The sequence below is a fragment of the Schistocerca nitens genome, chromosome 6 (assembly GCF_023898315.1).
Source record: "Schistocerca nitens isolate TAMUIC-IGC-003100 chromosome 6, iqSchNite1.1, whole genome shotgun sequence".
Taxonomy (NCBI): Eukaryota; Metazoa; Arthropoda; class Insecta; order Orthoptera; family Acrididae; genus Schistocerca; species Schistocerca nitens.
In genome coordinates, this window is record NC_064619.1 from 709,817,894 (window position 1) to 710,106,251 (window position 288,358).

Here is a 288,358-nt window from a genome sequence, read left to right on the forward strand (position 1 = left end):
ATGGCAAGGAAAGCATTTCTGAAGAAGAGAAATTTATTAACATCAAGTATAGATTTAAGTGTCAGGAAGTCGTTTCTGAAAGTATTTGTATGGAGTGTAGCCATGTATGGAAGTGAAACGTGGACAATAAATAGTTTGGACAAGAAGAGAATAGAAGCTTTTGAAATGTGGTGCTACAGAAGAATACTGAGGATTAGATGGGTAGATCACATAACTAATGAGGAGGTATTGAACAGAATTAGGGAGAAATTTGTGGCACACCTTGACTAAAATAAGGGATTGGTTGGTAGGACATGTTCTGAAGCATCAAGGGATCACCAATTTAGTATTGGAGGGCAGTGTGGAGGGTAAAAATTGTAGAGGGAGACCAAGAGATGAATACACTAAGCAGATTCAGAAGGATGTAGGTTGTAGTAGGTACTGGGAGATGAAGAAGCTTGCACAGGATAGAGTAGCATGGAGAACTGCATCAAACCAGTCTCTGGACTGAAGACCACAATCTAAATCTAACATTACACACTTCTTCTACTAACTACGCTGAGAAACATGGGATGAAATGAACAATGAGACAGATACAAATAAAATTTTCAACAACTTCTATGGTACATATAAGCATTGTTTTGATATAGCCTTTCTGTGCATCCCCCTCCACTAGCCACTGGCAGCCAATAATATTCATTCTCTTTCCAAGCGGCTAGCAGAGAGTTACAGCTAGAGGGGGAGAATCTTGCTCCTACGTGCTGCACTGTTGCCGCACTTCACGACAACCGAATTATTCATTCAACTGTCAATTTCTTTTTTCTTTTTTTTCTTGCAGCAGTGGAAGAGTCAGGTGACGGTAATAAATGTGAAGTGCCTCACAAACAGGCAAGGCAGTTTATTTACTGTTTTTATAACTTTTTTAAATGTGAATTTAAAAGCAGGTGTCCTACTGTTGACATTGGAAAACATAAGAACAGACTCCAGAACCATGTGGTGTCAGCCAAGAGAACTGTAAAGAGAATTGTAAACGAAAGGTACTGTAGAAACAGTTGTTTTTGTGTCACCTGGAAAGCATGAGAATCACAAGGATGTTTTAAAATGCTCCTTGTAAATGATGAATGCCTGACATAACAAAAATGTGTTACAGTTATGCAGGCTTCAATGGTAAGTGCTTCTCCATGGTAAAGAATTTTAAAAGGTGCTGGTTCCATATATGTCAAGTAGAGAGTTTTTAGTTCAAAAAAGTGACCTAGGTGCAGCATGAACTACATCCCATATAAAAATTCATGATACAAGAGAAGGAGATAGTTCAACAGTGTATTATCTTGATGAAACGTGGGTCAATTAGAATCATTACAAGAAAGATCTGCTGGACAATGAATTATGGTACTGGTGGTTTTAAAGTTCTCATTGTTATTGGCTCTTGGATAATTATTCTGCATGCTGACACTTCTTATTGTTTTATTTCTGAGAAGAAACTTGTATTTACATGCGAGAAAAATAGCAGTGATTACCACTCAGCAATGTATGCTGTCAGTTTCGTGACGTGATTCACAATTTTTGTCATACATTGCTTCGAAGTTGGTCATTGCCAGTTATAATTCAACTCTTATAGAGAACAAATGAAGTACAAACATCAGAAAAGTGGATATTTTTCCCCAGCTTAAAAACAAAATGTTAAGCACCGTATAAACCAAACTTGTGCCAATCTCCTGCAGCTCGTTAACTTATACTGTACAAGTCACGTGACAGAACGTACAAACTTAACTTCCTTGCACGTAAATGGAATCACACAGTTTTGCGTTTACCCATGTGTCACTGTCATTGTATCCCCATAGAATTTGTTTGGGCAAAGGGTTTTAAAGTTATGTGGGAGAAAAGAACAAAACATTCATGATTACATACAGTGAATCATTTGTGCATGAGGCAACAGACAATGTGGCAACAGACAATGGGGCAACAGACAACATCCCACCTGTAGTGTGGGAACAGACTGTGCAGCATGCTGAAAAGCTTCAGATATAAGCCTTGAACCTACCATCGTAAATTTAAAATCAGATTGTTTGGAAACAGACTCAAATAGAAGTGATGATAGTATTACGATGTAGAGTTTGGAACAAAGTAATAATATTTCTTAGTTTTAAAGACTTATGGCTTAAAAAATGTTTTTGTCAACATATCAGTTCCATACACAAAAAAGAGAGCTTCCTAGCCTTTTTGATTAGGACTTTGTATCCTTTTAATTACGCATTGCCCAAGAAGAAGTTAAGCTTCTCCCACCATGTTGTAAACCTCTGTCATTTTCAAGGCACAAACTGGATATAGCCCTAAAACGACAGTAACTGTTACTTGTTTGAGATATCGGTGGTTTTCGATATTATCGGTCAGATTCCCTGGAGTTATTCGCAGATGGTGGTTAATTGTTTGCTTGTTCAATGGATCATAAATTGCAGTCTCTCACTGTAATATTGAACGTGTGAGTTTACACTCACAATGCCTGTTAACAATGAAAAATATGACAACTTACTGACCATTTTTATGATAGTCTTTTCTACCACTAATTCTTTTTACATGCAGTTATTACACTTAACTATCATCACACACACACCCACAAACACACACACACACACACACATATACACGCACATGCACACGCACACGCACATGCACGCGCTCGCGCGCGCGTCCACACACACACACACACACACACACACCCTTACGCATTTTTAAAAATTCTATTGAGAAGAAGCAGTTGTCAAGCAAATATAATGATTTCGGTTTGAGCCTGAAGTTAATTTTGTTGTGTATTAAATTTTTATTTATAATGCAGTTCAAATTGCAATAAATGGTAATTATTGCAAGCAGTTTCAGTGTCATTTTGAGAAAAATTGTACTTCATGTCTTCACAAAGCTGTTTTAGCTGTTCTCATCTCCCAACGTCATGCAGAGTAAATCTGTGGAGCAGTGGATGTGAATTAATATTTCTCTCATGATGACTGATTGAAATTGATTTCAATATTTGTTATCCCCCTCACAAAACTGAACACATAATACAGTGTACCATATGCAAATGAGCCTGATTGTTAACTGTAGCAATGCAGTTTGGCAATGTGGACTTTGTTTGCCCACTCTCTGCTGCCGCACATGCACAGTTCTCATCCCCCCATGCTTCCTTTCTGCTTTGCCTCTATGCACAGAAGCGCAATCCTATGTGACATGGGCTTTAGTACCTCTGAGAAATATGAAACATAAAACAGCAAATATGTATAACAAATGTATAAATATGATCATGTCTCACCATATTGTCATAGGAATCGTTTGTGGGATATCAACTATATATGTAGTAAACATTACTAAGATTAAATGTGTAATCATGATTAATTTGTTTATTGTCTTAACGTATAAATGCCTTCATGCGTATGTCTTGTCTAACTGTATTGTCTGTAGGTATCATTTCTGGGATATCAATTATAAATGTAGTAAATATTTCTTATATTAAATGTGAAATAATGGTTAATTTTTGCATTGTCCTTACGTGAAAAATTTGTAATGTTTATCTCTGTATTATATTTTGACTTGTCCTAGATTTAAACAATATGTCATGGGATTAAATAAAAATAAACAAATAAATACGTAAATCAGTTATAAAGGGTTACTTCTATTAGCTGTCAGATTCATGTTGTCGTTTACACTTAAAAAATTCTAAGCAGCTAAACTTATGTTCTATTTTTAGGCTGTGCCTTATAAGACAAAAAACACTTCAGTTTTTCAGCAAAATAAAACACTTCTAGCAGAACACACACATGCTTCATCTCAACTAATAATCACGGTCCCTGTGGTGCTGTTATTTCACTTATCCATCGCTGATTAATCTTGTCATCTGATGTATTCCACAACAGTCTGAGCATGTCCCATCCACGGGCTGCTGTTACCAACAGATAACTGTCTGGCTCTATGGAGTATGAGTATGCACCTAATACAAGGCTTTGGCAGAGACGTGCACACACACAGATCTGTAACAAAGAGTGATCAGTGACCTTCGGGTCTTTTTCCTGTTTTTAAAAACACAATTTTTGAAAGAGGTGGAAAAAGTCAGAATCTTTTGTATACATTTTCGCATTATAAGTGATGATTCTTTAATATCATCATGAGTAAATTGTAATTTTTAGATGATCAGTTTATACTAATGTGAGCATATGAAATAATTTATGATTTCTAGCATGAGGCTTTATTTAATCTACTCCTTACATCTGGTTACACAAGGCATGTCTTCAAAGCAAAGAAATAGTAATCAACACCATTCTACACAAATAAGATTACTACATAATATGAGGGTAATCCCAAAAGTAAGGTCTCCTATTTTTTTATAAGTACAGAACTCTGCGTGGCAGTTGGTCACACTGTTATGAAGAGTGCTTCATGTGCTGTGTGTAAACATGGGCTTAGTCTTGGCTTGGCAGCTGTTGAGAATGGGGCTCCCATTGGATGTTACCACCAAGAGTGAATTGTGCACCATTATTCAGTTTTTGGAAGAAAAGGGCACTGCACTGATTGAAATCCATTGCCAATTGACGGAAGTGTATGGTGAGTTGTGCATGGATGTCAAAAATGTTCATAAGTGGTGCAGAGAGTTTGCAGCTGGATGGACAAAAATTCATGACGAATAAAGGAGTGGGAGACCATCATTTTCTGAGGAGACAGTGTTGAAGGTTGAGCAAAGCGTGCATGAAGATCGATAGATCACTCTGGATGATCTCTGAACATTGGTTCCTGAGGTTTCCCGAAGCACCACTCACAGAATTTTGACGGAAACATTGAACTACTGGAAGGTGTGCACAAGATGGGTGCCGCGCATGCTGACTGAAGACCACATGCGGCAACAAGTTGATGCTTCCCGTGCATTTCTTCACCATCTTGCAGCTGAACAGGACAACTTTAGGGACTCAATTGTCACAGGTGATGAGAAAATTTGGCCAGAAAGCAATTCAGCTCTGATGACGAGGTGAAAGAAGAGGTTCATAACTTTCTGAACAGCATGGCAGTGAACTGGTATGACATGGGCATACAAAAACTGCCACAGTATCTACAAAAATGCATCGACAGAAATGGTGATTATGTCAAAAAATAGCTAAATGTTCAAGCTGTAAACTTATGTAAACCATTGTGGAAATAAACAGGTCTATGTACTTATAAAAAAACAGGAGATCTTACTTTTGGGATTACCCTCATATTTTTCTGATATGTCCAGGACAGAGAAAAGTTATTTGACTACAATCAGTAGGCCTAAGTCATTGTGGTCAGTAGTTGCATTTCAGAGGTGCAATTCCAGTACTGCCAATAGACACAGATAAAAATAATAAAATCTATTCTTTTCTTCAGAACCATTACTTTGTTCCTCAGAGAGGTTTTATAAGATTAGAAAAAGGGACAGATGACTTAGAACCAAGGTTGTGTAGAGGATGGGCTATGGGCAGGCGGTGGGCGTTACAGAATGAATAGGGTAATTTTTAGATAAAGGCCATTTATTGGCGAAAGCATGTTGAAAGGGGTTACATAGGCCTAGGGAGGTGAGGGTGAGCCAGAGCTTAGAGTTTGTGTAACTACCAAAAGTTGTTGTCTGCCAAAACTAAGTCTACAGTGCCGCAGCACCGGGAGAAGTGGCAGATTTTCAATGCTACAGGGCACGCATCTGACTCGTGGGTGAGCAAGAATACCAAAGAGCGGGCCCGGCGATGAGCGGCCGGGTATATTTGATGCACCACGTGGCTTCCTCTGCCCTGATTGGTCAGGATCGAGAAAACCGTGCGGGCGGCATGGAATTTTCCAGAGCGTTGCCTTCTAAGTGACACTTGGGGCAGCGTTTCCTCATAAGCACATGAGAGAGGCATGTGGTGCTAACTTCCTGTTGCTAAACAGTGGTACAAAAGAATTTACAGGCAGCTAACACTGCCGGCCGTGGCTTGGCCGCAATGGAAAAATGAAGTTACTGTCTGGAGGCTCATATAATAAAGTAAAATCTCCTACTGTCTGGCTCATCCTTTACAGTTGAGAGGGACACCCCCATTATGAGGACAAAGAAAGACAAAGATATAAGGGAAAGCATCGGGGAAAGCATCAGAGAGAGTAGGGGGTAATGGGTAGCACACTGTAATCTCTATGCCAGCTTCAGTCCAGATATGACAGAATAATAAGAACTAATAATGAGAAGTGGGATGAATAGTAAGATTAAGAACTAAGATGAAAATAGAAAAGGAGATGAGGAAGGAAAAATAAAAAAGTGAGAAGGATGAAGATAAAAAAGTCGAAATGAAATAGAGTAACAGAAAATAATGATATACCAACCATAAAAAAGTTATACGGTGGAGAAAGACTACCAAACAAAAATACTACCTACTGAAAAAAATGGAGAGGGGGAGGGGGGAAGGTCTGTTGATGGATGTTACATCCAGGTGATGATGGGTTGTGAAAATATGTTACACAACAAGTTCCCATCTCAGGACTTAAGGAAATTAGAATTCAAACAGTAAGTTTGATGTACAGGTCTCTCAATACCCATGAGTGAAGCTGCAAATAGGTACCAGGTGTCCCTGAGGCAGACAGTCCTTCAGTGTCCATTCCTGCACCCATCCAGTTTGGTGGTGGACTTCCCAACATATCACAAATGTTAGTAAATTACTTATGTGGCTTCAAATTTTGTTTTGCATTTGATGTTGTGTGCAATTGTGGTTGGGTGCTTGGGAAGGTTTTACAGTGGAAAGATATGCAGGGATAAGAATGTTGGTGTAGGAAATATAACACAGTTTGACAAGGATGTTATGGATTTTGGGAGAGCTACACAAGCTGTAAGTGGGTGGTGTGGGAGAGATATCAGGGAGTGATGAAGTTTTTTCAGAACTCTGCTTGAGAAACCCTGAGGTGGGATAGAGTAATATAACAAGGCATTTGAAGTCTGTGCAGTTGTATGTGAGAAGTTGGGCACTTCTGGTGTTTTGGGAGTGAACTTGTTTTTGTCAGAGTGTGAGACAAAGATACTGCCCTGAAGATGAATTTCTGGAAAAGATCTATGGTATAACTGCAGGAGAGGAAAGACCAGAAGAGTTTTTTGGTGACAATGAACAAGGTTAAAGTAATTGGTGTTTTTATGTGGGATTGAAGGCTCTACATGACGGGTTGCAAGTGCTGGTCCACCAGGGTTCAGATGCGCTCAGTAGGGGCTTCGAAGGCTGCTGCAATGGAATGTCTGATGTGGTTGTTTTTGTTTGGTTTGGGGTGTAGACAATAGATGAGGGTGCATGGGTCAGGGAAGGTAATAATTTCTTTGGAAGCAGTTGTGAGTCTTTGTAAGGAGCCTAGGGATTTACAGATTTTCTACAGCTCAGCCTGGATGGAAGGAATGTAGCATTAGGGGCAATTTCTTCAGCTGATGTATCTAATAGCTGGTTAATCATGTCTGCCATTTACCTATAATGGCCAAGTAGCACATTACAGGAGCCCTTGTCCACAGGAATCAAAATGCTAGGGCAGTCTTCTTTCAAGCTCGCTCTAGGTTAGTAAAGGTTGGCGCTTTGTGATTTATTTTGAAAGGATGATGCTAGGAGTGAGGAATTATTGGAATGCCTGGAAAGAATAGTTTTGAGAAAGAGGAGGAGGATCCCTTTGGGATTTGGGTTAGAAATGTTCTAGGCAGATTTGATACTCACTGTTGGTTGTGAGTTGGGATTAAATAGTGAAGTGGTATTTCCAGTTGATATTGTGAGGAGTCTTCCTCTTCTTCCCCACAACCAGCCTCTACAGGCATTCCTCACTGCCAACATCACCTCCCAAACCTTCCTAAAAATATTACAAAAATTCCAAACATGACTCAAGCTGATCCTCAGCTATCCACGATCTGAAGGCAGACCACTCTGTCACCATCCTCCCATGAGTATGAGGAATAGTTGACAGAGAAACGCTGTCAGCTCTTGGACAACTCAACACAAAAAAATTGTTCCTAGTGACCCTCTATCTTCTAAACAAACTGAGCTGAAGAAATTCATTAAAAATGCGAGGCCCCTTTGTTTCCCCATATCAACAATGTTTTGAATGCATCAGTACATTACACAGCCAAGGCCAGGAGTTTCTGAAGTCAAGTTCTGAAATGAGATTATATCCCTCTGACATCCCCTCTCACTGCCATCTCTCATCTTCCATTGTCCCCCTAACCTACACAATATTCTTGCCACACCATATGACATTTTTACACCATTATTCATACTCCACACATGCAATCTGCTTTCTTTCCCACTGTAAAAACATGCACAATGTACCCACCCACTATCAGCTACACTATCATCTACAGCATCAAATACTGTTTACCAATATGTGTTCATTGTATGGTGGTTTATATAGGAATGACCACTGTAAAACTGACTGAGTGCATTAGTTTTCACTGAACTGTTCACTTAGGGGGCCCTCAGTACTCTTTTGCTACATGCTCTGCTGTATAACTCAAGGGACCTGTGTCTCTGTTACATCTGGTGGGCTATTTTAAGCCTTCAATAAGAATTCTGGAGATTTGAAATTGCTGTCCAGTCTCGACCACTCTGCTGTACTTAACCTCCAGAACTTACAAGAACCACTTTCATATTATTATTTATATTTTATTTGTGTACTTACTTAATGATTTTCTCTACAACTTTTTTTTTTTTTTTTTTTTTTCATCCTTCTCTCCCTTTCCTTCTGCTCCCCTCCCTCTATCCATCTCTCATGCTCTGTTTTCCTTATATCCTTTTTTATGTCCTGTTAATTTTTAATTGCACTATTCTCATTTCTTGAATTTAATCCACCTTTACTTCTTACACTATCCTTCTATCAGTTCTGGACTTTAACTGGAACAGTGCTTATCAGTATATCTATCATCTTTGACCCCCCTCCCCTTTCTTTGATGTCACTCTCTATCATTGTCCCCTTCATCCTTGTAATAGATGGATTCTTTTCATTCTGGGGGATGTGAATTACCTATCACTCCTTTATAATCCTCTTTCCTCCCTGAGAAAGGGCCCAACGGTTCCAAAAGCTAAGATAGTTTTCCTGTAATTTTAAATGGATCTATTGATAGTACTTAAAGTTTTACCTCATGAAGGTAAGTCTTTTCCAGCTATTCTTTCTCCTTCCTTATATGGAAGTTTTATGTTTGTGTTATGATTGACATCATTGTGCAAAATTATGCTAATATTACTTAAAACATTGTTATGAGTCATGTAGCTTGGGATTGTCAAAAAGAGGAGATGAGAAAAGAATAGCTGATGAAGTCAATAAACAAAAAAAGGTGTGTGATGTTATCAGATTCCAGGGGGTAGGAGGATGTAACTGCTGTTGACTGACTGAATGTTCTGTTTCAACAATTACTTATTTAAAATTTGTGTATAATCTACACATAATGTTGTCTAGCATTAAATTCACTTGATGTTTCTTCAATTTGTAATCTATGACTATTCTATTTCACTTTGCCCCAATGATCGTTCCTCTACAATGGTATCTTGTGAGAAGTGGAAAATAAGCTTCTGAATTTTGTTGTTAACACTCCTATTTTGGTAAGCCATGATAGATTAAAAAAAGGTATGTGTTATTTCCTTAACAGGTCATATAGTTATAAAATGTCCAGTTTGGTGCATTTTGAGTAAGAGTGCACAGCTGATGGTGAACACCTGATAATGATCTAGGGACCAGAACCAGTCATGTTAATATATACTGGTACACTTTAAGTTAACTAGAGCTGCCACCTAATAAAAACAATGTTGACAGTTACAAATGGCCAATGTTCATGAAGCATGTGGGACAAAATAACATATTCACAGACTTTAAAATATCGCATGCTTTTAATAATCATGGACTTATAAAATTAGCAACAATTGTGAAACCTACAACCATACCTTCAGAAGTTCAAGTTCCCTTGCAGGAATCCTTTTTACTTTAGTGTAGCCAGAAATAACATGTCTTCCTGCAGTGAATGGGTCAAGATCCTTTGCTTGCAGAATCATATAGCAAACAGCAATCGAAAGTTCAAATATATAGAATGATACATGACTGTCTCCAAAATCTAATATTCCACATACATCCCATATATCATCCTCAGAACCTTTACTAACAAGTATGTTTTGCTCATTGAAGTCACCATGAATTAACCCTGAAAAAGAAAGCAAGATATTAGGTGATATTAGACTAGAGGAAACAGATTAGTGTGACCTGATTTTCCCAAACCTTTGTTCTGTACAACTTATTATTTTCTTTGCTTTCTCATTATGCTTTTATATATCTTCGTGTCACTTCTGATTTCTTTCTGCCCAATGGACAGAGACATTCAATACCAGGTTGCATATATTTTTGAATGTATTCATATGCTCAACCATGTTTTCCCCATAGAAGTGAAACTGTGAGGATTGGTGTTGAGTGAAAAAAGCTTTTCCCATAAGTCTATGTTTTTAGTTTGAGTCCCTGTCTAATATACAGTTTTAAACAGTCAGCAAGTTTCATCAAGAATTTTGTTAGTTTGCTTTTTTATTACTATCATGTGATGTAGTGCTTTTTAAATAAGTGTTCCATATCAGTTAAGTACCTTTTAATTATGGAACATGTATTACTAGGTAATAGACAATGCTCAATGGTTCATCAAAAACAGCTCCAGAAGTCATGAAGTAAGAAGACACTTTGTAGAATCACAGAAATTTCATTTAAACACAAACAATGCAAACTGCAGTTACCTATCCATCAAGATGCAGTTATCCTGTAAGAAATCAGTTTTGGCTAAGAAAACAATCCATAAAAACAACCATGAAACTGCACAGATCTCAGTTCAACTTAACAGACGCATGGGAATGAGACTGGATAGAGGCTTCCCACCACATTGATAGAACTTGCTCTGCGTGAGGGAGAAACACCCGTCCTTTGTTCAGTTGTGCAGAACATGGATAATGTTTAACAGAATATCCACCTATTATGGCAGAAGCATGTACTCTCTTCACATACGCGTTTGTAGAGCAGCCAGGCAAACCGTTCGTCAAATAGTTACAGAATGTCCCAACGAGGCCTCTCATGGTACTTTCGACAATTTCCTGATGGCAACAAATGATACAATTAATTATATTGAAGATTTAGAAGTCTCTTTGTTAATTTCATGTGTTGTTTGTATTATATTTAATATTTTTATTAATATTTTGCTTAAAAAAATCATATTAATCATCACAATTCATACATCACTGCGCGCAAACATTTGTGGGGACATAGCTCCGTGGAGACGCCTGAAACAATGTCGCTGCTGTGAGGTAGATCAACTAACCTCTCTGGACCTACAGTTACTTCACTCTGATCGATGTTTGTAACAATGTGCTTCGTACCTAGTAGGACAAGAAAACATATTTGTATGAAATCATACAACTTGTTAGTGTTATTATACATAATGAGTACTGTACTTCCTACAAATTTATTGTGTTCTGTAGAGTCCATCCTAACGACCTTGGAAGTGCACAAGACAAATGATAGGATTAAACAATAAGTAAAAAATTTCACAATTGTGCCTGGTAAATGTCAGCAATCTAGAAAGAGACCTGCACACAACTCATGGTATGCACATGAATGAAAGAGACAAAAAGACTGTCAGCAAATTAATCGTTGAGGAAATTAGACAAAATTGTCCACAAAGCAGTGTACATAAGTGCATTGCCACGGAATGGCACAATCCACCAAATCAGAATATGCCACACAAATAGCCACTGCAGGCAAACCTGGGAAACTTGCAAAGCCTGCTGGACAGTTTGGTAGCCCTAAATCATCCTGTACAGTCCAGCCGGAGAAACTAAGACTTAATGTCTTACACCAGAATTTCTGTAGTCTTAGAAAGAAGTACAATGAACTGGATATTATTACGTCTTGATTAACCTGATATTTTAGTCATACCTGAACACTGGTACACTGGAGACTTAATTAGCATTAGTCAACCACACTCCATGGAAGTTTGTTCTCCTTTAGTAGGAAAATCAAGTCTGCGGATGGCATAGCAATCTTCACTATTGCAATTATTGGTGTGTATAGGCCACATGGGGAATGTATGGATACATTTTTCAAAAATCTATCTGTCTTGCTGATATATATAGACAGTGCATTCTCTGGGTTAAATGGCCATGTAAATATTATAATAACAGGGGATATAATTAAATACTGTAATAACAGGGGATATAAATAAAGACTTATTAAGCAATGATGCAAATACCAAAAAGCTACTCCTCCTACTCGATAAATTTAATCTGACTCCACTTATCCATGAGCCAACTAGAGATATTGGTAACTGCAAAACATATCTGGATAATATGATAACAAACCCAACCCATCTTTCCTACAGTACATCTGTTCTAAAACATCTCTGATCACCATGCAGTACAGCTTCAATTGGAGGCAAATGAGATGCCCTTTGTCGCTAAAAAGAAAATATATGTAAGTAAAGGAACCTTGTTTAATGATAACACCAACTGACTGAACTGCATGTTAGTATGCATACCATGATTTGAGAATGATAGCTTTTCCTATCATAGCTGTGCTGCTGACTTCTATTACTATTTTGATGCCACATGTCCAGCTGTGGCCACAAAAGTTAAAATGACATAAACAAAAGCATCTGGATAATTAATTACGTCATTGAAGCAAAGGAAAATTAAAATTATTCCATAGTGCAATATTGAATAATAAACAAAATCTCAAACTAAGGGAGGCCTTCAAAACTTATCAAGAATATAATAAAGATTTATTAACACAGACCAGGAGCAACTACATTGCAAACGAGCTTCAGGCTTAACACAATGTTACTACTGGTGTTTGGGGAGTGATAACCAGTTTTAGAACAGGCAGAGGCAAATCCTGTATGGACTTTATTATTGACCACAACAGGATGGTAATAAAAGATCAACTTGAAATTCCTAATGTATTCAATGAATATTTTTCTTCAGTATGGGAAGCTACCAATGACAAACATAATAACACGCAGAATAATTTTATAGGTCATCCACCTGAGCATAGCCTATCTGAGCCCCACAAATTGCAAAGAAATAATTAACATCATTAGCTCTCTAAAAACTTCCAGTTCCACAGGGCATGATGGCCTCAGTATTAATGTATTAAAAGTGTGTAGATAAAATGTCTCTGTACCTCTGTCTACAGCAGTAAATAATATAATAGAATCAGGTACTTTCCCAGACAGACTAAAAATAGCTGAGGTAACTCCAATATTTACAAAATCAGACAAGCTCAAAATTCAAAACTACAAACCAATCTCAGTACTTCCTGTCTTTTACAAAATAGCTGAAAAAGTCATATACAGCAGAATTATAAACTTTCTCCAGATGCACAAACTAATGTTTGAAAATCAAAATGGATTCTTAAAATGTAAATCAACTAGCACAGCAGCTGCTCAGTTAACCTAAGAAGTAATAAACAGCATTGAGAACAAGCAATATGTTGCAGGTATATACCTCTACCTTGAGAAAGCTTTTGACTGTGTGTATACCACAATCCTATTAGAAAAGCTATGGAACATTGGCATCAGAGATACTGCTCATGATCTAATAAAATCTTACATGAGTAACTGAAAACAGTTTGTACTGCCTAAAACTGAAAGTGGAGATCACAAATCTAAAATCACTAAGATAAAATATGGAGTGCCCCAGGGCTCAGTACAGTGTCCTCTTCAGTTTTTGATTTATGTAAATATGGTGTTGCACTCAAAGTTCCAAAATAGTATTGTATGTAGATGATACATCCATTGCACGTAAAAAGGAATCATTTAACTAGAGGCCCACTGTAATAATGTGACAAACGCAACTGTTCAGTGCTTTAATGAAAGCCACTTACATGTAAGCAGTAGTAAAATGTGTCTCATGGAGTTTAACAACAGTAGTTTTAATGATGAAATTAACTATACATCGGCAATGAATTAGTAAAAACGAGTTTAGTGCAAAATTCATAAGTTTAACAATCCAAATGAATCAAAAATGGGACATACATGTTGACACTCTAACATGTAAGTTATCTAAGAATATATTTGCAATTAATATGATTAGCAAGTTCCGCAAAACACTGTTGTCCTAAAGAATGCATACCATACTCTATTTTCCTCTCATCTGAATTACGGAATAGAAATTTGGGGATCAGCATCAAAGCAAATCAAAATATGCTATTGTTACTTCAAAAAAGGGTTATAAGAATCATCTGTGGAGCAAAATATAAGGAACCATGCCATGGCTTGTTTCAAAAAACTGGTGTACTAACCATAGCAAACATGTACATTCTAAAAGCTGCATTACTTATTAAAAGTATGCAGCCCAATATTTGTTCTGATTTGTATCAGAACAATACCATAAATAAAGAAAAGTTTTACACCAGCAGCCACAGAACAGCACTCTATGAAAAGGGTCCACAATATGCAGGTTTTAAGTTAGCCAAATCACTGCCCAGAAAAGTTATGACCCTACCCACAATAAAGCTTAAATTTCAGCTAAAGAAATTCCTGTAACAAAATGTATTTTACACATTAGAAGAATACCATACTTACATGCAGAATAAGAAGTGATCTGAAAAAAATATGTAAATAATGTTAAGCTCCATCTTATTTGTAATTTAATTATTTTGTTAATCAATGATTAATTCTGAAGAACTTATTATTGTGCTATGTATCAAGAATTGTAACTTGTTTTTATACATATGCAATGAATCATTTGATGTTGAATAAAGAATTATTATTATTATTATTATTATCACATTAGTATTTTTCAAATGAATATTTACCTCCATCTTTATATACACACCCCTGTTTACAGTACATTATTATATGTATATTTCATACAGCTTTACAATGAACACTGATTTTTGCCATGTAGCAAGTGATCTCAACACTACCTGGATGTAGAACTCTGATATCTGAGCATAGAATTGTTGTGTACCTGCAGATTCCACCATGCTGAAGTTGGACAAAACATTTCTATCAGTTATTCAAAATTATGAATTATTTACTCATCCCTGATTATAAACACTATGTCACTGAATGTAACATTGTCTGAAGCAGGGAACTTTCATATCAATCCTAGATTGCAATACTTCATTAGAAAATAGCCACATGAATAAAATAAGTTTTTTCTATGACTTTTACAATAAGTGTTTGGTTTTGTTCCTGTGAATGGTAACAGAAAATTTAGCACTCCACAAACATTTTGCGTGCTTTGTATCTTTATTGTGTGTATTCTGAAGGAAACTGACAAGTATCTCATATACTATGTGTCTCACTTTGTACATGTATCTCTCTTGTCAAATCAAACCAAATGTAGTATTTGTAACTGCAGATAATCCTCTTGAAATTTTGATATATAATGTCCTGTTGAGAAAAATACATAAACTATGGTACACAATGCATCACTTGAGATGTTTCAATTGTGTTTCAATTTAGACTGGGATGTAGGGGCTGGCAGAAATTTTACACTTAATGAGTACTTGCTTAGTTCATTCATAGTTTTCATCATCTATAGTTACATGTCTGAGCTAAGGATGTCAACTTTAAGAGATATCTTCACTGTTTACTTGCTTTTACAAATTACACACATATAAAGTTTGGATAATATAGTAACAAATCTATCAATTAATTTTGAATCTCATGGCATTCTTTTGCACAATGACATGCATTAGTAAATCATAAGTGGAAAAAAAACACACTCACACAAACAACAGCTGTGTGATCAGTCTGTCAATGCATAGTTCACATCAGAGTTTACAACTGACACAGCTGACATGTCTCCATTTTTTCACTGGTTTTGAAACAGTCCATTTTGTTCTACTCCAGAAATCGAACTTCTAATGTAAAAGGCTCATGTGACGAAGAATTGGAAAGTATTTTCTTTTCCATTGCAGTGAGACTTCGCAGCTGCCATATTGCAGTTAACAGGAAATGAAGTATGAGGATCTTTGGCTGGTATGCTAAAATAGCTGCAGTTTGACATCCAGTTTAAATAGAGAATAATGCTTGTAGCAGCATGTTGAATATCTCTGCACCAGAGTACATAATTCCACTCTGAACCACAAACAAGAGGGAAAAGTTTAATGAAAATTAATTTTTATTCCTTGTATTAAGATGATGTAAATCACAGTTCAAACAAAACTAATTTTTACTGTCAGCAGCAAAACCATTAAGTAGTAAATTTATTAGGAAGTGAGGGTAAAAACTCCACGATCCTTAAAAACTCATATAGGTCCTATTATGCTTCCTTGGGACATATTGAATGTTACTTTGATTTCTTTTGAACACTTACCCTTCAGCATAACATACTGTGTTTTATTAATCAAATATTCATCTGTACTGATTCTTTCATAGAAGTACCTTTTGCTCCAGGAAAATCATAGTGTTTGAGCTTTGAATATGCTCTAAGATCTATAAGGATTTTATTAAACATTTTTCCCTTTATAACAATTAAAATCTGAATCAACAAAATGGTAATCCTTTTTGCGCTATGATATGGTTTTCAAAATGATAAATACTGAGAGAAAAAATTGAATATACCTTTCTCCAACTTTTCTTGATTTCTGAGAACGATTTCTTCAAATGACTTGATAACTTCTGTTACCAGACTCTTATTATTCTCATTTGGAACAGCAAACAATAGTTTCAGTACCAGTGGACAATGCTGTAACAGCCATATGTTTTTGCGATTCTCAAATCCTGTATGTTGAAATCCCTAAAATAAAGAAACAGTTGAAATTCAAGCTTTTGTTTAACATCAAGGCAGAAGAATCAGTACTACTACTACTACTACTACTACTACTATTACTACTGCTACCATAAATGTCTTTCTCTTACATATATTTCATTTAAATTGGCACAAAGGATTAGGAACATGGAACAAACAAAATGAGAAACATTGGAAGTAACAGCTATTGTGCAACACAAACACAGCTAGCAGCTAGTACTTGTGTGACGTCAACTAAATAACTTCCTTTATTTGTTTATACTAAAAGAGAATGTAAATGAAAGTTCCAAACTTTCACCTTCATTTTCCTAAATCCATGTTACGCTTCAGCCAGGATATTTTATTTTTCTGTGAATTTTATAACTTCTCCTTCCCCCACTGCCATCATCACCTGGCACTGCCATCATCAACTGGCACAACTTTTCTGTTTTACAGACATGTTGGGAACGTGTCCTTTTCCATTACCAAATTTACTAAGGGATGTCAGAGGCTTTGCTAGATATTGTGAGCAGTGTTTAATTACTACACTCCCTGTATTTTTGTTTCTCGTCGATCTGATGGTATTATTTTGTACTTCTGTTCCAGCTCCTTGTAAAAGGAAAACGAATTTTGTAATTTCTGGTGAAATCACACTGCTTTTAGGAAGTGCTTCATTTCTTTAATTAGCTTTTTTGACTATGATCAAACAATGGAAAATCCAGGATGGAATGATACAATATTGTGAAAAGAAAAGTTGCTACTCACCATGTAGCGGAGATGCTAAGTCGCAGATAGGCACAACAAAACGACTGTCACAAATAAAGCTTTTGGCCAGTAAGTCTTTCATCAGAATTAGACCATAAACACACACATACACACTCACGCAAACGCAACTCACACACACATGACTGCAGTCTCAGGCAACTGAGGCCACACTGCGAGCAGCAGCACCAGTGCATAATGGCAGTGACAACTCAGTGGGGTAAGGAGAAGGCTGGGGCAGGGAGGGGGAGGGAAAGTAGGGTAGGGGTGGGGGACAGAGACGTGCTGTTGGGGAGTGCACAGGGACTAGGTGGAAAGAGGGTAGGGCAGCTATGTGCAGTCAGGAGGTTAGATGGAGGGCAGCAGAGAGGTGGAATGGAGGAATGAGGTTTGTGTAGTGCTGGAATGGGAACAGGGAAGGGGCTGGATGGGTGAGGACAGTGACTAACGAAGGTTGAGGCCAGGAGGATTATGGGTACATAGAATATATTGCAGGGAAAGTTCCAACCTTCACAACTCAGAAAAGCTCATATTGGTGGGAAGGATCCATATGGCACAGGCTATGAAGCAGTTACTGAAACGAAGGGTGTCATGTTTGGCAGCATGCTCAGCAATAGGGTGGTCCACTTGTTTCTTGGCCACAGTTTGTCGATGACCATTCATGTGGACAGACAACTTATTTTGTTATCCCACATAGAATGCAGTACAGTGGTTGGCTTGTAGATCACATGACTGGTTTCACAGTTAGCCCTGCCTTTGATGGGATAGGTGATGTTTGTAGCTGGTAGTGGGAGGGTGTATGGGACAGGTCTTGCCTCAAGGTCTACTACAGGGGTATGAGCCACAAGGTAAGAGGTTTGGAGCAGGAGTTGTGTAAGGATGGAGAAGTATATTGTGAGGTTTAGTTGATGGCGGAATACCACTGTGGGAGGGGTGGCAAGGATGGTATGCAGGAAATTTCTCATTTCAGGGCACAATGAGAGGTAGTCAAAACCCTGGCGGAGAATGTAATTCAGTTGCTCCAGTCCTGGATGGTACTGAGCTATGAGGAGAATGCTCCTCTGTGGCCAGACAGTGGGACTTTATGAGATGGTGGGGGACTGGAAGGATAAGATACAGACTTGTTTTTGTATGCGGTTGGGAGGATAATTATGGTCTGTGAAGGCTTCAGTGAGACCCTCGGTATATTTCGAGAGGGATCGCTCATCACTGCAGATGTGATGACCACGAGTGGCTAGGCTGTATGAAATGGACTTCTTGGTATGGATTGGGTGGCAGTTGTCAAAGTATTTGTGGTGGTTAGTAGGTTTGATATGGAGGGATGTACTGATGTAGCGATCTTTGAGGTGGAGGTCAACATCTAGGAAGGTGGCTTGGTGTGTTGAGCAGGACCAGTTCAATCAAATGGGGGAGAAGTAGTTGAGGTTCTGGAGGAATGTGGGTAGAGTGTCCTCACCCTCAATCCAAGTTGCAAAGATGTCATCAATGAATCTGAACCAGGCGAGGGGTTAGGAATCTGAGTGTTTAGGATGGATTCCTCTAGATGGCCCATGAATAGGTTGGCATAGAATGGTGCCATGCACGTGCCCAAAGCTGTACCCAAGATTTATTTGTTGGTAATTCCTTCAAAGGAGGATAATTGTGGGTGAGGATATAACTGGTCATGATAACTAGGAAGGAGGTTGTCAGTTTGGAATCTGTCAAGTGTTGGGAAAGGTAGTGTTCAATAGTGGTAAGGCCATGGGCATTAGGGATATTAGTGTAAAGGAAGGTAGCATCAATTGTGACGAGCAGGGCACCATGTGGTAAAGGAACAGGATCTTGGAGAGTCGGTGGAGGCTATGGTTGGTATCTTTTATACAGTAGGGTAGATTCCTGGTAGTAGGTTGAACATGTTGGTTCATGAGAGCATAGATTCTGTCAGTGGGGGAACATTAACCAGCCACAACTGGGAGTCCTGGGTGGCTGGGTTTATGGACTTTAGGAAGCATGTAGAAGGTGGGAGTGTGAGGCATAGTAGGGCTGGGTAGAGAGATGGACTCTGGGGAGAGGTTCTGGGATGGGTCTAAGGATTTGAGGAGTGACTAGAGAGCCTGCTGGAGTTCTGGAATAGGGTCACTGGGGCAAGGTTTGTAGGTGGATGTATCTGACAGCTGGCCAAGTCGTTCTCCAAGGTAATCCTTGCAGTTCAAAATAACAGTGGTGGAAACTTTATCCACAGGTAGGATTGTAAGGTCAGGATCAGTTTTTAGATGATGGACTGTGGTTCTTTCTGTGGATGTAAGGTTAGTTTGCATGTTGAAGGATTTGGGGAATGAAACTTCCTGGCTGATTCAAACTGTGTGCTGGACCGAAATTCAAACTCTGGATCTTTGTCTTTCACAGACAAGTGCTCTACCAACTGAGCTACCCAAGTACAACTCACGACCCTTCCTCACAAGTTTACTTCCACCAGTACCTTGTTCCTACCTTCCAAACTTCACAGAAGCTCTTCAGCGAACCTTGCAGAACTAGCACTCCTGGAAGAAAGGATATTGTGGAGACTTGCTTTGCCACAGCCTGGGGGACGTCTCCAGAATGAAATTTTCACTCTGCAGCAGAGTGTGCACTGATATGAAACTTCCTGGCAGATTAAAACTGAGTGCCGGACGAAAACTCGAACTTGGGACCTTCGCCTTTTGCAGGCAAATGCTCTATCAACTGACTGATTGGGGAATGGTGGGAGGCAAGGTTCAAGGTTAAGAAATTCTGGAAAGTTAACAGGGGTGATTTAGGGTCAGTGTGGGTGGAACCCGGTTGGATGGAGGAGTGAACTGAGTTAGGCAGGGTTCAATATTGGTCTTTGGTTGAGTCTGATTGGTAGGGTTGGTGGCAAAAAAAGTGTTTGCACTGTATAGACCGGAAGAAGGAGAGAATTTCTTCATAACTCTTTATAACTATGAATGTAAATAGTACATCTTTATTTAATTTTCAGGTAGTCCATGCTCAGTCATTATGAAAATATTTAGTTGCATATGACTTACACTGCTTCATGACTATCATGTTTTATGTGGCTGTGGCGTTTTTCAACTAGATAATGCGTCATGTCACAAGCCCAGGAGTGTGACTGAGCCGTTCGAGGAACACAGTGGCGAGTTCCAATTGATGTGCTGGCCCCGAAATGGCCAGGTCTGAACCCAACTGAACACAGCTGCGACGTGATTGAACATGGCATCAGAGCTCACCGTCCCATACCCAGAATTAGAAGACATGCAGATGTAGTGCCAACTCCCTCCATTGACCTACTGAGACCTCATAGCTCCCTTGTCATGACACATTGCTGCTGTTATCCATGCCAAAGGTTGACATACCGGCTATTAGGTAGGTAGTCATATGTTCTGGTTGGTCGGTGTAGTTTGTTCACAATATCCTGGACCACCTTTCACAGAAGTGTGGGGAGCATAGGAAGCAAGCTCTGCCTACTGAAGCCCAACAGATTGACGACAATGGTAAAAGTGGCGGTGTGGTGTGAACATGCTGTGATTTCTTCACACTGTTCTGGTAATCACACTTGCTTTCTGGTTTGGTACATCATGGTAGAACATGACAATCATTTTAGTGGCTACAATACACACAGTTACTGCATTGCTAGATTGCCAATGTTGGAAACGGCTGGAAGTGAAACACTCATAGCTCAAAGTCGACTAACTCCTACTGGCTTCAGCCAATCCATAACTAGGGAGCCCTTGTTCAGGACATAGTGAACAACCTATAGTTTCAATTTCTTTTCTAGTGCTAAACATGATGAACTAAGCTGCTGCATAATTTTATATAAGTGCTGACTCTAATATAACTTGTCATTCAGCTGGACCTCAAGGAATAATACATAAAATTCCTTTTTGTGTACGCTTATTTATATCTATTTGCAGTACTAACAGGTAAGCTGTTTGAAAGTGCATAGTACTGATCACATGTGACAAGTTAAAACTTGACGTTTGGCACCAAGTGTTGGGTTGAAAACTGGAATCAAAACAGTATATTCTCCACAGAAGGCTGCAAAAATTCAATCTTAGTAAAAGATTTTTCACTCACTTACTCAGATCTGACACTTATAGGGAAATAACCCATATTATCTAAGGAGTGGTAAGGACATGGATGATGGGCTTGACATGCAATAGCAAGAGGTAGTGTACTATATCATACAGCAGCCAATTGTGATATTCTGCCAATTCTGCTTGTCCTGTGTTCTTCAGTTTGCACATTAGGCATTTAATGTTGATATTTTAGTGTTACACATTTGGTGATTTCTATTTTACTACTGTGGTGCTCATAAAGACTGATGTAAAACAAATACAAAAAGTATTATATTGACCAATATTATTCCATGAATATTAGTTTCATGATCAGAAATTGCAAGTAGAAAATGAGCTTCCACTTGAAGAACACCCCAGTTTTTTACAGCTGCCAGGAGAGTGGACAACTGGTGTCACTGAAAGCATTCTCTCTCTGTATGTAGAATGCACTAAGCACCGACATTCTCAGCTGCTCACAACTCTTCCTATTGCACAAATTGTGGTACTTTAAAAATATATTAGTCATTGAGTGCTGTTGTTACAATGTGACTCTTAAACACAGTAACTAAATGTTATTTGTTTTACACATTTGGGGAAAAATGAAGAACCATCTGACCAGGCATCTGAATCAATGTGCCTAACTAGTTTCCATTTCTCAGATACCTTCCGTAGGATATTTGTATAGAGCTTGGCTGATCTCCAGATGTAGGCTATAACTAATTATCTTTTCTTGGTATGCTAGAAGACTCTGCGCAAGACCCACATCGAACATAAAGTTATTTCTTCAATGTTTTATGAATGTCGGCTTGAATGGTGACTCACTTCACACCCCCAAAGATTCTCCTTTGTGGTGGGACTTAACATAATTTGATGGATGACGACTTAACTGATGGGATATTCCATGTAAAGTAGGACACACAATATTTAAAAGTTTAAAATTTGGTACTTTTTACATATTTTTTGAAAAGGATGGACTTTTTACTGTATGGCAATAACGGTTTGTGGCCCATTATTGCTTTCCCTCCATAATTTGTAGCCATTTTTATAATGCCATATCGTTTTTCCATGTGATGAGAGTGTGAATTATCACTGTTCTACAAAAAAAAAAACCTTTTTTTCTATTTCTGATAAAAATATTGTGATCCTAGTTGTATTTTGAGTGCTGAATTGAAAACTGTTTTTGGTTTTTTTCTGTCAGGAATAGTTTATGAGTAATCGCAATTTTATTTCTCTTTTCAGTTTCTGATATAGTGCAGCAAACGTGAGGTGAAATTCGACAAACAAATGCACATCTTTATGATGTTATAAGTTTATCACATTAATGGAGGGTGGGATCTAACATATAACACAGTAACCTTTGTGTATACACTTTGAAGCATTTATTTGACATGAGAAATTACAGAAAATTGACAAACAATGAGCCACTGCCTTGTAATGCACATCACTTTTTTCTCTTGTATTGTGAATCTTTCTTCTCTCGAATGATATTCCAGCAATAATCTGCTAACATAGAAGGTACCCACTTCCCTTCATAGTGCCTTTCTATGGTAGAAATGTCTTTATGGAATCTTTCCCCTTGTTCATCCGATACGTCACTACAACTCTCTGTGAGGTAGTCCAGATGAGAATCCATCATATGTACCTTCAAAGACATATTGCACCCCAAATCCTGATATTCTTTGATCATATCCTTCACCATTGCTTTGTAGTTAGTAGCTCTTCTTCTTCCGAGGAAGTTTTCCGACACCATCTTGAAACAGTCCCATGCGGTTTTTTCTTTATCAGTTAAACATGCTTCAAAATTTGCATCTTTCTGCAGCTCCCTGATTTGTGGGCCCACAAATACACCTTCCTTTATTTTTGCAGCTGAAAGACAGGGGAATTTGGTAGCTAGATATGCAAACCCACATCCTGTTGGATCTATGGCCTTCACGAATTGTTTCATCAGGCCAAGTTTGATGTGAAGCGGTGGAAGTAGTATATATTCAGGGGCTACCAGACTTTCACGTTGCACATTGTTTTCGCCAACTTTCCATCTTCGCCTAGGTCATTTCTTTTTCACGTAGTGAGAATTTCGGTCTCGACTATCCCACTCGCAAAGAAAACAGGCATACATTGTGTAGCCTTGTTGCATTCCCAGTACCATAGCAATTACCTTGAAATCTGCACATATTTTCCATTTGTGTTCATTGTATTTTAATGAATTTAGCATCCTTTGTACGAATTCGTAATTCTCTTTTGTCAAACTAGTGTAAGCTACTGGAACAGAGGGTATTTTATTTTCGTTATGGAGCAAAACACCCTTCAGACTTGTTTTCGATGCATCTATGAAAAGTCTCCACTCCTGTGAAAAATAAGTGAAGTTCAGCACTTTCATCAGGCCAGAAACGTCATTGCAAAATGTCAGTGCTTCGTCAGTTGAAAAATAAGAAATAAAGGCATGTTCTCTGTGCCTGAACACTGATTTTAGTACTTTGGTGCAGTAGATTATACTCTTGTAATCTTGAACCAAGCAGCTGCGCCTTTTGTTTACTTAGTCCTAGATCACGTACTAAATCATTTAAATCTGCCTGTGTTAACAAATGTGGCGATGACTCACTTGTGTAGTGATATAAAGAATCATCATCTGTGATTTCTTCAGTACTACTTATTTCACTGTCACTCGGAATTTGACCTCAAGCTCTTGAAGGTACTGGAAGGTTGTCGGAATGCTGCACTGGCATTCTCGCTGAAGGCAGATCTGGGTAAACAATGTGCCTCTTCGACATTTTGTTTGTAAAACCCTGAATTTTTGTTAGACAGTAATAACAATCAGTAACATGGTCCTTAGGCTCCCTCCACACCATGGGAACAGCAAACAAAACCACACTCTTTCCACCACTGAATTAGTTTGCAGTAACATGTAGCACAACAGAAATGTGGTGCCCATTCTTTATCTTGGTCTCCTGCCTCTACTCCAAAGTAATGTTTGTATGCTTTCTTTATGACTGAAGAAATTTTCTTCCTATTTCTGGCAAAAGTGAACTTCCCACAGATGTAGCAGAAGTTGTCCGGCTTATATCGACATCCACGACGACGTGGCATTTCTGCACGTTTAAAAACACCACTTTGGTAATACACCTGTATTAAATTAATAGTAGGGAAATAAACGCTGATGTGTAAAAACAAGCAGTCGTTTTAACTTCAGCACCAGGCTCAGTCAGTTTACACATAGGAACTAAAAAATTCAACCGTGCTCGGAAATATGACAGACAGTTACTTGTCAGCCAAAAAAAACCCACTCGTTAAGACTGACACAAGTTGCGGCTAACACTACTGTTGTAAACTCGATGCACCTGCCCCTAGGAGGCTTGAAACTTTACTGCTGAGGCAGCGACCGGCTGTCGCCGTTCGAGTTGATGAGATGTTTCATGTGGTCTTAATGACATAGGTGTGGCGGGGGATAACCTAATGATGTCTGATTCTTCCCACCTGGTGTTGCACAAGAAATTATCACGTTCTATCACTACTGGATGTGGCAACATACCCGTATCTCTCTATAACGTCTCTGTGTTTGCCATGAATTGTGAATATACATATATATATATACAGATTACATAAAAAGTATCCCTGACAATGATATTTTGTTTACATATTTGAATTTCCCACGGTAAAATGGTCTAGAAGCATACTTTAATATCAGAAATAGAACCCATGTCGAACAGTGATTTATTGGAGGTTTTGGACCTTCATTTCAACTAACTGGCAGGTAAGAATTAGCATATCATTATTATTATTACTGTTAAATACCCTAATGTATTGCGTAAAGAGTATAAAACTGAAGTAGGAAAACTGTAGGTTGGGGTAAATAACATAATTCAACAGCATGAACTTTAATGTAACATGAGTCACTTTCACGTAATTAAGTTTTTATGACAAGAGAAATATTAGAGACAACTTTATCTTGTTCAGTAATTTACTTCTTAGTGTGAATGTGTAACTAATATCACTACTAAAAAGTTCCCAATTTCAAACAATATTGTAAAAACAGATAATTTCAAATGAGTAACATGTGTCAAGTAATCTGAGTCACAGTTGTATTATTTTAAGATTAGAAGAAGAGGATGCTCTCAGCAGCAGCAGAAAGACAGAGTAGGAGGAGAGAAAAGTTAAAGAGTGAAGGAAAACATGAAGAATTTAAGAAGAAGCATCTGGAAGAAGCCAGCAGAAGCAGAAATAAAAGTTTATACAGTTGAGTCAACATAATCAAGGACTGGTATTAGAAGAAAGAAGAGCTAAAAAGTAGGGAGAAAGTTAGAAAACAAAGGCAGCATGAGATGCAAGATCAGCAACCTAGTAAATCAAGTTTGTCACCATACAAGTCACATAGTGCTCTGGATAAAACCATGGCTCGAGTGCTGCAATTGCTTGGATTGGCAAGGTATTGCCAATTATACCTGAAAATGTGAAGGTAGTTTCAATCTGGTCAGATGAACCTGTCTTGCAATTTAAAAACAAATATATTACTGATGCTGTACCTCAATTCCAATCATTTTATAATGTGGAAATCTATTGGAACTTTTTTGCTACATCTCATGGTAAAGGAACCATAGATAGATTTGGTGCACTTGTGGAAAGGCTAGTGAGGAATGCAGTAAAAAATCGAAAATTCATAGTAGGTGATGCGTCAACTTTTGCACAGGTAGCTGTGAGTATCATAACTACGGAGGTTTTTCATGTGTCTACTGATGAAATTCAAGGAATCAATCTGAAACTTAATCTGGCTCAAATATTTTCTTCAGCACCATCAGTAACAAACATAAAAGCATTCACTGCTTTCACTACAAGCAAGGAATACTACAAACAATCTGCTGTCTCCACAGAATTTTGCTGCTGCAGATCATCATACTGAAGAAACTGTAGAAAGTGTGAAAATTGGAGACTGGAACAAAGTGGAATATGACAGTAAATTCAATGCTGGAGAAGTACGTGCAGTTTTTGGAAATTCTTAATTGAGCAGTGCAATGGAGCGTGCTGGTCAGTATTGGAAATGGCCTGTAAAATGTGACGAAATTATAAAGAAAATTAATCCACTTGATGTTGTCAATGCAAGAGGATATTTTCAGTTCTGACTTTTAATTTAATTTACAGTTCATTTCCCAGATGCCATGCTATTATAATTTTTCACAGTGTTTGAAAAGTGAAATGTTAATGTTAAGTTTATCTTATTTGGAACATAATGTCATATTTTCATTTCTCTGCTTACAGGAAAAAAGTTTTTCCAACAAGAAGTAGTAATTGACATGAGTCACATAACACTGAGTCACATGCCTTTTTCAATATATTACAGTATTTCACATGGTATAAATATTTTTAGAAGTCTGTAATCTGTTTTTTGAATGCCAACATAATATGTATTTTCTTTGATAAAAACCAGATCCATACTCCTAACAGTTTGAAGACACTTTTGACCTCAAATGCACATTAGGAATAGGATGTCCCAAATTTGTCATGTGAGCCACAACATAAATTACATTCTTGTTCTTTAATTTAAATGCTCTTCCCTGCTTAAATAACACTTTAAGATCTTTGTCTGAACAATACAATTTATAATGACGATTTACAAAAGAAAATGTGGGTTTATAGATTGATAACAAGTCAACATAATAAAATACTGATTCATTACAGGCTGCTTTCCTCTGAACTGTCACCTGGCTCACATATTCAGCTGCAGGAGGACCCACAAAGCAACACACAATCTAAACAACAGTACAACTTCACTGTTTTCATTATTCAAAGCAGAACTTGAGGAGACAGTCATGTTAGATATAGAGAGGGGAGGAAATGGGTGAGATGATATGATACACTTTATTTCTGATGAACGATGCTCAATACTGGCTGAACTGAAGGCAGCAATTGGGGAACAAAACTGAGTTAAATGTGAGTGGTGACAAAACTGATGTTATCAAACAAAAATTAATACTGTGGAAAAATCAGCTTCAAGTTCATGACATGAAACACTTCCCATAACCGAAGGCAGTCATTTGTGGACCAGACATGACTGAATACATTTCAGTAATTGAAACATTTCATCATGAATTCTCAAAGAAACTGGGAGACATTTGATTTATTTGTCAGATCTTTTGTGCTGTCAATATAGCTCATTATTCCTGACTTGAGGTGACAGATTGCAGTGGGGCACCTAGTTCAATGACCTGTTTATCCAATTCAGAATTTACAAGACTTTTGTAAAATGTTTCCTCAAGAGCAATATCTTTGACTGCACAAACAAGCATGGAAACTCACTTCAGTGTTTGTTTCAACAATGTGTGTGAACATTTTTATTTCTCTTATGAAACTGACAAACTCCCATCAATGTATGGGTTCAACAGATTATAATCTGCGTAACTCCATGTGTCACTGGGGTTATGCAGCCTTCAGCCCTTCTCCACAGTGAATCATGCATTATTTCAAATACACCTGGTTCCATATTTCCAGAATTATTACATGTTGTGAAACTGAAATGTGTATAAGCTTACAAACATCACGACAATGTTAGATACCAAAAGTTAAAAACAGACACGTCTGAGAAACACATACTTATAAAACCATGCTGCAATATTCATCTCTTAGAACTACAATATTCATCTCTTAGAAATAGCTGCACTCTGTTGCAAACACGTATTTGTAATTTTCCTGTGTGTGTAGCCTTTAGCATACAGCCATCTCACTTACAGCTGCTCGGAATAACGCAGTGGTTAGGGAAGCTGGGGAACTCAGCAGACTCATGGGGTGCGAGGGTGCTCTAGGAGTTCAAATGTTGGCTGGGCCTGCTGTAGACAATGCTGCATGTGGTCACCAAATGTACTGACACACTCTTTAGCCCTTGTTCCAGTGAATGGTGCATAATTTCAAATATACCTGGTTCCATTTAGAACACCTCAGACTCTCGTAACATCTGCACCCGGTCGATGGGTTGGGCAACACCAATGTCTTTAAATGTCCCTATAGCCAAAAATCTAATGGATTCAGGTCCAGTGAGTGGAGAGGCTGTGTTACTGGACTTTCTTGACCAGTACACTACCCATGAAACGTTACAGTGGGGTATCATCACATGATCCACAGACAATCAACAATATGTAGATGTTACAGGAGCTTGTGACCATTGCATGTGGTGCAATATGTAGGGAGCCAGGTGTACTTGAAAGAGGGCATAATTCACTGTGAAAAAGGGCTGAAGAATGTTTCAGGATGCATGGTAATGACATGCAGCTCTGCGTATAGTGTCTACTTCTATGTAACACATAACACACAGATGGGACAGCGAGGATAGACTGGCTCACATCTCAACAACTACTGGTTTCTGGACATATCATTATAGGAACTTTTCTTACAGTTTTGACCACTGCTACAACCTGTAGGAACATGTGACACCTTTTTTTAAACATTCTGTATTTTTTAATCCTAGATATTGAACCCTGATATTTCAATTCATATACAAACTCACTCAGACACCAAGCCAGAATATACTTTAACAAGCAATTCTTTGGCCTGCAACACCTATCATTTTGGAGGATCAAGTGCAAAGTTGAAGCTGACTGCCACCAACAAGCATTTCACGTAAAGACCATGAAGATATGAGAAATTAGGGTTCATACAGAGGCATATCAATACATCATATTACCCTCACTCTATTTCCGAGTAGAACAGGAAAGGAAACGACTACTAGTGGTACAGGCTACCCTCTGCAATGCACTATACAGTGGCTTGCAGTCTATCTATGTAGATAGTGACAGTAAGCTACGCACTGGTAAGAGGCATCTGACCAGTTACTACAAAATGAGGTACCTTGTAAAAAATACATCACTATGCCATAAATCCGAATGAGACATATGAATTAATACAAGAATAGTGCTGATCACTGATGACACACAAACGTGTGCATCTTATCCAAGGAATAAATTAAATATTCTGTTTTCAAAAATAATTCATATGAATTGAACCCTCATTACACAGAAACTTAGGAAGGAGGGGGGAGGATTAGATTTTAACATCCCATCAACAATGAGATCTTTAGAGACAGAGCATAAGATCAGAGTGAGGAAGGATGAGTAACAAAGCAGGATGCACCCTTTTAATAGAGCCATTCTGACAGTTGCCTCAAGTGATTCAGGGAAATCACATGAAACTTAATCTGGATTATGAATTAAATAGCCATCATCCCCCCCCCCCCCCCCCCCAAATATGAGTCCTGTTGTCTTACCACTGCCCCAGTCCACTCAGTAGCTTGGTTGTTGGTTGGTTTGGGGAAGGAGACCAGACAGCGAGGTCATCAGTCTCATCAGATTAGGGAAGGACGGGGAAGGAAGTCGGCCGTGCCCTTTGAAAGGAACCATCCCGGCATTTGCCTGGAGCAATTTAGGGAAATCACGGAAAACCTAAATCAGGATGGCCGGACACGGGATTGAACCGTCGTCCTCCCGAATGCGAGTCCAGTGTCTAACCACTGCGCCACCTCGCTCGGTCACTCAGTAGCAATGAAACGGGAAAAACAAATACCCAGTAGAGGTATTGTTATCTCATTGTTTCAAGCAAGACTCCACGTGTTAGTCCCAGCTTGGCACACAGCTATGATACTTAAAGAAGACTTTTATATACTGGGTGATTCAGCTAAGTTGCTCACCTCAAATATTTCCTGAACCATTTAAGACATCGTAATCCTGTTTTCAGTCAAACGAATTGCGAAAAAGACCATACATCTTCCCATAGGTATATTAATTGCAGAATCAGTATCAACTCCAGTTTTTCAAATGAAACAGTATCATAGTTCTAAAAGAGACAAATTCAACAGTGTTTCACTCTTCAAAATCCAATTAATAGCAATGGAGAAATTACAATATTTTTGAACTTTGGATTTATCTGTTCACAAACTGATTGCTGTCTTGTGCAGAAGTTCGTGTTGTTATTTAGAACTGTCAGATCAAGCTGATGGGTGCTCTAGCTTGATGCAGCCTTAGCTTACAAACATGGAATACTGGAGAAGAGTTTACTTCAAAACTGATGTCAATCATGTCACTATTTTCACCAGCTGCAACATTCGCATATATGAATAGTGATCCAATACTGTCAAATGTTTTTTATTCCAGTCTTCGATCACAATATCAATTCTGAAACTGGTCATCATCAAAAGAATTGATATTGTGATCAGAGACCGGAATAAAAAACATTTGATACCTACCACATCAGGGACAGCTTCTTGTTAAGGGTCAGAGGGGCCTGACCCCATCACATATTTTGTGATACAATTTTCTTCTGCCTATTTTCTCAGTATTGTATCAAATAGTTTGAGTATGACATGATTTTAGCGTATTGCGAATGACAGAGAGTAGAGGTAATGTGGCCCAGTCTCCACTGCTCTGTTGCAAGGACACAATGTTACTCTGAGCTGCCATTAACCGGGCTGGACCGGACCTTACCACTAGCCCCTCTCACCCATTCCCTCAATGCATCCTTCCACAGTGACGAACTTGTTCTCCTTTCCCCACCCAAAACCAATGGGCCAGCGAGAGGTGGCTTGTTCTACCTCCACAACCCCAGCTCCTAAAACTGCAGTGATAGTGATATGGTTTCATCTCCACTTTGCCAGCACCACAAATAACCCACTTTCCTTGGACCCAGCAAATCTCTTGTCTCTCTTCCTTCCTTGCCCAATTGTCCACATGTCCATAGCCAGAGCTTTATCTAGTTAATGCTGTACTCCTAGCAGAATTGCTAAAGCTGTCTCACTGCTGCCCCCCCTCCCCCCCCACACACACACAGAGAGAGAGAGAGAGAGAGAGAGAGAGATACTAACTTTTTGCAGCTTTTTCTATACAGATATAAGAAATTTTATAATTTTTGAAGTAGGTCTGATAAAATTAAATTGTATTGAAATATGTTACTTAAAATGACCTATGTAGACAAAAAATATTGCACACAAATAAATTAAAATTATATAAAATTGTGTGCCATATGTGATATGTGTTCCCCATTTCCCTTATTATTCTATCAAATATTTTGAAGCAGTCTAGCTTAAAAAATTTCACTTCAGTCCTCAGTTAGCAGAAATGGGTGAAAACAGCAAGCCTTTGGTGAAACAGCATGTTATTTGCTTCAGAAACTGGGGGCTAACCTTTGAAATCCTTCATTAATGTAAGAAGCAGCAGCAAAAACTCCATTATTCACCATGAGCTAGGTGTGTACACACCAGTTGTATGAACCAACTGCAATGTTGACACACAACCCAAGTGAAGCATGTATGGTAGTGGTCATTTTTTTAACTGGTTAGTCTTTGCACCTGCTCTGTACCTGCACCTTTGGCGAGGACCTATTTCGCCAAAGACTCGGTATGCACCTACCTGAAGTGCAAATTTTAATTTTTCATATTCTGGAGCTGCCAATGGTCTTGCTGCTGTGGTAATACTGGTTCCCATCATATTACCAAAGCTTGACTAGCACTTGGATGGGTAATCATCTGGTCTGCCGAGTGCTGTTGGCAAGCGGGCTGCACTTGGCCCTTGTAAGGCTAATTGAGGAGCTACATGATCGAGAAGTAGTGGCTCCGATCACAAAAACTCACAATGGCCACAAGTGCAGTGTGCTGAGCACTCTCCATATCTGCATCCAGTGATGCCTATTGGCAGGGGTTGACCAGAAGTTGGGTCAGTACTGCTGGGCCTTCTGAGGTCTGTTTGGTGGGAGTTTTAGTATATTCCGGAGATTTGTGTTTGAAACTCGAGTATTCTTACAGTGATTTTGAAGTTAATGAAGGAGATTATTTACTACAAATACTCTTTAATTTATTAAGTATGAAAGATTACACGCATGCATGCACGCGCACGCGCACACACACACACACACACACACACACACACACACACACACACAAATAATGTAGAGTTCTCTTCTACACACACTTTATTACTGATAAACAGAATTTTGTGGATTAGGCCTATTTATAACTGTGTAATTACCATATTTATTATTTTTCTTGTATTTTTAAGCAGTATGGCATAAGTGTAGATTATATAATAAACCATTTGTAACAATTCCATTCTAAAGTTTATTGACTTAGTATATGGATCCCTCTAACAAAAATCACCACTGAATCATAATTGTCTACATGTGGTTGGACTAACACAGCAACTGCAAGGCAAATGACATGGCATCCGATTATTCACTAGTTAACTATGGCAACCATTCTGCTCTTGTTCCTGCCAGGGCCTTGAATCACACATCAAAATTTGAATGGTTTGTAACTGGGGTATAAAGATTGTTTAATAATAACTTCATGGTCATGAGTTTAGTGTCAAAATAAACACATTGTAAAATTATATCAGTAACAGCAACAAAAAGGAAATCACAAAAAAGTTGGTCATAAATACATCCTTAAAAATTCCATTATGTTATCAAATATCTGAAATGCCCACCATCCACTTCAATACATGTTTGCAGTTGCTGGTACAAGGACTGCTGGACAGACTAAAGAGATTTCTTTGATATCATTTTTTAAATCTTGTTGGGCCATTAGAAACTTCTGCAAAGGCTTCTTTGAATTTAGCCAGTGAAGAAAATCTGTCATGTCAAATCAAGTGAAAGTGCAGGATAACTGATAACGCCTTTACCTCCTATCCTGCAACTAGGAAAGAGATGGAAGCACACTTTCCTCATCACAAGCAAGTAGTGAGCTGGTCTCCCAACATGTTGGAGTGTATTGTATTGTATTCTATTTTATTGGTCCAAGAGATCGCAGTATTGTACAGTTCATACATATGATACTAGACAAGTCAAGTACACCTTCTGACAAGCAATTTTTACAATTTATTTGTTACAATTGTAATCTGTACCTGCAAATCTGTGCAATATCATGAGAAGATAACAGGCATCATATTGTACTTTCACTTGTAACTTCTTTTCATAATACTATGGAATGCAATGGAACATGATGGGAACAAAATAGGAATAAATACAGTCAAGTACATTACATATTTTAAGGAAACATGCACTGTGCATAATTACCAGGAATAAATGATCTTTTATTTAGAAACTAGACAATATTTACACTCCTGGAAATTGAAATAAGAACACCGTGAATTTATTGTCCCAGGAAGGGGAAACTTTATTGACACATTCCTGGGGTCAGATACATCACATGATCACACTGACAGAACCACAGGCACATAGACACAGGCAACAGAGCATGCACAATGTCGGCACTAGTACAGTGTATATCCACCTTTCGCAGCAATGCAGGCTGCTATTCTCCCATGGAGACGATCGTAGAGATGCTGGATGTCCTGTGGAATGGCTTGCCATGCCATTTCCACCTGGTGCCTCAGTTGGACCAGCGTTCGTGCTGGACGTGCAGACCGCGTGGGATGACGCTCCATCCAGTCCCAAACATGCTCAATGGGGGACAGATCCGGAGATCTTGCTGGCCAGGGTAGTTGACTTACACCTTCTAGAGCACATTGGGTGGCACGGGATACATGCGGACGTGCATTGTCCTGTTGGAACAGCAAGTTCCCTTGCCGGTCTAGGAATGGTAGAACGATGGGTTCGATGACGGTTTGGATGTACCGTGCACTATTCAGTGTCCCCTCGACGATCACCAGTGGTGTACGGCCAGTGTAGGAGATCGCTCCCCACACCATGATGACGGGTGTTGGCCCTGTGTGCCTCGGTCGTATGCAGTCCTGACTATGGCGCTCACCTGCACGGCGCCAAACACGCATACGACCATCATTGGCACCAAGGCAGAAGCGACTCTCATCACTGAAGATGACACGTCTCCATTCGTCCCTCCATTCACGCCTGTCGCGACACCACTGGAGGCGGGCTGCACGATGTTGGGGCGTGAGCGGAAGACGGCCTAACGGTGTGCGGGACTGTAGCCCAGCTTCATGGAGACGGTTGTGAATGGTCCTCGCCGATACCCCAGGAGCAACAGTGTCCCTAATTTGCTGGGAAGTGGCGGTGTGGTCCCCTATGGCACTGCGTAGGATCCTATGGTCTTGGCGTGCATCCGTGCATCACTGCGGTCCGGTCCCAGGTCGACGGGCACGTGCACCTTCCGCCGACCACTGGCGACAACATCGATGTACTGTGGAGACCTCACGCCCCACGTGTTGAGCAATTCGGCGGTACGTCCACCCGGCCTCCCGCATGCCCACTATACGCCCTCGCTCAAAGTCCGTCAACTGCACATACGGTTCACGTCCACGCTGTCGCGGCATGCTACCAGTGTTAAAGACTGCGATGGAGCTCCGTATGCCATGGCAAACTGGCTGACACTGACGGCGGCGGTGCACAAATGCTGCGCAGCTAGCGCCATTCGACGGCCAACACCGCGGTTCCTGGTGTGTCTGCTGTGCCGTGCGTGTGATCATTGCTTGTACAGCCCTCTCGCAGTGTCCGGAGCAAGTATGGTGGGTCTGACACACCGGTGTCAATGTGTTCTTTTTTCCATTTCCAGGAGTGTATTACCGCCTTTAAAAAAACCATTTACTGTGTAAAAGTTTTGTTCTGAAAGATTTAAAAAAATATATATGTTGTTGGCATTTCTGTTCTTTTAATTTCATCTGGTAAATTATTATTCCAACACGTAGGACACGTCTCTGGTAATCAGTTGCTCTGGACTGAATCATATGTGGGTCAGACTGCTGTCTTGTTTCATAGCTATGAATGTATTCATTTAATTTAATGAGCTGTGTTTGTTTAGTAGATACACCTTAACAAATGATGTATACTGTGGGCCTAAATGTAAACAGATGGCAATGTCATAATGACAAGTCTCTTGAAATGTTGCCTGAATGATTCATTATATCTCAGATTGCATATTATACATCAAATATTTTTGAAAATGTACTGAGCTAAGCCACTGGCCTGTAACTATCTACATCATTTTCAGGTCCCTTTTTGTGGTGTGGGGTAACTTCAGCAACTTTTGGAGGTCTCTGAAAACTCCATTACTAAAGGCTGCTTAGTTATACGAGTTAGTGGTTCTACAATATATTCCTCACACTTGTTTACAATGAAATCTTGTATGTTGTCACTGACACTGGAGTATTTACTTTTTACTTTGTGATATGCCAATAATTACTTACGTTCATGTTCCATGTATAATTTGCACAATAAATCGTAATGGTATGGAAAAAGTCGTTATATATTGACATAAATTTTTTTGGAAATATGCCTGCATGCTGATCATTTATTAGTTTTTATGTTCTTTAATTGAAGTCCAACAGATGTTAGTAATTCCTACCCATCACCATTTATACATTACAGCAATAGATAATCTTCTGTGGAAAGGAGTTGCCACGCTGGATAGCCGTGCGATCTAAGGTGCATTGTCACTAGAGATGGGTCATCCACGAACTAACAGGTCCAAAGGAACAGTTCATCAAGATGAATGGATCGAGCAAGAAATGAATTCTAAGGAACAGTCTTTCATAGTTCACTTCAATCATGGCTTTCTACTTGTAGTTCCCAAGAATGGGAAACGGTCCATTTCATTCCCGCAACGGCACTTTAGCTGGTCTTGTACCAGCCTCGGTCCCGTTCCCGACTGTTTCAGTCTCAGTCACGGCTTTCTACTTACAGTTTCTGGGAACAGGAAACGGTCGGTCTCATTCCCACACCAGCGCGTCGGCAGGTCTTGTTCCAGCCTCAGACCCGTCCTGTCTGTATTGGTCTCGCTCGGCCAGACTCTTTCTTTTTTGCATGGCCACTCATCACAGTTCCAAGCCAACTGCTCATAGTTAGTTCAGATCAAGTTGTTATTTGTTTCGTTCACTGCACATGCCCATTCTAGATCTGTTTAAAACCTTTTTTGAACTTTGAACTTCTGGTTCTTTTTGTATTCTATTCAGTGTCCATAACCGGTAATTAAAATGTATTTTATAGTTACGTAAATTTCATAAACATTATGGGGTATGTAGTAGCATACATATTTTCAGGTAACAAAACGGCATATCAGCTTACTTCACTATTTCGATAAACAGCAGAAGAAATACTTGTAAAAAGGATAGATTTTTTTGTTATTACACATGCAAAGGAAGTCGACACGGCACACATGAGTGGCCATTTTCCATCTTTTTCCAATCCAAGGTAAAAGAGTATGTTCATTGTTATGGAAGGCAGACCGACTTACAATCGAATGAAGCCCGCGCACCATAATTGAGTGTCTGATGTCACATTTTGCAAAGAGAATACAATAACTTCTCCAACATCATTTCAGTGATACAGGGTGGCACACAAAAAATTGGCCCCGAGTAATAGACTGCCCTTTGTTGCCAACCAATCGTCATCTATTGTTTTGAAGCTGTTGTTTGCACTAGCTTATTTGTTATTTCTTTGCTGCCTAATTATTACATGTTTATCTATTATGCTAGTAGCAGTCAACAAATCGTGCATAACTGGCGAGCAGTCTGTACTCAGGGCCAGTTTTTCATGCACCACCTTATATTATTTCACTGCGATCAGCCACATAATGCTACAGTTGACTGAATGAGAGGTTTTGCAGAATCGCGAAAATTACAAATGTGTGAGAATTCCTCATGAATAAAATCTCTGTACTCCAGGGTGGAGGAAAGTGCTCCCTCTTGGCACCTTTCATCTTCAGTCACCTATGCTACTAGTTTTCAATGTATCATAGGAATCATATACCAAGCACAAATGAATGGAGCACAAGTAAAAATGAACGATTCCCAGAAAAGAGCAATAACCAGTGAAATAGTTCCCAAGTACGAACGAGTTTGCCTATCTCCAATTGTCATGGCCCATGCGGCTCCCCCCATCAGAGGTTTGAGTCCTTCCTTCGGTCATAGTTGTGAGTTTGTTGTCCTTAGTGTAAGTTAGTTTAAATTAGACTAAGTCGTACATAAGCTTAGGGACCGGTGACCTCAGCAGTTTGGTCCCATAAGACCTTACCACAAATTTCCAAATAGGAGTTATCAAAGAGAATCTTCTTCAATTTAGTTTCAAAATTTTACTTTGCTGTTTGCCAGGAAGTTTATATGAATGGGTAAGTGATCAAAACTTTTGGTTGTTACATTGGAAAACTTAATGTGGCGTAATGAATGCAATTTTTCTTCTGGTATCAATTATGTATGTCATTGTACCTGCTGAAGTGTAGTGGTGTATTTACAATGAACTTCATGATGGAATAACTATACTGTGACATGGATAGATTGCTAATCACACACCGAGCACAAGGCAGGCACGACGATAAATTTTCAGCCAAAGCCTTCTTCAGAAAGGAAGCATACCACACCTACACATTCATACACACAAAATTCACTTACATATCACATTTCTGGCTGCTCTAGCCAGAATATTTTTTAAATGGGGAGGAAATGTCAACAGTGAATAATAACTATAGGTGAAATGAATTTAGGGCATCAGACGTTGCCCCAACAGTAAGCGCAATTTCATAGCCGTATGTTGGCCACGGTCCAGACCTTTGATACAGTGTTGCTTGGATGTTGGAGCGTTTGCGACTTGGAAGGCAATGAAAAACAAAGGAAAGACGAGAAAGAACGAGCACTGAGTAAAGTAAGGCAAATCTAAAAGTCAACTGACAGAAATAAACCCATTACAACAAAAGTCAACAGTGAAACAATAATTCATGTATACAAAACAAAATACTGCTTGCATTGCTCCACTTACGAATGGAATGAAGGGGAAAAATGAACACTGTGTAAATTAAGGCAAATTTAAAATCAAATGACAGAAATGAAACCATTACAACAAAAGTCAACAGTGCAGATTGTTGTTGTGGTCTTCTGTCCAGAGACTGGTTGATGCAGCTCTCCATGCTACTCTATCCTGTGCAAGTTTCATCATCTCCAAATACCTACTGTAACCAACATTCTTCTGAATCTGCTTAGTGTATTCATCTCTTCGTCTCCCTCTATTATTTTTACCCTCCACTCTACCATCCAATACTAAACTGGTGATCCCTTGATGCCTCAGAACATGTCCTACCAACCCATTCTTTCTTCTAGTCAAGTTGTGCCACAATTTTTCTTCTCCCCAATTCTATTCAGTACCAACTCATTATTTTCGTGATATACCCATCTAATCTTAAGCATTCTTCTGTAGCACAACATTTCGAAAGCTTCTATTCTCTTCTTGTCTAAACTATTTTATCATCCATGTTTCACTTCCATACACAGCTACACTCCATACAGTACTTTCAGGAAAGACTTCCTGACACTTAAATCTATACTCGATGTTAACAAATTTCTCTTCTTCAGAAACTCTTTCCTTGCCATTGTTAATCTACATTTTATATACTTTCTACTTCGACCATCAGCAGTTATTTTGTTCCCCAAATAGAAAAACTCATCTACTACTCTAAGTGTCTCATTGCCCTCAGCAACACCTGATTTAATTTGACTACATTCCATTATCCTCATTTTGCTTTTGTTGATGTTCATCTTATATCTTCCTTTCAAGACACAGTCCATTCCATTCAACTGCTCTTCCAGGTCCTTTGCTGTCTGGCAGAATTACAATGACTTTGGCAAACTTCAAAGTTTTTATTTCTTCTCCATGGATTTTAATACCTACTCCAAATTTTTCTTTTCTTTCCTTTACTGCTTGCTCAATATACAGATTGAATAACATCGGGGATAGGCTACAACCCTGTCTCACTCCCTTCCCCACCACTGCTTCCCTTTCATGACCCTTGGCTCTTATAACTGCCATCTGGTTTCTGTACAAATTGTAAATAGGCTTTCACTCCCGGTATTTGACCCCTGCCACCTTCAGAATTTGAAAGTGAGTATTCCAGTCAACATTGTCAAAAGCTTTCTCTAAGTCTACAAATGCCAAAAACTTAGGTTTGCCTTTCCTTCCTCTAGCTTCTAAGATCAGTCATAGGGTCAGTATTGCCTCCCGTGTTCCAACATTTCTACAGAATCCAAACTGATCTTCCCCGAGGTCGACTTCAACCAGTTTTTCCATTCATCTGTAAAGAATTTGTGTTAGATAATTCATGTATACCCAGCATAATCTAAAGTTTAAACTAATCACATTTCATTTGTAACTGGAGCAATAACACTCACTAAAATTGACACATCAGGAATGAACATTAAATTAAGAGAAGTATTGTAAAAACATCGAAAAGGAAAACATAACAGTGGCTACATAAAAAGAAACTTACCACATATGAACTTCCAAAGGAATGAAAGATCTCTCTAGGCTGACAAGAAGAATAAAATAAGGACATAACAAAAATAGTAATGTTAGGAGGTCAAACTATAACGAAATACGCAAAATTCAGAATAACTAATCAAAAAATTAATAAGAATCACAAACTGCCAAGCACTAAAGAGGCACCACCCAAATCAGTTCTTCCCCACCACCCACCCTCAACCAGAAGCAAAATTTTATAATAATAAAAAAATGATATGACAAGTCAGTCACATAGCACCCCCCGGCACAAGACACAACAACACCCCTCACCCCACCATTGTAATGAAAAAAATATTAAACGACAGAAAAACCACCTCTCAGAGAAACCAAAAAAGTAGCAAACCCACAGTACAGTAACAGAAAAAAACGCAACGTAAAATAACTAAAAAAACGAGACTTGTACATTTTGCTGAATATTTTCATAAGTACAAGAAATACACAATAATATTTAGGAATACTCTTCCTCCAACAGTATTCATCAAAATGACCTTGCAACACTGAAATCATTCTCTTTCCCCACCCGACAATACATTTTACAGCCCCTCAATACCACTCGATAGTATTGGTACGTACATGCCCCCATCTTGTAATCTTTAAACTGAATATTGTGATTCACGACCAAATTAGGACAACCCCTTTAACCCAATCCCTTGTACGAAGCAAACCCATCCGACATGACCATGGAACCTTCTTCCACATATTCTTCTATTAAAGATGTCAACACTTCCTTTGTATGGTTTGGTACTACCCTAAATACATCAGCACAATCCCCTCCAGAAACCACTACTCCAAAAGCCCAAAGCCCAACAACCTCATGCCCCTTTTTCATGCTTTCTCTTTCCAAAATGTGACTTGCCTACTTGAACTGTAACCCGCCCCCCCCCCCCCCCCCAATTGATCCCCTATACTCTAAAAATTCCTCATAGACTTCTCTACAAAATGATAACCAGTAAATTACAGAGCTACATGAAACTCCTGCTTCATGCATGACGAATTTACAAGAATACTGATTGTTGTTGTTGTGGTCTTCAGTCCTGAGACTGGTTTGATGCAGCTCTCCATGCTACCCTATCCTGTGCAAGCTTCTTCATCTCCCAGTACTTACTGCAACCCACATCCTTATGAATCTGCTTAGTGTATTTGTCTCTTGGTCTCCCTCTACGATTTTTACCCTCCACGCTGCCCTCCAATGCTAAATTTGTGATCCCTTGATGCCTCAGAACATGCCCTACTAACCGGTCCCTTGTTTTTGTCAAGTTGTGCCACATAATCCTCTTCTCCCCAATTCTGTTCAATACTTCATCATTAGTTATGTGATCTACCCATCTAATCTTCAGCATTCTTCTGTAGCACCACATTTCAAAAGCTATTCTCTTCTTGTCCATACTATTTATCATCCATGTTTCACTTCCATACATGGCTACACTCCATACAAATACTTTCAGAAATGACTTCCTGACACTTAAATCTATACTCAATGTTAACAAATTTCTCTTCTTCAGAAACGCTTTCCTTGCCATTGCCAGTCTACATTTTATATCTTCTCTACTTCGACCATCATCAGTTATTTTGCTCCCCAAATAGCAAAACTCCTTTACTATTTTAAGTGTCTCATTTCCTAATCTAATTCCCTCAGCATCACCCGACTTAATTCGACTACATTCCATTATCCTCGTTTTGCTTTTGCTGATGTTCATCTTATATCCTCCCTTCAAGACACTGTCCATTCCATTCAACTGCTCTTCCAAGTCCTTTGCTGTCTCTGATAGAATTACAGTGTCATCGGCGAACCTCAAAGTTTTTATTTCTTCTCCATGGATTTTAATACCTACTCAAACTTTTTCTTTTGTTTCCTTTACTGCTTGCTCAATATACAGATTGAATAACATCGGGGAGAGGCTACAACACTGTCTCACTCCCTTCCCAACCACTGCTTCCCTTTCGTGCCCCTCGACTCTTATAACTGCCATCTGGTTTCTGTACAAATTGTAAATATCCTTTTTGCTCCCTGTATTTTACCCCTGCCACCTTTAGAATATGAAAGAGAGTATTCCAGTCAACATTGACAAAAGCTTTCTCTAAGTCTACAAATGCTAGAAGTGTAGGTTTGCCTTTCCTTAATCTTTCTTCTAAGATAAGTCGTAAGGTCAGTATTGCCTCACGTGTTCCAATATTTCTACGGAATCCAAACTGATCTTCCCCGAAGTCGGCTTCTACTAGTTTTTCCATTCGTCTGTAAAGAATTCGTGTTACTATTTTGCAGCTGTGACTTATTAAACTGATAGTTCAGTAATTTTCACATCTGTCAACATCTGCTCTCTTTGTGATTGGAATTATTATATTCTTCTTGAAGTCTGAGTGTATTTCGCCTGTCTCATACATCTTGCTCACCAGATGGTAGAGTTTTGTCAGGACTGGCTCTCCCAAGGCCATCAGTAGTTCTAAAGGAATGTTGTCTCTCCTGGGGCCTTGTTTCGACTTAGGTCTTTCAGTGCTCTGTCAAACTCTTCACTCAGTATCGTATCTCCCATTTCATATTCATCTACATCCTCTTCCATTTCCATAATATTGTCCTCAAGTACATCGCCCTTGTATAGACCCTCTATATACTCCTTCCACCTTTCTGCTTTCCCTTCTTTGCTTCGAATTGGATTTCCATCTGAGCTCTTGATATTCATACAAGTGGTTCTCTTTCCTCCAAAGGTCTCTTTAATTTTCCTGTAGGCAGTATCTATCTTACCCCTAGTGAGATAAGCCTCTACATCCTTACATTTGTCCTCTAGCCATCCCTGCTTAGCCATTTTGCACTTCCTGTCAATCTCATTTTTGAGACGTCCGTATTCCTTTTTGCCTGCTTCATTTACTGCATTTTTATATTTTCTCCTTTTGTCAATTAAGTTCAATATTTCTTCTGTTACCCAAGGAGTTCTACTAGCCCTCGTCTTTTTACCTACTTGATCCTCTGCTGCCTTCACTACTTCATCCATCAGAGCTACCCATTCTTCTTCTACTGTACTTCTTTCCCCCATTCCTGTCAATTGTTCCCTTATGCTCTCCCTGAAACTCTGTACAACCTCTGGTTCTTTCAGTTTATCCAGGTCCCATCTTCTTAAATTCCCACCTTTTTGCAGTTTCTTCAGTTTCAATCTACAGTTCATAACCAATAGATTGTGGTCAGAGTCCACATCTGCCCCGGAAATGTCTTACAGTTTAAAACCTGGTTCCTAAATCTCTGTCTTAACATTATATAATCTATCTGAAACCTTCCAGTATCTCCAGTCCTCTTCCATGTATACAGCCTTCTTTAATGATTCTTGAACCAAGTGTTAGCTATGATTATGTTATACTCTGTACAGAATTCTAGCAGGCGGCTTCCTCTTTCATTTCTTACCCCCATTCCATATTCATCTACTGCATTTACTTCTCTTCCTTTTCCTACTATCGAATTCCAGTCACCCATGACAATTAAATTTTTGTCTTCCTTCACTATCTGAATAATTCTTTTGTATCATCATACATTTCATCAATGTCTTCGTCATCTGCAGAGCTAGTTGGCATATAAACTAGTACTACTGCGGTAGGTGTGGGCTTCGTGTCTATCTTGGCCACAATAATGCATTCACTATGCTGTTTCTAGTAGCTTACCCACACTCCTATTTTTTATTCATTATTAAACCTACTCCTGCAATACCCCTATTTGATTTTGTATTTACAACCCTGTATTCACCTGACCAAAAGTCTTGTTCCTCCTGCCACCGAACTTAACTAATTCCCACTATATCTAACTTTAACCTATCCATTTCCCTTTTTAAATTTTCTAACCCACCAGCCCGATTAAGGGATCTGACATTCCACACTCTGATCCGTAGAACACCAGTTTTCTTTCTCCTGATAACGATGTCCTCCTGAGTAGTCCCCACCCGGAGATCCAAATGGGGGACTATTTTACCTCCAGAATATTTTACCCAAGAGGACACCATCATCATTTAATCATACAGTAAAGCTGCATGCCCTCGGAAAAAATTATGGTTGTAGTTTCCCCTTGCTTTCAGCCGTTCGCAGTACCACCACAGCAAGGCCGATTTGGTTAATGTTGCAAGGCCAGGTCAGTCAATCATCCAGACCCTTGCCCCTGCAACTACTGAAAAGGCTGCTGCCCCTCTTCAGGAACCACACGTTTGTCTGGCCTCTCAACAGATACCTCTATGTGGTTGCACCTATGGTGCGGCCATCTGTATCGCTGAGGCGCGCAAGCCTCCCCACCAACGGCAAGGTCTATGGTTCATGGGGACTATTACTTCTAAATTCAGCCTCTATCTTTCGAACCAGGTCCCCCTGCATATAGACTTCCATATATTATTTTTTCTGCACCTCAATATGTATTTGTCGGAAGTTCGTGATGATGGAACCTTTGTCAAAAGCATATAATTTCCACAAACACGGCACTTGCAAAATTCTGCAGTAATGCCCAATGATTGCAAAAATCTTATAGTTGATTTACGGACAGTCATTTTCATAAGGATAATTTTCGCTGTAAACACAACTTACTCACCCATAATGAAAAGTAATTGCGTGAGAAACCAATATCTTAAAAATCATGACTACTTTCATCAACAAAAGATGCCGAAAACAAATTACGATATGAAAACAAAACAATGTACAACGAATTTTTAATATACGCGCGTAGCGAGGAAATCCAGAGAAATCATTTAAGTTTCATTGACCACAATCTGCGACACAAACAAAATAATGTCACATGTCATTGGTGAAAGCCGACGGGTGAAATCGGACACTAGAATTGACCCCATGTTTCGACAGTGACACTCTATGCTTTAATATTCCCAACAAGCTTCCCTACAAAAAGAATACCATTCAAGAAAGGTAAGCTCACTCATGCAACATTCATGAACACATAACTACACAGGATTCCTCAAACACCAACAGTATGTAATCTTTGTGATATCTCTCAAGGCCACCTTCTATTTCTCAAATCATGTTCCTCTTCGAATTGAACACCAGAATCGATCTTTGATACACCTCATCATGAGTACGATGCGATGAAACACTAATCAGCCACATTAGTTCGACGTACTCACAATGAACATTATCAGCCATAAGCCCATGTAATTGCAAGAAAAGAATCGTAGGCAACGTATCTACATCTAAAACCTCCTTTAAATCGTCCATGTTCACATGAATAGATAAATCCATATCTACAAATGAAAACCAAAAATTTAAAATTGTCAAGAATAAAAATCAGATCTTCCAAAATATCTCAAACTCACTAAGAATGAAAATAATTAATGGAAAATCTCATATAAAGATGTGAAACAAATACTAACAAAGAGATAGAGGGGCTGGCCAGTACTTACCTCAGCTCAGTACAGCCGATAGATACACATAAAACAGAACTGAAAATTTACATTCCTAGCTTTTGGAACAAATGTTCCTTCATCAGGGAGGAGAGAGGGGAAAGAAAGGGAAGAAGGGAAAGGAGATTCAGTTACTCACAACCCAGGTTATGAAGCAACAGGGAAAGGAAAATGGGAGGGTAGCAAGGACAAGGACAACCATGCCTCCATCCTTGCTACCCTCCCATTTTCCTTTCCCTGTTGCTTCATAACCTGGGTTGTGAGTAACTGAATCTCCTTTCCCTTCTTCCCTTTCTTTCCCCTCTCTCCTCCCTGATGAAGGAACATTTGTTCCGAAAGCTAGGAATGTAAATTTTCAGTTCTGTTTTATGTGTATCTATCGGCTGTACTGAGCTGAGGTAAGTACTGGCCAGCCCCTCTATCTCTTTGTTAGTAAGAATGAAAATAAGCACCTAATGAATTGGAACGACCAAATGATTTAAATTATCACAAGCGACAAAATGTGTACACAATATCTAGCTCTGTCCTTTAATAACACATTCATTTATTTCAATTTACAATGCTGACACTTTGTCACAGAAGATAATCGATAATCTATGGCTTGAAATGCCTGTTTCTTCAACTTTCCATAATTTTCAGTGGTAACTTCAGCAGCAACCAGAATTATTTAAAAAAAGAACCTACCAATATCATCCTGATTTCCCATTAGAACCAAGCAACAGAATTCCACGCATCTTGAACAGTCCCGCTTATTAATCTGTTGATATAATACCTCACGGTACGAATGGAAGTTCATTGCATTCAAAATTCCAACAATGTCGGGCTGACTTATTCTAGAGACACTCACGATTTCTTTGGAGCTATAACATGAATTATTGGCAGCAGCTGCCATAATACCTTATTTCGTTTGCCCCCTTTGTTATAGGCTTTGTTTGTACCCTCTGCGTAGTATTCCAGTACCCTTCCAATGACAATCAATAAAATGTGCAACAGGAAGACGTCCTTTGTGGTGCCCCATTATTTTCGAAATTTTCACTGTGATCAACTAATGCTGCAGTATTCATCTTTGGCACCCCACTGTGGAAACTGTTACAAATTCAGCTCAGAAACAAATCTGTGCAGTTGACGCTTTTACTAACAGAATTGTATTAGTCAACCTCTGTATTTTCCTCTGAGTGAGACCTGAGTGTCGAGACTGATCCGATTCGAAATTCTGGATAACAATCAACTGTTCATGTAGTTTTCACATAATCATTCATTGACTGTGACAAAACTCGTATGTATTGTGAAATGCCAGTATTGTGTATTTTCAAATTTTGGCCACTTTATCCCCGTTCAAAACCAATCAAATGGTTCAAATGGCTCTGAGCACTATGGGACTTAACATCTGAGGTCATCAGTCCCCTAGAACTTAGAACTACTTACACCTAACTAACCTAAGGACATCACACATCCGTTCCCAAGGTAGGATTCGAATCTGCGACCGTAGCAGTCGCGCGGTTCCAGACTGAAGTGCTTAGAACCGCTCGGCCACAATGGCCAGCTCAAAACCAATCACACTCTAGTTTCATCACATAACAATTTTTTTATTTATTATTTTTTTTTTTAGAAATTTCGGACTTGCAAATGTTTATTTTCGTGAATATCGTGGATAATATATGTCTTAGTAAAACAGTTTTGTGATTTACGGTTACTTCAAATATAAAGCATACTGTGTCAAATTAGTTTTTTTTCTTTTAACAGGAGCTTGCATTGTCTGCATTTATCTTTAATTAACGCTACGGTTTAAGTGCATTTAAGGTGACAGCAGCATTTGCCGTGCTTGTAATGTTGATAATTCGTAGCTAATCAAGTGATATTATCGACAGCCAGTGATGATGTCTTTTGGCAGAAGCGAATTGATTACATTTTGTTGTTGATATGGAGAGTGCCAGAATAATGTATGCTAATTTGGTTATAACGGATTTTAAGGTTGGTTATTGAAAATGGTTCAAATGACTCTGAGCACTATAAGACTTAACATCTGAGATCATCAGTCTCCTAGAACGTAGAACTACTTAAACCTAACTAACCTAAGGACATCACACACATCCATGCCTGAGGCAGGATTCGAACCTGCGATCGGAGCGGTCGGGCGGTTCCAGACTGAAGCGCCTAGAACCGCTCGGCCACACCAGCCAGCTTGGTTATTGACTTACTTATTAGGTGGTGAACAGAAAAACACTATATATGCTTAATGACTGAACTGATTGAACAGAGCCACCGATACCACATGTCAGCCATGACCAATAGCATAATAGTAAGCCCAATGTGAACACAAATATGTTTTCAAAACGGCAACCAATAATATTACCCATTCCCAAGGCTACATCAAGAGAAATATGATACAACGGTTTGTTTCAAAGATACAAAGAACACTAAATTAGTGCAAACCATCTGTAACTGGAGCCTTATCAAAAATATCACTTGACCTCTATAACCCAACTTAAAGGGACCGCTACCAATACAAAAGGCCAAGAACCATTAGCAGTACAAAAAGGCGATACTAGTACACATAGCCAAAACTCGCAAGAACTAAGAAAACATGTTACCAAAAACATCATTTGGCCTCTGTAACTCAAGATGCCCATACTGATAAAAAAAGTGAAAAACAGAAAACTGGCAGCAGCAGAAAAACCCCCAAAGTAATACGAAATGATACACAAAAATTATCACAATTCATGAAACACAGTATTGAAATGAAACAAAGGATTAATAGTTAATATCACTATAACACAAACTCAATATCAATCTCTCAAAGCAAGTAGCACACCAGGCAAGAATTTTATACTCAAAAGGAAAATGTATTCATAAATTATTCCAAGTACATGTAAATTAGTCAGTGTTTTTGTTCGTTACTAGAACAACAAAAGGTAACATTAAATTAGGAGCATAAGTTTGTTAAGAATTGACATCACCCAACACAACAGTATTACGTTATGGTTCAAAGCTGCCTGGCAATACGGAAGGCTCATGTGGACCCGTAGCCTGAGGTCTAGGTCAGGTTGGAGTGTAATAATTTCAGTGAAGCCAACACAGGTGAATGACAAAAACTAGATGTCTTGCCTGACTGACCTCTACCATAGCTCAAGATGTAGGTTACACTGGAATTTTACAATTTGCTAGTAAGTTGGCAAAGCCAATGAAATTTAACACGAAAATACAACTGTCACAATAGGCTGATGTGTAGCATAGAATGAGATATACATTTGTCATTTCACTAACCAAGTTGTGTGTCTTATATCCAATTTTACGAAAATTCTGACTGTGATTAAATTCTAGGTGGGGGTGGTTTGATTGTGGGCGCTCAACAGCAAAGTTATCAGGGCCCATTAAATTCTAACCTAACTGAACAAAATATATACAGAAGTGACAGAAACTAGAGATAACTCAGGATGTTACACCAATGCCCCTAACTAACAAGTTTGAAGTGCTGTCTGCAATTTCCCTAAAACAAAACCTGATCCAGTGAGACTCACTTCACCTGTTAGGAAACATGCTGTGTCCTATGCCAAGGGGAAGCAAAAACTAAAGGGTAAGGATGAGTTAACCACTAGCAGCTTAAACATACACAGAGTAATGAAACCTTTTAGGGAAATGGCAGCAGTGGATGGGAAGGAACATTGTGCACTCATTGTGAATACCTGGGGGCCGCATTCGACATGTTGAAGAGGCTATTCAGGCAATCATTGAGGGAACAGCATGTAACCACCTGCAGATCACGGTGTACTTTGGGACAAACTATGCCTGTCATCTGATCTCTGAGGTCATACTTGAATGATTCCAGTGACTGGCTGAGAAGGTTGAGAATACTGTCCTTGCTCATGGAGTTTCAGCGAAGTTGACAATCTGCAGCATTATCTCCAGAATAGATCATGGCCATCTGGTTATGAGCCAAGTGGAAAGCTTGAACCAGAGACAGGGTAGGTTCTGTGATGAGCTAGGCTGGGACTTCCTAGACTTTTGCCACAGGGTTAAGACCTGTAGAGTCCTCCTAAATGCATCAGGTGTCCACATTACATGTCAGAAGCTGCTACACGGGTAACTGGCTGTATATGGGGTGCACACGAGGAATTTCTAGATTAGACAACTCTTAATCCATTATAGATAACAATAACTACAAGGGGCCCCATAGTACCAGTGTAAGATTCAAAGAAATGCCTCCCACAGATGAGAGTATTCAAATCCTAGTGCTTAATTGCTGAAGCATTCGCAACAATGTGCCATAGTTTGTAGCACTTCTGAAAAGAAGTGAACCTCACATAATACTGAGTACAGAAAGCTGATTAAAACATGAAGTTGACAGCAGTGAAATATTTGGGAAAAATTTTAGTGTATATTGAAAGGATAGGCAAATGGGAAATGGTGGTGGTGTATATTTGTTGCAGTATACAAGAAATTCAAATACACTGAGATAGAAATTGAAACTGCATGGGAGATTATTTTGGTAAGTCTTAGTATCAGGGATGGGCACATTACTGGATCCGTCTGTTGACCACCAGACTCGCCTCCAAATGTGACAGAGAAAACCTGAGCTCATTAGTACAAGAGTTCTCCAAACATACTGTAATCGTTAAAGGAGACATTAATCATCCACTAATCAACTGGAATAATTGCAATTTTGGTAGTGGCATGTGTGAAACATTATTAAATGCGTTTTCTGAAAATTACCTGTAACAGATAGTCCACAGCCCCTCTCATGATGAAAATGTATTTAATCTAATGGCAACAAATAGACCTGAATTTCTTGAGGATTTCTACTTCAAAAATGGTATCATTGACCACGAGGCAGTTGTAGCAGCAATAACAACAAAACGGCAACTAAAACAAATAGGAAGATTTATATGTTCAGCAAACTAGATACAGAAGCAATAGGCTCATGGCTCAATAATGAACCTGAAACTTTTAGCTCAGGACAGGAACATGCAGAGGAACTGTGGCTCAAGTTTAAAAGTATAGTTGACCATGCAGTGGAGAGATATGTACCCAGTAGTACAATTCATGATGGGAGAGATCCTCCATAATCACTGCAAACAAATTTCTAAAAGAACAACGACTACTGCATAATAGATGTAAAACAAAGCACAGGGCTATGGACAGAAAGATACAGAATGAAACATGTTTGGCTGTTTAGAGAGCAGTAAATGAAGCCTTCAATGACTACCATAGCAGAATGCTGCAAATGGTCTATCAAAAATCCAAAAATTGTGGTCATATGTAAGTTGTTAGTGGAAACAAAGTTACTGTCCAGCCAGTCATGGACAAGACAGGAACTGAAATTTAGAGCAGGAAAACTAAAACAGAAATGCTTAACTCCATTTTCAAATGTTCCTTTACAAAGGAAAACCCAGGAGTACACCAAGTTAGTTTTCACCTGATACACAAAATTAATGTAAAATGTCCCTGACGTCTATTTTTTGTAGAATCTTAGAAGGTATTCTGAGTTCAAACATATTGAAGTAGCTCAGACAGAATGACCACTTCAATGGCAACCAGCATGGATTGGGAAAACATCAATCATATGAAACCTGACTCACTCTTTTTTCACATGGCATCCAGAAAGCCGTGGAACAACAAAGTCACATAGATGCAGTATTGCTCATTTTCCAAAAATCATTTGACTTGTTACAAAATCTATGCTTATTATCAAAAGTATGTTTGTATGGAACATCAAGTGAAATTTGTCACTGGATTGAGGATTTTTTTTGGGTGGGATGCAGCAAGTTATCTTGGGTGGAGGGACATTAACAAATGTAGGAGTAACTTAAGTAAGTTGCTGATTGTATTGTATATTAATGACCTTGCAAACATTATTAATAGTAGTCTTGGATTCCTGCAGATGATTCAGTTATCTATCATGAACTCTGAAAGTAGCTGCACAGTTATTCAGCTAAATATTGATAAGATTTCAAAGTGGCACAAAGTGAAGTAACCTACTCTAAATAGTTAGAAAAATAAAATTGTGCAGTTGTGAATATTAAAATTTTCCCGGTGAACTGAGTGTTCAAACAAATTTCGGGCTTGCAGCCGGTCATCGTTCAATACCTTGCACGATATTTCAACTGGGAACCTGCCAGTCATTTTTAAGTGAGCCATCACAGACTGGTGAAAATGTCCTCCATTCCACAGTATATAGCGCACTGTAACTATTCTGTGCATGCATTGAAAACTTGATAGATGGACCACACTGCATGCCAGCAGCACCCTCCCAGGTGGAATAGCAGAACTTAGTCATCCTCTGCGTTTCTGTTTGCGGCGGCCGTTGGCGCACTCTGTCGTCTTTGATTTGAGCAAAATGGTTAAAGAACTTAAAACTTGAATGACGACAGAATGCACCAACAGCCGCTGCAAACAGCAATGCAGAGGACAACTGAGTTCCGCTATTCCATCAGGGAGGGCACTGCTGGCGGGCAGTGTGGTCCATCTATCAAGTTCTCGACACATGCACAGAATAGTTAAAGTGCGCTATATACTGCAGAACAGAGGAAGTTTTTGCCAATCTGCGATGGCTCACCTGAAGATGACTGGCAGGTGCCCAGTCGAAATATTGTATGAGGTATTGAACGATGACCGGCTGCAAGCCCGAAATTTGTTTGAACAATCAATTCACTGGTAAAATTTTAAAATTCACATCAGATGCCTTTACGGGGAGGAGATGGCCTAACAGATCCGAATTTTCAAGAAGCTGCATGATAAAAGAGCAAAGCTTTTAAGTTCTTTAACCTTTTTGCTCAAATCGAAGATGACAGAGTGCACCAACGGCCATGGCAAAGAGCAACACAGAGGACGACTGAGTTCTGCTATTCCACCATGGAGGGTGCTGCTGGCAGGCAGTGTGGTCCATCTATCAAGTTTTCGATGCATGTGCACAATAGTTACAGTGCACTATATACTGCAGAACGGAGGACATTTTTGCCAGTCTGCGACAGCTCATCTGAAGATGACTGGCAGGTGCCCAGTTGAAATATCATGCGAGGTATTGAACAATGACCGGCTGCAAGCCCAAAATTTGTTTTAACAATAAATTAGTGCACTTCACAAAACAAAAATATGTAGTATCCTATGACTCATACATATACCCGATTGTAACAATTTGAGGGACTATGAAATGGAATGCTCATATAGTCTCAGTCATAGGTAAAGCAGGTGGCTGACTGTGGTTTGTTGGTATAAGAGTAGGGAAATGCAGTCTACGAAGGAGACTGCATACAAAACACTCGTGCAACCTATTGTAGAATAATGCTAAAGCATGTGGGACCCTTAGGTATAGGACTGACAGGGCATGTAGGACAGATACAAAGAAGAGCAACATGAATGGTCACATTGTTTGACTCACAGGACAGTGTTTCGACACTTGAAGATAGATGCAAACTATCCTGGGGAAACCTGCCTGCAATGTTTCTACAACCAACTTTAAGCGATGAATGTAGGAAGTGATGGATGTAGAAAGTGCTGAATGCATGTGGCCCTCCCATAAGGATCACAAAGACTAGGTCAGACTAATTGCAGTGCACACAAAGACACATAGACAAGCATTCTTCCCACACACTGTATGTGAATGAAACAGAACATACAGTCAGCCAAGCACTTCTCAGTGGTTTGCAGAGGACATATGTAGATGTATAATTTTTTTCAGATTCATTGAATCTTCATTCTTGTAGAGTTTGTATAATTCATCTGTTCTCTTTGCATAAGTTCTGTATTACCCTTTAAGTAGTAGTATACACAGTTTTTCTTGGTTTTCATAATACTTTTTTTTTCAAACTGACCAACAATTGGTGGATATGAATAACATAGACAAAATCAAAGATATAGTTCCTCTGTGCCCCTGGTATCACAGTGGTACAACATCCTGTTTCTGTCTTATGTGACTATGAAATCACACACTTGCACACAAGACAACAATTGTTTTCATGTCTGAAACAGATAAATCCTAAGTTCTGAATTGTAATGACTCTGAAACTAGTAATTGGATGTTGAAGACTGAAATAATGTTGAATTAATCTCTTTTCAAACTACAGTAGTAGCAGTGGAAATTAATATAGTTCCATTTGAAAAAGCAAAATTGATTTCTCTATAATTAATACAGTTATGAGAAAAGACTATATATGTCATTTAGTGAAGACTTTCTCACAATTCAACTGGGTGAAAACAGAATTACAATATTTTAAATGGTTCCAGAAATATCTGAGTTGAATCACTCTGTGTAATTTATTAATTTTTCTTGAGACATGATTAATTAAATGGCAGGTAGTTTTCACATACCTGCATGGCAAGATCTAGCCGTGCTATGTAATTGCCTGCTTGTTGTAGCAGTTGATTTGTCACTGGTATCTCGTGAAAGAGGGAACCTGGCTGATACTTCAACAATCTCACAGCATGTTCTGAAAATTAAACATGACATATGCTAATTGTCAGTATACATTTGAATTATAGATGTACAGTTTATAACAAATATGAAATGTTGATAGTTAAAGACGGAGTTAGATGAACAATTGAACTAAACGTATTTTTCTTTTGTCTCCCTTCCTGATATCTGCTTTCCTCTCTCTGGAACTTCCCTGCATATATCTGAGAATTGAAGAAACCATTATTTTGTGGAATCAAAATGGAATAAATTGGGAAGAAATATAGATATTAAAACACAATTATTTAGGAAAGTAAAAAACAGGTTCAAGTACAAAGTAATCAAAGTATGTGATAACTTTTGACATTATTGTGTTCTCTTTTACCCATTATAATTGCTCTACAATGAACACAATATTTTGGAAGTATTAATGAAGAGGGGATACATTGGGCTGGTCACATAACCAGAATCTCAGAGAAGAAGTTTGCTTTTATATTACTATTGAAAAGGCCTGAAACCAATAAAAGAAGAGGAAAATGGTGAACGAGGTGGAAATACTACCTTTAAGACAAGACAGAAATGTTAAAGGTGGTCACTAGGCACATGCCACATCTAAAGTCACCAAAGTGTTCTAGTCTTTCTAATTTTGTTCTCCTGTGTCTCTTACATTTCTAGTTACTCATTTCTACTAGACTTAGAATGGATTGTGCAACTGGAAGTATATACACTGTTTAGTTTCATTATTATTCATATTGTATACATCAATAACTAGTGCATGCATTGTCCATACAATGACACTGTACGTTTTTATCCAAAAAATAAGCCATGTCTGAGAGGAAGTACTGTTTTGGCAAAAAACTCATGAAAACATTTTTTTCAGGACAAAATTTATTTTTACAAGAAAGAGTATTTCTCGAACTATTTCCCTGCATAGTATGCCACCACTGTCCAGATATTTGTTACTGTGGGAAACCAACTTTTGTATGAGCTCTTCATAGAAATATGCTGCCAGTAAAGACAGCCACTGCTGAACACCCTTTTTGCATCATTTTCTGCTTGTTGAGCTCCCTCCCAGAGGTGAAACTGTCAATGCTGTCTGATACTGTGAAACATCAAGAAAATCTTGATGCACATTCAAAACAAAAGAAATGGAACGCTCACTCAAGATATCGAGAAAACCAATTCCCTTGAAGACCTTGCCCCTTCGTCTGGGGTTCAGGCTTGGGGTATATGTTCTACAGTGGAAGTCTTCAACAAACTCCAATCTGACATACAGTAAGAAACTGAGAACCTCCAGTAGTGGAAAAGAAAATTATTAACATACCCCCTTGGTCCCTCTTCTCCAAATTATGTAGTAAACATAATAGATAACACAAAATAAAGGAAAAACAAACATTCACCTGTAGTAGACCAATGCATGATGCACAGAAACTTGTAACAGAAAACAATATTTGCATCAGCTTTTGAGTTCTTGCTCTTTTTCTAGTAAAAGTTCACACATTCACACACAGAGCCCAAACATGCAATCCTGCAGTTGCAGCAAGACTCCCCGTTTATCATCAATTTTTTAGAACAGTTGTCTGTGCAGGTTAATGTGGGGAGAGGGTAGAGAATGATGCATGAGGCAAGGAGGATGTAGTGGGTCAGTGGGACATAGTTGTTTTTGGTAGATAATCCAGTGGTTACACAAAAGCAGTACAAAAGATAAAACATATAAAAGACAGAGGGAGAAGGGAGAGGGAAGGAAGGCAAGGAGAGAAAGGTGGAGATGGAGAGGAAGACAGGAATGGGTGCGGGAAAGAGAGAGGTTTGCCCACATGATGTTTGGGGTGGGGGAGTAGAAGGAAGGGTGGTTGTAGATGTCAGTACACAATCTGGACAGGAAAGTAGAGATGTGAACAGAAGAGAGAAGGGGAAAGGTAAGGTGTGGCAGTAGGAAACAGGTGAGTGGAGATTTAGGCCAGGAGGCTTGCGAGAGTGCAGGGTATACTCAAGAGACAATTCTCACCTGTGTAGTTCAGAGAAACTTGTGCTGGAAGTTAGTATTCAAATGGCTTGTATAGTGAAGGAGCTGCTGAAGTCATTTGTGTTGGTGGTGTGCAGCACGGAAAATCTATAAGATGGTTTTCATCTTATCTCAAAAACAGTCACCAAAGGGTGGTAATACATCAAAAGGGAGAGAAAAGTTGTTCTAGCTGGAAAGAAATACAAGCAGGCATACCCCAGTGCTCGATATTAGGACCACTTCTGTTCTTATATTACATAAATGACATGCCTAGCAAAGTAAATACAGATACAATACTTTACGCAGATGACTCAACTGCTGTAGTCTGCTCCAAAAACACTGAAGAATTAGTATGGACTATGAAACAAACTCTACAAGAACTTTTTTGAACAATGGATAAAAAATAATGCTATGAAATTAAATCTTGAAAAAACTCAAATCATACACTTCAGGACCAAACAAACTACTGAATGTATATCACAAATAGAATATTCAGGTGAAGAACTGACCACAGTTGATTCTGTAAAATTTCTTGGGATAACTTTAAATAAAAACTTGCAATGGACCGACCATGTGGACAGTTTACTGAAGATATTAAATAGTTTATTTAATGCAATGAGGGTACTACACAACTTAACAGATTTAACGGTGAACAAAATTGTATACCACGCGTATTTCATAATATTTATAAGATATGGAATAATTTTTTGGGGTGCTGAGAAGACAAACCTCCTTCAAATCTTCAAACTACAAATAAATAAATAAATAATCAGAGCAATGACAGGAACTAATAGTAGACATTCATGCAAACCACAGTTCGAAAGCCTGGACTTCATGACAATCCCTTCCATCTTCATATATGAAATACTTCTCTTTGAACAGAAAAACTCGCATCTGTTTGAAGGAAATACATTCACACATGACTATGAAACTAAACATAAATTGAAATACATGCCAGCTTGTCACAGACTCACATTATATGAATACTCCATATTACATGGCTCTGAAGATCAGAAATAAGATAAGGTCAATATTTGGGGAATCCACGCTGGAGACCATTGGTACCTACCTAAAAAGCAAATGTTGTTATAGTCTAGAAGAATTTCTAAATGAATAAAAAGCAAATGTTATAGTTTAGAAGAATTCATAAATAGGAATAGGGAGTAAGGATACAAGTACAAATGGTATACTTTCGAAGCCATATAGATACAAAGTATACACATTCACTGTATATTCATGTTTGTACATAGAATTATAGTTTGAATGGCAGTTTGTATTCCATTCAGTACATCCATACTTCATATAGGTGCGTGAAGTCTATGGTAATGATCTGATGAGTTATGAAAAGATTTAAAATATAATGTTGTATTTTTATTATAATAAGCAATGTATGTGTTACGTATTTCCTGTAGTATATGAAATACTGTAACAACTTAGGTTAAAGACTGACAAGTCACCAATGTTCTCAATCAAATGATTGTATGAAAACATGTTATGTGACAGTAAATTATCTTATCTTATCTTATCCCTGAAGCACAGCCTTGTCTGATAGGCAGTGTAGGGATGGGCATTATCATACAGCAGGGTGATTGTGCCCAACAGCATTCCTGGATGTTTTGACTTTATGGCACTCCACAGTTTTTGTAATGCATATTGGTTGTGGTTCCACACTCGATGAACAGATGGCCCCTGCAGTCGAAGGAGGTCACCATGACCTTATCGAAACTTGTGTGAACAGCTTTGGCTAGCAAAATTAAAAGGCATTTGAAAGCAATTGAGACATTCTCAAAAACATTCGAAAAATATCACTGTTTCCAATTGAATCTGAGGCCCCCAGGCTATGTGTGGTCATAGAAGTCCATAAAGAAGATTTTACAGTACGCCCAACTTTTAATGGCAAAAATGGGGTAGGCTACCAATCAGAAAAATTAATCACATTTATTTAAACACATATTACAAACATCTGTCCCAATTCGCAATTGATAATGGCACAATTAATTTCAGACCCGACTAACTTATCAGTATCACTGAATATCAGCATTGCAATCCTACATATCAAGAACATGTACTCTAATATCCTGACCAACCAGATCGTTAGAATGGTGTCTAATAATTTATACATGTATAGTGGATGATCCATGGAGGAACTTAATAAGAGCCGGCCGCGGTGGTCTAGTGGTTCTAGGCGCTCAGTCCGGAACCGCGTGACTGCTACAGTCGCAGGTTCGAATCCTGCCTCGGGCATGGATGTGTGTAATGTCCTTAGGTTAGTTAGGTTTAAGTAGTTCTAGGGGACTGATGACCACAGATGTTAAGTCCCATAGTGCTCAGAGCCATTTGAACCATTTTGAACTTAATAAGATGCTATGATTGCTTGAGTTGTTGCTCCAGTTCGCCTACTTTAAGTTTGGGGATTGCGCTTACATTCAGAACCAAGGACTATTGATACACCAACCCCCTCCCCTCCCTCCCAGCATATTGCTTAGCAAACATTTACAGGACAAAAATTTGAACATGATTATGTACAACAATACCTGTTACATGGTGAGAAAACTGTAAAAGTTGTTGCCACTGCATAGATGATGTTTTGCTGTTATACATGGGTCTAGAAACTGAGTGTGAGACATTTGTCAGACATTTAAATTCACAGCAAGCAAGCATCTAATTTACCATAGAATATAGTACAGGGGGGTACACTGTCTAGATCTGTTGAGTATGTTGAGGGATAACACTTTCCATTTTGACAGTTTTCGAAAACCTTCAACTACGGACACAGTGATACATCAAACTTCTAATCACCTGCAAAATACAAAAAAGCAGCATTCGAACATGTCTTTGTCACCTAAGACTTTCAAGTGTGAATATAATTTCATCCAATTCACAGGTTTTTCAAATGGTTATAATGAAAACTATCTCAAAAATATTAACAACGAAGTAATAAAAGAGACGCTGCCACATCTAATAATTCTCATAGCTCCTCCACAACTCTGGTACCAATAGATACTCACATCAATGAAGGTAGATACCATTGGATACTGTATTACAGCACATTGTCAGAACAAGAAGGTAGGCAGCTTGTTCAACTGCAGAAGCCCTCTGCTCATTGAGTTTATAGAGCATGCAACCACAGTCAGTGCTCACTGCTATGAAAAAACGTTGCAAAAACTACTCTCTGCCATAAAGTCAAAACACCCAGTAACACTGTCAGACAGAATCATCCTGTAGCACGATAACACCTCTCCATACACTGCCAGTCGGATGAAGGCTATACTTCAGCAGTTTGGCTGGGAAATACTACAACTGCTCATGTACCTGAAATATCAGGGTCAGCAAGCAAAGGTGCCACAGAACTGTAATGTAGTGGATCAGTAGATCCACATGACTGCTGTCATGACAATAGGCATGCTGTACATCTGCAGGCTGAGTGCATCTCTGCACTGTTAACTGGGCAATAACCAGTCAAAGATGGTCATGGGCACACATACTAAGCAGGATGTGCTTGGTATATGTGGAATGAACTGAATTGTGATCTTGCAGTCATTTCAAGAACATCTTAACCTTGGGGATTGTATGACAATAGGTGTATAAAGCCCAAGATGTATTGCCGTATAATAAAGTTTGCTATGGTATCTTAATGGTCATTTTTAATATCATATGTCTAGCCAACACCTAAAAACCACTTGCCTGGTTACTGTTCATTGATGACATTTTCGAGATCTGAACTTGTGAAAGGGACAACCTTTGCTCTTTCCTCAACACCTACTCCCAGATCCACTTCGCCTGGCCCTTCTCGGCTCAATGAACCACCTTCCATAGATGTCAATCTCCAGTTCTCAGATGGCTCCACAAATACATATGTTCACATGAAATGAACCAACCACCAATAGCACCACCACTTCGAGAGCTGTTATCAGTTCCACGTCAACAAGTCTCTTCCTTGCAACCTCACCACCTGTGCATGCCACATCTGCAGTGCAAAGCAGGGGTTGTTGAAATGTACTGATCAGTTTAACAGATCCTTTATTGACAGACAATCCTTTACACCTCATCCATTAACAGGTTTCCCATGCCATATCCTCCTCTGACACTAGCAAACCTGTAACCATCCACTGATCAGCACTCCTCTGATCACCCATTACCACCCTTGCCTTGAAAAGCTCAACCACATCCTTCACCAGGATATTGATTACCTTTTGTCATGCCCTGAGATGAGGGATATCCACCCAAAATCCTATTTTTGTGACTCACCAATCTTTCAAAGTGCTGCCGTGCAGTTACGTGCATCCTCTACATGCGGCGCTGTCTGCCAGCCTTGCAGCAGCAGTGCCACCTAAGCGGCCAGCCAGCCAGCGGCCACTAGACTCAGAGTCAGTTATGATTTGACTGTTAAAGTGTACACATGTCTTACTCTGTTTACTAGATCTGTGACTTTCATATATTGTGTCTTCCTTGAAATATATTTGTTCAACTTGAACTTATAACACCTATCCATGTCACCTAAAGTAATATTCTGCTGCCCATCCAACCTACAATATATCCAAGTGCATCCCTACTCCAATCCTGCTTCTAGTCCTGCACCTCATGCAGCATTCCTTTGTGGTTGACCCAGGCTCAAGATCTGTCCCATACACCCACCCCATAGCTCCTACCACAGTCCAGTCATAGGCCCTCCTGGCCAAGGAAGGTAATGCCATGTGTGAAGTCAGCCAAGTTATATATCAGCTATGCTGTAATTACTGTATGGGATTCTGTGTGGGAGTGACAAGTAACCAACTGTCTACTACATGAATGACCACTGCTATACTGTGACAAAGCATAAACTTGATCATCCAGTTGCTGAACATGATGTGTACCACAGGAAAAATGGCTTTATCAGCTGCTTCACTACACACGCTATTTGGATATATCCTTCTAGCACAATCTCTCTGAGTTAAACAGGTGGGATTCGTCTCTCACAATCCTCCTGGCCTGAACCTCTGCTAACCTGTTTCCCACTGCCTCATCTTACCTTTCCCCTTCTCTCTTCTCTTTCCCCACTCCTTCCCCTTCAAATTATGTATGGCCATCTTCCACCATCTTTTCTCCCTCCCTCTCACATGGACAATCCTCTCCCTTTCTCTCACCTCTCCCCATCTCCTTCTTCATCTCCACCTGCTTCTCCTTTCCTTCTTCCCTCCCCCCTTTCCCTATACCCTCAGAGCTCCTTTCGTCTTCTTGCGCCACCATGAGTCATATTTTGAAAGACTTGTTCCTCATTATCCCACTATGACCTCCTTATCTTATGCACCCTTCACTACCTTCAATCTGCCCAGGCAATTGCTCTCAGCAATAGACAATCAACAATTAGTGAGTGCAGGAGTATGTATTTGGGTATCTGTGTGTGTGAATTTATGTACTGCTCAGCTAAGGTGAGTGATAGCCTTTCTCTTATTTTAAATATTATTCCATCCAGAGGAGTGCTGATCAATGTTTGCTAAAGTTAATGAAAAGGCTGTATGTGTAAGGATAACTGACCATTTTCTTTAACATAATTTGCTATCCTCCCCCTATGAACCATGGACCTAGCAATTGGCGGGGGGGGGGGGGGGGGGGGGGGGGCTTGGGTGCCTCAGCGATACAGATAGCCGTACCGTAGGTGGTAGGTGCAACCACAACGGAGGGGTATCCATTGAGAGGCTAGACAAACATGTGGTTCCTGAAAAGGAGCAGCAGCCTTTTCAGTAGTTGCAGGGTCTGGATGATTGACTGATCTGGCCTTGTAACATTAACGAAAATGGCCTTGCTATGCTGGTACTGTAAACAGCTGAAAACAAGGGGAAACTACAACCATAATTTTTTCCGAGGGCATGCAGCTTTACTGTATGATTAAATGATGATGGTGTCCTCTTGGGTAAAACATTCTGGAGGTAAAATAGTCCCCCATTCGGATCTCCGGGTGGGGACTACTCAGGAGGACGTCGTTATCAGGAGAAAGAAAACTGGTGTTCTACGGATCAGAGTGTAGAATGTCAGATCCCTTAATCGGGCTGGTGGGTTAGAAAATTTAAAAAGGGAAATGGATAGGTTAAAGTTAGATATAGTGGGAATTAGTTAAGTTCGGTGGCAGGAGGAACAAGACTTTTGGTCAGGTGAATACGGGGTTGTAAATACAAAACCAAATAGGGGTATTGCAGGAGTAGGTTTAATAATGAATAAAAAATAGGAGTGCAGGTAAGCTACTAGAAACAGCATAGTGAATGCATTATTGTGGCCAAGATAGACACGAAGCCCACACCTACCGCAGTAGTACTAGTTTATATGCCAACTAGCTCTGCAGATGACGAAGACATTGATGAAATGTATGATGATACAAAAGAATTATTCAGATAGTGAAGGAAGACAAAAATTTAATTGTCATGGGTGACTGGAATTCGATAGTAGGAAAAGGAAGAGAAGTAAATGCAGTAGATGAATATGGAATGGGGGTAAGAAATGAAAGAGGAAGCCGCCTGCTAGAATTCTGTACAGAGTATAACATAATCATAGCTAACACTTGGTTCAAGAATCATTAAAGAAGGCTGTATACATGGAAGAGGCCTGGAGATACTGGAAGGTTTCAGATAGATTATATAATGTTAAGACAGAGATTTAGGAACCAGGTTTTAAACTGTAAGACATTTCCGGGGCAGATGTGGACTCTGACCACAATCTATTGGTTATGAACTGTAGATTGAAACTGAAGAAACTGCAAAAAGGTGGGAATTTAAGAAGATGGGACCTGGATAAACTGAAAGAACCAGAGGTTGTACAGAGTTTCAGGGAGAGCATAAGGGAACAATTGACAGGAATGGGGGAAAGAAGTACAGTAGAAGAAGAATGGGTAGCTCTGATGGATGAAGTAGTGAAGGCAGCAGAGGATCAAGTAGGTAAAAAGACGAGGGCTAGTAGAACTCCTTGGGTAACAGAAGAAATATTGAACTTAATTGACAAAAGGAGAAAATATAAAAATGCAGTAAATGAAGCAGGCAAAAAGGAATACGGACGTCTCAAAAATGAGATTGACAGGAAGTGCAAAATGGCTAAGCAGGGATGGCTAGAGGACAAATGTAAGGATGTAGAGGCTTATCTCATTAGGGGTAAGATAGATACTGCCTACAGGAAAATTAAAGAGACCTTTGGAGGAAAGAGAACCACTTGTATGAATATCAAGAGCTCAGATGGAAATCCAATTCGAAGCAAAGAAGGGAAAGCAGAAAGGTGGAAGGAGTATATAGAGGGTCTATACAAGGGCGATGTACTTGAGGACAATATTATGGAAATGGAAGAGGATGTAAATGAATATGAAATGGGAGATACGATACTGAGTGAAGAGTTTGACAGAGCACTGAAAGACCTAAGTCGAAACAAGGCCCCGGGAGAGACAACATTCCTTTAGAACTACTGACGGCCTTGGGAGAGCCAGTCCTGACAAAACTCTACCATCTGGTGAGCAAGATGTATGAGACAGGCGAAATACACTCAGACTTCAAGAAGAATATAATAATTCCAATCACAAAGAGAGCAGATGTTGACAGATGTGAAAATTACCGAACTATCAGTTTAATAAGTCACAGCTGCAAAATACTAACGCGAATTCTTTACAGACAAATGGAAAAACTGGTAGAAGCCGACCTCGGGTAAGATCAGTTTGGATTACTTAGAAATATTGAAACACGTGAGGCAATACTGACCCTACAACTTATCTTAGAAGGTGGATTAAGGAAGGCAAACCTACGTTTCTAGCATTTGTAGACTTAGAGAAAGCTTTTGACAATGTTGACAGGAATACTCTTCCAAATTCTGAAGGTAGCAGGGGTAAAATATAGGGAGTGAAAGGCTATTTACAATTTGTATAGAAACTAGATGGCAGTTATAAGAGTCAAGGGCCATGAAAGGGAAGCAGTGGTTGGGAAGGGAGTGAGACAGTGTTGTAGCCTCTCCCCGATGTTATTCAATCTGTGTATTGAGCAACCAGTAAAGGAGACAAAAGAAAAATTTGGAGTAGGAATTAAAATCCATGGAGACTAAATAAAAACTTTGAGGTTCACTAATGACATTGTAATTCTGTCAGAGACAGAAAAGGGCTTGGAAGAGCAGTTGAACGGAATGGACAGTGTCTTGAAAGGAGGATATAAGATGAACATCAACAAAAGGAAAATGTGGATAATGGAATGTAGCCGAATTAAGTTAGGTGATTAGGAAGTGGGGGAGCAAAATAACTGATGATGGTTGAAGTAGAGAGGATATAAAATGTAGACTGGCAATGGCAAGGAAACTGTTTCTGAAGAAGGGAAATTTGTTAACTTTCAGTCATTTTTGAAAGTATTTGTATGGTGTGTAGCCATGTATGGAAGTGAGACATGGGCGATAAATAGTTTGGACAAGAAGAGAATAGAAGCTTTCAAAATGTGGAGCTTCAGAAGAATGCTGTAGATGGGTAGATCACATAGATAATGAGGAGGTATTGAACAGAATTGGGGAGAAGATAAATTTGTGGCACAACTTGACTAGAAGAAGGGATCAGTTCATAGGACATGTTCTGAGGCTTCAAGGGTCACCAATTTAGTATTGGAGGGCAGTGTGGAGTGTAAAAGCTGTATAGAGAGACCAAGAGATGAATACACCATGCAGATTCAGAAGGATGTAGGTACTGGGAGATGAAGAAGCTTGCACAGGATAGAGTAGCATGTGGAGCTGCATCAAACCAGTCTCTGGACTGAAGACCACAACAACAACAACAATTTCCTGTCAAATGTACAGTTCATTTTTAGAAGTGGTTTAACAACTGATAATGCTATATTCTCTTTTCTCTGTAAGGTACTGGATGGATTAAACAAAATGTTTCGAATGCCAGGCATCTTTTTGATTTAACTAAGGTGTTCGATTGTATTGATCACAGAATATTGATCCAGAAGTTGGACCATTATGGAATGAGGGGAGTGGCTCACAATTGGTTCACCTCTTACTTTAGCAACAAACAGCAAAAGGTTGTTACCCACAGTTTGGAGAATGACTATGATGTGGGATCTGAGTGGGGCTCGGTTAAATGGGGTGTGCCACAGGGATCAGTGGTGGGGCCACTCCTGTTCCTTATTTATATGAAAGATGGCCCTCCAGTATTACAAGTGACTCTAAAATATTTCTGTTTGCTGATGACACTTGCTCTGTAGTAAAGGATGTTGTGATCAACATTTGCACTGTTTCAAATTGTGCATTTCTTGACATAAGTTAACGGCTTGTAGAAAATAAACTAACGCTAAATCCAACAAAACCTGACATTTTAATTTCATAGAATGGGCATATAATTAGTGAAACTGAATAGTTCAGATTTATAGGTGTTCAGATAGATAGTAAACAGTCATGGAAACCCCACATTCAGGATGTTGTTCAAAGACTTACTGCTGCCATTTTTACTGTTGTAATGGTATTTGAAGCATGTCATAGTTCGGCACGAAAAGTAGGTTACTTTGCTTATTTTCATATGCTTATGACAAATGGTATTATATCCTGGGGCAACTTTTCCCATTCTGAAAGGATATTTTTGGCTCAGATATGGGTGGCTTGGGCAATAACTGGTGTGAGTTCACGAACCTCTTGTTGACCCCTGTTCATTAGTCTGGGTATTCTGACATTGACCTCTCAATGTATGTATTCTTAACAATATCAGCTTATTCCCAAGAATTAGCAGCTTTCACTCAGTTAATAGTAGGCAGAAGTCCAATCTGCATTTGCACTGCCTTGACTCTTGTGCGGACAGACGTGCAGTATGTGGCGGCAGCACCGTCCAGCGCACGAGGGGCTGAACTACGGCACTGCCGACACAAGCAGGGGCAGCTGTACCGTTACGCGGAATTTCGGCAACGGTGCGTCGCACACCGGACCGCACGGGAACAAAGCTGCCCCCAGTGCGAGCTAGTCGACGGGACGCGACACACGTCTCCCCAGTTCTTCCGCCGCGGACCACGTGCGTCGAGTCAACGTGACTCCGCCGTAAACGCGTACGCGCGGTCGCAAACGCAGTCGCCGTTCAATTGCCCTTCGTTTCTTCGCGGACGTTACGGCGCCTCCGGTCGCGCCAGGAGCAGAACATTCGGTGACGCGGCCTTTTGCCTCGCTCGGTCCATGCGGTCGCGCCACGGCTCGCCACTGGAGTGTACACCCTCCGGGATCGGTGACCGAGCCGTGCCGCCGGTGCAACGCACCCGTGTAGACGAACATCGGCGAAGACTGTTATGTGACATTTATTGTGAAGGTAGGAAAAATGAATGTGTCCTGTCTCGAAACCGCTCTAGTCGTTCATTGCCACAAAGCCTCTCCCATGAGCATAGTGCGTGGGCGCGGCGATAAATGCCGGTTCACTGCACATGAGTAACTGTAAGCGGAGATACAATACGTTCCCGCTTCACTGGTGACCCCGACGTGATCTGAGGCTAAAAAAACACGTGGTGACGAACGTTCGTCGGTACTAGAGACGTGGAACCGCGAGTGGGCTTGCGCGTATACACCCGCGCCGAACAGTGCTCCGTACTAATTTTTTTTAACTAACTTTTTTTTGTATTGTTTTTTGTGCGCGTTTGTTTTGATCGCAGACTGCTTAGTGTTATTTTTTTTTTCGTGTGTTTCCCTTGTGTTATTTTCGCTGTGTACTTTCCTCTTGTACGAGGATTCGACTCTGAACTAAGATGGCGACACTAGAGGAGTTACAAAAGACCGTCGAAGAACTGCTCGCACGCAACACGAGGCTAGAGAGTGAGCTACAGGCACGGACTACACGCGCGGACGCCGCGCAGCCACAGACAGCTCAGGACAATGTTGGCGCGCAAATCCCCGCCACACCGACGCCTCCTACGACCACCGGAACGCCGACAAGCGCTGGACGGGCATTGATCAGGCTGCCTCCCTTTTGGCCGCGCGACCCTGTAATGTGGTTCAGCCAGATCGAGGCGGTATTTATGAGCAACCACGTGACCTGCGACCTGGCGAAATTTGGGCACGTAGTGAGCCAGCTGGACCAGAACTATGCGGCCGAAGTGCGGGATATAATCACCGCCCCGCCGACGCAGTCGAGCTACAAACGGCTCAAGGAAGAGCTGATCCGGCGGATTTCGTCGTCAGAGGAACAGCGAGTGCACCAACTGCTGCGGCAAGAGGAATGCGGCGATCGGAGGCCCTCGCAGTTCCTGCGCCACTTGCGGAGCCTCGCGCAGTCCGATATGGTGCCAGATTCGCTGTTGCGCACTATCTGGGTGCGCAGCCTCCCAGCTCAGGTGCAGGCAGTGATAGCCGCACAGACGGAGATGCAGCTGGACGCCGTCGCTAACTTGGCCGACAGGGTGCACGACGCGTTGACAACGGCGCCTAGCACCGCGGCTGCGGCAGCTTACGACTCCGTCCCCCCACCTCCGTGGCGGCAAGCGCCTCCCGCACCCGCACCGGATGCCGACCTGCACCAGCTAGTGCAAAACTTGACCGCACAGGTGGCAGCTCTCTCGACGCAAGTCGACCGGTTGGCGCGCTCGCAGCAAGAGGGCAGCACGCGCCGCAGCGGCAGCAGACCGGGCGACAGGCGGCGCGGCTCGCGCAGCCGGCAACGCAGCAACAGCCACTCCAACGGTACCCCGCCGACGTCACAGCACGCACAAAGCGGCTACTGCTGGTACCACGCCCGCTTCGGCAACGAAGCAACCAGGTGCCGCGCCCCTTGCTCGCACCCAAACGCCAGCTGCGACCGGACCTAGGCGCACCCGGCTGCAGTGTGATATCGAAGCGTCTGTTTATTGCGGAACGGGGGGCAGGCGTGAGGTACCTCGTCGACACGGGCTCGGACCTCTCGATATTCCCCCGTTCTATGTTACGAGACTGCAGGCGGGCCGAGGCACTCTGCCTTACAGCGGCGAACAATTCCGCTATTAAAACCTACGGCACACACAGCCGCAATATAGATCTAGGCCTACGGCGCACGTTCTCGTGGACTTTTACCGTGGCCGACGTCAATGAGCCGATCCTGGGCGCAGACTTTCTCGGCCACTACGGGCTACTAGCCGACATCGCAAACGGCCAGCTCATTGACGCCACGACTAATTTAAAGATAGCGGGACAGCGCCGGCAGGCTGCATACTACAGCGTTAAACCCGTGAAGTGCCCCGGACCGTACGCTGACATTCTGGAACAATTCCCCGACCTCACCCGCCCAGCCGGTGCACCGAGAGACGTCAAACATTCGACGGTGCACCACATAATAACCACACCCGGACCCCCCACATCGTGTCGCCCACGTCGACTCGCGCCGGACAGACTCGCAGCAGCGAAGGCAGAGTTCGAGGCCATGCTGCGGCTAGGCATCGTGCGACCATCGAGCAGCCCATGGTCATCGGCGTTGCACTTAGTGCCCAAAAAAGACAATTCGTGGCGCCCGTGTGGGGACTATCGCGCCCTTAATTCGCGAACGGTGCCGGACCGATACCCAGTCCCACACCTTCAAGACTACAGCTATGCCTTGGCGGGCTGCGCGGTGTTCAGCAAGATCGACTGCGCAAAGGCGTACACCCAAATTCCGGTGGCGCCCGAAGACATCGAAAAAACAGCCATCGTAACACCCTTTGGGCTTTTCGAAAGCCTGTTTATGACTTTCGGTCTTCGGAATGCTGCCCAGACTTGGCAGCGGTTCCTGGACGGCGTCTTGCGAGGCTTGCCATTTTGCTTTGCGTACCTCGACGACATCTTGGTGTATTCCAAGTCGCCCGAACTCCACCGCCGCCACTTAACGACCATCTTTCAGCGCCTGAGCGAAGCCGACATCGTCATTAACCCCGCTAAGTGCGAGTTCGGCGTGACGGAAATTGAGTTCCTCGGCCATTTAATTACGCCCACCGGATCGACACCGCTACCGGAGAAAGTGAAGGCAATACAGAACATGCCGCGTCCGCAGACGCACAAAGAATTACGACGTTACCTCGGCATGTTGAACTTTTATCGACGACACCTGCCCAACGCCGCAGCCGTGCAAGAGCCGCTGACTAAGGCGTTACAAGGTCCTACCTCAAAAGGAAAGACCCTCGTGAATTGGACAGACGCAATGGAGCAGAGCTTCACGGACTCAAAAAGGAATCTCGTGGAAGCGACGCTGCTCGCGCACCCGGTACATGACGCGGACTTAGCTGTTGTCGTGGACGCCAGCCAGGCCGCCATCGGCGCGGTGTTACAACAGCGCGTCGGCGGGAGTTGGCAGCCTCTCGGTTTTTTCTCCAAAAAGCTTTCCGATTCGCAGCGCGCTTGGAGCGCTTATGACCGAGAGTTGCTTGCGGTGTACGCGGTGGTGAAATACTTCCGACCGTCCATCGAAGCCCGACGGTTCATCATTTTCACCGATCACAAACCCATTACACACGCGTTCGCGAACAACCACACTAAGTGTTCACCGCGCCAACTCCAGCAGTTAGAGTACGTGTCGCAATTCACGACTGACATTCGACACATTTCGGGAATAGACAATATCGTCGCCGATTGTTTGTCCCGAGCGTGTGCCGTTATTTCACCCCCTGTGAACTTTGAGGACGTGGCCCAAGTACAGGAGAGTGACGAAGAACTGCACCGCTTCCGTCACGACACTTCCAGCGGCCTGCAACTGGAGCTGGTGCCTGTCCCCGGCTCCGCACGGAAGATTTGGTGTGACACCTCAACCGGCACGCACCGACCGTTCCTCCCGGAGAAATTCCGGCGCAGTGCTTTCGACCGTGTCCACGGACTGTCACACCCCGGCACCAACACCACTGCGACGCTCGTGGCTGCGCGTTTCGTCTGGCCCGGGCTTCGGAAGGACTGTCGTGAATGGGCGCGCACTTGCACCGCATGTCAACGCGCCAAAGTCGGGAGGCACACCCACGCACCCGTGGGCACCTTCCCGGACGCGACACGCCGTTTTGCGCACGTTCACGTGGACCTCGTCGGCCCGCTTCCTCCCTCACAAGGCAAGCGGTACCTCCTAACGATGGTGGACCGCTTCACTCGCTGGCCGGAAGCAACGCCCGTCGCGGACGTCACAGCCGAGACCGTCGCCACAGCATTCGTCGACACCTGGGTGGCACGCTTCGGATGTCCCAGTCACGTGACAACTGATCGCGGCCGACAGTTTGACTGCGCGTTGTTCACGCACGTCGCCAGACTGTGTGGCACCCGGTTACACAGGACAACCAGCTACCATCCGGCGTCGAATGGCATGGTCGAACGGTTACACAGGACTCTCAAAGCCGCTCTAACCTGCCACGACACCTCATGGCCAGAGGCGCTTCCACTGGTGCTGCTCGGCCTGCGAGTCACGCCGAAGGAGGAGATCGGCGCGTCACCTGCCGACCTCGTTTACGGGCAATCCCTGACAATCCCGGGCGATTTTGTCGAAGATATAAGACTCCCACGCGACGCCGTGGCACCCACTCTGGCGGAACGTCTGCGCAGTCACATGGCCGGCCTCCGAGCGCACGCACCGACGCGGCACGGCACCGGGAAGATATTCGTCCACGCCGACCTGCAGCGCTGCACGCACGTCATGTTGCGTACCGACGCAGTACGGCCACCTCTTCGACCGCCCTACAGTGGACCGCACCGCGTGTTCGCCCGAGGAGACAAAACGCTGGTCATCGAGTGCAACGGAAAGCCGTCGACAGTGTCAATCGACCGTGTCAAACCTGCCTACGTCTTGCCCGCTCCACCAGCCACGCATTTCTTCGACCCGGCAGAAGATCTGATCACGGACGACACTCCCTCTGCCAGCGGTCAGACGGAACCCGCACCCGGACCCGCCGGTGACGCACAGCTGCAGCCCGCTGTCATCGCGCCGCCACGTGCGCCTCCCACCACCATGCCCAGGCAGCTGGTACGGCCGCCCGGACCGCGCCCACCACAGGCGCACCGGTCGCCCCCACCACAGCCGCCAGCGGACTACGTCACGCGCGCCGGCCGCCGCGTCCGATTCAAACGGCCGTGCTGCGTCGCCAGCGCGCCACGACACCCAAACCGGCAATCACGCGCCCGAGCCGCCGAACGCCGTCAGAATTCGGCGCCCACGAGCCGCCGTCTGCTGTAGAGACCCGACCTCCAGCTGCAAGTGCCTTCGGCCGGTAACTCCAGTCGAGCCCCGGACACCGTCTCCTGCGTTCGTCACAGCTCCTGGACCCGCGTTCGCGTCGTTTGCCTCCGCCGCGTCGGGCGTTGAGGCCGGATCGGCATCCGCGCCAGCTTACCGCATTCGCTTCTCCGTCGAGCTCCGGACATCGCGCTCCACACCGCCCGGCTTGTCCGTAGTAGCTCCCGGACCCGCGTTCGAGTTCCGATGGCAACGCACTCGCGCAAGCGCCTTTGAGACGTCACCACCAATGACCTGCAACGCGCGCCTTCACGCGCATCGCTACGGACAGTCGCAGCCAGTGCCTACTGCCGCTGTCACTAGCCGCCAGCGCGAGGACACGCCCACCGCACGCTCGCCGGTCCGGCGCGCTGACGTCACGGGACGCCGACCGTCCCCCACCAAAGCTGCCGCACTGCCATCACGCAGCGCGCGAACTTTAAACACACGCGCGCCACAGAACGATCGCCGCGTTTTCGCAGCTACGGAGCTCCGCTCTCCAAGGGGGGATCTGTGTGGCGGCAGCACCGTCCAGCGCACGAGGGGCTGAACTACGGCACTGCCGACACAAGCAGGGGCAGCTGTACCGTTACGCGGAATTTCGGCAACGGTGCGTCGTACACCGGACCGCACGGGAACAAAGCTGCCCCCAGTGCGAGCTAGTCGACGGGACGCGACACACGTCTCCCCAGTTCTTCCGCCGCGGACCACGTGCGTCGAGTCAACGTGACTCTGCCGTAAACGCGTACGCGCGGTCGCAAACGCAGTCGCCGTTCAATTGCCCTTCGTTTCTTCGCGGACGTTACGGCGCCTCCGGTCGCGCCAGGAGCAGAACATTCGGTGACGCGGCCTTTTGCCTCGCTCGGTCCACGCGGTCGCGCCACGGCTCGTCACTGGAGTGTACACCCTCTGGGATCGGTGACCGAGCCGTGCCGCCGGTGCAACGCACCCGTGTAGACGAACATCGGCGAAGACTGTTATGTGACATTTATTGTGAAGGTAGGAAAAATGAATGTGTCCTGTCTCGAAACCGCTCTAGTCGTTCATTGCCACAAAGCCTCTCCCATGAGCATAGTGCGTGGGCGCGGCGATAAATGCCGGTTCACTGCACATGAGTAACTGTAAGCGGAGATACAATACGTTCCCGCTTCAAGTACACTGCTGCATCCATTTTCAATAAGCTACCACAAGAATTCAAAAATATTAGCAGTAGTCCACACACTTTCAAATCAAAACTCAAGAGTTTTCTGATGGGTCACTCCTTCCATTCTGTTGAAGAGTTCTTTGAAAAATGAAGCTGATTCCTGTGCTATATTGTTGATTGTGTTTACATAAACTTATGGCTTGTCTTTTTTTTTTGTTTGTAAACATTTTATTTTATCTGTTATTACTTTTATGTTGTAATTTCATGCTCTGACATGTTCCATGATGTTGGAAATCTGCTCCTCAATTTGATTCTATGGTACTAGATGCATAAAATAAAATAAATCATGAGCCTGAAAACAAAACATAGTAAAATCAACAAGGTCTCATACTTTACATATCTTGGAGAATTCATCAAACCGACAGGCCTTGAAAAAATCTCACCGCAAAATACCCTCCAATAAGTCAAAAAAACATTAGTGTAAGTCCAAAAACTCTGCAACAAAAAAATCCATGTCAAGACAGATAAAAATTCAAGAATACAACATAGTCTCAAAATCAATAGTCCTCTATGCAAGCAAAACACTGATGCTTAGCATAAAACACAAACTTGAAGAAATCAAAAAAGAGCACTTGCCCACGAAAGGCAAAGGTCCTGAGTTCGAGTCTCGGTTGGGCGCACAGTTTTAATCTGCCAGGAAGTTTCATATCAGCACACACTTCACTGCAGAGTGAAAATCTCATTCTGGAAACATCCCCCAGGCTGTGGCTAAGCCATGTCTCTGCAGTTTCCTTTCTTTCAGGAGTGCTAGTTCTGCAAGGTACGCTGGAGAGCTTCTGTAAAGTTTGGAAGGTAGGAGATGAGATACTGGCAGAAGTAAAGCAGTGATTACCGGGCATGAGTCATGCTTCGGTAGCTCAGATGGTAGAGCACTTGCCCGCGAAAGGCAAAGGTCCCGAGTTCGAGTCACGGTTGGGCACACAGTTTTAATCTGCCAGGAAGTTTAATAATAATAATACTTATCTGAAACTATATTATGCAAAGCAACTGCAAGGCCCTGACGAAGAAGTCTAGGGCGAGATTTATACTGGCTTTACCACGTCATTTAGAGGAATACTGCAAAAAGCTCAAGTTTTATTGATTACATTGGATTCATTATTGCTTCCACAGAGCCTTACATTTAATTCAGATGTTCTCTTGACATTATGATCTACCAAGGTCAACAGGTTATTTCTTGTAATATTGTTTTGGAGGTGTAAATGTATCCAAGTTAAGGGTGAAGACCACTCTTGCACAATTGTAAAACATAAATGATTTTTATTTCAGTCAGTAGGTCTTTTACATAAAAAGGTTGATATTCCTTTATCAAGATGGTAAAATGAAAATTTAAATAGAATATGTCTTAAATGAGAAAAAGAAAGGGAGAGGGGTTTTATGACTATGAACATAAAGAGCATAATAAAGTCTTAAGACCTAGAGTTCAGTTAGTATTGTGCTCAGTGAGAGTTTGAACACTTAATTGTAATAATGGATATGAAAGTATAGAAACTAATGGTACTGCCAATGTATAATTTTTCTGTGTATTATCTTGATTTGAATTTGAGTTGGACTCTAAGAAATTTTACACATATGGTACTATTTCATTTAGTGTAATTTTTATTATTATTATTAAATAATGGAAAGTCGAGGATGGAATGTAACAATATTATGAAAAGGAAAGTTGCTACTCACAATATAGTGGAGATGCTGAGTTGCAGATAGACACAACAAAAAGACTCTCACAACTGAAAAAACTGTGTGTGTGTCGATTTTTATTTAATTCCTCCAAGTAATCAAATGTCTATTCAAGCGCAATTAAAAAAGATGATCCCCTAGAAAATGTAAGTGTTACAAAATTTTTGGGTCTATGGGTTCAGCAAGACTTAAAGTGGGACAGACATATAAATAACTTGTCTAGAAAACTATCATCTGTGTGCTATGGCCTAAGAATTTTAAAGGCTACAACAAGCAAAACAACAGTACTTCAGTCATACTATGCACAGTTCCACTCACTAGTCTGATACGGGATCATTTTCTGGGGATACTCAACTAACAGGGTAAAGGTTTCCAGAATGCAAAAAAGAGCTCTAAGAATAATTTGTCGCCTTAAAAAGATGGAGTCCTGTAAATCCCATTTTACTGAGCTCAGTATTCTAAATGTTCCAACTTTATTCATTTATGAAACTATCTTGTTCACTAGGGACTACCTCCTGAAAACAGGCAAACTGCTACAGAACAAAAATCTACACAACTACAGTATCAGAGGAAAATCAAATACAAATCAAAAGTATCACAGAACAACCACCTATCAGAGAAGCATTATTAACATTGGTGTAATACTACACAATAAGATACCAGAGGAAATAAAAAATGCTACTCATCCAATATTTAAAGCTAAACTAAAGGCATTTCTAATAAAGCACTGTTTCTATTCTGTCAGAGAATTTCTGAATACGTAACAAAATTAATTGTAATAGGTACCTATTTTTAATTTGCCTACTATTTTGCTAATACTATTTATTATTGTAAGTTATCTTTGACCTGTCCAATATAAATTGTACAATTTGTGCTGTATGATAAAACTGGACCAATAAAAAATCAAATCAAATTAATGCTTTCAGCCATTAAGGCAACACACACATGCGCGCACACACGCACACACACACACACACACACACACACACACACACACACACATATGACTGCAGCCTCAGGCAGTATGGTTTCAGTTGTCTGAGAATGCAGTTGTGTGTGGGATTTGCATTTGAGTGAGTGTGTGTGTGTGTGTGTGTGTGTTGTGTGTGTGTGTGTGTGTGTGTGTGTGTGTCTGTCTGTCTGTCATCTATTGTTGATGAAGGCCTGAATGGCTGAAAGCTTTAATTGTGAGAGTCTTTTTGTTGTGCCTATCTGTGACTCAGCATATCCGATACTTTGCTGTTGTTGCTGTTGTTATTATAATTAGAATTATCATCATCATCATCATTTTTTTCCTGGCAGGTCATGTTTGTTTGTCTGAAATTGTGTAATACCAGTTTTTGTGAGACTAACACTTAAACTGTTTGCAAAAACAAAAGTTTTTAGCTAACTCTTTTATGTCTTTGGATGGTCATTTACAAAAGACAAGAACTGGAACATTCCCTCCAACACAGAATCTTATGAGTATCCACACTATATATTACCCTATTTGGCAATTAACAACAGTATTATGGATAGGACAGATTGCTACTCACCACATACAGGAGGCATTGAGCTGCAGATGGGTACAATCAAAAAACTACTAAATTTTAATCTTTTGGTTTTCTTTGGAAATAGAAAGCACACACACAGTGACACAAACATAACTGAAACATACATGGCCACTGTCCCCAGCTGATGTGGTCTGAGTGGGTTGTGCTAGTGTCACTGTGTGTGTGTGTGTGTGTGTGTGTGTGTGTGTGTGTGTGTGTGGCTTCTATTTGTGAAGACAGCCTTTTGGCCAAAAATTTTAACTTCTAGTAGCCTTTTGATTATGCCTGTCTGCAGACTGAGCACCTCCTTTAGGCAGTGAGTAGCAATTTGCCCTGTTCATAATATTATTGTTATTTCATCCTGGACTTCCCATTCTTCTATTCTGAAGTCAGGTTTTTCTTGGGATTCCATCAGTTGTAAGACCTTCTGGCATTCATGGTACATGCAAGACCACATCTGACCACGGGGTTACAATAATATTTCATTTTCTGAAATTAAGTTGTGTGATTCATGTTATTAAAGAGTTTGGAAACAGAAAATGCCAACAGGATAATTTTTCCTGATTGGCTCTGACAGGACTTGATACGAGGAGATACACACCTTTCTTGGCAAATAATTACTTACAGAAGCCAGTCCAAGAGACAAGCAATCTCAGAAAACTGGGACATTGTTCCAACTCTGGCTAACTTTTTGACATTTTTTTCTAAAAGAATGGCATGTGTATTTGTTTAGAAATTACTTGTATATCTCAAGATGTAAATCATATACTAATTACAAACATTGGGTTCTTATGAAATCAGTACTCTCTATCTCTGTTAGTAATTTTTATTAGCATCCAAAGCAATGCAAAACTCCACCCATTTTATACATTTCCTATCACAAATATACTACAGCCTGCAGAAGACACAAACAGTCCCTTCGGAAAATGATGGCTCTATTAAAACTTTAACTCATATGCTGAGCTTCATCTGCACATTCTATGTGGTGTTGACTAGTGGAAGTAGCAATTTTCTGTCACATAGTTTTTATTTTAAAGATTAAATGTGATATAAAGTGTATAAGAACATACCATACCTTTGTCTGAAATTGTTTCCTTTGAGTAAAACTCTCCTTTTAGATTTTTCACAGGTACTGGGCACACAAAGCCTTGTTCTTCTGTGTGGAATAAGATAATCCCAGAGTAGTCATTTTTATATACATATGCACCAGCAACACTGAATTTCTTACAAGTGTTTGAATAATCTCACTTTTTGTAATATATAGAACAATGAAAAAGAAGCACTGACACATCACAAGTATTGATTCAGTCTAGCAACTACTTTTATTGCTTTGAATAACACTTCACTTTTCATAATATTTTTTAAAGTTTTGTACATCCTTTAATTAAAACTATATTTCAATTAATATTAACTGCAGTGGTAAAAAAGCAATCAAAATTATACTATGTAATATAAGTTATTGTTTCAAAAAGTTGGGGGACAGCACCAGAAATATGACTCAAGACAAAGCTTAGGGCAGGTAATTTACAGAGTAGCTGCATTAGAGATCATAGATAAGCAGTCAGTGAATGCTAAGGATTTTTTGAAATGGGAGATGTGACATTCTAAAATAGATTCTACTCACTAAACAAGTCAAAAGATGGAAGTGTATACGTTACTGAGAGATTGCCTGACATACTGCAGATTAGCAATAAAGTAATGACTGTAATATCTGACTCTACTCAACACTATTAACGTGATAAAAGTAATCTCTTAATTTAATTGTAGTGCATATATTATCTGTGCTAGTGCAGTTGTATAATGTACAAAAATTGTGACTAAAAATTCAGTTATATCTGGAATAACCAACAGTAGTGACTGGAACCTAAAAGTAAGTGGAAAGATATGGAAGTTCAAAAACCAATGTTTTTCCTTTGAGACATAAGAAGAAGAAAAAGCAAGTGAGCGAAATATTAGAATAATTAGAAATATGATGACGAGAATGCCAAAGATGGCCAAGGAAGCGACAGTAAACATATGACAGTGCAGAACCAAAACATTCACAAAAATCTGTGAAATAGTTGCTTGAATCATGAGAACTTTTAAAGTTGATAATTTATACATAATATCACCATGTCTGTATACATCCCAGATGCTGTTGAGGAAAACAGAATGATCAGGACTACCGTAATGATATACTCAAAAGTCATTTTCAAAATGTTGATTGGACTCAGGTTTGCATTTTAGAAACAGTGAAGATCAATAAAATAAACCTCAGATCCTTACAAGGATGAGAGCACTGTAGAGAATTTAAAAATGTCAGTGAAAATAGGAAATATATTAGCAATATTTTTTTATCAGAAATCAGTGTGTATTGAGTAACAGCTGTAAAAACAATAATAATTGTGCAGAGCTGATAAACACTCAAATTATTAAATTTACATTGCAAGGAGAAAGGAAAATATGTGGAGCAGGAGAAAGAAAGGGGAAGTAGTAAAATGCAAAATTGTCTAGTAGTTGTCTTAAGTGGTAGTTAAAAAGACTGGCTCACATACATGAAAAGAAAAAGTGAAACACTGTACTGAGGACTTGGTATTACGTTAGGTGTAGAACTCAATTTCAACAATGAAAACTATGAATCCAATGGCATAATACTGCAGAAAAGTAATAACTGTATGTGTAAAATTCTACAGAAAGTATAGCATGAAAAATAATTACCCAAGTACAGAAGCAGTTCAGTCTGTCCATCAATAGCTAATGTGTCAGTAGAGTCCAGTGAATTTATAACTTTCAAGACATATCCATGGCACCAAATGTCTGCCTCTTCATCCACATGTTTCACCTGTATTCAGTCATAGTTAGATGCTTTTTATAAAATAATGAAATAATATCATTAGATAATAATTATAGACAACATGTTAACTGCAAAGAGAAAAATGCAACAATACTGCTTAATTAAGAGCTTATTTACTAATTTTGCTGAAATATTTTATTTATGTGTTGCTATGAAATTACCTTCAGGAGTCAAAATGTACAGTACTGTCAATAGACTCATATAAAAGTGCTGTGACACAACCTAGCATTTAGAACTAATAATTCCTTCATCTAGGAGGGGAGAGGAATAGGTTGGGGAAGATTAAAAAGAGAAGACTAGGTTACTCAGAGTTCAAGATGAGAGGGACCCATCTGTAGTGTGGATTAGGGTAGGCAAAGATAAAGGAGGAAGCGACAGAGAGATACGGTCAGAGATAATACATTGTTAAGCATTGTGCCAAATGAAGATTAGAGAGAAGTGAAGATGCATTAGGAAGAAGATAGATGAATATTGTTTGGAAAAAAAAGAGAAGTTTAAATTATTTACTACAAAATATTAAAAATGAGAGGGAAGGACATCTTAAGGGAGTTTAAAGTCCAGGAGGATGCAAAGATGTGTTGGAGGGAAAGATCCCATTTCCAGGCTAGCAGCAGCTGATCTTGGGAATTTCTGTTCCAAGCATAGGCTGCCATTAACGCCACACATAAAAGAGCTGTGTCTGTAGTAGTGCCATGACCAGGCAGCATGGACTGCTGACGAATGGTGCTGCACTGTGTTCAGTGATAAAACACAGTTCTGCTCTAACCTGGATGACCATCTATAATGGATATGATGGTGTCCTATGGAGAGCTTCCATTCTTATAATGTTTTGTAGAGGCACGCTAGTGTTAATCCTGGTGTCTTGGTGTAGACAGCCATTAGATATGACTTCAGGCCATGGAACTCTGATGGCAGACGTCCTGAATCCTCATGTATTATCTCTCATGTGATAGTTTGATGGTGCCATTTTTCAGCAGGACAATGCTTTTCCGTTTGTAGCACATGTCTCTATGAATTGTCTGTATGAAATTGAGCTACTCCTGTGGTCATCAATATCCATAGATCCAGTAGCCCAGCTTGGACATCACCTCCATCCCAATGCCAGTATCCAGAATATCAAGTGCCAGTTACAACAGTTGTGGACCGTTGTACATCAAGAGAGGACACAACAACTTTATGACATCCTTTCCAATCGAATAAGTGCATGCTTCCATGCCAGAGAGGGTGCAATGTCATCCTGATATGTGAGCTCATGCTGGTAAGTTCTTTGTAAATTTGTTTCAATTTTGTAATCACTGAAATGATATCACATACCCTCTCAGGCTGTGACATTTCATTTCATTTCCTCCTCCCTTTCTGGCCCCTACACTATTTTTGTCAGGCAGTGTACATGTATATAATGGCTCATTTTCCTGTCCTAACTCTTATTTGCATTGGTCATCTCTTTTAGCCAAAATATATTTTTACTTCTCACTTTGTCCTTATCACCTCTGGACTTAAGATGGTAAAGTGCTTATTGTCTTGGGGTCTGGGTAACTTTCCCTTCCTTTTCAGTCTAACCTTCTCTCTTCCTTGATCAAGGGCTCTTCAGGTATCTACATCTCCATCTGCAATTCATAGTTAAGTGCCTGTCAGAGGGTTCTTTGAACCACCTTCAGAATATTTCTCCACTGTTCCACTATCTAAAGTGCATGGTAGAAATGAACACATAAATCTTTTTGTACAAGTTCTGATTCCTCTTATTTTATTGGTTGACTGATTTGGGGGAGGGGACCAAACAGTGAGGTCATCAGTCCCATTGGATTAGGCAAGGAAGTTGGTTGTACCCTTTCAGAGGAACCATCCCAGCATTTGCCTCAAGCAATTTATGGAAATCACAGAAAACCTAAATTAGGATGGCTGCACTTGGATTTGAACTATTTTCCTCCATAATGCAAGTCCAGTGTGCTAACCACTGTGCCACCTTGTTTGGTATTATTTTATTATGATGATCATTTCACCCTATGTAGATTGTTGACAGTAAAATATTTTCACATTCAGGGGAGAAAGTTGATGATTGAAATTTGGTGAAAAGATCTCACCACAATAAAAAAGTCCTTTGTTTTATTGATTGACATCCCAACTTGCTTATCACCTGTGACATTCTATGTGCCCAACATCAACTCTATCTGGTAAGAATCCCATATAGCACAGCAATACTCTAGCAGTGGATGGAGTGGAGTCAGTCTCTTTAGTAGGCCTGTTGCATCTTGTTAGTGTTCTGCCAATAGAATGAAGTCTTTGGTTTGCCTTCCCCACAACATTATCTATGTGTTCATCTCAACTTCAGTTGCTCATAATTGTAATTTCTAGGTATTTAGTTGAATTGGTGGCCTTTAAATTTGCATGGTTTTTAGTGTAATGAAAATTTAATGGATTTCTTTTTGAACTCATGTAAATGACCTCACATTTTTCCTTACTGAGAGACAACTGCTACTTTTTGCACTATTCAGATGCCACGTCTAAGTCATTTTGCAATTGGTTTTGATGTTCTGGTAACTTTACTAGACAGCAAATGACAGCATCAGCTGCAAAAAATCTAAGAGGGCTGCTCAGATTATCTCCTAAATCATCTTTGTTAGTTCCAAAAGCTACATAGTTTGACATGTTTCCTTTTATTTGTGTTTATCAGCAGAACAATACATTTCACCCTCTGAAGTTAAATACTGACCAGCAATTCTGTCTCATAATTTTTTTTATTTTTCCAGGTTGTATTTTACTTTGATACATATAGCTATATTGAATTAGCTAAAAGATATGGCATTGCTTTTTGGTATTAAAGCTCAGGTAACAGTGCACTATCCAAAAAATGCAAATATCCATACTCAAAATCCAATCCAGTACCCATCTTTAACTTGTCACAAATGATCAATATAGGACATACTTTGCTTAGGTCTTATGTCCATTGGGAATTTGGATATTAACAACAGTAGAAGCTCAGGTAGGGTAAAGGTGAGAAGAAAATTGCTGTGTCCTTTTTCAAAGATACCTTCTTGACAATCATAGCTACATATGGATCTGAATCTTGCTTCTCTCAGATGGGAGCCCAGTGTTTGTACCACTCCTTACCTAGCTTGGTGAATTCTTTAACTCTTATTTTGGAGTGATAACCATACTTATCCTACTTATATGCAACCATTTGTGACTAAGTAATACATTTTTATGAATTGGAGACTTATTGTTGTGAGTCTAGCCTTGGTAGTTCACATTTTCAGTCCTTATCTCTTTTAACTTGTCTCATCTTCTTCCTCTTGATACAGTACAACTTGTGATGTACCTTCCTACATCATGAGATGTATGAAAATTACCAAAAGCAATCTGTTAGTTTCATTGCATCATTTCTCATTGGTCCAGAAAGTCTTAAATGTGTAGTACAAATACAGCCTTTTGTGGGCATATGCCATCTGAGCATGTCTCATGAATTTATCCAAAGCAGAAATGTGGATTGAAATCCTGATCTGGCACTTAATTTTTTGCATATTATCAGTGCTAAAAATTCATTCTCAGCTACAATCATGAGGCTGTAGATAAACTGACCCCCCCCCCCCCCCCCCCACTATATCCTTTCACTGGGCTGCTAGTCTCACAGCACAATGAGACAGCCTCTCCTGAGTTCACAAGGAAAGATAAGAAGTTGAAAAGTTGAATTTTTGACTCATCTTGAGAGCTGTGCTCATATGGCATAAATGATAGCACACTGTCTATGAATGGCAGGGATTCAGGACTGGATTGATAATTGGCACTCAGTTCTAACTTGTCACTGCGGATATTATGCCAACCATTCTGATGGCTGTTATGGTGGTAGCTTAACTGCGTAACTACTGGTAGGGTCAGCCATACCAAATGGGCCTCAGTGGAGAACCCAATAAAATAAAGGAGGAGGATTTCTTCAGCCTTCTGTGGGCATATGCCATCTGAGCATGCCTCATGAATGTATCCAAAGCAGGAATCTGTATTAAAATCCTAATCTAATACTTAATTTTTTGCTTATTATCATTGCTAACATACTTTGAATAGAGTAAAAATTCATTCTCAGCTACAATCATGACGCTGTGTATAAGCTGGCCTCCCCACTATATCCTTTCATTGAATTGCTAGCCTCACAGCACAGTGAGACAGCCTTTCCTGAGTTTACAAGGAAAGATGACAAACTGAAGATCTTACTCATCTTGAGAGCTGTGCTCGTGTGGCACAAATGATAGCACACTGTCTATGAATGGCAGGGATTCAGGACTGGATTTCTAATTGGCACTCGGTCCTAACTTGTAATTGCTGATATTATGCCAACCATTCTGATGGCTATTATGGTGGTAGGGTCAGCCATACCAAACAGGCCTCAGTGGAGAAGCCATTACAATAAAGGAGGAGGATCTCTTCAGGTCAGCTGAAATCCCAAGTTCAGCTTCTGATCTAAATGGCAAGAGGTTGGTTGCTCAATTGACCATCTATCATTGTAAAAATGAAAAATTACAAAATTTTGTTTCGTGTTGGATAAATTAATGGAAGGAAACACAGCACAGAAAAAAATAACTAGAAAATAAATAAGAGGGAAAACCAGATACTTATATAGGGACAAGGACAATTTGCTAATTACATAACAATAGTTTTTCCTTTGTACTTTCATACGTCAAAACTTTCAATTTTCTCCCTGGTGTCTACTAACAACCTGTTGTAGATGTCAGCATTAGGATATACAACTCCATTCTGAACCTAATTAGGGGTGTGTAATCCATATTATGTTCCAAACAACCTACAACCAATCTAACATCAGGTATTTGCCATCCACCCTGTTTGTTTATGTAGGCAGATTCCCTTTTGGCATGGTTTTCCTGTGAAAAATCATACATGGGGGTAGCTTCCTTCCATCTGCCAGACCATCCAGAAATTCTTTTACTTTGCCCTTTCTTTGCCAAAGATTTTTATAGGAACAGTTTCAATGCCCTCACATTGAGAGTAACCTTTGATGTTATATCAAAATAAATACATATCTACTCGACATTGCACATATAGCAAAGGAGTGATGCTGTTTCCTGCAATTGATCAGTTGTGCTGATATGAGAATAGTTTTTCACTGAACACCATAGGGAGTCACTGAACTAACATTCTTCTGTGTCTGAAATCTAAGCCCCCCACCCTCTTCATCATCCTAAACAAACCAGTCTGTACTTGGATTGAATACATGCTACACACTGTCGGAAAATTTCTCTTCTAAATTATAGAGTACAGCAATCAGTCATCCTTTTTAGATTTTATTATGCAAATCCAGATTTTGGCTAGAAGCTAGCCTTTCTCAATGCACTATTTTTATTCTCAGTGCATGTAAGTCCCTGTTGTTCAGGCATAGTCACAATTCTTTGACTGAACTGTGGCTGACGCCCACTGTGACTGTCACTTACATGCATCGAGAATAAAAAATAGTGCATTGAGAATTGCTAGCTGCTAGCCAAAATCAGGATTTGCATAATAAAATCTAAAAATGATGACTGATTGCTGCACTCTTTAATTTATAAGTCACATACAGTCACTGAGTGCATCCATTTTCCGAATGGAAGGTAACCTGATGAAATTTCTCTCATCTCCTACATCTTCATTCAGATAATTTCTCAAGTAATTGGTAAGCCTTCATTGCATTTCTTTCACATGTACTGAATAAACTGTTGCTTCAGTTTGTTACACCTCGCCTTTTTCAGTACCAATGGAACTAGCACTGTTTATTCATTCTTTGTCTGATGCCACCTACAAACATTCGTTTCTGTGATAGCAAATTTTCTTCCTGCTGCACAATTGTTCATGGTAACTGCCTCATAGATCACCATTAACTTAAAATTAATATCATATTATCTGCATAAACAAATTGAACAAATTGTGAACTGCAAAGTCATAGATTTACATTTCTCAGCAGAATTATAACAATGATTCGCAGTCACTATCAGTCACTACAATTTACCATTCTTACAGCACTGACTAAACAAACTGAATGACAGTAATACAATATCCTTTCAACTATGTAGTGCTGAGTCAGCAGAAATCAGACCATTTTGGGCTAACAGTTTGCTTCATCATTTGTTGTCAACCTTAGAAATCGATAGTGCTTTGGAACAGTAGCAGCATTAGATCAGCTGTTGAACCTCATGTATCATTTGTTGTGCTGATTTTTGAGTGTTGTGAGCATATTTTATAATTTGTATCGCTTTGCATTGTATTCTACTGTTGAGCGTCTGTCCTTTTGTATAGTCAGTTTAGTTCTGACTACCTTTGAATTCAAGTGAACTGCAGTTTAAGTATGGTAGAAGTTCATAAGTCTGCCTCCATAGAAAATGGTCAGTGTATCCAACTGCTGTGTGAAGGATGCAGGTTCAGTTCCCAGGGATTTTTGCTTGGTTGAAGGACTGGTGCAGGGTGAATGCAGCATTGTGTTGCCAATGGAGGAGCTATGTGGGTGAGAAGTAGTGTCTTTTAAGGTTTGGGAAACACAATGGCCAGGGGAGTGGTGTGCTGTTCCCATTCTTCTCCATACTGTGTCTGAATGACACCTTTGGCAGATAATGACACAGTGGGCAGTCAGTACTGAATGATCCACCAGTGTCAGTACATGGACATATTTATAAAATATGGTAGATATTTATAAAAAGCAAATTATATGGGATGTATTCCCATGGCTGGCAACACAACTAAATTTGATACCTGGTTGCTGTTCTCCATCCCACATTCATTCCAGTGCTCACTTAAACTGGTGTCACTCTCATCAAGGTTGGTGCCACTACTGGGAGGAGAGGATTCTTTGTAAAATTAAGGAGATTAAGAGCTAAGCTATTTGCTTTGAATCAGTTGTAATCCTGTGCCATTATTGTGCTGCCTATATCTGGTGCAGATGTGTTTAGGCCCTTTACCAGCTTACTTGTGTTATCAGTGAACAACATGGTTTTGAAGATTTCTCCAGTATCTTGAGTAAATCATTTTTGTAGATCAAGAACAGGAGTGTGCCATGAACCAAACTTTGAGGGACACTATATTTAATGTCTTCCCTTTCTGGGTTCTGTCTTATTCCTGTGATATCATTTGTTAATTTGTTTCAAAACTGTTAAAATATGATTCCATTCCCATAAGAGGGAGGGTTTAATGCCACACCATTATACCGGGTGTTCAAAAAGTCTCTCTGCAGTGCTGTTTGATTGTTAGCCCTACATGCCGTATGCCACAGTGAATATGCCAAAATGAAACTCAGTGAAATACTAGTTATTAATTTATTGAATATTCATTTTTACTCACAAATTTTCACATAGACAGTTGCTTTTGCTGCACCCCAGAAGAAAAATCAGGTGGTGACAGGTCAGGCGATTGTGGAGGCCAAAGTCCCTGTGAAATTATGCGATCACCAAAAACATCAGCAAGCAGTGACATTGAAATGTGAGCTGTGTGCACAGTTGCACCATATTGTTGAAAATAACTGTTCAGTATTTCCCATAACACAAGTTCTCCTATGAATGGGTGCAGAATATCACTGCAGTATCGTTGCGCGTTTATTGTTTCATTGAAAAACGTGGGACCCACAATCCGACATCTAGAAATTGCAGTCCAAACTCCTATTTTCACAGAATGAAGTGGTTCCTCATGAATACATAATGGATTTGCAGTACTCCACGTGTGAGAATTTTGCAAGTTCATGTACCCTGATAAATGAAACCACACCCTATCAGTGAAAAACGTTTCATTAAGAAATCCCTTCCATTTTGTTGAACAAAGTTTTTGAACCATTGACAATAATGCAGTCTCTTGCCATGATCAGTATTTTTCAGTTCTTGCATGACTGTCACTTTTTATGGGAAAAGTTCTAATTTTTTCCTTACAGCTGTGTGGGCCATTCCAACACAAACATCGATATCCTGGGCGAGTTTTCTTACTGACTTGTTCAGACTCATGGACATTTTATGGGAAATATCGAGTAGTTTATCCTCAGATAAAACATTAGGATGACCGCTTATCAGTGCATCTGTCACTGAGCCTGTACTTCGAAATTTGTTAATCAAATCTCACACAGTATCGCGATGTGGGAGTGTTGTCTCCGGGAAAACTGGATTAAATGTTTGACGAACTGAAACTGTGTATTTACTGCCTGCTTTGAACACTTGTTGAACTGAAAACACATGTTCTTCAGTGGTTAGCATTTTAACAGTGACAAAAATGAAACAAACGAGCAGAGGAACTAAACTTAAATGTTCACGTCAACACATAACGACACACACCAATGATACTACTGACACTGTCTGAGATAAACAAAACAGTGGAATATTTGGAGAGTGCACTTGAAGGGAAGTAACCCAGGCAAGTGAACAATCATATGGCATGTGTGGCTAACAATCATACAGCACTGCGGAGAGATTTTTTGAACACCTCGTAGTTTCCTGAGTGTAGTCCTTTGATCTACATAAATGAAGGATTTGACAAGGTGCAGAAAATTGAAACAAAGTAATTTTCCTTATTTAGTTCTACCTGAACTGAGTTTGTGGGATTATATGTTACTTTCTCTGTAGACAAGTTTATGTGGAACCTGAACTGAGTTCTTATTGAAAGATATTCTCAAACAGATGAATACGTATTCCATTGAAAATCACTTTCTAAAACTTATGTGGTCTTGTTAACAGTGGATTTGATAAAAATTATTTATAGTGATGGAGTACGCAGTGACTTTATAAATAAACCTGATAGACCTGCTTTAGATTATTCATTTTTTGTCCTATTTTCAGTTCTTCCTTGGAAGAAAAAATTTTGGAAATTTGTGGTAAGTTCTTATAGGACAAAACTGCTGAGGTCATTGGTCCCTAGGCTTACACACTACTTAATCTAATTGAAACTAACTTACGCTAAGGACAACACACACACCCATGCCTGAAGGAGGACTCAAACCTCTGACAGGGGGGAGCCGTGCGAACCGTGGCAAGATGCCCTAGACTGCGTTGCTACTTTGTGCTGCTCTTTGGAAGAATTATTGGATTTAGTGGCCAATAATCTGAATTGAAATCATCTGTCTTGCTGCTACTGTCATTGAAAATTGAATATCATTTGCCCTACCCAGTTTATTTTTTTCATACCTAAAAATTACAGTTTCTTTGTTTGTGGAATTATTAATTTTTTGTGCAAAGTAAATGAATACAGTTTTTCCCTTTTTGACAACACAATGAAGAATTTTGCAGTACTGCTTGTAATGCATCTTTAAGTCTTCATTAGTACCAGTCTTTGCATAAATAAATAACTCTTTTCATAGAAAAAAGTATTTTGATCCCAGATGTAAGCCAACCTTTTTTCATCTTCCATTGTAATTGACCCTGGCCCATTGTAAAGGAAAACTAAATTCATTGTGTTATTGAAGTGTTTTCTTTAAAATTAAATTTCCAATCTACTGTATGTCCTTGGTAAACTTCTTTTTATCATTCATCTACTACATTCTCTTTGTATAGTGTGGCTAGGTCATCATTTATGATACCATATAAATGCAGTTTTCTTTTTTAGCTAAACCTGACTGAGGGGCATGATTTATTGCTGCCATTTGACCACCTTGATTGGCCAAATCATTAAGGGTAACTTTACTGTTATAAACAAAACAAATACATCTGTAATAACAGCTGCTGGAGGAAATGAACATTATCTGCCTCCTTACGTAGTTTATAAGGCCACTCATTTGTATCCAACCTGGACTGAAGGTGGAGTGAATAGTACAGCCTACAACAGAAACAAAGTGGATGGTTTGACCTCAATACATTTGAAGATTGGTTTCAGACAATAGCTTTGCCATATCTTACACGGCTTGAGGGGGTCAATGTTCTGATAGGAGACAATCTCTCAAGCCCCATTTTCTTGTTGGTAATCTCCCAATGTGAGGAGAACAATATTAAGTTTGTGTTGCTCCCACCAAATGCAGCACATGTCTGCCAGCCTGTAGACATGGCATTCTTTCACACAATGAAGATAGCTTGGCAAAAAGCTTTGACTGATTGGAAGAAAGGCAATAGGGGTGTTCTTCCAAAAAGTGACTTCCCTAAGACATTGAAGGTGACATTTCACTACATGGGTGAGAAAATTGAAGACAATGCTATTGCAGGATTTCGTGCTTCTGGTATCATGCCTTTCAATCCAGAAAAAAGTTTTTACCTCTCTTACCTGTTAGTAGTTAGGAAAATGAAACAGGTGACCCAACGCAGGTGTGGTCTGATGCCTTTGTGGAACACCTGAGATATGTTCATTATGGGTCTGTTAATTCTCATCACAAAAAAACTCGTGGTAGAAAACTGGAAGATCTCTCTGGGAAAAGTGTCCTGTCACAGACAGAAATTTCAGACAATATTGGTGTGGATGGCAAGGAAAAGGAAGCTGATGATCCCAAACTTTTGGAGCAAGAAACTGTAATATCTGAGACAACAATTTTAGAGGAATATGGACCTGGATCTTCCGAGACACCTCCAATGACACTGGTTAAGTTTCCTGTTTCAGAGACTGACCTTTCAAAATTATATGTAGGAATGATTGAGGCTATGGAACTGCATGACAACATTCAAGTTAATTTCATGAGGAAGAAAATTAGTGAGAAACAAGAATACTTATTTTTTCCTGATGTTGTAGACATGTGTGAGCCGTCAAAAGCACAAGTTGTGATGAAGGTGAAAGGAACTGATTTCTGACGAGGAAGAATGACATTTAAAACTTTCAAAGGCATTGACATCATGTAATGTAAAGTGTTGTATTAAGTAATGAATGATATGGTTTGTTTTTTTTGTATCATCATTGTTGTAGAAAAGCATTTGTAAGCTCAAAGATTTAATGTTTAATAAAGCTGGTTGGTAATATAAAAAATATTAATTGGCATGAATTAACATAAAGTTGAGGTAGTATAAATGCATTTTTCATAGTAAAATGCTTGTAAGATGTGTTTCACATGTTGCAATTCTCCTCATCACATGTTTCAAATGCAACTGCTGTTCAAAACATGCAGTGTTCCAAATCACCCCAAGTGCTGGGGTGATTTGGAACACAGTTCAGATTAAAATTTGTAGGAGGGTTATGGTAGAACATTTTCATTCTTGTAATACATTGCTGTATTTCAAATTTCAAAATTATAGTACAATATTTAGATATCAATTTTCAGTAAAAAATTCATTTTCTGTTCCATTCACCCCAAGTTATGGTATGTGGATAACACTAGGATCTCTCCATCAGTGCTATCTCCAGAATCAATACTGAAATCCCTGTATACAATCATTAAATGTTATTAGTATCAACTTTAACAGCTTAATGAAGTTTAAAATATTTGTTGTTGGGAGCCTGTTGATTGTGAGAACAATGAACTACTGTCCTAAATGTTTGTAAATCTTTTACTGAAGTACAGCCCTCAAAGAATTGTTCAGTACAATTGGTCCTACTCATTAAGCTCTATAGCAGGGACTTTATTCCATATTTTTTTGTATGTAGCCACTTCCTCTTTTCTTATGTTAAACCTACAGTAATGTAATAGTAATTGGTAACTGTTCAATTCCTTTGAATCCCATATGATGTTTTGCCATGCATAGCACATCTATGGAAATACCTTTTAGATTTTCAATTTCCTGTAGTGACGTGTGTAGCTCCTCTTTCTCTTTTACTATGTTTTGGTGGAAAAGTTCAAATGTATTGTAATTTTTACTATTTGTGATACCCAAACTGTCATTTTGTGTGTCTCCACTGATTGTTGCAACTGTGTCTATAGCTATTTGGTAGTTCTTTCTTTTGTGAAAGTTTAATCTAAGAGCTGCCTAGTGATAATATTGGGAAACAAAAATAGGACAGCTAGTACTGTGGTTAGACTGGATGCTTCTGAAAATTAGTTGTGGAAGTAACTTCTTACTAGAAACATCCAGGTATATGCCATGTCAGTGTGATCCTGTGAGGAATGACACATAAATTAAATCCATACGTGATTATCCCATTCTGTTGAGTGATCTATGAAGCATGCATTTACATATTCGACAGAATGCTTCATCTAGGGATTGTCATATAACTGAAGCAATGAAACAGTCTTCACAATTGTGCCATAAGCATGCCCAGTAATGTGGCTAAAGTCATTCTCAATTTCATGGTTGAGGGTATGGTGCAAACTGATCTTGTTAGTCCTAATAATAGCTACAGGATCTTTCTCGCCAAGATCTTTCCTCAAAGGGTCTAAATTGTAGGTAGCACTGGAATAAATGGAATAGCTGGTAATCTTAAATGAATAAGATTAATCTTATCTGCAAAATTTGAAAATGTGATTATTTTATCCACGCTGTTGACAACTGAAATAGTCCACAAGGGAAAACAGCAACCCCCCCCCCTCCCCCCCAGTGGTAACACAGTGACCCAGATAGATCACATACTGATAGATGATAGACACAAATTAGACCTTCTCAGTACGAGAAGCTTTAGTGATCCATTATAATCCAGAATTGGTCATAGTCAGGGCAATGATATTAAATTCATCAAAATAGAACACAGGCATTCTAAAGACAACTGAAATCAAAATCTAGACATATTAACAAAGGCACTAAAGAGACCTGGCAATGATATTAAATTCATCAAAATAGAACATAGGCATTCTAAAGACAACTGAAATCAAAATCTAGACATATTAACGAAGACACTAAAGAGACCGGGGATGCATGGCTTTTTGGTAGAGATGGGAATGTCAATATAAGGACAAAATTTATTGACAAGCACAATACTGGAAGCACATCCATTCACAGACACAGCTTGTAACACACTGCTGCACTGCAGTTTTTGATCAAGTCACAGGTATTGCAGCCCTATCTCACTAGAAGTGGTTGTAAGTATTGATAGCCCCACAACTTCATTGAGGAAATGAGAGAAACCATTAAACTGCAGAAAATTAAGTGTTGCACAATAGACAAACTCATGGTTCGACATTGAGTGGAATACAGTTACCAAACAAATACGCAAGGTTTAGGAAAGGACATTACAAAGAAATGCATAGGAAGGATAAAACAGAACTGTAAAGAGATACGGGGAACTGTTAAAAAATTGATTGTGAAAGAAAAGAGAAAGTGTGAATGTGAATGTTCAGCAAATGGAGTCACTGTGGAAACAAACAGAACACCATCTTTAATATCCATCAATCAAAAAATAATAAAATTAGGAAGACAGTTATATGCTTGCTATTATGGATGGTTGATATGGAGGTGTGAAAGATGATATTAATTGAAAATTCTGGAGGACAAATGTGTTACAACCAGTCAAAACCTAAGTGAATAGACAGTGTCAGAGAATATCTACAGAAAATGGGAACAGAAACTGGAAGGCTTTATCAAAAAAGGGATAGCTGACAAAAACTGCGTAAGAGGCTAAGCTCCACAGTGTGTAGTAAGTGCTGGCTTTAAACTAAGTTAACTAAGTTATGAGACAAAACAGGCAGCAGTTGCTGTCAGTAAGAATGTCACTGTAGTTTGTAGCCAGAGTTTTAATCTGTCTGTGTGTGTGTGTGTGTGTGTGTGTGTGTGTGTGTGTGTGTGTGTGTGTGTGTGTGTGTGTGTGTGTAATAGTGCTGAAATTTGATTTAAGATTTACAGCACTTTCATCTGCAACAAGGAATATGTTTAATTTCCTGAAGCAAAGGTTAAGAAAACAACTGTACATCAAGGTAAGTGCAGAAAACACCAGAAAAGTTATTTGCTTAAGAGTATAAAAATAATGAACAAAAGTACAGATGAATGGAGATAGTCTCCATAGCTAATGACTCGTGTGGAGTTGCTAGCCTCCCATCGGGCGCCTCCCCAGGTGGTGGATAGGGGAACGCTCACCAGATATGGTGGGTACTGGGGAAATAAAATACCCAGGGTGGACCAAAACTAGCAAGCCTCAGCCCCTCTAACAAGGGAAGGGAGTTGGCGGCAGGAAGGGCATCCGGCTGTAAAAACATTGCCAAAACAAGAGGAATGATGGATGCTTCTCAAGATAAATGTTCCGGAGTAATAGCCTCCCATTTGGATCTCTGGGGGAGGCATTTTGTGAAGGATCCAAAGGTGTTCAAGATCAGAGAGGGAACTCTAAACGTGGGAACGATGACGGGAAAGGGAAGAGAGATAGTAGACATGATGCAGAGGAGGAAGATAAAGGTTTTGTATGTGCAAGAGTCAAGGTGGAAGGGCAATAAGGCAAAGATCTTAGCTGAAGGCTATAAGCTACTTTATAGTTGTGCAAGCCCGGAATCAAGAAATGGAGTTGGAGTTATTTTGCACAGAGAGCTTCAAGAAGAGGTATGTGAAGTCAGCAGAGTAAATGATAGGATCATGTATGTTAAGATGATGTTTGGTGGAGAAATGGTAATAGTGCTGATAGCCTATGCACCCCAAGCGGGATGTTTGGAGGATGAGAAGGAAAAATTTTGGAGATATTTGGATGGAGTAATGGTCAGAATACCAGAGAATGAAAGAGTGATAGTCGGAGGGGATCTAAATGGTCATGTTGGCAGAAGGAAAGGTGGGGAAGAGAGGTGGCATGGAGGATGGGGATATGGTGAGAGAAATGAGGAAGGAAAAAAGATAGTGGAGGTTTCAGTTGCTTTTGATCTAGTGATTACGAATACCTACTTCCAAAGAAAAAGAGAAAAACTAATAACATACAGGAGTGGCGAAAATAAAAGCCAAATTGATTACATATTATGTAGAAGGAAAAATAGTGGGGAGGTGCGAAATACTAAGGTCATATACGGTGAAGGAATAGCAACACAACATAAGTTGATTATAGCGGATAGTGAGATGAAAGTATGTAAAAGACAGAGGCCCATAAATCAATGTGAAAGGAAAATTAAGTGGTGGAGATTAAAGGATAAAAATTTGAGAGAGGAGTTTTGTGAAGAAGTACTGGGAAAGGTAAAATTGGCACAGAGTGCGCAGGAGTGGTGGAAAATAAATAGTGCTGTTATAAGGAAGACTGGGGAGGAAGTGTTTGGGTTAACATCTGGGAGAGGGGTGCCGAAAGATAAGGAAGCATGGTGGTGGAATGAAGAGGTGCAGAAGGTTGTGAAGGAAAAGAAAGACACTAAGAGGAAGTCGGATATGTCCGGAAGTGCTGAGGATGGGCAAGCATTCAAAAGTGCAAAGAAGAAGGCAAAACGAGCTGTGGCTAAAGCTAAAGCTGAAGCTGAATCAGTAAGGGAGGCATATGAACAACTACAGAAAAATTACAATATGAGACAACTGATGCGGGTAGGCAAATCAAGAGATAAAGCTTCTAAGGATCTAACAGCAATAAAACAAATGAAAGATGAAACAGAAATAATTCTGCATGACCATCGAAAAATAATCCAAAGGTGGCTGAATTATTTTGAGAAATTGCTGAGTGAAGAAAATGTAAGAGTAAAAACTGAGGAAGGAGGGGCAAATGAAGTTGAACGGGCAGTTGAAAAGATGAAAAATGGGAAGGCAATTGGCCCAGACCAGATCCCCGTTGAGGTATGGAAGTGTCTCAGTAAAAAGGGAATTGAGCTCCTTTGGGATTTAATGAAGATTTGGTGACAGGTGGAGATGCCAGATGAGTGGAGTACTAGTGTACTGATCCCAATATTCCAATATTTAAGGGGAAAGGTGATGTGCAGGACTGCAGTAACTATAGAGGTATTAAACTGATGGCACACACAATGAAAATTTGGGAAAGAGTTATAGAAGAAAGATTACACAAGAAGACTGTGGTGTGTGAAGAACAGTTTAGGTTCATGCCTGGAAGAGGAATGACTGATGCAATACATGCTTTAAGGTGGATAGTGGAGAGACACGGGGAGCTACAAGCCGATCTACATATGGCTATCATTGATTTGGAGAAAGCATATGACAGAGTCCCAAGGGGCAAAATATGGAGAAGCATGAGAGAGCAATGCATGCCAGAGAAGTCTGTGAGGTTAGTGAAGGAAATGTACAGAGGAGCAATGACACAGGTGAGAAGTAGTGTGGGCCTGACAAAGGATTTCCTAGTAAAAGTAGGGTTACATCAAGGGTCTGCGCTTAGGCCCTACCTCTTTGACCTAATTATGGATGTGCTGGTGAAAGATGTGAAGAAGGAAGCACCGTGGAATATGATGTTTGTGGATGATGTGGTTCTTTGTGAGCAGAGCATCAACAGACTTGAGAAAAAGCTGGAGGATTGGAGGAAGGCACTAGAAGAAAGAGGGATGAAAATTAGCAGGACAAAGTCAGAATATTTAGCACTGAAGGATGTGCAGATGAGGTCTTGCAAGATCCAGGATGATGAGCTGAAATCGGTCTGCAAATTTAAATACCTGGGGTCATACATACAGAGGGACGGAGGACTGGAAAGCGAGATACAACACCGAATAAATTGCGGTTGGAACAACTGGAGGAAAATGAGTGAAGTGTTGTGTGACAAGAAGGTGAGCATTGGGTTGAAAGGGAAAGTGTACAAGTCAGTGGTAAGGCCTGCTATGATATACGGGGCAGAGACATGGCCAATCACAGTAGCCCAGGAAAGGAAGATGGAAGTGGCGGAAATGAGGATGCTGAGGTGGATGTGTGTGGACAGGATTAGAAATGAATTTGTTAGAGGAGCTTTGAAAGTGGGACCCATGGGGAAAAAGGTACAAGAGAGCAGACTAAGGTGATATGGACACTTACAGAGAAAAGGGGAAGAGTATATTGGAAACAGAGTTGAAGATATAAAGATTGAAGGAGCGAGAAGGAGAGAAAGACCGAAGATGAGGTGGAAGGATAAGATATCCGGGGACCTGAGGGAGAAAGGATGGAAGAAAGAAGAGGCAATGGATAGAGTTCTATGGAGGAGAAGGATCCAGAAGAGAAACGCCGAGCCTACGTGACGTGGGACAAGGCGACGATAAAGAAGAAATAAGAAGAAGAAGTCTCCATAGCTAATGAATAAAGCAGAGTTTCAAAATAATTAAAAATTGCAGAATTCGGTAAATCCATAAGAAAGAACTTAAAATGTTTTAAGCAGAAGTAATAAAACCTTTAAGTGGAAATTTTTATCATCATAACCATTGAGTTCAGTAACTGTTACTTCTGGCAGCCCATATAATTTGTATGCCAACTCTGCTGCAGCCTCTTTATTTATGTCAGGTCGTATCCTTTTTCCAGGCTCCAAGAATTCATTCATTCTTTGCTTCCTGTAAAAGAAAATAAATATGTTTCATTGTCAAACAAAAAAGTGTTTCTCAAGCATGTAGAGCAAGTGCAGACAGTTTTCTTTGCTGTAATCGATAGTATTAACAAACACTGTCAATATTCAAACATTACATCAGCAAACTAGTCTACAAAACACAATCAGAGCTATTGTCACCTATTTGTAAAGCATTTATAGTTTTGTTGTGTTAGTAAAATTTCATCTCATCATGAAGGGTGACCTTCGTACAGAGTGAGTCAGTGTTACCTGGTGTTTTTGACTCTGTAGTAAAGGGTGAGTCAGCATAGTGGAGGGACGTGCTTGGGCTCATTGTTCTCCCCTACAGCAGTAGACTAGTTTCAGTAGAGAGATGGACTGTGCAACACCGTGTGCTCGTCATAGAAACGTTCTTTAAAACTGCAGAATCTGTGGCCACCCCTCAGAGGGAGTTCTGTCTCCAGTTCAGCATTAATGGTGCAGTTACAGCCCACAATACCATTCTGCTGCAGGTTAAGAACTTTCATGACACAGGCTCTGCATTGAAGGAAAACCCAGGAGGTAGTGCATAGATGGCCATGCACCTGAAAATATTGAAGTTGGGCATCATGTAATTCAACAGAGCCCCAACCGATCTGCAAGATGACAGTCACAGTCTCTTGGGTTATCAAATTTATCCATTCAGTGCATTTTACACTGTCTAAATTTTCATCCCTTCAAAACTGTGATTGTTCAGAAGTTGAAACCTTGAGATTTTGTGATATGGAGACATTTTGCTGAAGTACTGAAACAGATGTTAGAGAAAGAACCTAGAATTATGATTTTAATGTAAGATGAGGCTCATTTTTACCTATACCATAGAGTTAATAAATAAACAACCCTCAGCAAGTGCACCAGCACCCATGGCATTGTTATAGGATTACAGTGTGAGCTGTATTAGGGAAATTTGGTGTCATGCGGCATTATTTCTTTGAAAAAAATGGGAGAGCCATCACCATCAACTCTGAGTGTTATTTGGCCATGTTGTGTGAATTTCTTATCCCAGAGCTTCATCTCCATGGCATAAAACATCAAAATGTTTGGTTTCAGCAAGATGGTGTGACAGCTCACACTTCCACTCTGTGCGTGTCTGAAGTAAGGTCGTTGTTTCCTGTGAAAGTGATATCGAAGAGAGGACATGTTGACAGGCCGTTCCCTTCTTCAGGCCTTACTCCATGTGACTTTTTCTTGTGGGATTTCATCGAGAACAAAGTGTACATCAGAATCCATGTACTGCTATTGAATTAAAGGATACCATTAAGCAAGAGGTTCATGCAATGCACTGCAACATGTTGGAGCAAGTGCTGACAAACTTTGTGCAGAAGTTCGATGAGTGTGCTGAAAAAGAGGGCCAGTCTATAAAGGACATTATCTTTCACAAATACTTAATTTCTGTGAAATTTAACATATAGGATGGAAACCATTATTCTTTGTGTATCTTTTGAAATAAAATAAGGTGCAACATCTTAAAATATCACTGTGTACTATAAATTCAAAAATCATCAGACAATGCTGACTCACCCTGTCTATGTAGAAGGAGGGAAGATTTTAATTATCACATCAAAAAAGAGTTACATGCAGTACTTCATTTTCTGCTTATCCAGGGGAAGAGTGCTGCAGCAATTTGTGCTGAGCTTGTGGGAGTGAATGGCAACAATGCACCATTAGAAAACATGGTGGTTATGTTGCAGACATTTCCAGCGTGGTCAAACAAAACTGTGTGATGAAGAATAAAGTGGCATACCATCTCTCTGTGAATAACCAGAAAATGGAAGGAAAGGCCATGCACTGGTGCTTTAAGTCAGCCATATCACAATGGAGGTCATAGTGGAAAAATGAAAATCAGTTGTGGAGCAGTTTTCAACGTATTGCATGGTGTTTTGAATGTGGCAGAGGTCACCACCTGCTAGGTTCCACTCCATGGGAACAACTCAGTTCATTCTGTACACAGCACAGTTATATATTCTGATTCTCTGAGTTATCAGATTTTGCCTCTTCCCATTAATCTCCTGACATTGCACTCAGTGACTTCTTTCTCTCTCCTCATATGAAGAAACTACTGTGTGGCAGACACTTGCAGAATGACAAGATAATTTTCCAGGTGGAGAATTTTTCTGAACATCCAAAATGTAAACTTCAAGAAACAAGGTTTCTGCTAAGTCATTCATTATCAGTCATTGGTTGGTGGTGGGTGGTTGGTCAATTTGGGGGAGTAGACCAAACAGTGAGGTCATCAGTCCCATCGGATAGGGAAGGATGGGAAAGGAAGTTGGTCATGCTCTTCCATAGGCACCATCCCAGCATTTGAACCTAAATTAGGATAGTCGGATGCAGGTTTGAACCATCATCCTCCCTAATGTGAGTCCAGTGGGCTAACCACTGTGCCACCTGTCCTGCAGAAAATATGTTGGATTAATGGGTGACTGTAGAGTGGGAATGACAGCATTGCCAAGTTTCATGAACACACTTTGATTTGTTCAATATCATAATTACAACTTTATGACTGTCCATGGTACTAAGGAGCTGTTGCCTATCTGCTACTGAAGGGTTACTAACAACATGAGTCCATAGGATGAACACTGCCAGTAATGGGATCAAGATAATTGGATAAATCCAAGTGGTGTTTAATCTGATATATTTTAATTTAAGGGGATTCCTTTAACCTGACTCTATTGTTCACAGTTAACTGTTCATAACATTTGTACCAGAATACAAAATATTCTCTACACTGCAGATAATGTGGCAAAAATTATGTTTTTCATAGAGTCCGGTCACGTAAACCACAATTCAACTGAAATTGATTTCTTCAGTGGGGGGAAAATGATAAACTGACAATCAGAGAAATATGGAGGCTGTCTGGAGAATTCTCACATGTATCCCTGTACAAGACATTGGGTTGTTGCTGTAGTGTTTGATGTTTCCTTCTATCTGTGTGAGGTGGTCTGAAAATGCAATGTAGCTGAGGGCACCGGCACTACGTTCAACATGGACCAGATGACACTAAAAAATATTTTTGGTACATATTTCAAATAGTGTTGGACTGTCGTGGGTGAAGCTATATCTTTGTGATGAAACAGAGTAGCATTACTCAATGATTGATAACTTACTCCTGGCCACACAGTTGAGCAATTACAGCATTTTGTTGGTTTATAATATTGTTTCCCTTGAAATGAAATGTTTCTTGATAGATATGGAATATCTTGCAATAGTCCCACTTTTACACTTCCATTAACTGATGTGGTATGGCCTTACAGATATCTAAAATATCTGAATCTAGTGCCACAGAAGTTAGTTAAAAGATCTTGGATAATTTTGGTACAGTTCATTTTTCTATGTTTTTATCAGTTGGCTGCTGCGACATTTCAGTGAAGAGATATTCTTCTAAGCAAAAGCTCAGTTTATTATGACAAAGCATCATACCCAGTGTTTTATCTTGACTCTGGTTTTCAAACGAGGGAAATTATGGTGATCTAATACAGTACAGGACTGCACAATTATACGAACTTTCAGGTTGCAGCCAGAGGACTGACCAATGTGTGATGCTCTTGACATGCCAGTTTCCATAAATAACATTTCACTTGAACATGTTTTATTTGCTGAAAATATCAGGTGGAGATCTTCAGATAATTTTATTTACCTAAGGCCATTGCATATTGTACAACTTTCTTTCATGTTTGAGCTACTATTCAGTATATGCTGACATGTATCTCCATTAGACAAAGAAGATATTTTCACATATGATTTTTTAAAGTTGCATGTGTGTTCTTCTTTATGTGCTTCCAGTAGTATAGTGATTTGTTTCTGTGTTGCTGAACATCCACGTAAACATACAGATTCCATTTGAGTAAAACCATATGTAGAGTGTGATCTAATGAATTCATATACCCTTGATTGATGATGCTGGGTATCTCAGATTGAATTCATAAACAAGGTTCTTAAAGAGGTGATTTTCCATTGTCTCTCTCTGACCTGTGAATTGCTTATCAGATGTTTAAATGTATTGTACCAATGAGGTGATGAATACTTATGCAAGGCAATGTGTTATGAGTAAAAACAGAACTGATAGGAAGGAAGAACATGAAGTCTAACATTGGCACACAGTTTAGGCTAACCATATAAAATAGCACAAAGTGTGCTTCCAAAATTAGTTGTAACTTTCACTGACACACCACCAGGGGTATACAGTGTACTATGTCTAACTATGGAAGACATTGTGGAGAGGTTTATAGTTCAACACAGATGGGAGAACATGGTCCGATTGCAAGAACTGTGCACTTACAGCTCTCATTACCTCATTGAAGAAAGATACTTGTATATGCGCATTACACTCTTGTGTTCATTAACTGAATTAGTGGACAAGTGCCTACATAAACTGATAACTGTTGCCTAGCCTACAAATAAAATCTCAACAGCTGAAATGTAATTCATTGGTTCTTGTGTATCCTGAGTACCTCACTTCAGAGAGTCTATGTTCATTGGGATATAAGGAAATGCTTTGTTTAGCAGTTGCCTATTATGTCTTAGATTGATAACCACTTCAGTCAGCATGTTTGCTGCACTCAACTGGCTTCATGTTGCTGACTTGAGCTGCAGCTGTGATAGGATGCCAGTTGTAAAAGCTGTGGTTCCTCTGGCACAGCTTAAGAGGCCTGATTCTGTTACACCCTCTGCTGCACTTGGCCTTGTTGTTTCATCACTATCTGAGAATAAATAGCAGGCACTGACAGATAATGGTTCTCTGGGCATGATGTGAATGCAGGTATGGACTGAATCAGGCAGGTAAAAATTGTGGAGGAAAATGAAAGCTTCAATACAGCTATCAGGTTCAAATACATGTAGATTGTAGTAGTTATGAAGAGACTTGCACTGGTATGTGCATCAAACTAGTCTTTGCACTGAAGCCAACAACAACACAATGCCAAATTTGCATTTGAATCAACATGACATACTTGAACTGTTGGAATGGAAGCTGATCATCCTGGGAAGTCTTAACTAGAGTAGAGAGTAAATAAGCTAGTCATTCAGAGCTCTGATGCTAGACAGGGAATGAAAGACCTCAGGGAATCAGCTGGCAGTTCAGGAAGGATGCCTGGCAGGCATTCAATATTTTTGCTGTTGTGTCTCATTCACAGGACAGAAGGAGCCTATACGAATGGTAACAGTGCGGCAGGTGCAGCTGACTCCATATCACGTCTCATGTAGAGACCAAAACCTCCTGCTGTCTGCATTCTTGGTGCATCCTGCATTCTATTAGATCCCTGGATAAACAGGTGAAGACAGTAAACCTTCCCTCTGAAATAGAAGCACAGCCCATGATTAGAAACATCATCCTAGAATTGACTATGTCTGTATTATTTACTCTTCATAGGCTCAGTGATGAGCACTTGGAGAGATGGGTAGGTCACCTACACTAGGTACAGAGAAAAATATTCATTACAAGTCAAAAAGAGAAAATATTAATCTGATTTTAGTGAACAGCTAGAAGATCTATGCTAAGACACAAAAATTCAAGCTCCATATGAACAGTAACAATGCCTATGTAGTATCAGGAGCATAAAGGTTGCTGGACAGAATTGAAAATCAATACCACCTTAAAATAAATTCAGGGTCATTAATAAGTACCTCTGGGATTTCAGAAGCTGACTACATGAAAACTACAAGACATATAGAAAATAAACTGACAGAAAAAAAATTGCAGCATCAAGGAATTGTGTGACATAAATGGAACTTGGTAGGTGTGTTTCCACATCTGAAAAACTATTATTAAAATTTTACTCCAGTTGCATAAGAGTGGCCCTAGTAGCACCACTATGAGGACGAAAATCAGGTTTGCTTTAAATACATGCTGTAATGCTTGCGAGCATAGTTACCTTTGAGATTGGACATGGTCAGATGATGTTATTCAAGAATGCCATTAAGATGACAAAGATGCCATTATCTGAATCTCACTGAGTTTGTACAAGGTTGTGCAATAGGGCTACAAGAAGCTGAATGTGCCTTCTGCGATATTGCAGAAAGATTTGGCAGGAATGTAGCCACTGTACATGATTTCTGGTAGTAGTGGTCATGAGAATGTACAGTCCCAAGAAGACCAGGCTCCAGATGGTTATATGGCACTACCAAGATGGAAGACTACTGTGTTACACATATAGCACCGGTGCATCATACTGCATCTGCAGCAGCAGTTGGCACCAAAATGAAACAATGAACTGTTACACGTTTGGTTACCTCAAGGTGAATTCTGAACCAGATTCCCTAAGCTTGAATTCCATCGATCCCAAACCAATGTCTTTTGTGACTTCAGTGATTTCAAACAAGAGGTTATTTAAACAAGAGATCATTTAAAAAAGAGCTCATTGGAGGACAGGATGGAAGTTTGTTATGTTTTCTGATGAAAGCTGCTCCTGCCTTGATGCCAGTGATGGCTTCGTGTTGGCTAGAAGGAGGCCAGTTGAGAGCCTGCAACTAACCTGTCTGTGTGCTAGACACACTGAACCTACCCGTGGAGTTATTGTCTGGTGTGCAATGCCATATGACAGCAAGAGCACTCTTATGGTTATCCCGTATACCCCTGACTGCAAATCTGCACATCAATCTGGTGATTCGACCTGCTGTGCTGCCATTCATGATCAACATTCCAGGGGCTATTTTCCAGCAGGATAATGCTCACCCATATATTGCTGTTGTAATCCAACATGTTATACAGTGTGTCAACAAGTTGCCTTGGCCTGCTCAATCACCAGATCTGTTTCCAGTTGAGTACACATGGGACATCATCAGACGACAACTCCAGCATCATTCACAAACAGCATTAACTGTCCCTGGATTGACCAAGCAAGTGTAACAGGGATGGAACTCCAACCCACAAACTGACACCTATGCAACACAATGTGTACACATTTGTGTGCTTGTAGTCAGCATTCTGGCATATCTATTGAAATGAAGAAGTCAGTTAAGACAGGAAATTTATTCCTGAGTATGATGGCATGGAATTTAGGTGAAAACAAACAAAGTTGGCTCAAATATTATAGTTGGTTGCATTCATAGACTACCTGCCTTAAGTGCTGAAGTGACAAAATGCTAGGGCACAAACTGGAAGAATGTTACTTGAAAATTCTGGATGTTGGTATGGTCCTGGAGGGGTGGGGAGGGGGGGGGGGGGGAGGTTTAATACAGCTGTAGCTGGAATTGACGGTATTTCTGTGATATAACTATAAACATCTCATCCAAAAATTATATTTTGTAGTTATTTGTAAAACTGGCTCACAAGTCTGGTGACCATTTCTGTTATGGAAAGTGCCTATCGAGATGTGATCACTGATCACCATTCATGACACTGCGACCCCTACTCTATACCGTAAGTAAAATCTGTGCATCAAGTAGTGCCACCACCTGAAGTACTGCATGCTGTAAAGGTTGTTGCCCTAGACCACAGATTCACTCTGTTTACTCATATCAGATGTCACAAGGAAGCCATTATTATTACAGTTATTGCTACACAGTTGTTCACAAATTGGATTTTAGTTCTCACTGGAATTTTTCATTATTTATGTCAGCAACTAGGTTATTTCACAGTTATCATTGTCAGTACACTTTATCAGTGCTTCAAATATATTTTGTCTACTGTTAACTAAATTGTGTTGTTTAGAAACCACTACAATATTGATGACAAGAACACAGATCCATGCAGGCTCCCCAAGGTAAAAGCATTATTGCAACTGCTATATAACCAAGATGAACTGGCAAAACTCCTTCAATGACAAGTGGCTACACTCACTATAGTAATACATCATCATCATCATCATCAGCCAATTCAGTCATTAAGTGATGTGGCCTCTTCGAGTCATGGATTCAGGTAGGCTTTCAGCAGTCCTCGCCAGGTGGAATGGTCCTGGACAGTTCTATGCCAGCTGCTACCAGTGATCTTGTTGATATCTTTGTCCCATCGGTCAGGTGGTCTTCCTCTAGGCCTTCAATGCTCTCTTGGACTCCACTCCAGCTCATCTGCCATCTTTTCTTATCGTGGCATGGCCAGCCCAATGCCATTTTGAGGAGCCTACTGTCTCTAAGATGTCATTAATCTTCATCACAGATTAAGTGTCATCTGGCCTTTTCTTATCCTTTCTTGTATAGCCCAGCATTGATCTTTCCATGGGTCTCTGTGCTGTTCTAAGTTTCCCTTTTGTAAATGAGTTCAGTGTCCATGTCTCACAACCATACGTCAGCACAGGAAGAATGCATTGATCAAATACTCATTTCTTCAGAATTATTGGCATTTTTGATCTGAATGCTGTTTAATCACTCCCAAATGCTTGCCAGCCAAGCTTGATGTGCTGATAGATTTCTGGCCTTACATCTCCCTTCATATTTATAATCTGGTCAAGGTAGATATATTCACTGACCTCTTCTAATGGACTGTCCTTGACTTTCACATCTCCAGTGGGGACCCATTTGTTGGACATTACTTTTGTTTTGGAAAAGTTCATGATCAAGCCAACCAACTGACATTCTGATTCAAGATCTGTAACTCAGTTTTGGAGCTCTGCGAAGTCATCGGCCAGTAAGGCAATATGATCAGAAAATCTGAAGTTGGTAAGCCTTCTTCCATTAATTCTAATTCTCAGCTCAGCTTTTACATAGCCATTTCCAGTACAGCCAAGAACAGTTTTGGGGAGATGGGGTCGCCTTGCTTGACACCTCTTATGATGTGGAATTCTTGAGTTGATTCACTGATATTAACAGAAGCTGAAGAAGTTTCGTAGATATTGCCGAGCACTTCAATGTATGCTGCTTCCACTCCTTGCTCACTCAAAGCCTGAAAAAATGCAGGGTTTTTGAAGAAGAAGTTAAGTACTTAAGTTGTGACCTTAGTAGAATGAGAATCAAGCTCATAGCAAAACACCTAAGAGTAGTCAGTGCACTGCACCTGACAGAACTACAGGCTCTTTTGGGCAACATAAATTATTATTCCAAATTTATTCAAAATCCTATCGACATATTCTAGCTTATGTCACAAGAACATCACATTTATTATGTCAGAAGCATGTGAAAAGACATTTCAAACATTAAAGGAGAAGCTAAGATCAGAACCATACCCCACCATTTACACATCTGCAAAGACATTAGTAGTTACTACGGATGCCTCGCAGTATGACCTCAGAGCAATGGTGGAACATAGGTATACAGAGAGATCAGAACAGTCAATCTCATTTGTGTCTAAAACATTAATGGCAGCTCCAAGGAACTGCTACCAATTTGGAAAAGAGGCTTTAGTTATAACTTTTGCCAGCAAGAAACTTAGAACAAGATTTCATTTAATCACTGACCACAAGCTGCTTCTAGCATTGCTTTGGCTCAAAGACTAACATTTCTGAAGAATACTTCTCAATGATATGGCATTGGGATGTGTTCCTCAGCTCTTGCAAATATGAAAACTGTTACAAGCCTACAAGTAAGCAGACAAATACTGACAAATGATCATGACTTCCAATGGGACAATAAAGATGAAATAGGCCCGACATAGAACTGCAAGGAACTATGAACAATTATCTGGTGATGGCACACATAATTGCTCTCAGCCTATGAGCATTGTTGAAATCTTTCCAAAAGTGCCAAAGAACAGTCTTGCCAAAGAAAACATCAGTGGACATCCAACTACATATGCTTTATCACATGCAGCACCAGTTGTTGGTAATAGACGATGTGCTCCTGCAGAGTGCAAATAAGGAGCAACATTGTATTATCATAGTTTTCAGATCACAAATTATAACAATGCTCCAAAGTAGCCACTGAGGGATGGTGAGAATGAAGAAGTTGGCAAGGCAACATTTAGATTGGTCTTGGCCTACTTAGGATATTAATGCAACAGTGCATACAGTGCACCACTGTAGTGAGCAGTGGCAGGCTCCCTTTGCCATGTTCTGGTCTTGGCCAACTTTCACACAGCTGTGGCAATGCATCCACCTAGATTTTATTGTGTCTTTCAGTTAGCCCATGTAGTTAATGACAGTACGCATTATACAATTTTCTGCACATTGTCTCATAAGATATGTCATCACAGATGGTATAGTCAGGGAACTATAAGGGCTTACTGAAAAGTAATCCCTCCAAATTTTTGATGTGAAAACCCTTAAAGCTTCTTAAATAAAACAAATGTTATTAACATTCTACATCTTTATTTTTCATATCGACATATTTATTTCACAATATATCTAAAAACAAAGATGATGTGACTTACCAAATGAAAGTGCTGGCAGGTCGACAGACACACAAACAAACACAAACATACACACAAAATTCAAGCTTTCGCAACAAACTGTTGCCTCATCAGGAAAGAGGGCCTCTTTCCTGATGAGGCAACAGTTTGTTGCGTAAGCTTGAATTTTGTGTGTATGTTTGTGTTTGTTTGTGTGTCTGTCGACCTGCCAGCACTTTCATTTGGTAAGTCACATCATCTTTGTTTTTAGATATATTTTTCCTACGTGGAATGTTTCCCTCCATTATAACCATATTTATTTGACAACATAGCCACCTTTGTTATGAACACATTTCTCCCAACAAGAGATCAGTTGGCTGATATTGTCACTGTAGAATGTTTGACTTAGCTGATGGAGCCACAACCTCACCTCTGCTTGTACTGCTTCACCACTACCAAAATGAAGCTCTTGAAGGTGTTTAAGATTTGGAAGTGGATCACAATAGGATGGAGCCAAGTGGGGATTGTATGGGGGATGACGGATGACAGTGAACCCAAGGTGTCAGATTGTTGCAGATATTGCAGTGTTCGTGTGTGGTCTGGCAATTTCATACTGAAGGAGAAGGTGGTACATGTGTGGACGAACTTTTCAGATTCAAAACTCAGTTACAGCACACTGTTTCTCACACACTGGCATGGTAATGTTACTCACCACCATGTTATAGCTTACAATTCAGAGCTATTTTGTGGCAGAGTATGGCAAATATGTGGACGTGATAAATGTACATGTAGAATGTTAATAACAATTGTTTTATTTAAAAGTGCATTGAGAGTTTGCAAATAAAAACTTAAGAGGCATCACTTTTCCACATGCCCTCATATCTAAGATTTTGTTGATAGAAGGTCCCTGCCATATCACTGTATCAACAGTTGACCATAGTTTAATATGAAGAAATTTTGTGATTCCTGTAACGGAAATGGCATTCTGCTTGTAAACTCTGCACTTTCACATCTACTGTTGTTTCTTATCACTTGCAACATCACACCTGAGTGGGATGAGCCTAGCAGAGATCCTACATGTCTGTCAACTGTGAACACTGCACTTTTAAGACTGGTCCACATCTCCACACATGCAGTGCACTTCTGGCCTCACACCTAGGTGTTGGTGTATACATTTTACCACAGGCAAATTAGTAAGAAAATCAACAAATGGGGGAAAATTTATAAAGTTTTGAAACTTTGGGAAAATACTCATATGGGGTTTAGTAATAAGAAACAGAAAAGTTCCCCTTCATAGAGAGGGTGTGTCCCCCCTTTTATATCCTCCAAAAGTCAATTTGTACCATATTTTAAATTTATACGCAAAAAGGCTCATTGTTCTAACAGAGCTCTTATTAGTAAATATATTCCTCACAAAATTGAACCTGAAAAAGATCTTGTGCATCTTTTCATTTATACAAATGGTATTTGAGGTATAAGAACTGGAATAGAATTCTGTTAACATAATAGTTTGCAGTTTTTGTTGCTTAGCAAAGTATTTAAATGAAAAGCGCAATTAAGTGTATGGAAATATTTTGTAGCCTATATATTCAACATAATGATATTTCTTTTGCAATCAGTATTGTTGAAATCAGGAGTATGTGCCAACAATGAAAACGTCAAGTTCCCCTTCCCATTAACTCTGCTCCCCCCTACCACTATTGTCACTGCCGTTTTTTCCTACCCAGTGTCCAGTTCAGTTGAGTTAACATTGTGAACAGTCAAAGTAGTGCCAGAGAGGTATGTTTTTGTGGCAGTATTCATCAGTTTGTGGTGTTATGAAGTGCTTCTTCTTAGCCTCATTTCTTTTGTCTGGACTGAGAAAACAGTGATTCTGGACCCTACTACCTGTTTTATTTGTTGTAAATCTGTCTTGGAAGGAGAGACATCAATAGTGACAAAGGGCTTGGAAACTCTGATATACATCAGCAAGGGTCAGAATGATGGGGCTCATAATCTTCTACAGAACGCTAAACTGATTGAAGTGCATGACGTATGGCAATGTGATATATTAAGGAACATAATATAAGGAAACAAATTAATCAGAATGTTGCACAAGCAGATGATAAAAGTTTCAGATCCTCTTCATCTTATCCATTCAGTTTCTAAAAAGACTGTTTCATATGTACTGAAAAGTGTGACAGAGGCAGAAACAAAAAAACCACTCCACAAATGCCAGGAGTGTTTGAAGTTCACTCTTTAACTGTGAAACATACATTGCTTGAGAAAACAGAGAAACACAATCATGATTTCGGCAGAAAGGTTGCCAAATGCATCAACAGTGTTTTCTGTTTAGTAGATGCAGAAGCCCATTACCATCAAGATTGCTATGCTAAATCAGTGTCGAAATACTCCTTTGTTCAACAAAGAGGCTGCCCTCAAGATACCAACTTTGATGCCACTGTACAAGAATTATGCAAATTTATAGATAGTTCAGAGGAATGTCAATTTTCACTGTTCAATTTGTTGAAGAAAGTTAATGAATGTCTCTCAGAGGGAGATACAATGACTATAAAAACTCTGAAAAATAAACCAACTGAACATTTTGGTGATGGGGATCTTGTTTGCCACAATGCCAAAAAATCCCCCAGTTGTATGTTTTTGTGTCAGTGGCCACAAACTTTTGAATCAATGGTACAATGAACGAGCTGTTAATGAAAAAGATGAGAGAAAGAGAATGGTAGAAACAGCAGCAGCTACCATCCATGAAGGTATAAGAATGACTCCTTACAGAATTGCCAGTTATGCAGTTATCAATGACTTGATAGAGAATGCTGAAGTTATGGTTCCTGACAGTTTACACGAAATTGTGAAGGGTGTGGGTTTGTCAAAAAATAAAGGTAGTGAACAGTCCCCTTTAAAAAAATGTACAGCAATATCCCATGCTATTGTGTCAGCTACCAGGCCTTGTTCCTTTATCTCCCCACTGCAACTTGGTCCTGCAGTGTACTTATTTTGTAATGTGGGATCAAAAAACATTGTTGAAATTGTCTCGAATATGGGTTTCTGCTCTTCATACAGCACGGTAGCTTTATTTGAGGCTTCTGCCATTCAGTTCTGGAAACCAAATATTTCAAATGATTAGTTCTCACAATTCATTTTCGATAATGCTGACATTGCAACAATGATGGGCAAAGCTACATTCCATGCTATGGATACAATCAGGTGTGTGACTCCAGGAGAGCGATAGATCATCAGAAAGTAACAAAACTCTGTCATGCTGAGCTCTATTGAAACAGCAAGTGCCCAAAAAATTAGTCTGCTAACATTCCGAAGGCAGAATAGAGTTGGAATTGCAGAAATTGTTCTGCTAAAGTCTACTCAGAACAATCATTCACTAAAGCAATAGTGCCTACCAATCACGATTTCAATAGGATGATGGGGAAGTTTTTACAGCTTTCTATTCCTACATGGCAAGGTAATATGGAGAAAATCACAACTGGGAGAACCTGATGCGCAGTCAGATGTATTAGCGCTTGCATTAATCAACAACCTGCCCACAGATTATAGCACTATTTTAACTGCTTTAACTTATGCTATCACAGAGAGTAAGAAGACCACACAGCAAACATGTATCGTGATGTCTGATCAACCACTCTACATGAAAGACAAAGATATAGTTGCAGTGGAGGCTAATGGAGGGAATGAGCTATTCACTAATGTAGTTATTCGATTAGAAGGCTTTCACTTGCTAATGTCTTTTGTAGGATCAATAGGATTCTTAATGAGAGATAGTGGACTCTTTCAATTTTGGGAGACTGTATATGCAGTAGCTTATGTTCCCCGTATACTTTCTGGTCATACACACACGAGGGCAACTCAAGCTCACTATGCAGTCATGTGTGCTTTTACCATCATAATACTGGAGGAAATGGCAGTCGTGGAGGAGGAGAAGCAACATATCAAAAACTGTATTTCTAATATGAGTGGAAATAGTACATTTTTTAGTGATTTGGAAAAATATCAAGTGATTGAAAAGCTGAAAAATAAATTTGTCATCACAACGGATGATATTAAGCAAAGAGAGAAAACTTCCCAGTTATGAATACAACACATTAAGCTTGTCATCTTGGCACTGTATTTCATCCACGCAGTGCGTATGGGGAATTGGGAGCTCCGTATAGAATGTGTGAGAGCTATGCCCCAATATTCCATACAACTACAAACGTTCCTTAGGCTAAGGCATGTCATTTGTACCTCCAGAACATGGAAAAACTGAAAGAAATCACGAAACCTGTGGAGTTCAATGAATTCACCAAGAACAGCTTCTTCATGGTTCGACACTGATAAGTATAGGTGTGGAGTATGGACCAACATGACTAGAGAACAAATGCTTATGAAGAACCTGAGGAGTGTTGGAGGTGTTTTCACACGGAGGAGGTTTCACTGATAGTGTGTTGAACTGATGGATTTGTGGCATGCCAATATCCCATCACATGTGTGAAGCTATAGAACAGTTCTGCAATTTACATTCAGTTTCGAGTGATCAAAATGTTGAACTAAGGAGTGGGAGGACATAAATTGACAAGAAAATTCGCAGAAAATTTCAGTTATGATTGCAACAACACACTCCATTTGCTTATAAGGAGCAATTGTATTCATTAGGATCTGCATTAGTAGCTTCTCAGGATGTAAACTGCTACAAAGCTGTGCCTGTTGACGAAGAAGCTCTTTGAACAATAGTTACTGTCTTGCTAAAATTTGGTTCTCTGATCCAACATGGTTAGGATAATGTGCATGTTGAATGCTAGGCTTGAGAAAATATAACTGAAGTAGGTACAGTTTAGTTATTACAGAGAATACTGTGCATGTTTTATTCACCTGATGATTTAAAGGATTGCTTCACATATGAATTATCGAGTGTACCAGTGTCTGTTTGACAGCAGCAGATTGATGAGGTACACAAAAAAGTTGTTGCTTTACAATCTTTTCAGTCAAGTACCTGAAAGGAATATTGAAAATGATGAATAGAAGTTCTTTGTTATTGGTTGGAAGGTTTCTTATCCATCACATTGTGTGGTCTGAGAATGGAACCTTTGGTGACATATGTAAATCCTTAACAGCCTATGTTCAGAGACATTATAAAGATGATGTTGCTGTTGTATTTGATGGGTATTCAGAAAGCTCTCTGAACATAAAAACTATTGAACACCACAGGCGAACGATGAAGCAGACCTCACAAGAAATTTTATTTAATGATGTTATGTGTTGAATCACAGTCCGTCTTTCTTGGTAACCTTAGCAATAAGAAAATGTTTATTACACAGCTTGTGCAAAACCTAGACAGTTTCAGTATTGAGACCAGGATTATGGGTGACGATGCAGATGTTGAAATTGTTGCAAAAGCAAAATTTTTTACCAGCAAGTAGATCTTCTTGTGCTACTTATTGCTCTTGCTCCAGATGACACAGACATAATCTTGATGAAGGGAGGTAAAGGTAACATCAGAACAAGGTGTTGCAAATCTAAAGATATGTGTGACTTCTCACTTGTTCATGAATGCAAGAATTCAATACTGTTTCTTCATGCAGTAAGTGGTTGTGATAGCACTTCAGCCTTCTTTGGGAAAACATAGCTGTAAGCTTTCCAACTACTCAGCCAATATCCCCAACTTCATAATATTCCACAGACATCCAACGATCCTGCTCCCTCTCCTTATAACATTGCAAAAGCAGGAGAGAAATTAATACTCTCTCTCTCTACACAAGAACAGTTGATAGTCCTGATGATGACTTAAATGCCATTCAATTTAAATGTTTGAATGTACGTGTGGGTCAGGCAAACAATGCTGTCATACTCTCTTGTTTGCCATACACTACTGATGCAGGATACCTCCACTCTTACCGAGTTTACCTACAAGTCCAGCTACAGCTGGGGAACAACTCAGACCCCAGAAACTGGGGCTGGAGGGAATCAAACTCATCCCTCTCCACGATTCACATAAAATGACCATCTGCTCTGGAGAAAATATTGGTCCTGATTTCATGTGGCTGCACTCAAGGCTGTGGAAGAAAGTCCGGATCCGTGAAGGCTGACCTGCGTTGCACAACAATGTGGAAAAACTGTTGTTGATAAAGCTGCACTAATGTATCTTTCAGTGATTTGACAGAAGATTCGGCTGATGATTTTATGTAAAAAGAAATATATTTACAAGGATTTATTTGCTGTATTTTCATTGTGTACAGGCTGTATATGTGACTGTAAATACATTACAACAACAGTAATTATTGATTAGTTTTACAGTAAAAGGCTATAAAGCAAAATTGTCCTGCATAAATAAAAGTCTGTTTTAAAAGAAATTTCACTTTTTCCATCTACAAATTTTGGCACTCATAAACTAATCACTTTGCTTAAACATGCATTTGACCTCCTCTGAGCAGAATTTCATCAGAAATATTTTCTGTCATACAGATAACTTCTTTAAATGAACCATTTTTCGTAAAGTTTGTAAAAAGGAAAATAAATTACATTAAGAGGTGGGGGAGGGGGAAGCTCCCCTGACCCCTGACAGGGGAGGGAACTTTTCTGTTTTTTACTTCTTCATCCCCTAAGAGTGTTTTCCCATAGTTTCAAAACTTTATACATTTCCCCCATTTTTCCTAATTACCCTGGATTATTTACAGAAGTACAGCCCTGGATATATGCTAATGTGGTGACCTCCCAGGGCCACTTTAAGTACAAAATATCACAAGGGAGGGCCCACAGTGTGACAAAAACCAATTGTGGCTGCAACAGTCACAGATACCCCTGCCAATCTCTCCACTGGTACAGTTGCAGGTGCACACACTGAAGTTGATGGATCATATGGTCAAGCCTCAGTCTCAACTTCAATTGGGAGGCACAACAAGGTGCCACCACACTCATCTTTTCCTAGCATCATATAGACTACACTCTCCATACTCGAAGTCACTGGCAGATGACACTGAGCACAGGGTTGCCTCCGAATGAGTGGATGGCACTCACAACATAGCTCTACCTCCACTACCTCTACATGACATTAAAATATCTGACCCCATTGGCTTCTTGTTACCGAAAACCAGGCCAATCTCTCTGTTTCCTCAATGATCCCAAAGGCACCATCCAGATTACTTTCAATCATACATACCAAACCCAAAGGGGAGGGATATAGTATTAGTGGGGAAGTCTCTTATCAGAGAACAGCCCACCACCAAGTTGGAAAGGCAGTCTCACGTACAACAAGCATGCCATGTGGTGTCACGCTCTCATTAAAAGCCACTTTTACCTCGTAAGCACTTCAGATGAGGTTCATCACTCATAAAGCTGCTTATTAAAGCTATATGCTGGTTTGCCCTACAGATGGTGACCCCAATGGTACTTTTTTTTTTTTTTTTTTTTTTTTTTTTTAATTATGAATTTGGCCAGCTATGGACCGCATACAACTTAAGACTTATGGTGTTTCTTTTTCTTCCGTTCTTCCCAGTACTTCTTCATTTTCTCGCCAACTGCTCGTCTCTGCTCATCTGTCCACACTCTCTTGGGTCGAGGTTTTGGTGCATCTTCTTCATAGTTTGCGTTTTCTATAAGTAGCCTACAGTTATTCCTGTCACGTATTATTTCTTCTGTAACACCTATTTTGTTGGCGTCTTTCTTTACTGCTTCTATCCATCCTACAGTGTTTTTCAGATTACTAACGTAATTAAAAATTTTCTTTGTAATATGTGTTTCTTCCATTATTTTTAAATGTCCATAAAATTTTAGCCATCTCTTCCTCATTGTATCTGTGATCTTTTCTGTATTTTTGTATAGGTCTTCATTTCTCCTTTTAATCCACCTATTTTCCTTGTTTTCCTCAGGACCTAGAATTTTTCTTAATATTTTTCTCTCTCTTTTTTCTAGTTCTCTTAATTCGCCTTTCTTATTCAATGTTAGGCACTCTGATCCATATGTTGCTTGTGTCCTAATAACTGGATTATAATGTTTAATCTTTGCTTGTATGGATATTGATTTCTTACTGTAGTAGTTTTGTGTTAATTTATATGCAAATTCCAACTTTTTTATTCTTTCTTTATTTGTTGTGTTATCCAGTCCATTGGCTTGGATCCACTCCCCCAGGTATTTGAATCTATCAACTCTTTTAATTTTTCCATACTTTGTTTTCATAAACTTGTCTGTATTATGTTTGTGTTCTATATACTCGGTTTTTTCGTAGGATATTTTTAGCCCAGTCTTTTCAGCAATCTCGTGTAACATATCAAGCATAACTGTTGCGTCTGTTCGGTTTTCAGTTATCAATGCCATATCATCCGCAAAGGCTAAACATTTTACTTCAAATTTGTTCTTTCCTTGGCCCATGCTTATACCCTTTGTGCCTCTGTTTTTTAATGTGTTTTCCCATGTTTTTATTACTTTATCTAAAACCAAGTTAAAGAGAATTGGGGACAGTCCGTCACCTTGTCAAACTCCTGTTTTGATTTTGAATGATTCACTTTTATGGATTTTATTTGGTTTATATGTGTCCTTGTTATTAATAACTTTCCTTGAAGTGGTTTATGGGCTACCAGTTTGGTGTAGTATCTGTGCTTACACTTCATGTGTTGTTATATTTATTCAGGTCTGTAATGATTTTTGTGTATTTAAAATGAATCCCAGTATGGGCCCAATATTTCACTCACTTAATTGCAGTAACTGACATCACCAACCCTGTTTTATCTTCTGCTAATGAGAGTATTGATGAATAGTAAGTTAACCAGAAATATTTTGAGCAGCACTTTGCTGTGTACTAGATACCAGACACCCCAATTCAATGGCTACAGTTTTGTCTTGAACTCCTCAGGATGTATTTAGCCTTCTTCCTAAATTTTGCTCTCTAGGCAGCTCCAGTACTTCACATTTTCCCATGTATTTGTGAACTGATGTCTGTGCACTATAGCAAATACACCAGATAAGAAGGTTGAGCACAGGCATTACACCAGTGAAACCCATCATTATAACAAGTTCTGGCAAATGTGCAAGATTATGAAGGCAGTGGAACAGAATCTTCAGTGCAATCTGAATGTAGATTTACATGATCAGGTTCTAGTTGAGGGTTCAATGTTCGATACTGCACTTGTTAGGGGTTGCAGTTATCGACCCTATTAGTATCGTACTAGTATCATTGGACCCGCGAGCCGAGACTAGCGCTGCTCCGCGGCTTGCAACAAGTCTCTAGCTTGTGCTCAGCCACTCTTGCTCGGGAAGTCAAGTAGAAAAGTAGTATAGCCTTCAGCTGATAGGAAGCAACCTATAACAAGGTGCTTAGTTAAAGTATGGCCTATGTGATGCCTCTATAGCTCTCTGTTTGTAATTATATTCATCCTGACTGTGAACACTCCTGTACTACCAGTTAAGTATAATATATATATTTTTTTACCGACAACTTCTAATTATACTGTTTGGTAGCCTGGCCTTCCTATCTCCGACATAGTCACGTCACCACCATGGGGATTTTGCGGCCATCTGTTGACCTTTTGTCACTGGTGATTCTTTATATTTTTCTATCCAAACGAAGGTTCATCCTGTAAAATTTTCTTTCGGGGTCTTGTTTGAAGGTTCACACCTTTCTTTAATAAAAACAAAAGAGCCCATCGCTCCTTTAGCGACCTCTGTTTCTCTGTGACAGGGTCAAATTTAGCTTTCACCACTTTTCATTTATTGCACTTGGGCAGGGCTTGTAAGGGCTGTAGATCCGTATGTCTCTGGTCAGAGAATTTATTTCTTTATTGTAGTGTCTCATTTCCAAATTCGTATTCAACTAATGCCTTGGGGACTCTGTACCAATGATAGGGTTCTGCTCTGGTAGTATGTACCTTATCGATTGTAATGTATGATATATGTGAGTTGGTCTAATTTCTCATGAATTCTTGTGTATCTACATTAGGTTCCATATTGAGCTCCTCATGCAGTGTGTGGATGTGTATGCATCATTAAGTCCTAAGTATGCACTGAAGGACTGTAGTTTGTAATGCTCTCATAAAGGATTTTTGATAGTACAGTTACTTTGTAGAGTCCAGCTTTTGTTGAGATGTTGGGCTCCCTACTACGGGATAGTGGCATCAGTTCCCCAGCCATCCAGAGTCTTTCTGCTTTAGGTCTTGCACGTATCCATGGAAAAAAGGTGCCGATTCAGTGTGACCCCCAGGCACTTGACAGTTGAGCGCCATGGCACCTCTTGTTCTTGCTGAAGTATGTTGGTGTCGTTTTGGCTAGGTTAATTTTAATTTAATTTAATGTCTGCACCACTCTGTGGTGAGGTTCTGTTGTGTCTGTTGTCTTCTGATGTTGGCGTCCACTTGTAAAGTACGCAGTGTCACAAGCGAACCGTACCAGATGAATGTTTGTAATCATTGGTATCTTGTTGACGTAGATTGCAAACAACATTGCTGACAAGACCCAGCCTTGCGCAATTCCGGTCTCTATGAGTTTGATCTCCGATCTGATGCCTTCAGTCTGCACTCGCGTATCCTGTTGAAGAGAACGTTCGCTATAAGTTTAATAGAGTTGTCTAGGATCGTTATCTGGTCTCTCATATTGCGTAACAAGTTTTCGCACCATACCTTATCATAGGCCTGCTCCACATCTAGACAGAAAGAAGCAGTCGAGGCTGTCGTACTGAAATTCTTCGCGACATGCTCCGCTACTCTCAATAGTCAATACCTCTAGCTCCGCCGCAGTCTTCTGTTAGAATCTATACTACACTGGTGGGACGTCTCATCTTCAGTTAAAGTGTCTGTGCTTAATGGTCCTTTCCAAAGTTTTTCCAGGATTGCTCAGTAAACAGATCGGTCTGTGATTTGCAGGTTGAGTTATTCTTTCCTTGGTTTTGGAATAGGAATGACGTGTGCCAGCCGCCATTTTACCGAGAAATAGCTGTTGAGTAATCAGCTGTTTTAAATTCTAGTCAATAGGACATGTGGTTTCTCGGTAGTCTCTTGAGTTGTTCATTTGTTGTTACAGCTAGGTGCTTTGTTGTTCTTAAGATTCTTTACCTTTTTCCTCAGTTCGATGTTGTTAGCCGAAGTGCTTTCCTTGTATGGCAACCGGCGCGTTGTTTGGTTAGTTATTACTTCGTACTCTCTTTTATAGACGTCCAGGTCTTCCCATATTAGTTGATTTTGTGTTGCAGAAGTTTTAGCAAAGGCTTGTGCTTTTTCGAATGAGCCGTTTCTCCGTTCCCAGTCTTCAGTGGGTGTTTTGTGTTTTTTTTCTCCCTGTCAAGTCTTCTAACAAGCTCTGCCATTCATCTCTGTTTTGCAGCAGATATTTCGACATCTTGTCTTCCCATTTCTCATTTCCCATTCCAACAATCGCTCCCGTAGTTCACGCTGCATCTATTTAAGTTGCGTCTGTCATTGAGGTCTCGAAATTGTTGCCCCTTCTTCCTGGTTCCAGTTTCCTGGTATTTGAATTTCTATAATAATGTAGGTAAAGCCTCTCGTCGCAATCTGTCGCGCATAATCGTAGTACTGGCCTCCATGGTCGCCTTTTGTATCTTTTCCGTGAGATAGATGCGACGTTTATAGTTGGTCTGACGTTGTTGTTCATATATCTACTGAATCTGTTCCAATCACTATCAATTGTCTTCAGACACTATGGATATTTTATAGTCGCAGGTTCGAATCCTGCCTCAGGCATGGATGTGTGTGATGTCCTTAGGTTAGTTAGGTTTAAGTAGTTCTAAGTTCTAGGGGATTGATGACCTCAGATGTTAAGTCCCATAGTGCTCAGAGCCATTTGATGTTTTATAGCTCTTTGGATTTTTCCAATTACTGGGTGATGATCAGAACAAAGGTCCACCATTGTCGTCAAATCGGGGGCCCAGTCTATGCCCTTAAGTATCGCTATGTTCAATACACCAGGTCGATGATTAGTTTGTGTGAGACTTTTGGTAGGTTCGAGAGGTCCCATGTGGTGGCTCGAAATCTTCCTCTAAGTTCAACAGTTGTTCCCCCTTCTCACTTGTTCTGGTCGAATACCGTATCAGGTGTTTTGCATTGAAGTCGCCACCGAGAAATACTTTGTCGAAGGGGTACAATATGATCTGTTGGTCTTGAGACATTAGCTGGGAATTTAGTCTTAAGTAAGTCGCTACCTATATTACTTGTCCTGTTGTTGTCCAGATGGTTACCGTCTTCGCCACGAGTTGTTGTAATGATAGCAGTCTTTCTTTCCGATGCGTGAAGCTGCGGAGGAAAACTGCCGTCCCACCTACTTTTCTATTTCGTCTGTCCGTTCTATAGCCTGTCATGTTCCGCAGTCGGAATGTTTCAGACATGTGGAAATGTGTTTCTATTAATGACAAAGCGTCAGCATTGTTAGTGGAGACAAATTCCTGTAGTTCTATTTTCTTGTTTCGAACCCCTTTCGCATTCCTGATGCAGATTTTTAAATCCTTTGTGCGTTTTCTTTCCATGGTGTGTGGTAGACCTACGGGTACACCGTTCGCCGGGTGCAAGTCTTTCGATTTGACGCCACTTCGGCGACTTGCGCGTCGATGGAGACGAAATGATGATGATTAGGACAACACAACACCCAGTCCCTGAGCGGAGAAAATCTGTCGGGAATCAACCCGGGCCCTTAGGATTGACATTCTGTCGCGCTGACCACTCAGCTACCGGGGGCGGACTAGTCGACAATGTTCACTAGATCTTCGAGTAAGATAATTATCTTAGTATAAGTTTCAGGTGCCTTCCTCAGATACCTCTCCAAGTTGATCAATTTTTGGAACAAGTTGCCGTTTTTTATAGAAGTTAACAATTTGGCTATCTCTGATAGGGTTTTACAAGATTCCAGTTTTTTTGTGTGTTGTTGTACGAGATTGTCGCCATCTCGTCTTCCCAGTCGCTCGGTAGACGAATAAAATTTTCGTCTTGAAGGCATTGCTCTTGATACATCTTGGTGTGTGGTTTCACTTGTTACGGATGCGCTGGCTTATATCGTCACAGTTGGTTCTGTCGACGTTGTTGGTGTCACTATTTTCACTGTAGCAAAATTGTAGCTTTTGGTTTAACATTGGTTCGTGCCTTGTGGGCTCGGATGGCTTCCTGGGCTTTCTTGCATTCTTTCCAATTTGCTGGATGACCATCCTGTCTGCAAAAAAAAATGGTTCAAATGGCTCTGAGCACTATGGGACTTAACATCTATGGTCATCAGTCCCCTAGAACTTAGAACTATTTAAACCTAACTAACCTAAGGACAGCACACAACACCCAGTCATCGACCACGAGCTGCGGACTCCTGTCTGCAGTTTGCGAACTTGGCTAGTTCGCCTTTCGGATGGGTACAAGCTTCACTGCTGTGGAGGTCTTCGCTTCTAACGCGCCTTGCAGGAAGTCAGCAGTAGTTTCTTGTACGCGTCCATCTTTGGGAATTTTTACTCTGAGGGTGGATCTCTCTTGGACTACAATTTTCTATTGTGACTTTTACGCAGCTTATATATTTCAGTTTCATGTATTCGTGGAAACACATTTGAAATTATGAAGCAGTGGTACAAACAGATATGCATATTGTACAAACGTTTAAGTACAGTATCCAAATTAAGAAACATAGAATGCAAAATACAAATTGTCTGTAATGTTTATTAACTCAGAATTCGATTAAAAACAATATTTCTAGTTACACTTCCAGGCAGCTGGGCGTAGCTGCTTCACGTGTCTACAATACGATTTTGTAAACGTCTCCACGGCAACGCCTCTTCATAGCTGTGTAGGCGACTAATGTTTTCGTCTACATCCCTTTGCACTTTGCAGCTGAAAACTGTCAAAAGCGCTGTCAGTTGCCGGGGTTTCCTTAAGTTGAACCGAGTGTAGGGGTGTCTTAGAAGCAAACAATAGATGTATTTAAAGGTCATGCATGATGCAGCAGTTTTTCACGCATGTCATTGTTTATGACGTCATGTCTCCTGAACTGTAATAGATAGGTAGTCCTTATCCCCACAGCGATTGTTGCTGGACAGTAAGTGATGTGTGTACCAAGTTTGGTTGAAATGGGTCCAGTCGTTTAGGAGATGTGGAACATACCAGCACGCGCGCACAAACAAACACACACACACACACACAATTTTTATAATATTTATGGCTTAAAATATGTCGCTCTGCGTTTCGAGCCTTGCCTCATCGTCAGAATAATTTTGAGTGATCACGTGACGTGATCCGACAAGACGGCCTTACGGACCGCTCTTTGCTCTTCGATTTTCCCCAAACTTATAGGATTTGAAAATCAGTGGCTGGATATCAATTTCCTGAAGCAGTACGACACAGTTCTGAAAGAAAAATGTCCTACCACTGTTAAGTACAAAACATTTCAAGATTAGTAACGCACTTGCCGATAGCTGAAAGAAATAAGTGCATTCGGTGAAATTCTAGTAATCACAAAGTTGTTGGTTTGGATCTCGTTGGTACCATTTTATTATATTTATTTAAAGCCCGCATTTATTAACAAATAGAAGTGTTAGTTAACAAATATTTAATAATAATTTTTAGGGTTCTATACCTAAATCATTTAAAATAGAACAATTATATGGCTCTGAGCACTATGGGACTCAACTGCTGTGGTCATAAGTCCCCTAGAACTTAGAACTACTTAAACCTAACTAACCTAAGGACATCACACACATCCATGCCCGAGGCAGGATTCGAACCTGCGACCGTAGCGGTCGTGCGGTTCCAGACTGTAGCGCCTTTAACCGCTCGGCCACTCCGGCCGGCAGAACAATTATACTATCACTTTGTTGTTCGTTTGTCTGTCAGGACCCCTGTTTTTCAGGAACGGGTAGAGATATCAAGTTGAAATTTACGTCAAAAAATAATGTCTATGGTCTCTTGACATAGCAAAAAAATTAAGCTTCTAAGTCAATGCAATCAATCATGGCCATCTATGTCACATATTTTGATCCTAGCAGACTCATTCAACAAACTCTAGAGATTAACGACTTATATACGCAATTTAAATTGCGCGGAACCCTCACTTATTCGGTTTTTTAGTAAAAATAACGTCTTTCTATTTTTAAATACTAATCGCTCAAAAATGCGAGTTCACAGATAGGTAAAATTTGGTACAAAAATGCGAAACATCTAGTATAGAAAATAAAACATCTAAACGAGAGTCCTTTACACGTAGGCTGTTTTATTTTGAAATAATCGCTTTATTTCGTTAACTATCGATTAGCTAAACCCATGTAAAAAGTAATAAATGCGACGCATTTGGGGGGTTTTGTTGCTGTGTCATTACATAACACATTTAATGCATTAGGGCAACTACTTAAAACGAAAATACGGATTCCTTGGCCAGAATCTGAAAATAAAATTTTAACTTTCCGAGTGTAGAGTGTAGGCTGGTGTCGTTATTCAGAGATGAGGAGGGTTGTATAAGGCAGGGTAGCGTGGAGCGCAGAATGAAAACAGTTTTAGGACTCAAGAAAATGACAAGAACGGTATAGTAGGGAGTACACATCATGTGATTTGGGGGTGAACAAGGCGCAAAATTTCGTGCACAGAGCTGCCGGCTGTGGCAGCAGTAACGGCTGTGACCCCGTTGGGAATCGAGTCGACAGATGCAGCTGCGTCATTCCGCGCTACTTTGACTCGACTCTTGCCCCTGGCCAGCACGTTCTCTCCATATCTCTGTCGCACCTAAAACATCTGCCAGGAGAACGGCCCTCCGCCACTCTCCATGTTCATCTACATCTGCATCTACATAGATACTCCATAAGCCACCGTACAGCGGGTGGCGAAGGGTACCCTGTATCGTACTTGTCATTTATTTCTCCTGTTCCACTAGCAAATAGAGCGAGGGAAAAACGACTGTCTATGTGCCTCCATATGAGCCCTAACTTCTGATATCTTATCTTAGTGGCCCTTACGCGTAATGTATGTTGGCGGCAGTAGAATCGCTCGGCAGTCAGCTTCAGTTGCCGGTTCTCCAAATTTTCTCAGTAGTGTTTCTCGAAAAGAACGTCGCCTTCCCACGAGGGATTCCCATCTGAGTTCCCGAAGCATCTCCGTAAAACATACAAGTTGTTCTAAGCTACTGGTAACAAACCCTGCAGCCTGCCTCTGAATTGCTTCGATGTCTTCCTTCTATCCAACCTGATACGGATCCCAAACACTCGAGCACTACTGAAGAACAGGTTGCACCAGCGTTACATACGCGGTCTCCTTTACCTGTGAACCACTCTCTTCTAAAATTCTCCCAATAAACATAAGTCGAACATTCACCTTCCTTACCACAGTTCTAACATGCAAGCTCCATTTCACATCGCTTTGCAGTGTTACGCCCTGATACTTAAACGACTTGAATCTGTCAAGCCGAACACAATATCCGAACATTGTCGGTTTATTTTCCCTACACAGCCTCATTCACTTACATTTTTTCCACATTTACAGCTAGCTGTCATTCATCATACCAACAACACTACTGGGCATTAAAATTGCTACACCAAGAAGAAATGCAGATGATAAACGGGTATTCATTGGACAAATATACTAGAACTGACATGTGATTACATTTTCACGCAATTTGGGAGCATAGATCCTGAGAAATCAGTACCTATAACAACCACCTCTGGCCGTAATAACGGCCTTGATACGCCTGGGCATTGAGTCAAACAGTGCTTGCATGGCGTGTACAGGTACAGCTACCCATGCAGCTTCAACACGATACCACAGTTCATCAAGAGTAGTGACTGGCGTATTGTGACGAGCCGGTTGCTCGGCCACCATTGACCAGACGTTTTCAGTTGGTGAGAGACCTGGAGAATGTGCTGGCCAGGGCAGCAGTCGAACATTTTCTGTATCCAGAAAGGCCCGTACGTGACCTGCAACATGCGGTCGTGCATTATCCTGCTGAAATGTACGGTTTCGCAGTGATCGAATGAAGGGTAGAGTCACGGGTCGTAACAATCTGAAATATAACGTCCACTGTTCAAAGTGCCATCAATGCGAACAAGAGGTGACCGAGACGTGTAACCAATGGCACCCCCATACCACCACGCCTGGTGATACGACAGTATGGCGATGACGAATACACGCTTCCAATGTGCATTCACTACGATGTCGCCAAACACGGATGCGACCATCATGATGCTGTAAACAGACCTGACGTTTCGCCATTCGTCGTTGAGTACACCATCGCAGGCGCTCCTGTCTGTGATGCAGCATCAAGGGTAACCACAGCCATGGTCTCCGAGCTGATAGTCCATGCTGCTGCAAATGTCGTCTAACTGTTGGTGCAGATGGTTGTTGTCTTGCAAACGTCCCCACCTGTTGACTCAGGGATCGAGACGTGGCTGCACGAACCGTTACAGCCATGTGGATAAGATGCCTGTCATCTCAACTGCTAGTGATACGAGGGCGTTGGGATCCAGCACGGCGTTCTGTATTACCCTCCTGAACCCACCGATTCCATATTCTGCTAACAGTCATTGGATCTCGACCAACGCGAGCAGCAATGTGGAGATACGATAAACCGCAATTGCGATAGGCTACAATCCGACCTTTATCAAAGTCGGAAACGTGATGGTACGCATTTCTCCTCCTTAAACGAGGCATCACAACAACGTTTCACCAGGCAACGCCGGTCAACTGCTGTTTGTGTATGAGAAATCGGTTGAAAACTTTCCTCATGTCAGCACGTTGTAGGTATCGCCACCGGCGCCAACCTTGTGTGAATGCTCTGAAAAGCTAATCATTTGCATATCACAGCATCTTCTTCCTGTCGTTTAAATTTCGCGTCTGTAGCACGTCATCTTCGTGGTGTAGCAATTTTAATGGCCAGTAGTGTAGAAATTTTGTCTAAGTTTTCTTGTATCTTCCTACAGTCACTCAGCTTCGACACCTTCCTGTACACCACAGCATCATCGGCAAACAACCACAGATTGCTGCCCACCCTGTCCGCCAAATCATTTATCTATACAGAGAACAACAGCGGTCCTATCACACTTCCCTGGGGCACTCCTGACGATACCCTTGTCTCTGATGAACACTCCTCGTCGAGGACAAGGTACTGGGTTCTGTTACTTGAGATGTCTTCGAGCCACTCACAGATCTGTGAACTTATTCCATATGCTCATACCTTCGTTAACAGCCTGCAATGGGGCACCGTGTCAAATGCTTTCCGGAAATCTGGAAATATGGCATCTGCCTGTTGTTCCTCATACATAGTTCGCCATGTATCGTGTGAGAAAAGGGCAAGTTCCAAACTGGAACTAAAATTTTTGCTCCAGTTTCCAGTTTTTGGCATTCAGTAATCAAAGAATCGGTGGAGATACGTCTTGCCAATAATCTTATAAACTGAGACAAGGGTTTTCAACTGGATAAAAATTGGGGTCCTATAATTACAATTACCCAGTCACAGCGGAATCTACGGAGTCATTCGATACTCAATGGTTAGATCAACTCTCACTTCCACCACCTACGACAGCACACACAACTCGGCTGCCCGGCGCATGTTATGACCCGACGCAGGCCAGCACATTTTCGCATGCGTGAAATTCGGTATAAATAATGTGAATGCACTAGGACTCTTTCACCCCACCTGGCGTCCATGGCAAAAGTGCAGCGGATCCTACGACGGAAACGTGGCCGGTCAGCTCCTGGATTGGACGGAATTTTAAATGAACATCTTTGGCGCCTTCCGCGTACGCCTCTCATCTTGTTCACCAATATTTTAAACGGTTGTCTCGCGTCTGGCTTTTTCCCCCCTCAGTGGAAGCAAGCCAAGCTGATTGCGATTCCCAAGCGGTTCGAGGACCCTACGGTCCCCACCAACAACAGGCCCAACAGCCTCCTAAATACTATGGCGAAGGTCCTTGAATCTGTGACCCTGCACCGACTTTCCCAACCTCTGGCGGCGGCTGGGACGATCCGACTTGAACAGTTCGGATTTACTTCGCACCTCTCTGCCGAACTTGAGGTCCTACGAATCACTGAACACGTCAGCAAAGGCTTCAACACCGCCAAGTCGACAGCTGCCGTTTTTCTGCACTTGCAGAACGCCTACGACAACATCTAGCACGACAGCCTAGTGCACAAGATGCTGACGCAGACCCCTATACCGAATATCTGTGTCAAGATTGTGGATGACTTCCTCCGCGGCTGGACTTTCATAGTGGTTCAACGGGGAATGCGTTCTGGCATTCGCTAATTGTCGGCGGGCGCTCCACAAGGATTCGTGCTGTCTCCCGATCTTTTTAAAATTTATGTGAATGATCGGTCGCTGCAGAGATGGTACGACAGTGCACCTATCGATACGTGCTGCTGCTGCCGCTCACGGGCAAGTACGGCAGGAAGTTAGTGACGCCAGTAAGCGGAATAAGAAAACGAGGCGGCAGTACCGTAATAGAAGATGACAAGCAGTAAACGGCATGAACACGAGCCGTACACGGCTCACACTGAGCAAGCAGCTAAGGAAAACAAGCAGAAATGTGGAAAGGGAACTGAAGTTTAGAGAGGTGAAGTAAAAACTCTGAAGTTTGAACATGACATTTGTAATTCTGTCAGAGACAGTAAAGGACTTGAAAGAGCAGCTGAACGAAGTGGATAGCGTCTTGAAAAAAGAGGTTATGAGATGAACATCAACCTAAGTAGGACAAGGTGGCGGAATGAAATATTAAATGGGGCGATGCTGAGAAAATTAGACAAGGAAATGAGATACTAAAAGTAGTAGATGAGTTTTGCTATTTGGGTAGAAAGAAAATAAAAAGGCTGGTTATAGCACGAAAAGCACTTCTGAAAAAGAGGAATTTGTTAAGATATAATACAAATTTAGGTGCTAGGGAGGTTGTTTTGACGGTATTTGTCTGGAGTATTGAGCTGTAATGAAGTGAAACGTGAACGATAAGCAATTCAAACAACACGGGTAGTGAAACTTTTGAAACATCGTGCTGTAACTAGGTCAACTAGGTAGGTAAGTCGAATAGTCTCACTAATGAGGAGGTACTGAACAGAGTTGCGGAAGAAAGATATTTATGTCACAATTTGATTAAAATAACTGGTCTGTTGAAAGGACACATCCTAAGGCATCAAGGAATTGTCGATTTGGTAATGGAAACCGTAGTGCGTAAAAACGTAGAGGGAGGCCATGGAATGAATACAAGAAGAAGGTTGAAACGGATGTGGACATGGGCGTCCTTAACGGAGGGCAAGAGGGAGCGCAAGCCCTCTCCTGGAATCGGGGTAGAGTATTTTTATTCTCTAGAATTTCTAACAATCTTCAGAAGCACGTTGCTGACGAGAAGTGAGGTTGATTCTACTAGACAACTTGAGGATGATTTTGGGTGGTTTTTCACATTCATGTAGTCGTATGTTAGCCCTAGGTTATACTTTATCTACTAATCTAAAACAATCTAACATTCACTAAATATTTTCAGTTTTCTTAGCTGTCACTCTGTTCACGGGAAATTAGCCAATTCCGTGTTGCCGTTGCGACGCTGCTCTGTACCCAAGATGAATACCAAACTTTACATAACCGAACCGATGGCCCTCGCCCTTTGAAGCAGAACGAAATCTCAACTCTAGTTTACCAATTGTCTGTGGGAAAACAAAACTTTGATGGCTTGCTGATTCTGTATTCAGTTTTTCACTACAGAGCCATTGTTTACACTCGGAGGAATACATCTACACTTAGTCATACACACATCAGTCGAAAAAGGAAAATATCATTTTCTGCGCTTGAAGAGATGGGGAAAGAAGCATAAAATTTCAAGGTCAAAGAAATTTGTTCTCCACGCCTGGTGTCTTCTCAAAGTCTTGGGAGCAACACAGCACCAAAAAAGTGCTACGAATTCAGCATTCCAATTGGCATGCCATACAATGACGTAACAAACGAGAGAGTTGAAGATTAACTTTTTGCAGTCTAAGCTGTTAAACGTTGGTTCTCCTAGACAATTTGAGGATGTATTTTGTAGGTTTCCCACATTCTTCTAGTTGTATATTGGCTTGTACTACACTTTGTTTAACCAACCTAAAACAACAAAGTTTACAAAACATATTTTGTTCAACTTCAGTTATCCCAGTCGACACTAATTAATATACGTCTTCAAAGTAACGCAAAAAAAATCCGTTAAAGTAAACAGATGTGAAATTTTAAAAGCAAAATGTTACGGATGGCATCAGAGTTCAATAAGTTTTTTTGTAAGTTTAGTTCCTGTTTCTCCACTTCGAGAGGTACTATTGTGACAATTTTTTTAATATCAAGCAGTATTTTTCCAGTCATTCTGACTTCTTTTCCTGTTTCAAATTTTTAATTTTCAGTTTCAACCTAACATAATGGGAGTCTGAATAAATTGTTTTCTAGCTTTATTTCGTAACCTGTCGGGTATTTTGAATTTGATCGTATTATGAGGATATAATTTCAGATCGTTGAATCGAACAGGTGGCATCCATATTCATGATGATAACAGAAAAAGATGAACTCTGCATAAAACATTTAAGTGTGTTTACCGTTTAGGAACCAAAGTACTTTACAAATTATCAACTATTATCAAATATTTGACAATTAGTTTTGTGTACTTATTTCCAAATTTAGTTTTCGAGACACGACGCGTTTCCAAACTGACCTAGTCAGTTATATCATAAATGGCGGCCGCGCAGGGTAGCCGTGCGGTCTAGGGGGCTTGTCGCGGTTCGCGTGGCTTCCCCCCGCCGGAGGTTCGATTCCTCCCTAGTGCATGCGTGTATGTGTTGTCCATAGCGTAAGTTAGTTTAAGTCAGATTAAGTAGTGCGTAAGCCTAGGGACGGATGACCTCAGCAATTTGGTCCCATAGTCCTTACCACAAATTTACAAATTTCATAAATGGCAAATTTTGAACCTTGCCTCCTCCCGAAAAAATTTCTGAGGACGCAAAGCAGGTGGGAACACATTTGCCCTCCCCGTTTTTCCTACCTGCAGTAGGCCTACATTTTCATTGCAAAGTTCTGATACATTTCTATATGCGTTTACCCTTGATTCCGCTGGTTTTCCCTCGATTCCGCTAAAGCTCTCGTTTGGCAAATTGTAGCAATACGTGCGTGACTGCAGTGAGACAATACTATGGCTTCTAGAAACTGAACAACTGATTTACATCAAAAATGGCAATTTTAGAGTCATGTCCTCCCTCCCCCCGGATAAATTTCTACAAATTTCTGCAGATGCCCATGGATGTATGTTACAAAATTACAAGCCCGCAGCTGTCGATTTGATGTTATTTCATTACATTGCAACCAGTTTCGATGACTCAGTACACCATCTTCAGGCCTTAGCTGACGCTGAGAGAGTGAAGATGGTGTACTGCGTCACCGAAACTGGTTGCAATATAATATCATCAAAACGACGGCTGCAGATGTTTCGTCTTATTACGAAAGTGACAGGCCGAAGACCCACGGACCATCCATCACAAGGATGGACATACAAAAACCTTTGGATGTAGGTTGCAGCAGTTAATCGTTGATGACGAGCCTCGCACGGCATACACAGCACAGTGGCGAACTGCATCAAACTAGCCTTCAGACTGGAGAACACAACAACAAAAAATACTCTTGCTTTGTTATATGTATGTTTAGGCACTTGCACATCGTACGCCGCTGAACTAACTGATATCGTAAAGAAGCTGCTTTTGCCGCAACCTACCACGCCGCCCTGTCCATGTCACCGTGTGGATCGCCGGCCGACACACCCAAGAATACAGTAGCAGAACGCCGCGCAGCCCCTGTTCAAACAGAAGCCCTATTGGTGGCGCGGCCATCATCCAGTTAACACTCAATGAGCTCCACTCAAGGTTTCCTCTGTGCCCGCCCCTATGGCGCGGCATTGTTTCGCTGTTTAGACGCGTTACCCTTCGGTATAACCTAGTTTACTCCCACCTGTAGACACGTCGTTCGGCTTGAACAAAAAAAGGGCCAAAAGTTGCAATTAGTAGCAAAACCTGGCACTCATGTAAATATTGATAACAGAAGCAATAATTTTCCGGGAAACGCGGGAGCACAAACTAGTCTTTTGTGAGATAATAGCGAATGTATGCTTACGAGTTGCCACTGACGTTCAGTATAAAGTATTGTTGCTATTTGGTCGAAAAGTAACGTGGTGAGACCGTGGCTGCGTGAAAACAAAAGTTCATTGTTACAAATGGGTCAAATGGCTCTGAGCACTATGGGACTCAACTGCTGTGGTCATCAGTCCCCTAGACCTTAGAACTACTTAAACCTAACTAACCTAAGGACATCACACACACCCATGCCCGAGGCAGGATTCGAACCTGCGACCGTAGCAGCAGCGCGGCTCCGGACTGGAGCGCCTAGAACCGCACGGCCACCGCGGCCGGCCCTTCATTGTTACAGTAAAGCAAAAACAGCAACCTACTAGTATTATGATGAGATTTATTAAGAACAATAGCTGGATTCGAACCCACAGATTCATTTGCAGACGGCTGTTCACGTATAAAATTACATTTTCCATATTTTATTTTGCTGCTGTTGCAGTGGCCGTGTTAGCAGTTAATATTACTGCATATAAGTTCCGTATTTTATGAATGTAAACAAATACATTCAACTTGAAGAAAGACAACTTCTCAGCAAAGATCGCATTTGTAAAACCTTCATTTACGATGACCGGTTTAGGTAAATGGAGTTACTATCATCTGATCTGTGAACAGTGTGCATAAAAAGTAAAATATATTACATTATGAAAACCACCGTACATGTCATTACTATAATACATAGATTGAATTATTATTACACATACTTAAGTGCAAGTAAATACAAGTGGCAAATTTGAGCTATTAGTGTACTGATTATCTTAATTGCCGGCCGGAGTGACCGTGCGGTTCTAGGCGCTACAGTCTGGAGCTGCGCGACCGCTACGGTCGCAGGTTCGAATCCTGCCTCGGGCATGGATGTGTGTGATGTCCTTAGGTTAGTTAGGTTTAATTAGTTCTAAGTTCTAGGGGACTGATGACCTCAGATGTTAAGTCCGATAGTGCTCAGAGCCATTTGAACCCTTTCAGTTAGAACATTATGACCACCGACCTACTGTTGATACAAACCCGTCCAGGCGACAACAGCGTCACCTGGCGAGGTATGACTGCAAGTCGGACACACGCACGGTGCATGTAGTATCAGTGAGCGTGCTGTCCGTGTGTAAAATGGGGAAGGCACGTGATCTATTTGAGTTTGACCGAATGCAGATTGTGATGGCCCGGAGTCTCGGCACTTTCATTTCGGCAACTGCACGACTTGTCGAGTGTGCGGGGAGTGCTGTGATCACTTTCTCCAACACGTGGCGAAACCAAGGTGAAACCGCGTCAAGACGTTGTGGTGTTGGGCGGCAACCCCTGATTACAGACGTCGGATGTCGTAGGCAGGGCACACTTGTAAAACAGGACAGGCGTCGAACTGTGACTGAACTAACAAAAAATGGCTCAAATGGCTCTGAGCACTATGGGACTTAACATCTGAGGTCATCAGTCCCCTAGAACATAGAACTACTTAAACCTAACTAACCTAAGGACATCACACACATCCATGCCCTAGGCAGGATTCGAACCTGCGACGTTAGCGGTCGCGCGGTTCCAGACTGAAGCGCCTAGAACCGCTCGGTCACGGCGGCCGGCACGGAACTAACACCAGACATTAATGCTGGACAGAGTACACGTGTTTGAACGCACAGTGCACCGAACGCTGCTAATGATGGGCCTCCACAGTCGACGACCATTGCATGTGCAAATGTCAACACCACGACATCGGCGACTGCGACTAATACGGGCACATGACCATCGGCACTAGACGGTGGCGCAGTGGCAGAGCGTTGCACGGTCTGACGAATCCCAGTGCCTTCTGCATCATGCCGATGTCAGGGCGCGAATCCATCGTCTTTCAGGGGAACAGCTCCCTGACACTTGTACTGCGTGACGGGGACAAGCTGGCGGCGCCTCCGTTATGCTCTGGGGAACTTTCACGTGGGCATCCATGCGTCCAGTGGAGCTCGTGCAAGGCACCATGACGGCCAAGGAGTAACGTACACTGTTTGCAGACCACGTAAATCCCTTCATGACGATCACAGTCCAAATGGCAGTGGCTTTTTCAACAATATAATGCGCCATGTCACAAGGACAGGAGTGTGATGGCGTGATTCGAGGATCGCAGTGGCGGGTTCTAATTTATGTGCTGTGTCCCCGTCTCGCCAGATCAGAACCCCATCGAACACATCTGGAATGTGATCGAACATGACGTCAGAGTTCATCACCCCATTCCTCAAAATTTATGGGAATTAGGTGACTTGTGTGTCCAAATGTGGTGCTAAATCCCTCCAGCGATCTACCAAGGCCTCGTTGCTTCCATGGCACGACTCGTCGCCGCTGCTATCCGTGACAAACGTCGACATATCGGCTATTAGGTAGGAGGTCGTAATGTTCTGGCTGATCAGTGTGTATCGCAGTGATCTCAAGGAAAGCAGTGAATGGTTGCCTAACTTCAGACACGACTATGGAATTGGAAGACGGAATATATATATATATATATATATATATATATATATATATATATATATATATAGGGCGTTACAAAAAGGTACGGCCAAACTTTCAGGAAACATTCCTTACACGCAAATAAAGAAAAGATGTTATGTGGACATGTGTCCGGAAACGCTTAATTTCCATGTTAGAGTTCATTTTAGTTTCGTCGTCCACCTACGCTCAATGGAGCACGTTATCATGATTTCATACGGGATACCCTACCTGTGCTGCTAGAACATGTGCCTTTACAAGTACGACACAACATGTGGCTGATGCACGATGGAGCTCCTGCACATTTCAGTCCAAGTCTTCGTACGCTTCTCAACAACAGATTCGGTGACCGATGGATTAGTAGAGGCGGACCAATTCCATGGCCTCCACGCTCTCCTGACCTCAACCCTCTTGACTTTCATTTATGGGGGCATTTGAAAGCTCTTGTCTACGCAACCCCGGTACCAAATGTAGAGACTCTTCGTGATCGTATTGTGGACGGCTGTGATACAATACGCCATTCTCCAGGGCTGCATCAGCGCATCAGGGATTCCATGCGACGGAGGGTGGATGCATGTATCCTCGCTAACGGAGGACATTTTGAACATTTCCTGTAACAAAGTGTTTGAAGTCACGCTGGTACGTTCTGTTGCTGTGTGTTTCCATTCCATGATTAATGTGATTTGAATAGAAGTATTAAAATGAGCTCTAACATGCAAAGTAAGCGTTTCCGGACACATGTCCACATAACGTATTTTCTTTCTTTGTGTTTGAGTAATGTTTCCTGAAAGTTTGGCCCTACCTTTTTGTAACACCCTATATATATATATATATATATATATATATATATATATATATATATATATATATATGAGGGCGGTTCAGAAAGTAACCTCCGATTGGTCACAGTGCGGGTTGTGGGGGGAGTAGCGACGCCATCTGTGCGTTCACGCACTCAACAGGTCAGTCGGCATCAAGCCGTGGTCGAGTGAACGTCGTACCTGCGCTAGTTTAGTTTTTGTGGCAGTTTGAAATATGTGCTGCAATAGAAAACCCCGCCAAATGTGAAGTGCGTGCTGTCATAAGGTTTTTTACAGCCAAAGGATATTCTGCAGCAGCTATTCATCATGAGCTTTGTGCCGTGTACGGACCAAGAGTTATGAGTGAAGGAGTTGTCCGTGAATGGGTACGTTTATTTAAAAGTGGACGAGAAAACGTTCATGATGAAGAGAGGAGTGGTAGACCATCATTGGTGACTGACGAACTCGTTCAGACAGTTGCAAAAGTTCGTGAAAATCGACGTTTCTCAATGTCGGAGTTGTCTACTGGTTTTCCACAGATTTCTAAGACTCTCTTGTACGAGATAGTGACAGCAAGATTGGGTTACCGTAAGTTCTGTGCACGATGGGTGCCCAAAATTCTTACCGACCACCACAAAACTCAAAGAATGGCCTCTATATTAGACTTTCTGTCACGTTATGAGGACGAAGGAGAACCATTGTTAAACAGAATCGTGACCGGTGACGAAACCTGGATTAAGTACGTGAACCCTGAGACAAAAGAACAATCAAAGATGTGGGCACATTCAAATTCGCCTACCAAACCAAGAAAAGCCTCGCAAGATTTTTCTGCCAGAAAACTGATGGCAACGGTGTTTTGGGATGCCAAAGGGGTGTTGTTGGTTGAATTCATGGAACGTGGTACGACCATTAATCAAGACGTGTACTGTGAAACAATAAAAAAGTTACGACGGGCTATACAGAACAAACGCCGTGGTATGCTGTCTTCCGGTATCGTTTTTTTGCACGATAACGCCCGTCCTCACTCTGCTCGCAGAACAACGGCCCTTCTTGAGTCCATCAAGTGGGACGTTATCAACCATCCACCTTACAGCCCAGACCTGGCGCCAAGTGATTATCACCTCTTCATGCATTTGAAGAAATGGCTCGGGTCGCAGCGGTTTGATGACGACGAAGAGCTCAAAGATGCGGTCACAGGCTGGCTCCAGGTACAAGCGGGTGATTTTTATGCAGAAGGAATTTCAAAGCTTGTGAAGAGATACGATAAGTGCCTCAATCGCTATGGAGACTATGTAGAAAAATAGTGCAAAGATGTAGTTGTAAGATGTATATATTAAAATATTTTTATTTAACTTGGTGTATTTTTTTAAATCAACCGGAGGTTACTTTTTTAACGGCCCTCGTATATATATATATATATATATATATATATATATATATATATATATATATATATATATTCCTGGAAATGGAAAAAGGAACACATTGACACCGGTGTGTCAGACCCACCATACTTGCTCCGGACACTGCGAGAGGGCTGTACAAGCAATGATCACACGCACGGCACAGCGGACACACCAGGAACCGCGGTGTTGGCCGTCGAATGGCGCTAGCTGCGCAGCATTTGTGCACCGCCACCGTCAGTGTCAGCCAGTTTGCCGTGGCATACGGAGCTCCATCGCAGTCTTTAACACTGGTAGCATGCCGCGACAGCGTGGACGTGAACCGTATGTGCAGTTGACGGACTTTGACCGAGGGCGTATAGTGGGCATGCGGGAGGCCGGGTGGACGTACCGTCGAATTGCTCAACACGTGGGGCGTGAGGTCTCCACAGTACATCGATGTTGTCGCCAGTGGTCGGCGGAAGGTGCACGTGCCCGTCGACCTGGGACCGGACCGCAGCGACGCACGGATGCACGCCAAGACCGTAGGATCGTACGCAGTGCCGTAGGGGACCGCACCGCCACTTCCCAGCAAATTAGGGACACTGTTGCTCATGGGGTATCGGCGAGGACCATTCGCAACCGTCTCCATGAAGCTGGGCTACGGTCCCGCACACCGTTAGGCCGTCTTCCGCTCACGCCCCAACATCGTGCAGCCCGCCTCCAGTGGTGTCGCGACAGGCGTGAATGGAGGGACGAATGGAGACGTGTCGTCTTCAGCGATGAGAGTCGCTTCTGCCTTGGTGCCAATGATGGTCGTATGCGTGTTTGGCGCCGTGCAGGTGAGCGCCACAATCAGGACTGCATACGACCGAGGCACACAGGGCCAACACCCGGCATCATGGTGTGGGGAGCGATCTCCTACACTGGCCGTACACCACTGGTGATCGTCGAGGGGACACTGAATAGTGCACGGTACATCCAAACCGTCATCGAACCCATCGTTCTACCATTCCTAGACCGGCAAGGGAACTTGCTGTTCCAACAGGACAATGCACGTCCGCATGTATCCCGTGCCACCCAACGTGCTCTAGAAGGTGTAAGTCAACTACCCTGGCCAGCACGATCTCCGGATCTGTCCCCCATTGAGCATGTTTGGGACTGGATGAAGCGTCGTCTCACGCGGTCTGCACGTCCAGCACGAACGCTGGTCCAACTGAGGCGCCAGGTGGAAATGGCATGGCAAGCCGTTCCACAGGACTACATCCAGCATCTCTACGATCGTCTCCATGGGAGAATAGCAGCCTGCATTGCTGCGAAAGGTGGATATACACTGTACTAGTGCCGACATTGTGCATGCTCTGTTGCCTGTGTCTATGTGCCTGTGGTTCTGTCAGTGTGATCATGTGATGTATCTGACACCAGGAATGTGTCAATAAAGTTTCCCCTTCCTGGGACAATGAATTCACGGTGTTCTTATTTCAATTTCCAGGAGTGTATATACGAAGTGTCAACTTGACAGTGCAAACTGCGGGATCGGCCAGAAAATTTGTAGATGAGATAAACAAACTCATCCCATCGTTCAGTAAGGAACTGTTTTCAACTCCGTTCATTCGGGATTTGAGGAGGAAATGCGTATGAAAGGAGCACTGGAAATTAGAAGTGCCAAGAAATCTGTATCAAGATCAACTAACATCGATGTCTTAACGCATTCGTATACAATTATGCCGAATGTTAATTTGGATGGTAAATTGGCTGGAAAGTTACTTATTGCGCTGCGAGAAGTTGTAGATGCTCTGCCCAGTACGATTCTTTCTGCCGTGCGTGATCTTGCAAGGGCAGTAGGGAACGTTTACGTCACAGCAAGCAAGAGTGGGAAAATGGGCGTAAGAGAACTACACTTACGTTATGGGGATTGCTTGTGGCCAATAGCTAGTCAAAATAACTTGCTTTTTTTAAAAATTCCTGGTATGCGTATAAAAATCATACTCCTTTACAGCGAACTATTCCTCCTGAAAAGTATGTGACCTTGCAGTTCATACCACCTGTAACCACCGGAAAAATTCAGCCTCTGGATGTTTGTTTCTTCCGCGCCTATAAGCATATTATCGCACTGTCTGTAGCCACACCTTAACAGATAGCCAGTTTCACGACGAGCTCCACGACAGACTGTTTCGCATGCGGTTGCATGCCACTATATTCAGTTCTCATCACCCTGTTACGCCAACATGATTCTCTATTCACTCTTAAAGACTTGATACTTAGCTGAACGCCCTGCACGGTTTGTAGCTCCCAAGGAGTTCGTCTTCGATCTTGGTGGTGTGAACCTTTGTGATTACTGGATCACTGCAGTGCGCCATTTTTCATTCGATGTTCACGGTGCATGTAATGGTTTGTTTTGAACATTTCTTGAATGTTGAAGATGTCCGTTTTGTGAAGTGCAATACATACGAGGGGCGTTCAGAAAGTAAGCTCCGATCGGTCGCGAAATGGAAACGACTATGAAAGTCCGATAAAGCTTTGCACAGATGTGTTGGGTAGTGTCTCTAGTATAACCCCAGTTAGCATCACGTCGCTCTTCTCATTTCTGAGCTCGCAGTGAGTGCGTAAAGATGTCTAGAAAATAGTGTCTGCCGCCAAGTACGAGGGCCTGGTGAGACATTTCGCCTGAAGCTATGCAGCTAACATTACATAACTGTCGTGCTGTTTCTTCTTCAAGACAATTCGCAGCCGCATTCTGCAGGGGCAATGAAGATGCTCCTGCATCGTTTTCAAATGGAAATGTTAGATTACCCACAATACAGTCCGCAATTGTCCCCCCCCTGAGTTTCATCTCTGGTCACATGAACCGCTGTCTTTGAAGACAACATTTTGACACAGACAACGAGGTGTAGGCCAGCGTGGAGAATTGGCGGAAAGCACTGGCGGCTGCCTTCTATGATGAGGCTATTGAAAAGTTGGTACAACGCTATGACAAATGTCTAAGTCAGAACGGCGACTACGTAGAGAAGTAGCTGAAAGGTATAGCTAATTGTTACAAGTAAAACATTTCTGATGTTCACTGTGGTTTCAATTTGGCAATCAATCGGAGCTTACTTTCTGAACAGGCTTCGTACATTCGTTAGAAGGTTGACCTCTACACATCCCGGACACTGGTTTTCTGCCGCCCTCCCGATGCACGTGGTGAGTCGTAAGCAGACAATATTTTTCTTGTCATAATTGTTAACACAACACTGTCAAATGAGCCTTACTAAAGACTGAACTTGCGACGTCACACACAAGGGGTTCCTTGTCATATTTCCCATATGGGCAGTAGGCGCTAGTGTTGAGAAGGTTACCTGCGCTCCCCAGTGGGTTGCGCTAGGTGCGTGAGTGGCTCTGGACAGAGACATGTTTCAAGTGCACAACACAGGTGTGCGGGTGGACTTAGTGTGTTGCCGAACAGATGGGTTCTTAGAGAGTGACTCTTTGTCTTTTTATTCATGCACGTGTCGTGTGTAAACCCCCCATCCCCCCCCCCCCTCCGCTGTGAAAATGTCAAAGAGAGGGCGCCAAGAAGGAGGCATCCAAATAAATATACGAGAGTTGTCCAGAAAGTAAGTTCCGATCGGCCGCATAATGGAAACTACAGTGAAAACCAGAAACGTTTTATTTGCAACACGTAGGTGCACTTTCCACCTACTTCTCTACATAATCGCCGCTCCAACTTCGAGTGTTGTCGTAGTCTTGTCTCAGCTTTCCAATATCCTCGTCGTAGAAAGCAGCCGCGTGTGCTTTCGGCCATTTATCTGCACTGGTCTGCAGCTCGTTGTCTGTGGAAAAATTTTGTCTTCTTATTGGCAGAGATGAGACTCAGGGGGAGCCAATTACGGACCGTATTGTGGGTGGTCAACCACTTCTCATCGGAAACGATGCAGGAGCGTCTTCATTGCCCGTGCAGTGTGCGGACGAGAATTGGCATGAAGAAGTAACTGCTCGACAGTTGTGTTATGTGGGCTGCATGACACAGGCGAAATCTCTGACCAGGCCCTCATATTTGGCGAGAGACACTAGTCACTACGCATCTTTACGTGCTCACTGTTCACTCAAAACTGAAAAGAGCGACGCGACACGTTCGACGGGCATACTAGAGACACTGACCAACACATCTATGCAAAGCTTTACCGGATTTTCCCAGTGGTTTCCATTTCACGACCGATCGGAATTTACTTTCTGGACATACCTCGTATATCCTTTTCAGTTATAGTTGACGTTCAGATTTCGTTGAATGGTTTTTAACGGTCCTTAGTGGCTCTATCCTGTGTAAGAGAGGAAACACTACGCTTAAAAGAGGAGAGATCATGTTCAGTACTGTGCAGTCCCGCGATGTCCTTAGAAAAGGGCTGACCTGTCCAGGGGGTGACACCAGTAGCAAAGGTTGTGAAGAACGTTGTCCTGTTGCACATCACACTGTAAACTGTCGTTTTCGACTACTACACTGTGTGAAAACGAACGAACCAATGGGAGGGGTGATATCATTCACACTCTTTATGACACCTTCTGAGGCCTTTTCGCGTCGATTCTGAGCAGAGGTGTGACCAAAATGTTTTCCTCGGCCACGCTTCGAGAAAACCGCTTGATTTCAGTGCTGGGCGTAGCGAATCTGACGTCCGTCAAATGGTTCAAATGGCTCTGAGCACTATGCGACATAACTTCTGAGGTCATCAGTCACCTAGAACTTAGAACTAACTAAACCTAACTAACCTAAGGACATCACAGACATCCATGCCCGTGGCAGGATTCGAACCTGCGACTGTAGCGGTCGGTCCGCAGCTCGTGGTCATGCGGTAGCGTTCTCGCTTCCCACGCCCGGGTTCCCGGGTTCGATTCCCGGCGGGGTCAGGGATTTTCTCTGCCTCGTGATGACTGGGTCTTGTGTGCTGTCCTTAGGTTAGTTAGGTTTAAGTAGTTCTAAGTTCTAGGGGACTGATGACCATAGATGTTAAGTCCCATAGTGCTCAGAGCCATTTGAACCATTTTCTGACTGTAGCGGTCGCTGGGTTCCAGACTGTAGCGCCCAGAACCGCACTGCCACACCGACCGGCCTGACGTACCTCACAGAGGCGTCAAGACGAAGGGTGAGATGTGGCTAATAGGGGGTGTGGCGACCTTCTGATGGTGAGGCACATCCCCTCCTGCGTTAGGCAGATTTGTGGTGAAATTTGGTACCAGTGTGGCACCATTAACCCACTTTATTACACCTCACATGAACTTCTGAGCCATGGTCTTTTGTATGCACCTGTCGACACCTTCCTGTTTGAAGTGTCGCCGTGCCTGAGGCTTACACCGTACGCCGCCAGGCTTTTGCATTATTACAGAGTAATGTTATAGGCACATTCAAGCTAAAATTCGGAACTCTGCGTCGGAATGGCACAAAATGGCACGGTTTCAAAGAAGTGACCCCTTAATTTTGTTACACGGTGTACGTAGATGGTTGAAGAATAATTGCGGTTTGTGCGGTTGAAAAATGGTTCTTGGAGCTTCTGCTCTAGTGACCCGTAGGCAACTCAGTTAAATTTCAGTTAAAATTTTTCAGCATTTCTATTACTCTATCTTGAAGGCAAACAATCCGTTGACCATTCACACCGCCCTCTTACTATATATAATATTGCCAGATAAGACAATAATTCTTGACATAGTACAGAAATTTTTTATAAAAATATTTGGCTTCGAAAAAGAACGCTCTGATGTTACAGCTGCCATGCATTCTGTTAGACACATCTCGAAGATGCGCATACGTCGGGGCAACTCGATATCAGCTCTACTAAACCTTGTACACCAGACAGTTTCGATATTCCTACTTTAAGTAAAGTTCCAGCTGTGATGGAAACAGGAGAGAAACCAGATGAGGAGAAATCATATAATATATTAAGTGCTGCATTTTCAAGATCTTCGTTATAGGCAGATGTATGAAAAAGGGCTTTATTGCTCCCAATGCGTCTGTAGTTCACGACCACCTAACTAAATAATTAATTGCAAACAACCTACTAGACGAATTAAAGCCAGGCTGTCTCAAACAGTACAGCTCAAGATCTGATTTAATAAAAGTACAAGACGACCTGAAGCTTGCCATGGGCAGACAAGAGAAGATTACCATGTGCTTCTTAAACCCTAGCTAAGCCTTTGGCACCGTCAATTTCAATATTTTGCAAGCCAAAATTAGCTGCCTACATTTCAACAAAAAAAGTGTATGAAATCTTATGGGACTTAACTTCTAAGGTCATCAGTCCCTAAGCTTACACACTACTTAACCTAAATTATCCTAAGGTCAAACACACACACCCATGCCCGAGGGAGGACTCGAACCTCCGCCGGGACCAGCCGCACAGTGCCTACATTTCACTCCGAGTGCACAGCAATTGTTTCGGATTGCCTCCTATGAGTGTGATGCTCTTCTGCCTCGGTGGATGATAGACACGAGTTTCCATCCGCAGTTTATTTTTCTCCTGGAACCCTTCGAAATGTTCAGTGTTTTTCAGGATACAGGAAAAAAAACTGCAGATGGAAACCTTTGTCCGAAACCGTCATCTACTAAGGCGACAGAGCGTTGCATTCGTAGGAGGCAAATCCTGCCTAAGTAGCGGCTAGCTCCACCTTCTCTATTGGCGATGGTGTCAAGAAGTCACGATCACTGAATAACAAACTACGAGGGCTATTCCGAAAGTAAGGTCCGATCGGTCACGAAATGGAAACGACTATGAAAATCCGATAAAGCTTTGCACAGATGTGTTGGGTAGTGTCTCTAGTATAACCCCAGTTAGCATCACGTCGCTCTTCTCATTTCTGAGCTCGCAGTGAGTGCGTAAAGATGTCTAGAAAATAGTGTCTGCCGCCAAGTACGGGGGCCTGGTGAGAAATTTCCCCTGAAGCTATGCAGCTAACATTACATAACTGTCGTGATGTTTCGTCTTCAAGACAATTCTCAGCCGCATTCTGCAGGGGCAATGAAGATGCTCCTGCATCGTTTTCAAATGGAAATGTGAGATTACCCACAATACAGCCCGTAATTGTCTCCCTCTGAGTTTCAGCTCAGGTCACATGAACCGCTGGTTATGAAGACAACATTTCGGCACAAGACAACGAGCCGTAGGCCAGCGTAGAGAATTGGCGGAGAGCACTGGCGGCTGCCTTCTATAGCGAGGGCATGGGAAAGTTGGTACAACGCTACGATACACGTCTAAGTCGGGTCGGCGACTATGGAGATAAGTAGCTGCAAGGTGTATCTAACTGTTGCAAATAAAACATTTTTGATTTTTACCGTGGTTTCCATTTCGCGACCTATCGGACCTTACTTTCGGAATAGCCCTCGTACATTGCGAGATGTTCCACCAACGGTCCGTCAGCGTACAAACTCAGGTTTGCTGTCGAAGAGGTAGCCTAACGGCAGGCGCCAGTGCCTATTACTTCGACACTCTATAGCGTTGTAGGACGACATTTCTGAACACAAGTTCCTGTTACCGATTTGTGTCCAAGAGGACCTCTACAGCCCTTTGAAGTTTGTTGCAACGTTTCTGAGACATCCTGTATAGGCTTTAAGTTAGAGTAGCTTCACGAGCAAGCTGTCTGCTACAACATCAGAGCGCAGACTGATGGGCGTCAAGCATATGACATGTGGAAGTGACCTGCTATCTCAATGATCAGACTCATTTCGTACTATTTAAGTTACATAATAAAATTAGTAGATGAAGAGAAGAAAGAATAATGGAACAAATCATTAATGTGTGCTCCATTTAATTTAAGACTGACTGTTCAAAACGCATCTCAGTCCGACCTTTGGGTTGGTAGAAGCTTCAATTTTCATTGAGCGCTGGCCTCAGAATTCTCTGGAGTGGGCTAGGGACTCGTGCGACCACTGTAGCGCTGAGGGCTGACGAGAGCCGGAAAAATACAAATCACCCTTAGCGAGACCAGAGCGAAGCAGAGGGGGAGTTCTGGAGTCTTGGCGCAAGGACAATACGGGAAATAACTGAAAGTAACATGCAGGTCTCTGGTCCTAATCCTGAGAGGCCTTCAAATTTCGAGGGTCTACACATTTGGTGGCTCCCCAACCCGAGACAATTAAAAAAAAATCCCAAGCAAGGGCAAGATATGTTTAACAAATAAGAGACATTTTGTAATTCCAGGCCCCATACGTAGGCAACATAAATGTTAGGAAAGACTACAGAGAATACATCAAAAGATAATCAACAGAAGCTGGAGGAAGATGGACTGGATATTTCGTTGTGCAAGGTTCAAAATTATGAAAACGCCTGGACCGAGTCAGGTGTAGATGGAGAAATACAACGAAAAATTCAAGAAGTTAATCCAAAAGCTCGTTTCGGTCTCTGTGCTAATCATTTCTTAAATCTTTGTGTTGTTCGTGCATCCTCATGTGTTCCACTTAGCGTTGTCTGTTTTAGAACCGTAGAGGAGTTATATTTATTGACTCTCGTCTTCTAGATATAGGTGGGACTTAATTGCAGAAAAAAACACGAAAAAGTTCAAAATGATTGCCTGATACCCATCAACTTCTGGCACACGGTACTGGAGGCAGTAAATTGAGTCCAACAATATCTACAGTCTCCAAAAAGACTTTAGATAAAGAACTCGCAAAATTCAAAATTCAGATCGCGTTTTCAGTGACGGAACTTACTACAACAATAAGCAGAACTTTTACTTTTGTGCAGGGATATGGACATTAAAAATGACCAACGAGGGGGAAGGAAGGTGAATAAAGTAAGCTCATGACAATGGGTTATTGTTGAAGACTAAGTTCGTTAGTCAGTATTTGAATACATAGACTGATTAATGATACACGGCCGTGACAGAAATCACCAAAATTTACAAATTGTTAACACAAAATTTTATGCTTGAAGCTTCCAGTGACGCTCTGGCCGTACCACTAGAGTATCTGGTAGAAATTTACGATGAGTTTGGTGAGGAGCAGGTGCTGTAAGGAATAAAACAGTATCGCAGGCACCTACATGCAGCCGATACGAGTGTGGGTAATTAAGTGGAGCTTCAGTGACTCCCTGTACATCACTTCAATATTTCCTGACCTTTTGCATCTCAGTCACATCAGGCGAGAGATGTTTTTCAAAAATGGGTCAAATGGCTCTGAGCGCTATGCGACTTAACATCTGAGGTCATCAGTCCCCTAGAACTTAGAACTACTTAAACCTAACTAACCTAAAGACATCACACACACATACATGCCCGAGGTAGGATTCGAACCTGCGACCGTAGCGGTCGCGCGGTTCCAGACTGAAGCGCCTAGAACCGCTCGGCCACAACGGCCGGCCAGAGATGTTTTTCTAAACTGAGTGTAATAAAAATTTTTCTTCACTCTACAATGAATCAAGAACGATTAGCCAATCTGTCCATTTCATCGATTGAAAGAAAAGTTTCAAATGAAATGGATTTGAACGGCGTTACTGAGAATTTCTGTATAACAGAGGCACGGAAACATGTGCTATAATAATAACAACAACAATAAATACTCGTACTATCACGTATTAAGATTACGAAACTGATATCATAGCTGTACAAGATTTCTTTCCAGACATATAAAGTGAAAAATAATGTTGTTATTTTATTCTTTATTATTTCATTGCACTATATGTGATGCTTGCTGTGCTAAATGCAAATTCGTATTCTAAATTTCTCACCTACATCTTTAAGAATATACACTGTCGGAAAAAATGCAACAAGCTCAAGAACAAGCTCATTTTAATTTATTGACAAGTGTGGTGACGCGTGGTTCATCATCGTAGGAGTATACGATAACAAATTCAGGCCAAATGAAACACAAATGTCAGAGTAAAGGGTGTCTAAAAAGTCGCATCAATGCACGGTGTACCCCCCTTTGGTGGCAACGTAGGCGCATATTCTCGCATGGAAACGATCCTAAAGATGAAGAATGGCGTTGTGCGATAGATTGCCCCATGCATCTTGCGCCTTTTGTAGCATTTCGGCAATGGTTCCTGCACGAGTAAGTTACCTTTTCATCACGTCCCACGTGTTCCATTGGCGAGAGAACTGAGGATTCTACTGGCCAGGGCAACTGCTGTACACCACGAAGAGCACATTACGTCGCGGCAGCCGTTTGTGAACGAGCATTGTCCTGATGGAAAAGCACATCACTTTCATGTCAAAGAACTGGCAAGAGCACGGGCATGACAGCCTATGAAATGTAGAGGCCACTGGCTTCTTAATCCTGCAGAAACACCAAATGTACCGCGAGTTGTAACTGATGGCCTCCCAAGATATGGCGCAGGGATGGAACTTATTTATCGTGAGTGAATGCACTCTGGCATTGACAGATCAGCAGTTCTGAGCCGCACAAATGTACATCCATCAGTGGCATACGGATTGAACCCACAGTTATCACTGAAGACAACAGAGCGCCATTTCACTCCCCAGTCAACTGTTTTAAGACACTCGACTAGCCACGCTAGGCGGTGTCGTTGTGGAGGCGGTAGCCTGGGTAGAGGCATACATATCTTAATCCTGTTGCAAGCAGACGGTTCGTAGTGGTCCCTCATGACACAGCAAGCGTAACATGTGTCCGGATTTCGTCCCTGGAGGACGTTCCGTCGGCCAACACTGCTCGCATAATGCTTCGATCTTGACGAGGGTCCGTACTGTGCGGATGTCCAGAAACAGGTCTACGGTTGTCCGGATGCTCCACAGACCACTGTTGAAAGCAGCGGCACCACGGACACATTATGCCTAAAATGTGCATCAGTCCGTCGATACGTCCATCCACCTTCCCACAGGCCCGCAATAAATAAATAAATAACTGAAACTGTTAAACAGGAGAGCTACAGGTCTCTGGGGCCTAGTTGTACCCTAGAACGAATGTTGCAAACACTGTTCACGCATACAGGGCGGCAATTTCTGGGGGCGCCAAATCCATATTCTTGAAGAAAAAAAACTTGTTTCCACGCACGTCGCTCTATCGATTATTCATATGATTTTGAAACGCATCCCACATTTTTAAACGCATTCTAAGTTGATTTCTGAACGAATCATAAGTTGATCTTTGAATGCGTGCATAGTGTACATGATGTTCCTGCCAGTGGAATCCCCTTTCCATCTACGAGGGTCACTCCAAAAGAAATGCACACTATTTTTTTTTTAAATCCATCTTTTATTCTACATGTTTGAAAGTTTTACAGTGTGTAGATACATCCTTTAGGAACAATATTTTCATTTCTCCACATAATTTCCATCTTCTCAACTGCTTAACGCCATCTTGGAACCAGCGCCTGTATACCCGCACGGTAAAATTCTGGACCAACCTGTTGGAGCCATTGTTTGGCAGCGTGTACAAGGGAGTCATCATCTTCAAACCTTGTTCCACGAAGAGAGTCTTTCAGTTTCCCAAAGAGATGATAGTCACATGGAGCCAGGTCAGGACTGTAAGGCGGGTGTTTTAGTGTTGTCCATCCGAGTTTTGTGATCGCTTTCATGGTTTTTTGACTGACATATGGCCGTGCGTTGTCGTGCAACAGCAAAACATCCTGCTTTTGCCGATGTGGTCGTACACGACTCAGTCGAGTTTGAAGTTTCTTCAGTGTCGTCACATATGCATCAGAATTTATGGTGGTTCCACTTGGCATGATGTCTACAAGCAAGAGTCCTTCAGAATCGAAAAACACGGTTGCCATAACTTTTCCAGCAGAAGGTATGGTTTTGAATTTTTTTTTCCATGGGTGGATTTGCATGATGACACTCCATTGTTTGCCTCTTCGTCTCTGGTGAAAAATGATGGAGCCATGTTTCATTACCTGTCACAATTCTTCCAAGAAATTCATCTCCACCATTCTGGTACTGTTCCAAAAGTTCGCTGCATACCATTTTTCTTGTTTCTTTGTGAGCCACTGTCAACATCCTGGGAACCCACCTGGCACAAACCTTTTTTAACGCCAACACTTTCAGTATTCTGCAAACACTTCCTTCCCCTATCCCAACGTAGCGTGACAATTCGTTCACTGTGATGCGTCTGTCAGCAGTCACCAATTCGTTAACTCTCTGCACATTGTCTGGAGTGTGTAGAGTATGAGGCCTGCCACTGCGAGGACAATCCTCAATATTGCCGTGCCTGCTTTCATCACGTAACCTGCTTGCCCACCGACTAACTGTACTGCGATCGGCAGCAGCATCTCCATACACCATTTTCAATCTCTTGTGGATGTTTCCCACTGTCTCATATTCACAGCACGGGAATTCTATGACAACACATTGCTTCTGACGAACGTCAAGTGTAGCAGCCATCTTGAAGACATGCTGTGACGGCGCCAATCACGGGAACGGGTTGAACTAAGTTGGAAAACAAGCGGGAAGGATGTATCTACACACTGTAAAACTTTCACACATGCAGAATGAAAACTGTATTTTTACAAAAATAGCGTGCATTTCTTTTGAAGTGACCCTCGTAGAAATAAAAAACTTTCCCGCAACAAAGGGGGTCTGGGCTATACGAACTGAGCCGAATTAACCCGAATGGGTAAATGCCAATCGCTGTTTTTATGTGGCTGACTGGGTGTGCGAATGAACAGCGTCGTTATAATTGTTAGCGAAATCCATAGATTCAGACTACCAGGGTGGAAATAAACGACTAACAGGAAAAACATGTAAGAAGGTTACATATTATCTTCTCGGTGTATCGAAGAAAATGAAATTCTGACAAAATTTTTGCCAGAAAGCTACACTACTAAGAGCCAGTTGTACAGTCCCCAGTTAGCAAAATGGTCCAAATGGCTCTGAGCACTATGGGACTTAACTTCTGAGGTCATCAGTCCCCTAGAACTTAGAACTACTTAAACCTAACTAACCTAAGGGCCTCACACACATCCATGCCCGAGGCAGGATTCGAACCTGCAACCGCCCGGTTAGCAGCTGCTGAAGTTCTATTCTCCGAATAGGGTGGAAAACGCGTTGTATGAACACGCAATAACGTCTAACCGGACAATAAACGTGGGGTCACTGAACCGGTGGTTCTGGCAGGTTTAACGAAGTTAAACGGAAATAAGTTTTGACAATGGCAGGAATAGTTACAGAATTAGTGATGACAAGATTGTTTGTTACAACGAGGAAGGAGAAGAAACGGTGTCATCACTCCAATTAAATGGAAGAATATGACGATTCCAAATTTATACAAAAATTTCGTAGTACTGCTTTTCGATCTCTTGCTTGAGAAACTGGAGCGTATGAATGAAATGTGAAACTATTTACAACATAAAACTTTTTGCTTGTAGTATGCCTAATAGGCATTTTGTATTGGTACTTCGTGAATTACATTCTGTCGTTTTATTTATGTAAATGTGGTACATAGAAATGACCAATTGTGCCAAAACAGTTTCGCTTATTTGGCGAGTGCTACAATTGCTGCAATATTAGAACGGCCTATTTCGTTTGATCTAGCAGACAGTGACAAAATAGACGTAATCAAATCGATAAACCACACCAGTCTTGGGTACTATTCGTACTAACAGCTTTTTCGGTATTACACAACTACATTTTGAGTTTTCATGTAGCAAAACGTTTAACGAACTTTGATGAGGTAATAGATTCTTTCGCAGAAAGGAAATCACGCCGTGTAATGCTGTAACAAGAGTAGAGAGAAAAAAATGCTGGGACCTAAGGATAGAAGAAATGTGTACTGTCTTGCTTGTCTCTTGTCTTTAGTGGTTTCATGATTCCTATATTTAATTTTACGTCATTCAAAAGGTAAAGCTACTACCTAATACGCAATAAAGAGTGCAAATTTTCTGAAGAGTTCCTATTCTCGCGTTCACAAATAATCCCACCCAGTATTAACAGTGCGTTTTTTTAAACGGGGGTAGGATGTCAAACCGGCCGACTGGGAGCAGGAGAGGCACCACAGGACATTTTTATTTCCACTGTCCTGAATATAAGTCTAATGGTTTCCATTATAAAACATACACGTTTGAATTCCACAGAGCGAAGGTTAGCGACGTGCGATAGAAGAATGCTGTGTGAAGAGGCGTGGCACTGCACTTTAGCTCACTTAAGACCAAATAACATGTCTTACATATCCTCGAACATAAATGTTTTATGTGTCAAAGTCTTGAGAAAGATGTGCGCTACAAAACGATCATATTTTTGAGAAATCCATTGTTTTTAAATTTTTACTTCCTATCTCAAACGCACGTGAAAAGGGGGGGGGGGGCGCCAGTATCAAATTTTTTTGCCCCGGTTCGGAAATATCGTAGATTCTGAGCTGCCTCTAAACTCAGCACATTTACTGCCTGCAGAGTCAAAATCGAGAGTGCACAAATAGGCGACCTGGGTACATTGACTAATTAATCACAACACTACAACCCTTCAATATTAACATATTATACACTGGCACAACTGAACACAGTCCTTGAAGGTGTTCCTTTTTTTCTGGTGCCAGCGTAGTGCACACTTATTACAAATACTTGAAGTTTTTGTCAGCCATTACCTCCGTTATTCATTTTTTACAAGATGTAAATAGAAATACATCAGTTTCCAGCCGTTCTGGGCCTCCGACGTGCTTCTTTTACCACTGGCAACATCTATAACAACATTTATTTCGTTCGCTCCTCTCCTTGCGGGCATGGCACTTACCCTTTGTGTAATATTCCAGTATCCTTCCAGTAACAATCTTTTGCACACGCAGTCTGTCAGGATGCCTTTGTGCGTATAGATCAACTGCTCTCTTTGCGCTGCAGAGTCTGTTGACTGACACAGACCGCCGATAGTTGAAGAGGGTCGCCATGTGTAACAGGCAAACATCTATACGGCCATCACACAGGAATTCCAAACTGCCTTAGGATCCACTACAAGTACTACGACAGTTAGGCAGGAGGTGAGAAAACTTGGATTTGAGGGTTGAGCGCCGCTCGTAAGTCACACATCACGCCCGTAAGTGCCAAACGACGCCTCGCTTGGTATAAGGAACGTAAACATTGGACGATTGAACAGTGGAAAAACGTTGTGGGAAGTGATGAATCACGGTACACAATGTGGCGATTCGATGGAAGGGTGTGGGTTTCGCGAATGCCCGGTGAACGTTATCTGCCAGCGTGTGTAGTGCCAACGATAAAATTCCTAGGCGGTGATGTTATGGTGTGGTCGTGTTTTTCATGGAGGGTACTTGCACCCCTTGTTCTTTTGCGTGGCACTATAACAGCCCAGGCCTACACTGATGTTTTAAGCACCTTCTGGCTTCCCACAGTTCATGAGCAATTCGGGGATGGCGATTGCATCTTTCAACACGATGGAGCACCTGTTCATAATGCACGGCCTGTGGCGGAGTGGTTACACGATAATAACATCCCTGTAATGGACAGGCCTGCGCAGAGTCCTGACCTGAATCCTAGAGAACACCTTTGGGATGTGTTGTAACCCCGACTTCATGCCAGGCCACACCGACCGATATCAATACCTCTCCTCAGTGCAGCACTCCGTGAAGAATGGGCTGCCATTCCCCAAGCAACCTTCCAGCACCTGATTGAACGTATGCCTGCGAGAGTGTAAGCTGTCATCAAGGCTAAGGGTGGGCCAACAACATATTGAATTCCAGCATTACCGATGGAGGGAGCCACGAACTTTTAAGTCATTTTCACTTAGGTGTCCGGATACTTTTGATAACATAGTGTGCATACTTTCCTCACCGCATTACGTGCCCACAGCACCACTAGCGATATTTAATCTCGTGGTAGCTAGTGCTGATAATATTTTGCCTCAACAGTGTATAATCTGATGTCATCTACACAAATTAATCTGTTGTATACAGATCAAATAGCAAAGACCTCGCACCTACTTTGCGACAGAAACTAGAACAACTTTGTCCTAGCTGTGGTAATCAACGTACTTCTAAATCTGGAAAGACTGTAAATAATTTTGTGTCTTCCAACGTGTGTCGGCGTTTGGGCATTTATATCATTGGTGTATTACATCTGATAAAATTAATGGTTCAAATGGTTCTGAGCACTATAGGACTTAACATCTGAGGTCATCAGTCCCCTAGAACTTAGAACTACTTACACCTAACTAACCTAAGGACATCACACACATCCATGCCCGAGGCAGGATTCGAACCTGCGACCTAGAACCGCTCGGCCACCAGCCGCCGGCTGATAAAATTAACATTTTCCCGACCTCACAACCCACCAACACGACTGCATAACATCAGAGACTGTTTGTTCATGGTTAAATATCATTTTGATGCTGGCCACAATGCAAAATCTGCATCATCAAAACTACATCTACATCTACATGGGTACTCTGCAAATAACATTTAAGTGCCTGGCAGAGGTTTCATCGAACCACTTTCAAAACTCTCTATCATTCCAATTCCGTATAGCGCGCGGAAAGAACGGACACCTTTATCTTTCCGTACGAGCTCTGATTTCTCTAATTTTATCATGGCGATCGTTTCTCCCTATGTAGGTCGGCGTTAATAATATATTTTCGCATTCGGAATAGAAAGTTGGTGATTGGAATTCCGTGAGAAGATTCCTCCGCAAAGAAAAACTCCTTTGTTTTAACATCTTTAAGAAACATGAGAGTAGGTGCATAAAACTAAACCTCTACGTATGGTTTACTCATGGCTGCAATACTCAACTGTTGACATCATGAATAGTGAAGACATCAGGCTCCCAATAAACAGTCATAAAATCTGCAGCTTTGCAGTGATGGTTTGGTGGCGAAAGAGCACGACATTTGTAATTAAAGTGTACGTATGAAGACATTCTTCAAACAGACCTGCGGCTCCGGTTGATAAACTCAGAGGCATACAGTTGCTGAAATCGATAAATCTCAGTTTCCAGTCAATGACTGCAGATTACGGAATGAGATAAAATAAAGGCTGCTGTTTATTCTGCAAATATTTGTTATGTAATCTCTCAGGTTTTCTCCGCGTGACTGATAAGTGATGAGTTTTTGGATGTTCTTCAGAGTTGTTGATTCTGCAAAAAATGGAATCAAAAACTCGGCAGAACACAGCATTAATTTGTTATGTACCTGTGAGCTACTTGACAGATGTTGCTGACTGTACAATCCACATAGACAGGCGTTTCAAACATCCTGTTAAAGGCTCCTAAGGGTTTAGAGGGTATTTAGTAGATAAAGTTTTGATAGCAAATCCATGACCGGAATTGTACTGCTTGGTTATAAAGTAAGCTTGAAGCCTGGAATACTTTGAAACCTTCCGTTTCGCGGTAAACACACGAAAAGCCACATTTGTGACGGTGAAAATCCTCATGTGACGCATTCACGTTGGTTTCAGCAGGGGTTCGATATCAGTGTGGGGGCCAGTATCATTGATGACAGCCGAAGTGTTTGGTGTTTCAAGAGGCACCGTATTGAATATTTATACCTCTTACAGGGAAAGCTGAAAATATCACCCGCTAAGTCACAAAGCGGACTGAAGTCTATGTTGAGTGATCGTGACGATAAGTAATTGAAGAGCATTGTGTCAAAAACAAGAGGATGACAGCTGCAAAAGTCACCGCAGAACTGAATGTCGCACTCGAGAATCCTGTCAGCACCGAAACAACACGAATAGAGCTCCATATGCCGGCAATCGCAAGAAAAGCTGGTATTCCGGAAACCATTCATCAGTGATGTAGATGCCCGGAACAGGAAAACCTGGCACCGAAGCCATAAATTCTGGACTATCCAGCAAAGGATGAATATCGTTTGGCCGGATGTCTTTTTGAACACTGTTTCCAACTTCCTACTGAGATTACGCCCCAACAATGAAACATGGCGCGCCGTTTGGGTTTGATTTGGGTAGCCGTTTCGTGATGTTCCATGAGCCCCATGGATACTCTGCAAGGTCGCATTACCGCCAAAGATTATGTATCCATTTTGGCTCCTCAAGTCCATACTATGTTACGATGTTTGTCCCCCAATTGTGATGCTGTTTTCCAAGACGACACGGCCCTTGTTCACACAGCTCACACCGTCCAGGACTGGTTCTGTCAGTACGAGGATGAATTTGTCACATCTCCCCTGATCTCCACAGTCACAAAATCTCAATATTATTAAGCCTTTGCGGTCTGCTTTGGAGAGAGAGGTTCATGATTGCTATCCACCTCCATGTACTTCCCACTATTTTGCAGGGAGAATTATCCATTCCGAAACGACTTGACTGTTTTGAATGCCAGTGGTTTTCCTACAGCATTTTGGGCATGGTAATGTGTTCTTGCCGTGCGGAGTGGCCGCGCGGTTTGAGGCGTCATGGCCGGCCGAAGTGGCCGTGCGGTTCAAGGCGCTGCAGTCTGGAACCGCAAGACCGCTACGGTCGCAGGTTCGAATCCTGCCTCGGGCATGGATGTTTGTGATGTCCTTAGGTTAGTTAGGTTTAACTAGTTCTAAGTTCTAGGGGACTAATGACCTCAGCAGTTGAGTCCCATAGTGCTCAGAGCCATTTTTGAGGCGTCATGTTACGGAGGTTCGAGTCCTCCCTTGCGCATGGGTCCTCCCTTGGGCATGGGTGTGTGTGTTGTTATGTTAGTTTAAGATAGTTTAAGTAGTGTTTATGTCTAGGGACCGATGACCTAAGCAGTTTGGTCCCATAGGAATTCACACACATTTGAACATTTGAATGTGTTCTTCTTTTTGTAGACCCGCTGCAATTGACGTTCCTGTACTAGGCACAGGTGGAGTTATTGGAACATTTGTCACTGTCACCCTGTCTTCAAATGTGGTTTTAACACCGTGGCGCACCAACGCATATTTCACATGGCATCCGCGAACTTCTTAACCACAAGCAGTGTAAAAAGTGATTAGGTCCAGGTGGGCTAATTTCTTGACCACCATGATCGTCACACGCCTTCGATCTTTTCTTGTGGGGTCTTATGAAGAGCCTTGTGTATGACACTGTTCTAGTGTCGGAAGGAGATTTCCTTACCCGAGTTCTGGTGGCAGCAGAAATTATTCAGCACACACCAGCGTCTGTGGACCGTGTGAATGAAGCATGTGTCCCAGATACAGCCTGTGCAACGAACAGTTGGCTCGACGTGTGGAGCACATCTTGCAGAGGACACAGATCAGAGTTCATTGTCTCTGCTGTGTGCGTACCGTGAAGCAGAGGACCAAACTTATCTTGCATCCAAGCGGTACACTTCCGGACATGGGTCACTTGTCAAAACTTTATCTGCAAACTCCCTTCTAAAACCTCCAGAAGCCTATAACAGGGACTGTGAACCAACCCGTATTTGCGTTGGATTGTCTATATCTACATGTACTCTACAAGGCACTGAGCAATTCGACACAAGGGATCCTTCCATCCAATACGAGAAACTCCTGTGTTCCATTCGTGTATACACTGACGAAAGACATGAGATATCTCCTAATATGGCGTCGCACCTCGTTTTGCCCGGCTTAATGCAGCATCTCGATGCGGCATGACTCAACAGATCACTGGAAGCCCTCTACAGAAATATTGAGCCATGCTGCCTCTACAACCGTTCATAAATGCAAAAGTGTTGCCAATGCAACATTTTGTGTACGAACTGACCTCTCGATTGAGTCCCATAAATGTTCATAAATGGCTCTGAGCACTATGGGACTTAACATCTATGGTCATCAGTCCCCTAGAACTTAGAACTACTTAAACCTAACTAACCTAAGGACATCACACAACACCCAGTCATCACGAGGCAGAGAAAATCCCTGACCCCGCCGGGAATCGAACCCGTGAACCCGGGCGTGGGAAGCGAGAACGCTACCGCACGACCACGAGATGCGGGCCATAAATGTTCGATGGGTGGCCAAATTATTCGCTTGAATTGGCCACAATGTTCTTCAAACCAGTCGAGAACAATTGTGGCCCGGTGACATGGCACATTGTCATCCATAAAAATTCCTACGTTGTTTGGGAACATGAAGTCCACGAATGGCTGCAAATGGTCTCCATGTAGCCGAACATAACCATTTCCAGTCAATGATCGGTTCGCTTGGACCAGTGAATCCAGTCCATTCCATGCAAACACAGCCCACACCATTGTGGAGTCAGCACCAACTTGCACAGTGTCTTGTTGAGAAATTGGATTGCACAGTGTCTTGTTGACAATTTGGATCGATGACTTCGTGGGGACTGCGCCACATAGGGGCCTTACCTTCTGCTCTTATCAACTGAAATCGGGACTCATTCAACCAGGCCATGGTTTTCCAATCGTCTAGAGTCGAACCGATATGGTCGTGAGCTCAGGAGAAGAGCTGCAGGCGATGTCGTGCTGTTGGTAAAGGCAGTCGCGTCGGTTATCTGTTGTCACAGCGCATTAACGCCAAATTTCGCCGCACTGTCTCATCGGATACGTTCGTCGTACGTCCCACACTGATTTCTGCGGTTATTTCACGCAGTCTTGCTTGTCTCTTAGCATCGACAACTCTACGCAAACGCCGCTGCTCACGCTCGTTAAGTGAAGGCCGTCGGCCACTGCGTTGTTCTTGGTGAAATGTAATGTCTGAATTTTGGTAATCTCACCACACTCTTGACACTGCAGATCTTGGAATATTAAATTCCCTAACGATTTACGAAGCGGCATGTCCTATGGGTCTAGCTCCAACTACTATTCCGCGTTCAAAGTCTTTTAATGCCTGCCGTGCGACCATAATCACGTTGGAAAACGTGAATCACCTGACCACAAATGACAGCTCCGCTTTTTCTTCTTTATTGATTTTCAATTCCCCCCGAACGGGGCGGGCTGGCAGCAGCTTACTACGCTGCTCTACAGCCTACAGACTTTTGTTTAAAAAAGGAAGAAGAAAGAAACAAGGAAAAACAGGCGATAAAATGGTGATTTAAAGTGTAAAATGGCGTAAAAATGCGGAAAGTTAAAACAGAAAGCAAAAGGGGTTGGCAATGTTGATAAAATACACAGGAATCAGACAAGTAACATAGTAGACACACAATTAAAAAACATGGCGACAGTCTGGTTTCTGTTCGCAAGTGATAAAAAAAAAAGCACACCCAGCGACAGTATGATGACTGTTCACTACACTTCCCAAAAGACACAACACGGAGCACGCACTGAAAAACCACACTGTAAAACACTGCACGAAAAAGGCGGCACAAAGATGGCGCTCCAGATCCAAGGCAGATTGGGGGGGGGGGACCTGGAGTAGGGGGAAAAACAAGGAGGGAGGAGAGGAAAAAACGAAAAAGGGGGGGGGGTGACAGCTGCGCCATTGCACAGCCCTTTTATACCCTGCGTATGCGATACTACTGCCATCTGTGTATGTGCGTCTCACTATCCCGTGACTTTTGTCACCTCAGTGCAATTCAGTACAACGCGTGGTAGTTTGTAGGTCGGTTAAAGATGGTGTGGTAGTAGAATCAGGCGCGAATTCATTTTTAAACGCGAAATTTAACATCTCATCATTCTTTTTGCCCTCTGTTTCGATATCAGACTTGTCCACGAGGGGCTGAATGGAAGAATTCGGTCCATTTAGTTAGGATAATAGTGACTCTCCATATGTTCTGCGGGACACAAATACTCTAGTAGCCTTCTTGATATACTTGTAGCATGTTGTGATGTGTAGTATTATCTTACATGCTAATATCTGTCTCTTTAACAGCACTGCGGGGAAATTCTAGTCTGTTTATGTCCAAAAGGTCTATCATATTTCTGTCGCCTGTGAGCTGTGTTGTGTTGTTTTTCATTTTCCGTTATTTCTATGGGTTTTGGTTTTTGAAATTTACACCCTTCGACAAATCAGCTCCCCCCGTTGGAGGTTCGAGTCCTGCCTCGGGCATGGATGTGTGTGATGTCCTTAGGTTAGTTAGGTTTAACTAGTTCTAAGTTCTAGGGGACTAATGACCTCAGCAGTTGAGTCCCATAGTGCTCAGAGCCATTTTTTTTTCCACCCTCGGGCATGGGTTGTCCTTAGCGTAAGTTAGTTAGATTAAGTAGTGAGTAAGGCCATGGACCGATGACCACAGCAGTTTGATCTCATAGGAATTTACCACCACCACCACCACCTTCGGTAAATACAAATTCTCTATCATGGGACAGCATTCAAATTAATGATTACAATGTTTTGAGGTCAATAAGACATTCTATACTTTACATAGAGACAGGTACTTCAAATAAGGACAACTAAATCAGTCGGTAAAACACTACAAATAGTTTGGTTACACAAGTTCCTTATCCAGTAGTTTTGGGTTCTAAATGTTCAAATGGGTGTGAATTCCTAAGGGACTAAACTGCTGAGGTCATCGGTCCCTAGACTTACACACTACTTAAACTATCTTAAAGTAACTTCTGCTAGGAACGACACACACACCCATGCCCGAGGGAGGACTCGAACCTCCGGCGGGAGGGGCCGCGCAGTCCGTGACATGGCGCCTCAAACCGCGCGGCCACTTATCGTGGCTGTTTTGGATTCTCGTCTGCAGGAAAGCATTATTCCATTTGTTGAATCCTGTAGGCTTTTCTGTAAAACTGTGCTCCAGATGGTGATATATTCAGACATTAACATCGTTAAGAAACTGTACAAACAGTCTGAAGACTCTTCAATCATCCATTGCTAGGAGAGTAGTGACCCATAAGGGGCTCTAGAGGGGCTGTATAGTTGCTTCACGAGGTTGTCTGTCTTCGTTTTTTTCTATACTAGTATGAAGTAGTTGCTTGTTATCCAAAGAATTGATTCAATACAAATGCATTTATTCCCTTTTGTGTTCAGAAATTGTATCCGTGGGGATATGTGGTCAAATGGCATCTTTTCCATGTTTTTGGCAACGTTATGTAGTGCACATGCATACTTTGCCTGTTCTATGAAAAGTCGTTATATTATCGAAAGTATCTAATGTTGGAATATATTTTGTGTAAAAATATCCATTATCGCTTTTTTCTTCGACCATGTGCAAAAAATTTTGTGGTTCATCGTAAACATATATTCTTTTGCTTTTCTATTATCTTCCTTGCCTCTCAGTTCGACCGTCGCATCTGCGTTTATGGCTTGCTACGTTTCGTAACACCAGCAACATAACGAGGTAGTTAATTCTGCATTATCTGACGGAACTTTCTTAATCTTGTTGCTACGTTCCATGAACGAGGCTCTAAAGTTATAAGTGATGTTATGTTTTCTTATACTGTTTTCAATGTACCTCGCTGCAGCTTCACCTTTTAGATTAACTCTGTAATTTGGTTTCATGTAACTTAATATTTTTAATATTTGACACATTGTTTCAGGTTAATAAAATCATGTAATTATGAGTGTATTACTGTAAATGAACTTCATCAATTACCCGTTTACAGAGCCTTTCTAGGCAGTTAAACGTCTTTCCTTGTAGCTGGGCCACATTTAGTGATTTGAACTAGCATTTGGTACTACAGCCATGGAATCTTCGATTATCTACTACGCCAAAAGTGACAAGTTAGAAATCTGAACTGCAAAGTGAGTGGATATTTGAAGTAGAAATGATAAAGGCAGGTAGCGGAAACGTAAAAACAGTTGTTACTGACAAATTTTTCTTGGAACTCTTGGATTTGAATATAATTAAATAGAGAGAGAATGGCAGATATTTCACTGTGTAATTAAATAACTCTGTTGGAAGAAATTTTACAATAGGAGTTGACAATATATTTGGAATCTTTATTTACTTATTTATTTATTTATTTTGGCTGTGGGCAGTGTTACGAAATTGTCATATTTACATAATTGTGAATGTCACAGTAGAACAATAAAAAGAGTTCGATGTACGATCATAAGTGCTTAAAGTAAAATAAAAACACTAAAAGCAGGCAGTAGTTGCAACAGTGCCAAGTTAACATCAGTGCAGTTTTCACAACAGAACAATGATAAGAGTGTGAAGTACAAAGGTAAGTTCGTTATACAAATTAAAAAACACGAAATTACAATCCAGAGTTCCAACCGGGCCGGTTCTAGCCTCTTATAATAAAAATCTGGGCAATGACGTCGTCTATACAGATAAGTTCTTAATGAAAAGTAAAAACACAAACAGACTTCCACACAACTTAGAGGTCAGAGCTGAATACCTCTGTCTTTGAAATAGTTCGCGAGCTAATAATACCTATATACATCTAATCTGCGAAGTAAAGTATTTACTCTTGTAGGGAGGGGGTAGCCCTTCGCAACCAACTTTTTGTACAAGATCGAGTGTGCGGCCGAGTACTTGGTACACGCCAGTGTGACGTGGTTCAGATCCGCCATAGCCGTTGTGTCCTGATCAGTCTGCGAATTAAGTTCAAAGAAAAACTGTAGTTTCTTCCCCTACGATAAACAACAAAAGATAGACCACAATTTCAAACACATCGTTCTCACGCAACTGTAATAATTTAGTTTCCTAATAATTTTAATGTCTATTGATTAAAGTCGTAAAGTTCATGTAGGCGCACGCTTTGGAAGTATTTCTGATTGCAGAAGACAATGGTTGACAGGAAGGAATCTTCCGGAAGTACCGGAATCTTTACATCTCAAAAATTCTTAAAGTAGGAGAAAAGACAGAATGAGACTTGCAGGGCATCTACCCTGTGTTGATACCGGCACATTACACTGTTCTCATAACTGCGATCAATCAGTAAACTGTTTCCGTACAAGAGAAATGTGAAACACATGGAATAACAAATGGACACGGAACATGATGAAACGAAACATTTTGTGTAAATATCGGTAAGGATAAAGAAGAAAATGTGAGGTCAGAAAACTGGTACTGTGATTAAAGTCATCTGCAACGACCCATAATACACGGAGAACTGCTATCGTCTGTGGTGTATATGGGTGTGAAAAAGAGTTTAAAGTAGACGTCTTTTTAAAGAGCTTTCGGTTCGGCGTCTAATTATCGTCAAGTGTATACAATACGTTGTTAGATAATGCCAAGCTAAATATGAACTGCTCCCTGGACTTGCCTTGAGAGATAGCATTTATAAGTTCATTGACTTTCTTGCCCATTCCCCCCCTCCTATCTCTCTCTCTCTCTCTCTCTCTCTCTCTCTCTCTCGGTTGGTGGTGGTGCAGCCGTTACAGATACGGTGAATATGGAAGGGTTCATACCTCTGTTGGTCCATTCTTCTAGAGGCTTTCCGCGGTTTCATAGGTGAATGACGGAACGATTCTTTCAAGCCGACAACAGCCAGTTTCCGCTCCCATTTTTTGTCTAGTTATACAGCATCCCGCTGCTAACACGCTCCATTTTCATCACATAACTAACTACGAAATTCCATTTCGTCAGTCTCTCATTCGGCTGGCGTGGAAGGTTAGTATACTTACAGCGAAGATAAGTCGATGTAAAAACACATGGGATATCCTATCGTATGGGATTAAAGCTCAGTAGAACACATACAGCGTCACTGCCAAGTATATAACGTTCCTTCTTGCCGATTTCCCAACGGGAGAAAGCTACGCAGATCCTTTGAGTGATCAATGTAGCTGTGTGGTGTAGATTACTGTTGAGAGGATCTGCTAAGTTTGTATTAAAGTAGTGTCCTTGACCATTAATGGTTAAATGAGGGTTGGTTCAAATGGCTCTGAGCACTATGAGGCTTAACTTCTGACGTCATCAGTCCCCTAGAACTTAGAACTACTTAAACCTAACTAACCTAAGGACATCACACACATCCATGCCTGAGGCAGGATTCGAACCTGCGACCGTAGCGGTCTCGCGGTTCCAGACTGTAGCGCCTAGAACCGCTCGGCCACTCTGGCCGGCTGGTTAAATGAGGGGAGAGAATCTGTATCTATGAGGTGATAAAGCCAAGACTAGCCATCACAAACATAACCAGAAAGAGTAAATAGATCGAGGTGTGGTTTTCTTTAAGTTTCTAATATAGGCAAGTAATTTTTAACATTTATAGGTGCCATATTCCAGTGTACCATTACTCTGAGGTGACAAAGGTCATGGGATAGCTCCTAATATCGTGTCGGGTCTCCTTTTTCCCGGCGCTATGCAACAACGCGGCGTGCCATGGACTCAACAAGTCTTTGGTAGCCCCTGCAGAAATACTGAGCCATGCTGCCTCTACAGCCGTCCATAATTGCGAAAGTGTTGCCGTTGGATTTTGTGCGAGAACTGACCTCTCAATTATGTCACATAATTGTTCGATGGAATTCATGTCGGACGATCTGGGCGGCCGCAACATTCGCTCGAATTATTCAGATTGTTCTTCAAACCAAACGCGAACAGTTGTGGCACAGTGACATAGCGCATTGCCATCCATAAAACTTCCATCGTTGTTTGGGAACATGGAGTTCATGAATGGCTGCAAATGGTCTCTAACAAGGGAACCTCCCCATCGCACCCCCCTCAGATTTAGTTATAAGTTAGCACAGTGGATAGGCCTTGAAAAACTAAACACAGATCAATAGAGAAAACAGGAAGAAGTTGTGTGGAACTATGAAAAAATAAGCAAAATATACAAACTGAGTAGTCTATGTGCAAGATAGGCAACGAGCTGAGGAGCGCCGTGGTCCCGTGGTTAGCGTGAGCAGCTGCGGAATGAGAAGTCCTTGGTTCAAGTCTTCCCTCGGGTGAAATGTTTATTTTCTTTATTTTTGCAAAGTTATGATCTGTCTCTTCGTTCATTGACGTCTCTGTTCACTGTAATAAGTTTAGTGTCTGTGTTTTGCGACCGCACCGCAAAACTGTGCGATTAGTAGACGAAAGGACGTGCCTCTCCAATGGGAACCGAAAACATTTGATCGCAACGTCATAGGTCAACCGATTCCTCCACAGGAAAACACGTCTGATATATTCTATACAACACTGGTGACGGCATGTGCGTCACATGACAGGAATATGTTGTCAACCCACCTAACGTGTACACTTGGCGAATGGGTAAAAAGATTCTTCTACCTTGCCCGATTTAGGTTTTCTTGTGGATGTGATAATCACTCCCAAAAAAGTGATGAAAACATAAGCGTTTGTCACATAAACTGAAAAAAAAGTTTAAATTTTCAGCCATGGAAAGGCTTGAACCTAGGACCTCTCGCTTCGCAGCGGCTCACGCTAACCACAGGACCACGGCACTCCTGAACAAGCTCATTCCTTGTTGTTGTATATGTTACACATGGACTACTCAGTTTGTATATTTTGCTTATTTTTTCATAGTTCCACACAACTTCTTCCTGTTTTCTCGATTGATCTGTGTTCAGTTTTACAAGGCCTATCCACTGTGCCAACTTATAACTAAGTCTGAGGGGGGTGCGATGGGGAGGTTCCCTTGTAAGTAGCCGAACATAAGCATTTCCAATGATCGATTGGTTCAGTTGCACCAGAGAAGCCAGTCCATTCCACCTAAACACGGCCCACTCCATTATAGTGCCACCTCCAGGTTACCGCAGAGCCTTATTGACAACTTAGGTACCACTCATAAGACCAGGTCGTGGTTTCCCAGTCGTCTAGGGTCCGACCGATACGGTCAGTAGTCCAATAGGGGCGCTGCAGGCGATGTCGTGCTGTTAGCAAAGGCACACGCGTAGGTCGTCTGCTGCCACAGCCAGTTAATGACAAATTTCTCCGCATCGTTCTGACGAATGCGTTCTTCGTAAGTCTCACATTTATATCTGTGGTTATTTCATTCAGTGTTGTTTGTCTTTTAACACTGACATGTCTACGCAAACGTCTCTGCTCTCGGTCGTTAAGTGAAGGCCGCCAGCCACTGCGTTGTCCGTGGTCAGAGGTAATGCCTCAAATTTGGCACACTCTTGACGCTGTGGGTCTCGGAACAGTGAATTCCCTAACGATTTTCGAAATGGAATGTCCCATGCGTCCAATTAACATTCCGCGTTCGAAGTCTGTTAATTTCCGCCGTGCGACCACGATCACGTCGGCCACCTTTGTCCATGAATCACCTAACAACAAATGACTGCTCCGCCAACGTACTGCCCTTTTGTTATTTGTGTATGCGATACTACTGCTATCTGTACATGTGCATATCGCCATCCCATGACTTTAGTCACCTCAGTGCATATAACTTTGTGCTTGGCATTGGAGGGAACGTTCCAAGAGGACTTCATCCACATAACATGTGTCGATCTTGATCAAATACAATAATAACAAGATACGACCGCCGGAAGCCACTGTTCCGCCGTAAGCAGAGATTAGAAAAAAGAGTGTTCTACTGTACCAAACGTAAGCAAATATCTCTGAGGTACGGTTCGTGTGTGGGCTTGTGCCCTTGAAGCCCATCAGTCTGTGTTCTATTGCTGTAGCATTTGGAAAGAGCTGATGGTAGGGCTCGAATGTGGCGAAGACCGCACGAAGTCAGGGACGCAAGTTTCAACAAGGCACTACGCACGCTTATTGTGGCTCCACAATGGTGTGGAACAATTGACAGGAATGGGGGAAAGAAATACAGTAGAAGAAGAATTGGTAGCTCTGAGGGATGAAGTAGTGAAGGCAGCAGAGGATCAAGTAGGTAAAAAGACGAGGGCTAATAGAAATCCTTGGGTAACAGAAGAAATATTGAATTTAATTGATGAAAGGAGAAAATATAAAAATGCAGTAAATGAAGCAGGCAAAAAGGAATACAAACGTCTCAAAAATGAGATCGACAGGAAGTGCAAAATGGCTAAGCAGGGATGGCTAGAGGACAAATGTAAGGATGTAGAGGCTTGTCTCACTAGGGGTAAGATAGATACTGCCTACAGGAAAATTAAAGAGACCTTTGGAGAGAAGAGAACCACTTGTATGAATATCAAGAGCTCAGATGGCAACCCAGTTCTAAGCAAAGAAGGGAAGGCAGAAAGGTGGAAGGAGAATATAGAGGGTTTATACAAGGGCGATGTACTTGAGGACAATATTATGGAAATGGAAGAGGATGTAGATGAAGATGAAATGGGAGATAAGATACTGCGTGAAGAGTTTGACAGAGCACTGAAAGACCTGAGTCGAAACAAGGCCCCGGGAGTAGACAACATTCCATTAGAACTACTGATGGCCTTGGGAGAGCCAGTCCTGTCAAAACTCTACCATTTGGTGAGCAAGATGTATGAGACAGGTGAAATACCTACAGAGTTCAAGAAGAATATAATAATTCCAATCCCAAAGTAAGCAGGTGTTGACAGATGTGAAAATTACCGAACTATCAGTTTAATAAGTCACAGCTGCAAAATACTAACGCGAATTCTTTACAGACGAATGGAAAAACTGGTAGAAGCGGACCTCGGGGAAGATCAGTTTGGATTCCGTAGAAATGTTGGAACACGTGAGGCAATACTAACCTTACGAATTATATTAGAAGAAAGATTAAGAAAAGACAAACCTACGTTTCTAGCATTTGTAGACTTAGAGAAATGCTTTTGACAACGTTAACTGGAATACTGTCTTTCAAGTTCTGAAGGTGGCAGGGGTAAAATACAGGGAGCGAAAGGCTATTTACAATTTGTACAGAAACCAGATGGCAGTTGTAAGAGTCGAGGGGCATGAAAGGGAAGCAGTGGTTGGGAAAGGACTGAGACAGGGTTGTAGGCTCTCCCCGATGTTATTCAATCTGTATATTGAGCAAGCAGTAAAGGAAACAAAAGAAAAATTCGGAGTAGGTATTAAAATTCATGGAGAAGAAGCAAAACTTTGAGGTTCGCCGATGACATTGTAATTCTGTCAGAGACAGCAAAGGACTTGGAAGAGCAGTTGAATGGAATGGACAGTGTCTTGAAAGGAGGATATAAGATGAACATCAACAAAAGCAAAACGAGGATAATGGAATGTAGTCAAATTAAATCGGGTGATGCTGAGGGGATTAGATTAGGAAATGAGACACTTAAAGTAGTAAAGGAGTTTTGCTATTTAGGGAGCAAAATAACTGATGATGGTCGATGTAGAGAGGATATAAAATGTAGACTGGCAATGGCAAGGAAATCGTTTCTGAAGAAGAGAAATTTGTTAACATCGAGTATAGATTTAAGTGTCAGGAAGTCGTTTCTGAAAGTATTTGTATGGAGTGTAGCCATGTATGGAAGTGAAACATGGACGATAACCAGTTTGAACAAGAAGAGAATAGAAGCTCTCGAAATGTGGTGCTACAGAAGAATGCTGAAGATAAGGTGGGTAGATCACGTAACTAATGAGGAGGTATTGAATAGGATTGGGGAGAGGAGACGTTTGTGGCACAACTTGACTAAAAGAAGGGATCGGTTGGTAGGACATAATTTGAGGCATCAAGGGATCACAAATTTAGCATTGGAGGGCAGCGTGGAGGGTAAAAATCGTAGAGGGAGACCAAGAGATCAATACACTAAGCAGATTCAGAAGGATGTAGGTTGCAGTAGGTACTAGGAGATGAAGAAGCTTGCACAGGATAGAGTAGCATGGAGATCTGCATCAAACCAGTCTCAGGACTGAAGACCACAACAACAACAATGGTGTGGGCTGTGTTTACATGGGGTGGACTGCGTCCTCTGGTCCAACTGAACCGATCACTTAGTTATGTTATGTGCGGCTACCAGGAGACCATTTCCAGCCATTCATGGACTTCATGCTCCCAAACAACGATGGAATTATCATGGATGGCAATGTGCCATGTCACTAGGCCACAATTGTTCGCGATTGGTTTAAAGAACATTCTAGACAACTGGAGCGAATGATGTGGCTACCCAGATCGCCCGCCATGAACCCAATCCAACATTTATGGGACGTAATCGAGAGGTCAGCTCGCACACAAAAGCCTCTGGCAACACTTTCGCCATTATAGACGGCTCAGTATTTCTGCAGGGGACCACCAACGACTTGTTGAGCCCATGCCACGTCGAGTTGCTGCACTGTGCCTGGAAAAAGGAGATCCGCCGTGATATTAGGACGTATCCCATGACCCTTGTCACCTCAGTGCATATGTCTCACATACATCTACTCAGTAGTGTGGACAAACACGTTTTCGTACTGTCTGTTGTGCAGTAGACTAGCTTCCTGAACTACAATAACAAAGGGTAGTTGCAGCACACAAATTCAGCCTAACCATCTTACGAATGCCAGAGTAACTCAAATTATTTTCATTAGCATGTCGATGTCGTTAAATCTCAAAGATTATATTAAGGTAATAGCGCCGACATAAACGATGCTGAACAGTATCGATTGTCAGTGTATTTCCCTGATGCTACAGCAGTCTCAGAATGTTAAGTATTTTTGAAAATATAATGCCACGAACAAGACATTTTGATGAAGGAAACGGAGATACTTACCTGATAACGCACAAGTCACTTACTAGATCGCGGCACTAGCAAGACAGTGGGAGATAATGCTCTGTGCCTCTCACTTGAGTAAACGAAGAGATGTTTACTCCCGTTATCGCGCGTTCCCTCTGACAGCTACAGTGCGGCGTACTGTTCAGTGGCACTAAGTGTTGAGAGGCGCTAATTGCTAGTGACGAATACGGGAATCTACAATACATTGTCCTTACGGTCATTGAAGAAAACAGGAACCTACAATACGTTATCCTTGCGGTGAAAATACAACATGGCTCATACTGAGCAGTTACTGGGATCGGGAGATGGCGCGTTTCGTCTTCGTTTAGAGAGAAACATACCAACGCAACGACCTACGGTGAAGGCATGTAATTGTGGTATAATGAATCTAAAAAAAAAAGCTGTTCAAATACCTGATTGACATGTCGGTAATCAAATGCACCAAGCTCCTTTCCTTGTTGGTGATCAATACCCGTCAGTTTTCTAATTTTAGACAAGTAATTTCTTTTGTCATTTTTGTTAAAGTTTCTTACTCTTGCAACATCTACCGGTGAAGACAAACATTGTCGGCGTACGTAAGTTCCGAACTGTCATTTTCAGTTGTTAAAATTGCGCAAGTGTTTCTCTGTAATGCATCGCCTGAAAATATACTTTAACATAAAATATCGTGCGTTAATATTCGATGTCTTTGGTTCTGTTACCACACTGTTACGCCGTGTAAATTAACCAAGTTAACCACGACTAAATCTTTCGTGAAACAGTGCTAACTGAAAAAAATGTTTGTACTTGTGAACGTTCCTGTGTGCAGTAATTAAAACTCACCTCAGATGATGTTGCCCGCAGCTGGCAACGAAACGTCAGGGAGAAGTATTTCTACTATTGGACCACGGCCTCTTAGCCCGGAAGTTTTAATTACTGAAGACGCCGGCCGTGAAAGCCTACACGCTATGGTTCCTGTGTGCCTTGGAATTAGGAAACCATATAAGGCAATGCGCACTTAAATGCTAAATAAAGTAATGGGTACAATTCCTTTGTGAATGTACCGTTCATTATGTAACTAGGAAAAAATTTGAGAGTTTTTCTTTATTTTTGTATTTTGATTTAGTTCTAAGCCAGAACTACCTAGTGACTGGCTTACACCTAACCAAGAGTCGATAAAATTTCAGCTCCTCTTTTTTTATCCCCATCCATGTATTTCTGCCAGGTTCCACACGAGAAATGTTGCAGACATGCTGTGCAAACAATTTATGATATCCGAAGTATTTCAGGCACGCATTATTTGTACTATAAATTATTCTGTTTGACACTAACTGCAGGCAGTAGTCTTGTGAATCGCGTTTTAATCGTCGTTAGCGAACACAGTGCATGAAATTCTTGAAAATAGTCAGGAGCAAATCCATAGAGTTTCTGACCTCTTGCCAGTAGCAAACTAGTCTAAGTCCGTCATAGAAAGAGTAAATGGTTCAAATGGCTCTGAGAACTATGGGACTTAACATCGGAGGTCATCAGTCCCCTAGAACTTAGAACTACTTAAACCTAACTAACCTAAGGACATCAAAGACATCCATGCCCGAGGCAGGATTCGAACCTGCAACCATAGCACTCGCGCGGTACCGGACTGAAGCGCCTGGAAACGCTCGGCCACCGCGGCCGGCTTAGAAAGTGTAACTGTGCGAGTTAAAGTGAGTCTGGGAGAAAGAGAGCGCGATTTTATGCCAGATTCACTCTCATTGGTTCCATAAAATTTCAGACGTTTCAACCACATTTGTTTATACTGAGTCGTCACGGTGGTGGTAACCTCGCCGTTGACCCCATATACCGCAAACGCACACACTAACAAGTTTATGAGGTTGGCAATAGCACACACCATACGAAGCCTGAGATCATCCATAACGGCAAATAAGGTCCGATGCAAACAGCGCATGTCGAATTATAGTTAATACTTATTGAGGCTATCAGTTTATCAACTGTTCCTCAGTCTACTAAAACACATGGTATAAACACATTTTACATACCTTCACAACACTAGTACCGTTAGAAATTAATGTTGTAATAACCAGAGTAACAATGAATATAAAAAGTAGGATTACAAATCAAAGTAAAATACAATAAGATCAAATCCTAAAGATATGGCTCACCAACGAAATACACTCCTGGAAATTGAAATAAGAACACCGTGAATTCATTGTCCCAGGAAGGGGAAACTTTATTGACACATTCCTGGGGTCAGATACATCACATGATCACACTGACAGAACCACAGGCACATAGACACAGGCAACAGAGCATGCACAATGTCGGCACTAGTACAGTGTATATCCACCTTTCGCAGCAATGCAGGCTGCTATTCTCCCATGGAGACGATCGTAGAGATGCTGGATGTAGTCCTGTGGAACGGCTTGCCATGCCATTTCCACCTGGCGCCTCAGTTGGACCAGCGTTCGTGCTGGACGTGCAGACCGCGTGAGACGACGCTTCATCCAGTCCCAAACATGCTCAATGGGGGACAGATCCGGAGATCTTGCTGGCCAGGGTAGTTGACTTACACCTTCTAGAGCACGTTGGGTGGCACGGGATACATGCGGACGTGCATTGTCCTGTTGGAACAGCAAGTTCCCTTGCCGGTCTAGGAATGGTAGAACGATGGGTTCGATGACGGTTTGGATGTACCGTGCACTATTCAGTGTCCCCTCGACGATCACCAGTGGTGTACGACCAGTGTAGGAGATCGCTCCCCACACCATGATGCCGGGTGTTGGCCCTGTGTGCCTCGGTCGTATGCAGTCCTGATTGTGGCGCTCACCTGCACGGCGCCAAACACGCATACGACCATCATTGGCACCAAGGCAGAAGCGACTCTCATCGCTGAAGACGACACGTCTCCATTCGTCCCTCCATTCACGCCTGTCGCGACACCACTGGAGGCGGGCTGCACGATGTTGGGGCGTGAGCGGAAGACGGCCCAACGGTGTGCGGGATCGTAGCCCAGCTTCATGGAGACGGTTGCGAATGATCCTCGCCGATACCCCAGGAGCAACAGTGTCCCTAATTTGCTGGGAAGTGGCGGTGCGGTCCCCTACGGCACTGCGTAGGATCCTACGGTCTTGGCGTGCATCCGTGCGTCGCTGCGGTCCGGTCCCAGGTCGACGGGCACGTGCACCTTCCGCCGACCACTGGCGACAACATCGATGTACTGTGGAGACCTCACGCCCCACGTGTTGAGCAATTCGGCGGTACGTCCACCCGGCCTCCCGCATGCCCACTATACGCCCTCGCTCAAAGTCCGTCAACTGCACATACGGTTCACGTCCACGCTGTCGCGGCATGCTACCAGTGTTAAAGACTGCGATGGAGCTCCGTATGCCACGGCAAACTGGCTGACACTGACGGCGGCGGTGCACAAATGCTGCGCAGCTAGCGCCATTCGACGGCCAACACCGCGGTTCCTGGTGTGTCCGCTGTGCCGTGCGTGTGATCATTGCTTGTACAGCCCTCTCGCAGTGTCCGGAGCAAGTATGGTGGGTCTGACACACCGGTGTCAATGTGTTCTTTTTTCCATTTCCAGGAGTGTATGTATACGAGGTCTGTTCAACAAATTCAGGAACTTCGTCCACAAAATTTTTCTACGCTTACCTTTTACTTATTGTGCGTGGTCTCCTTCGAAATACTCTCCTCCACACTCCACAACTGGTACCCCACTCCAAACGCCGCTTACACTTCCGGAAGCAGTCTTGGTTCACCTCTTGCTGGATCGCGCAAAGCGCCGTCTGCGAATTTTCTTTGATCTCTTCTATTGTTGCAAATCTTCGCCCATTCAACGGGATTTTAAAATTTGGAAATAAAATAAAGTCCGCAGGGACCAGGTCTGGAGAGTACGAAGTATGGGGCAGCACAGTGATTTCGTTTTTTGTGCACTAGTCACACACCAACAGGGATGAATGTGCGGGTGCGTTACCGTGATGTGCGAGCCATGAATTGTCTCGCCACATTTCAGGCCGTTTCCTTCTCACATTTTCACGCAGGCGTCGCAACATGTCCCGATAGTACCACCGGTTAACAGTTTGTCCCTGTATCACGAATTCATTATGAACTAATCCTTTGCTAGATGTCGAAGGGTGTCCTGAAATCTTTAACTTCCGTCCCGCTATTTTTAAACCATATGAACCATTTGTAACACCGAGTGCGGCTTAAGCACTCATCACCGTAGGCAACCTGCATCATATGGCGTATCTCTGTAAAGGTTTCCTTGAGTTTGCAAAAGGTGCGTAGCTCCTCTAACTCTGGCATCTCGAAATTCGGAAACTGTGCGACACACATTCTACTCAACACTATACTTTCATTAACTAACAGACATACAACAATGTAAGTTCCAGCAGTAACAGATTAGACACAGTGCGTGTAGGGATACCAACCAAATTTCGCTCCACACACAACTGGTGCGAAAGTTCGAATGTTCTGGAATTTTTTGAACAACTAATTACGAAATTTGCACCGGTACTATCGTTATTTTCTAAATTAAGCCCAATGGTTTTGTGGGTGTTGGTAGGATTCGGGTTGCCATGTCCCCCATGGTTTGCTAGTTGTCAAGTTCCACGGTAGACAGTATGCCTATACTAACAATAACAATACAGTGAAATCCCTACTTAACGTTTTCATGCGGTCCAGATTTAAAAAAAAAAAAAACGCAAAACTGAGGAAAATGCAGAACCGAGAAAAATGTTAAAACCCCCCAAAATACGAGCAAAAACACATGTAATCGGCATATACGATTAAAAATTGCAATCCTGTCCAATATTTTGTATAAAATCTGTGCAAGAGAAGGAAATTAAATGTATAATACAATGTTTATGCAATAATTAGTAGTAGTTAATTTCATCGGTTCTTACAAAATTACAAGTAAAAACTCAGTAAAAAATTGAAATTGGCATCTGGGTACAAGGTAATCAGGTAATCGGGCTATTTTCTGATATGCTACGACCACAAATTATACGTTCGAAACACACGTTTTTTACTCTCCCAGAAGAAAGCAAAAACTGATCAACACATTGAATTAAACCAAAAACATCACAGCAGCTAAGTGGTTAAACCATATTCATAAATGCAGACATCTGCTTAATGACAAACTTTGTCGCCATTTCTATTATTGCTTAATGCTTTTCTTATGTGTTGCACTTCACATACTCACCTCCGTTAAAGCATTATTTTAGGCTTAATCAGAGTAACAGAGACGTGAATGAGGTTACTTCCTCAATTGAAGCTTATTACAAGTCGGCTCAGTGAATTTCTGTACACTGTGTAAAATGAAAATTTGAAAGAAAGTTCAGGTGCTACAGTTCTGATTCATGCCCTCTATCACTGCTATCAATCTTTACGATGTACATTGCGTGGTACAAAGTACATACATGAGTAGTGTATGTAGTTGTTGCAACTGTATCGTATCAGATCTGAACACGAAAGTCTTTAAAATATGCTATCGCAAAACTCTTGTTCTGTTTCCATATAACATCTGTCATATCACATCATCTGCACGAAAAGTATGTTTTCAGCACTTCACAAAATGTTTTCATCCCTACCTGCACTCCTATCACTTAAGAGCCACTCCCCCTGTCCACACATCCAGTAGGCGAGCTCATTTTACGTGTGTTGGTGTTGTGTGGTGCCAGCCGCAGTGGCCGAGCGGTTCTAGGCGCCTCAGTCCGGAACCGCGTGACTGTTACGGTCGCAGGTTCGAATCCTGCCTCGGGCATGGATATGCGTGATGTCCTTAGGTTAGTTTGGTTTAGGTAGATCTAAGTTCTAGGGGACTGATGACCTCAAATGTTAAGTCGCATAGGGCTCAGAGCCATTTGAACCATTTTTTTGTGGTGTGGTGGCTGCGCTGACTGTTTGGCTACTTAACAAGCCGGCAGCCAATAACAGTTCACTAGCTGAAAATGGGTGATGGCACCTTGGGTATGACCGAGCATATTCTTTGAGACTCAGTGTTTGAATTTAAAAGGTTGACTATTGATACTGTTGCTGAATATAGTACATCGAAAATACGTGCAAAAAGATCAGACTGAGTTGTAAGCGGAACAAGAAAAGGTGGTGGCTACGCCCCTTTGTGACGTATTGGCTCTGTCCGGAACACCTTGCGTCGACTGTCTTGTTCTTCGATTACCGCTGCAACCTAGCAGTAGTTGTAGCATAACTGCACGGTGAAGCTAAATGTTGCAAGTTGTGCTGGCAACACCGATAGTGGATTACGTCGGCATTTCCTCTCTCATGTCTCCCCTCTCCACAACAGCTAAAATATTCCCTTAACTCCCTCACCACCCGTCTGTCTTTTGTGCCATTTATAACTCGTTCAGTCACATCAAATGTCAATAGGAAGAGAACGGGATGAAGTCAAGCGAAACATCGAGGTAAATCTTACTATGAATAAATGTAAAATGGGGGAACTTTTAGCCCTGATGTTGTAGTTTTTCACAAAGGCTACGAATTTATGTGTAGAAGCGGGAAAAATGTAAAATCGGAGAATGTCAAATCGAAGCTCCACTGTACCATCAAATATAGTTATCAATAACTATACAAGGTATAAACGTAAAACAGAAACAACTATTAAATACACTGTCTGATCGAAAGCATCTGGACACCAGACTAGTCCACGTTCGAAGTCACTGAGCTCTCCTGGTCCAGCCACTCCCCTTTTACTAATTTCACCTAACAACACGATAGGCGGCTCCCCGTCTCCCTTCAGACTGGCACGCCCACCTCTCGTGAAGTCTAGAGGCCAATTCCGCATTACATAAGCGTATACTGTCGATCATATAGTGTATATAGCCCTTACACAACGACGTGTAATTATACCGACTGCTGTCTTGAATGGTAATACAGCTGACTGTTTTGTGTACATTGGTGTAACGAGTTGCATGAACTCCGTAAAACACATATAATATTACACAAGGATTAACAGATAAAAGTATTTATTTGCAATATATTCGATACACTCTGAGGAGACAAGAGTCTGGGATAGCGATATGCATATACAGAGATGGTTCAAATGGCTCTGAGCACTATCGGACTTAATCGTTGAGGTCATCAGTCCCTTAGAACTTTGAACTACTTCAACCTAACTAACCTAAGGACATCACACACATCCATGCCCGAGGCAGGATTCGAACCTGCGACCGCAGCGGTCACGCAATTCCAGACTGTAGCGCCTAGAACCGCTCGGCCACTCCGGCCGCCTACAGAGATGGCGGTAGTATCGTGTACACAAGGCATACGAGGTGTGGCTAGAAAAAAACCGGACTAGTACTGGTGAAACAATAAAACGAATGCAATAAGGCTGAAAGTCGCGTGGCCTGTCACGTGACTCTCGCTCCGCCTACTGCTCGAGTTTCATCTGCCTCCTGCACTCAGTCTGCCCGTGGCGTCTGTTTTAAGTAGTTGACGTTTTGTCTGTGCGTCGGAAAATGTTGAGTGTACAGAAAGAACAGCGTGTTAACATCAAATTTTGTTTCAAACTAGGAAAATCTGCAAGTGAAACGTTTGTAATGTTACAACAAGTGTACGGCGATGATTGTTTATCGCGAACACAAGTGTTTGAGTGGTTTAAACGATTTAAAGATGGCCGCGAAGACACCAGTGATGACACTCGCACTGGCAGACCATTTTCAGCAAAAACTGATGCAAACATTGAAAAAATCGGTAAACTTGTTCGACAAGATCGCCGTTTAACAATCAGAGCAGTGTCTGAGTTAACAGGAGTTGACAAGGAAAGTGTCGAACAAGTTTACCGATTTTTTCAATGTTTGCATCAGTTTTTGCTGACAATGGTCTGCCAGTGCGAGTGTCATCACTGGTGTCTTCGCGGCCATTTTTAAATCGTTTAAACCACTCAAACACTTGTGTTCGCGATAAACAATCATCGCCGTACACTTGTTGTAACATTACAAACGTTTCACTTGCAGATTTTCCTAGTTTGAAACAAAATTTGATGTTAACACGCTGTTCTTTCTGTACACTCAACATTTTCCGACGCACAGACAAAACGTCAACTACTTAAAACAGACGCCACGGGCAGACTGAGTGCAGGAGGCAGATGAAACTCGAGCAGTAGGCGGAGCGAGAGTCACGTGACAGGCCACGCGACTTTCAGCCTTATTGCATTCGTTTTATTGTTTCACCAGTACTAGTCCGGTTTTTTTTCTAGCCACACGTCGTACAAGGGCAGTCAGTGCATTGGTGAAGCTGTCATTTGTACTCAGGTGAACCATCTGAAAAGGTTTCCTACGTGATTATGGCCGTATGACGGGAATTAACAGACTCTGAACGCGGAATGGTAGTTGGAGTTAGACGCATGGGACATTCCATTTCGGAAATCGTTAGAGAATTCAGCGGTCCGAGATCCACAGCGTCCAGAGTGTGACGAGAGAAACAAATTCCAGGCATTACCTCTCACCACGGACAACGCAGTTACCGACTGAGAGCATCGGCGTTTGCGTAGAGTTGTCAGTGCTAACAGAAATAACCGCAGGAATCGATGTGGGACGTACGACGTGGTATCCGTTAGGACAGTGCGGCGAAATCTCAAGTAACGGGCTACGGCAGCAGACGACCGACGAGAGTGCCTTTGCTAACAGCACATCATCTGCAGCGCCTCTACTGGGCTCGAGACCATACCGGTTGGACCCTAGACGACTGGAAAACCGTGGCCATCCCAGTTTTCAGTTAGTAAGAGCTGATGGCAGGGTTCGAGTGCGGCGCGAACCCCACGAAGCCGTGGAGCAAGTTGTCAAAGGCACTGTGCAAGGTGCTGCGGGCTCCAAATGTTGTGGGCTGTGTTTACATGTATCATTGACTGGAAGTTTTATGAATCTACTTGTAAAAGTATAGACAGTAGAAAATAAAATGTCCTGTGGTGCCTCTCCTGCTCCAAGTCGGCCCGTTTGACGTCCTACCCCTCTTAACTGATTTAGAAGTCTGATTAGTTTCAAATTCTTTGGGTCCGTGGGAGACTTCCCAGGTTTGCGTACTGCAATCACCACCGCCTGCTTCCAGCTACTTGGATACTTTTTATGACTAATGGTGTTGGTGAAGACATCTACCAGGTGGTCGTAGGCTATGTGTGCAAGTTCCATTAGTGCTTTTCCTGGGATCTCGCCTTGTCCTGGAGCTTTATTCTTTGGTAAAGCTCTTGTAAGACAGGTGACATGTTCTGCAGTGATTGGTGGGATGTCTTCTTCTTCGTCACTATTCCCTGTCAGCAAAGTGCCGACACTCTCCGTAGCATAGTGCGTCTGTGGCCGGTCTACGGGATCTTCAACTGGTCTGAAGTTATGTTGGAAAATATCAGCTAGGGAGTACGCCGTCTATTCAGATCGGTAAAGTGTACCAGTTGCAATTTCCAGGGGCGGTATTTGAGTTCCGGCGTTCGTGAAAATTCTTACCACATCCTATACTGACGCATCAGGTTGTAGTGACGAGAGTTTGTTAGCCCATGGCTGATGTTTTAAACTAGAGAACACCGCTTTAATTCGTCTCCTAGGCAAATTAATTGATGGCTTGACATTGGGGTCTCTCTTAAGACGTGAATCTTTGCAGAGGCGATTGCGCTCCCTGATCGTTCCTTGAATTTCCATAGGTAGATTGGTGACATGACGCTCTAATCCTCGTGGTGGTGGAGCAGAAGCAGTTAGGGCTTCAGTAACGGTAGTGGTCAACGTAGAAACAAGGTCGTCAACGTGGCGTCCACAAAAATGGTTCAAATGGCTCTGAGCACTATGGGACTAAACATCTATGGTCATCAGTCCCCTAGAACTTAGAACTACTTAAACCTAACTAACCTAAGGTCATCACACAACACCCAGCCATCACGAGGCAGAGAAAATCCCTGACCCCGCCGGGAATCGAACCCGGGAACCCGAGCGTGGGAAGCGAGAACGCTACCGCACGACCACGAGATGCGGGCCGTGGCGTCCACATTTATCCAGTGTTCGCGCCAGGGAGCGTCATTCACGGCAGCAAAAACTGTCCCAGTTTAGACCGTCGAAAATTCTTTTTGATGCCTGTCGTCAGTGGCTCCATGCCAAATCTGAATATGACAAACAAATTATCAGAAGGCAAGGCTTGTAGAACATCATCTGTCATAATTGTGATGGGTATGTTAAAGATGTCAGGATATGTGGGTAACGCGTTGGTTGAGTCAACCCACAAACGCGTGCGTGAAGTTGCTCGGCCACTTGCAGTAGGCGCCTTCCACTGTGGTTGGCACTTATCGAGTTCCATGCTGCGTGCTTAGAGATGAGATCACTAGCCACAAACAGTTTCCCTCTCCTTGGAAACAATTGTCGTACGTCATCTATACTGAGATGTCCTCGAGGCGCCTACAAGTTGCTATGAATGTAACGGTTCCTACAGCTGCTGCCGTTGTCCCATTCGTTTGTGGATTTGGTTCAGGTGCAGCATATTGGCGAATAGATGCCTTTATATAGATGGCCATGTCACCACCAGCAGTCAACTGATCAGCCTTTATAATTGACTACGTTTGCATTCACGTGAGCTACTTCATGTGAGTTTCAGTCACTAACCTTGTATCGATGTTTTCGTCTTTGAAAAAATGTTGAAATTCCAACAGATGAGGAAATAGTCCAATGCCACTGTACGTCACGATGTGTAGGTCTTCAGTTCCTCTGATCCTGGATGTACAGAGATGTTGACGTGTGGATTCTGATGCCAGCATCTACATCTACAGTTATGGTGCCAGGTAAACTGGCTAGCGCTCTGCTGATGTCAGCAATTCCTGTTGTCAGGGTCATGAGTAGCTTGGCGACGTCCATAACTTCTAGTTGGGTTGTCTGCTTTGACTGCTTTCGGTTATCTTTACTTCAGAGGTGACTTGGTTGTTGCTGCTGACGTGTTGGTAGACCAGGAAATTCTGCTCTGTCATTGTGGGCCGTGCTTCTGACTCACTTGACGACGTCTGTTGCCTGTAAACCCCTATGAATCTTGACCACTTGTCGCCCTACCAAGGATGGTCTGCCTTGATGTGAATTCTCTCCAGACGCCATGTTGCGCCTATATACTGCACTGGGTGTATCAAAAACAATGATCCGATTTCGATATTTCTGAAACTAATAAACATACACAATGAATTCTGTTTTTTGATGAACGGGAAACTCAAAAAGTTTGTTTCGCACCTTTTCATGGGTGTTCAATACGCCCCGCTTAAAATGCATGGCATATCTCAATGCGGTACTCAGATTGTTCCCACACTGTAGGTTGCATGTCTTGAGTTACAGCTTCCACAGCTGCTGTTATGCGATGTCAGTTCATTCATTGTTGTTGGTAACGGAGGCACCTAAACAGAGTCTTTTATAGATCCTCACTAGAAATAATCACATACAGCCACGTCCGGTGACCTTGGAGGACAGTAATGTAAGGCTGAATCATGTGGTCCAGTGCCACCGATCCATCGTTCAGTAATCCTTTGACTTAAAAATTCCGGCACTTCAGATGCTAGTGTGGCGGTGCCCCATCCTGTTGGTAAATGAAGTCGTTCAAATCAGTCTCCAACTGTGGGAAAGAAAGTCCTCAACCATACCGTGATATGTGTTTCCTATAACAGTGTTATCGGCAAATAAAAATTGATCATACACCTCTCCCGCCGGCCGCTGTGGTCGAGCGGTTCTAGGCGCTTCAGTCCGGAACCGCATTGCTGCTACGGTCGCAGGTTCGAATCCTGCCTCGGGCATGGCTGTGAGTGATGTCCTTAGGTTAGTTAGGTTTAAGTTGTTCTAAGTCTAGGGGACTGATGGCCTCAGATGTTAAGTCCCACAGTGCTTAGAGCCATTTGAACCATTCATACACCTTTCCTCTTGAAACTGCAGAAAACACATTAAATTTTGGAGAGTCCCTCTCATGTTGTACAACTTCATGTGGTTGTTGCGTACTCCATATTCTCACATTATGACGGTTCACCTTCCCATTTAAATGGAATGTTGCCTCGTCAGTAAACACTAAGCGTGGAAGAGAACCGTCATCCTCCATCTTGGCAAGAACGAAATTACAGAACTCAACTCGTTGTTGTTTGTCACCTTCACGAAGAGTTTGCAGTAGCTGAATTTTGTACGGTTTCATGTGTAAACGTCGACGCAACACACGCCAGACGGACATCGGGGGCATGTTCAGCTGTCGAACTGCACGGAGAACGGATTTATGCAGACTCCTTGGGAAGCTATGGCCTATGCGTTCGGCGACTGTGTCAGACACGCGGGGACGGCCCAGCGATTTGCCTTTACACTAACAAACTGTTCCTCGGAATGGTTCATGCCAGCGTCTAATCCTCTGTGCTGTAGGGGGATCCACACCAAGTACGAAAGTCACGCTGAACAGTTATAACTGATCCGCACTGCGCAAAACGTAGAACACAAGACGCTTTCGGTTCAATCCTGCGTCCGGCCATCCTGATTTAGGTTTTCCGTGATTTCCCTAAATCTCCTCAGGCAAATGCCGGGATGGTTCCTTTGAAAAGGGCGCGGTCGACTTCCTTACCCATTTTTCCCTAATACGATGAGACCGATGACCTCTCAGTTTGGTCTCCTCCCCCAAAACAACCCAACCCAACAAGACGATTTCTGTTGTCCCAATACCCTTTTTACTAGAAGTGGGCGCACAATGCTGCTACCTAGCGGGAACGATGTAAAACTCGAAAATTTGCTCTTTCCAACAGTACGTTATGATTTTTTGTGATACGCCCTGTGTTACAGTTTTCTTCGGTGCCCCGGCTGGTAGTCCTCGCTGTCTCTTGCTGGCTTCCTTGTGCTTCTGGCAACCCCTGTAATTTACAGGATGGGCCTCCAGACAAAGAGGCCATTTAGCAAGGCGTCTCTCTCGTGCTTGTGTGCACAGTCTACAGTCGTGTGGTCCACTGCACTTGACGAAAGCAGACGGCATAGTGCGTTGGCGTGCCACATCGTTAAATCGTTGGCAGCAGTAACACTGTGTGGGTCCCAACTTTTGACGACTAGCGCGCAAAGCCTCGTCAGTTGAAATATTTCTCGATGTTCTACAGTGTCTTCAACTATAACAGCTCACCAAGAGGTCTTCCTCTACTTGCCTGGGTAGTACAGTAGTCCACAACAGTAGCCATGAAACAAACAGCTTCAAGTTCTGCTTTTAGTTCTTCGTTAGTCATTTATTAGAGATGCTGTAGATAGCTGCCTTCAATATCTGCGGCCTGACCATGGAAAAGGTGAAGTACGGTATCCCTCTCGCTCCTACTATGTCCATGACTTTGACGTAATCTTCTATCGATGTTAAAGTCTGGCGGTGAAGAGATATTTGCAATTATTCTTTAACCGGTCATACAGCTGTTTGTACGTATCTGGTTACTGCAGCAGGATAGATCTTCTGTTGCTTAGACTGTGGCTCTTGACTTGCTTGAGTTGTAATATCTCCAGCTTGACAGACAACATATTTAGCTACGAGAAGCTCTTCTCAGAGCAGTTGAGAAGGCAGCAGAGGGAAGATGATGTAATGTGGTGTGAGGTACCAATGACAGATGGCTTGTTCGGTAAGGGTATCGTGAGGAAGACCGCCCATGCCCTATATTGTGGTCCTCTTCCACGATTGGATGCTGCTTTCTGAAGTAGCGCGCCAAAATGACAAAACTAAACAATGAATTTACTTGCCTTTCATGCAAAAGCATCTCTAAATAGCAGACTATCATTACACAATTTTAAAAGTGTTAATAAGCAGCAGAATAATAAACAACTGCTAAACGAAAAGGCAGACGAAGCACTTGGTAGATCTTCGGATGGTGCCTAATTTGGATGGCGGGCGAAATGGTTCGGCTGTAAGATCAGAGCTGGTTTGGCAGTCTCGGAAAACAGACATGTTGTCAGCTTTGGTTGGAATCGTAACAACTTAATTAACTATCTCTGGTTATCTGGACATGTAACTGAGAACAATTTGACAGTAACTACGCAATTACGCTGTTCATTAATGTTTTTATTTTCTATGAAAGTGTGAAGAATGGAGATTACTTGTGATTCATAAAGTGGATTGTAATTCTGTCGTATATTGTGTTCTGTTAATTAAAAAAACGAGTAGCGTCCCGTATAAATAAACTAATTGAAGATTTAATTATTTATACAGTATCAGTTCCTCGCTAAGAGTTTATTACAGCCCCAGGATAACGGATTCACAACCTACGTGCTGTTTTCTGCTCACGAGACAACAACTATAGAAGACTGCAGGTTGGTGAACATTAATTAGAACTTAGCATTCCACTCAGGACGGTGGAAGCAAATGGGCACCTCACGCGTACCGCTGTCTTAGAAGAAACGAGATCAGTGACACGTCATCTGTGTAAAGCAGAGGAGCTATGAAGGAGAGAAATTTTCGAGTGAAGGGGTTTATTACATATACGTAAACCTCTCTCTAGCCCTCTCTTCTTCCACTTGCCGTAGATGGTCTTCCTAAACTGTCTCATTTCTGTTGCTGGTCCCCACATCTGGCACTTCGGCGACTTATTTGTGTTTTGCCTGCCTCTTCATCGGCGGGTTAGTGACACCTTATTCATCAGCGACAGTGGAGTGTTGTCTATTGCCTGGCGTGCTATCATGTTATCATCTTTTCCCTTTCTCCCGAAGGTCTTCACAGGAGCAGAACGGTAGAATTCCATTTCCTCTTCGCTGGAAAATGAGGACCGTTTTTACAAAATCCGATTTATACATTTTTTAAATATTTTTTCTTAACAAAAGCTGTTCAGCTTCCTCTAAAAGTCTATGCAGCCGGCTTTAGGAAAACTTGCTTTATTCCACAGTTGCAGGACAGCCCCTTTCTTCAAAACTTGCCTCATGCGTTAGTAGGGGTATTTTCAAAACTCACTTTATGCTATTTAACTTGCCGAAGCCGTTAGAGGTATTCCTGAATATACATAATGAAGATACAACAAATCGACCTCAGCCAAACTCCCTGTTGGTGAAGTCTTTTACACACTACAGGTATGCTTCTATTACCTGAGCGAAGTGATACATGAACCAAAATGAGGTCCTGATAACATTTCTCAATATAGGCCTACTTGGAGTAAAACAGTAGCTGGAAGAGATGGAAAAGAAATCACATCTCCACTGCAACATTTTCTTCCTCATTATTTGAAAGAGAGGTTTAGACGTATTGGTAAGAGAGGATTGATACTTGAGTTTTTCTCAGACTCGTGCACCAACCAGAGACTATAATGCTTTGTATGCTGGCACATTTTATGGAACGCACTAAAGTGCGCTGCAAACTTAACCGGTACTTTCTATTCGCAGACAGAGTTTCTCGCTACCGTATCATGTGTTCGGTACAGAGGTTTAGACGTATTGGTAAGAGAGGATTGATACTTGAGTTTTTCTCAGACTCGTGCACCAACCAGAGACTATAATGCTTTGTATGCTGGCACATTTTATGGAACGCACTAAAGTGCGCTGCAAACTTAACCGGTACTTTCTATTCGCAGACAGAGTTTCTCGCTACCGTATCATGTATTCGGTACAGTTGAGAAGGAACATCGGAAGAAAGAAGATATCATATAACACTGTGAACAGAGGAGTATTCTAGAGACAATTGAAAAAGTGCTTGGTCGAGCTGTTCTAGGCGCTACAGTCTGGAACTGCACGACCGCTACGGTCGCAGGTTCGAATCCTGCCACAGGAATGGATGTGTGTGATGTCCTTAGGTTAGTTAGGTTTAAGTAGTTCTAAGTTCTAGGGGACTGATGACCTCAGATGTTAAGTCCCATAGTGCTCAGAGCCATTTGAAAAAGTGTTGTTGTGCGGAAAAGACTGGTTTTCAAAAATGGCTCTGAGCACTATGGGACTTAACATCTGAGGTCATCAGTCCCCTAGACTTAGAACTACTTAAACCTGACCAACCTAAGGACATCACATACATCCATGCCCAAGGCAGGATTCGAACCTGCGACCGTAGCAGCAGCGCGGTTCCGGACTGTAACGCCTAGAACCGCTCGGCGACAACGGCCGGCTGAGACTGGTTTTCCCACGACTTCTAACTGATATCTAAGGAAATGTTAATGTATACCTTGACTTTCAAATGATGGATGTACAAGCAATAACTCACAGAAAACGGTAAGATTCTGTGCTGTCAAAACGATGCATTCTTATGGATCAGAAGTTGTTGTGATGTTTCGAGAAGAACATTCCTTTGTTCAGAGCCATGAAACCTGCTGCGATTATTCCTAAGATAAACCGTGCGAGTGCAGAAAAGAAAAAGGATGTAACGAAGCTCATGCGTTTCTTTACTATTCCTAAGAATGCAGCAAGTTTCGACAGTGATACATTCTCTACAAGTGGTGAGGAGTATCAAGATAATGAAAGCTCGCGGAGAATTTGTGGGGATGACGGGCCCCTTGGAGTTGTGCAGAAGGGGAAAAAGAAATATCATTTTAAACCTTTAATTTAAAAAATAGGCATTTAGTATTTACTGATCCACTGATCTAGTTTCAGCATAAAGCGAGTTTAGAACAAGAAAACTGTTTTCCTATTCCCAGCAGCTGGTAAACACCAAAAAAAATTTTGTGTATATGCAAAGACTATCTTAAAACATATTCAGAACTGCACGAAATTTGCTAATTGTGAACGAAAAAAATTCCCTCTCAAGTTGCTTCGTCACTAAATAAATGTCTCCCCTGTAAAAATTTATTTTTTGCATAAAGCGAGTTTTGCAAAAACGGTCCTAAAATTCTGAATTGCATGCCCTCTGGTAGTCCATGTACGCTGTCTGGTCCGTCGTACTCGGTTCTCCTGCCGCCGTGGAGCCACAATCGTAGCGCGAGCGGCCAGAGGGGCTGCCGCTGGCGCCCATCTCGCGAGACAGTGCCCGGCCGGCTCCGGCCCGGACATGGAGGTGAGAAACGAAGGGAGATGGCAGTATAGACTTAACGCTGTACGTTGTTTTGAAGCCAGAGTGTGGGAGTCGGAGGGGGGCTGCCACCGTTTTATGTAGCCCAAAACACTGGCAGACTACTTACTGTTTACGAGTGCTTCTTGTTCATTGTTTCTGTCGTGTGCGCGCAACAACTGTTTTAAATACACTCCTGGAAATGGAAAAAAGAACACATTGACACCGGTGTGTCAGACCCACCATACTTGCTCCGGACACTGCGAGAGGGCTGTACAAGCAATGATCACACGCACGGCACAGCGGACACACCAGGACCCGCGGTGTTGGCCGTCGAATGGCGCTAGCTGCGCAGCATTTGTGCACCGCCGCCGTCAGTGTCAGCCAGTTTGCCGTGGCATACGGAGCTCCATCGCAGTCTTTAACACTGGTAGCATGCCGCGACAGCGTGGACGTTAACCGTATGTGCAGTTGACGGACTTTGAGCGAGGGCGTATAGTGGGCATGCGGGAGGCCGGGTGGACGTACCGCCGAATTGCTCAACACGTGGGGCGTGAGGTCTCCACAGTACATCGATGTTGTCGCCAGTGGTCGGCGGAAGGTGCACGTGCCCGTCGACCTGGGACCGGACCGCAGCGACGCACGGATGCACGCCAAGACCGCAGGATCCAACGCAGTGCCGTAGGGGACCGCACCGCCACTTCCCAGCAAATTAGGGACACTGTTGCTCCTGGGGTATCGGCGAGGACCATTCGCAACCGTCTCCATGAAGCTGGGCTACGGTCCCGCACACCGTTAGGCCGTCTTCCGCTCACGCCCCAACATCGTGCAGCCCGCCTCCAGTGGTGTCGCGACAGGCGCGAATGGAGGGACGAATGGAGACGTGTCGTCTTCAGCGATGAGAGTCGCTTCTGCCTTGGTGCCAATGATGGTCGTATGCGTGTTTGGCGCCGTGCAGGTGAGCGCCACAATCAGGACTGCATACGACCGAGGCACACAGGGCCAACACCCGGCATCATGGTGTGGGGAGCGATCTCCTACACTGGCCGTACACCACTGGTGATCGTCGAGGGGACACTAAATAGTGCACGCTACATCCAAACCGTCATCGAACCCATCGTTCTACCATTCCTAGACCGGCAAGGGAACTTGCTGTTCCAACAGGACAATGCACGTCCGCATGTATCCCGTGCCACCCAACGTGCTCTAGAAGGTGTAAGTCAACTACCCTGGCCAGCAAGATCTCCGGATCTGTCCCCCATTGAGCATGTTTGGGACTGGATGAAGCGTCGTCTCACGCGGTCTGCACGTCCAGCACGAACGCTGGTCAACGGAGGCGCCAGGTGGAAATGGCATGGCAAGCCGTTCCACAGGACTACATCCAGCATCTCTACGATCGTCTCCATGGGAGAATAACAGCCTGCATTGCTGCGAAAGGTGGATATACACTGTACTAGTGCCGACATTGTGCATGCTCTGTTGCCTGTGTCTATGTGCCTGTGGTTCTGTCAGTGTGATCATGTGATGTATCTGACCCCAGGAATGTGTCAATAAAGTTTCCCCTTCCTGGGACAATGAATTCACGGTGTTCTTATTTCAATTTCCAGGAGTGTACAAAACATGAGAGCTTACATGAATAAGACAGTCAGGAAGACAATTTCGAACGTTTTTCTGTTCTTGAATGCTGATTTTCTCTGGTAATACTACACAGTCAGAGTGACGTCACAGGGAAGTGTCACAGCGGTGAACTAAGGTGTATGATGCGGTGAACCTGATGTTTTAGTCTAGTTGAGATGGCGGACATAGGCTTTAAGTTTCTTCTTACCTTCTTTTCCCACCTCCTTGTGTTCAGATGAGGCAGCTGCCTCGGAAGCGCGCTTCAGCACGTCCTCTCGCCTTGACATCGCGCACAGGAATGAATTTGAGGCGGCGGCTTAAAAAGACGCGCGGACCAACCACCGAAGCAGGCACCGAAGTGACGCGAACTCGGCGTCGTCTGGTGACGTGTGCAGCAGCACCTGGCGGCATTTGGCAGGGTGTTCCACTCGAAAGAGGCTCACAAACATGTTCAGTAATTCTGCTGAAATTGCACAATGTAATCTGCGACGTTTGACGTGGCAACACTGCAATCTGCAACATCGTTTGACGCAACAGTGTGTTTCCCCGCGTCTCTGTGGCTGGAGCTCAGTGTCCAGCGTTTATCGGCAATTTATCGCTATTCTGTCGAAGAGCGCTTGTTTCTTGAAGAACTATATTGGATTACTGGTTCCGTTTAGATACGTCAGCGAATGTCTGTTGAACGGTTTGCTCACCACCATATATCGTCTATATGCTGCATACAAAAGCTAGGGAACAAGATGGAGAGGAGTGTGGAACGTTGCTAGATCTACACGGCGGGGACGGCCGCCATTATCGAAAGAAAACGTGACTGACGTGAAACAACGATTGTTGGCGTCTCCTGCAAAGTGTGTTCGACGTTTATCTCAGGATTGTGGAATGTCACGGAGCACATGTCATAGAGCTGCGAAGAAAACTGCCATGTGCTCATACAGGGTTAAAGTTGTTCAGGAACTGAATGTCAATGAGAAAGACAATTACATTTTGCCGTTGTTTTCAGAAATTCATTGCTCAAAGGCCAGCAATATTGCAATACACATGGTTCAGTGATGAGGCGTGGTTCCACCTCTCTTGCTATGTTAACTCTCAGAATATACGTTTGTGGTGTAAAGAAAATCCACATTCACAAAAGATTGACATATTGTGTAGAATACCACAGTGTTTTTTCGAGTCTATTGTGACAAGTGCAGTTCACATCGAAATGTTTCGGGAGTTTGTGAACCAGGCGGATGATGAAGAACTTAGCCTCGGCTCGTACCAACAGGATGGCGTCACATGCCATACGTATTGAGTGACCGTGGCTGAGGACGAATCATTTTTCCCAGGCAGACTGACTTCGAAAGGACTGTGGTCTGCAAGGTCACTTGATTGAGCACAACCTGACTTTTTCCTCTGGGGTGGCCTAAAAGGCAAGGCCTACAGGAACCACATAACTTGCAAGATTTAATAGCGAACATCATCCCTGAAATCCAGACAGTAACAACAGGGGCTCTGGCAGCAACATTCGAGAATCTGTTGCAACGTGTTCAACTGTGTTTACAAGTCGAGGGCAGTCACTTCCTACACCTTTTGTGATTCACCTTTTTTCCCCTTGAACAAGGTATGACGCGTTCAAAAAATGGTTCAAATGTCTCTGAGCACTATGGGACTTAACTTCTGAGGTCATCAGTCCCCTAGAACTTAGAACTACTTAAACCGAACTATCCTAAGGACATCACACACATCCATGCCCGAGGCAGGATTCGAACCTGCGACGGTAGTGGTCGCACGGTTCCAGACTGTAGCGCCTAGAAACGCTCGGCCACACCGGCCGGCATGACGCGTTCATTTCATTTCATTTGATTTCCCGATTTTCATGCGAAGCCTTTAAGTGTAATTTAAGCAAATGTTTGTTTATGGGATCTCTTTCGAGTGGCACGCCCCGTAGCAGCGACTCAGGGCGGCCGATTTAAATGTCTCTTCTGTGGAGATGGGAGCTGCGCGCAACGCGCAGCGTGCGGTCAGCAAAGACACCGTCGATGCCGCGGACTTTGCTACGAGACAAATTTATAATTTTTTGTTATTAATGCTTTGTTCCGCTCTCTCAGTCCGATACACTCCTGGAAATTGAAATAAGAACACAGTGAATTCATTGTCCCAGGAAGGGGAAACTTTATTGACACATTCCTGGGGTCAGATACATCACATGATCACACTGACAGAACCACAGGCACATAGACACAGGCAACAGAGCATGCACAATGTCGGCACTAGTACAGTGTATATCCACATTTCGCAGCAATGCAGGCTGCTATTCTCCCATGGAGACGATCGTAGAGATGCCGGATGTAGTCCTGTGGAACGGCTTGCCATGCCATTTCCACCTGGCGCCTCAGTTGGACCAGCGTTCGTGCTGGACGTGCAGACCGCGTGAGACGACGCTTCATCCAGTCCGAAACATGCTCAATGGGGGACAGATCCGGAGATCTTGTTGGCCAGGGTAGTTGACTTACACCTTCTAGAGCACGTTGGGTGGCACGGGATACATGCGGACGTGCATTGTCCTGTTGAAACAGCAAGTTCCCTTGCCGGTCTAGGAATGGTAGAACGATGGGTTCGATGACGGTTTGGATGTACCGTGCACTATTCAGTGTCCCCTCGACGATCACCAGTGGTGTACGGCCAGTGTAGGAGATCGCTCCGCACACCATGATGCCGGGTGTTGGCCCTGTGTGCCTCGGTCGTATGCAGTCCTGATTGTGGCGCTCACCTGCACGGCGACAAACACGCATACGACCATCATTGGCACCAAGGCAGAAGCGACTCTCATCGCTGAAGACGACACGTCTCCATTCGTCCCTCCATTGACGCCTGTCGCGACACCACTGGAGGCGGGCTGCACGATGTTGGGGCGTGAGCGGAAGACGGCCTAACGGTGTGCGGGACCGTAGCCCAGCTTCATGGAGACGGTTGCGAATGGTCCTCGCCGATTCCCTAATTTGCTGGGAAGTGGCGGTGCGGTCCCCTACGGCACTGCGAAGGATCCTACGGTCTTGGCGTGCATCCGTGCGTCGCTGCGGTCCGGTCCCAGGTCGACGGGCACGTGCACCTTCCGCCGACCACTGGCGACAACATCGATGTACTGTGGAGACCTCACGCCCCACGTGTTGAGCAATTCGGCGGTACGTCCACCCGGCCTCCCGCATGCCCACTATACGCCCTCGCTCAAAGTCCGTCAACTGCACATACGGTTCACGTCCACGCTGTCGCGGCATGCTACGAGTGTTAAAGACTGCGATGGAGCTCCGTATGCCACGGCAAACTGGCTGACACTGACGGCGGCGGTGCACAAATGCTGCGCAGCTAGCGCCATTCGACGGCCAACACCGCGGTTCCTGGTGTGTCCGCTGTGCCGTGCGTGTGATCATTGCTTGTACAGCCCTCTCGCAGTGTCCGGAGAAAGTATGGTGGGTCTGACACACCGGTGTCAATGTGTTCTTTTTTCCATTTCCAGGAGTGTAGATTTTCTCTTTGCTGAACGAAACTTGCCAATATTAATCCTAGGGAAGAAATCCCGGTAACTGACCAGAGAGGGACTTTCGCACAGTTCGAGAATCAATATTCCCCTCTGCAGCTCAGTGTGCGCTGTCTCGAAACTTCCTGGCACATATAGAACTGTGTGCTCCATCGCGACTGCAACCCGGAAACCTTGGCTTTTCGTGGGCAATGCTCTTGCTGAGAGGGACTCACGAACAGTTGGTAACAGCATCGCCTGCAATAGGCAAGATTTCGGGTTCGACTCCCGGTCGAGCACACAAACTACCAATATGATTTTCCTACAGTTTCAAAAACTTCGTTCTGGAATCAATCCCCTAGGCTGAGGTTAAGTCATTTCTCTGCGATACCTTCTCTTCTCGAGCAAGGCATGTAGAGGCGTTTCTGCGAAGTATGGAAGGTAGGGTTCAGGCACTGGCCAAAGTGAAGCTGTGACTGTTGATTGTTAGACTGGCTGAATAGAAGGTGATTGTGGGAAAATATATTTTGCAAGCTACTTCTAAAGTATACAGTTTATATACTACTCTTGGTTTCATAGTATAGTTTGTGGCAATAACTTTAGTTTCTTGACTCTTAATACTCTCTCTCTCTCTCTCTCTCTCTCTCTCTCTCTCTCTCTCTCCATACCAGTGAATCCATTGCACAATTCAGCCATTCGCCACTCGATGCTGCCTTCTTCCAATCCTTCGGAACAAGTTATCGGGTTACATGTAATTAAGCTATAAAGAATAGCTAGTTTCACAATAAAGTGTATGCTACAAATATTAATGTTCAGAGAGGAGTGCGGCCTTCATCAGTGGCTCCTGCTTCAGTGGTCACTGTGATACACATATTTTATACAGGGTGTCTCTCCGATGGGACATCAGGCGCGTTTTCTCTGGTGTTTCGACAGATATTTGCAATTTCGAACGCGTCATTTCGTTTCCCGTTACAAACAAAATGATTTTTAAAGTGGAATTTCGTGTTCACATTCGACAGAGCAGTCCCACATTAATCTAGTGCGACATTATTTCTATCGATATGTATTAACAGGGGTGTATTATCCTGTTGGAAAATAGCTCCTGGAATGCTGTTCTTGAATGGCCGCACAACAAGTCGAATTACCAGACTGACGTACAAATTTGCAGTCAGGTTGCGTGGAATAACCAGTAGACTGCTCCTGGTATCATACGAAATCGCAACCCAGATCGTAACTCCAGGTGTAGGTCCAGTGTGCCTAACATGCAGTCAGGCCGGTTGCAGACCCTCAACCGAGGCAGAACTCGGTTTTATCAGAAAACATAACAAAACTCCACTTGCCCTACAATGAGCTCTCGCTTGACAACAATGAAATCGGAAATGGGGATGGTAATGCAATGCATGTTACAACACTGGAGTTGTCCTTGAAGAACCCGATTTGTAACAGTTCGTTGTGTCACTGTGATGCCACCTGCTGCTCCAACTGCTGCTGCAGGTGCAGTACGACGCGCCAGAGCCACACGCCGAACACGCTGGTCTTCCCTCTCCGTAGTGCCACGTGGCCGTGCGGACCCCGGTCTTTTTGCGACCGTCCATTCTCGTGACCACCGCTGCCCAGTAATCATGTACAGTGGTTACATTCCTACTAAGTCTTTCAGCAATACCGCAGAAGGAACATCCAGCTTCTCGTAGCCCTATTACAGGTCCTCAGGTCCTTGCTCAAACTAAGTGAGATATTGATAATGGCATCCTTGTCAACTTAAAGGCCTTGTTGACTAACATCAACTCACCACGTCCAAACTAAGAGGCAACTTGTTCTGGCATAACCACAAGCGCTGGAACGAAGATGAAGACCACAGAAGGCAGAGAGGAAACGTTGGCCAATGGCACGCAGAACTGGAACGCCCTGCGCCAGGAGCGACTCCTGGAAGGAGTGAATATTAGCGCCGCTCCTGTTAGCCTCGAGCCCCCACCCTGGGATACCTTGGCCTCACCCTGGACCGTCACCTCACCTGGACCCCTCACCACCTGACCATCCAACAGAAAGCTCATTCCTGCCCCCGTCTCCTGAAACTCCTGTCTGGCCGGACATGGGGATTGCATCCTTCCACCATCCTCCACGCCAACAAATCCCTCATCCATCCTATCCTCTGTTATGCCAGTGTTGCTTAGATCTCCGCACCCACCCACTTTTACAAGGCCCTCCAAATCCTCAAAGGCCATGCGCTCCACCTTGCCTTCCATATCCGCCTTCCTTCCCCCACATGGCTCCTGTATGACCTCATCCCCTTCCCCCACCTCCTTGTTTTCCTCCAACATCTCCACATGCTTTACACTGACTGTAGGCTTAATCCCCCCCCCTTTGGTTTCCTCCTTCCTCTCCACCCCCCACCCATTGCCGCGCCTCTACCGCTGTATCCCTCCCTCTCTCCACCTCCACACCCTCCATCTCCTTCATCAGGGCAATTTCCAGCGCCTCCCCCTCCCGAATGATGAACTTGGCCGTGACATATACCGTTCCTTCCAATTGTAGCCTGGCCTTGTTCCCCCTCCCCTTCCCAGGGCCCCCCTTTTTCCTCTCCCCTCCTTGGGAATAACCAGAGCAGATTTTCCTCCTTCCTTCCCTGAGTCCCTGCACCCCGTCTTCGGCTGTTTTCCTCTCCCATCCCATCGCTTCCCTTCCGAGCCTTCCTTCGGCGCGCCCCCACCTCATCCCGCTTCCCTCCTCCTCGTCTCCTTTCCTCTTCTTCCCATTTCCCATGTCGCCCCCCCCCCCCCTTGCAGATCCTCCCAGGTTCTTCTTCGTTTTCAGTGTGCTGCGTTAGTAATGTGTTTCGGTGCCGATATACAGTGTCATCTAGTGTTGTGGGTTTCTAATTGTATGCTCGACCTGTTTATTGTCCGTGACAGTTCCTTGCTACGCCGTCCGTCATGTGGCTATTTTTCCTCGTTCTACGAACTTTTATGCTCAGGCCGTACCTTGCCTGGTGCCTTTTAATGTAGTGTATGTTTTTTTTGTGTAACATACTTTTTTAGATTTTTATCTCCGATTTACAGTCATCGCTTTGTATGTCTTCTTTGCTTCCGTCCCGCCTTTTTTGTTTCTATATTTCGCCATGTTATCTCCTTTACATTGTTTTTTAAATGTCTTCCTGTCTATTTATGTCTCTCAGTTGAAGAGCAGTGCTTATGCTGCTGCCAGCCCACTCCTGTTGGGGAATGGAAATGACAATACAGGGGAAAAAATAGCCTCAGGCTCAGATCGCCTCAGTGTACTGACAGTAGTGGAACGTATTTGTGGAGCGTGCTACAAGAACAACTAGTTTTGATCCTTATCAGTACTTGTCTGGACTTTGCCTATAGCAATGATTAATACTGTTTGCATGTTACTTGCGACGACGATGTAATTCCAAAGTTAAGTATTGTCAATTGCTTTATAGAAATAAAACTATTAATATTATTTGTTTGAATTGTTGTGTAGCATTCCGAGAACGCAGCATCCTTTATGCGCCCTATAAGCGACGAATGGTCAAGACCCCACACAACTAATGCTCACGACCTTTACAGCGAGTATATGAAGCAAACTTGACTTGCATCCTCATAGTGGCGATACTACCACCACTCTTATGCGACTGGCACGAAATCTGAATAGATGTTCGTCTTTCGGATGTAGAAACATGCCTTACCAAATTTCGTTTATGTCGCACAACGCCTTCTTGATGTTACGATTTTTTTCCGTCACTGTGTATTAACCAGCCCAATAATTGGAAATGCCAGAAATTTCAACATCAGATCATTATTAAGCAAAATAGTATATAACATATTTGTCGCAAGCCCCCAAAAAAGAGAAAACACAGATTGTGGAATAGTGCATGTTATCAAGCAATAGCCGGCCGGTGTGGCCGAGCGGTTCTAGGCGCTTCAGTCTGGAACCACGCGACCGCTACGGTCGCAGGTTCGAATCCTGCCTCGGGCATGGATGTGTGTGATGTCCTTAGGTTATTTAGGTTTAAGTAGTTATAAGTTCAAGGGGACTGATGACCTCAGCAGTTAAGTCCCATAGTGCTCAGAGCCATTTCAACTATTTGATCAAGCAATAGAAGAAAGAATACAAGCTTGGAAACTTTCAGTAGCAACAAAACTACACAAAAATGGCAGGAATTTTTGAGAATACAGAAGAGTTCACCCAAGGCAATACGAAGAGAAAACGTAGATATGATAAAAGTCGACTTAAAGAAATTGAACAAGAATTTATCAAGAACAACAGCAGAAATTTTTACAAAATTTTCAAAGAAAACCTAACAGGATATCAACCACCTAATCTGCGCTTTCGCCGGTCCGATGGATCACTGGAAACCAACCCTAAAGAGAACTGTCAAATTTTAGCTAAATATTTTCACTCACTTCTCAACTGCGAGCCTCCGACATCCAATCCCGATTTAAATCCACCATCACTTAAAGAGATAAAGGAAATAATCAATTCTTTGAAGAACAACAATTCTCCAGGGGAACACGGAATCACAGCATAAGTATGGAAATTAAATGACAATAATTTCACACAAGCAATTCACAGAATTATATCAAATATTTGGGAAACTGAACAAATACCTGCAGAATGGAAATGTGCATTAATTCACCCTCTCCACAAAAAAGATGCAAAAACCGATCCAGATAATTACAAGGAAATTTCACTGCTCCCTGTAATATACTAAATTCTTTCAAAGGCCCTGTTGAACAGACTAGAGGAACAAGCGAACCAGTTAATAGGGAAGTATCAGGCAGGGTTTCGCAAAGGTCGATCTTGCATCCAATAGATATGGAACTTAAAAACAATTTTGCAAATAACAAGATGTAGAAATACAGTGGTAACTTCTGTCGATTTTAAAAAGGTTTACGATTCACTAGATAGACAAACATTATTTCTCACCTTAAAGGAGTTCAGGATTGACAGGAAAACAAGGTCAATTATTCAACAGACATTAACAGATACAACCTCCAAAGTTAAATTCATGGGAGAAACATCAGAATCATTTCATATCCATAGTGCTGTTCACCAGGGAGATGGAATGTCCCCCTTCTGTTTAACACGGTTCTGGAAAAAATTGTGAGGACATGGGAAAAGGAAATAAAAGGAATACAGCTTGGGATTAAAAAAGAGCAGAGAATTAGGGTGAAGTGTCTGGCTTTCGCGGACGATCTTGCCATTCCAACGAACAATAGAGAGGAAGCGAAACTTGCACTGGAAAAACTACACGAAATCTCACAGAAAACTGGGCTTCAAATCTCCTACGAGAAAACACAGTATATGGAAAACAAACCTGTAGTTAATCTCCCCATTACTACTCAGTACGGGAAAGTGGCACAAGTTGCCTACTTTAGATATCTGGGAGAGGTAATCCAACCATCAGGACTGAACTCAATAGCCAATAAAGATAGAATCTCCAGATTACAAAAAGCATATAAGCTCACTTGGAATCACTATAATAAGAAATCTATTTCTGCCACTGCGAAACTAAGGCATTACAACACAGTATTCCTACCAGAAGCACTGCAGAACCTACAGTGATTCATGGTCATACTAAGATCAGAGAGATTGAAAAGCAGGAAAGAAAAATTCTGATGAAAATATATGGACCAGTGTTTCGGGAAGGAATTTGGATGAAGAGCCAACTAGAGACATTTACAAAGACATAGAAACAATAACAGGCACCATTAAAAAGAGAAGGATGAAATTTTATGGACATATCAGCAGGCTGAATAAAAGCAGACTCACAAGACAAATCTTTGAGATAGTAAACAAGATCAAAAACAAGACAAAGTGGATCACTGAAGCAGAAGAAGACATTAAAGAACTGGGGATCACGCAAGACTACATAAACAATAGAGAACAGTTTAGGAACATCATACAGAAACACGCACTTAAACGATAACATACAGAGAACAGAACGGGAAAAATATGGTCGGAATAACGCAAGAGAGAACACAGGGAACATATGAAGAGAATTTGGGAAGAACGAAGAAAGAAGAAGAAATCATGACTAGTCGCTAAAATTGAATTTTTTGCGTTGGATGATAATTGTAAAAAATGAATGATGCGGCACACAAAATACTGCAGGACGGAGCCACTTTTATTTAAGTAGTTTTTTCATCGTTGGTCTGTCTAATTATTCTGATATCAACAAAATGAAACTGTTGACAAATTAAAACTCTCGAATAGGGGACCTGAAGCCGGTGCATTGTCTTTCGCGACCAATACTCTTTCACACGGATCTATCCAGACGCGACCCACGACCTCAAAGTAGAGGTTCGCGTTCGAGACCTGTCTCAGCACTCAGTTTTAATTTATCCGGAAGTTTCTCAACAGCGTAACTAGCAGGATAGTGGGAAATTCGTTCTAGATGCAAGATTCTTGCTTTGGCCAAACCGTTTCTCCACGATATCTGTTAGCATGCAAAACAACTTGTTCAAATTCAGCAATATAGCACTTTGTTCTTGTGTTCTTCAGTCTGAAGGCTGGTATGACGCTGCTCTCCTCGTTACTTTATCGTATGGAAACCTCTTCAGCTCCGTATAAATGCTGCAACCAACATCCATTGCATGTGTTACCGGTATTGTCTGAAATCTGGCATTCTAAAGAATACCTAAAACCTAACGTCAAAGTATACATGGTCTAGACATTGTATACTTTTCCGGACTGTCTGCTGGCGCCTAATCCGCCATTTTTTCCCACCCCCACTGTTTGTGTTTGTGTTCGGATCTTTGTTTAATGGTTGCGAAGACAGCATATTATTTTACGACGTTCAACTATCACGCCACGGATATTGTCATAATAGTTCTCCAGTGTATAGCATACAGGTGTGTTCCACAGACGCTCTTCCGTCATCCTTCCCCGTTGTTTTGGAACACCATGTCGGGAGGGAATGTGAGCCGTGACTTCCTGCGGTGCTCTAGGTAGGATAGTTTCTCTGTCGGAATTACGCGCTTTACGGCGTCCTGATTCGCTAGCGCCCTCTGTTTAGGACGGCCGCGGCTCGCGAGGTGAGACTCGGTCGGGGACAGCGACGGAGGGTCAATTCTAGTGTCCGATTCCATTCGTCGGCTTTGAGCAACGACGTCATACCTCGGGCAGAGATGCTACATGAGGCAATCTTTGAAAACAACTGATCATACTCGTAAACAAACGAATGTAGCATACGACAAAGTTACACTAACAGTTCACGTGATTAATTACTTAGCCACAAATTATATCGAAAAGAACTGAAGGTAACGAAAATAAATAAGAAAACAAAAAGGGAAATATACATGTCTGAATAAATTATTGTCGTAATTTATTCGAGTAAGAAAAGCACAGAGAACCTTTAAATCGATTACAGTATAGCGCATTATGGAGTCGTAACACTGTGAAATAGCGTTAATTTTTAATAATAATTATTGAATCTAACGGGTCTAGTACACAAGTAACGAAAATTCATAAAAAAGTATTTTATGAAGTAGCAGCTTTTTCATGAGATCAGAAAACATTTTATTTTCCAAGCACAGATCAAAAACTAACAAGAATAAACAACTCGTAACCAAGCCGACTACGGCAAAGATAAATATCTATCAGCTGCAGCTTTCACCCGCTGTTTTTGGCGCAGTGGATAAATGACGTCGCCACATCAGCCCCCCTCCTTTTGAAACCGGGTGCACCAGGTATGTGGGGAAACTTGCACTTGATTTTTCTACCAGCTCTCGTGAAAACATCTGGTGCAGGCAATGGCTGCTCCTGTTCTGCACTTGCTGCTTCGTTGTCCTCTTCTGAAACCGAGGGCTCGGCGAGACTCTCTGCTGTTTCTTTGGCCTCCACGTTTGAGGGTGATTTTGCAGACCGAGGAAGGAGTGTATCCTCTTCGGTGTAAGCAGGTTTAAGCCGCTCAATTGAGACTGTCTCTTCTTTACCATCCTTATCGATTTTGAAGCTGTGGCTTCCTCTTGCGATTACCCTGTATGGTCCAGAGTAAGGCGAAACAAGCGGTGGGCGCACCGTATCATCCCTAAGCCACACGTGAGACGTTGCTTGCAGGTCTTTATGTACAAACACTCTCCGGTCTCCATGTCTGACAGGGTTAGTGGGTTTGATGTTTCTCATTCTAACGCTGAGTTGTCTCGCGAATTGCGTGCATAGCTCAGGGGCGAACGGCTGTGTAGATGCTGGAACGATAAATTCTCCAGGAACCCTCAATTGCTCGCCATAAACCAATTCTGCGGAAGAGCACTGTAAGTCCTCCTTCACGGCCGCTCTCAATCCGAGTAGGACCAGCGGTAGTGCTTCAGGCTATGAAGTGGAACTACACATTAATGCAGCTTTGAGCGTGCGGTGTAGTCGTTCCACCATTCCATTACTAGATGGATGATAGCTTGTGGTGCGTAGGTGGTTGCACCCGCACAGTAGTAAAAGTTCATTGAAAAGTTGGCTTTCAAACTGCCTTCCGCGATCTGTTGTTATGTTTTGCGGAACGCCAAACCTGGAGAACCATGAATGCAACAGTGCTTTTGCAACCGACTCCGCAGAAATGTCTTGTATTACAACTACTTCTGGCCACCTGGTAAAACGATCAATGATTATGAGCAAATAGCGTTGTTCTGAAGAGCATGATAGCGGGCCCACAATGTCCACATGTATATGTGAAAATCTTGCAGATGGCGTCGGGAAGTCAGCAATAGGTGCAAAGACATGTCTGCTGATTTTATTACGCTGGCATGTTAGGCACGCACGCGCCCATGCACGACAATCTTTTTGTATTCCAGGCCACACTACTTTGGAGGAAACTAACTTGGCTGTAGCTCGTACTCCTGGATGTGATAGGTTATGTAGTGCACTATAAATCTCCCGACGATATTGTTCTGGTATGTAAGGTCGCTCCTTTCCTTTTGCTACATCACACCAAATTCCGTCTGGAACATTTGGGACAGACTCACGTCTGAGCTGCAGCGCAGTTCTCTGTTCCTCTATTAGACGGCGCAAGAAAGGATCTTCTCGTTGTTTAGACGCTAACTCGGTCCAACGAATTGAATTTAAACTGGCACAATTCCTAGACAGGCAATCTGCGACCAGGTTGTCTTTTCCTGAAATGTGACGCACGTCAGTTGTGAACTGTGCAATGTACTCGACTTGCCTGCACTGACGTGGTGAATTGAGCTCTGTGTCTCGTTGAAATATAGCTACTAACGGCTTGTGATCGGTAAAAATTGCAAAGTGCCTCCCTTCGACAGACGTGCGAAAATGCTTTATGGCTAAGTAAATAGCAAGCAACTCGCGGTCAATAGCACTCCATTTTTGCTGCTGTCGAGTCAGGTTTTTAGAGAAAAATGCGAGCGGCTGCCATCTGCCATCAACTTCTTGCTGTAGCGCTGCACCCACTGCTGTTTGGCTCGCATCAACCATGAGCGCTAAAGGAGCGCTCAGTCTTGGATGTCCCAGTAGTGTTGCCCGAGAAAGACATTTCTTTAAGTCATGGAAAGCTGCTTCAGCATCTGGACTCCATGGAATTTTACGATTACCTGTTGTATTTTTACCTGCAAGTAACGTTGTGAGGGGCTCTTGGGCGGCAGCTAATTTAGGTAAGTGACGTCTGTAATACTTGAGCATGCTTAAAAATCTGCGAAGTCCTTTGTAAGTTGTGGGAAGGGGCATCTGTTGTACTGCTTCAACCCGCTCAGGCAAAGGTGACAGGCCTGCTGCTGAAACCAAATATCCCAGGAACTTAACCTCACGTTTTCCAAACGTGCACTTTGTTTCGTTAATAATTATGCCATACTCTGTCAGACGGCGGAAAAGCTGCCGCATATGTTTGACATGCTGATATACAGAACCAGATAATACTAAAATGTCGTCCATATAACAAAATACGAATGGTAATTCTCGAAGCACCTCATGCATGAATCTTTGCCATGTTTGGGCAGCGTTTCTGAGGCCAAATGGCATAAAATTGTACTCAAACAAACCGAATTGTGTGATAACTGCTGTTTTTTTAATGTCAGATGGAGCCATGGGAACCTTGGAAAACGCTTTGGCGCAATCAATCACACTAAATATTTTGGCATTGCTAATCGTACTGTTAAAATCAGTCACATTGGGCACTGGGTAGCGGTCGGGAATTGTGCGGGCATTGAGCGCCCTGTAGTCTCCACATACTCTCCATGAATTGTCTTTTTTACGGACCATGTGAATTGGAGATGCCCATGAACTATCAGACCTTCTTACAATACCTGTTTTTAGAAGTCTGTCGAACTCAGCTCGCGCCGCGGGCAGCTTCTCTGGAGGCAGACGCCGCGGGCGGAAGGCAACGGGTTGACCTTGTGTCGTGCTGATGTGGTGTTGAGTATTGTGTCTGCATTTCCTGGTTGCGTTGACGGGTTCGGTAAGTGCTGGAAAGTCTTGAAGCAGTTTACGAAAAAGTGATTCCTCCGACAGTCCTCTGATATTGCCTACAGTATACGAATCGTTACGACTGTCGGGTGTCATCTTGCGTGACGCACACGTGTGCGCCCCGCTTAGTTGCGGGTACGACATCGTATCACAATATCCAGACGCGGATGACGCGGTAGAGGAGCCGGAAATCTTCGTGCGGAAAGACACGGGCACATCGCACTGCACTTGAACCGACGCGGAAGACGCAGTAGGCAATATCCCTTCTGTGGGAACTGTCGCCAAACGACGGTTAACCAGGTCGGGCATAAGTCGGTAGTTCCGTAAAAAGTCCGCTCCAATTATAGGACTCGGCACATCAGCAACCACAAGTCCATTTTGGATGGAAGTTGGAATTCAGATGTAATGCCAACTGTTTCTCACCATAGGTAGATATTCTGGAATTGTTTGCCGCAGTCAGCACATGTTGCGTTGTTGTCGTGAGTATATCACCTCTCTTTCTAGGATACACACTGACTTCTGAACCTGTGTCAATCAGAAACTTCTCACCTGAAGAGAGGTCCAACACGAACAATCGGTGTGATTGGTTGACTGCAGATACCGTGACGTTTTTACCTCTTTGAATCACTCTATGACTCGGGCGCCTATGTTGTTGTTGACGAACGTTAGCGCCCTTTAACGCCCGCCTTTTAAGTTTGGGTAGCTGCAGGGTTGAATACATTGACGGGCAGTGTTACCGAAGCGTCTGTGGTACCAGCACCATTGATCTGTCAAATCCTGTTGGATAGCATTTCTTCGTCTTTTCCAACTGCGACTTCGTAGCTGCTGGTGGAGTGAAGTTACTTGCACGTTGAGTTTTGCCACTTGTGCTGCCAGTTGCTGTATGGTGGGTTCGGTCGATGAGCACTGCTGTTGGGAAGTATTATTGCATGTTCCTGGCTCACTGACGTCAGATTCCATCACACTACACGTTCTTGGGCCTCTATCCTGGCTGTAGTTGAATTCGGAACACGCAGAAACTTCGGTTAAGGTGTTTGCGATGGTGTCTGCCTTTTTTGCTAAGACTTGCAATGGTAAGTCTGTTTCTGCTGCAATGACGGCACGGATGTTGGCAGGAAGTTTACGAAGCCATATTAGACGTAAAGACTCTTCAGGTAGGAGTTCCGGGCCGGCTAATGTGCGTAAGGCTTTGAGTATTTGTGACGGAGTCTTGTCGCCCAAATCTTCGTATGCGAAAATTTTTTGTAGTCGCAAATCTGGTGACAACGTATAATGCTGTATGAGAGCTTCCTTTAGCACAAAGTAATTTTGTTGCGACAAGGTTTCTTCTACTTGCTCTATCACTTCTAAATTTAGATGTGAAACCACTATATTAAATTTGTCAGTGTTGTTAGACACCCCACGCTGCCGAAATATGCATTCAGCCTGCGTAAACCAAAGCTGGGGGCGCGTCGGCCAGAACGCGGAAAGCTTAACATTTCCGTGTCGCGCGTAGGTACTCCCATCTTTTGCGTTAACATCTGTCGTTCCGTTTTGTGGCGAATCAAAGGGCGTGGACCGCGATCCTTGGTCGAACAGACTGTAGTCTTCAATCTTGATTCCACTGCTTTTGTCTCTGAATTCATTATTCTCGTCGGTATATATATTTTCTTTATGCTTCTGCTACGATTTTTCGGGGTCACCACTATGGGAGCCTTCATATTTTTAGAAGAAACAGCTTTTTCATGAGATGAGAAAACATTTTATTTTCCAAGCACAGATCAAAAACTAAAAAGAATAAACAACCTGTAACCAAGCCGACTACGGCAAAGATAAATATCTATCAGCTGCAGCTTTCACCCGCTGTTTTTGGCGCAGTGGATAAATGACGTCGCCACAGAATATTGGAATCGATAACTGGAATTAAGCTATAGAGGTCAAGTCCAGTTACCGTTTCCAACCATTCCATGGTACATTGTGGTTTTTCCAGCAAGTGTGTGCACTGAAATGTAATATGATTTCTGCATTTGTAATTGCTCTTTGTTGTTCTGCGGAAAAATGACTAATATTGGAATCAGAATGAAATTTTCACTCTACAGCGGAGTGTGCGCTGATATGAAACTTCCTGGCAGATTAAAACTGTGTGCCGGACCGAGACTCAAACTCGGGAACTTTGCCTTTCGCGGGCAAGTGCTCCAACAACTGAGCTAACCAAACACGACTCACGCCCCGTCCTCACAGCACTTGCCGCGAAAGGCAAAGGTCCCGAGTTCGAGTCTCGGTCTGGCACACAGTTTTAATCTGCCAGGAAGTTTCATATCAGCGCACACTCCGCTGCAGAGTGAAAATTTCATTCTGGAAACATCCCCCAGGCTGTGGCTAAGCCATGTCTCCAAGGTTCGCAGGAGAGCGTCTGTAAAGTTTGGAAGGTAGGAGACGAGGTACTGGTGGAATTAAAGCTGTCGCCGGTACGGTAACTCAGCGTGTTCGGTCCCTCTCTAATGAGTTAATGGATGAGCGAAGAACTGAAACGGGTGTCTTGCGACGTCCGCCCCGAGAAAATGCGACGAACGAAAACGAACAAAATGAAAAAAAAGGAAGTTGTTAGAGTACTTTCCCGCGAAAGGCAAATGTCCCGAGTTCGAGTCTGTCCGGCACACAGTTTTAATGTGCCAGGAAGTTTAATATTGGAATCGGTAAGTAGAACTGACCTATAATAGTTAATTATAGTTACCGATTCCAATCATTCCACGGTTCGTTATTTAGATCGTTTTAACAACAAGTGCGAGCATATACTGTTAAAAGATTTCTACATTTGGTACTACTCTCTTCACCACTATGAAAAAAAATTGGAATCTGTACCTACAATATCCGTTACTTTTTCGTGGTACTTCTGAGATCAATAAGAAATCTAGAAATCCTACACAAACCTAGTCCACAGATTCACTGCAAAAATGTCCAAAATTATGAACCATCGAATAGTTAGAAACGGTAACTAGAATTGATCTTCTATACAGATCAATTCTAATTACCGATTCCAACCATTCGGTCGTCCATTAATTAGATCGTTTTTCAGCAGATTGCATGGGGGCTTAATTAAATAAATATGAAAATAATTTTAATTTTTTGCTTTAGTAGCTGTCTGTCCGATTACGAAGTCTCGTAAACGGTTGGCCCTGACTAGTATTATTACGCAATCTTACTGCATAGAACAACAACAAAGAATGCAATGGAAATTTTCATTAACACAATTAATTAATTAAGTCCCCAGCAACTATAAAACCTACGAAACCAAAGCACAAGTGTAACTGTTCTGTGTGTGGGAGTATGACTCAACGTACGTATCTGGCACGGTTCTTCTTCAATAACACAAGAAATTTTAAATATCATTTATACTGAATTAATTAAAGAAAATAGAAATACCATAATTACTCAAGAAAACTATAATTACACTCTAATACAAGAACACAAGCCAGATGCTTTGTTGACTGAACCTGTAATAAAGCATTATTTACGACGTTAAATAATGAAAAATAAATCAAGTTTCGTTACCTTCATATATTGACCAAAATCACTCTAATCATTACAATATATCTCCACACCGACTCGCTATTACCACATCTCAACAAGAACTTTTCAGTATCACATCTCAGCAAGCACTCTCTACTAGCACATCTCAACAAACACTCTCTGCTACGAGTTCTTAACAAGCACTGACTACCACGAGCTCTCCCCAAGCACTGACTACTACGAGTTCTCAATAATCACTGCCCACTACGACATCTCAATAATCACTGCCAGTGGAGGCGGCGGAACAATGCTCTCTAGCGCGATCTCTGGCGCTGTGGCTCAGTGTAGCCACCTTTCATATGCCCTTCCTCCACGGGCTAGAATTTGATGGTATTTTTGCCAGCATTGGTGGTGAAAATACCACCAAATTCGTCAAAAAAAATACAGACAAAAATAAAAGATAATATTCATGCGTAAATATCATATAACTAGATAAAATTTTGGCTTTGCACTGACCTTTCAATAACCTAATATATAAAATACAGTAAGCAATACAAATTCTTTCATACATGTGACTTTACATAACAGTTTACACAAGTATTATGTGGTTAAACAGTTCAATCAATTGCGTCAGCAATGACGAACATGTGCAGGTAAGAGTCTCATAACTTTTCACAAACAGTAATACACAAAAAATCAGTTTATACAAATATTCACATAAACGCTTTCCATAGCCCAAGAAACAAGTAGTTGACAGTTCCAGCAGTAGCACCCAGCAATGGTCAACAGGTGCAAATACCAACAAGTGACATTTTTTCAGTAGAAACAGTCCATCAGTGGCACCCAGTAATGTTGAATAGGTGCAGACACCAACAAGTAACACCATTTCAGTATAAGCAGTTCCATTAGTGGCACCAGCAATGTTGAGCAGGTGCACACAGCAACAGGTGACATCTTTTGAGTAGAAGCAGTCCATCAGTGGCACCCAGCAATGTTGAGCAGGTGCCGACACCAACAAGTGACATCATTTCGGTAGAAGCAGTCCATCAGTGGCACCCAGCAATGTTGAGCAGGTGCAGACACCAACAGGTGACATCTTTTCAGTAGAAGCAGTCCATCAGTGGCACCCAGCAATGTTGAGCAGGTGCAGACATCAACAAGTAACACCATTTCAGTATAAGCAGTTCCATTAGTGGCACCAGCAATGTTGAGCAGGTGCACACAGCAACAGGTGACATCTTTTCAGTAGAAGCAGTCCATCAGTGGCACCCAGCAATGTTGAGCAGGTGCCGACACCAACAAGTGACATCATTTCGGTAGAAGCAGTCCATCAGTGGCACCCAGCAATGTTGAGCAGGTGCAGACATCAACAAGTAACACCATTTCAGTATAAGCAGTTCCATTAGTGGCACTAGCAATGTTGAACAGGTGCTGACTGCAGTCCATAATATTCACTTTCACTAATCACACTGTTCATCAGCAGAAATTAAACATGACTAAATGTCACACATCATGTTGAAAAGTGCAGCACCATCACTAATCAGACAGTTCAGGCATGAACAATAGTTTGAATACACATACAATGCTTTTACACTAAACATACAAATCATAATAAACACACAAATGATATCAGATAATTGTCATATTAAATATTACAAATACACAAATATCAGTAAACCTATAATTTTTATGGGTGTCAGTGCAAGCCACAACAACAAGTAAAATAATATTTAGGAGATAGGTTGGTACCAATTTGGGATAGGGAAAGGAAAACACACAAAAAACACTCACTCATCTTTCATCCACATTAGTGCTACTGTGTAATTGAATAGTGTTAACTGTGTAAATGCAATTCTGTCAAAATTTTATGTTCATCATGTGTATCAAGTAGTAGTGGCAGCAATGTATAACAGTCAATAATAGTTAGTCAACGTCATAGTCATCATGTCAAGACCAATGTTTGCCAAGCCAGATCAAATTGTACGGTTGCTGAACAACTGTCAGTGAGCCAAGATATGCAATTACTTCCTCTCTCCAAAAAAAAAGTATATATTGCTTAGTGATTTAACAAAGTGTGTGTGTAGACAATCTTCCTGCTACTTTAGTGTTCTAGTCTGCCATCTTTATCCTCCTTGTTCCATATAGACCAACGAAAAAAAAAATATGCTCCTCACTTACTTCACCTCTTATCCACCAAAACTCCAATAATCATCAGCATCACATAATCTCAATACTTCAATAATACCTCTTCAATACGTCGATCATCAATATCATTTACCTTACCTCTTGTCCACGAAAACTCCAATAATCATCAACTTCACATAATCTCAATACCTCAATCATACCTCTTCAATACGTCGATATATATAAACCTCAGCACCAATATCGTTTCACTTCCATAACAACTCTTTCCTCTAGTCAGTCTCCTCGAACAAGTACAGATAAAATCCTAATGCAAACCTCAATTCATCATCTCATACAATCCGAAGACACAATGTCAACACACAACCTCTCGTGTAATCCATCTGATCCAAATCTGCTACTCATTATAAATTGTAAGATACATTTTGGTTCCTTGTCCATCATTAAATAAAAGAAATGCATACATGACCTCTAACAGACTTTAGTTTGAAGAACTTTCAGTAAGTAAGTACGATTACGAAGTGTTAATGATCGTGATATTTCAGTGTGTACACCACTTCAAAATTTATGGCAAACCTAAGCAAACATGTGGAGTATTTTTTGTGTCGAGTGTCACTTCCTATTTCAATTGCTCACGAAGAATGCAGTGTAATAACTGTCAATGGTCTAACCTAGTGTTGGTATGTCATGTCGTTAGCTTCCTTCCTATTAGCATAAATTTATACAGCTTCCATAAAACCTCCATCTCATGTGACTTCTATGAAGTTTCTTGTACTAATGTCGTTCGTAGCATTATAGCAGTTCATTTTCTTATCTTAAAAATATCAGGCACAGAGCGTAAGCAAAACATGCAATAGCGAGTAAATATACCAGTAGAGAACAGAATGTCAACAAGTGGATGCAACACAATCCCTATAACGAGTCTCCGTCAAGCGAACACTCTATAATTAATACCATAGTGTGACCTAAACTCCATGTTCGCACACAGTATATCAGCATTTCTATACACCAAATTAAAGAGTACTTACGACAACAAACAGAAATGTGTAAATATGCAATCCATACGCAAAGCAGCAAATATGTTATCTTACATAGTAAACAGGCCATTATCATATCAGCATAAGCAAATAAATGTTCATACGTAATCTTAATAAGTAAACATGAAGGCGCAAGCAGATAAATCACAAAGTATAACTTACATACATAACCACAGTCAGCACAATTAATCAGTTGACAATTACAATTTAAATAAATAAGCACAGCAGGCATATAACAAAAAAAAATGACATCAGTGAAAAGGCATAGCAGCCAAGCAGTGCACAATATACACAAGTAATAACACTGTTCATTAATCAATAATTGTCAAAATCAGCAAATGTACACAAGCACGTCGCTTCACAAGTAAATTCATAGAACACGAAATTTAGCACAAAGTATGAGTCTCATAATGGCAAGCAGCAAATTACGTCTAAAGTACATACCTAAGTGGAAATATGTTACCTGAAAAATAAACTCAATTAATAGTTACCCTTTTTAGTTTATTACTTTTTTCTTCGAAATTACATTCTTCCTGAAATTTTCTCCATAGCAAGTCGTCTTAACGTCGGACACGCACAGAATTTACCTAAAGGTCTTAAATATTTTACACAACCGTATCCTGAAAAATACTGAACGTTAATAACATAATTTATAAAGTCACCATAGCTTTATACAGAATTTAGTCGGAAAAATTAGACTGTGTATTTGTTTACGGCTGTCAGTGCATTCACACTGTGCGCTCGATCAGCTGTAGGCGCGTGACGTATGAAGTAATTGTTTGCGGTCAACGACTGCCTTTTGCGGCGCGCAGACTGCACTGTTGCTTTGAGTATCTGCCGCCGCCGGAACACGGCGCGGTATCCTTGCATTCTCCACCTGTTTACGTATAACTGTTGGTTTCTCAAAAGTATGTCATTCCACAAAAATTTTTCCGTCGATATATGATGTATTCCCTTAGAGCGCCGAGATTTAAGAGTTTCTACTTCAACAGTATTATCATGTATAATTTTGCGAATCCTATATGGACCGTTATAAAGCAGAAAAAATTTGCGACACAAGCCTTTTCCTTTATGAGACAAACGATGAGACTTAATCAACACCTTTTGACCAACTGACAAAATTTTTAAACGACCAGGACGTTTAGCTGATTTCTCTCTTCTAGCAGCCGCAGATGCAATATTTCGTAGAGCCAGGTTGACAACTTCAGAATGCCGCAGTTTCCGTGAAGGCGGAAAAGGAACTATTTCAGAAATGCGATTTGTTGGTACTTTATTTTTTAATATCAATACAGGCGGTAAAGAAGTTGAGTCATTAGGAAGTTCATTCAGAATGTTTTGAAAAATATGAAGATACTGATCCCAAGTTCTGTGATTCTGATGACAATAAAGACGGCACAATTTATTGATTTCCTTCATCCATCTCTCTGAAGCATTAGATTGAGGGTGAAAAAGTGAAATAAAAATTGGTTTAATCTTACGACGCCGTAGAGTACGAAGCCAAATTTTAGAGCGAAACTGTGATCCATTATCTGATATAACCTTATCAACATGACCAACTTCTTTAAGAAAATGTTTGATGAAAGCGTTAGATACCGAACGAGCTGTTGCTTTGCGTAAAGGTGTAAAACACACATATTTTGATGTCAATTCCACTGCTACGAAAATGTACGCAAAACCATTAGTAGAACGAACCACTGGACCGAACAAATCGACTGCAGCCATGTCCTTTAATTTCGCTGGAATGATCGGAAACTACGGTGCTCTGTGAGAAACAGTTGGCGGCTTAGCCTTTTGACATAATTTGCATTTGGCAAGAACAGATCGAATGCGTTTTTCCATATTATTGAAGTAGCAATTTTCCCGTAATTTATGAAAGCATTTTCTGGGACCAAAGTGCGCATAACTGAAATGTGTAAACGAGGTGTGGCCAAATCATCCAATCTAACAAAGCGTCTAAGAAAATTACAGACACCAAGGAAACTACGAACATCACGTTTTGTGGTAGGAACAGCATAATTACGAATAGCATCTAGTTTCTCTGGATCAGGAAGAATACCTTCTGTAGAAATAATGTGACCGAGAAATTTCACCTGAGAACGACCAAATTCAGATTTTTCCAAGTTCACTGTAATGCCAACTCTTGCAAAAATACATAATAATGAATCCAAAATTTTGTTGTGCTCACTCCAAGAACGTTTAGCAATAAGAATATCGTCAACATATGAAGTAATATTGTCACGAAGATAAACAGGTAAAATTTCGTTTAAACTACGAATGAATGCTGCAGAAAATATAGTAAGTCCAAACGGTAATTTCCAAAGTCACTTTTGGGTAAAACAGTCAAATCCGGTTAATCTTTACCTACTGTCTAGATAGATAGATAGTAGAAGAGTTGTTTTTATAGATGCAAAGAATAGTGAAAGAGTAGGCAGCGGTGCAGAAAACTAAAAGGGAAATAGCACCACTACAGCTCGGGGCCCTATGCACGCTACGGCACATATTCACTTAGTATAGTGAATCCCCTGAGGACATTAATAGCTGCACATAAATTTCAGTTTGTGACTTAGTGGCAAATTTGGCGGAAGTGCGTACATAAATTGATCTAACCATGAACATGGACGTATGTCATTTCTAGAATTGCAAAAGATCTTAAATTTCCGAACAGTCAAGAAGTGTTTACAGTCAAAGCTTCCGCCTCGCGGCGACAAAGACCTACCGCGTCTGTCCCAGTTTGAATGTCGATTATTGTCAAGTTCGCGCGCCTGGCGCTCTCTTGTTGCATCCCGTAAATGAAACAAATTATTTTCTTCAAACCCCTCTGCTATCTGTGATTCCAAATTTCCTTTGCTGTCTTTTCCTACAATTTCCCCTTCAATTTGTTTGACTTGCTTTCGTAATGCCTCAACTTCCCTTTTAACACGTTCATTAAATTTTCCCTGATTTTCAACATGCTTATTTATGTTCTGGTACTCTTCGGTTTCTGCAGATGGTAATGGAGCTGTATCATCCGAATCTCTGCCCCCATGTAAACTAAGACTTGTCAATTTATCTGAAATCTCCTCAACTCTTTCCGATAAGTCACCTATTTTTTCTTTCTGTTTACCTACATCTTCCGTAAGTGTCGCGACTCGGGTTTCAGTGTTGACACATTTGGTAGTTAACTGTTCATATTGTTGTGTTAGGTTATTTAATCTGTCATTTGGTACGGATTCCTCGATTCTCTCAAATATTTCTTCCTTATCGTGTGCACGTTGTAAATTTAACTCTGAAAAATTTTGTACTATCACGCGATCTTTTTCTTCCCGTTCTCTGTCCTGTTCCTCTTGTCTAATCCCTGTTGAAATTAAACTATTATTGTGAGCATTCAAAATCGGTTGTACTTCTTCTCTAATTTCTTTCTTTGATTCATCTTTCATGTTTTTCAAACATGTCCCTGTTCGTGAGCCTAACTGTGTTTCCATTGTTTCCATCTCGGTTTTACTTGTTCCTATCTCTGTTTTTAATTCAGATCCCACTGCTTTCATCTCAGTTATAATTGTTCCTATTGTTGTTTCAAGTCTTCCCATTTTTGATCCCAAATTTAGTATAGCACCCATCAACTGCTCCATTTCTTCTGTCGTTAACCACGCAATCTGAGAATTTTTCGATTGTGAAAAATTTTGAACTGTTTCCGGCCTATTTTCCCGACTTATTAAATTGTTTTCAACTCCATTATTCATCATCCCTTTCTCCTGTGTTGGCGAGTTCGCCATGTCAACAATTTCGTTATTTTGACTCTTCATCATTTTTGCCTTTTTCATCGATCGCGTAATCATTTACAAAATATACAAAACTCGTCACTATATGAAAATTACACACAATGACACTTTATCTCCAACAATACCATTCACACGAAATGTTTCCCTCAAACACGATTAATCGAACAATTGAAATAATTGCACTAATTGTCAAACCCGTAGACAAGACAACAGAAATGAAATTTTGCAAAATAAATACCATTAGAAGAATGACAATTACCAAATCTACACATGCAATATAGACTACAATTACTAAACTACAAATTACTACAACAATCCTACTGTCTACTATTTCTACAATCAGAAGAATTCCAAGGGACGATCCTGGCAGCGGTCGCCACGTGCATGGGGGCTTAATTAAAATAATAAAAAATGCAAATAATTTTAATTTTTTGCTTTAGTAGCTGTCTGTCCGATTACGAAGTCTCGTAAACGGTTGGCCCTGACTAGTATTATTACGCAATCTTACTGCATAGAACAACAACAAAGAATGCAATGGAAATTTTCATTAACACAATTAATTAATTAAGTCCCCAGCAACTATAAAACCTACGAAACCAAAGCACAAGTGTAACTGTTCTGTGTGTGGGAGTATGACTCAACGTACGTATCTGGCACGGTTCTTCTTCAATAACACAAGAAATTTTAAATATCATTTATACTGAATTAATTAAAGAAAATAGAAATACCATAATTACTCAAGAAAACTATAATTACACTCTAATACAAGAACACAAGCCAGATGCTTTGTTGACTGAACCTGTAATAAAGCATTATTTACGACGTTAAATAATGAAAAATAAATCAAGTTTCGTTACCTTCATATATTGACCAAAATCACTCTAATCATTACAATATATCTCCACACCGACTCGCTATTACCACATCTCAACAAGAACTTTTCAGTATCACATCTCAGCAAGCACTCTCTACTAGCACATCTCAACAAACACTCTCTGCTACGAGTTCTTAACAAGCACTGACTACCACGAGCTCTCCCCAAGCACTGACTACTACGAGTTCTCAATAATCACTGCCCACTACGACATCTCAATAATCACTGCCAGTGGAGGCGGCGGAACAATGCTCTCTAGCGCGATCTCTGGCGCTGTGGCTCAGTGTAGCCACATTTCAAGATGTGTGCACTAAAATATAGTCTAGTAGGATGTATGTACTTGTAATTGCTCTCTTAACTACTGCGAAAGAGTTAAGTTGACCTACAAGGTTAATTCTAGTTACTGATGTTTGTTGATTTTCGAGAGTTGTGTTCTGGCTTTTCTTCTAGAATTCGGTGTGTCGGTTTCTTAATATTTCATGCTGCTGTTTCGTATTTGTTGTCATTCATTTCACTTCCCCGTTTTTCTTTACATTTTAGTTTGGCTCAAAAATGGTGCAAATGGCTCTGAGCACTATGGGACTTAACGTCTCAGCTCATCAGTCCCCTAGAACTTAGAACTACTTAAACCTAACTAACCTAAGGACATCACACACATCCATGCCCGAGGCAGGATTCGAACCTGCGACCGTAGCAGTCGCACGGTTCCGGACTGCGCGCCTAGAACCGCGAGACCACCGCGGCCGGCTACATTTTAGTTTCTCCCCGTCCAAAACCCCAACTTTCCTGCTCTTCTCCCACTAGAATCAATAGTTAAAAGTAAAATGAACGCTATTTTATAATAGTATGACTTCACCATCACTTTACGGTAATGCAATTTATAGGTTGTCTGTGCTTTTCTACTCGCATAAACTACGGTAGTAATTCTTATCAGACATGAAAATTTGTTTTTAATTCTTGTTCTTGTTTGTTTTCGTTATATGTAGTTCCTATCGATATAGTTCATAATAAATAACAGCGCGAAATGTTATTGTTATTTTATCGCATGCTACATTCATTTGTTTACGAGTATGATCCGTTTGCTTTTATTGACTGCCTATACATCACGTCTTTGCCTTAGGTATGACGTCATTGTTGAAAGCCAACGGGTGGAATGGGACACTAGAATTTATCCCCGACGGAGACTCGGTGACAGAGGGAAGACAGCACACGGAGCATCTCGAGTAGTCAATCGGCGCTTGGAGTCTGTGAGGACACACGGTGTTGACATTCCGGCGCCTAGGTCTGGCAGCGAGCGCAAGAGTCGTGTGTATAAGGCTCTGTTTAAGAGTCGTGTCTATCTCGAATCCCGAGGAGAGCGAGGGAGCTTAACCTGGCGTGCACGTTAACAGCGAGCTCCTGGACTTACATGGTGAGCCATTTTATGGTGGAACTTTTGGATGTGATTGCTTCGTGTAGCCACTTTGATTTTCGCTAGTCATTCCTTAAACCACCTGGACGTGGGTCCGGGATATTGGTATTGCCAGTCCATGTAACTTCGCTGTGTCCTCGTTTCGTTGCATTTATCTTAAATTACAAGTGTGGCTGATATTCGGCGATTCATTTTTATTATTATCGTTAATATGTTAAGTGGTCAACTTTATGAATCAAGGTTTATCCTCTGTATAAAGCTTCAACCGCTAATTTAAACTGGAATTGCAAACTTCTTCCTTGTTGGCAACTATAATACACTCCTGGAAATGGAAAAAAGAACACATTGACACCGGTGTGTCAGACCCACCATACTTGCTCCGGACACTGCGAGAGGGCTGTACAAGCAATGATCACACGCACGGCACAGCGGACACACCAGGAACAGCGGTGTTGGCCGTCGAATGGCGCTAGCTGCGCAGCATTTGTGCACCGCCGCCGTCAGTGTCAGCCAGTTTGCCGTGGCATACGGAGCTCCGTCGCAGTCTTTAACACTGGTAGCATGCCGCGACAGCGTGGACGTGAACCGTATGTGCAGTTGACGGACTTTGAGCGAGGGCGTATAGTGGGCATGCGGGAGGCCGGGTGGACGTACCGCCGAATTGCTCAACACGTGGGGCGTGAGGTCTCCACAGTACATCGATGTTGTCGCCAGTGGTCGGCGGAAGGTGCACGTGCCCGTCGACCTGGGACCGGACCGCAGCGACGCACGGATGCACGCCAAGACCGTAGGATCCTACGCAGTGCCGTAGGGGACCGCACCGCCACTTCCCAGCAAATTAGGGACACTGTTGCTCCTGGGGTATCGGCGAGGACCATTCGCAACCGTCTCCATGAAGCTGGGCTACGGTCCCGCACACCGTTAGGCCGTCTTCCGCTCACGCCCCAACATCGTGCAGCCCGCCTCCAGTGGTGTCGCGACAGGCGTGAATGGAGGGACGAATGGAGACGTGTCGTCTTCAGCGATGAGAGTCGCTTCTGCCTTGGTGCCAATGATGGTCGTATGCGTGTTTGGCGCCGTGCAGGTGAGCGCCACAATCAGGACTGCATACGACCGAGGCACACAGGGCCAACACCCGGCATCATGGTGTGGGGAGCGATCTCCTACACTGGCCGTACACCACTGGTGATCGTCGAGGGGACACTGAATAGTGCACGGTACATCCAAACCGTCATCGAACCCATCGTTCTACCATTCCTAGACCGGCAAGGGAACTTGCTGTTCCAACAGGACAATGCACGTCCGCATGTATCCCGTGCCACCCAACGTGCTCTAGAAGGTGTAAGTCAACTACCCTGGCCAGCAAGATCTCCGGATCTGTCCCCCATTGAGCATGTTTGGGACTGGATGAAGCGTCGTCTCACGCGGTCTGCACGTCCAGCACGAACGCTGGTCCAACTGAGGCGCCAGGTGGAAATGGCATGGCAAGCCGTTCCACAGGACTACATCCAGCATCTCTACGATCGTCTCCATGGGAGAATAGCAGCCTGCATTGCTGCGAAAGGTGGATATACACTGTACTAGTGCCGACATTGTGCATGCTCTGTTGCCTGTGTCTATGTGCCTGTGGTTCTGTCAGTGTGATCATGTGATGTATCTGACCCCCTTCCTGGGACAATGAATTCACGGTGTTCTTATTTCAATTTCCAGGAGTTTAGTAACAATTTTGCGCCGTCAAACGGTGCTTTGGTATTTAAGGTTGTGTGCGGGATGTCTGGTCATTATCACCTTAAGCTAGTTATGGTTTATAAATTTATCAAGTGAAATTTCACGTCATTGGAGATTGTTTAATGTACTATTGCTTTAATAGTAACTGCGGTTGTCACACTGTAACGTTCAACATCTCTTCCTGCATTTGGCGCTACCCAGTTCTTGGCTGTTGGTTTTAATATTTTAATGAACTGTGTATTAATACTGGGTTTGTGTGTTGTAGAATCTGTTATTGGTGTGCGCAGGTCCTCCTGCCCGTTGTCACTTGAGCTCTCGAGCACGGAATTCAGAAGCGCGGCCGATGTGAATGCCAAATGTCGAGAATGTGCTGATTGCTGTGTAGATGTTTCAGGCTATCATAACATTATATTGCCGAATGTTGTCCATAATAGTTAATTCACGTATTTATGAGATCTTGCTATTTGAGTAGTTGTGAAACCTAATGGGTTCTACAAATTGTTAATTTTCATATTCACGACGCCTGATAATGGACTTAATTTCACAACTATTGAGCTCAGATCTGCAGTTATGTTAAAGTTATATTCGTGTAAAACAATTTTTTGTTAATGTAAAGTTGGAGCCATAAGGCTGTTTTTCTTTTAAGATTTTTTGAATTATTCTGTTTGCTTTTATACAGTTGAATAATCGGCGTAGATCACCGCAATTTCTAAATGCTAATTAGTCATTGTGTTGTTACCAGTGCTCTGTTTTAATTGACATGGTGAAAATAAATTTTTGTATCTTCAAATGGAGTCAGCATTCCACTCCAGCATCCCATGTGCATTGCTTAACAATCCTATACCTTACCAGAATGTAGTGTCAAGACAGGCATCACGCTACGTTGACATGCAGCGACGGTTCTGTGATGAATTATATCAAGTAAGAGCCAATGCTACTAAAAACTGTATTTTCCTAACCGAAACCAGTTAGTCAACGATATGAAATAGGCCTAGACGACCATGAAGAAGGAACCGCGAGACTATTGGCTGCTGACACACTATGACGTTATGATGGTCGAGAATAGGACAAAGTCGATTTATCCTGTTAAGGAAAGGCGAGTGCTATTCAATTTTTCCGTAGCGGACTCCGAGCTATTTGACATATTCCGTAAGGCCCATTTGCTACTGGTCATGGAGGGCGTGAAAAGATGCTGAAAGAACTTTGACCCAAATATAAGAACATTACCCGTCATGACACTGAGTTGTACATTTATCTTTGTGAGTCTTTCCAGAAGAAGCAAAAAGGTATTAAAAAACGTGTTGTGATCAAGCCAGTGGCTTTCACGTTGTCAGGTCGATTTCATCAATTTTCAGTCCCATCCTGATGGAGAGTACAAGTTTATAATGGTCTACCAAGATCATATCACTAAGTTTCTAGTTCTCAGGGCTCTGAAACGAAAGACAGCGAAAGGAGCAGCCTACAACCCCATCGACAAATTTCCTTTGCTTGGTCTTCCAGTGACTCTTCAGCCCGATAACCGCAGAGAATTTGCGAACAATGAGGCAAGCAGCCTACAGGGGTACTGGCTCACATTGAAGATCGTCCACGGTAAGCCGCGCCATTCACGAATTCCGGGGATCATCTAGAGAGAAAATCAGGACATCGAAAATATGCTGTTTGCTTGGATGCAAGATGAAAAAACTAGGTGCTGGAGTGACGGAATGCGGTTCGTCCAAATTATGAAAAACAGAGATTTTCATTTTGGGATTAACAGGTCGGCATAAGAAGCTCTGTACGGTTGCAAAGCTAGAGTAGGTCTCTCGACGTCGTCCCTGCCTGACAACGTTTTACAAGACGTAGAGACTGATGAAGAGCTGGAAAAAACAGTAGAGAGAATACAAGAAAACAACAGCAAAAATAAAGACGAGATGAATAAATCCAAGAGGCACAGCTTCCTGCAGAAGGTGTAGTTGAGAATGCAATCCACTATGGAGGAAACCAAAACAGTGATGAAGCCATGGTTATCGAAGAACCATCCAGTTCTGTGTTATCGAAAATACTTCTTTTTCTGATATCTGTTGCGTTTACTTAAAAGAAACCAGCGTTGCCCATACTAGTCTAAAAGTGTGCCCGAAAAATTCATGCCATCTGTGGACATTCTTCTAAAAACGATGACGGCGGCGAAGTAGAAGTTAGCATTTTGCTTCAATATTGAGAAAGCTATCCGAAGTAACATGGAATCGAAACTGAACCTTGCGATTCAGTCCAAAAAAATGTAAAGGGATTCTGACAAATTCCTCCTGTTCCTTTGGGTGCCACTGTGCGAGTACCTTTTCCCGACGGCGACACAGGGTGGGGTGACTCACGCAATTTGTTGGGAGTTGTCAACTTGGCGAAACATGGCTTTTACCGACTTGTAACTGCAGAAGAAATATTGAAACAGCTCTAAGCAAGATCAAAATATCTTAATGAGGACTGAAGACATTCCTGACCACGAAATACCTCTCCGATCTGCAGCTACTTCTCAGTACACAGGAAGCGTAAGGTGTATGTGAAACATGAAATACCAAAACATGGCGTGCCTTTGTGTCAAAGAGAAAATTAAGTGCAGTTCCAAATGTCACTCTAGCGTTCCCTTCTGCAACAAGTAAGTTATGCCAGTTCTGCTTTGTGTTTTACCGGTAGCAATATTGTATTCTCATTCTTTTTTAAGTCGTGAAATATATGTTAAAGATCAAATTGCCAAAATGTTATGTGTTTTTCTAAAGAAGAAAAGTGAGTACTTACTGTAACTGCTTCCGTTGTTTCCCGGTAGGAATATTCTGTGCCTTATTTCGTAGTTTGATTCCTTCGGTTTTAAATGCATATTAATTAATAACGGCTTCTCATCTTATGCCCTTTTAACACTTTGGATAAGTGGTACTGGTCGTTCTGTATAATGTTCCGGGATCGCATAGAATGCTTAGGAAAAGTGTGTAACACTTTCACGAAAAACTTGTATTTCATAGTTGGCCTAAAACCCTCGAGCATTCTATTCATTACCTAGATGTTCTATAGAACACCAGGATTTCACACAATGTTAGTAACATACACATACGTTGGTCTCCCTCTACAATTTTTATCCTCCACACTTCCCTCTCATACTAACTTGATGGTTCATGATGCCTGATGCTTTCTTTTACTCAAGCTGTGCTATAACATTTCTTTTTTCCAAAATTTGATTGAGTACCTCGTTATTAGTGACTCGGTCTGCCCATCAAATCTTCAGCACTCTTCTCTAGCATCACATTTCAAAAGCTTCTATTCTTTTTTTTTTTTCCTTTTTTTTTTTTTTTAATCTGAATTGCTTATCGTCCGCGTTTCACTTCCGTACAAGGCTGTACTCCTCACAAGCAAGTTTAAAAAAGACTTCCTAACACTTCAATTTATATTACATATCAACAACATTCCTCTTTCTCAGTATAGCCAGTCTGGCTCTCTACTCGACCATCATCATGTATTTTGCTGCTCAAATAGCACAATACATTTACTTCTTTTAGTATCTCATTTTCTAATCCAATTCTCTCAGCATCAGCTGATTTAATTCGACTTAATTCCATTACCCTTGTTTTATTTTTAACTGATGTTTATTTTATAACCTTTCTTCAAGAAACCTTTCTCCCAGTTAGGAAATCGGTTAAAAACCTTCTCAAATGTACACACTCCGTAACTGCATTCTGAATAAATATGAAAGTTAATGTGGTAATGAAGAGCATACAATTCCATATAACACAGTTTTGTGGTTTTTGTTCTCTCGATGTTCATATACTGGATGAGTCATGAGAAAAGGTACATGCTTTGAGGGGTTATGGTATTAGTGATTCTGGTCAAAAGAACTTCATATGGACATGTGCCCTATTCTCAATCGTATCCGAAATAGAACAAGTTTAATATCACTTCTGTACGTTTTTTTAAATAATTTGCAAACCGCACCCTCGAGTGCAAAAGTGTCACCGCACAAAATTAAAGTACACTAACTTTCCTTAAAAAAAAAGAGGTCCTATTCATTTTTTCCGATAGTTTACATGAAGAAAGCGTGAGAACACTGAAAATCTCCCGCAACGCTTATAGACTGTAGCTTGTATTTGTAGGCCAATTTGAGGTAGTTTTCCGACTTAATAGACCACAAGTGCTGTGTATCAAATTGTTCGCCTCAACTTCATCTACACTACTGTCGTACGTTGTAATCAATGGCAACGTTTGTATAACAGAGAAAATATTAAGTGTGTTCTATCGCGGAAACCATACGGATTAGGGTATATGTCCATATGGAGTTTTCTGGTTCAGAATCACTAATACTATCACCCCTCAAAGCACGTACCTTTCCACCTGTCTCGCCCTGTCTTGTGGTGCAGCGTCCTCTTCTTGAAAAACAAATACCTATGCTTCCTCCTCGGTCGTAACTTACAGTCTCATTAACTACTGTTTCAGCATATCCAAGTGCTCTCATCGAAGACAAAAATGGACCAAACGTCGGTAATTTAGAAACAGCGGGAAACATGTTTGCATATAGGACGTCACATTACATCTTAATAACACCAGAAGTTTCTCTGATCCTCATTTATGTATATATATTGTCTATTCAACTTCCCACATAAATTAAATGTCACTTCATTACTCCATTCCAAACGTTTCGGGACATCTTGATCATCATCTGCAATGAACCTAAAATTCTTGTACATCGTCTGGCTTTTCACAGGGTCATTGTGGTGACATTTCCTTAGCAGGTGCAGTTTTTATGGGAACCACTGTAATCAGTTCTGTCGAATCTTCCATGATGCAAATGTTACTAACAGTAACTGTTAGCTGAGTCCTTGTGATTGTGTAAGAAACTTATACCTACACTTGCCGTTCAGTGTATTCTTTTCCTTGATAATGTGGACATTACAAAAATGTTCACTCCATCGCCGCACTGGCGTAGTAGAAATAATATGATTTTACGATTGGCGTCTAAATACCCATTAACAGCAGCAATACTTCCTTTTCGTGCGAGTGAAAACTGTTATTACCGAGCGAGGTGGCGCAGTGGTCAGGAGACTGGACTCGCATTCGGGAGGACGACGGTTCAAACCCGCGTCCGGTCATAGTTAGGTTTTCGTGGTCTCCGTAAATCGCTTCAGGCAAATGCCAAGATGTTCCTTTGAAAGGTCACGGCCAACTTCCTTCCCTAATCCAATGGGACCGATGACCTCGCTGTTTGGTCCCGTTCCCCAACCACTTAACCTAAACTGCGATTAGCCGACTACCTCCAACAACCAACCTCCAAGTGAGTTGTTTAGTCTCAAAAAATGTCTTCGTACGCGAGTAGAAAATACTCGTATGTTCCATAATTCTACAGAAAACTGACTTTAGCATCTGTCTAGTGACGCTTCTTAAAGACTGGTCGAGCTACAGACACTCTCAACATTCACCTAAACTGTAAATATATAACCATCCGAGATCACGAAGTGCTGGTGCCATGCTGGATAAAGGAAGACGTTTGACCGACACATCACTTCTTGAAACTTCCTGACAGATTAAAACTGTGTGCCGGACCGAGACTCGAACTCGGGACCCTTGCCTTTGGTAGAGCACTTGCCTGCGAAAGGCAAAGGTCCCGAGTTCGAGTCTCGGTCCGGTACACAGTTTTAGTCTGCAAGGAAGTTTCATATCAGCGCACACTCCGCTGCAGAGTGAAAATCTCATTCTGGAAACATCCCCTAGGCTGTGGCTAAGACATGTCTCCCCAATATACTTTCTTTCGGCAGTGCTAGTTCTGCAAAGTTCGCAGGAGAGTTTCTGTAAAGTTTGGAAGGTAGGAGACGAGGTACTGGCAGAAGTAAAGCTGTGAGGACGGGGCGTGAGTCGTATTTGGGTAGCTCAGTTGGTAGAGCACTTGCCCGCAGAAGGCAAAGGTCCCGAGTTCGAGCCTCGGTCCGGCACACAGTTTTAATCTGCCAGGAAGTTTCTTATCAGCGCACACTCCGCTGCGGAGTGAAAATATCATTCCAGAGACATCACTTCTTGTCTCCAAGCCCACAGTGCCACTTTGTTGTTGAGATGGTCTTTGGTCAGAAAACTGCTTTGCTGTACAAGGTGGTTACAATTAAACTTCCGCTACTTGAGAGGGCCTCCGTGGAGAATGATCGATCATAAGACAATGAACTTTTGTAGAAACATTTGTAAAGATACGCGGAAGAGAATTAACGAATGAGCCATTGAAAGAAACAGATTTTAATTTCCACATGAGAGGGTCCACAAATGTTAAAAAAACGGTTGAAATGGCTCTGAGCACTATGGGACTTAACATCTGAGGTCATCAGTCCCCTAGAACTTAGAACTACTTAAACGTAACTAACCTAAGGACATCACAGAGATCCATGGCCGACGCAGGATTCTAACCTGCGACCATAGCAGTCGCGCGGTTCCGGACTGAAGCGCCTAGAATCACACGGCCACAAAGTCCGGCACAAATGTTCAAATGTGTGTGAATTCCTAAGGGACCAAACTGCTGAAATCTTCGGTCCCTAGACTTACACACTACTTAAACTAACTTAAGTTAAGAACAACACACACACCTACGCCCGAGGGAGGACTCTAACCTCCGGCGGGCGGGGCCGCGCAATCCGTGAAATGGCGCCTCAAACCGTGGGGTCACTTCGCGCAGCAGAGGGTTCATATCTGGCAATCTTGGTGGTTACGCAGCTCGGAACGAGCGGCCAATGATTCGGAAAAAAAATTGGAAATTTGTGGTAAGGTGTTATGGGACCAAACTGCTGAGGTCATAGGTCCCTAAGCTTACGCTTTACATGATCTAACTTAAACACACACCCATGCCCGAGGGAGGACTCGAACCTCCGACCTGCGCGGACCGTGACAAGGCGCCTAGAACGCGCGGCTACCCCGCGTGGCAATGATTCGGTTTTCTTCAAATGTGTTACAAAGTAACCGAGTGACATCACGAGCAGTGTGAGATGGAACTCAAGCGGACATCAAAACAGTGGAATCCAAAGCACCTGTCTCCCACAGAGCAGGGATCACATGTTGGCGAAGCAGATCAGTCTCGAGTGCCGTCAACGTTGCATGTCCTTGGTCCTTGGGATCCGAGTTCCTCAAAGAAAAATGGACCAGTCATGCTGCCGCGAAGCCACACCACACAGTGACGCGTTCACTGTGCAGGGCAACATCATGAACGTTCGTTAGCGGTGAAGATTCTCAAATTCAACATTTGTGGGTCTTTACTGTCCCAGTGAGCGTAAAGTGTGCTTCATCACTCCATAAAGTTTTCCAAGGATACTTCAAACTTTACATAAGAGCCAAGTCTACTCGAATGTCTGCGTCATCTGGAAAAAGTTGCTGAGTAATGTGGTGTTTGTACGGATACCATTTCACAGCTGTTCCCAGCACTTTTCGACGTGCATGCCATGGAATGTTCAGCTGTCGTGTCACAGATCGTGTTGAGCTTGAACGTCGCACATTGTATCTAGCAATCTCAGCCATGGCAACAATAAGTTCTTCAGCAATATGTGGCGCACTTGGACAAGGGTCTCTCCCAGGAGCAAACCGAACCATTGGCCGATCGTTCATAACTGCGCAACCACAAAGCTCACCAGTTTTGAACCATCTCATATATCATTCTTCCTCATGTCCTTACAATTGTTTCCACAAAGTTTCGTTATCCTGCGATCACTCGTTTTTCATGGGGGCCCTCTCAAGTAGCGACAGTTTAATTGTAATGAACCTGTAATTCTCGACCCTAATCTATTCTGTGCAAGCCTCTTCACCTCTCCATAATTATTGCATCCTACATTCTCTTGAACCTTCCTACTGCAGTCAAGTCTTGGTTTCTCTCCACGGTTTTCAGCCCTCAACTTCGCTCCATGATACCCCAGGATGTCTCCTATCCACCGGTCCCTTCTTTTAGTCGAGCTGTGACATGCATTTCTTTTCGCGTCAGTTCATGTCAGAACTTCTTTATGAAATATCCGACCTGCCCATCTAACCCTCAGCATTCTTCTTCAGCACCACATTTTAAAAGCCTCTAGCTGCTCTTTTCTGTACTGTTTATTGACTTTGTGTACTCTGAATGAGAAAATTACGTCTAGGTTTGACCCTAACCGTTATAAGTATCAACTGAAACTATGAACCCCAGTAGTTTGTAGCTTCAGTTGATATCCATATTCCACTTCCGTACACGACTACACTCCAGTGAAATACAGGTACGGCAAATAAAAGTGGTTCTGACAACAGAGTTACAGGATACAAAGAAACACAGCAGTGGAAAAGAAATACAGTACTAACCTCACTATAGCAGATGTTGAAAGTCGGCACCATTCATCTCTTGACACTTTTGGGTCCTGGTCAGCAAGTTTCTGAAGGCGGTTATTCGCATACATACAAGTCCAGTCGTATCTACTCGTCTGGGCCATTTTTATTTAAGACTCCCTGTATTCCAGAAGAGATTTCCTGATACTTAAATTTTTATGAGATGTTAAAATATTTCGCTTCTACAGAAACGCTTTCCTTGCTATTGCCAGTCTGCATTTTATAGCTTCTCTACATCGACGATTGCCAGCTATGTTACAATTCAAATAGCGCAACTCAAATACACCTTGCTGAGTGTCATTTCCTAATCTAATTCCAACAGTACCGCCTGATTTAAAACCGATACATTCCATTGCCCTTGTTTTACTCCAGACACTCCATTCAACTGCTCTTCCAAGGCTTTTGCAGTCTCTGACAGGATTACAATGCCATCGGCAAACCTCAAAGTTTCCATTCCTTCTCCATGAATTTTAACTGAATTTCTCCTTGGTTTGCTTTACTATTACTGCTTTCTCAATGTACAGATTGAATAACGCTGGGGATAGGCTACAACTATCTCAAGCCCTTCTGAACCACTGCTTCCCTTTCAGGCCATTCTACACTTACAACTGCTGTCTGTTTCCAGCAACAATTGTAAATAGGCTACCGTTCCGTGTATTTTATCCCTGATACCACTGTAATTTCAAAGAGTACATTCCAATAACCCTGTCAAAAGTTTTTCTTAAATCTACAAATGCTGTAACCGTAAGTTTTGCCTTTCTTAAGTCTACCTTCAGGATCAGTATTGCCATCTGTCTTCGTATATTTATTCGGAACCCAAGTTGATCTTATGACAAGTTTCCTTTCTCATCTCGTGTGTGTAGGAAAAGCAGCTAGCTAGTGTGTTTAGTGTAAGCCACCAACCTTGAATGCGTACTCAGCGGCTTGTGGTACCAATCGGTAAAAACTCGCCTACATTATGTTGCTATTGTTTTCCACGCTCTCGGAATTATCGGAGTCCAAAAGCAACCTTCTGTTTAAAACGCCAAGGGGATTTGTCAGCACATCCGCATAATTGCTGCTTGCAGTTTCCTTACTTTGAAAAAGTTTACAATCAAACGGCAAGTAGTGAATGAAGCAGACTTCATAACAGATTTGTACACTAGATTATTCAGGAGATTATGATCTATAGACAGACTGAAAGGAGATGGTACCTTTGTGGTCAGATTAAAGCGCCGTATAGTGTCAATTAAGCTACAGAAATTTTCTATGACATCGATATAAGCAGATTTCCCAGAGGCTACTTACCGCGAGAAGCTACTTTTAATACTCGATCTCGAGTCCCCCTTCCGTTCTGCACTGCTGCCTGCATCAACGGAAGACAGTGGGGTGAAGCGCTGTTTGCGTCGCAGCACTAAAACAAACACAACTCGCGTGACGTCGACCGGCACGGTTCGCTGGCCTCAGGAAGCAACGAGCTCTGCGCATGCGCGCTGCCAAGGTTCCAACGCTGGATGTTAACACCGGGTCCAAAGTGATCTGCAGTGTAGCAGCTACACTACATAGAGAACTGTGTCCCGATAACGGGAAGACGTAGTCACAAGACGTTGGCGTATTCGGAAGCATTACATCTTGCAGACTTCTAATATTGGTATCATTATGCCACGTTGTGTGATGTTGATTTAAGCAGCCTGGCTTCTTTGAAGTGAGATAAGGACTCAAGACATTACAAGGCTTCTTTGAAGTTAGCTAAGGGCTCAAGACATTATTTTAAAAAGAAATTTCGTCATATTTTCCATAGATCATTTGCAAAACACATTTAACGATACGGAACAAACAAACTCACAGATTATTAACACAATTAATTTTTATATCTGGGAACACGCTGCGCACTGACAGAAAAGCAGACGCAAACGTGAAAAATATTTCTGTTTTACAATAGCAAGCGTGTACGCAATTCTGTTACACTATAACCCTTCTTTAGTAGCCATAATTTTGCCGCATTTACATATCAGTATCATTGAAACTTGATTTACCTTCCTTTTTTTTCATGCTAATGTGTTGTAAGGTTGGGTTAGCGTTATATCTAACACAATTGTCTCTTTATCAAAAAACGTTACGTCACTGCTTTAGTATCATTAAAATGTTTATCACTAATTATTCTGAAATTAACCTCGATCATTTCAGTTTATTGTGAGAAGTATGAATTGTGCCTGCAACGTCAAAGAATGATGTAGTATGTAAGGGCAGGACAGTGCAAAAGATGTGCAAACGAAAAATGAATAAGAACTACAAGGGTCATTTCAAAACTTCTCCATACTATAAGATAGCACTGCAGAAAATAATTTATTTTCACAAAATACCTTTATGGGCCTTCAGTAAAATTTCCATTCCCGGTTATGACAACTTCTCAACGTTTTGGCAACTTTTGTATTCGGGATGGAGCACATTGTTAAGCTGGAAGCTTTATCAGTGGTATCAAAATGTTTTCCACGGAGTTCTTTCTTCAGTTTCGGAAACAAATCAGAGAGTGATGGTCTCATATCAGGACTTTATCGTGGATGAGTAAATATTTCCTATCCATATTTGTGGAGGCTTTTTCTCACTGATAGACCAATACGCAGCCTTGCATTATCGTGCAAAATAAGAAGATCAGCTGCAAGAACGTCAGGTCTTCTGTAACGAAATTTCGGGCGCATCACATTTCGCAGAAACGGCTTGCAGTATGCGCCTGTTAAAGACGTCCCCTTGGGCACTCTATTTGTAGCTATGACTTCGTTCACGTCATACGCAAAGGTCATCATCAGTTACAACTTTGATTGTTGGGGGCGGAATTTTTAAATCATGTTTTCCCGCGTTTAACTTTTCATTTAGGATTCAGTAAATTTAAGTGAGAGATTCTGGCCTCATATGCTATTTCCTCAACGTCGGTCCTCTCTCAAAATGCCATTAACAATAACCTCAGAGGTGTAGTCTATTACAGTTGATGGCCTTCCACATCTTGGGTTGTCCTCAGTGCTTATCCGACCTACATGGAAATGAGCTGTCCATAATGATACTTACTGTGTTACGATCCTCTACACTATTCCCACACACTTCTCTCAAAGGATGTAAATTTCCATAGGGTTGAAACTTTCTGGCAGATTAAAACTGTGTGCCGGACCAAGACTCGAACTCGGGACCTTTGCCTTTCGCGGGCAAGTGCTCTACCAACTGAGCTACCCAAGCAAGACTCACGCCCTGTCCTTTACTTCTGCCAGTACCTCGTCTCCTACCTTCCAAACTTTACAGAAGCTCTCCTGCGAACCTTGCAGAACTAGCACTCCTGAAAGAAAGGATATTGCTGAGACATGGCTTAGCCACAGCCATTGGGTTCTTTCCACGTTGGGTTTCATTTTTGATACAGGAACGCTGGTCACTACTTGTAATCCGACCTGACTCGTTTTCAGCTTCCATTTTAAAACTGAAATACTCACGACACAGTGTCGTGAATAAGAAAAGACATATATACGCATCAATAAAGTTTTGCATCACCCCGGCTCCCAGAACTCCTGAAGACAGACGTTGACTGTGGATATTGTATCACAGACACAGTCCCTCTGACTGTTCAGAGATGTCACTAAACCCGCCCAAAGATGTAAACAACCATACATGAGCAGCGCCTATTAGACAGAGGGGTCCGACAGCCGATCAGTTCCAGTCATTCCACCAGGAGGTACACGGCTCATGTTGTCTGTAGTTCAACCATGCCTACACGGCCAATAGCGCGGTTCGATCGCGTCCGTATTGTTACTTTGTGCAAGGGACGGTTCTCAACAATGTAAGTGTCCAAGCGTCTCGGAGTGATCTAAAGCGATGTTGTTCGGACATGGAGCAGAGAGACAGGAACTGTCGATGAGATGCTCAGGCCGTCCCAGGGCTACTACTGCAGTGGATGACCGCTACCTACGGATTATGGCTCGGAGAAACCCTGACAGCAACAGCATCATGTTGAATAATGCTTTTCGTGCAGCCTCAGGACGTCGTGTTACGACTGTGCCCAGTAGGCTGCTTGGTGCCCAACTTCACTCCCGACGTCCATGGCGAGGTCCATCTTTGCAACCACGATACCATGCAGCACGGTAGAGATGGGCCCAACAACATGCCGAATGGACCGCTCAGGATTGGCATCACATTCTCTTCACCGATGAGTGTTGCGTATGCCATTAAACAGACAATCGTCGGAGACGTGTTTGGAGGCAACCCAGTCAGGCTGAACGCCTTAGACACACGGTCCAGCGAGTGCAGCAAGGTGGATGTTCCCTGCTATTTTGGGGTGGCATTATGTGGGGCCGACGGATGCCGCTGGTGGTCATGGAAGGCGTCGTAACGGCTGTGTGATATGTGAATGCCATCCTCTGACCGATAGTGCAACCGTATCGGCATCATATTGGCGAGGCTTTCGTCTTCGTGGACGACAATTCGCGTCCCCATCGTGCACATCTTGTTGATGACTTCCTTCAGGATAACGACATCGCTCGACTAGAGGGCCAGCATGTTCTCCAGACATGAACCCTATCGGACATGCCTGGAATAGATTGGAAAGGTCTGTTTATGGACGACGTGACCTACCAACCACTCTGAGGGCTCTACGCCGAATCGCCGTTGAGGAGTGGGACAATCTGGACCAACAGTGCCTTGATTAAGTTGTGGATGGTATGGCACGACGAATACAGGCATGCATCAATGTAAGAGGACGTGCTACTGAATATTAGAGGTACCGGTGTGTACAGCAATGTGGACCACCACCTCTGAAGGTCTCGCTGTATGGTGGTACAACGTGCACTGTGTGGTTTTCATGAGCAATAAAAAGGGCGGAAATGATGTTTATGTTGATCTACATCCCAGTTTTCTGTACAGATTCCGGAACCGAGGTGACGCAAAACTTTCTTTGATGTGTGTATGTCGGCCACGTTGTTCACAACTGGCACGAATTCCAACTTCATCATTACTACTACTACTACTACTACGTGATCAGGCCCAGTGGACCGCACGCATCTACAAGTTTCCTCCTCCACTGTATTCTGTCCATTACTGCTATCCGCCATTCGTCCACATCTATTGACATTTGTTTTAAATCTTCATGGAGTCCATCCCTCCAACGCTTCTTGGGTCTCCCTGGCGGTCTCTTTCCTGTAGGTGTGAAATCCAGGGGCTTCCGAGGCCATCTGTGATCCTCCATCCGGGCCACATGGCCAGCCCACTGCATTCGTTTGGCTTTGACAGCTCCTGCTATGTTGGGCTGCTGGTATAGTTCCTCAAGCTCTTGGTTGTATCTGATCCTCCATTCCCCTGTATCTGCATCCAGAACCGGACCGAAGATCTTCCGAAGCACTTTTCTCCCAAAGACAAGGAGCTTATGGAAGTCCTGTTTCCGGATACTCCATGTCTCACAGCCATATAGAACAACAGGCTGGATCATGGTTTTGTACAGTCGAATCTTGAACTGTCTGGAGAGATTTGGACCGAAGCAGTTGTGCTAGGCTGTGGTAAGATCGGTTTCCTGCTTGTATTCTGGCATTGATCTCTGCTTCACATGACAAGTTCTCAGTGAAAAGTGCCCCTAGGTATTTGAATTCTTGCACTCTCTTGTAGGAATGGTCCCCAACCTGCAGTGATTGTAGATGATCAGCAGATCAGCAGTCTGACAATGACCACGCGTCATAACGAGGTACTCTGTCTTAGCTTCGTTTATGTTTAGCCCAAATTTGCTGGCAGCATCCTTTAGTGCTTTGATCATTTGCTCCAACTCCTCTTCCGACCTAGAGAGTAAACAGATGTCGTCTGCATAGGCTAAGTATGCCAGTCTCTTTCCTTCGATTTCAATCCCTTCGTTCTCTTGGAAGGTCTCGCGTATGATCTTCACGAGGGCAAAGTTGAACAGGATAGGGGACAACCCATCTCCTTGCCTGAGTCCTGTCACAATTTCAAATTCCTCAGTTAGGCGATTTCCCATCTTCACCTTTGCATGTGTCTCGTTCAGACAGATCTTTATCAGATTGATGAGTTTCTCTGCTATGCCAAACTCCCTTAAACAGTTGAGCAGGCTCTTACGATGTATGCAATCATAGGCCTTCTTAAAATCAACGAATAAAATATGCAAATCTTTACCATATTCACCCAGTTTCTCAGTGAGCTGCCGGAGACTGAAGATGTGATCTACTGTTGACCGTCCTGGCCGGAAACCTCCCTGGTACTCCCCAATCACCGATTCTGCCACTGGCTGAATTCTATGTATGAGGCAATTGGACAGGATCTTATAGCAGACGTTAAGCAGGGCGATTCCTCGATAGTTGTCACATTTCAGTTTGTCGCCCTTCTTATGTATTGGACAAATCAGAGCTGTTTTCCATTCTCCTGGTAGTTCTTCTTTGGTCCATATTGCCTGTATCAGTCGGTGTATTTTTTCTGCAAGTTTCTCTCCTCCTGCCAGGATCATTTCAGCCTGTATTCCATCTTGACCTGGACTCTTACTCTGTTTAAGGTGTCTGATTCTGGTTTTTATCTCATCCAGGGTAGGTGGGGGATAGTCTGCATCGGCTGTAATTGGGTACTGGAAATCAAACTGCAGTTCGGGTTCATCACAATTTAGCAGCTGTCGAAAGTACTCTTTCCATCTCTCAGCTATGTCCCTATCGTTCGTCAGGATCTTATCACGCTACCGTAAAAGTCGCGCATGCGCTGTGTGCAGGGCTCTTGGAATGATCCTCGTAATATAAACACGACCGTGAGTGTAAAAGTCGCTCTTGGAACGGAAAGAAATACATCAGTTCATTTTGAAACGTAACTCTGAGAAATCTAAATGAGACTAATGAAACTTATGTTTTCGGCTACTGCCGAAATCAAACACATTATTAATGTTGATTTCTCAGATATTCTCGCCTCTATTGATTAATAGCGCGCTTTTGAAAGTCCAGCCAATTGTTGAGTCAATTTTCTTGCATGATTTTTCGACGGCCAAATCAGTCGTCTTATTCTGGTGCTCCGAGCTCTGCTCTTACGCGCACTCCCTGCCTGATACCCAACCCGTAGCACGTGACGCAGACGACGTGATCGTTCGTCTAACAAGGGGAGGCCACGACGTTGGGATCACAGATTTACGTCAAACTTTGTAGACATTTGGTAGGCCAATAAAACAACATAATGTGCAAGTAATAAGGTGCACTACTCTATCAGTTCCGAGAAAATCGCAAGAGATGTTTTACGCGTCTAGTATGTAAAGGATGTATTTGTGCTTGGTGCAGAATGTGCTAAGTTAGTGGTGATCAAGTGGTTGGTGTCAGAATTTCGGAAGACGAAGGTGTAGGTGGCGACGATTCTTCTCCCGTTTAAACTTAATTTTTAACCTATTTTTTTCATCACTGGTCATATTATTTAATTTATCCGACATTTGAGAGGTAATATAATATTAAAAAAACACGTTTAATTGCTTGAAGTGGGCTTCATGTTATTTGACGTCTTACTAATTTTAATTAAATTTGATTACTAGGACAGCCATATTTGTAACTATCGACAAGTAAATAAAGAAACGCATATAGTTTTCATGATAATGTATACTTGTCTTCAGAATGAGATTTTCACTCTGCAGCGGAGTGTGCGCTGATATGAAACTTCCTGGCAGATTAAAACTGTGTGCCCGACCGAGACTCGAACTCGGGACCGTTGCCTTCCGCGGGCAAGTGCTCTACCATCTGAGCTACCGAAGCACGACTCACGCCCGCTCCTCACAGCTTTACTTCTGCCAGTATCTCGTCTCCTACCTTCCAAACTTTACAGAAGCTCTCCTGCGAACCATGCAGAACTAGCACTCCTGAAATAAAGGATATTGCGGAGACATGGCTTAGCCACAGCCTGGGCTGTTTCATATCAGTGCACACTCCGCTGCAGAGTGAAAATCTCATTCTGGAAACATCCCCCAGGCTGTGGCTAAGCCATGTCTCCGCAATATCCTTTCTTTCAGGAGTGCTAGTTCTGCATGGTTCGCAGAAGAGCTTCTGTAAAGTTTGGAAGGTAGGAGACGAGATACTGGCAGAAGTAAAGCTGTGAGGACAGGGCGTGAGTCGTGCTTCGGTAGCTCAGATGGTAGAGCACTTGCCCGTGGAAGGCAAAGGTCCCGAGTTCGAGTCTCGGTCGGGCACACAGTTTTAATCTGCCAGGAAGTTTTATACTTGTCTTGATTTGCGAAATCCCTTATACACTACTGGCCATTAAAATTGCTACACCACGAAGATATCGTTCTACAGACGCGAAATTTAACCGACCGGAAGAAGATGCTGTGATATGCAAATGATTAGCTTTTCAGAGCATTCACATAAGGTTGGCGCCGGTGGCGACGCCTACAACGTGCTGACATGAGGAAAGTTTCCAACCGATTTCTCGTACACAAACAGCAGTTGACCGCCATTGACTGGTGAAACGTTGTTGTGATGCCTCGTGTAAGGAGGAGAAATGCGTACCATCACGTTTCCGGCTATGATAAAGGTCGGATTGTAGCCTGTCGCGATTGCGGTTTATCGTATCGGGACATTGCTGTTCGCGTTAGTCGAGATCCAATGACTGTTAGCAGAATATGGAAGCAGTGGGTTCAGGAGGTTAATAAGGAACGCCGTGCTGGATCCCAACGGCCTCGTATCACTAGCAGTCGAGATGACAGGCATCTTATCCGGATGGCTCTAACGGATCGTGCAGCCACGTCTCGATAGCTGAGTCGACAGATGGGGACGTTTGTAGTTCGAAGACATTTGCAGCAGCATGGACTATCAGCTCGGAGACCATGGCTGCTGTTACCCTTGACACTGCATCACAGACAGGAGTGCCTGCGATGGTGTACTCAACGACGAACTTGGGTGCACGGATGGAAAAACGTCATTTTTTTCCGATGAATCCAGGTTCTGTTTACAGCATCATGATGGTCGTATCCGTGTTTGGCGACATCGCGGTGAACGCACATTGGAAGCGTGTATTCGTCATCGCCATACTGGCGTATCACCCGGCGTGATGATATGGGGTGCCATTGGTTACACGTCTCGGTCACCTCTTGTTCGGACTGACGTCACTTTGAACAGTGCACGTTACATTTCAGATGTGTTACGACCCGTGGCTCTATCCTTCATTCAGTCCCTGTGAAACCCTAAATTTCAGCAGGATAATGCACGACCGCATGTTGCAGGTCCTATACGGGCCTTTCTAGATACAGAAAATGTTCGACTGCTGCCCTGACCAGCACATTCTCCAGATCTCTCACCAATTGAAAACGTCTGGTCAATGGTGACTGAGTAACTGGCTCGGCACAATACGCCAGTCACTACTCTTGATGAACTGCGGTATCGTGTTGAAGCTGCATGGGCATCTGTACCTGTACACGCCATCCAAGCTCTGTTTGACTCAATGCCCAGGCGTATCAAGGCCGTTATTACGGCCAGAGGTGGTTGTTCTGGGTACTTATTTCTCAGGATCTATGCACCCAAATTGCGTGAAAATGTAATCACAGGTCAGTTCCAGTATAATATATTTGTCCAATGAATACCCATTTATCATCTGCATTCCTTCTTGGTGTTGCAGTTTTAATGGCCAGTAGTGTACATGCAATCTGGTAAGGTACCCTTCGAGGTGCAGACACATATGGAGGCCCCATTTGGCTGTTAATCTGCACAGCGGTGAGGCGTTGCTAATGTAACAAGAACAAGTAGTATAGGTGCAATTCTTTTTTAATAGCACAGAATTTAAACTTTTACTACAAAAATGAATAGTTGAACGGAAGTAGAACCGTCGCCTGACACTCGTTCATCTTATGAAGCTTAAACGCTAACCACTTTCATTACTTTTTATTTTTTATTTTTGGGGGCGGGAGGATCATGTCACGGGCTGGCGGAGGCAGGGTGGGCAGGGGTCGCAACCCGAGGCCTGGCCACAATGTCTCCACCCTCGATTTTCTGGGGGTGTGGTCCAAGGTATGAAAGGGATTTTTTTATTTCTTTCATTTTTTTTTATTTGAGGCGTTTTTTGTGGCCATTAATTTTTATTATCTTTCATAGGTGCTAATCACAGCATACAGAAACTAAAGGTGCCATTCAACATATCTAAACGTAAAAACGGCTCCTAAGGCCGTCTATATTTTAAAGAGTTGACTAGAAAAAGAAAGAAAAAGGGACTCTGCAACGACCCTATTAGCGTGTATCCAGCTCGGCTTCTCGCTAACTTAAAAACGATATGGATTTCCCTGAATACATCAGGCATGAACGTTAGTTCCTGAACGTTGAGCTATCTCCTCATTTTACTTCTCATACCCGGAACACCCCAACTAGCCGCAGGGTCCGTGAATAACGAACCCAAGTAATTGGAAAAACATGTTCTATGTTTCACATGTCGCCGTAAGACATCATGTTGCTCTTGCAATATGTACCAGAAGTCTATGACGTCCTTGTCATCGGTGCGAGACAAGTAATACGTCGCCATCCCCTTTATCCAGTTTACGGCGTTTGTCCTCGTGGTGGGAAAGTATGCTTTGTCCGGGAAGAGTAGGTCGTCAGATTTGACCGACGTGTGCGCCGTACGCAGTAAAAGGGCCAGCATTTCCCTCGTTAGTAGCCAACAGTCGGTTGTCGTGGAACAAACCAAATGGTGCTCGTCGGAGTCGACGACCGCGCAGTGTGGGCATATCGGCGTGTCGACCAGATGAACAGAGTGCAGTCGTTGCCGGTTCGGGAATTTGCCGTTCAGCACTACACACCACAACGCACGTACCTCTATAGGGAGAGACGGAAGATGGACCGCTCTCGATATTCCCTGCCACTGTATCGCCGGGCACTTCTTCTGTCCGGCCACATTGCGAGATTGTTGCTGAAAGAAGCTTGAAAGGTGGCTGCACTGAGACACAGCGCCAGAGATCGCGCTAGAGAGTATTGTTCCGCCGCCTCCACTGGCAGTTCTTGTCGAGATGTGGCAGTAGTGAGTTCCTGTCGAGAAGTCGTAGTGGACAGTAATTATTGAGAAGTCGTAGTGGGCAGTGCTTGTCGAGATGTTGTAGTAGGGAGTGCTTGTTCCATGTTTTATGCAGTTGTTTGATGGGCTAGACAGCAGATGTTGTTCTAATGGAGATATTGTGATGATCAGAGTGCTTTTCGTCAATATATATGAAGGTAACAAACTCCTATTCTTTTTTTCTCATTATTTCAATGTCTTGAATAATGCGACATTACAGGTTCAGTCAACAAAGCATCTGGCTTGTGTTCTTGGATTAGAGTGTAATTCTGGTTTTCTTGCGTAATTATGGTATTTCTATTTTCTTTAATTACTTCAGTATAAATGGTATTTGAAATTTCTTGTCTTATTGAAGAAGAACCGTGCCAGATGTGTACGTTGAGTCATACTTCCACACACAGAACAGTTACACTTGTGCTTTGGTTTTGTACGTTTTATAGTTGCTGGGGACTTAATTAATTAATTGTATTAACAGAAATTTTCTTTCATTCTTTGTTGTTGTTCCATGCAGTCAGATTGCGTACAAAAACTAGTCAGGGCCAACCGTTTACGACACTTCGTAACCGGACAGACACCTACTAAATCAAAAAAATAAAATTATTTGCATTTTTTTATAATTAAGCCCCCATGCAAGCTTCGATATATGTCTTTCATTGTGGGCAGCCTGGTCTCCGGCAAACTGTCCTGAACGTAACTGTAATCGACGAAGAAGTCCGGAAGGAGCGCGGGCGGTGCCGTGATGTGGCCTACATTGACTGGTGGGCAGAGTGAATGGGGAACCACTTCGTTGATCACAGCGCCGATTAACATGAGGTGCTCGGTTCTACAATATAGCGCACGCGCTTTGTTCTTCAAGTTTACGAGTCCGATGCCGCCTTCTCTCGGTGGCAGCGTCAAGATATCGTAGCGGATATTGAAGAGGAGGTCAGCACTTACGAAATGTCCGAAGGCCGACTTTAGTCTTGACGCTATCGAGGTGGGCAACGGTCGTATGTGTGCCAAGCGACTTATTTTCGGTACCAAATAGACGTTGACATAATGTGCACGATGGAATATATCATGCATGTTGTCGTACTAATGCGCGAATCTGAGGCAATAGCCGTCGATAAACATCCGCCGCTGTACGTCCTATGTTTCCATGGAACACCACTCCCAAACACTTGAGAGTGGGGACCCTGGTAACGGCCACTGCTGTCCCTCGTGGTAGCCCTCTACCGACTTCCATACTTCGGGTCTTTCGTAGGTTCATGACACTACCCGCCACGTGTCCATGCTGCTGAAACAATTCCAGCGCCGCCTGGATTTCGTCTCCTGACTTGACCAAAAGAACGACGTCGTCGGCGTATGCGCGGCATTGGAAGGGTGCGGCCCTTTGTTGGACGCCTTCAGGTCGTCGTCAGAAGTCGCGTAGTGCAGGTTCAAGAGCGACTGCAAATAAGATGGCCAAAATGGGGCAACCTTGCCGCGCTGAGCGCTGGAGCGTGAAAGGTTCTGAGCTAACACCGTTCACCAAGACTCTCGAGTTGGCGCCATTATTCAACCTCAAGATCGTGTCGACAAACATGAGGGGTTTCCCACCCGTTCCATGACCCCTCCGACGAATGCATGGTCCACCCGGTCGAAAGTGTGTTCGAAATCCACTGCCACGAGGGCTCCTCGTAATCGACATTCCGACATCTATGCTATGACATACCTGGATGCCCCTGCGTTGTGTGTACATTGCTCTTCCCACATACACATGTTCGATCTAAATGTATTTTGTCCTTTATCGCCGCTTGAATCCAAGCACGGAGGATATGTGCAAAGATTTTGTAGTCTCCATTCAATAATAGCAAGGGCTGGTAGTCTCGTGGCGTACGACCACCACTTGGTGTTCGAACGGATATCAAATGGTTCAAATGGCTCTGAGCACTATGAGAACATCTGTGGTCATCAGTCCCCTAGAACTTAGAAATACTTAAACCTAACTAACCTAAGGACATCACACACATCCATGCCCGAGGCAGGATTCGAACCTGCGACCGTAGCGGTCACGCGGTTCCAGACTGAAGCGCCATTAACTGCACGGCCACACCGGCCGGCGAACTGATATCACGATACCCTCTGTGAACTCGGTAGGGACGCGAAAGGTAGGTGTTAAGAGTTCATTGTACATCTGCACCCACGTCGGTCCCATCAGAGGAGCAAAATGCGGCAGAACTCAAGAGGGAGCCCATCCGGTCCAGGCGATTTGTTTAACGCACCACACTTTAGGGCAGCGTCCAAATCGTCTATGGTGATTTCAGCCATGAGGCCGTCCACTTCAGTGGGATGCTCGTCCACTGGCATTTCGCGGAGCACGTCTGTCAGTCCTGCTCTGCCCAACTGGTGCTCCGCATAGAAACTGCGACAGTGGTGAGCAAAAGCACGTGCAATACCGTTCTGTAACGTGTCCCACGATCCATCGGCCATTTCGACATGCCGTATAAGTGTGCGTCACCACTGTCTTCTTTCTCTCAGTATATAGTGTAAGGGCGGCCGTTTGTTGCGTAATCCATCGAGGATCCTCGCACATTACCTCCTTCCATTTTCACTGCCGTAAGACGCAGCAATTGTGCTCTGATACGATTGATAGCCTGCTGACGGTCGGGAGACGGTGGTTGTTTCGCCAACTCACGAAGAGCTGTGAAATAAAATTCGGAAGTCGCCCGTTGCAAAGTGACGTATCTTGGCCATATCGTATGAACGTTCTACGTAAAGCCGGTTTGACGCAGCAGAGCCACCATTTAAGCCTAGAATCGTACGAAAGTTGACGCTGTTGACATTGTCGCCATGTGACTTCCACCTCCCGCAGACAGTTTTCGTTCCGCAGGTGGGTAACGTTGAGCTTCCATGGTCCTCTACTGCTCCATGTCTTCTGTCGTGGCAGAGCGATGGTGCAGATGTAAGCCTGGTGGTCTGTAAAGGCCGTAGGCCACACCTCGGCGTCAATCGTCGCCTTGCGTAGCCCACGTGACACATACACCCCGTCTAGTCAACTAGCTGAGTGGCTTGTTAAGAGCGGATATTCGCGGCTGTCGCCGTGCGTCATTTCACAGATGTCATGCAGTGCAAGATCCCGGACGAGCGTCTGTAGCGCCGGGTCGGCCGAGCGGTTCTAGGCGCTACAGTGTGGAACCGCGCGACCGCTACAGTCGCAGGTTCCAATCCTGCCTCGGGCATGGATGTGTGCGATGTCCTTAGGTTAGTTAGGTTTAAGTAGTTCTAAGTTCTAGGGGAATGATGACCTCAGAAGTTAAGTCCCATAGTGCTCACAAGGGAACCTCCCCATCGCACCCCCCTCAGATTTAGTTATAAGTTGCCACAGTGGATTGGCCTTGAAAAACTGAACACAGATCGATCGAGAAAACAGGAAGAAGTTGTGTGGAACTATGAAACAATAAGCAAAATATAGAAAGTGAACAGTCCATGTGCAAGGTAGGCAATTTCAAGGACAATGCGAGCAAGGAGCGCCGTGGTCTCGTGGTTAGCGTGAGCAGCTGCGGAACGAGAGGTCCTTGGTTCAAGTTTTCCCCCGAGTGAAAAATTTTAACTTTTTATTTTCAGTTTATGTGACAAACTCTTATGTTTTCATCACTTTTTTGGGAGTGATTATCACATCCACAAGAAAACCTAAATCGGACAAGGTAGAAGAATCTTTTTACCCATTCGCCAAGTGTACAAGTTAGGTGGGTCGACATAGCCGGCCGCGGTAGTCTCGTGGTTCTAGGCGCGCAGTCGGGAACCTTGCGACTGCTACGGTCGCAGGTTCGAATCCTGCCTCGGGCATGGATGTGTGTGATGTCCTTAGGTTAGTTAGGTTTAAGTAGTTCTAAGATCTAGGGGACTGATGACCACAGCAGTTGAGTCCCATAGTGCTCAGAGCCATTTTTTGAGGTGGGTCGACAACATATTCCTGTCATGTGACGCACATGCTGTTACCAGTGTCGTATAGAATGTATCAGACGTGTTTTCCTGTGGAGGAATCGCGTGACCTATGACCTTGCGATCAAATGTTTTCGGTTCGCATTGGAGAGGCACGTCCTTTCGTCAACTAATCGCACGGTTTTGCGGTGCGGTTGCAAAACACAGACACTAAACTTATTACAGTGAACAGAGACGTCAATGAACGAGCGGACAGATCATAACTTTGCGAAGATAAAGAAAGTAAAATTTTCAGTCGAGGGAAGATTTGAACTCAAGACCTATCATTCCGCAGCTGCTCACGCTAACCACGGGTCCACGGCGCTCCTGAGTTCACACTCTCCTTAATATTGTATATCTTCAGCATGGACTACTCAGTTTATATTTTGTTTATTTTTTCATAGTTCCACACAACTTCTTCCTGTTTTCTCGATTGATCTGTGTTCAGTTTTTCAAGGCCTATCCACTGTGCCAACTTATAACTAAATCTGAGGGGGGTGCGATGGGGATGTTCCCTTGTCAGAGCCATTTGAGCTTTGTTGTTGTTTTTTTTCTCCATTTACGTCGTCAGTGACGTGGGATCGGGGGCGATACTCGTACACTCTATGCGCAACGGCCTGTCATGCACGTCGCCGACGTCGTTCCTTAGAGCTTCCACGTACGTAAAAGGCAGTGATGTCACCTGCTGTGGCGGGTGCTGTGTGTGCAGAGGTAGCTGTACTAGACGTCGCTGAAGACACTCAGTTCTGACACGGCCTTCCTGCCGCCAGCCAGCAGGTTTTCGGTGGTCCATTGATAGTGACCAGGCCAAATATCTCACGAAGCATCAAACGAAAAAACTACAAACAACGAAACTCGTCTAGCTTCAAGGGGGAAACTAGATGGCCTATGGTTGGGCCACTAGATGGCGCTGCCATAGGTCAAACGGATATCAACTGCGTATTTTTAAAATGGAAACCCCATTTTTATTACATATTCGTGTAGTACGTAAAGAAATATGAATGTTTTAGTTGGACCCCTTTTTTCGCTTTGTGATAGATGGCGCTGTAATAGTCACAAACGTATAAGTACGTTGTATCACGTAACATTCCGCCAGAGCGGACGGTATTTTCTTGGTGATACATTACCCGTGTTAAAATGGACTGTTTACCAATTGCGGAGAAGGTCGATATCGTGTTGATATATGGCTATTGTGATCAAAATGCCCAACGGGCGTGTGCGATGTATGCTGCTCGGTATCCTGGACGACATCATCCAAGTGTCCGGACCTTTCGTTAGATAGTTACGTTATTTAAGGAAACAGGAAGTGTTCAGCCACATGTGAAACGTCAACCATGACCTACAACAAATGATGATGCCTAAGTAGGGGTTTTAGCTGCCGTCGCGGCTAATCCGCACATCAGTAGGAGACAAACTGCGCGACAATCGGGAATCTCAAAAACATCGGTGTTGAGAATGCTACATCAAATCAATTGCACCCGACCCTTATTTCTATGCACCAGGAATTGCAAGGCGACGTCGTGTACAGTTCTGCCACTGGGCACAAGAGAAATTACGGGACGATTTTATGTTGTTTTAATGGCCTACTAAAGGTGTACAAAGTTTAGAGTAAATCTGTGATTCCAAAGTTGTGGATCACTGCCAATCTGTTAATCTCATCGAGTCTTTAACATAATTTGCCTTCTTTCACATGTATTACTCCGAAACGACGTATTCACAAAGCTATGGTGTCTTCTTCTTGACTTAATGTGGCGACCATGTAGATCGGCTAAGTTGAATAAGGAAGTAAATACACATTAAAATGTTTAGGCAGTGAATTCATTCCAGCACAATGACCGTCTACATTTTAAATATAGCAAATCAATACTCTTCACTTGTACAAGACCCCATAAAATTAGCTAGGCATCGAACCTAGTATCTTCACCTCGCTCACTAATTATAGAATATGTTTGCCACTTTTTTGCAAACACACTGTTTTCTCTTTTTGTTTCAGCACCTCTATGCCGTCATCAGTGGGTTTTCGTTTATTGAAAACTGTAAAAAGTGAACATGTTTCAGGTTGCAACTCACTTAACATAGCGCCGGCCGGTGTGACCGAGCGGTTCTAGGCGCTTCAGTGCAGAACCGCGCGACTGCTACAGTCGCAGGTTCTAATCCTGCCTCGGGCATGGATGTGTGTGATGTCCTTAGGTTAGTTAGGTTTAAGTAGTCCTAAGTTCTAGGGGATTGATGACCTCAAATGTTAAGTCCCATAGTGCTCAGAGCCATTTGTACCATTTTTTTTTTTTTTTTTTGACCTAACACACTGAGGGCTAATGGAAGTTTTTGTTCGTTTTGCCTTTACCATGATTTTACATTATATGGTTTTGCAGGTCCAATGTATGGCGTACTCCACTGATACCTTGTCATCTGCAAACATTTACATGGTTTGGTTAGCAGATGACAAGCTATCAGTGCAGGACATCATACAGATAGTCCTGCAAAATCATATAATCTAAAATCACGGTAAGAAGCAAAACGAACAAGAATTTTCTTTAGGCCTCACTTTGTTTAGTCAGGTACAACCTAAAATATGCTCACTTTTTAAGTTTTCAATAAACAAAAATCCACAGATGACGGCACAGAGGTGCTGAAACTTGTTTGAGTAAAAGGAGAAAACAGTGTGTTAGCAAAAAGGCGGTACCCTATCCTATAACTTAACTGCAAACGGGGAAAGAAAGGACAAGAGCTGCAGATCCAAAAGATGAATATCACCCACTAATGTTAATGAAAGCTCTTATTCCTCAAGGTTAGTAAATCACACCGTGCGCTTCTGCCCATTTCATTCTTCTGTGATTACAGGGTCGTCAAATGTCCGCGTTTTCCTGGACATACCAGGTTTCAGATTAAAGAAATCGGTGTCTCGCAAAATACTTTCGGGACGGCAGTTTGTCCCCGACTTCAAATAAATATTTTCTCCAAATTGTTCTGCGGATATACATTTCAACTCCAGCTAATTAACGGAAGTTTTTGCTGTCGCAGCTGACTGAGCCGCTTAAGGAATATTATTATGTAGTAACGTTGCTGCGTTTCCATTACGGTTCCTATGGCTCTGAGCACTGTGGGACTTAACATCTGAGGTCAACAGTCCCCTAGAACTTAGAACTACTTAAACCTAACTAACCTAACGACATCACACACATCCACGCCCGAGGCAGGATTTGAACCTGCGAGCGTAGCAGTCGCGCGGTTCCGGACTGTAGCGCCTAGAACCGCTCGGCCACCGCGGCCGGCTACGGTTCCTAATCGCATCTCTGTTTAAACTTTGCAGTAACGTGATACGCTGTTTATTTGTGTGATTCGTACCGCGATTAATTTGTTGTTTAAGTATTTGATAGTTTCATGTGAACTCGAAATGCCGCCACGCGGTCCAGGGCGTCTTGTCACGGTTCGCGCGGGTCCCCCCGTCGGAGGGTCGAATCCTCCTGCGGGCATGGGTGTGTGAAGTTAGTTTAAGTTAGATTAAGTAGTGCGTAAGCTTGGCGACCGATGACCTCAGCAGTTTGGTCCCATAAGGCCTTACCGCAAATTTCCAATTTCGAAATGCCAAAGAGGAAGTGTTCATTGCAAGAAAAATATTCATAAAAATGGTTCTTCATGAAACGAAGATGAATGAGTAATATGTGTTACGTTTTCATTACACACGAGGGAAGAGCAAATGTTAAGGATCAATTAGCTAGCGTAAAGCATAAATCAAACGTGTACTCTGCAAGTACTTAGAAAAAAGAAATGGACAAATTTCAACTTCATTTAAACAGGGAAAATTGGTAACAGTAATTCAATTAGCAATGTGCTCTCACTCATGTTTTTGATATCAGTGGACTGTACCTATACGCTAAGCTCCAAATTTTGTGATGAGTCCGAAGAGAAAAAAATGTGACACTGGGCAGAACAAAATCAACAGCAATTGAGAGATCAGTGTTAGCGGTCCGTTATTTTGGTATAGCTACAGATGCTAGAAATCACAAACCTAAGAAAATATTTCCAATAATTGATCATTATTTTATACCGAAAAATGGCGTTCGAGTGAAATTACTTAAATTAACTGCCCTGCCAAATGCAACTGCCTTTGTAATTAGTACAATTGCGTCACTGCCTAGGGGAAAAGAAAACTGATAAAAGTAAGTGCATAGAGTTTTGCGGTACCAGTACCAATACTAACTTTGGAGGAGTACAACGGCCGGCCGGGGTGGCCGAGCGGTTCTAGGCGCTACAGGTTGGAACCGCGCGACCGCTGCGGTCGCAGGTTCGAATCCTGCCTCGGGCATAGATGTGTGTGATGTCCTTAGGTTAGTTAGGTTTAAGTAGTTCTTAGTTCTAGGGGACTGATGACCTCTGAAGTTACGTCCCATAGTGCTCAGAATCAGTTGAACCATTTTTTTGAGGAGTACAACGAGCATGTGCAAACAACGTGTTCGCGAAATAGAGAAGTTAAGCAAACGGAAATCTTGTATGAGCTGGATGCCCCGCACACTTAGGATGCTGCAAAGGAAGCCGCTGGCGTGATGAATGTTGACGTGGAAAAATTTGTAATTATGCTTTTCAATTACTTCTCCGTATTCACAGTAGGAAGCGTCTAAAATAATTTTGAGAGAAGTATTCTGGGTTATCGTGGTTTCTGCTTTCAGGATTACGTTCATTTTTAGTCATTTTAAGAGAAATGTCCCGGTTTGTCAGACAGAAATTGTGGTAACGCTAATGATGTCCACTCTCCAGATTTCAGCAGTTAATAAGTACGCTGCAATTTGCACGTACCTGCCACTCGTATATTGCAAAGATGAATATTCTCGAAGAGTTCGCTCGTTGCGTGAATGGAACAGCTCTAGTGTTCTTACTCAGTGAGATGGTGCGGTTCGTAACAGCGCAGCACACACCTGCTCGACAAATACACTGGGGGAACGACGTATATGGGAGGGTTCGCGCTGCGTGTGTGAAGTTCTCCCTTCCGGCTGTTGATAGGTTTGTATGGGGAGAGGGGGGGAGGGGGGGGAGGGGGAGTGAGGGGAGGTGAGAGGGAGGGGCGTCATCCCCCATCTGAAGTACAGTACAGCGAGCACAACTTCAATATGGCAAAGAAGGACGGAGCTTTCAACCCGTTTACGCCGCAGCCTCGCTGCCTGCCGTCAGCATTCGCACTGCAGCTGTGCACATCATCAACGCTAGCTGAGTGCGTTACTTACAGCGGTCCGAACGGAAAAAATATATTCTCTGCACCGCCTGACAAAACAGTCGCTACAAAAAAAAGAAAAACGGTTATTGGCAAGTAGAAAGAAGAGAAGGATTGAGGAGCAGCGTTCGAACGCAGAACGTCCACATCGTAGATACTTTCACTTGTTCTAACAGCAGCTCATAAGCTTCCCGTTGCACTTTTTCAGACAGTTACGAATGTCGCAACCAGTTTTTCAATTTATTTTAAATATTACTGAATCAGAATAGTTAAAAATATGATGATGATACGACCCAGCATTATTAAAGCGATTTCTGTGGAAAAGCGATTCGTATACCCAATCAGTTAGTATTCCGTGAGCATTTATACACATCTGCTTCATGTACTACAGCTGCTACTTGTAGATTTTCGTAAAGAAAACGGTAAATTAAGTAAACCAGAGGAAATAATTTCCAAAAATTGTTAACCTAATATTGTGCATCATGAAGCGGTTGTTATGATCTACACGCCCCCAGCCCCTGATAATGCTGCATCTAAAAATGACGGAAATGTCTTAGTTATTAAAATTCTTCTGGGTATTATGCCGCGTCATTGCTAAAAACTAACAACAATAATAAACTAAAACCGACGTTTCGGCCGAATTGCAACGGCCTTCCTCAGGCCACGATTGGTTTTTCATGGGGATAGGTGCTTCTATTTATTACAGACTACCGATGTCTGACGTCACTGTTGTAAAACTTTTAATTGGCCCCCTAATATGATTGGCTACTCATGACGTAAGGGAAGACGGAAGGCAAGAGGCTATTCGTGGATGTCCATGTCATCAACGATTGGTAGCTGTCCGCCAATCAGCGTTCGGCTTCTGGTCGGCAAGTTTTCCTCTGCTGTGTGCGGAAGTGGACTGACAGTTGCTCTACAGCTGTTTGTGCAGACACGTCCGTCCGTGTCGCGTGTAGCTTCTGCCCCGCGACCGCTCGCGGCCCGTTGGACAGTTTCAAATCATTACTTGTAGTTCTTATTCTTGAAATTATCTCCTAACCTCACTACAGACACCACTGTCTGCGTATGGTGCTTTCATTAGTAAGGTAACTGTCTGCATATAATGTTTTCATTAGTAGGATACTGGGAAAATGCATCAAGTCTACAAAGGAGTTTGCTTACAATACAGTTATGTGACCCATCGTAGAATATTGCTTGTGTGTCGGATTCATAACAGATAGGACTGTAAGCAGGCATTGAACGTATAAATAGAAGGATAGCACCAAAGGTCACATCGTCTGATCCATGGGAGAGCGATACGAAAATTCAGAAAAACTTGAGCTGGCATATGCTTGAAGATGGGCACAAATTGCTTCATGAAAGACTGTTACGAAGTTTCAAGTACGGCCGGCCGCGGTGGTCTAGCGGTTCTGGCGCTGCAGTCCGGAACCGCGGGACTGCTACGGGCGCAGGTTCGAATCCTGCCTCGGGCATGGGTGTGTGTGATGTCCTTAGGTTAGTTAGGTTTAAGTAGTTCTAAGTTCTAGGGGACTTATGACCTAAGATGTTGAGTCCCATAATGCTCAGAGCCATTTGAACCATTTTTCAAGTACGTATTAAGTGAGGAGTCTAGGAATGTGCTACAGCCCCCTACAAAACTCTCTTGAAGGGCTCGCGAAGACAAAATTAAACCAACTACAAGGTTGCACAGAGCCAGTCATTTTCCTGCGCTTCATGCACGAATGGAATGGAATGAATTATTAACGTGATACAATAGGAAGCACTCTCTGTCATGTACTCCGCGGTGGTTTGGAGAGCATGGATGTAGATGCAGATGATGTTGTACGATGTGCAAATATTTGTGTAAACGAGAAGTAGCCCGCTAAACAACGGTACCGCAAATTACCTTCAAGCAGCCAATCACTGCTCAAGTGTCATGGCAGGCAGCCAAACCGAGCGAGATGTGAGCAGTGAGGCTGTAGCAAAAATGCACTCTAATGGAAGTAAAGTAAAAAGGGTAAGTAAAGGAAAAGGTAAAGCTGTCCTCGACACGAAGATTGGTTTGAACACAGCAGTGGTTTACCAGACGTAATACTGTTGGAGAGGATAACCTTTTACCTTGCTCTATCCTTTGAAATAACTTTAGATAGCTATAGGGAGACTTACGGTTTAACACAGATACCACATCATGGTGTAACTTAGCAGTTCTCACATACACATATCACTCACAGAGATAAATGAAGCGATAAGTGACAAAGGAGATCAACCACTAAAAAACCACATATTTCGTTTTATAAGACGACGTTTGCGACAATGTTGCTAACATGAATTGAAAAAATTAATTTGAAAATGTTTGTAACATACTTATAGGTTTCATAGGGAGTAACTGTGCTGTCAAATGATTTGCGTGTGAAAATCGAACATTTGTTGGGAAACACACAGTTTCGTTATAATATGGGCTTTACTAGAAGACGAAAATTTTTTATTTCGGAAAATACAGTTTATGTATGTATTTCTGAACAAATTGCGGTACTTCGACAATATAAAGTTGTCAATTTCACATTTTATTAACATTTCAAAAACATAAAAATTAAACCCGATGATTTGCCAAACTGTGAGAGCCTAATGAAAATAAATTTTGTCAAAATTTTATGATGAATCCAAATTCATAAATTTCATTATAAAATCAGGTTTATAATATAAAACCCTTATGACGTGCATGAAAGAAGACGTGTTGAAAAGTATTTCAATGTCTCAGTGAGTGTCACAAGTATACTTAAGTGCTGGCAGATATGTGGCAAGGAGAGAGTTAACTGGGAATAGCAGTGCAATAAAAGTTGAACATTTGAACTGGATTATCTTGTGACGAAATGTTTGATAATAATACTGTGGTTGCTAAAATTATGTGTTGCAATTAATAATGAATAAATTCACTGTGTTTCTCTCTGTAAATTAATTTTTTCATAAGATGAATCTTTGTTCTACAATCAGTGTTCCAGTTTCCTTAAAAAAATAATTTCATATAAATATCATTAAATATTTTTGAGTTCATGTGTTAATTTTATGAGGAAATCAAGGAATAGGAAGTTACAATTATTGGCTTATACTCAAGATTAATTTTGCATTAAAGCAGATATTCATTTTATTCCACAATTTTTCAATGCAACGACAACAAGTGTAGCAGTATCACTATGTGTGTTCTGAAGGAAAAAAAAACATGTCAGTAGACTGAGAACTGTGTCTGCTAGCAATCCTCCAAAATGATAAATTCTCTTCACAGAGACATTTCTTTTTAACTCAGTGAAGTGTTTACAGTGCTGGAATGCTTAGCTATGTGACAGGGACAAACACTGAACCAAATAGCAGTGAATGGGGAAAAGGTAGGTCTAAATTAAATCAGTAAGCGGGTAGATTTGCTGGATAAGAAGAAAACTGGGAACTATCTGAAATGATTAGACAGAACACATGTTTCTGATTTTGGAGGACAGACAGTGGCGTTAACACGACAGATGACAGAAAACAGTAAACAGCTCGCGCACATGAAAGAGTTTAACAGGAAGTGAGGGAAGGACTCGAATGAGAGTATGGATAATTTAGTATCAAAAGTAGAAAGTTTTGAAGAGAAAATGGACAGAACGTATTTCGTGGCGCCGTCAGTGTGCGCTCTGCCATTGTTGGATTCCACACCCTCCATTCGTTGTCTTCCTGAACTGGCAACACGGGTAAGCGCCATATTCGACTACTGTTTCTGTCCCGACTCCCCAAGATAAATTTAAATACTCAGAAAAGTATCGCTGTCACTTCTTAACGTAATACTGGTCTTTGCTTTATTCCACCTGTAATAAACACCACAGTGGTTAAGTACCCGCACCTGACGTAAACCATATGCAAGTCCCAAAACGCATGTTGTTGTTGTTGTCTTCAGTCCTGAGACTGGTTTGATGCAGCAAAATTACACTAATGGCAGGAGTGGCACTTGTCACTGCACATCTCTCCACTCTTGCTGAAAGCCATAGTTACCTAGAACTGCGGCAACACTAACGCCATGCTGTAGAAATGTAAACTAAATTTCTTTAAGTGACTGGGCGTGGCATGCAATTAAAACAGCTGTGCCAAGCCCACTTCAACTGTCGAGCATCTATTTCGGCTGTGCAGATCGTTGTATCTGTGGTGTACGGATGGAAGGGGAGTTCGCTGGCATCTGGAAACAGCTAGAAGCTCTGGGTGCAGGGGCGATGGAGTCTCCGGGACATTGGGAGCAACATCTGATGTGGTGTCGGCATTGCCTGCAAATCTTGAGGCATCTGCACCTTCTGATGTGCTTGACCTGGCGCGTTCGACCTCTCCTTATGGTGAATGGACAACAGTTGCGAGAGTTCCAGTCTCTACAGGCAGGGTTTGTACTATTACTGTTTGTATGGCTACCCCTATGCACCTTAAGGGGCTCCGGAACGCCCTATACTTGCAATGTTAAAATAACGCTTATAAATTACATCTTTCCTCACAAAGTATTTGAGGTAGGAAGTTGAACTTTTTACAGATTATTTATTGGAATATGGGCTACAACTTAACACAGGGATTTTACAAAATTTTAGTTCAGTTATTAAAGATGATTTTTTTTTCAATTGTAATGAAAATTCACAACATTTTTTTGCAATCTTTTATTTATATATTCAAAAATATACATTTTGGAAAACGGCTGTGTTAAATTATGCAGAAGGTACTGTGTAACATTTACTGAAAGTTTGAAACAAATATGTTTGGAAGATCCTTAGAAAACATGTAATTAGTATGAGAAAATAAAAGTTTTGGGAATCGAGCGAAAAAGATTGGATTAACTTTTTAGTGCATTCCAGGTCCATAGGATGGATTATCTTCATCCTCTGCAAACTCCTCCTCCAGCTTCCTCTTGTTCCTCCTCCTGTTTACTCTTGCTTGTATTTCTAGACTCTTTACAGCCCTGTCTGCAGCCCGAAGGCGTTCCTTGTCTAAAGCAAGCATCGCTCGTACCATGTTAGAACCTATCTTCATTCCCATATTTCTAAATACCTTCCACCTTACAATGTTGCCATCATTGAAAGTCGCAACAGCATCATACACACCAAAGTGAAGTGTTTCTATTCCAACAAATACAGTCTTGGGGATTCTCGACCATATAACACTATTTACACTTTCATTGGGGTTTTGAGTTTTTCCGTGAATACACTTTTTCAACAGTTCAGGTGCTGCCAAGTCTCTGAAAATAGGTTTTATCACCTCCATTATTGCATGAGGCAGACTATGCTTATGAGTGTACACTTCACCAGTTAGCAATCCTTTGTTATTTTTACACCAACTGTCTTCTTCTTTGGGACACAAGCTATGTTGGGGATTTTCATCGTCTTTATTGTTTACAGTAATAACACATACCTTTGGCTTTCCAACATTTCTCCTTTTCTTAAAAGCCTTCAGAGGATTTCTAATAACTTTACTTTTACTCATTATTATACTTCAACAAAACAGAGACTCAAGAAACAAAATTAATTACGAATATTTTCGAGATAACGACAGAGTAAATAAACATGAAACAATCGACAATCACACCAGCGATATATATTGAATCATCACAGATTAGCCACAACACATACTTTATCTCACATCACTAAAATGTACCTGATGAACACGGACGTTAATAATAACACCATTTGACAGCAGTTTAACAGCGCCACAGTGGGTCACGCCCATGTAGAACACATTTTAAAAAAAATTTAAAAATAGTTGTAGTCTTCGGAATTGAATAAATTATATATCTATTAAAAGGTAATAGTCTGCAGATTCAGAAAACGCAAAAAAGTAAAAATTGAACTTTTCATGATTTTGAGCCTTTCCGGAGCCCCTTAACAGGAGATATGAGGATTTGCCTACTTTTGAAACTACGACTGATTGGTAAGAGTCACCACAGCCTTTGGGACCGAGGCTGACCTACTTGTAAGGTCTGGACTTGCACAGAGGGAGTAGTCACTCGTTACTGGAACCTTTACAGTTTAGCAGGTATGGAAGCCTTCCAAGGCAGTGTCAGTAAGCTGGGAAGCATGCTTGTTGGCGGAGATTCGTTCGATACATGGAGGAGGCTCTGCTGGCGGCTACTCAATACAATTGAGGCAGCTAGCTGCAAACTAACCCGTGATCAGAAGCCATCCTCAGCTTCTTTCGGCAGCTGGCTGCATTAGTCAAAGCTGCTAGTTTTTCTGATGGGCAGAAAGCACTGCTCACAATTTGTAGCATTACCCCTGGACCAACTGTGATTCTTTAGTTTGGAGCTAGATGCAACATTTAAACCAAAGTATCTATCGATTCTGCATTCAGAATAGGAGACGAGGTCAAAGAATATTGTATCGCTGTACTAAATGTATTTTTCGCAAACTATTTAGAGCAGTTGGTGGAGACAGTACACCTTGGAAAGAAACCTATTGGATCCGCTGGTAACGAACAGACCTGAACAGTCATAAATGAAAAATTACGAAAAGTAAAAAGATTCCAGAATGAAATTTTCACTCTGCAGCGGGGTGTGCTCTGATATAAAACTTCCTGCCAGATTAAAACTGTGTGCCGGACTGAGACTCGAAATCGAGACCTTTGCCTTTTGAGAGCAAGTGCTCTACCGTCTGAGCTCCCCAAGCACGACACAGGCCCCATCCTCACAGCCTTACTTCAGCCAATACCTCATCTCTTACCTTTCAAAGTTCACTGCGAGTTGGTAGAGCACTTGCCCGCGATAGGCAAAGGTCCTGAGTTCGAGTCTCTGTCCGGAACGTAGTTTTAATCTGCCAGGAAGTTTCATATCACCTCACACTTCGCTGCAGAGTGAAAATCTCATTCTGAAAACATCCCCCAGGCTGTGGCTAAGCCATGTCTCCGCGATATCCTTTCTTCCAGGAGCTCTGCAAGTTCCGCAGGATGGCTTCTGTGAAGTTTGGAAGGTAGGAGACGAGGTACTGGCGGAAGTAAGGCTGTGAGGACGGGGCGTGAGTCGTGCTTGGGTAGCTCAGATGGTAGAGCACTTGCCCGCGAAAGGCAAAGGTCCCGAGTTCGAGTCTCCGTCTGGCGCACAGTTTTAATCTGCCAAGAAACTGCAAGTAAAAAGTTATTTCTGCTTACTAAATGTGACAGGCAAATCACGAGGAACTGTCTGAACAGTAGCAGCAAACATTCAGTACTGCGAAAGAGAATGTGGAAAACCTCTGACAGAAATTAAGAAATATTGTGTACTAAGTTGTAGGTAAATTGGTGAGGGGTGGAAACTTTTCAGTTGGTTGAATAATAACTTTAGTATTCTTCTATAAAATCAGAGATAGGATTGCGTAGCAGAATGAAATGTAGCTGAACCACCTGATGATGAACAAAATATCAAAACAAGTGTAAGGACAGCTACTCGAAATGGTTTTAATGAATTTGAAAGTGACTGTTCCCTGCAGAGTTATCAAAAACCATGAAAAGATTTCTTCCCACGTAAAACCAGTTAATGGAAAAAATATCTGTCCAAATGCTCATTGACCATAATGGCAATGAAACCGAAGATGACAAAATGAAGACTGAAAATGTTATGGAACAAAACCGTCTGTCCAAATGTTCACTGGCTATGATGCCGCCGAAACGAAAGATGACAGACACTTCTCTCTTCTGAAACTGCTTCACTGAAGATCACGGCGTGTTTCCTACGTTAGACTGTACCACAGACGCGAAAATCATAAATATAGAAATAAATGAGGGCGAACTTGAAGCCGGCTGCTGTGGCCGAGCGGTTCTAGGCGCTTCAGTCCGGAACCATGCTGCTGCTACGGTCTAGGGGACTGATGACCTCAGATGTTAAGTCCCATAGTGCTTGGAGCCATTTGAACCATTTGAGAAAACTTGGAAAACAGTTCAGATAGCTTGAATAGAGGAAAGGTGATTTGTCCTGATGAGGTGTTTCTTAGATTCTACACTGACTAAGCAGAGGAATTAGAACCTCTTCTAATATCACTTTACTGTAGGAAAATCTATCACTGAAATTCAGGTTCATGTGTGAATGTACCGACAAGCATTTTTCCTGTGTAAAAATTAGCACAAAATAACTTGGCCCATACATGTACAGAAGGCGCAGTAGGCGGAGGAACAACTATAGTGTCGGGCGCTCCGTTATGAACAGCAACAACATGGTAGGGAAGCTGCAAGTAGACAGCCGAAGCCTACACACAAATGCATACTTCACGTAAGTTGGAAACTACAGCTAGTGAGTCTGCAAACATTTGTACTAACAGGTTACAACAGTACGACCAATAATTCGAGAATATAGACGTTCAAAGTCAATGGTTTTTTACTAGAGTACTGAAAAAGAAATGGTCAAATAAACATAGGATCAAATGAAGCACAGCAAGTCTGACCATGCGCTGCAGGCAGGGAATCTCGTAAAACAAAAAAGGAATAAAAAATATAGTGCAGCAGCAATTGCTTTACCGACAATACAATACTGACAATATACGAAAAGTACATATGTCACGTAGAGATTGTGTGACAGTCTCCCAGCTACCTGTTCCTCAATATCAACTAATGTAAAATTTTCTTCTCCTTCTTCCACTTCCTTCCTGAAGTAGTGAAGCTTTGGATAGTGCTTATTATTTTATTTATTCGTTTATTTTTATTCATCCAAGGATCATCTCACAATGACGTAGGAACAGTCATGGTAAGACAACAAAAATTAGTAGCTAAAAATATACATACACAGAGAATATGAGGACTGGACACATAATCAGTCATGGCCTTGATGAAGAAAAAGTCCTGGTATTTGCCTGAAGTGATTTAGGAAACCCACAGAAAATCTAAATCAAGCTGGTCGTACGGAGCAAGTTCTATCCTCCCAAATGTGAGGTTGGTGTCACAGCAGCGGCACTGCCTCATTTGGTTGGCCACTATTGCACAAAGTTCTTCGATTTACGCCCGTCTTGCTTCAGATAAACTGTAATATACTCGTAAGACACAGATTTGTTCTTCGTCACAGCACAAACTAAGGAACCCGTTGGTGACCCCTGCTGATATGCTCGTGCAGTAACTCCAGTCTGTTCGGAAAACTGACTCCAGGCCGAAAACATTCAACTAAGCTCCATGCGTTTCTTCATGTTCTTCCCTCGGACCACTTGGAAAACAGAGCCAGCATCTCCTGTAATGGCGAGCAAGATGTTGAACTCAGGGGAATGACAAGACAGTACTATAATGCACTTTACATCTTGACACGTGATTTTCTTGTGAGGGAAATAAATTTTGATCAAGTAATACTATTCAACAGGGTATTGTACTTATCCCCTTTCACTATTAACCACTCCGCTGAGTCCTCCAAGCAATCTTTTAATTGTGTAGTATGGCATTAGGCGAGACTGTTGTAACTTGGTACACTTTTCAGACATTCGGCTCTAGCCAACCCTATAACAAAAATTTAAATATATTTTCCTGTTCTGTTTTAAATGATGGTGTTTCATTTTTATGAGCTGCTGTATTTTTCTGAACTTACAAAAATTGCTCCAACAAATTAAGTTTTTCCAAATGTGAAAACATCTTCCAAGGTACAACATGGTCATTTACCCAGGAACAAATATTTGATTGCAATCTAAAACAAGTGAAATCAATAAAATCTTGTCAATGCTGTATTTAATAGTCTATATCTTATATTATTGGCCTACCACAAACCAATAATCATTAAGTGACACCAATTCAAGTATAACTAGTTAAGAGTTAAATACATTTTCAACTAGAAGCTGTTTGAAACTAAACATATTTCCATTTTCAAGACAGGTAAAATTATGACGATATTGAAGAAACTCTTCATTTGCAAGTATCACATGTTCCACGGTAAAAGACCTCCTTCTGTTTCAAGGTAAAGACGCTCCACCACCAACGAAGTATGTTATACAAGTGTTTCTCAAAAAATGTTACATTGTACTCGCCGATTCTGTACCTGAAGAATTAACAATATATTCCCGATAGCTTTACTATACTACATAGCAATTACATGTGGAGAACGCAGAATATTTACAAATGCTGTGCAAACCTAACTTCAGGTCTAACAACAAAAACTGGAGAAAATGGCGGAAACTGCTTATGGAAGTCTCTAGTGTGCATTTTGTCATGTGATTTTAAAATAAGGCATTAGACTGAAGCCCCGACCAAAAACCGTCGTCCGTTCGTAGGTACACCATCCTCTAGGTACAACACTCTCTCGTACTTATGAAGAATGTTATAGGCACCTTTTTAAACAAATGTGTTTTAGCACCTAAGTTTTCTCCTTCCTTCTTTATTGTGTGACTGAAAGAGCTAGCGGTTCTGACAACCCTATCAACGTCACTTTTCAGTGAGAATTTTCCTTCTTCTATTTCCTCCTCAGACATAAATTTAATCGCATTGCTTACAATCACACTTGCCTGATAATCATACATGAAGAGCTTTCCCTGTGGCACCATGTCACGTTGCAAAGATATCACAAGCAGACGGTCAAAGTAGTCAGGTCAGTAGGCGACAGCCAGATGAGACTCCGTCCCTTCCAAACAAAGGGGAGGACTCGCCAAGCATGCAGGACAAGAATACTTTTCTGCGTGGGCGTCAAGTTATTTTGCGTGAGCGCTGCCGACTGTGAATGGGTTAGGAAGAGGGCCAATGAAACAGCTGCACCATGTAACTTCCACCCCATGTCGTACAGTGGCTTGCAGGGTACGGACGTTGATGTCGAAGCTGTCACAATCTCAAAGCTGACCTCTGAACAGGCACCACGTGGCATCCAGTAGAAGGGGTAAGAATATATCATAACACACAGTTAATTTAGTCGTCAGGATTTGCAAATTCTGTGTTTTATTTCACTGAAGACAGCAGCGGAAGTCACAGAATATGGGTATTGCTTTCAGTTTCTACATAGTTGCTGCTCTGAATTATACTGTCCTTATATTGGTAAGTGTCAGTTCATCCAGCACATGTTGCGGCATGTAATTTTGAGGGTATGCATATCAGAGCTTCTTCTATCGAAAATTGCTAGAGCGCAATATTTTTGAGGTAACTACAGAGGAATGGAAAAGAAAGTTAAGGATCCGTTACATGACGATCAGTTTGACTTGAAGAAAGCTAAGGCCATCAGAGGCATTTCTGGCGCTACGCTACAAAATGGAGGCAAAGCTTAAGGAAAATCAGTACAGTCTTAAGATTTGCCGACTTAGAAAAAATGTTCGGCAACGTACAATGATGTAAGACGTTCGAAAGTCTCAGAAAAGATGTATATCAACGCCTGTTTGCAGCTAGGGTGTCGATTTAATTCTCATTTCATTCTAGAGAAGCTGCACGGTTATCAATGGTAACTGTTCTTTCGGGAACAGATACTACGTTCATATGTAGTTAAAATATGGCTACCCGGCCATTGACCTTCTTGTGTGAACGCACACGGAATGCCCCAACTCGTACGGGATTTGGTAGATTAATCTGCCACGAGTAATGAGTGTGATGGGCAAACATCTATTAGCCGCACTACGAATGTAGTGGTGTGGACATGTTGGGAATGAGGGTCTCACGGGGAGCGTGCAAGGGATAAGTCCCTGCAGGCGCACTATCTTCTGTGCCCTCGGCAGCTCAGATAGATAGAGCGTCTGCCATGTAAGCAGGAGATCCTGGGTTCGAGTCCCGGTCGGGGCACACATTTTCAACATGTCCCCAATGATGTATATCAACGCCTGTTTGCAGCTAGGGTGTCGATTTAATTCTCATTTCATTCTAGAGAAGCTGCACGGTCACCAATGGTAACTGTTCTTTCGGCAACAGATACTACGTTCATATTTAGTTAAAGTATGGCTACCCGGCCGTTGACCTTCTTGTGTGAACGCACACGGAATGCCCCAACTCGTACGGGATTTGGTAGATTAATCTGCCACGAGTAATGAGTGTGATGGGCAAACATCTATTAGCCGCACTACGAATGTAGCGGTGTGGACATGTTGGGAATGTGGGTCTCACGGGGAGCGTGCAAGGGATAAGTCCCTGCAGGCGCACTATCTTCTGTGCCCTCGGCAGCTCAGATAGACAGAGCGTCTGCCATGTAAGCAGGAGATCCTGGGTTCGAGTCCCGGTCGGGGCACACATTTTCAACATGTCCCCAGTGATGTATATCAACGACTGTTTGGAGCTAGGGTGTCGATTTAATTATCATTAGGTACAATTTAATAATAGGGTAATACACAATATACAAAAGAACGAAGAGGCTGCAGTAACAACAGAAAATACAGAAGTGGTCTTATTAACACGTTTGCCGCTGCCACGGCAGGCGTGGTATCCCGACGAACGGCAGGTGGTTCAAAAATGGTACAAATGGCTCTGAGCACTATGGGACTTAACTTCTGAGGTCATCAGTCCCCTAGAACTTTTTTTTAATATCTTTATTCAATTCATTGCATTATACATATTTAACCCACTACCTAACTACATTAGTGAGTCCTACTAATGATACAAAGAAATGCAGCTCTCTATTCTACACTACAGGTGATTTTATTATTATAATCTTACCGCTATGTGGTTCTTAAACTACTTAATCTACAAGGAAACTAAATGCTACCTGCAGCGCTACAGGTGTGCCAGTGCTACTATAAACCTGATGGATGTTGGCCTGGCCCACTGAGCTAATCCCAGTGGGCGTGCCCCTGACACTGGGCTGGCCCTCAACTTGGTATCGCTGCAGTCTATCCTAAAAGCCTTATCCTATCTTCTACATCTAATCTAAATTACATAAGTCATAATTGGTGCGTGTTCCAGTCCGGTGTTTTTTGTACCCCCCTCCCTCCTAGTCCAGGGCAAGGCGGATTCCAGCCGTGAATCGGCTGGCCAAGTCCCTACCCGGCGGTACAGGAAGGGTGCACGGAGTCTTAAGTCGGTGAAGAAATTTTTGCTTTTAGTGATTGTCCCTTAAAAAGTTCTTAAGGACTTTTTTCGATATTTCATCTGTGAGTTTATTTAAGATGTTGAAAGTGTTGTCGTGCCTTAGTATGTGGTACGTGTCATTGTTCGGTAGCTGTTGTCTTAGGTCATTGGCTACGTCATCGAAGAGGTGGCACTCATACACCACATGTTCTGGGGTGCCTTGCACAGCACCACAGTCACACGCGGGTGTAGCCTGCTTCCCAAACCGACATAGATATGTTGGGTATGGTCCATGTCCAGTAAGAAAGTGCAGCATTCCTCTCGTAGGCGTGAAAAATGTGAGTTTTATTCGTTCCTCTATGTCCGGTAGCAGCTCACAGGTTCTGCGTCCCGTATCCTCGTTGCTCCACTGTTCCTGCCACAGTTCGATCTCTCTCTTTTTAATAGCGTTCTTATCCCCAGCATAAATCCCAAGTATCTCCCTAATTTTATCCCTGTTCTCCTTCTTCGCCCAGTACCAGGCGGCCTGCTCACGGATTTTTATGTCCATTGGACAGATCCCCATTAGCACTAAAAGCGCTCCCCCAGGTGTTGTCCTGTAGGCCCCTGCTGAACGTAGGAGCATGTTCCGCTGCACTCTTCTTACGGCCACGGTAGACATGACCCTCGTGAGTCTGTGTGCCCAGACCCCTGATCCGTATCCTACTATTGAGGTCAAGATACTATTATGATATAATTTGATTAAGTTGGGTGGAAGGTGAAAACGTTTGTGACCAATTCCAATTAAGTTGTTTAGTAAAACCAAGGATTTTTGAGATACGGTATCAATGTGTGATGCAAAGTTCCACCTCTCATCGATGACTACACCTAGATATCGGGCCTCGCGGCGCCGAAGAACTGGCGAGCCATTGATTCTGACCGTAGGGTTTCTGACCAGTTGGCCTTTGAGAAGCAGGTATGTAGATTTACTGGGCTCAATCGTCATTTTAGTTCTGTGACACCATGATGTAAGTATGGTTATGGCTCTCTCCACTTTAGGCTCTAAATCCTCGGGGCTACGGCCACCGACCAGCAGGAGGAGGTCGTCTGCGTATGCTATGACCCCTAGAACTTAGAACTAGTTAAACCTAACTAACCTAAGGACATCACACACATCCATGCCCGAGGCAGGATTCGAACCTGCGACCGTAGCAGTCGCGCGGTTCCAGACTGAAGCGCCTAGAACCGCACGGCCACTCCGGCCGGCCTCAGGTGATCCAGTCATGGACTGTGCGGCTGGTCCCGGCGGAGGTTCGAGTCCTCCCTCGGGCATGGGTGTGTGTTTGTCCTTAGGATAATTTAGGTTAAGTAGTGTGTGAGCTTAGGGACTGATGACCTTAGCAGTTAAGTCCCATAAGATTTCATACACATTTGAACATTTTTTTTCATATCTGCCTGTTCCACATTACGACCCTCTTCAGCTGTCGGCGGTCTCTGTCAGTCAACAGACGAGGTCGGCCTGTACGCTTTTGTGCTGTACGTGTCCCTTCACGTTTCCACTTCACTGTCGCATCGGAAACAGTGGACCTAGGGATGTTTAGGAATGTGGAAATCTCGCGTACAGACGTATGACACAAGTGACACCCTATCACCTGACCACGTTCGAAGTCCGTGAGTTCCGCGGGTCACCCCATTCTGCTCTCTCACGATGTCTAACGACTACTGAGGTCGCTGATATGGAGTACCTGGCAGCAGGTGGCAGCACAATGCACGTAATATGAAAAACGTACATGTTTTTGGGGTGTCCGGATACTTTTGATCACATAGTGTATCCTTATTTAATATGTGTTGTGTACCAGGCTTAAGGTGTAGACAACGAACACCGCGAGAGGCTGCCACCACGCAGGTTCAGCCACTCACCTGTTGCCTCTCAGTTCCGAGCAGCAGCCTTTAGATGGTGCTCACAAATTCAGACCACTTTCTGCTTCTGTGTGACGTCCACCTGCGAGTCGTACCAGCCTGCTGATACTGTTGCCAGTAGCCAAATGGAGCGATATCAACTGCGGACTATATTGCTTCTGCCTTATACTGGTGGACATGAAAATCCCGCTGCCGACAGGCACAAAACACGACATACCGTGGGCACCTGGTATTAGATAGTTTCGTTCAGTGCCTGCAGCCAACTCAGCGTAGTTCCTGCAAGACTACATTCCGACTTAGCAGTCACTATCTCCAGAGTAATAGGACAGCTAACTAAGAGCGTCCGCCGTATAAATTCAGTCACAGTGACAATGTCGTATACTAAAAAGAGAAAGCAAAATTATTTAGATTTCATTATATTAGGTATGTGACTTCAAGCGCCACGCATCAAACTGTGCCAAAGTTAAGTACCATTTTGTAACATACTCTTAATAAAAGTTATTGGTTATTCGTTATTGTGTTGCCACATTTCTGCTCTAGTGTCATCCTGTCAAGCAAGTGTTTAAGTTGATAGTTACAGAATGCAACTGCCATCATACTATAGCAGGAAAACCAGTTTTCCACAGCCATGGATTTTGGGTTGAATTAATAGTAGCACTCAGTTACAACATATCTGACAGTATGTAATTAATACCCTGCTACCAAAATAAAGTTCGCCGGTCCGTGCCGCACCGTGTAAACGATGCTCCACAGTCATTAGCACCGCCTTCCAGTTTGAGACCTCCATGTCATAGCCTTGTGAGAGAGGAGAAATAATAAAAGGCCGACCACATCTAGAATGAAGCCTTGCTACTTTGCATATTTTGTCGTTGAAACGACTTTATGCATTTTCCCCCATATTTCTAGGACTGTGCTAGTCCACCAAAGTGATTCTAGCTTTCTTTATTTTGAACTTAAATGTTGCCTGTGCTGGTGTATATCGGTAGTTACTGTGGTATATCCTTCCTCGCTGCGGCTGGTAAAATTGTTGCTAGAATTCTGTTCAATCGCCCCCACACACTTCCCGAGACTGTACTTCCTGAATCTCAGTGCGTATTTCGCCCCTCCAGAGGAAATATTGATATGTTCTTCTGTGCGCGACAACTGCAGCAGAAGTACAGGGAACAACGTAAGCCTCCACTGTTTGTGTTCTAAGACCGAGAAAAGGCCTTTTTTACAGTGCCCAGAGAAGCTATATGAAAGGTCTTAAAACATTTTGGCTGCCCTGAACACTTTGTTAAACTAATCCAAGATTTCCATGACGACACGTCTGGGCAAGTACGATACCAGAATCAAACAACTGACAAATACTCTATCACTAGTGGGCTCGAACAAGGATGTGTCCTGGCGCCAACATTTGTGCTCTGTACCTAGCAGCCATGCTTTAGGAGATATCGTCTGCAAACAACGCAGGAGTGGAACACTAATAAAGATTAGATGTGTGGTTATTTAATCAGTCCAGACTGCACTCTAAAAGGTACGCAAGTCTCACTCAGGTAGCTGAACTACAGTATGCTGACGACAATGCCTCTGCAGCTCACACACGTGCAGAGCTGCAGATGTCTGTACATTGTTTCAGTACTGCATACAGACGGTTTAGCCTGACCATTAACAACTAAAAAACAAAGATACTAGCACTGCCAGCTCCTGAAACTGCCTTTCCGGATCTCAATACCTTCATTTCCAGTACATCTTCGGAACAAGCACATCACTTCCTCTATCTGGGAAATGTGTTATCAGCTAATTGCTCGTCGGGACAGGACGTGGAGAATAGGACGTATGCCACGCATGCTGCTTACGGATGTCTCCTACATCGAGTGTTCCTGGATGAAGATCTGACACTATTTACCAAACACATGGTGTATCGAGCAATTGTTGTTTCTACCCTACTCTATGGTTGCGAAACTGGACGCTATATCGCCGTGATCTTAAGAAAGTAGAACGTTTCAGTCAACAGAAGCTTAGAACCATTATGGACACCTGATGGGGATGACTTCATATCAAACACTGCGGTTCTTGAGAAGGCAAGTTTGGTGAACTGTCCATGTCCGGAGGATGAGAAACAACAGACTTCCTCAACAAATTTTATATGGTGAGGTAAGCACAGGTACAACGCTCCGTCGTGTTCCTCTGAAGCTCTATAAGGAGAATCTAAAGAGTCTGAGCATTGACCAAAGTAACAGGTGCGCCACAGCAGAACATCGTAATCGTTGGCGCACAACTACCTCAACTGCTGTGTTACATTCTGAGTAGGAACGGCGGAGGCAGGGAAACGAAAAATGTGGGATATCCACATTCCAAAAAAATGGTTCAAATGGCTCTGAGCACTATGGGACTCAACTGCTGTTGTCATAAGTCCCCTAGAACTTAGAACTACTTAAACCCAACTAACCTAAGGACAGCACACAACACCCAGCCATCACGAGGCAGAGAAAATCCCTGACCCCGCCGGAAATCGAACCCGGGAACCCGGGCGTGGGAAGCGAGAACGCTACCGCACGACCACGAGATGCGGGCTAGCCACATTCCGCCAAGCCCAGCCACACACTTCACCTTCTATTATGTGTAATGTGCGTGGCCGCATGTTTCGTGCTAGAATTGGCCTATGCCATCATATGCATCTCTGTTCCTGAATTGCCATTTAATAACAGAAATGCAGGAACGAAATGAAAACTCGGATACAATCATGAGCCTACGACGAGGTGTGTATTTCATTATTATAGTAGCATTTTTGTGTGTACCTGCCTCTCGAGATTATGTAAAAAAATGTTGTATACCACTACTGGCTGAAGTCCCACACGGTGGGTTGAGCAGCCTGTTGGACAGAGTGTTCTTTCTTCGTGCACATTGGCCCCTTTCCTTGCCCATGTGTGGAAGTTCTGTTGAATGTCAGTATATGGAGTAGACTATAGGTCAGTGCGATGGATGCATACACGGGGTGTAACAAACAAGTACGGCACAAATTGGAGGACACATTCCTTGCACGTAGACGAAAAAATCATGTCATACAATATGTGACCAAAACTATCCGGACACCTGCCTGAAAATAACTTACAAGTTCCTGACGCCCTCCGACGGTAATGCTGGAATTCAATATGGTGTTGGCCCACCCTTAGCATTGATAACAGCTTCCACTCTCGCAGACACACGTTCAATCAAGTGCTGGAAGGTTTATCGCGGAATGGCAGCCCATTCTTCAGGGAGTGCTGCACTGACGAGAGGTATCGATATCGGTTGGTGAGGCCTGGCTCGAAGTCGACGTTCCAAAACATCCCAAAGGTCTTCTATAGGATTCAAGTCAGGACTCTGTGCAGGTCAGTCCACTACAGGGATGTTATTGTCGTGTAACCACTCCACCATAGGGCGTGCATTATGGACAGGTGCTCGATCGTATTGAAAGATGCAATCGCCATCCCCAAATTGCTCTTAAACAGTGGGAAGGAAGAAGGTACTTATTAATGGAGGCCTGTGCTGTGATAGTGAAACGTAAAACAAGAGGGGGTGCAAGCCCTCTCCATGAAAAACACGACTACACCATAACACCACCGCCTCCGAATTTTACTGTTGGCACTACACACGCTGGCAGATAACGTTCACCAGGCATTCGCCATAGCCACACCCTGCCATCGGATCGCCACAATGTGTACCGTGATTCGTCACTCCACACAAGGTTTTCCCTCTGTTCAATCGTCCAATGTTTTAGCTCCTTACACCAAGCGAGGCGTCGTTTGGCATTTACCGGCATAATGTGTGGGTTATTAGCAGCCGCTCGACCATGAAATCCAAGTTTTCTCACCTCCTGCCTAACTGTCATAGTACTTGCAGTGAATCCTGATGCAGTTTGGAATTCCTGTATGATGGTCTGGACAGATGTCTGCCTATTACACATTACGGCCCTCTTCAACTGTCAGCGGTCTCTGTCAGTCAACAGACGAGGTCGGCCTGTACGCTTTTGTGCTGTACGTGTTCCTTCACGTTTCCACTTCACTATCACATCGGAAACAGTGGACCTAGGGATGTTTAGGAGTGTGAAAATCTTCCTTACAGACGTATGACACAAGCGACACCCAATCACCTGACCATATTCGAAGTCCGTGAGTTGCATGGAGCACCCCATTCTGCTGTCTCACGATGTCTAATGACTACTGATGTCGCTGATATGAAGTACCTGGCAGTAGGTGGCAGCACAATGCAACTAAAATGAAAAACGTTTGTCTTTGGGGGTGTCCGGATACTTTTCATCACAATGTGTATTGACATGGGTCTGGAGACGATTGGTTTCCGTGTCACAACTAATTTCCTCCAACTCACTAATCATGGGAAACACACAAGAACAGAACGATAGAATCATGGTGAACATTCACCCTTGGTGACGTCTGATTACGTTGTGGACTGTCAGTGTTTTGTTTTGCGTGTCCGTGTTGCGAAGCGACGTACGTCATTGCCTGCTTATGGGGAACACCAACTGTTCCAGCGATTAGTAAGACATTAGTAAGACATCGTCGGCCACGTTTGCAGAGTTGGATGTGGATGGTGTTATTCGTTATACACTGAAGCGCCAAAGAAACAGTTATGGGCAACACAGAGATGTGTAAACAGGCAGAATACGGCGCTGCGGTTGACAACGCCTATATAAGACAACAAGAGTCTGGCGCAGTTGTTAGATCTGTCACTGCTGCTACAATGGCAGGTTATCAAGATTTAAGTGAGTCTGAACGTGGTGTTATAGTCGGCGCTCGAGCGATGCGACATAACACCTCCGACGTAGCGATGAAGTGGGGATTTTGCCGTACGACCATTTCACTAATGTACCGTGAATATCAGGAATCGGCAAAACACCAAATCTCCTGCGAACGGAAAAAGATCCTGAAAGAACGGGACCAACGACGACTGAAGAGAATCGTTCAACGTGATAGAAGTGCAACCCTTCCACAAATTGCTGCAGATCTCAATGTTGGGCCGTCAACAAGTGTCAGCGTGCGAACCATTCAATGAAATATCATCGATGTGTATTTCGGAGCTGAAGGCCCACTCGTGTACCCTTGATGACTGCACGACATAAAGATTTATGTCTCACCGACATTCGACTGTTTATGGCTGGAAACATGTTGCCTGGTCGGACGAGTTTCGTTTCAATAGTATCGAGCGGACGGACGTGTACGGATATGGAGACAACCTCATGAATCCATGGACCCTGTATGTCAGGAGAAGACTGTTCAAGCCGCAGTAGTGTGGGGCGTGTTCAATTGGAGTTATATCGCACACCCGATATGTCTTGATACGACACTAACAGGCGACACGTACGTAATCATCTTGTCTGATCGTCCGCATCCATTCATGTCCATTGTGCATTCCGACTGACTTGGGCAATTCGAGCAGGGCAATGCGACACCCCACACGTCCAGAATTGCTACAGAGTGGCTCCGGAACACTCTTCTGAGTTTAAACACTTCCGCTGACCACCAAACTCTTACGGATTTATGGACAGACCTACAATATACATGGTATCAATTCCCTCAGCACTACTTCAGACGTTAGTCTAGTCCAATTAGGCAATAGTGAAGTCCATGCCAAGTCGTGTAGTGGCACTTCTGTGTGCTCGTGAGGGCCCTACATGATATTAGGCAGGTGTACCAGTTTCTTTGGCTCATCAGTGTACATTCTTGTGTAGGTGAATTTCATTCCTGTTCAGGTTATTCTAGGTAACTCTTACTTATAATTTTGGTTTATTTCAATAAACAGAGTCCCAGAACAGTTCATAGCAAAACCTATAGCAAATAGTGGAGTGTGTTCTCTTAATCGTAACAACAATTGTAAAAATTGCAGGGTTGCTCGTGGCTAATGCCTCGACATTGTATAGTTACGAAAATCCTATCGACTATGTCCCACTTTAGTTGGAAACCACAATGACTTTCGGGAATCATTTGTACCACACTAATACCAAACGATCAGATGTTGGTATTAGGACTCACTATTTGACAACTTCTATGGGTTAACTATCTAAGCCGGCCGGTGTGGCCGAGCGGTTCTAGGCGCATCACTCTGGAACCGCAGGTTCGAATCCTGCCTCGGGTATGGATGTGTGTGATGTCCTTAGTTCGTTAGGTTTAAGTAGTTCTAAGTTCTAGGGGACTGATGACCTCAGATGTTAAGTCCCATAGTGCTTAGAGCCATTTGAACCATTTGAACTATCTAAGCCCATATGTTTTGTCACCCGTTCTCCACTGCTGGATGAAATTTTTCAAATCTTGGTCGCACATATGCTTCTAATGCTGTGGTAAAGCAATGTAACGAACATACATAAGCTAAATCTGATCATACATTTCACGTATTTATTGCCAGTGCTCAACTCATCATCCCGTAAACTTTCTCGGAACTGTGAAATGCTGTGCCCAATCAAGTGAACATGTTAGTGCAGTAAGTTTACGTCTTGATCCAAATATGACTGCAAGGATGTCAAACAAACTGGGACAAAGTCTATGCAATTTTCATAGTTATGTATGAACGACAGAAAAGCGGTCATTGTCTACAACTGGACTTTTAACATCTTTGTCTTGAAGTCTTGTCGAATTTTACACCGGAGTATACTTCTTATTTGATATCTCAAGTCGCCCATAAGTGTCTGTATATCCACTTCAGAATCATCTAACCAGTCTAATACTTTTTTTCAGCAATTTACTTACAACTCGATTAGCTAATTTGTGCAGAGCTTTGGTGCAAGAACGTGATTCAGCAGCAACTGAAGCACATTCTGAATGAGGTTCTGAAGTCCAATATTCGGCTTCGTGCTGATGGCTTGTCTCTTTGCATTGACCAGCTTGCTGAACCACCCCTGAGAACTATCATGCATGCCATTTCATAATCCAGAAGGTTCCATTGCCTAGAGTGAGGATGCATCCGAAATATTTTCTACACACATCAAAAAAAAAAAAATTATGCATCACGCCAGTTTCCAGAACTCTTCAAGATAGACGTTGACTATGGGTATTGTATCACAGACACAGTCCCTTTGACTGTTCAGAGATGTCACTAAACCCGCAGTGCCTTTTAGATGGAGGGGTCCGACAGCCGATCAGTTCCAGTCATTCCACCAAGAAGGAGGGTACACGGCTCGTGTTGTTTGTAGTTCAACCATGCCTAGACGGTCTATACCGCGGTTTGATCTCGTCCGCATTGTTACTTTGTGCCAGGAAGGGCTCTCAACAATGGAAGTGTCCAGGCGTCTCGGAGTGAACCAAAGCGATGTTGTTCGGACATGGGGGAGATACAGAGAGACAGGAACTGTCGATGACATGCTCAGGCCGTCCTAGGGCTACTACTGCAGTGAATGACCGCTGCCTACGGATTATGGTTCGGGGGAACCCTGAGAGCAACGCCACATGTTTAATAAAGCTTTTTGTGCAGCCACAGGACGTCGTGTTACGACTCAAACAGTGCACAATTGGCTGCATGATGCGCAACTTCACTCCCGACGTCCTTGGCGAGGTCCATCTTTCCAATCGTGACACCATGCAGTGGGGTACAGATGGGCCCAACAACATGCCGAATGGACCGCTCAGGATTCGCATCACGTTCTCTTCATCGATGAGTGTCGCATATGCCTTCAACCAATCGACGGAGACGTGTTTGGAGGCAACCCGGTGAGGCTGAACGCCTTAGACACACTGTCCAGTGAGTGCAGCAAGGCGGAGGTTCCCTGCTGTTATGTGGTGGCATTATGTGGGGCCGAAGTACGCCGCTGGTGGTTATGGAAGGCGCAGTAAACGCTGTACAATACGTAAATACCATCCTCCGACCGATAGTGCAACCATATCGGCAGCATATTGGCGAGGCATTCGTCTTCGTGGACGACAAGTCGTGCCCCCATCGTACACATCTTGTGGATGACTTCCCTCAGGATAACGACATCGCTCGACTAGAGTGGCCAGCATCTTCTCCAGACATGAACCCTATCGAACGTGCCTGGGATAGATTAAAAATGGCTGCTTGTGGACGACGTGACCCACGAACCACTCTAAGGAATCTACGCCGAATCGCCGTTGAGGAGTGGGACAATCTGGACCAACAATGCCTTGATGAACATGTGGATAGTATGTCACGACGAATACAGGCATGCATCAATGCAAGAGGACGTGCTACTGGGTATTAGAGGTACCGGTGTGTACAGCAATCTGGACCACCACCTCTGAAGGTCTCGCTGTATGGTGGTACAACAGGCAATGTGTGGTTTTCATGAGCAATTAAAAGGGTGGAAATGATGTTTATGTTGATCTCTATTCCAAGTTTCGGTACAGGTTCCGGAACTCTCGGAACCGTGGTGATGCAAAACTTTTTTTGATGTATGTATTTTTGAAGAAGCCTAAAGAACGTGTTTGTAATGCTCAGGTTGAATTAAGCACACTATCTAAAGTGGGCATTTCCATTAACGTTACATTTTCTCATATTGTGATGACTTGGTATTGCTTTCAAGAGTTTCATGTTCTGTAGTAAAACAATGATAAAAAAATCACTTCACAGAACACAGGCCGATTCCCGCAGAGAAAACAACAGCACTTTTTATAATGGTATTTGTTTAAGATTACATAAATATCGTTACCTGTTTCGAACCGACAGACTTGTTCACGTTGACTGCTTGTTTTCATTGCGACGCAATGCTGAGAAATTTGAGACGTAGGTAACCTAAACATTTCCGCATTAAAAATTTGTTTAAATCACTCGAATTGGATATGAGGCACCAACAACAGTTAATTAGAAAGTTTTCCACATCATGTTTTGGTCGTAGGGCACCACCACCTCAAGGAATTTTTACCATATGGGCGAATAAAAAGTGAAAACCAATGTGCCGGCCGGAGTGGCCGAGCGGTTCTAGGCGCTTCAGTCTGGAACCGCGCGACCGCTACGGTCGCAGGTTCGAATCCTGCCTCGGGCATGAATGTGTGCGATGTCCTTAGGTTAGTTAGGTTTATGTAGTTCTAAGTTCTAGAGGACTCAGGACCTCAGAGCCATTTGAACCATTTGAACCAATGTGAACTACAACAAAATGTGTCTTAACATGCTCAAACTGTCTGATGATGAACGGCGCTATTATTCAAATAAAGAGCATTACAAAAAGCGGCTGTTTGCTTTTATCTGTTCGGCAAGACTCAACGTGTATTTTGTACACAGCCACGGTCTCAAAATGCTACTTTTCGACAGAATAGCGCTTCACAGAACCTTCGTCAGTGGCAGGGATGTGAAGCAAAATTCCATATTGTCACCAACAAATCGTAATCCGAGATGTTTCTCGATTTAAGGACAGATACTAATAAAACGAATATATTTTCCATACGCGATTTGAAGACACATTGTCATCAGTTAGTCACTAGTTGCCTTGGAAAAAGGGGGATTTTTAACTGAAAATGCAACAAAAATAACCTCTCAGATATAGTTTTACCAATACTGTAATAAGGAAAAACATCCAAATAATAGATTCTGCGCTGTCACATAAGTATCGCAGGCTGCAGCAGTATTCCGGTTAGGGTAAGTCTTGAGCAGTGACAGCTTTTTTCTAGTAACAGAGTTGTTGACACTACTTAGTGATGTACAAACATCCAAGTCACTACATGCTATGTTTGCAAATTTACTTTAAATTCTTTCCAGTTACATGAGACTGACACTTTGATGTATCATCACATTTGAGTGAGACGGCGTCACACCACAGGTTCAAAGCATCTACCCACAGTTTGAATCTGATAGGAGAAACTGCACCCATTATGGTGAACATCTTCTAGGAGCATCTAGCGGAGAGGTTGAGGAGAGCTTGCAGAGCAGGTGGCGAGAACCACTTATTCTCCAAGCATAAATCCACGAGTAATAATACACTGAAGAACCAAAGAAACTGGTACACCTGCCTGGTATTGTGTTGGGCCCCGCGAGCACGCAGAAATGCCACAACGCGGCGGAGTATGGACTCGACTAATGACTGAAGTAGTGCTGGAGGGAATTGACACCATGAATCCTGCAGGGTTTGTCCAAAAATCCGTAACAGTACGAGGGGGTGGAGATCTATTCTGAATAGCACCTTGTAAGGCATCCCAAATATGCTCAATAATGTTTATGTCTGTGGACGTTGGAAGCCCGTGGAAGTGTTTAACACTCAAAAGAGTGTTCCTGGAGCCACTCTGTAACAATTCTGGACGTTTAGAGTGTCGCAGTGTTCTTCTCGAATTGCCCAAGTCCGTCGGAATGCACAATGGACACGAATGGATGCAGATGATCATACCCCACACCATTACAGAGCCTCCACCAGCTTGAACAGTCCCCTGCTGACATGCAGGGTAGATGGATTCATGAGGTTGTCTCCATACCCGTACACGGCCATCCGCTCGATACAATTGGAAACTATACGTGTCCGACTAGCTGGCCGCGGTGGTCTCGCGGTTCTAGGCGCTCAGTTCGGAACCGCGCGACTGCTACGGTCGCAGGTTCGAATCCTGCCTCGGGCATGGATGTGTGTGATGTCTTTAGGTTAGTTAGGTTTAAGTATTTCTAAGTTCTAGGGGACTGATGACCACAGATGTTAAGTCCCATAGTGCTCAGAGCCATTTGAACCATTTTTTGTCCGACTAGGCAACATGTTTCCAGTCATCGACAGTCCAATGTCGGTGTTGACGGACTCAGTCGAGGTGTAAAGCTTGGTGTCGTGCAACCATAAAGGGTACATGGGAGAGCATTCGGCTCCGAAAGCCCCTATCGATGACGTTCCGTTGGATGCTTCGCACGCTGACACGTGTTGATGGCCCAGCACTGAAATCTGCAGCAATTTGCGGAAGGATTGCACTTCTGTCACGTTGAACGATTCTCTTCAGTCATCGTTGGTCCCATTCTTGCAGGATCTTTTTTCCGGCCGCAGCGATTTCGGAGATGTTTTACCAGATTCCTGATATTCATGGTTGTTGTTGTTGTTGTCTTCAGTCCTGAGACTGGTCCGATGCAGCTCTCCACGCTACCCTATCCTGTGCAAGCCTCTTCATCTCCCAGTACTTACTGGCAGCCTACATCCTTCTGAATCTGCTTAGTGTATTCATCTCTTGGTCTCTCTCTACGATTTTTACTCTCCACGCTGCCCTCCAATGCTAAATTTGTGATCCCCTCATGCCTCAGAACATGTCCTACCCGCTTCTTCTCAAGTTGTGCCACAAACTCCTCCTCTCCCCAATTCTATTCAATACCTCCTCATTAGTTATGTGATCTACCCATCTAATCTTCAGCATTCTTCTGTAGCACCACATTTCGAATGCTTCTATTCTCTTCTTGCCCAAACTATTTGTCGTCCATGTTTCACTTCCATACATGGATACACTCCATACAAATACTTTCAGAAATGACTTCCTTACACTTAAATTTATACACGATGTTAACAAATTTCTCTTCTTCAGAAACGCTTTCCTTGCCATTGCCAGTCTACATTTTAGATCCTCTCTACTTCGACCATCATCAGTTATTTTGCTCCCCAAATAGCAAAACTCCTTTACTACTTTAAGTGTCTCATTCCCTAATCTAATTCCCTCAGCATCACCCGACTTAATTCGACTACATTCCATTATCCTCGTTTCGCTTTTGTTGATGTTCATCTTATATCCTCCTTTCAAGACACTGTCCATTCCGTTCAACTGCTCTTCCAAGTCCTTTGCCGCCCCTGACAGAATTACAATGTCATCGGCGAACCTCAACATTTTTATTTCTTCTCCATGGATTTTAATACCTACTCCGAATTTTTCTTTTGTTTCCTTTACTGCTTGATCAATATACAGATTAAATAACATCGAGGACAAGCTACAACCCTGTCTCGCTCCCTTCCCAACCGCTGCTTCCCTTTGATGCCCCTGGACTCTTATAACTGCCGTATGGTTTCTGTACAAATTGTAAATAGCCTTTCGCTTCTTGTATTTTACCCCTGCCATCTTTAGAATTTAAGAGAGTATTTCAGTCAACATTGTCGAAAGCTTTCTCTAAGTCTACAAATGCTAGAAACGTAGGTTTGCCTTTCCTTACTCTATTTTCTAAGATAAGTCGTAGGGTCAGTATTGCTTCACGTTTTCCAACATTTCTGCGGAATCCAAACTGATCTTCCCCGAGGACGGCTTCTACCAGTTTTTCCATTCGTCTGTAAAGAATTCGCGTTAGTATTTTGCAGCTGTGACTTATTAAACTGATAGTTCGGTAATTTTCATATCTGTCAACATCTGCTTTCTTTGGGATTGGAATTATTATATTCTTCTTGAAGTCTGAGGGTATTTCACCTGTCTCATACATCTCGCTCACCAGATGGTAGAGTTTTCTCACGACTGGCTCTCCCAAGGCCGTCAGTAGTTCCAATGGAATGTTGTCTACTCCCGGGGCCTTGTTTCGACTCAGGTCTTTCAGTGCTCTGTCAAACTCTTCACGCAGTATCGTATCTCCCATTTCATCTTCATCTACATCCTCTTCAATTTCCATAATATTGTCCTCAAGTACATCGCCCTTGTATAGACCCTCTATATACTCCTTCCACCTTTCTGCTTTCCCTTCTTTGCTTAGAACTGTGTTTCCATCTGAGCTCTTGATATTCATACAAGTGGTTCTCTTATCTCCAAAGGTCTCTTTAATTTTCCTGTAGGCAGTATCTATCTTACCCCTAGTGAGATAAGCCTCTACATCCTTACATTTGTCCTCTAGCCATCCCTGCTTAGTCATTTTGCACTTCCTGTCAATCTCATTTTTAGACGTCTGTATTCCTTTTCGCCTGGTTCATTTACTGCGTTTTTATATTTTCTCCTTTCATCAATTAAATTCAATATTTCTTCTGTTACCCAAGGATTTCTACTAGCCCTTGTCTTTTTACCTACTTGATCCTCTGCCGCCGTCACTACTTCATTCCTGAAAGCTACCTATTCTTCTTCTACTGTATTTCTTTCCCCCATTCCTGCCAATTGTTCCCTCATGCTCTCCCTGAAACTCTGTACAACCTCTGGTTCTTTCAGTTTATCCAGGTCCCATCTCCTTAAATTCTCACCTTTTTGCAGTTTCTTGGTACTCGTGAAATGATCTTACAGGAAAATCTTACAGGAAAATCCCCACTTCATTCTGTGTGTCCCATCGCTCGTGTGCCAACTATAACATTACGTTCAAACGTAGTTAAAACTTGATAACCTGCCACTGTAGCAGCAGTAACCGATCTAACAACTGAGGAAAACACTTAAATAGGCGCCGCCGACCGCAGCGCCGTGTTCTGCCTATTTACATATCTCTGAATACGCGTGCACTTCTTTGGCTCTTCAGTGTATAAAAATGCTAGAGCTAAGCACCCCTCATAGATCATATCTATCGTCTTAGTGAAGATCTAACTCTGTAGCAACAATTCAAGGCTCGCGAATGACACGAAAAGAGTGCTGGACAGTAAAAGCATGAAATACCTATGAAGTAACTGTGGCGTTTTTATGTATAAGCTTCTGTCAGGGCAAGAAGATTTTGAACTGTGGAGCTGATCAATGTGACCTCCAACGTGCAAATTGATATTAGCATTGGTGGCAGGTAAGAATGTTAATGTCATGAGCACACAGTAGCAGAGGGGAGGATATTCATACATTATTACTCGTACTTCATGCATAAAGAAAAGAAATCATGTAAATGAAGTATTACACTTACTAATACTGCAGTATCAGTTGATCTGAGTGGTTTACCACCATGACAGTTACATTGTTAGAAACTGGAGCCTGTGCTGAACAATTTTTCTTTTTTCAATCTTAGGAATCAGTCCCCTACGTTTGTTACAAAGGTTTAGAAACATGTATCATTTATTCAAATCCTCCCAAAATGAATCTTCGAAGACATTCTGACTGAACAACATGAGGAAATGTCAGGAACGCAATTTGTGATGCTTATTTGTACTGAGCCAAATTGATTTTGTAGGAAAAATTCGGAGTAAGTATTAAAATCCATGGAGAAGAAATAAAAACTTTGGGGTTCGCCGATGACATTGTAATTTTGTCAGAGACAGCAAAGGACTTGGAAGAGCAGTTGAACGGAATGGATAGTGTCTTGGAAGGAGGATATAAGATGAACATCAACAAAAGCAAAACGAGGATAATGGAATGTAGTCGAATTAAGTCGGGTGATGCTGAGAGAATCAGATTAGGAAATGAGTCACTTGAAGTAGTAAAGGAGTTTTGCTATTTGGGGAGCAAAATAACTGATGATGGTCGAAGTATAGAGGATCTAAAATGTGGACTGACAATGGAAAAGAAAGCATTTCTGAAGAAGAAAAATTTGTTATCATCGAGTATAGATTTAAGTGTCAGGAAGTCGTTTCTGAAAGTATTTGTATGGAGAGTAGCCGTTTATGGAAGTGAAACATGGACGATAAATAGTTTGGACAAGAAGAGAATAGAAGCTTTCAAAATGTGGCGCTACAGAAGAATGCTGAAGATTAGATGGGTAGATCACATAACTAATGAGGAGGTATTGAATAGGATTGGGGAGAAGAGAAGTTTGTGGCACAACTTGACTAGAAGAAGGGATCGGTTGGTATGACATGTTCTGAGGCATCAAGGGATCACAAATTTAGTATTGGAGGGCAGCGTTGAGGGTAAAAATCGTAGAGGGAGACCAAGAGATGAATACACTAAGCAGATTCACAAGGACGTATGTTGCAGTAGGTACTGGGAGATGAAGGAGCTTGCACAGGATAGAGTAGCATGGAGAGCTGCACCAAACCAGTCTCTGGACTGAAGACCACAACAACAACACCAAGCAGATATGGAAGAGGGGGTCTAGAGCCTAATGGACACTGGACACCAGAAATGTCAACTTTCCCACAACAATAATGACACTTTGAACTTCAAACTACACAAATGATGCTTTTTGGAACTGAATGTGTACAAACTCCATCTGATTACTTTGATCCATGGTTTTCAGGGTGTTTTGTCAGAGACGTGCAAGTTCTCTTGTTTATTAACAATACCGACAAATAATCGTAACACCAAGAAGGAACTTTTCGTATTCGAAGCCCTGTTTCTGTATCTAGAAGATGATGTCTGTTCAAATTTGCCGCCAGTCGATAGCACTAGTCGCCTAGTCGCATAGCAAATCAGGTATGCTTTAAATACACGCTGTTACGGTCGTATGTTAGTTGCCTTTGAGACTTGACGTGATGAGTTCATGTTAGTCAAGAATTTCTGTAAGGCGACGAAGACATCATTATCAGCATCTCACTGAGTTTGAAAGAGGGCGTGTAATAGGGCTACGAGAAGCTGGATGTTCCTTCTGCGATACTGCAGAAAGACTTGGCAGTAATGCAGCCACTGTACATAAATACTGGCAGAGGTGGTCACGAGAATGTACGGTCGCAAGAAGATCGGGCTCCGGACGGCCATATGGCACTGACGAGAACGATAACCATCGTGTTGGGAGTGGGGCTCTGGAGCATCGTACTGCATGTGCGGCAGCAATTTGAGCAGCAGTTGGCACCACGGTGACACAGCGAACTGTTACAAATCGTTTACTCCAAGGGCAGTTCCGAACCAGTCGTCCTGCAATGTGCAGTCCACTGACCCAAACCACCGCCATTTCCGACTTCAATGATGTCAAGCGAGAGCTCATTGGCGGGCAGGTGTTTTCTGATGAAGCTAGTTCTGCCCCGGTGCCAGTGGTGGCCATTTGTTGGTTAGAAGGAGGCGTGATAGAAACACTGAACCTACACCTGGAGTTACGGTTTGGGGTGCGATTTTGCGTGACAGCAGAAGTACTCTAGTGGTTATCCCACGCATGCTGAATGCAAATTTCTACGTCAATCTGCTGATTCGACCTGATGTGCTGCCATTCATTAACTGCATTACAGGGGTGTTTCCACCAGGATAACGCTCGCCAACATACCGCTGTTGTAACGCAACATGCTCTACAGAATGTCGATCACCAGATCTGTCTACAACTGAGCACATATGCGACAGCGTCGGGCGACAATGCCAGCGTTATTAACAAGCAGCATTAACTGCACCTGTGCTGGCCAACCAAACGCAACAACCGTGGAACTCCACCCTACAAACTGACATCCTGCACCTGTACAACTCAATGCATACCCATTTTCACATTTTCAGTTAAGGGGCTCCGGAAAGGCTCAAAATCATGAAAAGTTCAATATTTACTTTTTTGCGTTTTTCGAATCTGCAGGATTTCTAACTGGTGAAGTGTACACTCATAAGCATAGTCTGCCTCATGCAATAATGGAGGTGATAAAACCTATTTTAATAGATATATAATTTATTCAATTCCGAAGACTACAACTATTTTTAAAATTTTTTTGAAATGTGTTCTACATGGGCGTGACCCACTGTGGCGCTGTTAAACTGCTGTCAAATGGTGTTATTATTAACGTCCGTGTTCATCAGGTACATTTTAGTGATGTGAGATAAAGTATGTGTTGTGGCTAACCTGTGATGGTTCAATATATATCGCTGGTGTGATTGTCGATTGTTTCATGTTTATTTACTCTGTCGTTATCTCGAAAATATTCGTAATTAATTCTGTTTCTTGAGTCTCTGTTTTGTTGAAGTATAATAATGAGTAAAAGTAAAGTTATTAGATATCCTCTGAAGGCTTTTAAGAAAAGGAGAAATGTTGGAAAGCCAAAGGTATGTTTTATTACTGTAAACAATAAAGACGATGAAAATCCCCAGCATAGCTTGTGTCCCAAAGAAGAAGACAGTTGGTGTAAATATAACAAAGGACTGCTAACTGGTGAAGTGTACACTCATAAGCATAGTCTGCCTCATGCAATAATGGAGGTGATAAAACCTATTTTCAGAGACTTAGCAGCACCTGAACTGTTGAAAAATGTATTCACGGAATAACTCAAAACCCCAATGAAAGTGTAAATAGTGTTATATGGTCGAGAATCCCCAAGACTGTATTTGTTGGAATAGAAACACTTCACTTTGGTGTGTATGATGCTGTTGCGACTTTCAATGATGGCAACATTGTAAGGTGCAAGGTATTTAGAAATATGGGAATGAAGATAGGTTCTAACATGGTACGAGCGATGCTTGCTTTAGACAAGGAACGCCTTCGGGCTGCAGACAGGGCTGTAAAGAGTCTAGAAATACAAGCAAGAGTAAACAGGAGGAGGAACAAGAGGAAGCTGGAGGAGGAGTTTGCAGAGGATGAAGATAATCCATCCTATGGACCCGGAATGCACTAAAAAGTTAATCCAATCTTTGTCGCTCGATTCCCAAAACTTTTATTTTCTCATACTAATTACATGTTTTCTAAGGATCTTCCAAACATATTTGTTTCAAACTTTCAGTAAATGTTACTCAGTACCTTCTGCATAATTTAACACAGCCTTTTTCCAAAAAACTGTATATTTTTGAATATATAAATAAAAAATTGCAAAAAAAGTTGTGAATTTTCATTACAATTGAAAAAAAATCATCTTTAATAACTGAACTAAAATTTTGTAAAATCCCTGTGTTAAGTTGTAGCCCATATTCCAATAAATAACCTGTAAAAAGTTCAACTTCCTACCTCAAATACTTTGTGAGGAAAGATGTAATTTATAAGCGTTATTTTAACATTGCAAGTATAGGGCGTTCTGGAGCCCCTTAAAGTTCTGTCGGTTGCACTGGTTATTACTGTACCATCATTTGACATTTGCTCTTGCTTATCTTATACTTACCCTAACCTGTAATCTTGTGATCACTTAAATATGTTACTCAGCCAAATGTATTACCAAGATTTCAATAACTCTATCCGAACAGGCCTCATAAGGCCCAACGATACAGACCTACCGCCATGTCATCACCTGCAGATAGGCGTCACTGCATGCGGATATGGAGGGGCATGTGGCCAGCACACCACTCTCCCGACTGTTGCCAGTTTCTGTGACCAGCGCCGCTAGTTCTCAGTCTCAGTCGAGCAGCTCCTCAATTGGTCTCACAAGGGATGACTGCACCCTACTTGCCAACAGTGCTCGGCAGACGCAGACGGTGATCCATCCAAGTGCTATCCAAGCTCAACAGAGCTGAACTTCGGGAACTGGTGATCGGTAATGCCGTCGGCCGAAATTTCTTTACTCTACATTAATTACTTTTTTGGCGCTGCGATTTTTTTCCGTCATTGTGTGTTCACAGTTATAGCTTTGACACACACAGTTTTGGACAACAGTTGTCCTTTATTATTCTAGATATAATCAGTAAGAGTCGCTGCAACATTGCCGATTCCGACACACGAGAATGTTAGTAATAGTGTCAGTACCACTGTTCCTAACGATGCTACTATTACTGTATGCATCTAAGGTATGTGTGGTAGGGAAGTCCTGCTCAGGGGACACCGCCTTAACGTAGCACTGTTCGTGTGGGTGAGGAGGTTTGCGTCATCTGGATCTGGAGGGCTATGCCGGCGGTAGCTTAGCTACCAGAAGGATCACCCAGGCTGGACAGGCCACAGGGGAGGAGCCAGACAAAGTGTGTCCCACAACGGCCTATCGCTCCCCCTTTCCTATCCCAAACCTGTCCTCACCATGTCCTTTTCCTACCGTTTCCTGTTACATGGATAAGACCTCAACGGTAGTGACAGCGAAGAGAGAGTCTTTCAGAATGGTGAAGCTGGCGGAAGAAGCACCTTTTCTCTTAGGGTACAAAAAGAGTACAAGTAGCTACTGCACCCAAGAGGGGCGGCTACAGACAGCTGCTGATTTTTGGCTGTGCAACTTACTGCCTATGCGGAAAGTACGGGAAACTACCACATTACATTTCCAAGCAGTACATGGTATGTCTCTCCATGTGAAAGGTCCCAGAGTTAAAACTTCCCCTCATTCTGATCTTTGGGAGGGTAACACATTGAAAGAAGACATATTTGAAAGGAAGAACGGGACAATGAAGAAAGGAAAGATAAGGATTGGAACATGGAATGTGAGGACACTACTGCAAGTAGGAAAGCTAGAGAATGCAAAACAGGAGATGAATAGGAACAGATTAGAAGCCCTTGGTTTGTGTGAAATGAGATGCGGAGAGAATGGGGAGATATAAAGTGGAGATTATAACCTCTTTTACTCTGAGGAAATCAAGAGTGGTGTACACGGAGTAGGAATATCGATAGGGCAAAAGCTGAAAAATATGAAGGCACAGTATATTGATGGAAGACTGAAGGGTAGTTCAATAGATTTGCTGTTAATGCAGGTATATATGCCAACCAGCCAGCATAGAGATGAGGAAGTGGAAGAATATTATGAGAAAATACCAGAACTCATGAAGAAAGACAATAGAAATGCCTGCATTATCATCATGGGGGACTGGAATGCAGTGGTGGGTGAAGAAAGAGATGAAGATACAGCAGGAAAATTTGGATAAGGAATAAGAAATGAGAGAGGTGAACGACTTATTCGTTTCTGTGAAGAAAATTCATTAGTAGTGGGTAATACATCATTTGAACACCACAAAAGGAGACATTACACTTGGATATCAAATTTGGATAGGGAAAGATATCAGTTGCACTACATCCTGATACAAAAAAGGTTTAGGAACTGTTTGAAGAATGCCAAAGCTTATCCAAGAGCAGATATAAATTCAGACCACAACCTAGTAGTGGGAGAAATACAAGTGAAGTTCAAAAAAGTCTGGAGAGGTAAAGCAAAAGAAAGACTAAACATAGAAAGACTCAAAGAGGTAGGAAAGGCATCAGATTTGGAAAACAGATTTATGGAAAATTGGGAAAGAGGTAGTGTTGATGAAAGTGTTAATGACAAATGGATAAAAATGAGGGAAGGACTCATGGACTCTGCGAAAGAAGTACTAGGAATTAGAGGATCCCAAAGTACCAGGAAAGAATGGATAAGAGAAAACATGTTGAAAAAGATGAAAGGTCGGAGAAAGTCGAAAAATGTAGAAACTGATGAAGGCAAAAAGAGGTATAAGAAACTGAATAATGAATTAAGAAGAGAAACTGAAGAAGCAAGGGAAAAATGAATGAAACAGAAATGCGAAAACATAGAGAAAATGGAGAAGAAAGGTATGAAATGATCTATAGACTGGCTAGTGAGATAGTTTTTGAACGTTAAAGAAAGAGGAATAACATAGAAATAGAAAGAGCGGATGGTACTCTAGCTGAAGAACCACAGGAGGTTTTGAACAGATGGCAAAAATATATTGAATGTCTGTATAAGGGGATGAAATACAAAGCGATATTAAGGTTGAAGAGAAGCAACATGTGCCGGAAGATGGAAAGGGATTCACCATCTTGGAAGCAGACGTAGAAAAGGCGCTGGAGGAGGAATAGAAAGGCATGTGGAATTGGTGATTTACCAGCAGAACTGTGGAAGAGTCTGGGAAACAAGGCAAGAAAAGAAATAGTTTCCCTCTGTAATGAGATATACAGGGTGTTACAAAAAGGTACGGTCAAACTTTCAGGAAACATCCCTCGCACACAAATAAAGAAAAGATGTTATGTGGACATGTGTCCGGAAACGCTTAATTTCCATGTTAGAGCTCATTTTAGTTTCGTCAGTATGTACTGTACTTCCTCGGTTCACCGCCATGATTTCATACAGGATACTCTACCTGTGCTGCTAGAACATGTGCCTTTACAAGTACGACACAACATGTGGTTCATGCACGATGGAGCTCCTGCACATTTCAGTCGAAGTGTTCGTACGCTTCTCAACAACAGATTCGGTGACCGATGGATTGGTCTCCACGCTCTCCTGACCACAACCCTCTTGACTTTCATTTATGGGGACATTTGAAAGCTCTTGTCTACGCAACCCCGGTACCAAATGTAGAGACTCTTCGTGCTCGTATTGTGGACGGCTGTGATACAATGCGCCATTCTCCAGGGATGCATCAGCGCATCAGGGATTCCATGCGACGGAGGGTGGATGCATGTATCCTCGCTAACGGAGGACATTTTGAACATTTCCTGTAACAGTGTTTGAAGTCACGCTGGTACGTTCTGTTGCTGTGTGTTTCCATTCCATGATTAATGCGATTTGAAGAGAATTAATAAAATAAGCTCTAACGTGGAAAGTAAGCGTTTCCGGACACATGTCCACATAACATATTTTCTTTCTTTGTGTGTGAGGAATGTTTCCTGAAAGTTTGGCCGTACCTTTTTGTAACACCCTATATGACAAAGGGGAATGGCCTGAGGACTTCCTTGCAACAGTTATGATACCAACAGAGAAAAAGAGAGACATTAAAAAATGTGAAGAGCAGAGGACCATAAGTCTAATTTCTCATGCAGCTAAAGTGTAGCTGAGAATGTTGAACAGAAGGCTATACAGCAAGCTGGATAGAGTAATTGCAGAGGAACAGTTTGGATTTAGAAGGGGAAAAGGAACAAGAGATGCTATTGGGCTGTTAACAACCACAGGAATGATATACGGAAAAAGGTAGAGAAATCTTTGCTGTTTTTATAGATTTAGAAAAGGCTTTTGACTGAGTTCAGTGGAACAAGCTGATGGATATTTTGAAGAGGAAGGGGGTAGACTGGAAAGAGAGACGACATATACAGAATCTATATTTACACCAGAAAGTAAGTATAAGGATTGGAAATGAAATGTCAGAAGGAAGCAGCATTGGACAAGGTGTTTGACAAGGTTGTTGCCTTTCCCCACTGTTGTTTACAGCATACCTTGAAGAGATTATTGCGAAAGGCTTAGATGGGAAAAGAGGAATATGTATTGGTGGAAAGCGAATAGAATGTATAAGATTTGCTGATGACATGGTATTAGTGGCAGAAAATGAGCAGACAGTGAATAACATGCTGAAAGATCTGAATGAAGCTTGTTTGGAATATGGGATGCAAATAAACACAGCAAAAACGAAGAGTATGGTCATCAGTACAAGACGCAGACTGTCCAATATTAAAATAGGACACTCTACCATTAGCCCAGAAAGTGCATCTAAATATCCAGGAAGCACAATAACTGAAGACTTGAGATGTCACCAGGAGGTGAAAACTCGAATTGTCATAGCGAAGGAGGCATTCAACAGAAAGAAGAGACTGTTATGTGGCAAATTAGATAAAGATGTAAGGAAAATACTTGGCAAATGTTTTGTCTGTAGTGTGGAACCATATGGGCAGAAACATGGACGCTGAGACGAGAGGATGAAAAAAAGTTAGAAGCATTTGAGATGTGGATGTGGAGGAGAATGGACAGAATAAGTGGATGGAAAGAGTGAGTAATGAAAGACAATTGGAAAGGGTTGGTGAGTGAAGATGTCTGCTGAAAGTTATACGAGAAAGGAAACGGAACTGGTTGGGACATTCACTGAGAAGGGAATGCTTGTTAGCAGAGTACTTTGGAAGGACTGGTTTATGGGAGAAGACTGAGATGAAGAAGGAGATACAAGATGATAGACTACATATAGGGAAGAGGAAATTATGCAGACCTGAAGAGGATGGCAGAAAACCGGACAGCCTGGAGAGCTACCATGTGAGAACTTGCACTAATGATGATGATGGTAGGGAAGTTCTCTCTAACTCCTTTAATTTGTGTCCTGCGATCTTTAGATCATGAAGATGCCTAATCAATCTGGCTAGGGGCATATCTAGCTTTAATTTGGTTAAATTCATTTTTCAATTACTAATTATTAATCCTACAACAATCAATGTTCAGCTGGTGAGCGGGAACAGTGTTGTCATGTTTTTAACTGTTAGTCCTTTTGAATTAAATTTTTGGGCACCATAACCCCAACAGTCTGATAAAATTTCAGTCTACTTGTGCCCTTTATCAGAATATCTGTGGGCTTTTCATTTTTACGTGAAACTGTAAACCCTTCTTCCTGAGAATCAAAGAATAACCATCTCTTACTGCAAATTTGGGCCCACATATTATCATTAAGTCTAATTACTCCCTTGTTACAGTTGTTACATGTGTCACAGACTGGATGTAACAACGTAGCCTCATAAGCCTCATGACCATGGGTTGACGGAAGTACTAGGGTCTGTTTACAAATGCTGCAATTTCTTGCTATCAGCTTACGCAGAAGTTGTTCACTGCTCAGTTTTGCATACTGTCTTTTTGCATTGTCAGTTAAGAGTGTGTCTCTCTCTGGCACAGTATAAATATATATTTTCTGTTTAGGCCCTATTTCTTGTTGTAAACGTAGTGCCTTTTATAGATTGAATTTATTGTCCTCTAATAGAGGGACATTTAAAACATAGCTCAATATCCTATCTGACATGAAAACATCTAAATCAATTATCGCAGCAACTAGTATCCATTGTCCTCCATTAGTGTTACTGAGGATGTCTTTTCTTTAATGTCATCCTTGATTAATTCCGGATAGTTCACAACTCGTAATGGATTAATAATGTATGACTTCAGAATTACCTCATGTAGGTTTATAATGGTTTAATTTAACTTCTTGTATTATCTTTCTAACTCATATAGTCACACAGTAGAGCCCCAGTAATTCGAGCCCTGGTGTTTAGAGACTCTGTAAAATTTGAGGTGGTCTTAAGAAAATTAAAATTTTACGTAAAACTAGAACAAAAACCCGTTTTCATACACTGTTCGCATGTACGTTTTACGCACTTTCGAATGTGCTACATTTTGAACTTTATTTCAATTTTCCATATACAATGCAGGTAAAACTGTCCCACTTAGGGTACAAAAATAACCTTGGTCTCAGACTTCTAATGCATTTCTATTACAAATTGTTACAGATGAACAGGTACCATAAGGTTCTGCAGAGTGCGCTTGCTCTTTCTTTGTCGACCTTTCACTAATTGGGACTGCCTGGTAGTCAGTTGTACAGTGCATACCATCCCTAATTTACCCCTATTGTTGTGCCTAATCAGCAACAGTGGTCATTAAAATACAGTACGCCTAAGTAACAATACATTACTCATTTTACAACATTGTCTGACCATTGTTGTCTGTACTGTGGTTGGTTGTGTAGTAACGTCTGTATTGTAGTGAGCCCACCTGTGTCACATTAATTTTAAAGTGTTGTATGTATGTACAGTGTACTGTACATATGTAACTGTGTGTTTCTTAATGTTTCAATTCATACATTACCATGAGTGGTGGGAGTAAGAGAAAATTTGTGCTACTGAATGTGAAACTGGAGGCTTCGAAAAGACTAGGCAAAACTTGTTGCTGAGTATGGAGTTGGTGAAGTGATAGTCGGAGATTGGCATAGAAACGGAAACAGAATTGAAAAGTTTTCATCAAACAAGTGTTCTATTTCCTCATTTGAATGGAACTAAATGAAGAAATCTGAGTATGAATAAATGAGTGAAGCTTTGTTCGTTTGGCTTACTCAACAAAGACAAAAAGGAAATCCAATTTCAGGGCATATTCTGCAAGAAAGACTTACAAAGAAATGAGTTAAAGGAAGATGAGGATGATTTTATTGCAAGTTCAGGATGGTTTGTATAGGTGGAAGAAGCGATGTGGCGTAAGGCAGCTTCAAATTCGTGGTGAAATACTTTTTGCGGATTCTGAAACTGTTACACAATTTTGTGAGAAATTAAGAAAAATTATACAGGAAGAAAATCTTACCCGTGATCAACTGTATAAATGTGATGAAACAGTGCTAAATTGTAAAATGCTTCTATCTAAAACACTAGCTTCAAAAGAAGAAAAGGCTGCCCTGGGCTACAAAAAACGTAAAGAGAGGTTAACAGTTCTTGCTGCATTGAATGCAAGTGGAGACCATAAACTGAAGCTGCTGATAATAGGGTAGAATGCTAAGCTGGGAGTTTTAAAATATATCACTGCTTCTGGACTGCATGTTACGTTATGTCCACCAAAAATTTGCTGTGATGGACAAAAATATTTTTAAGAAGTGGTTTTTTCTGAAATTTTGTTCTAGCGACCAAAAGGTACCTAAAGAAAAAGTGCTTGTGTTCCAAAGCAATCTTAACGCTTGACAACTCTGGTTCACACCCTGATTCGGAAGAATTATAGTCTGTCGGTATTCGTGCATTGTTCTTACGCCATAATGTGACGAGTTTAATACAGCCTGTGGACCAAGGCGTTTTATAGTGCTCGAAAAACAAAATTATCGTCATCGTTTGCTTCAGACGCTTCTACGAACAACAGAGGTTGAAGAAAAATTTAAAAAAAAAAAGAAAGAAAAACTGCCACAAAAGACATAGTTTACTGGATAGCCGATTCATGGTATGAAATAAAGGCGGAGACGCCAAAAAAGTCTTGGAACCAGGTTTTACGGAATGGAACGGATATGTACAGTATGGATGAAATTCACCTACCATTGGCAGAATTAATGAAAGAGCTTCCTGGCTGTGAAAATGCGAATGTGAGTGATGTTTCAGACTGTGTGAGCAGTGATGAACAATTTGAAGTGATCAATCTTGCAATTCTTTAATGGTTAGTGAACCCACTGAAGACAATGACGACGAGGAATTGCCTGAAGAAACTGTACCGGTTATCACTCATACCGTGGGTTTGGCAGTGCTACATGTGGCATTGCGTTACATCAAGCAACAAGCGGAAGCTACGGCAGCTGACTTCATGCTTTTTAGAAGATGGTACGACATTGCTGCTAAAACCCGAGGTTCTATTTTGAAACAGAGGGCTATGGACAATTTCTTTAAAAGGTTATTTTAATTTTTGCAGTTTGGCATTATGTACGCATATACCGTATGTACACATAACATAGGTATATACTAGATTGTTTTTATTTATTTTTAATTCATTGTTGTGCTCTTTAAACATTTATTAATGAATTACCCATTTATTAGTGATATTTCCGTATCACCCGAGTTATTTTGTTTAATTCGAAGTAGACTCAGCCCCAAATAACTCGAATTACTAGGGCTCTACGGTAAATCGTATTAACTGTTCATGTATAGTAGTTACTGCGGAGATATACTGCAATCTTTTCTCAGTACTATTAATGTACCTATGAAGTTAGCTCTTTAACTTCTGCATACTGACAGCACTTTCTTTGTTGCAATTTATTGTGGATAAAGTTTCGCTGAAACTAAGCAAAGTGACTTTCACGGCAGTAAGTTGTTGCTTACTGAACCAAAACAATTGTCTTTGTTCTCCTTACACAATGTCTATTTATGCTGTAAAGTAAGAGGCGTCTTCCTTGTCCAAGGTACCAAACAGAATTTTACTAACTTCATCCACAGAAACTTTATAGTTTTGGTGGCCACAGCCATGATAAATCGCGTTGAGAAATAAACCGCTTCAGCTATAACATTCTTTTTAAACATAGGTGAGACGCTCCGCTTAACCTGCAGGACAGGACAATTAGTTTAAATTGTAGAAAGGAGCCAAAATAAGGGGCTGTCAGTTACGCTCGAACATACAACTTTATTATTTGATCAACATTACAAGAGCCCAAATTTTTTTTTAAAAAAAGACACAGTTTTAACTTTTGGGACTTAATTACCGGCTGAAAGCCACTTTAATTTAAAAAGGGCTGAAGGCTAAAGGCTAAACAACATTAATTTAAAAAAACAAAGGCCTTATGTAAAACAGTTCTTAATTAGGCAAAACTCAACCAAAACAGAAATTTAAAAGGGAAAGCCTTATCTTAAAACAGTTCTTTAGTTAGGCTGAGGGCCCAAAGAATCAGACACTTCAAGAGCAAACAAGTTAAATTCAAATCGGCTGAAGGCTTAAAACTCCATAACATTAATTTTTTTTAATACCAAAGACCTTATGTGAAACAGTTCTTTTACACTGAAGGCCTTTAGAGCAAACAACTCAAACTCAAAATCGGCTGAAGGCCCAACACTTAAAATTCAACAACATTAAAACCGTTAAAATGCCAAAGGTCTTACGTGAAACAGTTCTTTAAATTAGGCTGAAGGCCTAAAGAATTTTACGCCTTAGGGGCAAAACAACACTAATTTTTTTAAAAAATCGGCTAAAAGCCGTACAAGTACAAAAAACAAGAACAAATAAAAAAGGCAGTACACCCAAGGGTGCTCAGATGTTCGAGGGTCGGTCTGGAATTCAAACACTAACGCTCGCTTAGGTGAGACAGGCAGTCGGACCAACCATTCACGATCCGACGACAACCCAACCGACCATCAGTCAATGGACCCACCGACGAGATAAACTTCCACTTCACCCGACCAGGGCACAACAAGGAGTTCAATGGAACAACGTAGAAGATATTGGCGCCCACAACCAATCATACAGGGAGCTGTGAAACTACACACCGTGCTGAACAGCAACAACACGATGAGGAATCTACACTGCCTGAAATTTACGTCAATGGTCAGGGCAGGTAACCGGAATGTTAGTGGCCACAAGGCACAAAATTCCGCTGGTGCACTTCAGTTCAAATAACCAAATACAGTGAAACTCCACTGGAGGGTGGCTAGAATTTTCCAACTTGAAAACCACGTTGTTGCTCGTGGGAATATCCCAACAGCCGACAAAGAACTCCAAACAACACAATGTGAACAGTCTTGACCTGCTGGTAGGTTAAATCAAAACTCAACTTTCGTGTCCAGGGTCAGTGAGCCACGGTCCTCGTAACAATGAGAACAGCCCCACACACTCAGACACTGCGTACAGACTGCCAGTGGCCTGGGCCAAACTACATCCTGCGGAGAATTCCTCGCTGCTCCACGCCAACCGACCAACTGGTTGCACACTGCCCAGCTGGAAACTATAAGCGCCAGGTCAAAGATAGTCCAAGGTGCGAATATCGATACACACCGCTGCTGCCACCCGCGGAAGAAAAGGATAACAGCATAATCACTGTAACAGTGGGAGACTAAACACAGAATCGCAACAAAGGTTTAATCCAGCACATAGCATGAGCCAGCCATAGCTCAATAGGCACTACTGGTTTTACAGCACATAGTAAATACATCTTTGGATGCAAACCTATATCTAAGTGGAAAAACAAACATGTAAAAAAATAAGTAATCCAAAAACTAAATCAAACTGTAATGAGAAATGTACTCACTGGAGTCAAATCGTGATATATATAATACACTCCTGGAAATTGAAATAAGAACACCGTGAATTCATTGTCCCAGGAAGGGGAAACTTTATTGACACATTCCTGGGGTCAGATACATCACATGATCACACTGACAGAACCACAGGCACATAGACACAGGCAACAGAGCATGCACAATGTCGGCACTAGTACAGTGTATATCCACCTTTCGCAGCAATGCAGGCTGCTATTCTCCCATGGAGACGATCGTAGAGATGCTGGATGTAGTCCTGTGGAACGGCTTGTCATGCCATTTCCACCTGGCGCCTCAGTTGGACCAGCGTTCGTGCTGGACGTGCAGACCGCGTGAGACGACGCTTCATCCAGTCCCAAACATGCTCAATGGGGGACAGATCCGGAGATCTTGCTGGCCAGGGTAGTTGACTTACACCTTCTAGAGCACGTTGGGTGGCACGGGATACATGCGGACGTGCATTGTCCTGTTGGAACAGCAAGTTCCCTTGCCGGTCTAGGAATGGTAGAACGATGGGTTCGATGACGGTTTGGATGTACCGTGCACTATTCAGTGTCCCCTCGACGATCACCAGTGGTGTACGGCCAGTGTAGGAGATCGCTCCCCACACCATGATGCCGGGTGTTGGCCCTGTGTGCCTCGGTCGTATGCAGTCCTGATTGTGGCGCTCACCTGCACGGCGCCAAACACGCATACGACCATCATTGGCACCAAGGCAGAAGCGACTCTCATCGCTGAAGACGACACGTCTCCATTCGTCCCTCCATTCACGCCTGTCGCGACACCACTGGAGGCGGGCTGCACGATGTTGGGGCGTGAGCGGAAGACGGCCTAACGGTGTGCGGGACCGTAGCCCAGCTTCATGGAGACGGTTGCGAATGGTCCTCGCCGATACCCCAGGAGCAACAGTGTCCCTAATTTGCTGGGAAGTGGCGGTGCGGTCCCCTACGGCACTGCGTAGGATCCTACGGTCTTGGCGTGCATCCGTGCGTCGCTGCGGTCCGGTCCCAGGTCGACGGGCACGTGCACCTTCCGCCGACCACTGGCGACAACATCGATGTACTGTGGAGACCTCACGCCCCACGTGTTGAGCAATTCGGCGGTACGTCCACCCGGCCTCCCGCATGCCCACTATACGCCCTCGCTCAAAGTCCGTCAACTGCACATACGGTTCACGTCCACGCTGTCGCGGCATGCTACCAGTGTTAAAGACTGCGATGGAGCTCCGTATGCCACGGCAAACTGGCTGACACTGACGGCGGCGGTGCACAAATGCTGCGCAGCTAGCGCCATTCGACGGCCAACACCGCGGTTCCTGGTGTGTCCGCTGTGCCGTGCGTGTGATCATTGCTTGTACAGCCCTCTCGCAGTGTCCGGAGCAAGTATGGTGGGTCTGACACACCGGTGTCAATGTGTTCTTTTTTCCATTTCATGGAGTGTATATACTGGGAAGCTCAAATGGTTGAAATGGCTCTGAGCACTATAGGACTTAACATCTGAGGTCATCAGTCCCTCTCGGGAAGCCCCAGTGTTCATAGTCAGTCCCATGTAGCTTCCAAATTAATTACTTTTCTACATGATTGTTTTTCCACTTACATATAGATTTACACCTGAAGATGCAACTGTAAGTGCTCTGAAACTGGAAGTGCCTATGAATAAAAAGGGTTTTGTATCTGAAGCAGTTTTATTTCTCAAAATGATTCGCCCACAAATTTTAATACTCCACATGTGCTTCATGTTTCGTGCATCTTGACTTGTCCTGACAGACTATAAGACAGAGAAGGCTCAATTTTGTGTCATTCTAATGTCTGTTTTGCTACTTGACGTTCTGATGAACTCAGCCTCATTTTTCGTACCTTCAGATACGGAAATGTGCCCACTGCCTTACCACAGTGGTAACACCAGTTCCTTCAGATCACAGAAGTTAAGCGCTGTTGGGCTTGGCTAGCACTTGGATGGGTCACTGTCCAGATCTACGAAGTGCTGCTAGTAAGTGGGTGCACTCTGCCTTTGTAAGGCCAATTGAGGAGCTAGTTGATTGAGAAGTAATGACACCGATAACAAAAACTGACAGTGGCTGGGAGAGCAGTGTGCTGACCACATGCCGCCCTGTGTCCACATCTGGTGACACCTCCAGGCTGAGGATGGTACGGCAGCCAGTCAGTACCTTTGGGCCTTCACGGCCTGTTCGTACAGTGTTTCTTTGTTTGTTCTTTTGTGGATATATCTACCGATGTTTGCAGTAGTCGTCCTATTTTTTCACATTTATCCTTCAATCATCTTAAAGTAACATAATTAACTGTTTTCCATGAGATACTATATATACTTTTCTTTCTTAGATTATTGTAATACAATCCTGATGCACATTTAATTTTTTTTTCATTTTTGAAATCTTACACTTTCTGGTAACCATATGCTATTGCATAGATGCATGCCCTTACTCCGAGTATGAGTCTCTACATAATCAATATTTTAAAAGAACTCCTGTAATCGATTTGCGTAAACCATCAGGAATCTGTTCTTTCTTAACATTATTACTAGATTCGGTCCCTCAGTTCCGACTACCCGAAATGTACCTCTGAACTGACTATCCAGTTTATGCAAGTGACCTCATCACATACTTTTGTTGTATAGCAAGACTTTGTCTCACACCTTCAATAATTTTGTATTTTGAGTTCAGTTGTAGTGTTCTTTATTCTTTATTTTTCATTTATCATTGAACTCTTTTGCACACTGATGCATTTCTTGCATTCTTTCCATGAGCTCTAATATGTATTCATCGTAGTCCAGTAGGATGTTTCTGCAGTATCACTGATATGTTCCACTTCCTGCCATAGTACTCCAGAAGGTATCCATGAATATTTATTCTTGTTTACAAAATGTCTCACAAACTTAGTGTACAGTGTGATCGTTCTGGCACACCATTACTTGTTGTCTGAAATATTGCAATCCATAATAATTTGTGAACCCAGTAAAATGTTTCAATGACAAATTTTCTTCTTATGTCACTGAGAACAACTTATAGTATTCCAAATTCAAAATTATTTTATCTACTGTTACTCTTCCTATTGTGTCAGCATATGGCCTTTCTATTGACTTTGTCACTATATATTTTGTCAGAATATCTTGGAACGTTATTTTATATTTGTGCCTGTTTTCTGTCTCAGATAGTGGGCTAGTGTCTCAGCTAGTGTTTCTTGAAAACACTATCTGGGGTTTCCTTTATTCCTAGTGGCATCTTTATCTTAATCTTTGTAATATTATTTCCTTTTGCAACTTTCACTCTACCATGTAGATTCACGCATGTCTTTCCTCAAACCCTACCAAGTAAGATACTTTCTAAACCATTCAAGAGTATTCCATATCCCTCGATGACATCCAGTGCGTGCATCATGTACCAGGACTTGTTTCAGAATCCTTTTTACTTATTTGGGACTCAGCTTTAGCTTTCCTCTTTCTTTGAATCAATGTGCTGTACTTGTCTCGTCTCCAGTGATTGATACTCTCTCATCTTCCATGTCTCTGGCTATCTCCATAACCAGCCAAGTTGTCTCCAGTGCTGCACTCGCCTTTTTGACTTCACGAATCCTCGGCATTGCATCTGTAACGTGATTGCTTTTCCTGCTTTATATAGAGTTTCTTGCTTCAGATTTCTGAACCTTGTTAGTGGCTTATGATGGATACATAATGTAAATTCGCGACCAATCACATAGGGTCTATAGAGTTTCACTTCCCAAACGATGGCAAACAGCTCTGTTTTGATGGTGCTATAATTTCTCTCTGCTTTATTACGTGTCCTGGATGAATATACTAAGGATGCTTTCCCAGCTCTTCTTGGCTCACCATTGCCCCACTTGTCTCTTGGCTTGCTTTGGTTCTGATTAGGAGTTCTTTTTCGAAATTCAGATACTGTAAAATTGGTTTACTCAACAGCTTTTTTTAACTCCTGAAACGCATGTTCATGCTTCACTGTCCAGATATATGTAACATACTTCTTTAACATCTGATGCAGCAGTTGGACCATTTTCTTGAATCCTTTGATAACCCTGTAGTAGCGGACCAGACATGAGTATGTTACAGTTGCTTCATGGTTTTTGATGCCACATATTCTTTGATGGCTGCTACCTTATTCTCCTGTGGTTTTAGTCCTTCCACTGACACTACATGTCCTAGGTAAGTGATTTCTTTTCGAAGGAATTCGCCATTATCTACCCCTAGTTTGATACTGTGTTGCCTTAATCTTTCAGAAACTTCCCTGAGTTTATACTCTGTTCCTCTAACGATGATATGAAAATTATTATATCATCCAAATATATAAACAGTTTCTCTCCTTGTAGTCCCATTAATATAGAAATTCACAATTTTTTCGGATGTTGAAGGTGTGGTCCTCAAGCTCATGGCCATTCTTCTTGGTTCATAACGACCATACAGTTACTGAAAGCGGCTTTTTTGTTGTCCTTTCCATCAGTCACCACTTGATAATAGCCCTCGCCTATATACAATGTTGAAAAGTACATTGTTTCTTCTATTCCATCAAGAATCTTTTCTATTCTTGCTAAAGGAAACACTGAATTGCATTGTGTGTCGTTGAGGTCTCAGCAGTCTGCTAAAAACTCTCCATTTCCTCTTTTCACTAGCATTCTTCTTCTTTGGAGCCATGATTTGTGTGAAATTCCATGCATGGTGTCACGATATCGTCCTTTAGAAGTTTTTCTGTCTCTTCTTGTAACAGCTCATTTCATGTGTGAGGAATGTGATTAGTTCTACAGTTTCTCACTTGACCCTCTTCTTTTTGGAAGAAATTTAATTTCGTGCTTTATATTGCCAGTGTTCGAATCTGTAATACCTGGAAAGTGGAATGCATTGTTGCAAGTGACAGACATCTCTACTATCACATTTCTCTCTTCACAGAGTTTAATACATTGTTTACAAGTTATCTTCAATAATACTGATTCTATTTTCCCCTTCTGTATTGGCTTCCAAACTTTCCTTGTGCCTTGTACTCCTCTCAGAACACTCTCGACTTCTAATATGAGATATATAAGTTATACATCCATGTTGGCCATTTTTAGTGCACTTATTAGACACACATCGTTTTCTATTTACATTAGTCCTTCTGGTACATACATTCCTTCCTTGTTTTGACATGATTGCTTCTTTCATTCATTTCATGTTAATCTTTATTCAAAAAAATCCTTTCTTGTTGCTGACACGTTATTATTTTTAACTTAATGTCGTTTTCCCCATTTTTTTTACTTACTGCAGCTAATGTTGCTTTTCGAACATACTTTTCCTCATTCCTTTGCTTACTGCAGCTAATGCTGTTTCTTGAACATTCTTCACTTGTTCTAGTGAATTAGAAATTTTCCTTGTTTCTTTGCTTACTAAGGTAATATTATTTCTTGAACATTCTTCACCTGTTCCGCTGGGTATGCGGCTTTTACATCTAGCCATGACAGATTGTTCTTACATCTCCTATTACCTCAACTAAATTTCTTAGTGAGGTCCCTGGAATGCATTAAACCCTCCCTGGCTTCCACAGGATTCGTTTTTCCACATATTTTAGTGACCCTTTGATTTTTAGTGTTTCTAAGTTCTTTCATAATTCCTTCATTACAGTGAGCTACCTCTCTTCCATTTTTAAAATTTTTGTTCCTTGAATTTCGATTGTATTTGTCGTGTAGTATATCACAGTTTGCTCAAGAGCCAATACTGACGCTGTGGATTGGCCTCTTCGGCCACATATGTACCAATCTTATTATTATTAACTGTTAACCTACATAAATTAGCGTGTTATGAGCGCCCAGCACTACATTTAGTAATGGAGTGATAAGTTGACTGCCAGCCGCCAAATACTGGTCGTTAAAAGTTGGTACCACTTGGAACACATTGCGTTGACTGATCTCTGTTTCAGATTACTGCCACCCTCAGTGACCCAAAAACTGTAACACTGTAGTTACAGGACGAAGTGTTGTTGTGTTGTCTGTATGAGCTGGTGAGACATCGATTAAAACAGGACTGTACTAATACTTAAATGCATTGTGCAATATGAAACAGTCACATATGTATATTAAATTTTCTGAAAGTCGTTTTCTTCCACTCATTACATAGCAGTACAACAGCTGTAATTTAATTTCA

General features: G+C 42.3%; 1 protein-coding gene across 5 annotated transcripts; it reads right to left on the reverse strand.

The window, feature by feature from the left end:
* Positions 1 to 3,616: 3,616 nt before the first annotated feature.
* Positions 3,617 to 220,728, reverse strand: LOC126263086 (hydroxylysine kinase). 5 transcript variants are annotated; one of them, XM_049960083.1, is made up of 8 exons: positions 220,618 to 220,728; positions 94,922 to 95,078; positions 77,755 to 77,878; positions 76,133 to 76,213; positions 53,425 to 53,543; positions 16,550 to 16,724; positions 9,894 to 10,147; positions 3,617 to 3,995 (listed from the first exon to the last, which is right to left on the reverse strand). In XM_049960083.1, exons 2-8 carry the CDS (start codon positions 95,066 to 95,068, stop codon positions 3,807 to 3,809), a joined length of 1,089 nt encoding a protein of 362 aa, XP_049816040.1. In that variant the 5' UTR covers positions 95,069 to 95,078; positions 220,618 to 220,728; the 3' UTR covers positions 3,617 to 3,806. The 5 variants fall into 5 exon arrangements, with proteins under 5 accessions (XP_049816040.1, XP_049816042.1, XP_049816041.1 ...); XM_049960085.1 differs by lacking the exon at positions 220,618 to 220,728 and adding an exon at positions 182,875 to 182,891; XM_049960084.1 differs by lacking the exon at positions 220,618 to 220,728 and adding an exon at positions 164,157 to 164,191.
* Between the last annotated feature and the right edge of the window lie 67,630 nt (positions 220,729 to 288,358).

What these genes read in the sequence shown, in the direction of transcription:
- LOC126263086 (XM_049960082.1), bottom strand. An exon ending in GGCTAGATCTTGCCATGCAG is followed by an intron (nt 16,725 to 53,424) that starts GTATGTGAAAAC and finishes TCTTTATTTTAG; the next exon opens with GGATTTCAACATACAGGATT. An exon ending in TCAAGAAAAGTTGGAGAAAG is followed by an intron (nt 10,148 to 16,549) that starts GTATATTCAATT and finishes TTTCTTTTTCAG; the next exon opens with GGTTAATTCATGGTGACTTC.